We start from the raw sequence: 288,358 nt of genomic DNA, 5'->3' as shown, positions 1-288,358 counted from the left end.
GGTCATACTCCTGGCTATGCACTCACGTATCACTCCCAGCAGGTTCTAGCATACTGCCCCACCCCCCAAAAAGTATAAATTAAAAATGAGAGAAGAAGGAGCCACTAAGTAAGTCTTACATAAACAAAGCTTATGTTGATATAGCAGAAGACCCTTCATACATTTATTTTACCAAGTTATTTAAAAGTGATCCACTTACGAGGTTGCTTTTTACCCTCTGACACAGAAGTCTTTGTTGAGAACTATTATTGTACTTGACATATGGGCCTCCATGCCATTGGAATCAGTTTGAAATTAGGTTATATTTCTCTTTGCTTAGTGGATATTGGCTGTTCTGCTTACTGGTATTGTTAGTGATTCATCCTGTAAAGTGAAAAATAAGCCCATTCAAAAGACTAGAACATGGAACTCCAAAGAAACAAAAAATAAACTGAAATTAGTATAATAATTGCTAAGTTCTTCCCTAAGGAAGAAGGAAGTCATGACAAGAAGGTGTTTTCTTAAGATTCCCCAAGTAAGGGGTCAGAACGATAGTTCAGTGTATAGGGTGCCTATCTTACACAGGACCATCCTGGATTTTGATCCCTGGAACCACATATTATACCCCACCCCCAACTCAACCCCCACCCCAGGATCTTACTCTTAGTGCAGAAGCCAGGAATAAGCCCTAAAAACATTCAGGTGCACAAAAAAACAAGAACACAAATGAAAAATGATTCCCCATGTAATAGTGCAGGGGACCCTGAAATTGAGCAACACTTTTCATTCAGTTTCATGAATTTGAGTCTCTGAGTCTGAAAGAGAGATTAAGAGATCAGGAGAGGCCTCTACTTCCATTGATGCCCAAGAGTCATTATTACAGGTGAAACAGAAAAATCAAAATCGGTTCAGGCTGTTGATAAAAATTAACCCATGAAGATGAACTATTGGATATGGCTGTGCACTTGTATTTCTCATTTCATAGTCTTACTGAAGTGAGACTAAATGAAATTCAGACACTTGTCTGTGCTGTGTGTGCATTTGGAGGAGCAGAAGGTGTGAAGAAGAGAAGAAAATTGGGGGTGGAAAAGGGTTTGGTACAGTGCTTTTGTGAACTGGTTTGCTGAATGTGTGGAGGTAGTGCTGAAGCAGTTCATGGCTTCCCCAGGAAACCATTCTAAGTGGGCCACGTGCCCAGTGGTTTCTATCCCAGTTAAGTAAATAAATGAAATATGCTAATTAGCACCCTATTAGCTCACAGCAGGGAGTAATCCATGGCATTTTGATTGGAAAGAATTCTGTCATCCAAAAGGCTGGTCTGTAACAGAATGTAAACTGGCCCAATTTCCTCCTCCTTCCTCATGGCAGTAGTCCAAACGTCTGAGAAACAGACCTCACAACTGTGTGCAGTTCCAAGGGTGTCACTGCACTCTGTGAAAGCACCTCCTGCCCTCCATGGAATCTGGCACATTGCCTGACTCTGAGCATACAATCAGAAACACGGACCAGAGCTCAAAAACACTCAGCATGTTTGAGAAGATCTTTCTGAGGCAGCTCTTATTTCTTTCTTTATGAGAATATCTCCACTTCTCTTCTCTGACTCCACCTGACTGCATTTCTTTACCTCTGGTATGCAGACAGGCTGCCCAAAGTGTTTCTGTAAAGGAGGGTCCCCTTATTAAACTGGCAGGGCTTTGTGGCTTTACTTGGAGAAAAGCTCATTTGGGTTCACCTCTTTATATTTTTATTATTTTAGCTTCAGGGAAATACCACCCAGCTCCTGTTTCCATTACTATTTAAATGCTTAGATTTACATCTTGCCTACCACCTTTACTTTGCTCAAGGAAGAGATTTATAACTGTATGGACATTGAAGGAAAAAACTCAATACAAGAACAGTATGTTTTCTAATTTTTTTAACATCCATTTTTTTAGAGCTTTGGGTATTTAAAGGGATTAGACATTACGACAAATCTGTCAGGTTACCACAGAACTTATCAGAAATCCCCATTAGAGTAGGACTTAAGCAATGAGGCCTAGTTATATCATGGATAGGCTTGTAGCACATTTTTTGTTCTTTATAACATAAGTTTAAGGGATAACCTTGTATTTGCTGATGGCTGTTTAATAAAAGGAGGGACTAGATTTTTAATCACATATATGTTATAGAGAGAAGTTTTCAGGACATTACTTTCTCAAGTTTGGCTCTTTCTTTGTATGATGACCTACAAAATTCAAACAGGTATCAAATGCCTGTGCCAATGGCAAATAAAATTCCTTTGCATATTCTGATGTTCCTTGACCAATATAAAATTGCCTGTATTTAGCTAAAGCTAAAATACATTGATGTAGACATAGCACTGTCTGTCCTCCCGTTGTTCATCGATTTTCTCGAGCAGGCCCAGTAACGTCTCCATTGTGAGACTTGTTGTTACTGTGTTTGGCATACCGAATACATCACGGGTAGCTTGCCAGGCTTTGCCATGCAGGCGAGATACTCTCAGTAGCTTGCCAGGCTCTCTGAGAGGAGCAGAGGAATCAAACCTGGGCCAACCGCATGCAAGGCAAATGCCCTACCGCTGTGCTATAGCTCCAGCTATATATATTGATATAATGAGCTGATATACAAACTTCTATTCCTCCTTTTTAATGCAAGTTTTTTCTTTTACCTGTTAAGAAAACCTATTTTGATTAAATATAAGTTCAAAACAAATGTTGGATACCAGCTGTTGCATCTGCAACATTTTAAAATTAAATATAAGTGAAATCTTTAAGAGCAAGTTTAAGGAAAAAAACTGTAGTAAAATGTGTGTCTCAGTCACTATCATTAATTACCAAACCATATTGATTACAATACCTGGGGAAACTGTGAAGTACCATATGACATGAATGTCTGTTTAGAGAGGTTTTTAAAAAAATGGTACTGGAAAATAAAGTACATTACCTCAATAATTCAAATGGCAAGAAAGAAAAATCAGCTCTAAAAACCATCTGTGAATTAGCATATGGGTTTCTGGAACCCAACATCTCCATTCTCAAGTGAGTCAGAATTTTAAAAGAAAGAAAAAATGAAAAGTAGTAAGTAGAAACCTTTTAAAATATAAAACCAGGGAATGCTTTTCTACAATCAAGTGAACTTATGCGAATGATGCAGTCAAGAGGCCTCACAGCAGCTTGACCCAGGAATGATCCCCAAAGTAGTCAAAAAACTTAAAAGTCAGCCAAGACCCAGACTCCTCTAATGGAAAAATGTGTTCCTGAACAGGCTTTGTGTAAATCCAGGCACGTTCTATATGCAATATAGGTTCTGTTGTGTTGGCCAATCTATCTTACCTGGAAAAAGACTTCAGAGAGAAATTAAGAGAAGAAGAATATGAGTCAAAAGCATGAGTCCTAGTGATAGTAATAAACATTGATATTAGCAGCAAGTGATAGTGAACATCTGCAACCCTCCCATGCCTATCCAGTAAGCAAAGCATGTCTTTGCTACTTAATAAAAGGCTTCACTTTCATCTTGCTTTTATCAGATCCTGTGTATCCACCTTACCTAAATAGACTGATACAACCTGAACAACTCCTGTGGCTAAATGGATGATGCTTGAATGCTTTTATATATTTTTAGGTTTCTGGGTAAACTTTTCCTTAAAATTCACATGTTCCAAATATCTGTTTTACTTTGACCCTGGATTACTTACAATCTGGCAGAGGGAGGGGGCAGGGGAAGACAGAAATAAACTCTTTATTGACATTTAAAATTAGACATGGTTTCAGGGCCACTCAAATTGACAATTACCCCACTGCAGCCCCTATTGATGGATTACAAGCAAATCCTGCCTGCTATCTGATAATTCTAGCAGCTAATGACTTGGAAAGATTCATAGACTCTACCATTGACCTGAATGTTTTGGTGAATTTGAGGATTTATTAGGAAGGGGTAGCAGACAACTTAAAAAAGTCACACAGTGAAGTTGACAGTCAGGAGCTGTTGAAATTCTATCAGAAATATTCTTGGAGTAGAATGAAGTTTTTCAGGCAGTCAACCTCCCCAGACATTTGTCTGTGCCAACAGTTGCAACAATAAAGAAAACTTTATTAGTGGTGTTGCATTTTTTCCCTTACCCACTGAGCTGTTCCTAGGCTCTACCAAGTGGTGAGTGCACAATGAATTTCAGATAAGAGAAGATGCTGAATTTTTGCCCAAAAGTGATATTTGGAAGGTATATCAGGAGTACGGATGTGTGTGTGTTTATGTATAAGTGTGTGAGTGTATGAATCAAGAAATATGAAACAATGATGACAAATAAATGAATGAAAGTTACACCTTTTTTTTGTTTCTCTTCCACTTTTCAGGTATCCCAGTGGAATAATGTAACATCAAGAGAAGTACAAGAAACTATACCATAATTATAGCAAACATAGTGCTGGGTCTGGCTGTGAAAGAACTGAACCCTAGAGGAATTCTTATTGACAGTAAAGCAACATAATTAGAATAGGAACTGAGGGATCCAGATGGCAAATGACTTACCAAAGGTCACACAAGTCACCATTCAAGGTTAGAGTAATTAGTTCATTCATTCCATTGACATTTGGTGAGTTCCCATTTTGTGCTAAATGGGAAAGATAAATGGATCCTATATGTAATTCAAGTATAGTCATATCTGCTAAAGACCCATTCATTATAAAGTGAATAAAGCATTGTTCTCTACCTACAAAAATGATGTTTCTAGAAATACTAACCATCTTTATTTTTTAATTTTGTTGGGAGAATCACACCTGGAGATGCACAGGAGTTACTCCTGGCTCATGCACTCAGGAATTCCTCCTGACGATGTTCGGGATACTGGGAATCAAACCCCGCTTTTAAGGCAAACCCCCTAACCACTATGCTATCTCTCCAGCCCCCAGAAATACTAAACATCTTTAGATTATGTTTATATGTTCAAAATCTACTTTGTTGTCTTATCACAACATCCCTTAAAAGAAGAAACTTTTTGTTGTATAAATTCATGGAATAATAAATGGAAGAAAATAAACTTTGATTTTGAACAAGGTCATAAAACTTCTAAACAGCTGCACCAAAAATTAAGCTCAGATTCCCAGGTCTAGATTCCTAGATGCCTGCAACCACTGTCTCTCTGTCTAGACCTGGAACACTTGTAAAAATTGTTTCAGCAAAAACCTAAATAAAATTAATAATTGAGATTTCCAAGATTTCCCCTACGAACTGTATGCACTCACACTACATGTCAACTTGCTTCCCACAAAGATTTAAAATGGGACATAAGAAAAGCCAATAAAGATCTCAAATCAAGAATTGAACTTTACAACTTTAGGAATTATAAAAATAATAAAGAAATAAACCTCAAACTAGTAGAAGGAAAGAAAAAATTAAGACTGTAGTAGGTATTGATAAAATAAATATAGGATATAAAATAATAAATAGTAAAACTAAAAATTATCTTAAAAAGATTAACAAAATTGACAATAATTTAGTTAAATGGACTAAGAAAAAAGGAAATATTCAGATTATTAAAGTAAGAAATAAAAGCAGGGATATTTTTAGTGAATTTGCAGAATTGTAAAAAATCATGAGAGTATTATGAGCAATTGCATATAAACAAGTTGGATATCTTAGATGAAGAAAAACTTTTTGGGAACATAAAAATTATTAAAATTAAGCCACAGGGATCTGAAAAATCTTATTAGAACCATAATCAGTAATTTAAGAATTTAATTAGTAATTAAAATTTTTTCAAATAAAAGCTCTGGTGTTGATAACTTCACTGTTGAATTTTACCAACAGTTTTTTGTTTATATATATACATATATATGTATATGTATGTATGTATATTTAATTTTGAGGTATTTGGGTCCACATGTGATGTGCTCAGGACCCAGTACTAGGCTGCCCAAGATTACTTCTGGCAGTGCTAGGGAAACATACGTGGTGTCAACTATCGAACCAGGATTTTCAGAATGCAAGGCAAACTCTGAACTATCTAATTCCCACCAACTTTTCTTACAAAATAATTAATGTCAAATTGTCTCAAACTTTTTCAAAGCATTGAGGAAGGGATACAAACTAACTCACTTTATCAAGCTAGTGTTACCCTGATTCTAAATGTGAAAACAGAGGCTCAAGAAATAGCTGGTATGGTGCTTGCTTTGTAAGCTTCTAACCTGGGTTTGATCCCTGGCATCCCATATAGAGCCCCACCAAGAATGATCCCTGAGTACAAAGCCATGAGTACACCCTGAGAGCTGCTGGGTGAGGCCCCCAAACCAAACCAAACCTAACCAACACAAGCAAAACAAACACTGAAAGTAAAGACACTACAAGAAAAATGCACATCAGTATCTCCATGACCATTGTTGCAAAAATCCTTAATAAAAACTAGCAAACCAAATCAGCAGCAAATGTAAAGGGTTACTTAACATGGGCAAATTGAACTTATTCCAGTAATTCAAGGATTGTTTGACATATGAAAATTGATCAATATAATATGCCACATTAACAGAATGATTAACATAAAGGGAACAGCCAGTTGTTATTTTAGTTAATACCACAAAAAAATCTTTGACAAAAAGAATGGATGCTGACTAACTGGAAGTAATAAACCCATACTCAGATAAATAGCATACTTAGTGGTGGGAGGTTACAAATTTTTCCTCTAAGATCAGGACTAAGGTAAGTTGTCTGCATTCACCACTTATAATCAACGTAGTTCTGAAATACTGGTCAGAGCAATGAAGCAGGAAAGGGGGGGTAGCATCAAAATTGAAGATGACCTCTCCATATATTATTAATATTATGTGTAGAAAATTCTAAAGGATTTATACATACATGTACACACAAATAAAACCAATTGCTACTAAAAAATGGATTCAGCAAATGAATATAGCATAGCATATAGACAATATAGAAAATCAGTTGATTCTCTGTACACTAGTAATGAAAAGTACAAAAAAAATTATGAAAACAAATCCAATTAGAATTCAGCATTAAAAATACTCAGGAATTAACCAAGAAGATTAAAGACTTATAAATAACATCCGTAGAATATTTATGAAAGAAATTAAACCACAAAATAACCTAAAAGATATGCCCTATTTATATATTTAAAGACCTAATTATTTAAGATGCCAATTCCGTTATTCAAGAAAATCTCTAGATTTAGTATAATTCCTTAAAAAATTCATGTCTTTATAGAAATAGAAAAACTCATTCTAAAATTTAAATAAGCTCTCAAGAAACTTACATTCCTTATAGCAAAATAATTATTAAAAATAACAAAAAAGTCACACAAAATCATGTGTTATTTTTATTTTATAAACACACACATATATACACATATACGTATTTCATTGGTCTGTATATATATATATATGTAGAGAGAAAAGAGAGTGGAATGGAATATATATGTGTATGTATAATATATGTATATATATTATATATATACAATGAATAGAATTCAGAAATATTCCCTCACAGATGTGAACAAATCATTTTCAACAAAGGCATTAAAAACAGTGAATGGGGAGAAGAATGACACTTCAACAAATGGTGCTTGGAAAGCTAAATATTCCTGGGGCTTAAGTGCTAATACAGTAGGTACATTTGCCTGACACATGGTCAACTCAAGGTTTGATTCCTGGCACCCTATATGGGTCTCCAAATCCACCAGGAATGGTCCCTGAGTGCAGAGCAGGAATAAGCTCTGAGTATCACCAATGTGGCACCCCCCCAAAATAAAAAACAATAATGAAATAAAGCTAAATATTCCCATAGGGAAAAATGAATGAAGATGGGACACGGGGTACAGAACTTAAGGTGTATATCTTACACAAGACCAACCAGAGCCAGGAGTAAGCCCTGAGCACAACCAGCATGTCTCTACCAACCAAAATATGAGTGACTTTGGATCCTTACATAATACTATATACAAAACTTACACAGACCACAGCCTAAAACTGTAAAATTCCTAGGAGAAAGTGCAGGGAAAAGCTTCCTAGCATTCAATTAAGTAGAGATTTCTGGAGAACGACTGGAGACACAAATAACAAAAACAGTAAACAAATTAGACTCACTGAAATGAATTTTGTTCATCACAGTCACTAATAAAGTAAAAGGGATCATCTACATAATGGGACAAGATGTTTGCAAATTATATGTCAAATAAAGGATTAGCATCCAGGTATGTATAGTGAATTCCTAGAGCAACGAATTAAAAATCCCTATCCAGCCATAGGCAAAGACTTGAAAATCAATGTTTCCTCTAAATAATGTACACAAATGACTTGTAACACATGAAAAGATGCTGAGCATCACTAATTATTAGGGAAATGCTAATCAGAACTATGATCAGATATGACCTGTGCCCATTAGAAGAAAGAAAAGAAAGAAAGAAAGAAAGAAAGAAAGAAAGAAAGAAAGAAAGAAAGAAAGAAAGAAAGAGGGAAAGAGAAAGAGAGAAAGAAGATTGGGGTATGGTGCCTCCCACAGGTCAACCTGTACCCTCAGGGTGAGTATATCAGCAGCCTGATGGTGCCTTCAGGCTTCCTGACACCCCAAAATTGCTGTTGTGCCTTTGACCAGACCCCAACAACTTGAGACCAAGTTTACCAAGATATTAAAGGGCCATAAATTAGGTATGTGGGAGCTATGGCTCATTTCAGAGACCCATAGATAAATCTCGAAAGAGATCAAAAGCCAAAGTTTTTTTTTTATTAGTGAAACACCATGAGGTACAGTTGTAGATTTACAAATTTTTGTGCTTGGGTTTCGTTTATACAATGATCAAATACCCATCCCTCTACAAGTGCCCATTTTCCGCCACCATGGATAATATCCCTCCCCCCATCCCCCCAATTCCACCCTGCCACTGTGGCAGGGCATTCCCCCCTGTTCTCTCTCTCCTTTTGGGTGTTGTGGTCAGCAAAAGAGGCATTGAGTGGCAAACATGTTCAGTCCATAGTCTACTTTCAGTCTGCAAAAGCCAAAGTTAATCTCAGACCGGCACATAGCTGAACAGATTGGGGTAAATCAGAGGGAGGCAGGTTGCCCTGTGTCTGCCCAAGCAGAGCCTCCAGCAGTCTCTTGCTTCCACAATTCAAAATCACCTCCGTACCCCTGGCCTGACTCCACTATCTCAGGATGGACCTCACCAAGATATAATATGCTGAAAATTCAATTATGCGAGTTTTGTGACTGAAATCTCTAGGTTTTCATGGAGTTGGTGTGGGCTACCTTCCCACACTTTCCAATATACATGGAAACACTAGCAGGCACCCCCACGAATCAGCTCCAGCACCACCTGTAAACTCTATTTCTGGCCTTGCTTCAGAGATCCGTAAATAAATCTTGAAAGAGATCAAAAGCCAGAGACACAGCAGCTATTCCTGGAAGGCACCACAGAGCTGGAGATAGAATTTACAGCACATGCATTTATAGGTATATTAGTTTGTTTCAATATGTATATAAAACAATGTCCCAAATGAAGAAATTCTGTTTTTAAAAACCTCAGAAGTAACTGGTGGAGGGATGGGTATTTGATCACTGTATAATCAAAACCCAAGCACAAAATATTGTAAATCTACAACTGTACCTCATGGTGTTTCACTAATAAAAATTAAAAAAATAAATAAACCTCAGAAGTATAATTTGGAAGAGTATCCATTTCTCAGATGAAGATCCTTAGACATCCTATTTGGAGTAAGATGTTGACATCATTATTAGGAAAATATTTTAATGTAAAGCAAGATTCTATCCATAGTTTTGGAAGGAAAAAAGTCCTGTGTGGTAGGCCAGAGAGATAGTACAGTGAGCACGGCACTTGACTTACACATGACTGACCTCACTTTGATCTCCACAGCACTGCCAGGAATGATACCTCAGCACAGAGTCAGGAATAAACTCTGAGCACTGCCAGGTGGGGTCAAAAAAAAATTGTCATGTGGTCATCAGAAGTCTTTATAATGACTCTGAAGACTAAAACATTAAGTATTTTATTCAGTATAACAGTATAAATGATATAAAGCTCTCACTGTGCTATCTACTGGAGCACTGTAACACTGTCCTCCCGTTGTTCACCAATTTGCTCAAGCAGGCACCAGTAACGTCTCCATTATTAGACTTGTTACTGTTTTTGGCATATCAAATACACCATGAAGAGTTTGCCAGGCTCTGCCGTGCAGGCGGGAAACTCTCAGTAGCTTGCTGGGCTCTCCAAGAGAAACCGAGGAATTGAACCAGAGTCAGCCGCATGCAAGGCAAACGCCCTACTGCTGTGCTATCGCTCCAGCCCAGTTTAATTTAATCAGTTTAAACTGATTAAACTTATGCTATCTACAGAGGTAGAGAAATGTGATCCAAGGTACAATTTGAGCTGGATTTTAGAATTTGTTTTATATAAGTAGGGAGAAGGGAAATTTCTGCCTCTTAAACAATGTGTTTCACAACATTTTTTTTCTTATCAGGAAAATAGAGTTTTAGGCTATATCTCTGGATGGAGGTAGGAGCTTTCTCTGAAGAAAAAGTTTACACTGTCAGACATGCTCAGGCAGGAACAAGAAGGCCTTGACAAGGGGAGGGATGGTCTCACTAATCTTATACACCAAGACTGAGACAGGCAGAGTCTCAAGATAGAGGTTGGGGTGGGTGAGGAGACACCGTGCTGAGTGGGAGGCTGTGTGTGAGAACAAACTCCAAACCTTCAAATCGGGGCCAGAACCTATAAACCCCCGAAGTAATTGCTATGGACAGTGGTGTATATCATCAATTTTTTTTTACTAAACAATTTTTGAGTATTTTTCTCGGTGAAATTGTGTGCTTTTTAGCTATTTCACCCAGTGAAAATTATTGACCATGATATAAACTCATTATACTTAGTTGTCTGCAAGTACACCCCTCAAAGTAAATATTTAAGGACATATGCATGTGTATATTGTTACCTAATATAGTTCACATATTTCCATGTGGATAACACACTGGCATTAGCAGAGACTATCATCCTGTTCACTTATGCCCACAGAACATGGAAGTCAGATGTTGTTGACAGCTGCAAACAGTTGAAGACTCATTCCCTCTGTGATTTCTTCCTTTATTTAAAGTCATTATTGCTTTGGGCCCAGGTAGGCAGCTCTGGGGAAAAGTCCTCAAAGACAGCCTCGAACACCCCACACACACCGGGGGGGGGGGGGGGGGGAGGATGGCATGACTGTCCAAATCCTCCCAGCAGAGAGTCACCAAGCTATAGCACAGCGGGGATGGTGTTTGCTTTGCACGTAGCTGACCAGGGTTCGATTCCTTCATCCCTCTCGGAGTGCATGGCAAGCTACTGAGAGTATCCCACCCGCACGCCAGAGCCTGGCAAGCTCCCCGTGGCATATTCAACATGCCAAAAACCATAACAAGGCTCACAGTGGAGACGTTACTGGTGCCCGCTTGAGCAAATCAGTGAACAACGGGAGGACAATGCTACAGTGCATTGCTTTGGGAATTTCTGTTCCATCCATATGGACTACTCAGAGACGTAGCTCATAGCTGTAGTATTAGCCGTTCTTTGTAGTATTCTATGTTGCTGCCTTAATTGTCTGAAAGCATCTGGTTAGGTAAGAGGAATAGGGGCTAAAATCCAATCTATGGCTCCTTAACAAATCATGAGTTTTGGAAATGGGGTTGAGTCCACCTGAATAAAGAGATTGTTGCTTCCTAATTTATCCAAAGGCTTAGTCTGCTCATAAAATCATGGCCCCATCTAGAGGGGGTATCTCTTCTGATTCGCAGGAATGTAAACTAGCTATGGCTACATTCTAATTAATTTAAGCCTAGAGAAGAAAGTTAGGTAAAGGTATAAAGTCATAAAAGATAATCAAGAGAAGGAATTGTTCAAAGGAATAATCCCTTACCAAGGTTAATTTATAGAAGTTTTCAGCATTTTTTTTTCTGGTATCCTCAGAAATACCTTGAAGAAGAAGTATCCAGTGGAATATCAGACTTCCTATAATTAGCAAAATAAAGGCTTAGGGTAATTTAAATATGAAAGGGAACATGACTTTATTTTGTAATCATGAACTGTTGTGCATTTAAGATCTTACTTAATCCTCACAATTCTTTATAATTATTATTATTCCAGTTTTGCCAAAAAGAAAACAGACATAAAGGGAATAAATAAATGGTCTATGATCATAACTAATAAGAGGCAAAGCTAGGATTCTATACTAAATTCTGTGCACTGCTCTACATTGCAGCCTGTCTCCTCTGTCTGTGTTATCACAGGCTCACATTAGTGAGGTCCCTACTTTGGGTGAGCTTTTGGGAAACCTACAAACACCTTAGAATGACCTGGCTAATATGTTAGTTCCCTTTGTTTAGAAAAGAGAAATTGGCTTACTTTTCTAGTTATTTCTGTTTCTGAGGAATACTCCAGAGCTGTGTGAAGCAGCCAGGATTCCCACTCAGCATGACCCTGTCCGCCCAGCTTCAACTCAGACCCAGAACTCTTCGTGGGAAAGGGCAAGTCCTCTTTAATGAAATTTCTCCTCTGGAGATACAGCTCCCCTCTGGTGCTCAAGTCGAGTTCATTTTGGGATCACCCTCCTCTGAGTTATTTTAAGGCAGTATTAATGTTTTATGACTCATTTCCTAGTTTCCTGCTTGGAAAAGAAAAATTATAGTCCCAGCATTCTGTCTTAGAGGTGGCAAACAGCTGATTTGTAATTTGGAAATGCACATATTTTGTGAGTGGGAGGATACGCAAAAAAGGAAAAATTATTTCCATTGAAATAATATGTTTGCTGTTATCCTGATATCCCTTCCCCCCATGTCCAGATACACACATACACCTGGGTACCTGAAAAATCTCTGCACTCACACTTCCTGTAGAACTGTAAAGTTGGATGCCAAGGGTTGTTACTTTTTTGCCTTCAAAAGTCCACTCAAGATGATTTCTGAATTATGTTCTAAAATTATTTTACTTTTCCCCTTTTTTTAGTTTTTGGGCCATACTCAACACTGCTCAGGGCTTACTCCTTGCCTATGCTCAGAGGTCACTCCTGAACATGATCAGTGGCCCACAAAGGGTGCCAGAGATCCAAGTCAGGCCAGCTACATACAAGGCAAGCACCTTACCCATTGTACTTTTTCTGTGGACCCAAATTAGTTTACTTTTTGAGGTCTCCTTTAATGTTCTCCAGCTTCAGATGTGAATGTTCATGTGTATATGTCTAACCATTTGAAATAATACATATGTCTTCCTCCAAATAAAAACTGATCTTAAACAAAAGGAATACCAATAAAATTGTCCTAATGCCTAGGTAAGATCACTAACAAAGCTTCCCCATGTACTTTAACATAAGTGTCTGCAGTTTAACAAAAGAATATTGAGCTTTTAACATCTCCTCTGAGTGACACGAGAAAATAACCCATTCCAAATCTGTCCCTGATGGAGCAATCTAACATCTGCCCCCTATACAAATAAACCAGCTATTCCCTAGGCCTCTTTCTGGAACTGATCTTCTAGCACCATTTGGGAGGGTATAAAGGGTTTCTGTAAGTCAACAATTACAAATCATGTTAAAAACAGCAGAGGAAAATTTTTTTAAATGGCTTAACCAAACAAGTCCTGAAGATTCACACACTTGAGTCCAAAGCTGAGACTTGGCAGTACTAAAACCATGGAACTGACTATAGCAAAAACTAGAGGGACAATTTCCTTATACTCAAATGGTGATTTATGTTATAGAGATCTGTCATTATTTCAAATTTGCATGTTGGTGAATTTCTACAGATTTGTTTTATTTTAAATATAGCCTAAAGTAAATTATTTCTTTATCTCATTTAAAGGAAAAATCCTGAGGACAAAAAAGATAGTTCAGCATTAAGAGCACTTGTCTTGCATGTGGCAGACCCAGCTTCAATCTCTGGCATCCCAAATGGTCCTTCCAGCATGCCAGAAGAGCATGGAGTAATCTTAAGTATCACCAGGTGCAACCCAAAAACAGATAAAAAAAAGATTGAGATTCAAGAACAGTCTTTGTTAATCCTTAAGTACATATGTCCCATTTACAATGTAAATTATTGTGGTATAATCTTACATTAATCAAATTATATATTTCATGTACTCTTCAAGGGCTGGAGTGATAGCACAGAGGGTAGGGAGTTTGTCTTGCATGCAGTCGACCCATGTTTGATTTCTCCATCCCTCTCAGAGAGCCCAGCAAGCTACCGAGAGTATCCCGCCCACATGGCAGAGCCTGGCAAGCTCCCCATGGTGTATTTGATATGCCAAAACCAGTAACAAATCTCACAATGGAGACATTACTGGTGCCCACTCAAGCAAATCGATGAACAACGGGAGGACAGTGCTACAGCGCTACAGTACTCTTCAAATATGTGTTATGAGGGCACTATTAAAATCCTAATTTACGTAATGAGGGAACTGAGGCAGAGATTTTGAGTAACTTATTCAGAGCTACATACATCTGAACCAGACTTATCTTCTTTACTATCAAGCAGCTTCATGCTCCATGAAGATTTGACTACAGTTGTTTCGCAGTGGGAAGAGAGAATATGCTAGAAGAATGTTGTAGGCTATACCACCAAAAGAACTAAAATTGTAAGTTTACCTCTTAGGACAGGACATTCTGTCTATAGCAATAGGTGGAAGTGTAACTTGCACAATAGACTACTTAGTAAAGTATGCACATCTTTAAAATATGCACGTCTTCTTTGTAATAATCTCACAACAAACCAAATTGCACGTTTTCTCCAGAGACTACAGTGATAAAATTACAAGATCATGAATGATCAAAATAAGTAAATTGAAGTTATTACATTGGTGTTCCTGTTCTTATGATGGAGACAAAGCATCAGAAAATCTTTAGGAAAAATCTCCTTTCTTTCAATATTCAAAATAGCTTCAGGACTATTCCTAGATTAATATTTTTTAATATCAAAATCACCAAGTATTTGCATAGTGTTCTCTGGGACAAAAGTACTCTAGGCTGGAGAAGGAAGTAAATAAATTCCCTACACACTAGAGATTCAACATTCCACAGGGAAAGTCAAACTTTAAATGAATAAATGTGTGTTGTGTGTGCAGAAAAATGGAGCTGATTAAGGGACAGAGAATGCTGCTCAATTTTGCTAATTTAGGCAGGGTAGTCAGCAAAGTGGCCCCTAGGACAACACAGTAAACAAGGAAAAGAAAGAGGCCATACAGTTGCAGATTGAAAAGGGAAGTTCAGGTCTCTAAAGCTCGCCAGGCCATGGAACAGAATGTCCTGACTTATTCTAAATAGATGGGAGACCTCTGGATGGCAAATTTATTTTCTGACATATTTTTAAATACTCACTCTCACTGCTGTGTCAGAGACCAGGATATTTAATGGTATTAATTAGAGGTGACAGCGTCTCAGTGATTGGGAGGTGATCATGGGACTGAATGTCAAGTGCAGTGATTGCAGATGTCTCTACTCTCAGAGCCCACAGAAATGAGATAAATTCACTCCAACTTTAACCTAAAGGAATAATGTTAGGGTGGTGCTACAATAATTGAGTAGATGTGCAAGTTTATCGCATGAATATGAACTCCAAAACTTAAATGTTCCTATTGAAGCCATCATGGAACTAACAGCCTTCTGCTCTTGGAGAAGGTGATGTAGGGGATTTCCAAAATTCCATCTCATATATTCATAGAGAGATTGAACAAGGGGATACTGATCAAGTTATCATGCACAGAAATGGTTCAACTATATGTACTATCTACTACATTGAACTGGGCATTATTGAACTATTTCAAATTAAAATAAAAAAGGAGGAGCACAAAAATTTGTAAGTCTACAACTGTACCTCGTGGTATCTCACTAATTAAAATTAAAAATAAATAAATAAATAAAATATAAAATAAAAAATTTTTTAAAAAGGAGGAGCAGGAAAGAACTGGCAAAAAAATAATAAAAAGCCCAAGTCAACGATTATAAATTGTGTTAAAAACAGCAGAGGAAAAGCACTGTAGCCCTGTCCTCCCATTGTTCATCTATTTGCTTGAGGGGGCACCAGTAACGTCTTCATTGTGAGACTTGTTACTGTTTTTGGCATATTGAATATGCCACAGGGAGCTTGTCAGGCTCTGCTGTGCGGGCGGGATACTCTCGATAGCTTGCCAGGCACTCCGAGAGGGATGGAGGAATCGAACCCAGGTTGGCCGTGTACAAAGCAAACTCCCTGCCCACTGTGCTCTCTCTACAGCACAGCAAGGATAAATGAATAAAAATGACAAGTAAGTGAAACTGCAGGAACTAAAAGGAAATTAATATTTCAGTTCTGCTGGTTGCCTGGCACTGAACTTATGTGATCTTATTTAAGAGGAGTAACAATCCTGGAGGGGAATGAGGTTCAAACATGCTCAGTAACTGACCTATATCATGTGATTCATAAGTGCTCAGCATTCCAGTTTAGTAGATTCTTTTTTACTTCCTCAAAATCTGCTGTTATTTTATTTATGCAGCATCTAGTTGTGCTGATGGCATTGGCACAATGACAGTGAGAAGACTGCCCTAAATAAATGTGAAAATAAATCTTGGCCTATTCATTATCCAAGCTTTATAAGTAAGTCATCATCCCTGTGGCAGGATTGAGATGTAGTAAAGAAATCTCCATGCATACATAAGGATGCATCATTCTAGTTTATGGTGTCCTTACCTGCAGGATTGCAAAGGTGGGGTGTGGAGAGAGAAGCATTCTCAAACTTGTCTTACCTAGAGCTGAGAAATAAAAAAGGAAATATAATTCTAGATAATAGAAAAATAATTCTCAGAAAGAAAGACATTTTCTTTAAAACAGTTCCTGGCAAATGACTGTTTGGGAATTCTCTAGAGGACCTCAAATGTGCAATATTTATTTAAAAACCATATATACATAAGATTTCAGAACAATGATACAGTGGTACAGCACTTGCCTTGCACACAGCTGACTAGACTTGATCTCTGGTAACATATATGCTCTCCTGAGCTCCATCAGGGATGCTTCCTGAGTACAGAGCCAGGATTAAGCCTTGATAGTGCTTCACATCCGAAGTGCTTCATATCCGAAACACTTCTGGGTGTGACTCCAAATAAAACAAATATATACACGAATACATAAATATCATTTTAAAGGCAAGTATATAATTTCATATCTTCATTCAATAAATGTTTAACAAACATCAATTAAGCACCAGATACCTGGCTAATTTGGCAAAGATGTTCCTAAATCCTACTGTATTATTTCTGGAGCAATCAAAATTATTATCAATGACAAATATGACAGAAAAATTCCAAGTTAACATACACATAAAATAAACTGCCTTTGAAATTTAAGATTTACACCACAAGAAAAACTATGATACACAAATTATTACCCTTCATCTATTAGTAGACTTGCATGGTGTTTTCATTCTCTTAAAGTCTGCACATTATCCAGTAGAGAGCATTCTCAGCACACTGCAGCATATTAATTTCCATTGGCAAAATGTCAACTGAAATGACTTTTTTTAAATGTGTGGTTGATATGTGAGTGTAGAGGTTACAAAAGTTTCCTCATGTCTTCCAAAACTCAGATGAGCCCGGGTGTGGGGAGATGAGCCATAGTGAACCAGTGTGGCCCATCTGTTTTGTCACCTCTGGCTCAAACATCACCTCTAGAATTAACACTTGGAGACCCTCCAAGGAAACGTTCCCTGTGGCCAGTATCCAATTGAGCCCCAAGTCACGCTGCCGGAATTATACAGGTCAGAAAAGAGCATGGATTTATCTTGGAGGTCATCATTGTACTATTAGAAACAGGGTGTGCTCTCTTTCCAGAGCTCTACACTAATCCTCCAGCCCGAGAGAATGAAATCAAGCCAAGGTGACCAAACTGCCAAACAAGGCAGCACCACATTAATCAAAGACCTCCCTGGGGCTGACCACCATCAGATACAGATACGGGGAACTGAGAACTTTGCAACAAAGACCACCACAGGGATGGTGGTGAGCAATCATATATTAAAAGAATGAAATCATAGTGTTGGGTTTTAAGGCTGGAAAGGAGTTATGTCAACCACTTACTTTATAGATGAGGCTATATCCAATCCAGAGGAAAAATATGTGTTTTTCTCTGAAGACATTCTGTCTTAACTTTCAAAATGAACCCTGAACTCCACACTACTAGAATTCCAGCCCTGATTGCACACATAGAGTCCTCACAGGCAAGTTCTCACAGAAAAATGACTCAGAAAGAAAGACATTTTTTAAATTTTTTTTTAAAATCTTTTTTATTGAATCACTCTGATACACCATTACAAAGCTGTTCATGATTGGATTTAAGTCACACAGTATTCCAACACCCATTCCTCCACCATTGTACATTTCCCAGGACCGGTGTCCCTGGGTTCTTTCCCATCACCCCCTGCCCCCCATCCCCGGCCTGTCTCTGGCAGGCACTTTTCTTCTCTCTAGAAAGACGCTTTTTAAGAACAGTTCTTAGTAAATGACTGTTTGGGAATTCTATGGAGGACCTCAAAAGTGTGATACTTAAAAACCATATCTACATAAGAGGTCAGAACAATAATACAGTGGTACAGCACTTGCCACACTTGCCAGGCACATGGCTGACCAGACTTGATCTCTGGTAGCATATATGGTGTTCTGGACCCCATCAGGGATGATTTCCTGAGCACAGAGCCAGGAGCACTTGAGTACTGCCCGTGTGACTCCAAATAAAAGCAATATATACATGAACACATGTATATAGGGCTGTGTTTTTCAGAACGATCACAAAAGCCCCCATTCACATTTGAATTGACCTGTTTAGGGATTTCTATATGAGCTTCTCTCTCCTATTAATCTTTTTTGATTAATATTTTAATTTAAATTTTTTTCATTCTTATTACTTGAGAGCCTGGCAAGATATTGAGAGTATCCCACCCACATGCAAAGCTTGGCAAGCTACCCATGACATATCCAATGTGCCAAAAACAGTAACAAGTCTCACAATGGAGACGTTACTGGTGCCCACTCGAGCAAATGGATGAACAATGGAAGGACAGTGTTACAGTGCTACGGTGCATTTAAATTGAGGCAACATGGTTTCAATTGTATTAATGCTTATTCTTTGCTGTGGGCATACAGTTACTGCACCTTCACTACCACTAACATACCCAACATCTTTGTTCTTTTACTCCACCTCTTTGTTTGTCAACTTTTACTCCACCTCTTCCATCCCCTGGCTCAATCATCCTGCCTCGACTACTTGGTAAGCTCCATTCTGTAGTCAATGTTTAAAGGTTGTCCATCCCCTTGCTTTATTTTTTACATGCCATATGTGAGTGAGATCCAGATTTTCTTACTTCATATGATGTTAGTATTGGTTGCTTAATTAAGGTGGTCTCTGCTGGCCTTCTCCACTTCTCCACTTATCTGCTATTTGTCCTTCTTTATCTAACTTATTTCACTTGTCATGATCCGTACCACTTGCCTAATTTTTATTTTTTTTCCCTTTATTTAATTTTATTTTTTTTAAAGTTGTAGATTTACAATAATTTTTATTTTTAATAATCTCAAATTCATAGAAAAGTTGTGCCTCCAGTCACAGAATATAAGCTACCGAGAGTATTCGATATGCCAGACACAGTAACAACAAAGTCTCCAATGGAGATGTTACTGGGCCCGCTCGAGCAAATCGACGATCAACGGGAGGGCCTTTTAACTTAACTTTAAGTTGTTGCATCTTGAATTTCTAAATATTTTAATGCCCTTTGATAAAAATAATTTTTCAGTGTATCATTTGTAAACCTCAGCACATTTCTCTCACATTGTCATATGCAATCATCATAATTAAGAAATTTCACATGACAATCACACTAATATATTTAGATATCAGCCTCAATCAATGTAGAAGAGGTTTTTTTTTAAAGTGGTTTCATGGCTTTGTTACATAAATGCGTTTGAAAATTGAAGATCATTATTTGAAAATTAAAGAACAGTATTTTTGTAATATATTTAATTTTCTCTGGTATTTTTCTGTGTGTAGAATCATCTTTTCAAACTTTTAGCAAGAATATTTTAGATATCATGATGTGTCTCTCTTTGTATCTTATCAAGACATATATTTTAGCTTTGCCAAAACACTTATTGTAGGGGGTAGGTTGGTTGTTGGGCTGCATTGGCAGTACTCAGAGGTTATTTCAAACTCTCTGTTCAGAAGTAAGTATTGGAGGACCTTGGGTACCATATGTGGTGCTGGAAATTGAACCGGAGTTGGCTGACTATGCGCAAGGCAAGTGCCTTACCTCTTAGTCCCAGATGTTCCTATTTCATATGATGTTATTATTGATTTTGTAATTAAGGTTTCTGCCAGGTTTCTCCACTTTTTTTCCTTTCCTAATTAATATGTATTTTGGTGAGGATTTGCTTTCAGCCTATTTACCTACCACATTTTTCATCAAAAATTTCAATGTTTTCAGTTATTTTCACCATAAGAATGCATAGTCTTTAAAAAGATTTCCTGAAGTCTATAATGTGTTCTCCTATCATTTATTTTGATACTCAGTTTGCTCCAGGATTGGCCAATGTCCCTTCAATCTGGATTCTCTGTAGAAGAGCATGTTCTCATTATTCTTTGAACACTTCATTGCTTCCAGAATAGGATTTTTCAGGCTTATCCTATAATTTCCCTTTCCCAGTTATTGAATAGACCATTTTTCTGCATGTTTGGTGTGCTCCTTGCTGGTTTGCCACTGCTCTTAGGCGTCCTAGTGTACAGAGATGGAAAGTATACATACCAAAAGCAAAGAAGAAAACAGCATAGCTGTCTGAGTTTATCTCTCTCTATAAATTGAAAATCATGAGTTTACACTGAAACCTCCAAATCCAATAATACAATACTACAATTTTCTTCTTATTTTTCCAAGTTCATTTGTAAAGTTCCATTTTCTTTATTACTCCAACAGAGAAAATTTTGCCTCACATTGTTGTGACTAAATTTACTTATTTGATCAATCTGTATCACCATCCTGTTATCTCTTTGTAGGCACAACCTTTTCTTTTGTGTTTCAGTACTGATTCCTATACTGAGACTCTTTCCTGTAGACATTCCTGCTGCTTCCTATTTTATTATACACGAGCAAGGACACCCTTCTCTGCTTGGTTGGAGTTCCCAGAGGTCCCTTTTCACTTCTCAAAGACACCTAATAAACTCTGTCTCCTTTGAAACTTTGTAGGGAAAACCAAGAGAGATCAGAAGAGACAAGGCATTTTCCTTGCATATGGTGATGCTGGTCAATTCTCAGCATCACAATATGTCCCCTGAGTATCAGCAGGAATGAATCATGAACACAGAGTCAGGATCGAGCCCTGAGAACAGCAGATGTAGCCCAAGAAAAGGGGCATTGTAGAGTCTTATTTATAATGGAAAGAAGGTGAAATTCTCTTCTCACTTCTGTTCACCTGGCCACTTCTGAAGCCTCTCCAGCCTGACATTACTCCATAACCTCCATGGTCTTCCATCACTACCTTCCTACCTGTAGACATCAAAATTCACATTGCATCATGTACATGAGTACACACATATGCCTTCAGATAACTCAGGGTTAGTGAACTACCCAAACAAGTATAATGATTACCATAGAGAAGGCTTCCAATATATATTTGCTGAATACATAAATGAAATATTTCATGAAATAATGCATCAAGACAAAGTAATAACCATCTCTTCACTGCACTGAAGCATTTCCCCTTTAACTAATGTCTCCTAACGATTAAATATTTTCTAGAACCAAATGAATAAAGTAACTAATGCACTTTGGAGGAATAGATAAATGGTTTGTGTCTTGGTTCATTCAGCCTGCTATAACAAAAATACGACTGATTAACATAAGCAACAGAGATTTTAGCTCTCACAGTTCAAGAGGTTTGTAAGTAGAAGATGAAGGAACCAGCAAAGTCAGCACCTGATGAGAGTATACTTGCTTGTTCAAAGATGACCATCCTTTTAGTGTCTTCACATGTCATCAGGGATGAGGAAGTTCTCTGGAATCTTTCAGAAGGGCACTCACTAATCCCACTTTTAAGGATTAGAGTTCTTATACAACAACATGATCTGATCCCCTCTCAAGTCCCCAACTCTAATACCTTCACTTAGGGAATTAGAGTTTCAACACATGAGCTTGAGGAACACACATATCTTCAGTTCGCAGCAGTAGGGATAAGCCTATACAAAAAATACCAGCCCTTTTGGATTATTTAATAGAAACTGCCCGCTTTGCCTTGTTAAGGAGCTAGTCATGTAATAAAAGCATGCAATGTTTATAATTCTTGGGACATTTAATGTTAAAGTTTTCAACTTATGTTTTTCACTTATTCTTTTCTACCTGTACATGAGTTCTTGACCACCAGACCTACCTCAACATTCACATCATATATTCCATAAATCTGACCTGAGTGATTCTACTCTGTGTGAATTCCTGTTCTCTCAATAATTCTATTGCAATTATAGTCATCAGTACACAACACCAACACCCTATTTTATATGAATTTCTCTACAGTTTGGTTATGAATGTCTTAAAAGCAGTTATTGTGCCTCTCATTTTCTTGTAATTTCCCATAACCTCTAGAAAAATGTTAGATGCCCAAATAGCATTTGATTGACTGATTACCAAGTGGCAATATTGAGGCTGTTGTTAGGATCTCTCAATCTCTTGCTTTAAAATATAATAATATATCATTTTAGCTGCTTTTGGTTGTCTGATACCTAACTCTGAGGTAAATAAGGCAAAGACTAATAACCCAAAGTATGAGTCATATTAGAGAAGTGACTTAGAGTTAAATTTAATCATCCATTGAAGAAAAGGAACTAGACTTGATCTTAGTCAACCATAGTTAAGCCAAGGATAATACCATATTTTTTATTTACTTGGGCCAGAGATATTACAGTGGGTAAGGCACTTGACTTGCAGTAAGACAACCCTAATCTTCAGCACTTTATATAGTTTCTCGAACATTGACAGAAATGATCCCTGAGCACAGAGCCCAGATTAAACCTTGAGCACAGCCAGGTGTAGTCTATAAACCAGAAAAAAAAATCAATTACAGAACCAGGAAAATGTTTCAAGTGAAAGAATTTATGACAATAGTGTAAGAACCAGAGTTTGATCCCCAATGTCAAAAGCATATCCCTTTCCCTGCATGCATCCCAAGATAGGATCCGTGTGGTACCCAAGCACTGCTAGACCTGAGTACCACTGGGCAAACACTATTTTTAAAAGTTTATGAGAAAATGAAATGAGTCATTGATCTTCAAAAATGCATTATAGATCTACTTTTATTAGCTAAATTTTTATCGAGGTGTCATGATTGACAATATTATTGAAGTCCTTGATTTTCCGTTGCAGAAACACTACACCTACCCTTCCACCTGTGTTTCAATATTCACAATAATCCCAGGGTCCCTTCACTTTCCCTCTTACCCAGGCTCCTCAGTTCTCAGTTCTATTAATCCTGTCCAAGAACATTTTTTGGATTGGGGATTTTCTAATCTATTTCTTTATATTCTGCATATGACTAATATCATCTGGTGTTTATCTTTAACTTTCTGACTAATTTTAATTAGCCTAATACTTTCCAATTTCATAGAAGTTGCAGCAAACTGTAAAATTTCACCTTTTCTCATAGATGAATATATTCTGTTGTATATGTGCCACAATTTCTTTATCCACTCATCTATTGTGGAACACTTGGGTTGCTTCCAGATGTTAATGTGAAATTCTAACTTACAGATAACCAAGGCTGAAGATAAGGAGACCATAAGAAAAACCAATAATGCAAGACATTCAAGAAAGAAAAAAGCAGAGCAGGGTTCATAAAAAGATTAAGAAATAAAGTAGGAGTTATTGAAATTTTATAGTATTAGAAAAGTACATTTTTCTTTTGAGTAACTTTTATCCAAAACTTTAGTTGGTTGGAGAGTTAGATCAATAAGATGGGCATAAACTTTTGCTACATGAGGCCCAAGTACCAGCTCTGCATCATGTGATTCCCAAAGTACTACCAGGAGTGATCCCCAAGCAGTAAGTCAGGAGTAGTCTTTGAGCACCACCAAGCGTCGCCTCCCTAAATAAATTAAAATAATAATGAAATTAAATTGTGTGCAAATGTCACTGTCTCAATGAGGTCATGCTTTATAATCCTATTTAAAAATGACACACTGACAGAGGTCTAATCTCCTGAGTCTCTCTTACCCTTTTTGTTTCCCATAAAATTTATCAATATAACTGCTAACATTTTGTATCATTGACATTTATGATTGTTTTTGTTTATTGTGTCTTTATCCACAAAGATGTAAATTTAAAAAAAAAACATCCTTATTTGATTGTTCATTGCCTACCCTACTGAGAGCACTGCCTAAGACATAGCAAATACATAAAAATAATGTTGAGTGAGTGACTAAATGCAAGAATGCACATGCCCAGCAATGCTTTGAGGCAGGTAAATCATAAAGAATAAATTAGAAATAGTTTCAAAGTTATTTAGAGGTGAAATTTTCTTTATTAAACATATATATGTCAGGGCCTGAGCAATAGTAGAGTGGGTAGGGCAGCTGCCTTGCATGCAACTGACCTGGTTTCAATTCCTGGTAACCTCTGTGGTCACCAGAGCATGTCAGAAATGTTCCCTGAGTGCAGTTAGGAGTAAGTCCTGAATACCGTCAGGTGTGGCCTCCCAAAAAAGAAACAAACAAAACAAAACTATTTTTTCCCAAAAATAGCTAAAAACAAAAGTAGTTTGTATGATTAGTAATCAGCATATAATACTAGTCAAGGAGACCATATTTTTTACCTTTAATTATGAGGGCAGCTGCTTTTGGTGTGGAGATTGAGTCAGAAATAGCAAGATCTCATAACAAGGTAAAGTAAAGGTAAAGGCCCTCCCGTTGATCATCGATTTGCTCGAGCGGGCACAGTAACATCTCCATTGGAGACTTTGTTGTTACTGTGTCTGGCATATCGAATACTCTCGGTAGCTTGCCGGGCTCTCATATTATCATATCAGGCACCATTGTAAATTCAATTTTTAACAAATTTTGTCTTAGTCTTTGTAATAGCATTTTAGAATCATAAGGTAGCTACTTCCCTTAACAGACAAGGAAACTGAGGCACATGAAGGCTACTGACTTTGCTATGACATAATGTAGGTAGTCCATCTTATTCCAATGCCTATGTGCACTATGTCAAGAAAATCATAGGGATAGTAAGTCAAAGAATGTATTAAGCCTTTATTCTGGACCATACACAATGATTTTCACTTTACAATAATCATATATACAATAATTAACATTAGTTTGCCCATTGCACTGATGTGAAACCTAATCCAGACAATTAAAGTAAATTGTTCAAGATGACATGTCTAGAAAATTCTAGAACTGGGATTTAGACTTAGGCCTAATGTAATCTAAAGCCTATGCTCATAACCACTACACCATATTGTCAAATGGAAATCCATGATATTGCCAGATGGAACAGACTGAGGTTTTGCTGATTTGGGTGAAAGGAAACTAGTAAAAGATAGGTTTCCACAAAGCAAGTGAAGAGAAACAAACATTTAGCAAATTAATGCAGTAGTTTGAAGTGGAGTTTGAGCAGATGCCATGTGGAAGTTACCAGAGAAAACATCAGTTCTTTAAGCCAAATGGTATTTTGAGAACATAAAGAGAATGTAATTATAAGATTTCAAACTATAAAATAAATCCATATAAACACTTAGCTAGAAAGAGAATAGGGCATATTGCTGATAATATTACATTAAACATATCCTTTACTAATTAATAAGATATTGGTTATCACAAAATCATGAGAGCTCAAATGCTGTGATTATATTGGAATTTGATGTATGATTACTGAAGCTAGTGTTAATATAGAAATATAAACCTTCCTACTTAGTTCTCCCGGTGCAGGAATCTGTCTTAAGGAACAGCAAATCAAAAATGTCTCATCCAGGACAGTTTAAGGAACTAAGAAAAAGGAGAAAGGAATTGTACAAGAAATGGAAGTCTAAAGGAAGCTAAATTGATTAATCACCAAAACAAGATGGCTCAGAGATCAACAGCAACAACAGCTTATGCTGAGATTTTCATTTGAGCCACCTTGTCTTTTTACTTTTATGTGTGTTGTTGGAATATGCAAGAACTAAAGGATTAGGTGGCTGAAAGAAAGAACTTTTACAGATACAAATTGCCTTACTAGACTATGAATCATTTCAAAGGTTGTGAATAAAACCAATCCTCTATCAACATATCTCCCAATGTGTGCCTAACACGTTGTTCAGCTAACAACTGTTGACAAATACAATAACTGGCTCATTATTCAACATATCTGAATGATTCTCTTTCCTTTGAGGTATAGTTTGTGAACGAAAGAAATAAAAACCATTTAAATAACAGAAAATCCTTAACTAGATATGTATAGTGCAAGGGATTTTTCCTGCCATATTTGGAGATTATCAAAAAAGTTGATAAATTCTTTGTTGTCCTAATAAGTGGGGTTTCAGTGTAACTACTCACATATTTACAAGGTGTTATATTTGAATAAGACAATGTGAAAAGATTAACACATTTATATATTTATATTGTCTATTACAGAAACAAGAAGCAGAAAGAGAAAGAGAAGAAAAATTCTCTAATGAAGATCAATTTAACAATAAGGAAGTCTCACGCAGAACCACAATGATTTTCTCATTTTCTGGTGTTTATTACCTGCAGTCATCATTCTGCCATATCTCCTAAATGTCACATTCATATATAAGTCTATACTTCTATGCACCTTAAAGTTAAAAGCAGATATAAACTAAACACTGATGAGATCAAAACAAAAAGAGCAGAATACTTGACAGAGTGGCATTGACCAAGTCAAGCTATTTTATACCTTCAATTTGCTAGTCATTCGCCATCAACCTCAGGAAAGTTATGTTAAAAATACTGTAAACTGTCACATATACAATATCTAGTATCAGTAAATATTTTGTTGAACTAATTAAAAAGAACAAATATGACTAGCTTTTCAGCAGCACAGTGCCAGATATTAAGATTCAGAACCATTGTTAAAATGTCTTCAGCTCTTCTTACCTGATTTCTGGCATGCTATACTTTCCTGCTTCTCATTTTTCCCCTTACTCAACCTTCTTCATTTGCATTCCCTCTCTCTGTCTTCCCAAAGAGGCTATATCTGCCAGGTGACTGTTTAACCTCTTGTTCTGCTAACTGCATGCACTCAATTTAAATAAGTTAATCATGCTTAATCTTATCATAATCATAGCATACATGTTAACTAGTCCCACCTCTCAAACTCCAGTAAGGACTATCCCCTGAGCTTAAACTCCAGATCATTTCCTATGTCTACCCATTCCCTCTCTCCTCTCTCTTACTGTCCTTTCGCAAGTACTGTAAATTCTCTTCTGGACTACTGCAATAGCTCATATCTCTTTACTCCCAATATTGTCTTTCTCAAATATGTTCTGAGGATTTGGGTTTATTACCAAGATGAATATACTCAAATTTAAACAAACTAGTTACTCACTTAATGATTTTTCATCCCTACTGCCAAATATAAGAACAAGAGGGACTGGAAAGATAATACAGTAGCTAAGGTATTTGCCTTACGTGCAGTCAACATTGGATAGATTGGATCCCTGACAGTGACAGGAGTGATCCCTGAGTAGAGAGCAAAAGTAATCCCGAGCACTGCTAAGTGTGGCCTAATAACAATAACCAAAAAAAATCAAGTGTCATCTCCTCAGGATGGTGTACAGTATTGTAGATCACTTATGAGAAGCTGTGAAAAGAGAGCTAGTAATTTTGAGAGGGAATTTGTTGCTTTCTTTTCTATTCACTTCAGCAATCAGGAGAATTGCCTTATGGGTTAGGACCAATAGAACACTGATATGCTATGGATGCTAACATCCAACCAGCTTCATTCAGCAAAATCATATTATAACTGAGTTCCACTTGATTTACGTTGTATCAGACATGTTCCCCATCTCCACTTTCTTGGGGAGCCATAAAAAATCAAGATGAAGCAAGAAATTACTCTTTGTAATAAAAGAAAAATTCATTCATTACTTCTAACCAGGTACTTCCCCAAGTGGCTGAAGTGAGGACAGATTCACTTAATTATAGGTACAGGTAGACAGTGACCTCTAAATGAGTCTGACTGAGAAGTATTTATAAATACTAAGCCATTTATGTATAATAGACTGGATAATATAAATATTTGATAAAAGAAAAACTTCTTATAAAGATTTGTGAGCTCCACAAAGCTTATATCACTTGTATCATTTGTCATCTGCTGCTCATCTATTTGCTCAAGTAGGAGCCAGTAACATCTCCATTCATCCCTGTCGCTCGTTAGTGTACCCCAAAGGCATCTGCTTGCTCCAGGAACACGAAGATTCTCAAACCATTCATTCAGGTTCTTGACAAAGAACTCTGACCACCTCGCAATGTAGGAGGGGAGCCAGGCGTTCTTTTGACGTCCCGTGGAATCCAACTGGTAACAGCTCTAGTCCAGTGGTTGTCTTCGAATCTCATTACGTGTCAGGCCCATCTGATTTTTGACGCCTTGGCAAACAAGGCAGCATCCCTGATTCTCGATCATCAACAAAGGTTGGAACTCCGATTCCTTTTTTCACTTGGGTGAAACATGATATTCCAAGCATAGCTCTTTCAATTCCTCTTTGGGAGATCTGAATAGAGTTCTTATCCTGTTTTTGCAGGGCCCGGGTCTCTGAGGCGAATGTTAATTCAGGAAGAACAGTGGAGTTGAAAAGATGTGCCTGGAGCCAGAGGTTCTGCGTCCTCTTAACAACTTTTTCAATGCTCTTGAAGGTGTTCCATACCACTCTCTTCCTCCTGCACAGCTCGGGTCATTTGTCATGTTGAGTTCTCAACCTAGGTACACATAACTGCTGCATTCAGAGATGTTCATTCCATTAAGAGCAAATGGAACGTCATGGACTAGTCCGTTTCTCATGAACATTGTCCTCACGAGATTCAGCTGCAGTCCGACATTTCCAAACTCACAAAGTTGGCCAGCATTTGTGCTGCTTGGCTAATGTTTGGTGTTATTAGAACCAAGTCATCAGCGCAGCAGAGGTGGTATAGTTGCCGACCATCTATCTTCATTCCCATTCCTTCCCATTCCAGTCGTTGTACTACATTCTCGAGGGTAGCACTGAAGAGTTTCAGTGAAATGGTATCGCCTTGACAAACCCCTCTCTTTAGGTCAATGATAACTTCCTTGTAGAATAGTGAGATCCTGGTGGTGAATCCATAATACAAATCATGAAGGATCCTGATGTACTAAGTTTGAATTCCCTGTTTGGCTAGGGCTTCTATGACCGCCTCAGTCTCAACAGAATCAAAGGTATTCTTTATTTAAATTGATGAACGTTAGGCAGAGCAGCATCCTGAACTCCCGAGAAACCTCAATGAGCTTGGTCACTGTGTGGATATGGTTTATTGTACTGAATCCTTTTCGGAACCCTGCTTGCTCTCATGGTTGTCCTTCATCTAGTGTTCTGCCTATCCTATTCAGGATGACTCAAGTGAATAACTAGTAGATAACAGACAACAGGAAGATCAGGTGATAGTTGCTGATTTCATGGATGTCTTCTTTCTTGTACAATGGTTCTGCTGGTTTTCCATTGGGATGGAACCTTCTATTCAGACAGGTAGCATGTGAAGAGCTGAGCTAGTGTATTGGTGAGTACTGACGGCAGGTTTTTCAGGTGTTCAGGTCTGACCTTGTCTGGATCAGGTGTTGTATGCCTCTTTACCAATGAAATGGCATATCAGATTTTGGAAGGGAGAACATTGGGAATGACATATCCATCCTGCAGAATTTGGTATGTGGGCAGGTGAATGTGGCTATCAAAGAGATTTGAATAGAAGTCGTGGATAACTTTTTCTATTGACTTTTTGGAAGATGTGATAGATCATCAGGACCACTCTTAAATTTGGCGGGCTTTGTGAATACTTTTCTGGCTTCTTCTGCATCGGCCAACACCGCTGCTCTTCTCTCTTTGAGGTCTTCCTTTATCTCTTCTCTGCACAGCTTTGCGAGCTTGAACATTAGATTATGATTGCCTGAGTCTCATGCCAAACCATGTTGGCGAATGAGCTTGAAAGTTTTCGAAGATAGGCATCTATTTGTGACTTTCTCTCTCTTGGCATTCCTCACACAATCATGGAGGTACTGAACCAGTGGATCATATTCCTCATCGATGTTGTCAACGATGGCATCTTCTCATATTGCCGCTGTAGTGCCAAAGAGCTCCCAGTTGGTGGTTGTTCTGGCAGTTCTCTTCTTAAATTTTGCAGCCTGCTCCGTGAAGTAGAATTTCGCATAAAGGAGACAGTGATCTGATCCTGTTATGGATTTTGAACAACAGCGACATCGATCAGGCAAAACCATCAATTGAATACGATGTGATCAATTTAATTGTGGAACTGTACACTGGGAAACTCCCATGTCCAACATTTAGATTCGGCCATCTGGAGCTGTGAGTTACCATGGATCGTCTTGGTCAACATGATGAACTCAAAAAGTCTCTCACCCTGTTCATTCCATCCTGTGGGTCCCGATGTGGAGTTCTTCAGGCAACCTTCTCAGTCCTATCTTAGCATTAAAATCACCAACAATGACATTGTGAAAGGTGTGGCCTTCTTTATAAAACTTCTTCAGCTCCATGTAGAACTTCTCAATTTCTTCTTTGTCGTAGTTGGATGTTGGTGCATAGACGATGAAGATGGAAACTGCAGACAATGAGCTACATCTATTAAAAAGTAAGCATCTGATTTGGATTGTTAGATATTCGAACAAATCAATGCTCATGGCCAAGTTCATGTTGATGAGGACACCAACACCACCAATGCCTCTACTGTTGTATGTTCCGAGAAACAGTTTTTGTTCAGTGTCGAAAATGGTGTGATATGATTGATGCCTTCTCGTCTCAGGCAATCCAATGACATCATACTTGATCTTCTGCGCTTGCACCATCAGGTCCTCAACGGATGCTTCCAATGCCAACATTATCCAATCCATTTCCTTGAATGGGGCTCTCCTCCATGGAAACCTTGAGGTTCCAGAGTAGGGCATAAATAACATGCACAGTATAAACTAGGATTTACTTTTTAGGCCCACTAAAAAATAAAAGTTAGGTCTAAGGAGAATAGTAAGTTTTTTATTTAAAAAATGATTTTGAGTCCTTGATAGGAGTAGGTTGGTTCATTTTCTGTCAGTCTTGTCACTGGTTGATATAGACAAAACTAATTTTATCCTTGAAAGATTAACCCAATGAGAAATTCTGTTAAGTTTTATGGAAGAGGAAAGTTCAGGATAACTTGGTCAGGTCCCTTTGGCTTAATCCAAAGGGAAACTAGCTTTTCAGGCTTTTAGTGAGACCCAGCTATCAGTTTGAACTTTGGTTGGGGTTTATATAATTCTCCTTGAGGGTGAGGCAAAACTGAATTTCCATAGCCTTGAGTTGCCTGCTGTGTTTTTTATATATGTATAACACACTTAGTTAATTCTAAACTTTCTAGGTCCGGTGAAAAATCTGTTTTTAAAATAGGCCTACAGGGGCTGGAGCAATAGCACAGCAGGTAGGGCGTTTGTCTTGCACACGGCCAACCCAGGTTCAATTCCCAGAAACCCATATGGTCCCCTGAGCAATGCCAGGAGTAATTCCTGAGTACATGAACCAGGAGTAACCCCTGTACATTGCCGATGTGACCCTAAAAGCAAAATAAATAAATAAATGAAAATGAAAATAAAATAAAATAGTCCTACAATATAATAAATTAAAGGAACTTAGTTGAAGTTTTACCTTGAAGCTATTCTGTAGCTGTAAAGGGTTATAGGAGAGAGAGACAGAGAGAGAGAGAGAGAGAGAGAGAGAGAGAGAGAGAGAGAGAGAGAGCCACAACTTAGGATCTCTTAAAATATTTTACTAGTATCCTTAAGGTATGATTAAAATTCTCCATCTTTCTTGATGATTTGGGATGCCAGGATAGATGTAATATATAATTAATCTTTAAAGCAGAAGCTGAAAAATGGATCACCAGTTAGAAGTGAAAGAAGTTACATTGTCACTCTCTAATGAACTGGGTAAACCAAATCTAGGAATTATTTCCTTAAGCAAGACTTCTCTGGATTTTTTAGTATTGGCAAATATGCCTCTACACTGTCAACAAAAGTGTCAATAAGAACAAATAAATATTTGAATATGAATCAGAGAGTTAGATGGATGTCAGGTGAACTGGCAATGAGTTCTCAGAGAAATCAAGAAGTGATTCAAAGAAGTTACTCTGTCACTAAATTTTAAGCCAAAAAAAAGCAAAACAAAACATGGAGGCTGGATGAAGGCTGGACCCACTTTGCAAACTAGGGTGATAAGTCTGTAACCAATGTTGGTTCGGGCCCAGTGGAGGCTGGATTCTCGAGAGAGAGGAGATGCTTTAGAAAAACCAAAGACTGTGATAAGAACTTGAAGTGAACCAAAAAAAGTTTAAAGGTCTTTCTCTTGACAGTGCCTTACCGCCTTACCAACAGTCTCTTGGCTACATGGAAAGCCCAAAGTGGAGACAGTTTGGGAGCAATCTATAAAAAAAACTTGACAAAGACAAGCAGCATGTTTCCCTATTTGAAAGAATCACCTATATCTCATCCTGGGATGTACAATTCTTTCATTTTACTTTTTGGGGTACTCTCAGATCTCTCACCTCTGGAGAAGCCTGTGCTCTCTCTTGAACACATTATTCTCTTTCCATTTTGTAATCTGGTAATAAAGCTGTTTCACTTCATTATTCACTTTCTTCTGAAATTCCTTTCTGCAAGGGAAAGTGACAGACATGTGCAAAGCTGGGTGTGACTCAAAAATAAAAAAGAAAAAAAATAACAGTAGAATCCTAGCCACTAGACCTGTCACAATGTTGTGAATTCAATGGCTAATTAAGAATTCTTTTGGGGGCTGGAGCCATAGCACAGTGGGTAGGGTGTTTGTCTTGCACACGGATGACCCGGGTTCGATTCAGCATCCCATATGGTTCCCTGAGCACGGCCAGGAGTAATTTCTGAGTGCATGAGCTAGGAGTAACACCTGTGCATTGCCAAGTGTGAGCCAAAAAGTAAAAAAAATAAATAAATAAAGAAGAAGAAGAAGAATTCTTTGAATAAGTGACACAGTTCAGGAAAACAAATTGGTCAAAGGTATGTTTCCTGTCAGCCTCCCTGGAATTTCCATTTTTCTTTTCCTTTTTTTTTTTTGTAGAGTATAGAAATAAGTTGCTAGTTTGGTTGATGCAAGCACATTCTCAAGCAACTTGAAACTACTCCACACACCAATGGTCATGTGCAAGGAAAAGAAATGAAATGTAGTTCATCGGAAGTAAATTTTTGATTATGTTGGAATTAAAAGTTATGTGCTGCACTCTCAAGGTTTACAGATAAGCAGCACTGCCATGCTTCTCTCTCAGACACAAAGCTGGTAATTCACTGTGCAAAATAAATAGATGGAGAGGAGTAGAAAGATGGTATCTCTGCTTTTTAACTATATTCCTCAAGGGTCATCACAGAGAGGGAAGTAATAATTATAGCAACAGAATGGTCTTCTCTTGCCTTGAAAGCTTTATAGGCCAGTTGTTTACTGCTAACTTTTGGGGAAAGACTAGTTTAAGTATATCAAAGCTTTATGACCTGAGTGGGAGCCATTACATACAGAGGCTGACCTAACTGTTACTCATAAGGAGACCAGAGACTGGTATTCAAGAAACAATATTGTTGCCATTGCAAAGAGGGACCAGGATTGCCCTAGGAGATCATTTTGAGTAGCCAAAGCAGTAGTTTTCTTTAACTTCAATATGCAAGAGGAATAAGTGTGGTAGGGGAAGGTAGAAAGGAGGAATGAAGGAAGGAAAGAAAGGAGGGAAGGAGGGAGGGAAGGAAGGAGGGAGGGAGGGAGTGAGGGAGGGGGGAGAGAGGAGGGAGGAGGGGAGGGAGGAGGGGAGGGACAAAGGGATGGAGGAAGGGAGGAGGGAGGGATGGAGGGAAGGAAGGAAGGAAGGAAGGAAGGAAGGAAGGAAGGAAGGAAGGAAGGAAGGAAGGAAGGAAGGAAGGAAGGAAGGAACTTCTACAAACTCTATCCTGAGAATTATTATGTGGGCATATGTTTATGGGGTAAGTTACAACTAGCATTAATGGTTCACTTGAAAGGGTCACAGTGAAGATGAAATAAAATGCAAAACAATTGGATCTAAACTTTAAGTGGTTGGTTTTCAGCTAAATAGCTGTTAGGGATACATGAACAGTTGTTAAAAGGTACTACAAGGTCCATGTTTTCTTAATCCCTTCTTCATAACAGTAATAGTGACTGATCCTTTATGTCCATTTTCTTTTCCCATGATCTCCTTTCCACTCAGCCAAGGCATTATCACATCAGACCTGTTCCAGAGTCTCCTAACGGGACCTTCTTCCTAGAAAGACTTTCCTTTTGCCCATCTCTTTTTCATAACTTTACCACAACTGTCTCCTTAAATATGATTTGAGTAACATAAACTCCCATCCACTTTTTTTCTTCTAGGAAACTGTAGCTTTCCTATTCTAACCATATGTTTCAAACTACATCCTGGGTTTAGTGAAGTTATAGAACTTTCTAGGAGTTACAAAGAGTCCTGTGGGAAGGGGGAAACTTTGGGTTGCAAGTCTAAGCATTTCTGTGCAGGCATTTCTGGTAAATTGTTTAAAGAATTCTTAGAAGACAGAGATCTGAATCTTCATGGTTCCAGTAATAGGTGAGCTTCTTTTGTCATTGTAAATGATTTTTCTTTTTTATACTTAATTTTACATTCATAATTTATACTGTTTTTCTTAAAGAAGGACTCAGTTTACTAGGTCTAAGCTACTGTTACAAAGCAATTATATACATAACTGCATTCTCCTCCAGGAAATGTTTCATTCCAGTCACGTTCCACAGGATGCCCCTTATCACATGTGTGCTGAGTTCCTGGGTCCTAACCTCCATTTCACTCCTTCAGTGTCCTTCACTTTTCACTTTCTAACTTAGTGGCCCTTGACTATTCTTTAGGCCTTGATATGCCCTTTTTCTCACCTGGATCAGCCAACAACTTACATTCCTCTCCTGCTAGAAATCTCACTTATTCCTTGAGATTCACCCAAACAAATATACCCAGAATTTCCTTACTATTACTCTTGCCTAATACTTTGTAGACACTGAGTAAATATTCATTTGATGCAACGAACTGGATTAGGACTGTCAATCACTGTCATTCCATTGTTCATCGATTGACTCAGTGGGTGCCAGTTACATCTCCATTCGTCCCAGCCCTGAGATTTTATTTTTTTCATTTTATATATTTTTTAAATTTTTTTTAGTGAAACACCATGAGGTGCAGTTGTAGACTTACAAATTTTTGTGCTTGGGTTTCAGTTATACAATGATCGAGTACCCATCCCTCCACCGGTGCCCATTCTCCACCACCACCAGTCCCAGTATCCCTCCCACCCCCCATCCCCTCCATCCCACCCTGCCTCTGTGGCAGGGCATTCCCTTTTGTTCTCTCTCTCCTTTTGGGTTTGTGGTTTGCAAAAGAGACATTGAGTGAAGCGATGGCACAGCGGCAGGGTATTTGCCTTGTGCACAGCTGGCCTGGCTGAGACCAGGTTCGATTCCTCCAACCCTCTTGGAAACTCCGGCAAGCTACCGAGAGTATCTCGCCCTCACAGCAAAGTCTGGCAAGCTACCCGTGACGTATTCAATATGCCAAACACAGTAATGACAAGTCTCACAATGGAGACGTTACTGGGCCCGCTCGAGCAAATCGATGAACAATGGGATGACAGTGCTACATGTTTGGTCTGTAGTCTACTTTCAGCATGCTTCTCCCATACTGGGAGGATCCTCCCAACACCCTTTATTTGGTGCTCCCTTCTCTATCTGAGCTCCCTTTTTCCCCTAGCATGTGTCCAGCCCTGAGATTTTAGCAGCCTCTCCTTACTCGTCTTTCCCAATGCTGCCCTTTTGGAGGCTCTTTTCAGGTCAGAGGAATGAGACCCATTATTGTTACTATTTTTGGCATATCAAATACACCACGGGTGGCTTGCCAGGCTCTGCTGTAGATTAGAAGACTTATGAAAATTTGCATTTGTTACCTGCATGTCAATATTTCCCTCTTCTTCATGAAATTTTGGAAGTTGGCCTCTCTTCAGCCCGTATCACTGCCTCATACATAGCGAGAGTCCAGAAAACAACTGAACTTAATTAAACAGATGTGCTCATGATTTGTTCTTGATTGACTAAAGAGTTAAGATTTCCAAAGATTTCTATTTAGGGAGATATTTCCTAGCTCAGTTTCCTGGTGTACTGCCGTGGAGGCAACTGTTTCCATTTATCAGATTGTTCCTCTTTAGCAAAGGGAAGCACACAGTGGGGAAACCAGCATAGCAGTCTTGCACTCCCTGGAGCTGGAATTGAATTCCTGTGCAAATGATTTCCCTTTCCCTTAGGACCTCAGCCAACAATTATAACTCATTAAGCTCCTGTGAGTCCCTACAGGGACTGGATGTTGTTAGTTTGTAATATCTCCCTCGTAATCAATATCTTACTTAGAACTTTCACTAAAGAAGTATTACTGGAGGATATGAAAAAGAAAGGCACTGCCAGAGAACCTAGGGGTAAACGGGGAAAGCCATGTTTAGAGAAAAATCTCTAAGTAAATGAATAGCAGGACCAATCCTGATCCAAGCCATATCACATAGAGTTATCTGGGGTGTTTTGTTAACCATCTTTATCAGTTTCATTTGATGGGGGTAAAAGTTCTTCAGGCAACTTTAAGACCTAGACTAGATGGCAAGGCTTTTCCAGTGTTGTACACACCTGTTAGAAGGATGTTGTTTGCAATAGAATATTTCCTGTCTGAGTTTGAAATCTGAGAAAGTGGGTTCCTTTTGCAAGTTGAGGTTACCAGTACAAAGGAGGCAAACTCATTTCCACTCAGTCTCAGGTACCCCACTTAGGATGGAGGAAAAGTAATTCAGACTGGTCACGGCATCGCTGGAATTGCCCTGCAGAGAGACAAAAGACTTGAATTCAACCTCTGCCCAGCCCAGGAAGACTGAGTTTTTGCTCTCAGTGTCTGAACAAGCTCCCAGAGTTTAGTGAGCGCTTCTCTTCTGTGCTGTGCTTTGTTACAAAGCAGATTTTCAGGCCTTAAAATTGTCCTGCTTGACCCAGAGATCTCCCTGTAACTGTTGCTGTTTGAACATTTTTCCTATGATTCTTTTCGTATCTGTCTATGAGATTTTTGTTTAAAACAAAGGAAATAATGCTCCCTTTGGGCTGTTTACCAAGTGTCCCAAAAGATTTATCACCAGCGTATAGAGAGTCACAGTCTTGAATGTGCACTTTTCTTTCTTGTCTGTCTGTCCAGCTCTGAACGCATTCAAAATGCCATTCCACTTAGAGTTAGCCTATATGGATCACCAGTGCTATTTGACAAGCAGAAAACTACCTTGGCAATATCTTTTTTTAATTTAGAATTTGGTAGTCCGATGAACTCTAAGAGACATAGATTAGTCTTCTATATAAATTGGATTTAGGCATAAAACTGCATTTAAACGTGTGCTCCAATTACTTGGACAATTCACTTAATCTCGCTGCAATTTACTTTTCTCTCTATAAAATGGGAACAATAACACGACCTATCCCTTAAGTTTGGATTTTAAATAATAAGCATGTATGAAGTTTTTATTTTGTGCTTCTAGAACATGATACCACAAAAAAATTGTGTCATCTCATTTGCAATAAAAAATTTGCAGATGTTAACATTTAAAAAGGAAAGATTAAATGTGAGACATTTTGAAAACTTTACTGAACCCAGTTCTAGTAATTATGCTTCACTATATAATAATATTTATTTTAAATAGTAAAGTAAGACAACCTTTTGGTGGTCCACAAGAACAAAATATCCTCATTAACATAATTATTGTCAATAACCTCACTTATTAGCAGAATTTAGGATACTATTGCTCATAAATTTGAGATAATATTTCTCTGGAATATCATTTATCTCTTAATCAGACAAGAGATATCTGAATAAAGTATCATTATAAAAGTTTTGAGGAAAAAGTAGCCATAATATTATTGTTATTAATATACTTAGTGGAGAGAAAAAGTGGGTGAAAAAGTAGAAAAAAATATTTTCTGAAGAAATTTTTTGGTAAATTTTTTAAATTGAAATAAAATTCATAAAGAATTAAATATTTCAATTTTAGTATATGTGCTGCTGAAGTGAGCACAAGAATTAAATATTTCAGTGTGTAAGACAAAGTGGCATATGATACATTCAAACTATTGTTTGAGCTCTACTCTTGTTTCAAACTCCATTTCCAAACATTTTCAAGACCAAAGGAAACCTTATCACCATTAAACTGTCATTCCCCCTACTTCCTTTGCTGTGAGTGCTTTTAAAGCAGTGGTGTTTTTCTGTCCCTATAAATATATATTTTATTTTTAAATTTTGATTTATATTTAATTATTACAGTTTGGATCACATGTTTACAATAGTGTTAATGATTTCAATTTACAGTTAGCGTAGGTCACAACTATCAAGATGCTCATGAGATATCTCTTTTAGATAAATCATATAAGTAGAATCATCTAACATATTACCTATAATGTTTGACTCCCTTCACATTAATAATGTTGCTGAGGCTCTTTCATGTTGCAACACTTATCATTACTTCATTCCTTTTTATAAGTGAGTAATAACCCACTGTTTCTCCATATATCAGTACATGGACATCTGTGTTGTTTCCAGTTGAGGGCTTGTGGATAATGATGCTAAAAATAGTTATGTAAATTTTGTTCCTATATCTGTTCTCAGCTCTATGTAGTATATATCAAGGACTTGGACTGCTATGACATATGATAAATTTTGTTTGTTTGGGGGCCAAACCTGGCTGTGCTCAGGGCTTTCTCCTGGCTCTATGCTCAGAGATAATTCACATCAGTGCTCAGAGAACCATATGGGTTCTGGGAATTAAATTGGGGTTCATGACAAGGTAAACACCATACATATTATAAGATTGCTCTGGCCCCACATAAAGGTAAAGGTAAAGGTAAAGGCCCTCCCGTTGATCGTCGATTTGCTCGAGCGGGCCCAGTAACATCTCCATTGGAGACTTTGTTGTTACTGTGTCTGGCATATCGAATACTCTCGGTAGCTTGCCAGGAATAGTAAAGTTATAATTAACTTTTTGAAAACCTTCAAACTATTTTCCATAGCAGCTATACCATTAGAAATTCCTACTAGCAATATATAAATATTTCAGTTTCTCCAAATGTTCATCAACATTATTTTTTATATATTTAATCAAAAATATTTTATCAAAAATGCCATCTTAGTGGATTTGAAGTAGTAACTCATTATAGTTTTGATTTGCACTTTCCTACTGTTAAAGACATCACTGAGTATCTTTCATGTATTTTGGGGTCATCTGTATACATAATTTGGGGAAATATCTGTTCAAGTGCTTTTTAAATTTTTAATTGAGGTTTTGTCTTTTTTGTTGTGGGATTTGAAGAATTTACTAATAGAGTCTAGATAATAGACCTTATCAGACATGACTTGCAAATATTTTATTAGATTCTGCAGATTGTATTTTCACTTGTATGATGATTTCCACTGATGCACAAAAGTTTTACATTTTTAATGAAGCCCAATTTATCTACCTTTTTCTCTTTTTTAACAGTGAAAAGAGCTTTATTAATAAATATATTGGAAAGGTAATATAATTGGGACTGTACTCGAACAAAATGAGACATATGATTATTCTTTTAAAAGTATAACTTTCATCCCTTTATATATGATACTACCCATGATTCCGTAACTTTTAATAGAAATGTTACAAATGTTTATATACCACAAATGAAACAGAAAGTTTTAAGAATAACGATATATTGCAAGAAGACTTGTTCATATAATAAATTCACAGAAAAATGACAAAAGAATTAAACTGTTATACATAGAGAATGTACTCTATTGTAGAATAGAGAAGAAAAAATATACAAGTGGAATATAAGAACTATCTTCATTTTTTAATGCAAAATAAGCTTAGAAATAATTTCTTTAAAAATTCCAATCATGGTTAACATATAAAGTTAAAAATAATAGTATGAGATCCAGAGAGTACAGTGAGTGGGGTTCGTCTTGCAAGGGACCAACCCAAGTGTGTCACCATAACCAAAACAATAACAAGAACCAAACAAACAAGAGACTACTAATGATTAAAAATATAATTATTTTTATATCTACAATCTTAATATTTTTCTCTACGTAGGAACATGTGAAAACAAAATTATAACATTCAATTAATTATCAATGGAATAAAATCAAATACTTAAAAAGCTCCTCAGGGTTATTTCAACGTATCTACCTTTTATCTGTTTGCTTATCTCTATGTCATTATCTGAGCACTCTCTTCATAGTAATTTATTTTCTAAAATTTCACTCATGGAATAATTAAAAAGAAAAACAAATTACTAATAAAATCTCAGAAAAAGTAAGGGAAACTTCTAGAATCTTATTCATTCATCTTTATCTTAAGAACCTGACAATTCCTTTTCAACTTATATTCCCCAGAAAATACACTATATCATTAGTATATCTTTAAGGTTAAAAGTAAAATCCAAAAAATAGGATTAATACAATACTATGACATTAAAATTTCCATAGATTATGTGATCCAGGCGAGAACAGTGCAGTCTTTGCCCCCGCGCCTGGGTGTCCCTCGCCGGGACCCCTTGGAGGGGAGCGGGTCGAGCTTTCCTCCCCGCCCCGACCAGGGCTCCGGCAGCCGAAGACCTCCAGGACCAGCCACCACCATGCTGAGACCACTCTCCACACACATGAAGGTACTGGCAGAGGGACAAAGCCACGCGGGTTCCGGGGCCGAGACCTCCAAGCCTACTCGAATTGGAGTCGAGCATCTTCCACCCAGATCCTCCAAATTCCAGTAGGCGGGGGTCACACCCACCACCTGGCCCCCTGGCGCCGTGTAATCCCATCAGCGGCCAAGACTCAGAGACTATAAAATCCAGATCCCGGAACAGCGCGGCCGCGACATCTTATTATCTCATTCCTACTTTGGACAAACTTGCAGGCTATCGAATGTAGCCTGCCCACAGGGCAGAGTCTGGCAAACTCCCCGTGGCCTACCAAATATGCCAAATACCAGTAACAATGATGGGTCTCATTCTCCTAAAGAGCCGTGAATATAATCTCAGGGCTAGGATGAAAGAGACGTTACTGGGGCCTGCTCGAGGCAATCCACGATTAACAGGATGATGAAAAATGAAATGAAAAAATGTGATCCAGAGAAAAACATTACAGAGATCCAGAATTTAATCAGGAGATTTAAAAAATACAGAGAAAATTGGGGGCAACTCATTGCATATTATAAATGGGGATATTATAGACTGCTATTTAACCAAATTAGCTGAAGCAATTATATTTAAAAAATGCCTTTTATCTAAGAAATAGGAGCTAAAAAACAAATCTCTTCTGAAGACTATAGTTTAAAATCCCTAATTTTCATAGTGGCAACTAAAAAGTACTCCAAGTATACATATTTGAGATAGAGAAGAATAACCTTTAACATAAAAGCATCAGATTCTACAATTAATATGAAAATATATTCCTAAGTAAGTGTCATTCCAAAACCAGAATGGTTTAGAATTAATTATGAAGCTGATGGTGTATTAGTACTTTTGTGACAAGTTCAAGAATAGGTTTATAATCATTGGGACAATTTGTGTATAGTCCATAGTTAAAGTGTTGGTAATAATTTAGAATTGGTATGTTAAATGCTCTGACAGATTTGTCTTATGATTTTAATTTAAAATATGTAATTTACTTGTGATTTCAAGTTGAAGGTATATAATTTTAAACTAAGTTTGTAAACAGAATTAGATGTTTAAGAGAACTAAATTTACTCTACTTATAAGCTTAATAATTTATTAGTTGAAATGACTTATTTAAATTCTCAAGTCAGTTTTACCCATTAAAGACATATATTTGTCTGGTCAAGCATCTAATGCTCTTAAAACAAAAACTGAATGTTACATTTATAGCAGGCATTTAAAATATCCAAGCCTATAGCAAGGTTGATAGCTTAAAGATAAATTGACTTGCTCTTGCTAAGTTAATCAAACAATTATTACTCAAAGTTATGATTCTTAATTTTTAATTACATACTTTAACAATAATAATATTTATAAGGAACTTCCAAGATTTGGAAAAATTAGGAGATTAAATTTATGAATTCAATATTAATAACATTGAATAATAAATTAATTGTTAACACCACTGCACGGGCTGGAGCAATAGCACAGTGGTAGGGCATTTGCCTTCCAAGCAGCCAACATGGCACACCCGAGTTCGATTCCTCTGCCCCTCTCGAAGAGCCTGGCAAGCTACCGAGAGTATCTCGCCCGCACAGAAGAGCCTGGCAAGCTAGCCATGATGTATTTCGATATGCCAAACACAGTAATAACAAGTCTCATGATGGAGACATTACTGGGCCCGCTCGAGCAAATCGATGAACAACAGGAGGATCGTGGACCGTGAATAATAAATAGCCTGATATAAAATTTGTTACATTTTGAAATTTCTCTATAATTCCCTGATAAATTTTTCTCTTGAATATGTTATTTAGCAAGTCAGAACTTTATGGAAATCAAGTAGAAATAAAAAGACCTAAAGATGGTTCTAGCCTGAGATGTGTCAAGTATATTTTGAGTTCTTTCTTTCTCTCTCTCTCTCTCTCTCTCTCTCTCTCTCTCTCTCTCTCTCTTTCCTCTCATACACACATACACTAACTCACTCCACAGGAAATTAAAGAAATAGTGAAAATCTCTAGGGAGGCAAAAGGTTCGAGGCATAGCTATCTATGAGTAATCCACTAACAAATTGGATAATTTGAGGTGGTCATATGCCATCATTCTCATTCAAGTTATTCAAAGAATGACTCTTAGTCTTAGTTTCTCGGAGGAAAGAAAAATAATTAGTGATCAAAAGTCAACCTGAGGTTGACTGGTATAGGCAACTCTGCATAAATTAAGTAAAGGTTTAACTTTTTTAAAATAAGTTGAAAACTTCATCTCCTCCTAGGCAATTAAAAACAAATTAAAAAAACAATGTCAGTATAAGGTGTTGTTTTATAACTCTTCTAAAGGAGACAATAGAGTCACAGCGACTAGTATAAGACTCTGAAACACTGGTGACCAGACTAAATCTTTCAGGAAAGACAAAATCTTGACATTTAGTATGGCTGAGCTCAACAAACTGTAAAACTGCTAGCATCTGACTTTGTGGTTTTAAAACAAAAAACCTCTGGGATTTTTAAGACCTCAAGAAATGAATGAACAGTGTTTCTCTGGTGGGAAATGAAGTGCCATCAGATAATGTAAAGGCATGACCTTAAAGTCAGATAGCTTGGGTTCAAGGCTTAGCTGAGACACATATCAATTCATTGACCTTGGACAAGTCATTTAATAGATCTATAGGTAGAGAAGGTAATAACTATCTCCTAAGGTTGTAAAATATCTTTAATAGCTTAGCATCATGACTAACACTCTGAGAAGCACTCAGTAAATTGCATTACTGCTTTCATCAAATTTTACAAATAAGAAGAGAGGAAACAAGTATACAATTAACATAGTTGTATTTTTCTTTTCAATCTTCAAACTCTGACCAAGTAGTATACAAAACTGTTTTACATTAAGTTTGTGTTTCTCATACTGTTTAAAGCAAGTTGTCTCTTTAAAAATCAAGAATGATGCACTGTCATCTGTTAACCATTTGAAAAGAGGGGCATGAATGCTGAAGGCTTTTATTAAAATGTCTCTAGATATGAAATAGCATTCTTCTCACTGAATGGTCATAAATTAAGAAGAAAGAGGAAATCCAGCTTTCACAGCTGTGAATGTTGAGTTATTATAAACTAGAATTTGCCTTTTCAAAAGTTTTTTCCCATTCATGCAGCAACTTCGAAATTATTAAAATATGGAGAAGTTTTAGAACATTAGATATGATTTTATTATTTTAGAAATGGTCTTGTAGTAACTTGCAATCAAAATAATTCTCACTTTATTAAGATTGATCAATTTAAAACCTTAATAAAATGTGGACATACCTTGTGTAATGTTAGATAAGCTTGGGCGCATGGGGATGACTATCCAAATCAGTCTCATCTAAAATCTCGGAAGCCACCCTAGTATAATAAAGCTTCTGGAAAATCACAACCTGGTTTACATGTACCTACCAAGGTTTCAATGAAAACAGTATGTTTGTAAGAAAATCAGTCTGCTCAAGAAATGTTTATTACAGAGATGTTTTGAAAATTTAGTGGTTAAAGGGCATTTTTCAAGACCAGGTGTCAGCAGAATTTCTGTAAGTAGCAACTTTTGCTAAATTGGGAAAAAACTAAAGTTTCATGATTTTAAACAATTTGAATATTTTAAACAAAGATTTTACAATGTCATTTTAAAATCAGAGTTAGAGGTAAGAGTGATGTAGGCAGGTAGACAGGGAAAGGCCCTCAGCAACGAAACTTAGGTCAACAGAACTTCTGGGGGAAAAAATCCTAAGACTGATCCACCCTGTGAATACAGAAAACAGACCTGATTAGACCTTCAGCAAGACCCTGAGGAGATTGGACCCTTCCTCAAGAAGTTCCTTATGCCCTAGGATCTCTCCCTTAATCTGATTAAAATGTGATCCAGGCCTGAGAAGAGCCTATAAAAGACACCTTAGACAAAGGAAGGGCAGGCATATACTTTACCCAAGCCCGTGTGCTGCTTGCGCCCACATGGCCGAGCACATGTGGTGCCTGAGCACATGTGTCACCCAAATCTCCCCTCTTGAGATGTGTACTTTTATGCTTTCCTATCTAATACTGGGATGTGTGTAGGGGCTCTCTCCACCCTTGAAGAAACCCGCATTCTCTCGAGTGTGTTACTCTGTCTCTCTCATACTCTCCACTCTCCTCACTTTCTCTTCCTCTTTCCTTTCAAAAATCTTTCAGATAAAATCTGTTTTACTTCACTGCTTGTCTACTCCTGAAATCCTTTTTTGCGAGGGAGACAAGAACCCAGTAACCCTGTGTCCCGGGTGGCAGAGGCAGATCAGGAGAAAGTGACTGTCTTTCTCCTCCCAACTCATGAGAGCCACCTGTGGGGTCCACCTACATCAAGACTATTGTGAAAAAGTAACTTTATACAGACATGCCAATTGTTCCTTCACATGGAAGGAAAAAAATTCAATCACAAAAGGAAGTTCTTAAATGCACAAGACTTTTAGTTACTGAGAATAACTGAAAACTTATGAACTTCATTGTTCAGAGGTCTTTCAAAGAACAATCCAAACTTATCTTCAATGATAAGGTTCTCCTGGGCCAAGTGCCATTATGAATCTAAATATTCCATTTCTAGCTAAGGTACTATGAGATTTTCTGTGTCCAAAAACTGAAATTCACTGTTTAGGAGAACTTCTTGGATTATTAAACACTGAAGTAAAATAATGAAAGAGAAGAAAAAGATATAAAAAGAAAATCCTCTTCACAATAGTGCCTCAAAAAATTAAAAAACTTGGAATCAGCTTAACTAAAGAGGTGAAGGACCTATACAAAGAAAGCTAAAAAACACTACTTCAAGAAACAAAAGAGGACACTAGGAAATGGAGACACATCCCCTGCTCATAGATCAGGAGGATTAACAGTGTCAAAATGACAATACTCCCTAAAGCATTATACAGATTGAATGGAGTCCCTGTAAGGATACCCACGACTTTCAAAGAAATAGCCAAAATACTTCTGAAATCCATATGGAGAAATAAACCCCCATGAATAGCTAAAGCAATCCTTGGGGGAAAAAAGATGGGTGGCATCACCTTCCCCAATTTCAAACTGTATTCTACAAAGCAGTAGTAATTAAAACAGCATGGTATTGGAATAGAAACAGACCTGACAATGGAACAGAGTTGAATATTCTGACACAAACTCTCAAGTATATGATGACTTAATCTTTGATAAAGAAGCAAGATACGTAATTGGACCAAGGAAAGCCTCTTCAACAAGTGATGTAGAGAAAACTGGACAACTACATGCAAAAAACTGAACTTAGAACTCTGTCTAACGTCAAGCACAAAAGCCAGATCCAAATAGATTGAAGACCTCATTATCAGACCTGAATCCATAAGGTACATGGAGGGATATGTAGGCAGAATCCTCCATGACACTGAAGCTAAAGGCATCTGCAAGGATGAAATATCACTGACCAAGCAAGTGGAAACAAAAGTAAACAGGGGTTACATTAAACTAAGAAGCTTTGTACCTCAAAAGAAACAGTGACAAAAATACAGATAGAGCCCACAGAATAGGAAAAATTATTTACACAATATCCATCAGATAGGGGCTTAATAGGACTTATAAGACACTGGTAGAACTTTACAAGAAAAAAAACCTCCAACCCCATCAAAAAATGGCAGAAGCAATGAACAGAAACTTTCTCAAAAAAGAAATTCAAATGGCCAAAAGACACATGAAATAATGCTGCTCTGCATCGCTTATCATCAGGGAGATGCAAATCAAAGCAACAATGAGATATCATCTTACACCACAGAAACTAACACACATCAAAAAGAACTAGAACAAAGAAACTTTGGTACATTTACACAATGGAGTACTATGTAGCTGTTAGAAAAGATGAAGTCATGAAATTTACATACAAGTGGTACTACATGGAAAGTATCATGTTAAGCGAAATGAGTCAGAAAGAGAGGGATAGGCATAGAAAGATTGCATTCATCTGGGGAACATAAAGTAACAAAATAGGAGACTAACACCCAAGAATAGCTGAGATTAGTACCAGGAATTTTGCTCCATGACTTGGAGGCCAGCCACACATGCTAGGGGAAAAGGGAGCTCAGATAGAGAGGGAGCACCAAATAAAGGGTGCTGGGAGGATCCTCCCAGGATGGGAAAAGCATGCTGAAAGTAGACTATGGACCAAACATGATTACCACTCAATGCCACTTTTGCAAACCACAACACTCAAGAGGAGAGAGAGAACAAAAAGGAATGCCCTGCCACAGAGGCAGGGTGGGATAGCGGGGTGGGAGGGATACTGGGACCCGTGGTGGTGGAAAATGGGCACTGGTGGAGGGTTGGGTACTTGATCATTGTATAACTGAAAACCAAGCACAAAAATTTGTAAGTCTACAACTGCACCTCATGGTGTTTCACTAATAAAAATTAAAAAATTTAAAAAAAAGAGAACGAGAACAACCAGTGCTGGGTAAGCGGGGAGAAAGGGACTCATTTGTTGTTGATGGAAATGCCGACTGGTTCCAGCCTTTTTGGAAAGCAATATGGGCTTTCCTCCAAAAACAAGAAATTGGACTCTCCTATGACCCAGAACTACCACATCTGGAAATACAGGTTGCTCCTGTTCTTTTGATGTGTCAGTCTCTGGTGTGAAAAGATATCTCATTGTTGTTTTGATTTGCATTTCCTGGATGATTAGCAATGTAGAGCATTTTCAATGCTTTTTTAGTCACTTTTATTTCTTCAAAAGGGTTAATATCCAATATGTATAGGCATTGGCAGAATTTTACAAGAAGGGGAGACATCCAGTCCCATCAAAAAAAGGGGGAAGAAATGAGAGAAATTTCTTCAAAAAATATACATGGACTTTAATTCATTTGTTCCTAAACTATTTCTGGTTTTGCCATATACTATTCAAGTACTGATGATATATTCACGAACAAATAAAGAACAAATGTCTGGTCTTAGGAGCCTAAAGTCTAGTCTGGGAATAAAGTCAGCAAATTAGTATAAATAAAATGTCAGGTGATAAAAGTGCTATGCCAAAAAACAAGACAGGGGAAAAGGGCAATTTGTACATGTGATAAAAAGAAGAATTATCAAGGTCATTTTTGAGGGAATAAAAAGTCATAAATGAGTTGCATATATATCTAGGAGGTGAGCTTCATAGATCGGGGGAATAATAAAAGTAAAAGTCTTCAGTACACAGTCTCAAACTATAATTCTACACACATTAAACAACCACTTCCCTTTTTCCTCTTTTGTCTACATTTTGGTAATCTATATATCTCATAGACGTGAAAGCATACAGTAATTGTATTTTTGTGGGACTTGTCTTGTAAACAGCTGATTTGGGGGACTCACTTGATCCCCAGCACTGCATATGTACTCAGAGGACCACCAAGAGCAATCTCTGAGCACAACCAAGTCTGGCTCTCGCAAATTAAATATATTATATATTTTTTCCACTTTATTTCTGGCTAATTTCACTTAGCAAATTTTCATCAAATTTCATTCATGTCGTACCATGTATCAGAATTTCGTTTTCTTAAGAGGCAAGTGTTTTATGGTATAAACATTCAAACATTTGGCTGCTGTGTATAACACTTCTATGTTCCCCACCTGTGCAGTGAGTGTTCAAGGGTTCTAATTTTTCTGTCATTATCAGTACTTGTTATTTTCTGTTTTTACATTTTTATATTTATATATTTTATATATTTAAATATATTTATATATTTCTGGTTTTTACAATATCTATCCTAATAGATGGACAGTGGTTTTTCTTTTCTTTTGATTTTCTTTGGTTTTTATTTAGTTTTCCAAAAATTAGTGATATCGAGTGCCTTTAAGTAATCTGTATATCTGCTTTGGAAAAATATCTGTTTCATTTCTTTGTCAATTTTTGGGGGGTCACTTTATTTTATTGTTGAGCTATATATTTATACATATTCTGGATGCTTACTCCCAGTAAGATATAAAATGTCATGTAGAAAATTTTCATTCTTTCTATTGGTTGCATTTTTACCATATTGATCACAGACTTTATTCATATTATATCACATTTAATCATCTTTTTGCAGGGAAGGGGCACACCTATCTGTGTTCAGGACTTACTTCTGGCTGGTTTTGTGATTAGGAATAACTCTTGGCAGTTCTTAGGGTAACATATTTTAGGTTCTAAGTATCAAATCCAAGTTGACTACATTCAAGACAAATGCCTTAACTTCTTTGCTATACTTCTGGATCCAAAGAAATAGTCCCTAAAAGAAAAATCTCAAACATACAAAGATAAAAATCTTGAACATCTAGAGGTAAAGTCTCAAAAATCCATAGATTAAATAATATGCTTCTTACACAACTCAACAGCACAAAGTCAAGCAATCCTATGCCCCAAAAATACTTGAATAGATATTTCTCCAAAGAAGCATATAGATGGCTCACAGACAAGTGAAGAAAATGCTCATATCATCCACTATTAGGTAAATTCAACCAAACCAGAATGAGATATTACCTTTTACCAGAATTAATGTTCTATTTTATTATTTTTAAAAAATGGAAACATGTGTTGGTGAGGACTTGAAGAAAAGATAATTCTATGACCTGGGATTGTAAATTGATGTGATCGCTATGAAAAGCAATATGGGCTTTTCTTTGTAACTAAAAATGAAACCACCATAGATTCAGCAATTCCACTTCTTATCGTTTATACAAAGGATACCTAGGTGAAAAACTATTGCATCTCTATGTCCATAATATGCTCATTATGCCCATAAGGCAATAGAATTTACCTAAATACTCATTGACACACAACTGGATGAAAATGCTGTGTGCCATTCGCTGTATATGTACTGAAGAGCATACTACTTAGCTATTGAAAAGATTAAATTGTTCCTTTTGTGACAAATGAACAGATCTTGAGGTTATTGTGCTAAGCAAAAGAAACATGAAAGTAAAAGACAATTGCTGGATGGTTTCAATTATATGTGAATATGAATAACTGAAACAAGTGAATTGATAAAAACAACAGAACATATTGGCACTTGATAAAAGCTGGTGTTTATGGACAGAAATGGGAAGAAGATGTGAGCAATGGAAAGAAGTGTCATTTTTTGAGTAAGATGACATCAGAAATTTGTTGGTGAATTTAGTGAGTCTTATAAATATATAAAGATATGAACTATGCTCTTGAAACTCTAGAGTATTGTATGCACTATAGCACTGCACTGTCCTCCCATTGTTCATCTATTTGCTCGAGTGGGCACCAGTAATGTCTCTATTGTGAGACTTGTTGTTACTGTGTTTGGCATATCAAATACGTCATGGGAAGCTTGCTAGGCTTTTTTACTCGGTAGCTTGCTGGGCTCTTTGAGAGGGGCGAAGGAATCGAACCGGGGTCGGCCCGGATCAGCCACATGCAAGGCAAACCCCCTACCCTCTGTGCTAGCTTGTATCAATATTATTAGGTATTGTATACTAATTATAAATTATTTAAAAAGTTGTTAATAGATTCATTAAAATGTATCATAAAGAAAATGTGGATCAAGGTAGGTTGTTTTTATAAAGTCAGGTGACATTTCAACATTTTTTTACAATGATTCAGAAATTAGGGAATATACCAAGACACAAAAACAGGAAAAAACAAATATAAGGATATATTCTTGGGAGGACTGATGGTGTCTTTGACAACTAGTGACCACCAGAAGAGAGAGGGAAGGGAAATGGATAAATAAGATATAGGTGTTCAACTGTATCCTGAAGAGTAGAACTGAATTTTTTGTTTGGTTTTTTTCTTTTTGTTTTGTTTTGTTTTCTTTTTTTTTTCTCCTTTTCCTTTGTTTAGTTTTTCCTAGAAAAAGAAAGATCACCAATTTGGGATAAGGAATTTAAGATAACAATAACTTTGGTAACTATTCTCAAAAAACCAGTTCAGTAAAGAGGGGAATACGTGAAACATTTTGGTCCTATGCAGAGTTAAGAACCAAATTAAGGCCATAGTAAAGTAACTGTTAATCACCTATTATTCATTTTGTTTTATTTATCTGGCAATGTAGGAACTACATAAAAGAGCAGGGGACCAGTGATTACTCTGACCTTTCTCCACTTTGTACTGATTGAAAGATCCAACCCTAATATAAATGATACATATGAATTAACAGCCTGTGATTCTGCAAGCCTCACTTATTTAGAATTACTGTTAACATATATAGGACTATCACACAGAGAGGGAGGAAAGTGAGAGAGAGAGAGAGAGAGAGAGAGAGAGAGAGAGAGAGAGAGAGAGCCTATGTCTACAAATAACCAGTTTGAGATTAGGAGATTAGTAGTCAGGAATTAAAAGGGTAGGGACCTTTGATAAAAGTTAAGTGTAAACGTCAAAGTGGATTTTTAATATGAGAAAGAACAACACTTAACTATATTTTCCTACTGTAATACTTTGTCATTTTGCTTCTGTTTTTGCTCCTAATTGTTCCTATAGGTAGTAGGTTAACATGCAACTTACTTAGAGAAAGAAGCAATAGAATATGGCAGAGATACTGAAAGAAAGGACTCAATAAAAGAGCAGCATGTGCTCTAATCTGGCCTTTTACAACATCCACTATCAAAGAGCTTTGGGGGTTTAAGGGGATTAGATACCATAACCCATCTGTCAGGTCATTATATAAGAAAATGTCCCTGCTGTTTTCAAGGGGAAATGTCCTACTGTATATTATTATCATTAAGCATTTGTGGAATACTTTAAACTGACAAGCACTTTCAAAGCTTTTTTTTTATCAGTTTTTTTCTTTCAGAAAATTTTCAACTATAAGAATTATTTACAAATAAAGAAACTAAGGTACAGGAAGATGATGGCAAATGTCTTAATTATCTAGGGAATAGCAGGAGCTGTGATAGGAACTTGAAATTTTGAGTAGACAGAACACCACCTCTCTCTCTCTACCTAAAAGTATACCAAAGGGTTTTATGTTTGTTTGCTTGCCTTTTCAAGCCAAGACCAATTCTCCTGTGTTTTCCTGGTCTCTTATACATTATTCTATAACAAGTACTTATGGGTTATTTTCTGTAGACACAGAAAGCATCTCAACAATAGTTGTACATCATGATTGACACAGTTCCATATGGGAGGAGAAGCAGGATGCATTCAAGCATGTACATGTGTAAAGATGGACTGATATAGCATAACTATCATTTACCAAACTGGAGATCCCAAACATAAAGCATAATGAGGCAAAAATAAAATACTACATGCCCATTCATCCATATTGTTTATAATTTGCTAGAAGTAATTTAGTATTCCAGTAAACCCTAAATGCAACTTAGGAAACAGAGAAAAAGAAAAATGCTTTCTGGAAAACAGAAGCACCAATATAGGTTCTCTGAGAGCTCTAATGCCTCAAAATTAAGGGTGTTGATATCTGAAAACATTTATTTTTCCTAATATTTCCCCTTATATTTTAAAACAGAATTATGGGTATCATTTTATAAATTTGCTTTCAAAGGATGACAATTTTTTTAGAAGAGAATCTAATCTATACATAAAATTAAGTAATGAATAGAATGGAGATATATAATTATCATAATGTCTGGAAATGAATGACCTGGCACCCGAGCTGCGCAGGAGGAAGAGAGCAGCTTGGAACGCCTTCAAGAACGTCGAAGAAATAGCTAAGAGGACGAAGAACCTCCGGCTCCGGGCACATCTCTTTGATTCCACTGTTCTTCCTGCATTAACATATGCCTCAGAGACCTGGGCCCTACGCAAACAAGATGAGAATGCCATTCAGGTCTCCCAAAGAAGAATAGAAAGAGCTATGCTTGGAATATCACGTTTCACTCAATTGAGAGAAAGAATCCGGAGTTCTGACATCCGTCGACGATCAAGGATCAGGGACGCTGTCTCATTTGCCAAGGTGTCGAAAATCAGATGGGCTGGTCACGTAATGAGATTTAAAGACGACCGTTGGACTAGAGCTGTTACTGATTGGATTCCACGGGATGTCAAGAGACCGCGTGGCCGCCCACCTACCAGATGGTCAGACTTCTTCCTGAAGATCATGAACGATCGGTTTGAGGCCCTTCATGTTCCCGGAGCGAACAGATGCCATTGGGCTACACTAGCACGCGACAGGGACAAATGGAGACGTTACTGGCGCCCGCTCGAGCAAATCGACGACTAACGGGAAGTTAAGTGATTAAGTGATTAAGTGAATGTCTGGAAATATATTCCATGGTTGGACAAAATAATACAAGTGTATTTATAAGATAGAAAGATGCATCTTTTAAAGTTGTGCTTTCCATTAATTAGAATATTCTTTAACCATGAGTTGGCAAAAATTGCTATTCACTAATTTATTATCAACTAGCACTTACTATTTGCCAGATATGATCTCTTTCCTAGGAGTATGATATATTTAGAGATCCCCTGATAATAGTATCATAATTTCATAGGTGATTTATGGGCAAATTATTTACTCTGGAACTAGAGGAAGGTCTTTGGGTAGAATTCTAACTTCATTAACTGAAAAATGGTCTGAGATGTGGAAGAGCTTTATATCGCTAGTTTTTTTTTAACTGCAGGCCCACTCATTGCCAGTCTATAGAAATTTTTTGCAAATTTGCAGTAAAAGTTATCAATGCTTAGCACATGGTAGATCTCAATCATTTAGTGGTCTATTATACATTCTATATATAAATATATATTGTTATATAAATAAAAGGTAAAGGTAAAGGCCCTCCCGTTGATCGTCGATTTGCTCGAGCGGGCCCAGTAACGTCTCCATTGGAGACTTTGTTGTTACTGTGTCTGGCATATCGAATACTCTCGGTAGCTTGCCGGGCTCTCCGAGAGGGGCGGAGGAATCGAACTCGGGTCGGCCATGTTGGCCACTTGTAAGGCGAATACCATACCCGCTGTGTTATATAAATATTCTTATTATAAATAATGGCGTTTATTTCTTCTCAGCTGTCCCTGCAATATTTTTTCTATTTTCACTGCAGTCTGCAGGTGAAAAAAAGGTTAAGAATCACTGTTTCATACATCAGATTTCAATTAAAGTGGTCGTGCAAGGATGTGAAGAATTAAGCAAAGAAAGAAACAGAAGCAGGTAGTGGCACACATAAGGGTACAGGAGCAGAGAAGTTATGTGTAAAAGAGCATTGATGAGGAATTGGCAATCATTTATTATTATTTAAGCTAGATTTAAGGTAAGCTAGATTTAAGGTATGTGTAAGGGGAATTACAAGAGGAGGCAAAGGTAGACCAATCATCGCTACAGTTTGGAGATTTTTTTTAACTTGACATTCTGAGTAAAGTACTCTCTGTCACAGCCACAGTCTTTGATTATGCCCAGAGGATTCAGAATCTCAAATTAGAGTTGGGTATCACTGAAATTTTTCTTCATGAAACATATGTTTTCAGGGGCCAAGAGTGTAGCTTAGTGGTAGAGAGCTTGCATATATGAGGTCCTGAGTTCAATACACTGAACTGCCAAAAAAAAAAAGTGTCTTCAAATACCCACTGTCCTACTCTACTTCAGGTCCCCATTTCCTCTCACCTGAAAGGTTGTAGCAGTCTCTTGTCTAACCTTCTCATTATTATATGCACTATTTTTCCTACTCTAAAACAAAACTAATGATGGGTGTATGTTGCCTATTAATGGAAGGGAATGCTATAGTAGGTTAACCAAAACTCAACCCAATTCATCTTGCTTTATCTATTTCCATCACTAAAGTGCACACACACACATGCACACACACACACACGCACACACACACATGCGCGTGCGCACACACACAGCCATAACACACCATACACGTCCTCAACATTTCCTAAAGCCTATTTAGCCTCTATTAGAATTTCCTATGCAGCCCTTCTCTCCCACTAGAGCTGTTTCTTTTCTGGGAATCTATTTTAAATGATCTAAAATGTGTGTGTGTGTGTGTGTGTGTGTGTGTGTGAGAGAGAGAGAGAGAGAGAGAGAGAGAGAGAGAGAGAATTAGAAAGAGAGAGGGGGAGAGAGAGAGAAAGATAGAAAATTTTTCTCTATACTCATTTCCTATTATTTCCCATCTCACTCTCTAACTCAGTCATAAGAACTTGCAGTTTTCATGGTCTCCCTGCCTTTGCAAATAGTCTTCCTTTACTTTGACTTTTGTTAACATTTTAGTTGCTCCATCCTTGGAGTCATCTCTGTTTTTCCAGATATTTAGCTGCTACTATAACCTGACTTTTATAGTACCTGGACCATCTCTCTTCACCATCACACTCACTCATTGACTATGACAAAAACATCCTATCATTTACTTTCTAAACCTCAAGGGCTCAGACATCAAGAAGCTTCTCTTATCTAGTTGAGTACTTTATCATAGGTATTGAGTCAACACTTGTAAAGAAATAATTAAATGATACAAAGAAAACAAACAAACACTGTCCTCCTGTTGTTCATCGATTTGCTCAAATGGGCCCAGTAACGTCTCCATTTTTAAACTTGTTGTTACTGTGGTTGGCATATTGAATACGTCACGGGTAGCTTGCCAAACTTTGGCATGCGGGTGAGATGGGGCGGAGGAATCAAACCCGGCTCGGCCGGGCTGGCTGCACGCAAGGCAAACACCCTACCGCTATGCTATCGCTCCACACCGATTCAAAGAAAGAGCCATGAAATCTAAAACTGGGGTATTTTAAAGACTGTTGCCTATTAAATGTGAATGGTGAAGCAAAGAGACGTTTTGAAGACAAAGTCAAACCAGGTGGTGGTAGTTTTGATAGGAAGAGGATACTCTTGCCAAAAGAAATCAGAAAATGCAAGATAAGACTTTGAAAGAAAGATAGTGAGAAATTTAGCCTGGGACCCAAAGAATGCAAGAAAAAAGAACATTCTGAATTCCATGCATAGCTGCATTAGACATGTGTCCACCCATTTGTGCCTCTCTGTAGTTTAGGTAATGCGAATCTTTTCATATTTTCCCTATAATCACTCTCATTTTAGCTTTCATGATGTTAAAACACAACAAAACTTGCCATTATTCACTGTATGACTACATAGGAATCCAATAGATGTATAACCAGTTTATTGAAAGGACTGAACATATTAAGTATGAATAGGAAGCATCTATATTTTTCCCCTACCACACTGCCTTTCAACCTGTCAATTTCCTTTCCTATACCTTAATGATATTTCAGACAGCTCCTATAACTCTATTCATTTTCAACAACAAAAAGATCAGCCTCAATTCAGTAATAATGATTCACTTCTAGGTAGAAGAAGTTCCTGTTAAATTTAAGGCCTATAGACCACAGTGGTGGTCTCCTCAAATTTCAAAACTCAGTGAATACTTCTCCTCTGTCTCAAATATAGTCTCAGGTTCAGCAAAATCCAGGCTCCCAAAGATATAGGGCCATGATCTGTTCTTTCACTCGTCCCTTCTCTCCTCCATCTACTGGCTCTTCTAAAGTCAGTTCCATGAAAAGGAGAGTCTAGAGATGGGCAAAAATTTTTCACTTCTAGGTGATGCCACTTACTGTTTTTTATTTATTTATTTTAATTTTTATTAGTGAGACACCACGAGGTACAGTTGTAGACTTACAAATTTTTGTGCTTGGGTTTCAGTTATACAATGATCAAATACCCATCCCTCTACCAGTACCCATTTCCCACCACCACGGATCCCAGTATCCCTCCCACCCCCCCATCCCCCCATCCCACCCTGCCTCTGTGGCAGGGCATTCCCTTTTGTTCTCTCTCTCCTTTTGGGTGCTGTGGTTTGCAAAAGAGGCATTGAGTGGCAATCATGTTTGGTCTGTAGTCTACTTTCAGCATGCTTCTCCCATCCTGGGAGGATCCTCCCAACATCCTTTATTTGGTGCTCCCTTCTCTATCTGAGCTCCCAATTCCCCTAGCATGTGTGGTTGGCCTCCAAGCCATGAAGCAAACCTCCTGGTACTAATCCCGGCCACTCTTGGGTGTTAATCTCCTATTTTGTTACTTTATCAGTTACTGTTTTTTAATAATGATTCCTATTTACACATTATCTGGATGCTTATATATTACTCTTTTCAGGGTCCATTTATGGGTATGTAAAAGTGTTCTACTTTAGACTATGGACTGAACATGTTTGCCACTCAATGCCTCTTTTGCAGACCACAACACCCAAAAGGAGAGAGAGAACACAGGGGATTGCCCTGCCACAGAGACAGGGGGGATGGTGGGATGGGGGTGGGAGGGATATTATCCATGGTGGTGGAAAATGGGCACTGGTGGAGGGATGGGTATCTGATCATTGTATAATTGAAACCAAAGCACAAAAAATTGTAAATCTACAACTTTAAAAAAAATAAAATACAATAAAGGGAAAAAAAAAGTGTTCTACTTTGCTGCTGTAACATTTTAGGATACACACACACACACACACACACACACACACACGAGGGAGCCCATAAAAGCAGCTAGATTCTATTACTCTGAGCACTTTCTCCATTGAAATACATGTTACACAACCCCAAAAACAGTTTCCATAGTTCTCTCTCTTCTACTTGCACAGGTAATGCCATAAGGCCCACATAATCTTGATGACCAATAACAACAACAATAAAAATAACTAATGTTATTATAATGATGAACTCAATAAGTGAATAGCCCTCTTTATCTATGGAAGAGAAGCTTTGTAATAGTAGAAATGAAAAGAAAAACTAAACAATGATGTTTTCACAACTGAAAGTAGATTTGTGAAATTGATAGCACTGCACTGCACTGCACTGTCCTCCCATTGTTCATCCATTTGCTCGCGCGGGCCCAGTAACATCTCCATTTTGAAACTTCTTGTTACTGTGTTTGGCATATTGAATACGTCAGGGGTAGCTTGCCAGGCTTTGCCATGTGGGCGAGATACTCTCGGTAGCTTGCTGGGCTCTCCAAGAGGGGCAGAGGAATACGAACCAGGCTCGGCCGGACTGGCTGCGCGCAAGGCAAATGCCCTACTGCTGTGCTATGAAATTGATAACAGAGATAAATATGTGAAAGCTTAGGCATTTTTCCCCGAAGAACTAGGGTTGTTTTCTGCCACCCAAAATTAATTCAAAAACATGACTTAGGGAATTGGGTAAGGAATAAAAAGGGAAAGAAGAGGTCAGACTATAAAGTTTATAGAAACGCTCTAATTAGAAAGAGAAAAAGAAAGCCAGGCTATGGCACTCCAGAGAGAGGAAAAAGACTGAAGGCTGGAAGAGGAAAGACAGGAATGGAGGACAATATTTCTAGGGAAAAAATTCAGTGAGGTGAAGCCCAGGATTGGGGCCTGAGTATGAAGAAACATAGTGCACCCTGAAAATACTCAAGTTTCGCAAGATCAAAAGCTCTATGTAATCATAGAGCCAAAAAAAAAAAAAATCCAACTTCCATTCCAAAATGGACTACTGGTGCATCGCTTGTGCTGAAAAATTCCCTCTGTTGTCCTTCCCATTACATTTCAGGGAAATTTACTGCCCACTGCGGTCTACTTGTCACCTGGTGATCACGCCTATGTATTCAACTGTTTCTGGATTTTTCCTTTGTGAACAATTCTTTTCCTGTGTCAAAACAAGACAGCTTTAAAATATTTCTCTTAAAATACAGCTTAAATACACCTTAATAACTGTTTCAACTACTTGAAAAGCATAATAACAGTGGAAATAAACCTGGTGATTTGGCAAAAGCAGAATAAGCAATATAGGTTTCCATCTTAAGAGAAAAGTAAGAAAAATAAATTTTTAAGAAAATATGTATGTCGAATAGCTTCTAGGACTTGTCAAAAGAAAGTAAGAAGAAAATGTCCAGGCAATGGCTATGAGAAGCTTCATAGTCAAATCAATACAAGTAATGAGAGGCACTCCATGTTGAATTCGATAGTTTCAAAATTCGATACCTAAAATTTACCAAGCCATAGAAAACCTTAGCAGTGTAGTCTACATTTCTTTGGATATTTATAGACAAGGATTTCAATCTTAGATTATATTTTAAGAAGGTTTTTTTGAAATGTATTTATATTGACCATTTCAGAACTTAACTCTTGCTGACCTTAACTATTCCAGCTCACAACTCTATTCTTTCCATGGGTTTTCACATCAATAGGCTTAAAATACAGGTAGAAAAATTCAATATTGATTCTATTTCTTACAATCCTGGGAGGAGAGACTAAAGTTTATATATTCTATTTATGCCTATAGTTACAAAATACCTGTAGGTTTTGAGATGCTGAATTGAAGAAACATAAAATGTGTTCACAGGTTTTCAACATTTTAACAAAAACATTTACTAGCAACCTCCTCTGTGTGAAAGGAACTGCAAATTCAAAGATAAATAAGTCTTGATTTTAAGGAATTCATAATCCCTTCCCTTTAGTGTATTAACTGTGTATTCTTTCTTTTTGCTATTCAATTTACGTAGATAAAGAGGTGTTGATGTTAAACTTTTCATTCTTTGTTATTTTACTGTGTTTGAAAGAGAGATCAGATTCTTCCTCTTTCTCCAGTTCTCCATATGAATATTAGAAATCTGCCCCCCTGCTTTCATTCTCTCCCTCCATGAACCTCACAGTTTCTGATTCTTCTCCTGTTCTTACTGAGGATAATTTTATTTCATATTTGTTAGATTTGTTTTTGTGTGTGCTTTAGGTATTTCAGAAAGGGAACATCGGGGCGTGCTCAAGATTTACTTCTCCCTGTGTCTTAGGGAACCTGTGTAAGGCAAGCACTTTACCCACTGTACTATCTCTCTGGGCTGAAGCAATAGCACAGCAGTTATGGCATTTGCTTTGCACGTGACTGACCTGGGAAGACCAAGGTTTGATTCCTCCGCCCCTCTCAAAGAGTCTGGCAAGCTACCAAGAGTATCCTACATGGCAAAGCCTGGCAAGCTACCCGCGACATATTTGCTATGCCAAAAACAGTAACAACAAGTCTCACAATAGAGACATTACTGGTGCTCACTAGCACAAATCAATGAACAACGAACGGGACGACAGTGCTACAGTGCTACTATCTCTCTGGATCCAAGATGTGACAGGTTTTATGTTCCTCAATCTTGCCTTAATTTTTACATTTAAAATTTGTCTCTGTCTTTATTAATTCTCACAGAGCTCTTTTTTAATTTTTTCCCTTTACATGACAGTGAACAAGTTCTCTATCTTCTCGTTAATGCTACTGATTTATTACATTATTTGTGTTCAGCTATTAGTATATTTTATTATATCTTATCATTTGCCAAGGGTCAGTGCTAAGCACAAAATATTGCTTTTGCCATTGCCATGCTCAAGCACTTTAGCTAAGACAAAAAGAACATTGGTTTTATAATCTCCACCACTGCTGGTCTGGGAAGAAAAGCCGATCTTGAGCTCTCAACCCCTCAGAGCTTTTGCTGTCACCCTCATCTCAGCCTACAGGAGCAGAAAGCAGACTGAAATCCCAGTTGCAGGAGGAAAGACCCTGACCTGATAATAATGAGCCTAGCCAAAGACTGTTTTCAAAAACCCCAATAGCCCTTCCGAGTGAATAGTCTGCATGAATGAAGAGTCTTCCCCAGTGTGTTCGAATCCTCTAGGCTTGGAGAAACAAAACAACCCTTCCTACTTGAACTCTATTGAGTAATCCTTCTTTTGTCAACAGCAAGTACCACAGTAGCTGGGAAATTTTCTGGGTATTATGAATAAACTATAATATATATATATGTATATATACATATAGAGAGAGACAGTAGAGAGAGAGAGAGAGAGAGAGAGGGAGAAAGAGAGAGAGAAAAATATATAGACTTAGCTTTTGTTGTTGGTTTTTTTGGGCGGGGAGGGTCATACCCAGAGGTGTTCAATGCTTACTCAGGCTCTGTGCTCAGGAATCACTCCTGGCAATGGTCAGAGGATCCTATGCAATGCTAGGGATCAAACCTAGGTCAGCTATGTGCAAGGCAAATGCCCTTCCCACTGTACTATCACTCCGGTCCCAATAGACTTAGCTTTTATTCCCCCAAAAAAGTTCCCATGAATACACCACTGACAATAACAGTAAAATGATTATGTTCAATTTTTATTTCTACTCATTTGTATGTTGTCTCACTATAATTCTCATTAGATTTTATCTGTTTTCTTTTTCGTTGGTAGTATGTTGGCCAGGGTAAAAGAATTTAATTTTAAGGAAATAAGAAAGATTATTAAAATTAATCAAGAAATGGAAAAATTGTGAGCAAGAAGGAGAAAAATTCTATAATACCTAGAAAACAACACTGACAATCATGACTCAATAACTGGGGGTGGGGGGAGGGAATGGGGGCAAAACCTGGTTGTACTCAGGGGACGATGTGGTATATTGAGGATCAAACCCAAGTGAGCTGCATGCAAGGCAAATGCCCTACTTGCTGTATTATCACTTTGGCCCCAGACTCAATAACATTTTACTTTGTGCCATACCCTATGTAATTAACTTGATAGTTAAATAAATAAAACTAAATAAAATCCAGTTTTGTAAATATACTAATTACACCCTATTTTAGAAAACTCAAAGTATTCCAAAGTCAACCCTATAATTCACTATATTCATACTTGAGGACTTTTAACTGTGAACTCTTAGCCTTAGTCTGAGCCCAAGAACAGGGTGAACATATTATCAACAGGAACCATTGCCTCCCTCCAATCTGCTTTATGTGATCATAGCCACAGTGGTAGATTGTTGTAGCTCGCCATTTCTCTAAGGCTACACATTAAGTCTACTTTCTTTCTGCAGAAAGATTTAATCCCTTTTTCTGTCAGCTGCATTCTTTGTTGCTTGATAGGAGGAATGTCAAAGCTTTTTGGTCATGTATATGCATATGGAGTTTAAACTGAGAATTTATGCTGTATTTGCATCCCTACCTAGAACATCTGGGCAGTCACACTTTCCCTTCATTCTGCTTATCCCGTGTCCTTACTTGAGGCTTGACTCACATAGCAAGTCTAAAACAAATCAGTTGAACTTTTTTGGAATGCACATTCTGTGCCACACATCGTTAGGTTTTATAATTTTTTTTAATTTTACCTTTTTTGGGGAGAGGAGGACTAGACACCCCAAAAGTTGCTCTGGGAACCTGGGGGGTCTTTTAAAGTGTTTCTGTCAGCCAGGTCTGTGGTTTAATGTGAGAGTCTGAAAATATAGTTCTCTTCAGACCCTACCTGGCTACTCCGAAAGTACTCAAAGGCCTCCAGAGCTGCACCTGGTGATACTCAAGGAACCGTGTGTGGCTGGAGATCAAACCAGGATCAGTGGCCCATAAAGCATGCACTATAACACATTTTTACTCTCCTATCCCTCTCTAGATCCTTCCTCCTAACATCTTCTCAGGTTTACTAATTACTAATGTCAATGTTCACTAATTTCTCTCTCTTTTTTCTATCTTCCCCCTCCCCCTCCCTTATTTGTTTTGCAATAACCAGGCATCTCACTCCCTTTCTCCCTTTCTGTCTCTTTCTCTCTCTCTCTCTCTCTCTCTCTCTCTCTCTCTCTCTCTCTCTCTCTCTCCCTCCTCGCATCTTAACCAACACTTGTTGCTTTTGATGTCATTGATAAGTGTTTAGAGATACACAATAAAAAGACAATAACCTTGTTTATTTTAATAGCAGGCAAACTGTAACAATCACAGAAGCAGTAATGCTTCTTTAGAAATGCAAAGAAACTTTAACATGAAAGACAAAGACAGCTATGAATGGGGATAGGTGAGTCCAGTAGAGATTTTGACATGTTTCAGGTAAAGGGAATGTGATTTTACCAAAGGGAAGGTCAGAGGATGAATAGTAAGGCTTCTTCTAAGGTTAAGTGAGGGGCAGAGCCATAATACAGTGGGTAGAGTGTTTGCCTGTCAAGAGGCCATCACACTTTCAATCTCCAGCATCTCATATGGTCTCCTGAGTGCCACCAGGAGTAAATTCCTGAGTGAGAGCCAGGAGTAACTTTGGTGTGACCCAAAAAGCATAAAAAAAAATAAGAATGCCTGTCACATGCTAGTATAGCCCAATGGCATATTGGGGGCTCTTTCAGAGTCATGGGGATGAGGACCATCATTGTTACTGTTTTTGGCATATCGAGTATGCCACGGGTAGCTTGCCAGGCTCTGCTGTGGGGGCAGGATACTTTCAGTAGCTTGCCAGTCTCTCCGAGAGGGATGGAGACTTTTGGGGCAGCCTCTAATCACCTTTACAGGTGTTCCCAGTCAGGCATATATGTGGGCAGGATATTGTCAGTAGCCTGCCAGGTTCTCTGAGAGCAAAAACCAGACAATAAGAGGTTGTGCAGCTACAAATGCGGCTGCGCATTGCCGGGAGCTTGGTTTTATAGTGTCTAGATCTTGAGCATTGGTGGGATTACATGGCAGTTGGTGGGTGTAACTGTCTAGCTATTGGAAGATGGGGGATCTGGATGGAGGAGACCCAGTCCCAATCCAAGCAGGCTTGGAGATATCAGCCCTGGATCCCGCACAACTGGCTTCCTCTGCCAGTTCCTTCATGCGAGAGGCTCATCTGAGCATGTGGAGAGTGGTCTTAGCATGGCTGTGACTGGATTCTGGAGGTCTTCAGCTGCTGGGCTCTGCTCAGGGCAGGGAGGGAAACTCAGCCCGCCGCCCTTTAAGGGGCCCTGGTGAGGACAACCAGGTGCGGGGGCAGTAGATCCTGCGTTGTTCTCTTCCGCAAGCTTGTTTTATAGTCTCTGGGTCTTGGCCATTGGTGGGATTACATGGCAGTTGGTGGGTGTAACTGTCTAGCTACTGGAAGATGGGGGATTTGGGATCTATTTAAATTTTTTAATAAATTTAAATTTATTAACTAAAATAAAAATAAATGAATAAGGATAAATGAGTAAGCATACATACCAGATAAGTAAAGAAAGGTTCAGAGATATTCTCTCTCTCTCTCTCTCTCTCTCTCTCTCTCTCTCTCTCTCTCTCTCTCTCTCTCAGTGGGGGCTGCCAAGTGGTGTTCTGGGGGCCTAGGGGTTACTCCCAGTGATTCTCAGCCAACCAGTTAACAGATCAGTGCAAGGGACTAAGGATGCAGTGCTGCTCAGAATCTGCAGTGCCAAGGATTGCAGGGCTATGCTAGCAGTGCTGAGTTCCCAGCCTACCCTGCAATGCCAGGGATCAAACTAGGTCTGGCAACATGGAAAGCATGTGTCTTAACTATTATGCTATCTCCGCCACCCTGTGAGAGCTGCTTATCTGAAAGGATTCAGAGAGTCTAACTAGTATTAGATTTAGTATGCATACATACTCAGGAATGCTTTCCACGTGGCTGTCTCGGAACAGCAGGCAGTTCACTCTCCCTATTATACTTATGTGGCCAAACCAGAAGCCTCCCTGGTTCTCTGTCAGTACGGTTTCTGTTTTATGTTCAATCTAGCTTAAATTCTCTTTGTTCACCAACTGAAATTGCTACTCTGGAGGTCACAAACAGTCGCATATTAACTAATCCATCTCTTCTCATTTGACTCAGGGCAGCTGTCATCAGCCTTGAAGCAGTTCAACCTGGTGGCTCCCACTGACCTTCCAGAGTTCTGCTCTTCTTGGAAGCCCATTGTTCCCTGGCTTAGTTCTCAACCCCTTCAACACCTCTAATGCTTGGTGTCATGCATGCTTGCCTGTGCATCTTTCTCTTCTGTATTTACCTTCTCATCTAACATGAGCTCCTATCACCCCACCCCCACCCCAGCCACCCACCCAGGGTTTTAAATACCTCCATGGGTTTGGTTTTACTGGAATTTATCTAATCCCTTGCTTCATTTGTTTATAATCTGCATGAGACTGACCTGGGAGTATCCAGGCCCACAAGGCAGAGCCTGGCAAGCACCCCTTGGGGTATTCAATATGCCAAAAACAGTAACAAGTCTCACAATGGAGACATTACTGGTGCCCGCTGGAGCAAATCGATGAACAACAAGAAGACAGTGATACAGTGATACAGTGATGAGAGTGATCATCTGGCATTTTTTTCCTAATTCACTTTGATTAATCACTGTATCACTGTTATCCTGTTGTTGTTCATCGATTGCCTGGAGCAGGCCCCAGTAACGTCTCCTTCGTCCTAGCCCTGAGATTTTAAAAAGTGCCACAATTCGAGGCTCTTTCAGAGTCAGGAGAATGAGACCCATCATTGTTACTGGTTTTTGGCATATTGAATATGCCACGTGGAGTTTGCCGGGCAGGATACTTTTGGTAGCCTGCCAGGTTCTCCAGAGTAAGAACTAGATAATAAGATGTCTCCGCTTCCGGGAGCACAGTTTTATAGTCGCTGGTATGGACCATTGATGGGATTACACAGCGCCAGGGGGCAATTGGTGGTGTAACACCTACATACTGGAAGATGGGGGATCTGGGTGGAGGAGGCCCAGTCCCAATCCGAGCAGACTTGGAGATCTACGCCTCGGGTCCTGCACACTTGGGTTCCTCTGCTGGTTCCTTCATGCGTGAGACTTGATTAATATTACCAATTTTTACATGTAACTACCTTCCAAAGTGTTCTACCTGTACATAATATTAAGCACACCCAAACCTCTGAAACTCGGTGGAATGCTCTTACTTTCTCAGAGATCTTTCACCATCTCTGAGATGGCATACATTGTATATTATATATGATATACTATAAAGAACTTTTTTGAATTACTTTTCTTGTTTGCTGAATGCATGAAATTTGTTATATTCTAAAGTAACCAAGCGGGTATGGTGCTGCCAACAGGTCAACCTGTATGTGCGGGGCAAGTGCATCAGAAGCCTGATGGTGCCTTCAGGCTTCCTGACACCCCAAAATTGCTGCTGTGCCTTTGGCCAGACCTCAACAACTTGAGACCAAGTTTACCAAGAAATTAAAGGGCCAAAAGTTAAAATTTAAGTATGTCAGAGCCATGCCAACAAACCACCTCCGGCTCAGCTATACAAGCTCATTTATTGGCCTTATTTCAGAGACCCATAGATAAATCTCGAAAGAGCTCAAAAACCCTTGTTACATGCCAAGGGAAAGTGCATGTATAATCATCAATCCTTGCTTCAAATACAGTATAACCCTACACAGAAATAGACATAAGAATGAATTGATACAATATTACTAGATTTCAATGCTATCAATAGAAGAGGATAATAGAGTTTTCTGAGTTTAAAAAAAATTTTTTTAAATAAAGTAACCATGCCAAGTATAGAGTTAAACCTAGGATCTTAAACACAGTTATGGTTTTAACAAAACTTCATGTGACAGGGCAAGTATTAACAGACCTTGAGGGGACAACTGCACAGGGCAGTGCCTTCTTCTGATGTTAATATTCTTAACACGTGTCTGTCAACATTCCTACAGCAAGCCACAGAAACCATGAGAATATTTACACAGAATTTTTAAAAATGCACATTTCTTCTTATAAAGATTTCTAAAATAAATATTTTTAAAACTAATGTTTTATGTCTTTTGTTTCTGAATTTTTCTGTTTAAATGCATATGAAAATAACATTCTTCAAAATCACAGACTGAATGCATTTATTTGAACCATGACCTTTTTTTCTATCTTTTTCTTTCCTCACCTGGTAAATGCCCCCCCTGAGATTGACAAGTATCTAAAGATACATAAAACACGACTTTAATATGTACATAAATCACTTCTCACTGGCTTTTTAAGATTTGGTCTTATCAAGTTTTAACTGATATGTTTTGCAGGTACTCTTGCTGTTATATGGAAGCAATATAAGTTTAATACTTAGTTACTGCAACCTAAAGACACATGTTTTACTGAAGTATGGAACTCTTGAGAGGCAATTGTGTCCCTAAAATAATTAAGGCAATATTTTAAACCAAAAACCCAGCAACATTTCTAATGAAACTATAACATAATTAATTTTTTGAAAGTGCTATTTTCATTATACGTCCAAGTGTCACCTGCTTTTGTTCAAAATTGCATTATAAGTACTAAGATCTTCCTAGAAAAAAAGTACAGACTTACCTATTCTCTTAAAATTGCATATTATAAATGTCATTATTTGAAAACAGTGACCCTCCCCAAGTACACCATCTGAACATTTAAAGCATCTTCAATTTTACCTGCCTTACTGTGTGTGAGGTAGAGAAAATTCATTTATTAAAACCCTTTCTGACAGTAAAAACAAAGTCAATATTCAGAAATTCACACACAAGGGCAATAAGTGAAGTCATAAAGAACGTATTGTGCATAAAAATGATCAAGACAAAAACACGATCTCTACAGAAGTCAACAGTACCTGTTAAAATCCTAGCTAATCACTGAACTCGGTCCATCAAATTCAAAGGTAGGAAAGTAATAGATTCCTAGCAAAGCATAGACATGGTGCTCCCATGTATAATGCAAAACGGCTACTTGGATGTATTTTTGTAAAGTGTGCTTATATTGCTCTCTCTTGGTGAAAAAGTAGTACTGTTCAAACTGACTGCTCCTGATTTTAACCTTTGAAAGGATTTTCTTTTTGGAAATAAAAAAGAGTATGTTTTTGACGCAGCTTTTTTAGTGCCATTTGTACAAATTAAAGTGCTAATTGCTAACCTTCAAACAGCTAGAACTACTTTAAATAATTGTGATTCTCTAAATTGATGTGAATTAAAAGCAAGTTGGGAATACACACTCAAGTGTTTTCATTTGTGGACTCCCAGGAAATTTTGTTTTTCCATGAAATATAAAGAAAATCACTGGAGGATAAAAAATATATTTTTTAAAAATCAGCTTTAAAAACCAGATTCACTGAAGGAGGTAAAATATTTGTAAACTAAGTGCTCTAGCCATTTACATACTTGCAGAAACAAATTACAATCCACTTGAAAAGAAAATTTTCTGGATAGACATCAGTAGTAGCAGAAGTTCAAATGTTTAAAAACAAACCTGAGAAGCAATTTTTAAATTAGCACTAGAGGTTTGTGAGAGTCAATTGATACCCGTTTGCAAGAGCTGACTATTCAAATGACTTCCCAACTCAATGATCAATGACATAACTTTGATCATTGAAATGTGTCATGGTAGGAGTATTTCCCATACAAAAATTATCAAGCCCTCTCTATCCAGGATTTTGCTTTGCTTTGTGCATATGTGCAAGTCCCACTGTGTCATGCATACATCTAAGGGACTATTATGAAATGGGTACCCAGTACAACATTAGAAAAACAGAAGGGCATGCCAAAATAAGACCTTTTCCTTTGACTATAATATTTGACATATAACTACAAATTTTCTTTATTGCAATGGTTAGAAATGATGAATTAAAACTTGCAAAAAAGAACTCTCTACATACAAAACAATTTATGAGTAAAATCACACTAAATTTAGTGTCATCTACTAAAGCAAAGGTTATCTTTTTCCATCTTTAATTCACTTATAAGTCAAACCATATCTAGCATTATACTGTCAGTGTAGAAAGAATAATCATGATTGCCCTTTATTTCCTCATTTCACCTCCTCTAAATCAAGTCTTTTCAGAGAGATATTCCAGCCATATTTTCAACCAGTTTTCTATAGTAGTCAAGTAGGTCTGAGTAAATGTGGGAGGTATATTTTTTAATTTTTATTTTATTTTTTGGGCCACACTCAGCAGTGCTTTGGGTTTATTCCCTACTCTACATTCAGGGATTACTCTTTGTGACTCTTAGAGGGACCATTCACAATGCCAGAGATCAAACCCAGGTCAGTAGCTTACAAGAGAAGTGCCTTGTACTATCTCTGCACTATTTATACAAGCACCATACTATCTCTCTGGCTGCAAATTTGGGAAACTGAAAAAAATTCAAAATAACACTCTAAAAGAAAATACATTTTTTTGATTTTAAATATGATACCAAATAAAGTGGATGATCATTAATGCAATCAAAGTGTAAGCAAAGTTATCTGCCAAAGAGTTGAAAATGTTCTATATGCCAAACCCTGCACATATTCATTGGATTACATTCACCTTTGGTAGGTGAGATTTGGGATTATCAGTCTTTCTCCTAGAAGTACTATCCATCAGGTTTATGTAAATAACCTAAACAAACAAACTCTTGTATTTAAAACCTTAGAGCAGGATCTCTTATCTACAAGACTTGAAAACTTCACTTCTACTGTACCAGAATCTTTTAGCCAACATGTGTCAAAGGCAATAAAATAAATTCAATGCATCATTTGGTGGCTTATATTTTTAAAGCGCAGCTCACTGCATGGAGAGGCTTATCAAGGGAAGCTTTGATTATTATTTTTAGTTATGCACATGCTTTCAGACACACTTGAATATATTATATCCTAATATGACTATTTTACTGAAAAATAAATGGATTAATAAAAGGTAAAGGTAAAGGCCCTCCCGTTGATCGTCGATTTGCTCGAGCGGGCCCAGTAACATCTCCATTGGAGACTTTGTTGTTACTGTGTCTGGCATATCGAATACTCTCGGTAGCTTGCCGGGCTCTCCGAGAGGGGCGGAGGAATCGAACTCGGGTTGGCCATGTTGGCCGGTTGTAAGGCGAACGCCCTACCTGCTGTGCTATCGCTCCAATGGATTAATAATTTCATGTAAATATGAAAGAAATTAAATCAATGTTTCAGTTAAATAGCTCCAGCAATGCAACAATGTCATTAACAAGTACAGAACAGTTGAACAATTGATACAACAATACTTTCATCAGGGGCAGAAAGAAAGGCTTTTAAATTAATTTTATGTATTTTCTCATAATAGATGACACTAGCAAAATCCTAGTTTAGATTAAAAGATTTTAAATATATATATATATATATAATCATTAAAGCAACAAGAGTTTTCTCAGTCGCTTAAACTTCAGAAAGAAATCATATCTGATAATATGAGTGTTTCTAATATTATTGACAGAAGCACAAAAAGATAATCATACCAGCAATATAGAAAGAATTATCACACTGCAAAGAACAATCAATGGGAATGCAATTTTCAATATTAAAAGTCATTAAGTTGAAGATATAAGAGAATCAATTTTTAAAATGACATATAATCAGAACCTATTGCGAAGCAATATAATAAAAATAATCTTTTAAATGTGCCAAGTCAATAAGTCATTTAATAAAATGAAAATATGACACCTCTGATATTGTTATTTTGAAGGTTTGCTAACATAGGGATGAAAATGGGACTTCATCTCAATGATGACCATAGAAATACTCAAATCAGTCTCCACAACTGATCAGCAATATCATTATCACCCCCATTTTACAGATAAGGAAAAAAGAAACAGGCACTAAGGAACTTATTCATGTTAGATTAACAGAAAGTGGCATCATTGATTTCAAACTGTAGAAGTTCAAGAAATTGATTCTGTCTTTTAGTAGCTTTATTGCACACCTCTCATTGCTTGGATTAAAATAAAACAAAAAATTCTGAAAATTCAGGACCACTTTCTCAAGTGAGGGTTTATCTTTAACTTTTTTTTTTCTTTTCAACATCAACTCTGCTTTGTGTTAAGCAAATTGCTTATGGTATCTGGTACCTTCCATTTTTTTCCTGGAAACCAGAGTCTGGCCCTCACACTACATGGTGGTGCAAACAGTGACAAAAGATTACCTAGAATTTCCTGTATAAACATGTTTTTCATCCTTGTTATAGTCCATGGTAATTGTTTAGAATGACTTTTTATTTTAGTAGGACTGGAGTTGTGGGAAGTGAGGGTTTCATCTTATTAAAAGTTTGATTCTCTTGTATATAGCATAGTTCTTGACACACTGCTGATACTCAATGCATCTGTCAAAATGAAATTACATGCCATAGTAAAGAAAAGCAAGCTTGAAAAGAGTAACGCTAACCTGCATATTAAACAATCACTTTTATACTGAGTAAAACTTTTCATGACAATGAAAAAAAAATTGACAATTTTTTTGTTTTTTTTTTCATCCCTCAAACAAAATAGGTCGAAGATATCAAAAGGAAGAAATAACTTTTGTCATAAATGTCTCAAATTTGGATTGCCTTCACCCTACCTAATTGGAGGCTCTCCTAACTGCTCGCACTCACCATTGTGTCCTTGTTACCTTGCTGCCACCAGCTGTACTCCCAAACACAGCGTCCCTCCCTTTTAACAAAGCGCCAATTTAACAAAGAGCCAATTCCACATAAGGCAGAACCCTACCTATGTCTTTGAATATGTTATTTTAAATATGGCCATCGATTCCACTTTGTGAAAAATATAATTCAACTCATACACATGCATCTAAGAATTCTGTGGCTTGCGTTATTTCCATTAATGCTACACTCCTATGCATATTGAGCCACACTGGACTTCTCTATTCCTTGAGACACTCTGGTTGGTCACTTGACATCATCTTTGTTGGAAACACCTTTTTCCACTCTTGAAAGCCTGCTCACATACCAAGACCCAACTCAACTGTTTTCTGTGGCACCATTCCCAGCTGTCTTCCACAGGACATTCATTAATTCTGCTACATTACCTTAAATCTCTTATCTCCACTGTCCCACTTCTCTACGTTTATATTATTTCACAATGACTGTGTATCTTTCCACCTAGCATGTGAGCTTTTTGTTTTTATTTGTTTTTAATTATTTTTATTGCATCACTGTGAGATAGAACTTTACAAAGCTGCTCATGATTAGGTTTCAGTCCTACAGTATTCCAATGCCCATCCCTCCACCAGTGTATATTTCCCAGCACCCGTGTCCCCAGTTTCTCTCTCTCTCTCTCTCTCTCTCTCCCCTCCTTTTGGGCATTGTGGTTTTCAATTCATATACTGAAAGTTTATCAGGAATTCCCTTTACCTACTTTTAACACTCAATTCTTGTCCAGAGTGATCACTCCCAGCTATTATTGTCATACTGGTCTCCTCTTTCTTACCTACCCTTCACCTCATACACACTTGTGGTTGATTTAAACCATTGACCAGTTCATGTGACCTTTTTATACCAGAGTGCAACACAATAGTGCTTGGCAGACAGTAGCCTTAGTGTTTATGAACATTCTAGGAATGTTTAAGAACATTCATCAAGCCCTACTGGGTAACTGATTAAAACTTACATCAGAAATATTACAGAAGTAAGTGCCTGAGTTTGCTCAGACCTTGCAGTGCAGTGCTGCGGACCACCAGGGACACCCTGGTAGTACTCAGAATCCTCCAGAGTCATATCTGGCAAAACTTAAAAGGTATGTCACAAATCACAATCACAAATCATCCTGTTAATCATCGATTGCCTCGAGCAGGCTCCAGTAACGTCTCCTTCATCCTAGCCTGGAGATTATATTCACATATATTCACATACCACATAAAAGGTATGTGGAGCCTGGAATCTAATCTGGGTTGGATTCTAGCATTAACCCAGCAAGTAAATTGCCTGAGTATCACCAGGAATGGCCTCAAGCTCCCCTGAATACTTCTTGAGAGGTCCCTCCACACCAAATAAAATGCAAATTTCATAATGATATTTCTGTATTCCAAAATAGCAAGTATAATAAGCCTATGTTTAAACTAAGCATTTCCAAAGAATAAATTCTGAACAACTTCGTGCAGATGGTGCAATCCTTCCTTCTAGTCAATGTCTAATACATCTGGATGGGGAGAATTTTGGGGTATTGAAGGATGGCATATCTTCCACATGATTAAGAGCTAGAAAGTGAGGCCATTGAATATATGATGGGAATGAATAAATTTCTCGGGAAAGCCTGAGAAAATCACATTCATATTGGCAGCTCTCAATCCTAAAATACACTGACAAAATTTTAGTTTTTCTAGTGGTAGAAGAGAAAGGGATTGTGTGGAAATAAAAACAGCATTTACTTGAATCACATGCTAGATTTCTGAACTTTACAATGACTATCCCAGTTATTTTTCGTACAAAACTACAGAGGGGAACTTACTTTAACATGAAGAAACTGAGTATTAATCATTTTTTCCCAGGGGCCCTGGGTATTTTTGATATTGTTGCTGTTGTTGTTCAGGGGCCATACCCAGCAGTACTCAGAGCTTATTCCTTGCTCTTTGCTCAGAGGTCACTCCTGGTGGGCTTGGGGAATCATATGGGGTGCCAGGCAAATGCCCTATCCACTGTACCATTGCTCTTTCACAGGCTCTGGGTAGTAAACCCAGGTCATTGGTATCTCAGGCAACTCTTGTAACCACCTTTTTATCTTAGTAGGACAAACATCATCTAGGGATTTAGCTTCATTTATTCTAAAATTCCTGGATATGTAAATACTTTGGTTGTTCCTTTGTTTGTTTGTTTTGAGGCCTCACAAAGCGATGTTCAGCACTTAACTCCTGTCTCTGAAGTCTGAGAGTACATATCTTTTTCTTTTTTATTCAGTTTTTGGCCACCAAAAACTATGTTCTTTTTTATTCAATTTTCGGCCACACAACATCTTATTATCTCATTCTTATTTTGGACAACCTGGCAGGCTGCCGAATGTAACCTGCCCACACGACAGAGTCTGGCAAACTCCCCATTGTATACCCAATATGCCAAATACCAGTAACAATGATGGGTCTCATTCTCCTAACCCTGAACAAGCCTTGAATATGGCACTTTTGAAAATCTCAGGGCTAGGACAAAGGAGACATTACTAGTGCCTGCTCGAGGCAATCAACGAACAACAGGATGATGTGATCGTGATTTTGGGCCACACCCGGTGGTACTCAGAGATTACTCTGGGCTCTGCACCATGAATTACTCCCTGTGGTGCTCAGGAGACCATCTAGGGTGCTGAGTATTGAATCCAGGTGGGCCACATGCAAGGCAAGTACCCTAGCCACTGTACTATGGCTGGGGCCCTAAGATTGTTCATTTGCTGTGAGGCAGTGGTAAGACACAAGAAATACTTTTTTAAAAATTTATTTTATTTTTGAATCACAGTGACATAGCATTTCAGTCAATCATTGTTCCGACACCCATCCCTTCACCAGTGTAATTTTCCAGCACCAGTGTCCCGTATCCCTCCCACTTCTTCAAGCCACACCCACCCCAGCCTGCCTCTATGGCAGATACCTCCTCTCTCTCTCTCTCTCTCTCTCTCTCTCTCTCTCTCTCTCTCTCTCTCTCTCATTTTAGGCATTATGGTTTGTGATACAGATGCTGAAAGGTTATCATGTATATTCCTTTACCTGCTCTACCTTGTGGAACCCTAAATCTAAAAAAGATGAGCAGATCAAAGGTTACTAAGATAGGATGTTTACTACTTGGTAAAAGGCGAAAGATTTATGCGATTTGAAGAAAAACCAGAGTTGGATGTTTACTACTTGGCAACCCATTTTTTTAATACTAGTCTCACAGATCTGAAGCTTAATGATACCCACAGGATTTAGAATCACAAACAGAATTTTGACAATCAGTGGAATATCTGTGGGAAATGTGTATTTGCTTGTTTGGTTTGGTTTGAGGCCACATCTAACTGTGCTCAGGGCTTATTACTGGCTCTACCCTCAGGGGACCATTCCTAATAGGCTTGGGGGACCATGCAGGAGACTGAATCTGGATTGGTTATGGGCTGGGTCTGCACCCCATTATCTCTTCAGCCACTGTGGAATAATTTTTTTTTGCTTTTTGGGTCACACCCAGTGATGCTCAAGGGTTACTCCTGGCTTTGCACTCAAGAATTACTCCTGTCAGTGCTTGGGGGACCATATTGGATGCGAGGGATCAAACCCGGGTCAGCCACATGCAAGGCAAATGCCCTACCCGCTGTACTATCACTCCAGCCCCAGTGGAATAATTTTTAAAGTAAAATGTTATTTTACTTTATTATAGAGAGTAACATTCAATTTTCTTTGTAACAAATCTCTTTTGAAGAAAGTGATCTATATTTGTAGGAAACAAAGACCTGGCCTCACCAAAGAGTTAGTTCCTAGCAGAACCAAGATTGGAAATTACCTCTTTCACTTGTTTTCGGCCTATTTCTATTACATTTTTTAAAGTGTATGGGATAAGATACTGAGGAATATGATAGAGAATCCAATACGTGCCAGAATCTTCACTTTATTTTCAATGCCTTGAAATTACTTGGCCAGGTGTTATGGTACCAATGGAGTCTTGAAAATCTGAGCCTTGGCATCTAGTAATTAAGTATCTCGGTCAATTAAGTATCTGAAAACTGATGCAATTTCTAGCATGTGTAGGAACAAGCAAGATTAGAACATTTTGGATCCAGAAGAGGGCCTTCATAATTTAGGGACTCATATTCTCAAGTAGTCCGTATAATTAAGAGATGTTGTAACCAATTACCAGCTGCTCAGAGAAACAGAATATTATGAGTATGAACCAATTGCTTAAAAAATGTATTCTTCCAGTGTAAATAATATCACAAAACTGGAATCTGCTTTTGTTCTTTCTATATGTGCATGGTAAATGAATTTTGTCATTGTGCTTTATTTGACTAAATCACTAAAAACTCAGTGCTTAAATCAAGGAAACAAAGCAAGCAATTTTACTTAGTAAATTTATAGTGAGAGTAAGTGGTAAGACTCCACCTTCAAAAAGGGAACCTTGCTAAAATGCAGAAACTTAGAAATGTTTAGGACGAGAACTCATATTGCAAATATAAGCAATATTTGGCTAAGAAATCTGAGACTAAAATAAAAGTCAAGCTAATTTCTGAGAAATTTAATTATTCTTTATGTGTAGTAAATGTTTTGTAACATGTCTATTGCTTAACTTAGAGAAGACTATAAACCATCATGGAATTAGAAAAATTTACTTATTTTTAAAATCTCTTTAATTTCTTGCACAAATTTGAGAGTTTTTTTCCTGCATTATTAAGTAAAAGATTTAGTGACTAAAAACCAATTTGAACTGAAATACTAGGTTTTCATGGTCTACCAATTTTTATCCTAAGAACTAAGTGATCTTATGAGTTCATATTTTCATCATTTTGGTGAAAAAGAATATGTTGAGAAAAGAAGAAAACCGTTGGGGGGCTCCACAGCTCCCGGAGAATGCTCCAGGTCCCAAACAGAGCCGAGATCACCAGGAAGTCCCAGATGGAGTAGGTGCTGCATCCCGCCTTCTCCAGATGGAACCCTGGTGACCAGGAGCCTCTACAAGCATAGCTCGGGCATGCGGGAACCAGGACATATATTCCAAACTGCCACGGGACTGCCCCGGCTCCCAGGTAACCTCTGATGCCGGAAGGCACGCCCACAACCCACCCCCCAGCGCCATCTTTACAGCACACAGCAACAAAGAAGAAAACCTCTGGGCGGGCTCCACGGCTTCCGGAGAATGCTCCAGGTCCCAAACAGAGCTGAGATCGCCGGGAAGTCCCAGATGGGGTATGTGCTGCATCCCACCTTCTCCAGATGGAACCCCAGTGACCAGGAGCCTCTACAAGCATAGCTCGGGCATGTGGGAACCAGGACATGTATTCCAAACCTTGCAGCCACATAAGCGGCCACGCAACATCTCCTTATATACTAAGTGATCAATGGAAACTAAATCATCCAACATTTCTCCCTGAAAATCAGGCTTAACTCGTTTGCAAACCACAGAACCCAAAAGGAGCGAGAGAGAACAAAAGGGAATGCCCTGCCACAGAGGCAGGGTGGGATGGGGGTGATGAGGGGTGGGAGGGATACTGGGATCCATGGTGGTGGGAAATGGGCACTGGTGGAGGAATGGGTATTCAAAATAAATAAAGAAAAAAATAGTAAGGCAAAAAAAAGAATATGCTGAAATATTTCCTTTATTGTATTATGTCTTACTCAAGATTTTTTTGTCTGTGGGCCTGATATCTGGTGGTGTTTAGTGTTTACTCTGATCTCAGGAATCACACCTGGCAGTGCTTGATGAACATATGTGGTGCTGTGAATTAAGCTAGAGTTGACTGCATGCACTCAGATGGCCATCAGTGCTTTTAATTATATTCATTATACAAAGCTATCATCTGCTGATGGATGACGTTAGATGCTTTTTTTTTTTTTTGCTTTTTGGGTCACACCTGGCGGTGCTCAGAGGCTACTCCTGGCTCATGCACTCAGGAAATACTCCTGATGGTGCTCGGGGGACCATATGGGATGCTGAGAACCGCTCATGCACTCAGGAATTACTCCTGGCAGTGCTCGGGAGACCATATGGGATGCTGGGGATCAAACGCGGGTCGGCCATGTTGGCTGCATGCAAGGCAAACGCCCTACCCGCTGTGCTATTGCTCCAGCCCCGTTAGATGCTTCTTAAACAAAAAATTTTCCTAATGTTATAACCAGGACATAGTATCTTTTATAAGCAAATGCTTTAATCATATTCTTCAACATTTATGTTACATACATATCACAATTGTGTTGTAAATGACTAATATAAATCTTGTTTATGATAGCACAGCGGTAGGGCATTTGCCTTGCACACAACCAACATGGCCAACCCAAGTTCGATTCCTCCGCCCCTCTTGGAGAGCCCGGCAAGCTACCGAGAGTATCTCATCCGCACGGCAGAGCCTGGCAAGCTACCCGTGATGTATTCAATAAGCCAAACACAGTAACAACAAAGTCTCCAATGGAGACCTTACTGGGCCCGCTCGAGCAAATCGATGAACAATGGGAGGACAGTGTGACAATGTGACACTAAGGTTGTCCATTTATGACCTTCCTTCTTTTTAAATTTTTTTTTTATTTTTAAAATTTCTGGTGGGGGAGCTGAAGCGATAGCACAGTGGATAAGGCATTTGCCTTACTCGCAGCCCACCCAGGTTCGATTCCCAGAACCCCGTATGGTCCCCCGAGCACCGCCAGGAGTAATTCCTGAGTGCATGAGCCAGGAGTAATCCCTGAGCATCACTGGGTGTGACCAAAAAAAATTTTTTTTATTGAATCACTATGAGATCTGGAGCAATAGCACAGCGGGTAGAGCGTTCGCCTTACAAGCGGCCAACATGGCCGACCGAGTTCGATTCCTCCGCCCCTCTCGGAGAGCCCGGCAAGCTACCAAGAGTATTCGATATGCCAGACACAGTAACAACAAAGTCTCCAATGGAGACGTTACTGGGCCTGCTCGAGCAAAATCGACGATCAACGGGAGGGCCTTTACCTTTTACCTTTTACCACTATGAGATGGAGCATTATAAAACTGTTCACGATTGCATTTCAGTCATACAGTGTTTAACACCCATCCCTTCACCAGTGTAATTTTCCAGCACCAGTATCCCCAGTTTCCCTCCCACCCCTTCACGCCCACCTGCTGCTATGATAAGCACCTCCCTCTCTCTCTGTATCTCTGACTCTCTCATTTAGGTATTATGGTTGACAATAAAGATGCTGAAAGGTTATCATGTATATCCCTTTACCTACTTTGAACACTCAGTTCTTGTCCACAGTGATCATTTCCAATAGTATTTTCATAATGGACCCTCTTCTCTTTTTTTCACTTTTTTATTGAATCACTGTGAGATAGAAACTTATAAAGCTGTTCATGATTGGATTTCAGTCACACAGTATTCCAACACCCATCCGTCCACCAGAGTACATTTACCAGCACCAGTGTCCCCAGGTTCCCTCCCATCACCCCCCACCCCTGCCTCTCTCCCCCCACCCCTGCCTCTCTCTATGGCAGGTGCTTTTCTTCTCTCTCTCCCTCCCTCTCTCTTCTCTCTCCTCTTCTCTTTCTGTCTTTCTGCCTCTCTTTCTCCCCCTCCCCTCTCACTCCATCCCTCCCCTTTTGCCTTTTGGGCATTGTGGTCTACAATATTGATAGTGAAAGGTTATCAGAAAAATCCCTTTACCTATTTTTAACCCTCAGATCTTGTCCAGCGTGATCATTCCCAGCTATTATTGTCATACTGGTCTTACCTACCCTCAGCCCCACAAACACTTGTGGTAATTCCCAACCATTGACCAATCATCCTGGCCCATTTTTCCTGGCCTTGGATATTAGTTTCATACTTTTTTTTAAATTAGTTTTTATATCCCACAAATAAATGCAGTATGAACTTCCTTCTTGGGTCAGATATCCCTCTTAAAGCTCGATTCAAACATTTCTCCTGGAAAAAGATATTTCATATTTGCATAAGTAAATCTTTGTATTATATTGTGAATATTTATAGTTTTGCTAGAGTATATTTATCAATGAATCTCCCAGTCTTCTACTGGCCAAACTTTGAAAACAGAAAACTAAACCAATAATTATACAATAAACCAATCATGGTAATTATATAATTGTTAAATACTCTGAGATATCTTCAAAGTCAAAAATCAGATTCTAATTTTTATATCAAATGTTTTCCAAATTTACCATACCATGGTGAAGGATGTTGTATTACCATATTCCATAGTCACATGATGAATCACTGAAACAACATCCCAGGTAACAGAACTCAAAGATCTTAGTTTTAAGATCTATTATCTTACTCTACAAAAGGACTAAATGCCAATATTGTTTTAAATCATCATATGGCACTTTCAAAAGTAAAAATGTCAGGATACTGTATTCATAATCTAAAAATATTTTCAATCATTTGAGCAAAATTTTAAATTTATATAAATATATAACTTTGTATGTAAATCTATACTTAATACCTGCATATAAAAAATAAGGCATTTTCTTACACATTATAAAATAAGGAAGTAAGCAACTTAGCTTTCATTTTATCTGTCATTGAAAAAAACTAACAATTCAACTTTTTTTTTTTTTGCTTTTTGGGTCACACTTGACAGTGCTCAGTGGTTACTCCTGGCTTTGCACTCAGGAATCACTGCTGGCAGTGCTCAGAGGACCGTATGGGATGCTGGAAATTGAACCCAGGTCAGCCGCGTGCAAGGCAAATGCCCTGTCTACTGTACTGTTGTTCCAGCCCCACAATTCAACTTTTTAAACTTCTAGAGAACATTTTAATTTTATAAAAAAACAAATCTTTTTTTAAAAAATATTTTTAATTCTGCATTTATAAAAGGCCCTCCCGTTGATCGTCGATTTGTTCGAGTGGGCCCAGTAACATCTCCATTGGAGACTTTGTTGTTACTGTGTCTGGCATATCGAATACTCTCGGTAGCTTGCCGGGCTCTCCAAGAGGGGCGGAGGAATCGAACTCGGGTCGGCCATGTTGGCCACTTGTAAGGCGAACGCCCTACCCGCTGTATGTCATACATGTCTTAACATTCCTGCTGCATGGTAGAATTTTTATTGAAAGTGCGCTCTTTCATTAAAAAAACAAGTGTGTTACTTTACTTAAGCACAACATAATGGTATTAATGTCAACAAAACTTAGAGATATGTGGGTCTGGAGAGATAGTACCTGGAGTAAGACCTTACAGTCATCAGTCCTTGGTTCAGTTACCTAGCAACTCTAGGAATGGCAAAGCCAGGAGGAAGCCCTGAGCACAGTCAGGTGTGGTCCCCCCACCCCCTCCCCCACCCCCCAAAAAAAAATTAGATATGTTTCTATTGTGGTTTAGCGTGCTAATTTTTAATAATGATAACAGGTATGTTCTTAGGGAAAAATCTTTATGGCTGAAATGCTTAATATCATTTACTCAAAAAGTTGACATTGTAATTATAATCTAGGAATCTAAGAAGATGCAAAAGCACCATTTCTAAATTTTGAATAGTGTGCCTTCCAGCTAAGAGAGAACCTGACACCAATTCTGTTTACTCGACCTGCCTTTAATAGCAAGGAAAGTTATCCCCAAAGTCCTATTTTGTCTGTATCACAGAAGAAAATTACTGTGAAAATATCACCCTGAAAGCTTAATTGAGTGCTAAGAACCATGTGTTTGTGTATAAAAAAAAACAGAAACAACCACTTGATGACATATTATAGTGTTCTTATATCAAACATTTTTATTATAATAATAGCTGAATAATTGGAATAGCTTCACTATACAAACATCACATGCTGAAGCATGACAATGCAATGTTCACTTTTCAAACATATTTTTGTAATATTTGCATTCATATACACATGAAGTAAGTCACACACATGAATATTATTTGAGTTATAGTTCATGTTAGGAAATGCATTGCTTTCAGGCTAATCTTCAATCCCAGAATCTTTAGCAAATCTCGTAATATTTGATGTTGAAGCATATACTCTAGTTACTGTGCGATCCAAATAGCTAAGGACCAAAAATTGTTATGTTTGAAAGAGGAATATCAGTATTATCTATGATTGTTACATTCTTTATACTAATAAATAGATTTTAAATGACTATGAGTTATGATCTTACCAGTTTTCAACTTAGTGAGTGTATAAAAATAAAGTTATATAGCTCCTTTTAGATAATACAGCCTAGTTAATGCAAAATGTGTTCCCTGTATACTTCTCTTCCTATGTCCCATAAAGCCATTTATGATACTGCAAATAAAATACTGCAGAAAAAGGGGGCAGTAATCTGAAAGGACGCATTAAGTTTTAGTACATCATTTGGGGGTAGTACAAGACTACTATTGAAGCCACATATATTAGCTCATATGAACCCAGACAATCCTTTTTATTCATGGAAATTTCAACCTAGTCTTAGAATTTCAGCAGAAAAACTGAACTTGACCCAGTAATACATTTTATCTAAGTTTTATTGTTGTTGTGACAAAAACAAAATATACAGTGAATACCAGTTTTTAAAAAAACAAAATTCCCTTTTCTTGACTTTGTCCATGCATCAAGTACAACTTCAAAGAAACTTAAAGTTTAAAAGAAAGTAGTATGAGAAACAAAGTTCTGACTATTAATCTATTTCCAATTTTAAAATTTATTCATTATTAACACAAGTCGAAAATATTTAGGTAACTAATTCAGTCCTGAAAAACAATTCAAATTAAAGAGAATAAAAAAAATCATCAGATCACAGAAACATAATCATTTGTACTTAAATATTTTATTATTAAATATCCAGAGCCAAAAATAAGCTTAAAATGGAAATTAACATTATAGAAGAGAAAGGGAAGGTATTTTGTCACTCTTTTAATCTATATTTTATTATTTTTAAATGTACACTAAAGAATAAATTAGTTTTATAGAAAATCAGAAATAATAAAAATTTAAAAGCTATCATTTTTTGGTACTTTTGAAAAGGTCAAGTAATGATTATGTTTAAATTTAATGATAATTTTTTTAATGGAATGGCTTTGACATGCTTTTTTAAAAAGCATTTAAACTATACCAAAGCATCTGAATTTTTGTTTGTTTTTGTTTGGGGGCCACACACCTCAGTCCTCAGGGCTGACTACTAGCTCTGAACTCAGGGATCACTTCTGGCGGGGATCAGGGACCTGTAGGGCACTAGGGATCAAACCCAAGTTTGCTGCACTCAAGGCAAGTGCCCTTCCTACTGTCCTAACTCTCCAGGCCCTAAAATTTTAAGTTAGATATAAAAAAATTCTATAATCACATACTGAATGCAAATTAAAAGACAATTCAAGTTACTTTTTTAGTACATATAAGCCATTGATTATCAGTTAGTTGTATGTGAATATTTGAAGAACATAAAATTGTTTGCTTCAGTTTAATTTTAGGGAGAAGAATTCAAGTTTTATGTATTTATACATCACTGACATATGAAAAATCTGTATAGATCTTTACGTCTTATTAGAATCAGATATGTTTGACTATCTAGAAACAAGTTGGTATTTTCCATATTTCATCCTGTTAAGAATTTATTTTTATACATGCAGTAAAATAAAGTCTGTTGCTAGTAAACAACCATAATATGAATCACAGTAGTTTCTTTAATAGGTTACATAAAGCAAGTAGTGATTTAATGCTGAATTTTTAAAATGAAAATTAATCTCATACTATGTTAATAAATGATTTAAAGTTACTTTGTATACAATCCTGGAAGCCATTTCAATCATACACAAGTCTAGAGAGAATTGCATCTCAGATTTGCAGAATTATTAAATATTTTTTTAAATAATAAAACAAAAATATGCTTTTACTTAAGTAAACCAAAATCTCTATTTAAATCTTCTTGTCAGATTAGTAGGTTTGGGAGTTTTTCAAATGAGTTATTTTCTCTCCTTGAGAAGGGAGTATTAGAACCATATTATCACTTCTATGTTTTAACCCTATAAATTAAAATTGTATAACACGAGGACTATTTTATACCTCTAAAACATTTCTATGAACAGTAGATACATCCATGGATTATTAGTATTTCTTAGTTTCTCATTTAGGAGTAAGCAGTAAGAGTACTCAGAACCTATCAGGTAGTATAAATAAATAATGTACACATGACCTTTTACTCAAAACTTTATCAAATAAAACTAAATCATATAAATTAGAAATATGGACATTAAAATTATAGTTATCAAAAAATCTAGAACTAAGTAGCTAGAGCAATAAAATTTATTCATCAATTAGTTGGTAATTTCATACTTCATTTCTATTTTTTAACATTTTTGTGAGTTATTCCCCTGAGGGTGAAGATTTTTACCCAAATTACATATTTATCTTTTTGGTTTGAAATTGAAATTTTACTTTTGCACAATTAAGAAAATAAATGTCAAAAGTTAAAAATAAGTAACCATTTTTTAATTTAAACCAATGTAAACAAGCATTCAATAAACACATATACCAGATACTCGCAGTTGAAGCATTCATGTTAAAATCATTTAAAGAAAAACAACTAAAATTCTTGCAGATAATTTTTATGGCAATATTCCAATATTCTTATGATTTATTCCAGAGAGTATAAAACATATTTAAGAATTCATAAAATGAGTAGGTAATAAGCACTCCAGGTTGCTCTGTATGTGTCCCTCCTCTTTTTGTACAAAGTTCTTCTTTTGGGATACATTTAGCACAGAAAATAATCTACTGGAACATGAATATTAGATGGTTGTAAAGAATCAGGGAGTTAGCAATAATTTGGGGAGTGTGAATCCACTTTAGCCTAAATGGTCTCAGAATATTACTCAAAAAACAAAATTTATCTAACTTACAAATTTGGGTTGCCATTTATCCAACTTGAAAATTAAACCAATCCAGTTTGACTCTCAGGTCCCCTTCTGCTTTGTAGCCAGTTTTTGATTTACTGGAAAAAAGCTCAGAGGATAGTGAAAGAATATAAAACATTTATGAATTTTTCAAATTAGCATCAAGGAAAAATTATAGAGAGAAGTTTAAGTAAACTTCTGAATGGTGATTGCAATTTCTAAGAATTTCCATTTCAGTGATTGTGCGGATTATGTATTTTATGGAAAACTTTTTGGTAGCCTGCCAGGTTCCAAAAGTGTCCTGCCCACATGGCAGAGTCTAGAAAACTCACCATGGCGTATTCAATATGCCAAAACCCAGTAACAATGATGGTCTCATTCTCCTGACCCTGAAAGAGTCTCGAATGTGTCACTTTTAAAATCTCAAGGCTAAGAGGAAGGAGACATTACTGGGGCCTGCTCGAGACAATCGATGAACAACAGGATGACAGTGATACAGTGATGGAAAACTTAAAACTTACTCATTGTTTTTGAAATGTAAGCAAGACAAGGAAGTAAAGTGTCATGAAACATGCATAATAACTTTGAACAGGAAGAAAACTTCATATTCTATTTTGATTTTTAAAAAATTCAATGGTGTATCAGTAATGACTAATAATGCCAAGTAATAAGAATCTTCTACTGATATAATTTAGCCTGTTTTCTATTATACAATGTGACCTCTATATTGGACAATAATGAAAGTAGGTCACAAGACTGAAAGATTTAAAGTGTGGCTCATTGACCTGTGTAAGACTGAAATGAGTTTGAAATGCCAGCTCTTTTATTTCAGAAGAACAGAAATAACTGTTTATCTATTGAAGATACACAAATTAAATTAAATAGTTTGAGATATTTAAAAAGTCATAGAGAAAGACTTTATTGTTGCTATCATTTTCTATTCTCTTCTGTAACTCCTGAGAAAAATCAAGATTAAAGTTAGTTCATGTTTATTCTTGACACTCTAGATTGTCTTCCATTTTTGATAATAATGTGATTTTAGTTGATATTTCCTGAAATATATATTACCAGAAGAACATTAATTTCCAGGGAAAAATAAAAATGATCAAGAATCAGGTTCAAATCTTTATAGCACTCTATAGTGTGCTATAGTAATGCTAGACCAGTCTTATACTTAATTCTATTATCAAGCAACACCATTTCTAATTTTTTGTATTAAATGGCTATAATATATAATATAATAAATAAATTATTAGATCATTAATGCTCCAAGTCAAAAGATGTGTTTTATAGAAAATAATTTAATACTGTAATGGAATCTTCAAGAACAATTGCTTTATATACTCTGCAGCAAAAATAACATTTCTAGTAGGAATTAATTATAAACCTAGCAAATTCTAATCAACATTTTTGTGAACAATTTTAACATAATTTATTATATTTCAGAAATATATCTTATATCATTTTATGCTAATTATTTCACATATTCTAATAAATATATATCATTATGAGTATTTGTGTGTACTATTTCACACATATCTATGTCATATATACATAAAATAGCACTTAATGGCCACTTTGCATGTTAAAATTAGGGGGATAAATTGATAATATGTATAACCCATATGATCTCTCCATCTGTTATACAAATGGTCATATCAGGATGTAAACAAAACACTGGAGCGAGTCATTCCAGGTGAATTGTATTTAAAATTGTAGGTTGGTGTTCTCATGAAGAACTGTGAACTTCCTGGTAGCAAATACCTAAAAAATAATATTTTAAAGTTAGACTTTTTAAACAAATCAGTATTATATCTTATTAAAATATTATGTGATCATTTGTAGATTCTACATTAGAAATGAAACAATAGAGCCAGAAAGATAGTACAGTCTGGGGGGTGCTTGTCTTACACACTTCTTACCCAGGTTCAGTTCCTGGTACCCATGTGGTCCCCCAGGCACTGCCAAGAGTGGTCCCTGTACACAGAGCCGGGAATAAGCCTCAAGTACACTGGGTGTGTCCCCAAAATCACACACACAAAACAGTGATACTGTGGTTGGACCCAAGATACAGTTCAGCAGGTCAGGCAATTGACTTGCATGCTGCTAATCTGTATTTGATCCTCTGAACCAGATATAGGGCCTGGAGCCAGGAGTAAGCCTTGAGCACTGCTGAGTGTGGCCCCCAAATGAACAAATTTTAGAAAAGAAAAGATATAATAATGATAATGTATTATACATAGAAACCTCCTCTTTCAGATTAAATAGGGAAATAGACAGGGTCACAGGACTTTCAAAGCTGAGTAAGATACGGCATATGATCTTAGTAGCCCCAGTCTTTCCTAGAGGTATTCTCCCCAACTAGGAAACTGTTTCATCTGAACTTGGAATTCATCATGAATCTCTATAGTTAATAAGTGAATCCAGTCAGATACTCTTTTAAACATATGAGAAGAATTTGGCTGGTCTCATTACCAATAATTATGTCAAGAATACTGGAATCAGTTATGATCAATGAATAATCCAAAATAAAAGTTAAAAATTAACATTCTAAACTAAGTTATGCCTGTTATATTCTTTAACCACAGGGTGCTTATTATTTTACATATCATCAAAAATCAATCCTGATTAAATACTGAATATAATGTCCAGAGATATATACAGGTAAGAGTATAATTTTAAGATTTTTGGTGAATAGAATAGTATAGAATGCACACTATACTCATATAACATCTTCATTCATAACAAATCAGATTCCATGTCAATTGACAGAAGATTTGGAATAAATTGATTACTTTTGGTTTTTTTTCAAGCTCTGGTTATTCGAAATTACCATCAGACACGCATTACCTGTATAATCTAATTTCCTCTGGAAAAAACCTTATTAGCTTTAGATTAGTCCAAATTATATGTAAAGAGATAAATTACTAAAAAATTCACATCAATAAATAAAAGTAAATATTACTATTAAAAGTTAAAAGACATACTATAATATCAAGACAAAGATATCTATAAAGAGTTTTAGGAGTAGAACTAAAAACAGTGCATTTGTAATTAGCTTAACAGTAGTCATGAAAAATTAACAATGGTAGAACATCAATTTATTGTTTTTATTTTATGAAAGATTATTCTAATGCTGGCATCATGTTTCCATAGATACATGAAGAAACTGATGACCAAGGGTACTCTTAGCTACACATTATATATTAAATAATACTTGTAACTACTCTATACCTCAATGGTTAATTACATTTATAGTTATATAACATAAATTTCATAGACTATGAATTCATTATTATCAAAATACTGCATTTAGTTTAAAATGGTAATATAATCTATAATATTTCAAAACATATTTTCCTCATGGACAATCTGATTATATATTCTAAATCTCTTGCTTAATATCACAAACTATAATTTCCCAAATCATTAAAAATTAGTAGAGCATTAAAATAATATACAAGCCAAATTAAATCAAAATTGCACGATAGGTGATGAATGATAAAAGAATTAATTTCTTACATTACAAATTTTAAAATTATTTTTTTAATTTAGTTTGGGTAATTTATATAAATTATTATGTCAGGAGACAGTGTACTTATTATGACTGATATCCTCTGACATGTAAAGGCCATCTTTCCTATTTAGAAAAAAGGTGTTAAAATTTAAATTTCATTGTTGATTAAGGCAGAGCCTGGCAAGCTACTCGTGGTGTATTTGATATGCCAAAAACAGTAACAACAAATCTCACAATTTGTTGTGAGATGTTACTGGTGCCCGCTCGAGCAAATCGATGAACAACAGGAGGACAGCGCTACAGTGCAGTTGATTAAAGCCCATAGCTGTTTTATATTAGTTGAGCTTTACTGTATCTTCCATTAAATTGCATTCTGATTGTACTAATAATTACCACAATAAACAGTAGAATGTCTATCAGCTTTCAGTTGAAGCATTCTCTAGAAAAAGTTATTATTGAATAACATTCTTAAGTCCTTTGAGTTAGAGATATCCATTTTACCAGCTAAACAAATAAAAACACAAATATTATGGCTATAGGTAACTTATTCTACTTTATTTAACAATATTAAATATTTAAGTAACAAGTTCTATGTGTCTGGCACTATTTTTATTGCTTATGAATGCATTTAATCTCTGTAATAATTTTATGCAAGATTTGAAGATTCTATTTTACAGAGAATATAATGAACATGCAAGGTGATTTAGATGGCTTGCCACGTAAGTGACTATTTGAATAGCCACTTCAAGTATCTGAAATTGGCTTCACATAGTGCTTCTCACAACTATAGTATGTTGTTCATTTTGTTTTAAGAATTTCAATTTTTATTAAAAATATAATTATACTCATTTTCACAAATATGAGTTCTAAAATAATCTTAAAAGTATAAAATATTCTGAACTTTTTAACAGAAAAATTAATGAAACAAAAAAAGGTAAAAGTCTATCTTTTTAAAAAGGTCATCTTTAAAATGAAACTTTCTAAGACCTAAAAAAAAAAAATTCAGTATGCACTAAAAAATGGTGTGAAATCACATGGAAAGAAACACTTTTCTTTCCTAAAGCAAGTACTGTGAGATATTTTAAAGCATTATAGGAAACCACAAAGGATTATTTGCTTTAACATTTCCATTAATATCTCTTGGGAGATCCCATACTAGCTAAATATCAGAGATACTTTTGAAATGTTCTTTGCAATAAAGTCAAATAATACAATTTGGGATTTTTAGTAGGAAGAATATCTCGAGGAATTAGATTTATAGACTCTATCTAAAGAGCTTGTGTAAAGTACCAGAAATGTGAAAAGTTTTATTTTTATTCTGGTATACTTTTAAGATACAGATATCAAGCTAGCAAACTAGCTAGCTAATTTTACTAATTTGAGCCAAGTAGAAATATCTGAGTAGCCTATTTACATCACACACACATTCACAAATGTTCATACATTATCACTCCTCTCTGAGGCTAGCCAGGTACATATCAATTGCTGAAGACACTTAACATTGTCTAAATCCTACTTAATGTAGATTGGTTGGACTGCCAGGTTCTGACATATTGCTGATCACGAAGATCTCCAGACTGGCAAGAAATGAGCCTAAAATCTTAAATTACACACACCTTCTGAGCTCCCTTTCAAATCAAAAAAGATAAGGACCCCCAAGCCCCCAGAATTAATTCAGCCTCGAGGTTTGGAGAACCAGGGGATTAAAAGTACTGTAATATTGGTCCTGTATTTTAAAAATCATTTTGTTGTGATAAAAAATATAGATGTGACATAAAACTTGCTCGTTTCTCACTTTCAAGTACATAATATTGGCTGGGTAACCTTTATCACAGTCTATCTCCAGAGCTTTGTTATTATCTCCAACAGAAACTCTGCCCCCACTAAACACTTTATCCCCATTTCTTCAGCCCAATACCTGGTAATATCAATTTTACTTCTTATTTCTATGTGTTTATAGATACTTCGGGCTGGAGCAATAGCACAGCGGGTAGGGCATTTGCCTTACAAGCGGTCAACATGGCTGATCCGAGTTCGATTCCTCCGCCCCTCTCGGAGAGCCTGGCAAGCTACCGAGAGTATCTCGCCCGCACTGCAAAGCCTGGCAAGCTCCCCGTGACATATTTCGATATGCCAAACACAGTAACAAGTCTCACAGTGTTACTGGGCCCACTGGAGCAAATCGATGGACAACGGGAGGACCGTGACCGTGATAGATACTTCAGATTACTAGAATTATACTTTATTCTCTTGTGTCTGGCCTATTAAATTATTGTATTTTAAAAGGGGTTTTTTAAATGTTGCAGTATACACCAAAATTCTATTTTATATAATGGATCTAGATAGTATTTTTCTTAATTCATTCACATATATACTATAGTCATCTGCTGATGGACATAGCTTGTTTCTCTTTTTTGGTTACTATAAATAATGTACCTAGGAGCACAAGTGCACAGGTATCTGTGAGACCTTATTTTTCTTTTGGGGAGAAGCTTCTAAAATAAGAAGTAGAATTTCTTAGTCATATCACAATTCTATATTTAATATTTTTAGGAGACAGGGTTTTTTTTTTGTCAAACTGTTTTCCCACAAACCACACCATTTTATGTATCAGCTTTAAATAAGAGGTATGGCTTATTTAATATCTCACCAATACTTCGTATTTTGCAAGTTTTAATAATAGCAATCTAAACATTCACACTGTCTTGTGTTTTTGACTTTGATTCTGGGTAGGGGAGCAGAAGATGGCTAGTTTTGTGTCCTCCTATTGTCACATGTTTACATGAAAGAGTCCCTAAACCTTCAATGATCTCATCAGTGAAAAGTCCAAAAGTTTCTGACATGCTTGGTTCACAGAGCATGCAATCAATGCAACAGAGCACACAGGTGAAACAGTATTATCTAGGAACTGGGGCCCACCACCAAAACCAATCTTCTTTAGAGATTAATTGATCTGTCTTAGCCTAAAATCATAAGGTACCAAGTAGCACTGTCGTCCCATTGTTCATCGATTTATTCGAGTGGGCACCAGTAACGTCACTCCATTGTGAGACTTGTTGTTACTATTTTTGGCATATGAAATACCCCACAGGGAGCTTGCCAGGCTCTGCCATGTGGGTGTGATACTCTTGGTAGCTTGCCCAGCTCTCCCAGAGGAACGGAGGAATCAAACCCGGGTAGGTCTCATGCAAGGCAAACGCCCCTCTGTGCTATGGCTTCAGCCTTAAGGTACCACGTATTTGTCAATTTCTAAAACTTTTAAATTGCCAATTATTCATTACAAACTATATAGACAAATGTACAGGTTAGCATATATAACAGAGTATTACTTTTAATAATTGTTAACCAGATTAAATGAATATTCCTAGTACACCAAAACCCTTTTAAAACACTTCCCTCCCCATGAACTTACTCATTATTCTGACTTTTATAGTAACTACTTCTCTGCTTGCCCTACACACATATATTTTACAAATATAATATAAATTTGCCTGTTTTTCACTTTTTGGAAGGGTGGGTAGGGGTAGGCCACACAGAGTGGTGCTTGGAAGTCACTCCTGCTTTGTGTTCAGGGATCACTTGAGGTAATGCTCAGGGCCCGTGGTACTTGGGACTGAATCCAGTTAATTATCCCCAAAATAGAAATGTTTTTCCTTAGAATTTATAAGAGTTCTTAAAAAGTCTATATAAAAATCATTCAAAGGTTATATAGGTTGCAAATACCATTCCATTCTATGGTTTGCTTTATCACTCAGCGAGAAATTATTATGAATATAATTTCTTAATATTAATCTAGTAAATTCACTTTCCATTTATGATATATAATTGTTTCCTATTTTTATTTTTGCTTCCTAATACTGTACTCCAATCTGGAATTTATGTTAGGATTACATGTGTTTATAGATACAGCACCATTAGAAAATACATATTGACATATTGATAAAACTGATTCCAATGATAAATCAGGAATATCTTTTGTTACCCACTTTTTTTACACATTTTATTAATTTCATTCCTAACAATTATTTTTGATGTTACAACATAAAATATCTCCCATATTATCTTCTGAAATAGTTTAGTCTCACATCTATGTATTTAGTTGACTGGGAATAATTTTTATGTATGATGTAGACAAAGCCCCTTTTTATTATTCAGATGCCTAACTGACCCAGCATTATTTATTCAGACAAACATCCTATTTCATAAATCAAATATATCTATAAATCAAGTCTTAATATATGGCTGGTCTATTAATGACTTTCCTGATTGTTCCATTGACCTATTTGCTTATCCATAGAATTCTTATACTATCTTAAATCACTTTAGTTTTATTACAAATCCCAGTATGTTGTAGTTAATAAATCCTACAATTTTACTATTTACTGTCCTATCATTTGCTATTTCAAGTGTCTCATCTATTTGTTAACCTTTGCTTATATGTATAGACGTTAGGAAAAACCTTGGTCAAATACTGTATTCCAAACTATCTTCTGGAATTTATGTTAGGATTACATGTATTTATAGATATAGCACCATTAGAAAATACATACCGACATATTGATAACACTGATTCCAGTGATAAATAAGGAATATCTTTCATTACCTACCTTTTTTTACATATTTTATTATTTTCATTCCTAACAATTATTTTTGATGTTACAACAAGCACCTAAAGTTTCATACCCTAATTATTTTTGTTGACATTGAAAAAATATTTTTTTAAATTCTCAATACTGAGTTCATAAAAATTACTATTTACAGAACAGTATATATATACTTATACATATATATTTAGATATCTAGGAACAAAATTATATCTGAGAGTATATAAAGTTTTAGTTCTTTCTTTCAAAACTAATGCCTTTTATATTTAAACCTTTTATCATTAACCAACCAGGTTCACTTCAATACCAAATAGAAGTGATAATACAGGTAATCTTGTGCTATTTACTGTTTAAAAGGGAAAGTCTTCAACATTTTATCATTAGGTATATTTGTTATAGATTTTTGGGTATTTATTCTTTGTTAAGAAATTTTTCTTTTGCTTTCAAATTTGCTATGAATTTTTAAAAACATGAGTATATAAAATTCTATCAATTGACTTATTGTTAGCTTTTAAAAATATGAAACTATTTTTATTCAATTATTATGCAACTTTCATTTGATTTTTAAAAATCTCATGGCTAGAACAAAGGAGACATTACTGGGGCCTGCTCGAGGCAATCGACGAACAACAGGATGGTCGTGATCGTGATCGTGATCATTTGGCATGATATAAGATCAAGTTTAAAGTTTATGGGTTCATTTTATAATATTTTATTTATATTTTTTGCATCTAATTTTACGAGTGATATTTGTCATTATCTTTCACTATGATGTACTATCATAGTATCAGTTTTAAGGAGCCTCATAAAACAAACTCAAGGTTTTTCCCTCTTTGTGTTCTAGATGAACTAACAGCACTGGGTAGTAGCGCTGTAGCATTGTCCTCCCATTGTTCATCGATTTGCCCATTCATCGATTTGCCCATTGTTCATAGATTTGCACAATGATAAACACATTTGATTGAGCAGGCACCAGTAACGTCTCTATTGTGAGACTTGTTGTTACTGTTTTTGGCATATCGAATACATCACGGGTAGCTTGCCAGGCTTTGCCATGCAGGCGCTTTACTCTTGGTAGCTTGCCAGTCTCTCCAAGAGGGGAGGAGGAATCGAACCCGGGTCGGCCCTGATCGGCAGCGTGCAAGGCAAACACTCTAACTACTGTGCTATCGCTCCAGTCCAGCACTGGGTAGAATAAACAATAACCTGGAGGCTTTATTTTATTTTCTGGGAGACTTTTAATTATTAATTCAATTGTTTCACTACTTAGTATTGCTAAATGTTTGTATATCTTCTTTTGTCAGTTTTGATAATATTGTGTTCTTCAGGATTTTGTTTAATAAACAAACTTATTACCACGAAAGTTTTCATAGGTTTTAATAAAAACTTTAATGCTTATAGATAGAACCTATAGGATATCTTCTGTTTGTTTTGATATTAGCTATTTTTGTCATCTAATAGGTTTTTCCACTTTAATTTTATTAGCTTTTTTAAGAAATGCATTTATAGACATGTTGACCATATTTATTCTGATTTTTATTAATTTTGTTATCATTTTATTACTCCCTTTTTCTGTACTCATTGGGTTTATTTTAAAAAATGTTTTTTATTGAACCACAATGATAAACACATTTACGAAGTTGTTCATGATTTGATTTCAGTTGTATAATGTTGCAACAACCGTCCCTTCAGGGGTGCACTTTTTTTTTTTTTTACTTTTTTATTTATTTATTTATTTATTTATTTATTTTACAGTTGTAGATTTACAATTTTTTTTGTGCTTGGGTTTCAATTATACAATGATCAGATACCCATCCCTCCACCAGTGCCCGTTTTTCACCACCATGGATAATATCCCTCCCACCCCCATCCCCCATCCCCCCCGCCTCTGTGGCGGGGGTGCACTTTTTACACCATCAGTGATCCCAGTTTCCCTCCCACCTTCCACACCCGCTTCACTCACTTCACCTGCCACCATGGCAGACACTTTTCTTCTCTTCTCTTCTCTTCTCTTCTCTTCTCTCTCTCTCTCTCTCTCTCTCTCTCTCTCTCTCTCTCTCCACCCCCACCCCCACCCCCCAACCCCATTTTGGGTCTTATGGTTTGCAATACAGATAATATAAGCTTATTAGAAATATCCCTTTCAACACTCAGTTCCTGTCCAAATGATCATTTCCAACTATCATTGTCATGTGGGTCCCTTCTCTATTCTAATTCTCCTTTGCCCCACACACATTCTTGTGGCAAGCTTCCAACCATTGACCAGTCCTCCTCGCCACTGTTTACCCTCACTTTGGATAACTGTCTCATTATATATATATATATATATATATATGTATATATATATATATTCCACAAGTGAATGCAGTTATTCTATACCAGTCCCTCTCCTGACTCATTTCATTCAGCCACTCAGCATGATATTCTTCACATCCATGTTGGGTTTATTTTAATGTCAATTTATCACTTCTCATCTTGGCTAATTAGCTCATTTACTTTTGTCTTTCCTCCTCTCATATACTCATGTCTATAAGCATTCAGATGATTTCGCCACATATTGCAAGTTTTATTTGCAATATTTATATGTCAGCTTAATATATTTTCTTGGGTGGACTATAATTTAGTTTTTGATTCTGTATTTTTGAGTATTTTTAAACAGAACATGCTTGTATTTCAATGTAGAACTCCTGAACAAAAACTAAACACAGTAAAATAATGGCAAAAATCATGGTATTTTATTTGCAATGCACAACAAATGGGAAGCATATTAGTCATAAATGAAAACTAGAAATTGCAAACAGAGACTAATATTCTAAAAACAGGAAAATGAAGTAGCAGAAATGTATATTATTAAGAATATATAAAATTTACTAGCTGAACATTAACCCAAAAAATCACTTTTTGGTAATATCTCATTGTCAAAGATTAAAAACACTGATATCCATAGTTTTAGGAAACACACTTCTCATAAGAAGTTTGTTATGAGACAAACTCCTTCTTTCCCACTAGGAAAGAGCACAGAGTCAGGAGTAAGCCTGGAGCACTGCTGGGAGTGGCCCCAAATGGGACCCATCTGAAAAAAAAAACTCTTATTAATACAACTTTCTGAAATTAGTTGGTAAGTATTTTTATTATTCCACTGCATGTTGATTTTTTTCTCTTATCACTTGTATTCTAAAGAAATGAGTTTACTACAATACATGAAAGCTAAGTCTATTAATTATACTATTCAATTTTTCTGTATCTGATATTTTTTGAGAATTTTAAGTGTAAAGTTTGTTCTATGTTGTGAATGGGTACTTTTCCCCTTGTAATTCTATCAACCTGTGCACAAATGCTTTGCACAATATTCAGAATATAGTATTTCTAGGGATCATTACCAAAACCTTGATCTTTGGTGTACCCTGAACACCTAATAGTTTTCCTTGTAGGTTCATGAATCTGTCAAAAGCACTACTCAGAAATAATAAGTACTTACTAAAATGTACCTGATTAACTTCTTGGCGTCTTCAAGCAATTGTTCGAATATTTTGTCCAGGTTTTCTAGTTGTCATCAGATTATTCCAAATACCTAGTACTCCATTTCCAGAGGCAGAAGTTCTAACTCAGTGGTTTTTAAAAGTATTTGAAGCCATGGAACCCCTTATGAAATAATCTTTTATGGAAGTTCAGTACATAAAAGATAGGCATATAGAGATGATGAGATTGGAAAATATTTGGAGATCCCAAAGTTTCCCCAAGATAATCCTAGTTATAGTAAAATATTGAACTAATTTGAAAACCCCAGCATCTTGAATATTTTATTTTTATAAAGTAACAAACCACATGTATCTATCTGTCAGCTCTATTTGCTTAGTTATGAGTCAAAATATTTTTGAGAAATAGGCATATATAAAATTGAAATCAATTATTTTTCAGAGACAACAATGTTGAAGGCCAATTCTCTTTTGTATAATAGGTACCATACACTATAGTCTCTAGAGAAATATCCTGAAGACCACTGCTAGATGTAAATATGGCCCATGGGGGGCTGGAGTGATAATATAGAAGATAAGGTTCTTGACTTATATGTGGCCGACTTGAGTTTGATCCCTGGCACACCATCTGATCCCCAGAGCAATGTTAGGAGTGATTCCTGAGTGCAGAGCCAGGAATAAACTCTGAGCACAGCTGCATGTGGCCCCCAACTAGTAAATAAACACATAAATAAATAAATATGGACCATAACCATTTTATTTCTAGTTTCTTCTAATGTTATGCATAAGTTATTATTTCTTCTGATAAAGTGTTTCTATATATATCACATTTAGGTATCTTTTTATGTATATATTTTTATAATTTATGTTTACAAATTTCACTGGGTATGTGTCTTAAATGAAATTTATCAATGTATTAATAAATATAAAATCCAGTGACTTCTACAAGTAAAGTAAAATGCCTTAGGAAATCAGTGTACAAAGAAAAAAAAGATATGGCCAATTTTTCCCTAATTTTAAAGTAATGGCTCATTAACTTGGGTTTAATATCAAATTATTGGGAGGAAATTGTTATCTTTCCTTAGTTTCGATATTAATGAACTTTCACCAGGGTGATTGTTCTGGTTTCTTACTAGAAGTGAGTTAACTGATTTACAGGTTTAAAAGAAGGAACCACCTTAGCCCCTTTTATCCTTTTGATCTGTCTATCTAAAGAAAGGATGCAATTTTTTTTTCCCCCCGCTAACACTATCAGAACTATACAGGGAAATTTGTAAGTGGAAATTTGGGGTTTATCTGACTAAAAAGAAGCATTAAATGGTGAAACTCAGTATTAGAAAAAAACAACTGAGGCATATATCTTCCACCATACCCTGTAAATATAGTGTTTCTCAGGAATAAAGTTACATTTCACAATCTTCTGTCAGGCTCACAAATAGTTCTCAACTTTCAAAGAAAAGATGTGTTCATAGACACCCCCCCTCCCAAATATCTTATAATCATAATACTGGGGCCATTCTGAGCATCTAGAATTAGTTTAGTACCTCTAATTCTAGGCCAAATGTTCTAGTACACCAAATATTTAATGACAACCAGAATAGGAAAAAAAATGGAAAGATCTGGAGCAACTGTAAGGTATAGCTTTCACATATAAACAACAAAGATAGGAAAAGTGAGAGTGGGCTCGATCTGAGAAACAGGGATCTGCAGCCCAGCAGAGTGGTGGCGTCAGAGCAGGCTTTCGAACCCTGGGGAGATACTCTTCTGTAACAGGTTCTCCCCTACCCACCCATACCCTGGAAACAGCCATGAAGAGTGGCCACTCTGCTTCAAGGCCACACATTTCTTCACCACCCCGTAACTCCTCCTACACATACAAAGATATCCTAACTTAGGACCCTAACTACATAAAAATACGCAGGAAACAATTCCAAGCTGCAAAGGTCACAATGGTAAAGCAATGCAGAAACCCATCAGGCTTAGTGAGTGAAGAAGCTAGCACCGTTGACCAAACCTGTAGAATGAGCTATATAACCTCTCTGACAAGGAATTTAGAACGGAACTGTTAAAGATGCATAAGGAGCTCACAGAAAAAATGGAACACACTATCAATAAAATAAAAGAGGATATGAGAGCAAAAATGAGGAAAATACAAATGAAAGTACAAGCAGAAATGATGGATCTGAAAAAACTAGTGGGTGAAAAGAAAAACTCAGTGGGAGGTCTCAACAGCAGAGTAACAGTTGCTGAGGACAGAATCAGTAAGCTCCAAGATAAGGTGCAGAGAATCTTCAGACAACAGCAGAAGATGGAAAAGAGATTCAAAATAAGCTAAAAGATGATAAGAGAATATCGGGATGAAGTCAAAAAGAACAACATAAGAATCACTGGAATAGCAGAGGGGCAGGAAGAAAAGCATGATGAAGAATTAACTGTCAAAACTATCATTATAGAGAGGTTCTGAAGTTGAAAAGTGCGTGCACCCAGCTCCAGGAGGACCAAAGGATACCAACTGAAAGAAATTCAAATAAAAATACCCCAGACACATCCTAATCAGAATTATGAAAACAACTGGTAGAAACAGAATATTAAAAGCAGCAAGATCAGCTCTCTTCCTTTTTGTCCCCCAAGCTGAGCTGGTCTTCTCCCCACCCAGGTCAGCTTATCCACTGCTTCTCAAACCCGGGACTTGGATTTCTCCCTGCAAGGCCCCAGGCGTCCTCTCGGATGTTGGGAGACAAAGCAGCTCTGAGCCTCTGCCTCTTCCTTTTTGTCACCCAAGCTGAGCTGGTCTTCTCCCCCACCCAGTCTTTATTCCCCCCCCCCCACACACACACAAGGTTCCCGTGGGAGTGTGGCCGCTTTAGAAGTGGGCATGGCTTCTGTAAAGTGGACGTGGCCTAATTATCAGCAGGCGAGCACTCATGCGGCCGCAAGTAGTTTACTCATACCAAGAAATCTAGTCCCCCACACCTACACACCAACATGAAGAAACAATGTAGATCCCCACCACAAGGGGAGGGCAATGAAAAGAGTCCAGAAGCCTTGGTAGGTGTTGCTCACCTAAGGGACCTCTCTGACAATTCAGATAAGAAGTCATGAACATGTTCAATCAACTCAATGAAACAGTCAGACAGATATCCAGTAAATTGAAGGAGGATATGAAAGAAACAATGGATCGGGCAATCGAGAAAATACAGGAAGAAATGAGAGCAGAAATTGGAAAGCTCCACACAGAAACGTCATGAATTAAAGATTCTGTAGACGAACTAACAAAAACTAGCAAAAACTCAGTATGTGCCCTCAAAAGTAGAATGACCACAGCTGAGGAAAGAATCAGTGAGCTGAAAGATCAACTCCATCAAGCCAACAGGCAAAAACAAACAGTGGCAAGGGACCTCAAAATAGCTCTAGAGAGAATCAGAGTCCTAGGAGATGATTCCAAGAGAAACAACATTAGAATCATTGGACTACCAGAAGCTAAGGGAAACAATCCCAATGAAAAAGCCACGGTTAAACAAATCATCACAGAAAAATTCCCAGAGCTCGACAACACAGCCATTCACATTCAAAGAGCCCAAAGGGTGCCAGCTAAAAGAGACCCTAACAAAAACACTCCAAGACATAGCACAGTTAGAATGATTGATGCTGCCGATAGAGACACAATACTGCAAGCAGCAAGGTCAAAGAAGGAAATGACATACAAAGGAGCTCCCATTAGATTCACAGCAGACCTATCAGAGGAAACCCTCCAAGCCCGAAAGCAATGGCGAGATATAGTGAAAAAACTCACTGAAATGAATGCTTCACCAAGAATACTCTATCTGGCTAAACTCTCACTCAAAATCGAAGGAACGGAACACTATTTTCTAGATAAACAGCAGCTCAGGAACTTCATAGACTCAAAACCAAACCTAAAACAAGGGCTAAAGGGGCTACTATAAGACAAGACAAACCCTATAGCCACAACACACCGTTACAAAAAGATGACACAAAACCCCATAACAGTAATCTCTCTCAATGTCAATGGTCTAAATTCACCAATTAAGAGACACAGTGTGGCAAAATGAATACAGAGACAGAACCCAACATTCTGCTGCCTACAAGAAATTCATCTCAACAGTCAGAGCGAACACAGACTCAAAGTGAAAGGATGGAAAACAATCCTACAAGCAAACAGCTCCTTCAGAAATGCTGGTGTGGCCATACTAGTATCCAACAACGTTAATTTCACATTGAAAAAGATAAGAAGGGACAGCGAAGGCTATTTTCTCTTCATCAAGGGATACGTACACAACAGGAAGAAATCACACTCTTAAATGTATACACACATAATGAGGGAACAGCTAAATACTTAAAACTGCTAACAGATTTTCAGGAGGACACTGCTAGCAACACAAAAGTAGTTGGAGACTTCAACATTGCCTTATCGCCTCTGGATAGATCAACAAGAACAAAATTCAAGAAGGAATCATTGGCTTTGAAAGAAGAAATAGAAGAGAAAGGGCTTATAGACCTATACAGGGCTTTATACCCCAAAAAGAAAAAATACACATTCTTCTACTGGTTAAAGAAACTTTGGCACATTTACACAATGGAGTACTATGTAGCTGTTAGAAAAGATGAAGTCATGAAAGTCACATACAAGTGGTACTACATGGAATGTATCATGTTAAGCGAAATGAGTCAGAAAGAGAGGGATAGACATAGAAAGACTGCATTCATCCGGGGAACATAAAGTAACAAAATAGGAGACAACACCCAAGAATAGCCGAGATTAGTACCAGGAATTTTGCTCCATGGCTTAGAGTCCAGCCACACATGCTAGGGGAAAAGGGAGCTCAGTTAGAGAAGGGAGCACCAAATAAAGGGTTTTGGGAAGATCTTCCCAGGATGGGAGAAGCATGCTGAAAGTAGACTATAGACCAAACATGATTGCCACTCAATGCCTCTTTTGCAAACCACAACATCCAAAAGGAGAGAGAGAGAGAGAGAACAAAAGGGAAAGCTCTGCCACAGAGGCAGGGTGGGATGGGGGGATGGGGGGTGGGAGGGATACTGAGATCCGTTTTGGTGGGAAATGGGTACTGGTGGAGGGATAGGTATTTGATCATTGTATAACCGAAACCCAAGCACAAAAATTTGTAAGTCTACAATTGTACCTCATGGTGTCTCATTAATAAAAATTTTAAAAAAATTTTTTAAAAAAGCAGCAAGATCAAAGGGGGAAATTGCGTATAAAAGCACATCCTTAAGATTCACAGCAGACTTCTCAGATGAAACCCTCCAGGCCTGAAAACAGTGATGGAATATAGTGAATAAACAATAAAATAAATGCCTCACCAAAAAAAAAAAAACGTACCCATCTAGACTTTTATTCAGATTTGAAGGAATAATACACAACTATACAGATAAACAACAACTCAGGAACTTCATAGACTCAACACCAAGAACTAAATGGGATACTTTAATATAAGCCCTTCAAGCACATCAAATGCCTACATAAAGATGGCACAAATCCCCATCACAACAATCTCTCTTAATGTCAATGGACTAAATGCACCGATCAAGTGGCACAGAGTGGCAGGATGGATTCAAAAATAGAACCCAAAACTCTGCTGCTTTCAAGAAACACATCTCAACTATCAAAGCAAACACAGACTCAGAGTTAAAGGCTGGAAAACAATTCTTCAAGAAAACAGCCCCTTCAAGAAAGTGGAGGTGGACAAACTACTGTCAGATCACATAGACTTCAGGCTGAAAGAGGTTATGAGAGATGGTGAAATCATTTCTTAATGATCAAGGAATCTCTACATCAGGAAGAATTCACACTCTTAGAATTAACTAGTGAATTCCTTCAGGCCTTTTAAAGAGGACCTGCTGCCTCTTTTCAAGTTTTTCCAGAAAATTGAAGAAACAAAAATACTCCCGGTTTCTCTGAGGAAAATATCACCCTCAGAGCCAGAGACACACACACACAAAAAATTAAAGACTGAAATCTTTGATAACACAAGATTCAGATCCTCAACAAAATATTTGCAAATAAAATCCAATGACTCATCAAAAAGATCATACACACCATGAACAAGTAGGATTTATTCCAGGGATGCCAGGGTGGTTTATCATTTGCAAGTCAATCAACATAATACTTCATATCAATAAAAGAAAATAAAAATCCATATGATTATATTAATAGATGCAAAGAAAGCATTTGACGAAATCCAGCACCCATGCATGATAATAACTCTCAACAAATTGGGAGCTTAAGGAACTTTCCTCAATATAGTCAAAGCTATCAACAACAAGCCCACAGCAAGCATTATTTTCAATGGGAAAAAGCTAAAACCTTTCCCCTAATGTCACGCACAAGACAAGGTTGCCCACTCTCACCACTCCTATTCAATATAGTACTGGAAGTACTTGCCATAGCAATTAGGGAAAAAAAATATCAAGGGAATCCAGATAGGAAATGAAGAGGCCAAGCTTTCACTATTTGCAGATGACTTGATATTATACTTAGAAAATCCCAAAGAATCTACAAAAAATCTCCTGGAAAAAAATGGACTTGTTTAGTAAAGTGGCAAGTTACAAAATCAATACCCAAAATTCCATGGCTTTACTATATGCAAATAGTAAAAGAAAAGGAAGATATTAGAAAAAAAATCCCGTTCACAATCATGCCTCAGAAATCAGGTTCCACAGAATAAACTTTACTAAAGAGGTGAAGGATCTATATAAAAAACACTACAAAACACTTAATCACTTAATCACTTAATCCCAGTTATTCATCGATTTATTCGAGCGGGTGCCAGTAACGTCTCCATTCATCACGGTTGCGTGCTAGCGTAGCCCAATGGTATCTGTTCGTTTTAGGAACATGTAGAGCCTCAAACCGATCATTTAGGGTCTTGACGAAGAAGTCTGACCATCTTATAGGTGGGCGTCCACGTGATCTTTTGATGTCTCGTGGAATCCAATCAGTAATGGCTCTAGTCCAGCGGTTGTCTGTAAACCTCATTACATGTCCAGCCCATCTGATTTTTGATGTCTTGGCAAATGAGACAGCGTCTCTGATTCTTGAGCGTTGACGAAGATCAGAACTCCGGATTCTATCTCTCATTTGAGTGAATCGTGATATTCCAAGCATAGTTCTTTCGATTCCTCTTTGAGAGACCCGAATAGTGTTCTCATCCTGTTTTCGTAGGGTCCAGGTCTCTGAGGCATATGTTAATGCAGGAAGAATAGTGGAATCAAAGAGATGTGCTCGTAGTTGGAGGTTCTTTGTCCTTTTAGTTATTTCTTCAATGCTCTTGAAGGCATTCCAAGCCGCTCTCTTCCTCCTGCGTAACTCAGGTGCCAGGTCATTCATCATGTTGATTTCTCGACCTAAGTATATATAACTGTTGCATTCGGAGATGGTGGTTCCGTTGAGAGCGAATGGAGCTTCAGGAACAAGGCTGTTTCTCATAAACATTGTCTTCGTAAGATTCAGCTGTAGTCCAACCTTTCCACACTCACGGTCAAAGTCCGCAAGCATTTGTGCTGCTTGGCTGATGTTTGGTGTTATTAGAACGATGTCATCAGCAAAGCGGAGGTGGTGTAGTTGCCGACCATCTATCTTCACTCCCATGTTTTCCCATTCTAGTCGTCGCATGATGTTCTCGAGGGTGGCACTGAAGAGTTTTGGTGAAATGGTATCACCCTGCCGAACCCCTCTCTTGATGTGGATGATTACTTCTTTGTAGAATGGTGAGATCTTGGTAGTGAATCCGCAATAGAGCTCACGAAGGATCCTGATGTATTGAGTTTGTACGCCCTGATTGGCTAGGGCTTCCATGACCGCTTCCGTCTCAACAGAATCAAAGGCCTTCTTTAAATCAATGAACGTTAGACAGAGCGGCATCTTGAACTCCCGAGATACCTCAATGAGCTTGGTTATTGTGTGGATATGGTCGATGGTACTGAATCCTTTTTGGAATCCAGCTTGTTCACATGGTTGTCCTTCATCTAGTGTTCTGCTAATCCTATTCAGGATGACTCGAGTGAATAGTTTGTAGATGACAGACAATAGGCAGATTGGGCGATAGTTGCCAATGTCGTGGATGTCTCCTTTCTTGTATAGTAGTACAGTCTTGCTGGTTTTCCATTGGGATGGAACCTTGCATTCAGACAGGTAGCGTGTGAAGAGTCGAGCTAATGTATTGATGAGTACTGATGGTAAGTTCTTCAGGTGTTCAGGTCTGATCTTGTCTGGGCCAGGTGCTTTTTGTTTCTTTACCGACGAGATGGCATGTTGGATTTCGGAAGGGAGAACATTGGGAACGACATATCCATCATGTGGTATGTGGTATGTGGGCAAGTGGATGTGGCTATTAAAGAGATCTGAGTAGAATTCATGAATAATCTTCTCCATTGCCCTTCTGGAAGATGTGATAGATCCATCATGATGTCGGAGGGCAGTCATCTTGGTTTTGTAGTTGGTGAAGGACAGGCGGGCATTACGAATGTTTTTCCCAGCTTCTGCTGCATCTACCAGTACTGCTGCTCTCCTGTTTTTGAGGTCATCCTTGATGGCTTTTCTGCACTGTTTTGCCAGTTCGGACATTTGCTTGTGGTTGCCTGAGGCACGTGCCACGCCACGTTGGCGAATAAGTTCAAGAGTGTTCGAAGAAAGACGGTTTTTTGTGGTTATCTCTCTCTTGGCATTCCTTGCACAATCATGGAGGTGCTGAATCATTCGATCGTATTCCTCATCAATGTTGTCAATGACGGCATCTTCCCATGTTGCTGCAACAGAGCCAAAGAGTTCCCAGTTGGTGGTTGTTCTGGGAGTCTTCTTAAACCTTGCATTCTTTTCTCCTCGTTCTGTGAGGTAGAATTTTGCACGAAGAAGACGGTGGTCTGATCCCGTTTGGAATTTTGGGACAACAGCAACATCGGTTAGGCAAAACCGCCGATTGAATATGATGTGGTCTATTTCATTGTGGAACCGTCCATCGGGAGACTCCCATGTCCAACGTTTAGATTCAGCCTTTTGGAATTGTGAGTTACCATGGAAGGTTTTGGTTGACATGATGAACTCAGATAGTCTGTCACCTTGTTCGTTCCATTCCAGGCCATGGGTTCCGATGTGGAGTTCATCGACTGATCTTCTTGGTCCTATCTTGGCATTAAAATCACCAACAATGATCTTGTAGAAGGTGTGATCTTCTTTATAGAATTTCTCCAGCTCCATGTAGAATTTCTCAGTTTCTTTTTCACCATAACTGGATGTTGGTGCGTAGACAACAAAGATAGAAACTGCCGGTAGTGAGCCACATTTATTCAAGTGTAATCGTCCGATTCGGGTTGTTAGGCATTCAAATGAATCAATGCTTGTGACTAAGTTTGTGTTGACAAGGATACCGACACCACCGACGCCTCTTTTATCACATGTTCCAAGGAACAGTTCTTCTCCAGTGTCGAAAACAGCATGATGGGATTGATGTCTTCTCGTTTCGGTCAGACCAATGATGTCGTACTTGATCTTTCGTGCTTGTACCATAAGGTCTTCAATGGATGCAGCAGATGCCAGCGTACGAGCATTAAAAGTACAGACAATCATTTTTGTTTTTCTGCGTTTTGGCAGCCCATGTCTGCCTTGGTGTTTTATCAGCTTCTCCTTCCATATCCTTCTCGACTCTGCATAATCAGGGCTAGGGGAATGAGATCCATTTATTACTGGATTTGGCATATCAATTTGGTCTATTTGGCATAGATCACGGATAGCTTGCCAGGCTCTGCCGTGTGGGTTGGATATTTAAGGATATTTAAGGTATCCGGAAAATTATTAAATAAATATTAAATTTATTTAATATTATTAAATAAATATTAAACAAAACACTACTTCAAGAAATTATAAGAGGACACAAGGAAATGGAAACACATTCCCTGCTCATGGATTGGGAGTATTAACATTGTCAAAATTGCAATACTCCTCAAAGCATTATACAAATCAATGCAGTCTCTATAAGGATACCCATGACATTTTTCAAAGAAATAGACAAAACACAGTTGAAATTCATATGAAATTCAAATAAACCATCAGGAACAGCTAAAGAAATCCTTAGGGAAAAGAAGGTGGGAGGCATCACCTTGCCCAACTTCAAACTGTACTACAAAGCAGTAGTAATCAAAATAGCATGATATTTGAATAAAGACAGAGCTGCAGATCAATGGAATAGAGTTGAATATCTGGACATCGACCCTCAGATATATGATCACCTACTCTTTTGTAAAGGAGCAAGAAATGTGAAGTGGAACAAAGAAAGCCTCCTCAACAAGTGGTGCTGGGAAAACTGGACAGTTTCATGCAAAATAAACTAACATCAGGCACATAGTCAGATCAAAATGGATTAAAGCCCTCAATATCAGACCTGAATCCTTAAGATACATGAAAGAAAATGTGGGCAGAACCCTCCATGATATTGAAGCTAAAGGAATCTTCAAGGATGAAACACCACTGACCAATCAAGTGGAAGCAAAAAATTAACAAATGGGCCTACATTAAAGTAAGAAGCTTCTGCATTTTACAAAGACAGCACAAAGACTGGGAAAAATTATTTCCCAATACCCATCTGATAAAGGGTTAATATTAATGTTATACAGGACACTGGTAGAACTTTACAAGGAGAAAACATCCAACCCTATCAAAAATTGGGGAGGAGAATTGAATAGAAACTTCCTCAAAGAAGAAATCCAATTAGCTAAAACACAAATGAAAAAATGCTCTGCATCACAAATCATCAGGGAGATGCAAGTCAAAACAACAGTGAGATATCAACTCACCCAACAGAGACTGGCACACGTCAAAAAGAATAAGAACAACCATGCTGGAATGGATGCTGGGAGAAAGGAACTCTTCTTTATTGTTGGTGGGAATGTCAACAGGTCCAGCCTTTTTGGAAAACAATAAGGGTATTCCTCAAAAAGCTAGAAATTGAGCTTCCATATGACCCAGCAATACCACTTCTGGGAATATACCCCTGGGAACCAAGAACACACAACAGAAATGCTATCTGCACTTCTATATGAAGAACTATTCACAACAGCCAAATCTGAGAACAACCCAAGTACCCAAGAACAGATGATTGGTTAAAGAAACCATGGTACTTCTACACAATGGAATACTAGGCAGCTGTTAGGAAAAATGGAGTTATGAAATTCGCTTATAAATAAAGGGACATGGAGAGTATCATGCTGAGTTAAATGCATCAGAAGGAGAGGGACAGACACAGAATGATTGGACTCATTTGTGGGACATAAAAAAAACATAATATAAGACTAATACTGAAGAACAGTAGAAACAAGGGCCAGGAAGATCAGTCCAAGCTTGGAAGCCTGCTTCAAGGGCTGGGGGGAAGGCAGTTGGGACAGAAAAGGAACCACTATGACAAAGATAGTTGGAAATGACCACTCTGGATAAGAACTGTGTGCTGAAAGTAGGTAAAGGAACAAACATGATAACCTCTCAGTACCTGTATTGCAATTGCAAACCACTAATCAAAAGGGGATGTGTGTGTGTGTGTGTGTGTGTGTGTGTGTGAGAGAGAGAGAGAGAGAGAGAGAGAGAGAGAGAGAGAGAGAGAGAGAAACATGAAAGTTCCTGTCATAGAGACAGGCTGGGGGGAGGGTAGCAGGAGGAAAATTGGGGACATTGGCGTGGTGGGAAATATAAACTGTTGGGGGGATGGGTGTTGGATGGGTATCAGGTTTATGAGTGAAACCCGGCCATGAACAGCTTTGTAATTCTGTGTCTCATGATTATTCAATAAAAATAAATTTTAGAAAAAGCAAAGAAGCTCATATCTCAGCTGGACCAAAACAAAAATAACAACAAAAAGATATCCTATTTTGCTTGCCTACAGAAGTTATAAGATTATGTAACAAAAAAGATTGTAACAAAACACAAAATTATAAAAATGACACTAAACAGTCTGAAACGATCCTTCCTAACTTAGAACTGTGAGCTTCCTGATCATACTCTCAGAGTGCAACTTCTTAAAGAGAAGCCTCTTCATTTATAAACTTAAATATGTTGCTGATAGTCTATTTCATCATTATTATTACTGAGGCAATATAGGTTTGTTTTAGTGCTAATATTTATGCTTTAGGCATACAATGTTACTGCACCACACCCACCATCAAAGTGCCAGCCAATCAATATTCCTCCACCAGTGTCTCTACGACCCTTCTTGCCCAATCCCTCCCTCACCACCTCACCCCTGCCCTCCTTGAAAATGTCAGCTGTTTCAGGATCTAAGGATTTGTTTTCATTAGCCATTTTTCTATTACTTTTCTTTCTTTATGTGTCCATATGAGTGAGATCATCTAGTATTTGTTATTCTTCTGACTTATTTTGCTTACCATGACACCCTCTAGCTCTCTTTTCTTATTGCTGAGTAGTATCCTATTGTGTACATATACCATATTTTCCTTATCCACTCATAATTCTAGTTAGCCATTTGGGCTGTTTTCAGATCAATGAACACGGGGGGTGTGTGTGTGTGTGTGTGTGTGTGTGTGTGTGTGTGTGTGTGTATCTTCTTAATTGACTTTTTGTGTTCTTGAACTAGATACAAAGGAGTGGAATCATTAAATCAATGGCCATTATTCTTTTAAATTATAGAAATGAAAGGTAAGTTTTAGTTCAGTAATTTTCTTCAGTAAAACCATAAAAATCATATAACTTAACTGATATGTATGTATTTTAAATATCATGGTTAACTTTACATCTGCCATTAATGTGTTCAATTAGATTTTGTTTATAGAGGAAACGTAAAGCAGGTTAAGGGTACTTTGACAACTTGATAACAAAATTGAAGACAATAATTACTAAAATAAAATTCTCAACATTTTTTAGAAAAGTTTTTCAAGTTATTCAGCAATTTCATTTGTATTTGTATAAAATTTGCAGATTTGTAAAAATTTCATTTGTCATTTGTATATAAGGCAGCTTTATTTTACTCATTTTTGTATGCTTTATTTTGCTTGAGGGCTACAGAAGGTAGTGCTTAGGGTTTATTTCTCACTACTGGTGGTGCTCAGAAAACCATAATAAGGTGTTGGGGATTAAACCCAAGTTGGCCACATAGGAAGCAAGTGATCTACCCACAGTACTATCTCCCCAGCTCCAAAACTGTTCTTGTGTGTGTGTGTGTGTGTGTGTGTGTGTGTGTGTGTGTGTGTGTGTGTGTGGTTGTGATAGAGTGTATGTGTGTGTGTGGTGGTGATGGTTTGGGGATGATAGGGACACACAAGGTGGTAGTCAGGGGATCATACTCAGTGCTGGGAGCTGAAGATGAATTGGCTGCATTCTAGGCCAACTTAACCCTTATACTATCTCTCAAACTTCTCATGTTAGTATTTTAAATAAATAGATAACTTTCTAATTTTTCACAATTTCTAATTTTTTCCAGAGTTCACGCCACAATGTTTACATAGTCTTCATTTACGTATCTGTTAAACACTATCATCTGTTAACTATCAATTACTTTTGCAAAATCATGGTTGACTTTCTGCTTTGTGAGTAGTACCAAAATATATACATAAGCATAAGTAGCATTCAATTGTTATTCTTCTTGGATTGTTTTTTGTTTTTAACCAAACTTGGTTGTTCTCAGGAATTAAACATGGCTCTGCACTCAAGATCACTCATGACAGGTCTTAGGGGGACCATATGTGGTGCCAGAATCAAACCTGAGCTAGTTGCATGCAAGTAAGCACCCTGCCCACTGAACTATTGCTCTGACCCCACTTCATCTTTTATTCTAATGGGAACTATGATTATCTTGAACCTGATAAAATATGATTCTTGCTTACTCAGTGTATTTGGGTATCTTAAAAACAATACTATTTTTCATGCTTTTGAAAAATGACCTATATTTTATAAAAGTTCAATTTTTAAGTGAAATCTAAAAATTCAAGTCCCAAAGTTTTCTCTGGTGATGGAATAGTGGAGATGAATCAAACAATAAGAATAAAACTTGTGGCATCGAAAGGCACATGAAAAAATGCTCTGCAATGCTAATCATCAGGGAGATACAAATAAAAACAACTATGAGATATCTCACAGCACAGAGACTGGCATACATCAAAAAGAACAAAAACAAGCCCTGGTGCAGATGTGGGGGACTCTGATTTATAGGTGGTGAGAATGCCTACTGGTCCAGCATTTTTGGAAAACAATATGGGTATTCCTCAGAAAAATAGAAATTGAACTACCATTTGACCACTTACCACTTTGGGAAATATACCTGGGGGCCCAAAACCACATAGCAGAAATGCCATCTGCACTTCTATGTTCACTGCAGCAAAATTCACAATAGTCAGAATCTGGAAACAACCCGAGTACTTGAGAACATATGAATAGATAAAGAAAACATGATATATCTACAGAATGGAATACTATACAGCTGTTAGGAAAAATAAGTCATGAAATTCACTTATAAATGTGTGGATACGGAGAGTATCATGAGTGAAATGAGTCAGAAAGAGAAGGACAAACACAGAATGACTGCTTTCATTTGTGGGATGTGGAAAAAAATAAAACCTCAATATGAGACTAATACCCAAGATCAGTAGAAACAAGAGACAGGAGGACTGCTCCATGGTTGGAAGATTGCCACAAGTGGTGGGGGCAGAGAGCAGTTAGGATAGAGTAGAGAAGGAATCACTAGGGACCACTACAACAGGATAGTTGAAAATGATCTCTCTGGATAAGAACTGAGTGCTGAAAGTATGTAAAGGGACAAACATGCTAACCTTTCAGTACTTGTTGTGCAAACCATGATGCCAAAAGGAGAGAGAGAGAGGGAGAGAGAGAGAGAGAGAGAGAGAGAGAGAGAGAGAGAGAGAGAGAGAGGAGAAATAGAGAAGAAGAAAGAAAAACTCCTGCCATAGAAGCAGGCTGGGCAGGAAGATAGGGTGGGGTGGAAGAGGACATTGGTGGTAGGAAATATACACTGAAGGGACAGGTGTTGAAATGCTGTATGACTGAAACCCAATCATGAACAACTTTATAACTTTTTATCTCAAGGTGATTCAGTTTAAAAAAAGAAAAATGAAAACTAATGGTATTCTCTCAAATATATCAGATTTCTATTCAAATGCTGCAATATTTATGTTTCAGATGCTCTTATTTGTCTATCATTAGAAAGAAAAAACTGGCAGGCTACCAAATATAACCTGCCCACACGGCAGAGTCTGGCAAACTCCCCGTGGCGTACCCAATATGCCAAATACCAGTAACAGAAAGAAAAATACATAAAGTGAATAATCTTATTTCCATATGCTTTTTACTGTTCCCTTTGGGTTGTGATTACTGGTCTCCTTCAGTGCTTCAAAGGTAAAGGTTGTACAAATTAAAAATATGTTGTAGATGCTAGCATGTATGAATTTTCACTTTTCGGCTTTTCTTTGGTCGTGCAAAAAGTTTTCAATTTCAATCTCCACTGTAGCATTTTTTGTTTTTTGTTTTGTTTTTGTTTTTGTTTTTGTTTTGTTTTGTTTTATATAAAATGCACTGAGTCTAGGAGTGTAAACCAGTACCTGGAATTACCCCAGTCCGGACCAGTGCCAGAGACTGAGCCTCGGGTTTCAGTTGCATACTTGTAAACCACTAGCAGGCACTGTTTACAAAGCTCCACCAGACGCTGGCAACACTGAAGCTGCAAAGGAGTCACCACTTCTTGACTTTTATTGAAAATATTCTCCCACGATGATCTGTTGGCATGGAAACAAATATTACCTCAGGTAGCTGTTAAAAATGGCCATCAGTTTAATCACTTATCTAGGACATGTACATGCAGACACACACACACAGACACACACAAACACAGACACACACACACACACACACACACACACACACACACACACTCCCCACAGTCCTTTCAGTTCACCTTTGAAGTCACACAGATGGTTGAAAGGTACAAATCAATACAAGGTTAGAAATTAATTCTTATACTAAAAAAAAGCACAATTCATAATTCAATACCATTTGCTTTTAAACAATTTGCTGCTAAATACTTCTGTGGGAGCTAAAAGAATGACTACCTAACACCTTTCAAACAGTTGTTTATTATTTATTAAAACATTTTGAACTAGTATTTTCCATCTAAGTTCTCAAAAGTTAGGCATCTAGGAATTTTTGTCTTTTTAGGATGTTATATTTACCCATTATGTTAATGATGATCCCACAACATGACTAAAGGTTGATATACCTTATTATGTGACCTCTCTGAAATAGGAAAATTTAGGTTATCCCCTGGATTATAACCACCCCTTTGAAAAAGTTTTAAAATAAAATTATGTTTTGTATTCTTAGAACACACGTTCTATACACTACAAGTAATATATCTCAACTGCTCTACAAAGTACTGTTTTATAGAACCCCGGAAGGTAGTGTCCATCTCCGTTAGCATGTTTTGACTTACTCTAAAGCAGGCAGTACTTCATACTACCTTGATAACCTTAATTTTAGGGCACAAGATGTAGTACAGTGGTGGAACACATGCCTCACAAGTAATATTCTACTGTATCTCATGGTGATCCAATGAATCATTTTTTAAAAAGTATATATTATTACATAAAGTCAGCCCTCATTAATTTCAGCTACATCAATTTAAAATTACACAAATTTAAGAGTTATGATAATTAAGGGCTGGAGCGATAGCACAGTGGGTAGGGCGTCTGCCTTGCAAGTGGCCGACTGGGGTTCTATTCTTCCGTCCCTCTCAGAGAGCCCGGCAGGCTACTGAGAGTATTCCATCTGCACGGCAGAGCCTGACAAGCTCCCTGTGGCATATTCGATATGCCAAAAACTGTAACAACAAGTCTCACAATGGAGACATTACTGGTGCCCGTTCAAGCAAATCAATGAACAACGAGATGACAGTGTAGTGCAGTGCATGATAATTAAAATTTCAGTTTATACACTGAAAAAAAGTGGTTGTTAATCAAATTAATAGTGTATACAACATTATCAGAAAAAATAATGGCCTAAAAATAATATTTATGGGTTTTTAAACAAATGTTTATATAAATGGGTGTTCTCAAATACCAGTGAGTTTTATCAATTTCTTTAAATAAAGACCCATATGAGTTCTATTTGAAATAATTTGAGAATAACTTTCTTAAATAACTGTGTGTACTTAAGAAAAGTAGACTGTATATCTTTAATAACAACCTAGGGGCTAGAATGATAGCACAGTGTGTAGGGCATTTGGCTAGCATGCAACCACTGGGTTTGATTTCCAGCATCCCATGTGGTTCCCTGAGCACCACCAGGAGTAATTCCTGAGTGCAAAGCCAGGAGTAACCCCTATGCATCACAGGATGTGACCCAAAAATTTTTTTAAAAAACACCTATTTTATGCAGGATTGTCTTTGCTCCTGTTTTCCAAAATGATAACTTAAAATATAAGTTTGTGCTCTATAATTTTTTGAAAAAAAAAGTAAAGTTCTAAATTGACCCAGAGTACCACTTCCCCACGTCTCTCAATCATGTGCAGTTGTGATAAAATATATGATTTATAGTCCTGAAGTTCTTATGGCCTAAATTGAGAAGGTGGGAGTTTGTATCGGAAGAGAAAAAGAGAGTAAGAGAGAAGCTTACTTTCTTAGTTTAAAACGCCTTTTTAAGCCTCAAAGGAAAAGTTTGGTTTGAGACTTGGTAGTGGTTCAGGTCTCATTTTACATATACCAATTTGCTTAATCCTCAGAGGGAGAAAAGATTTTCAGAAAGAAAATATATTAAGCAAAGCATTTTTCTGAAAAAATGTACTTCCAATGGGAAATTCAAAGACTCCATTTTCAATCTTCTGAAGATATTTGATAGCTCTGGATAGCAAATGCTTTAGAAAGAATTGAAAGATGCTTTATAAATTCAAAAAAGTATTTTTCAATAGAAAAGCTACTGTTTATTTTTTCCAGGAACAACATGGTCCCTGAAAGTCAGTATGTCATGGTAAATTAACAGAGTTCCTTGTTATTGAGTAAAATGAGAACACTGAAAGGAGTCAAGTGCCTTTCATGTTCTCAGATACTAGCACTAAATAGAATTTTTATAATTATACATAACTGTTTATAATATTTTTATTATTAATGGAGGTACAATTTTTCATTCAATAGTAGTATACTAATTAAATTAACACTAACAACAAAAGTTATTATAAAATATAAGAAATTACCAAATACATGAGTATTAAATTTTATATATTTTTGATGTTCAAATATACATAAAGTTTATATATACTTTATTTGACCAATAAATATTTAGGGATAAATTTGGTAATGCTTATAATCTGTGTTAATCTGCTACGTCCTGGGAAAAAAATTGTCAGATAAGAATAAATGCACACATATAATATCCTGAGTTCAACCATTTGAATTTTCTTTTCTTTTCACTGGGGATTCTGAGTATTCCTACAAATGTCTATTTCTATTACCACCTTCTCCTCTCAATTTGGATATATTTTTCCTTTGAAGTCATTAGGTTGGATTTAATATAGTTGACTCACTTTAAGATAGTTTTTTATTCCCTTACTTAAGATGTAGAGATAAGAAAATTAAAAATAATATAACATTCTGAATATGAGTTATAGTATAACTCTCCCTAATAGTCAAAATTAAAAGCATTAAATTAAGATACTTGTCCCATTTGAGGTGTTACGTTCATCACCACTGGCCAAAGTCCATGTTCTATTTAATGAATGCTTATTTAAGTGTCAGCACACAAAAGTTCATTAAAAAAGTTAAAAGAAGATGAATAGGACTTTCTTCATCTGGCACATGGCTAATGGTTTTTCATGTGGGTCTGGTGTGGTAGCATATATTTTGAAGTCATTAAATTGTACCCCTAAATATCTATAATTATTATAACCAGTTTGTTACCCCAATAAATGTAAAATAAATTTTAAAATAAAACGATTGAAGATACTTTCCAAAGAGCAGTGAGCTTGTTTCTCTGGAGCAGCATTCAAGTAAGAGAGAAATGTAAGAAGACAAGTGAAAAAAGAAAAATCAACATATTGAAGTTTTACATATTTAGATTAGAACTTGAGTTTTAGGATAAATAAAGAGAATCACTAGATGTTTTTAGCAACTGATCCTGAAAGTATGATGCATAAAGAAAAAAAATGGAAGCCAAATATATAGAAATCCATTCATTTCATCTAGTTCTTCTACCAAAATTTTCCTTTTATTTGATATCAAAAAGTACATTTCTACAATTTCTATCCTCTTAATTTTAAGGAGGTATGTTTTATGGCGCAGCATATGGTCTATCTTGGAGAATGTTTCATGTACATTGAAGAAGAACGTATATTCGGCTTTTTTAGAGATGAAAAGCCACATATATAATATGTCACATAACTACTATTATGTTAAGGTAACATAGTAGTAGTTATGTAATGTCTTTCTTCAAGTCTATTAGTAGTTGGTTTAAGTATTTGCTGGTCCCTCATTTGGTATATATACTTTCAGGAGTGTGAGTTCTTCCTAATGTACAGATCTTGATCATTAAGAAATTACCTTCACTGTGTCTTATAACCTTCTTCATCCTGAAGTCTCTGTGTCTCTTTTACAATGATCCCTTTTATATGTGTCTTGCTCTGTTTCCTAGAGGAAGTAGCACTTATCTGTTACAAGAATAAGCCTGTGTGACTAGGTTGTTAAGTTCAAATCCCAGCCACACAAAGTCCAAACTCTGTGCTTCAGCTTCCTTACCTATAAAATGATAGTGATCATAACCTGCTTCAAAATGATGTTCACTGTCACTGTCCTCCCGTTGTTCATCGATTTGCTCAGCAGGCCCAGTAACGTCTCCATTGTGACACTTGTTACTGTGTTTGGCATATCTAATATGTCATGGGTAGCTTGCCAGGCTTTGCCATGCAGGCAAGAAACTCTCAGTAGCTTGCTGGGCTCTCTGAGAGGGGCAGAGGAATCGAACTCGGGTCGGCCATGTTGGCCGCTTGCAAGGCAAACACCCTACCACTGTGCTATGGCTCGTATCAGGAATAAATGATGGATGCATAGAATGTGTTCAGAACAATGCTTGACACGTAAACCACACAACCTGAGTCACTCTCATTTTTTAGTTTCTTTAGGGCAGGGTCGAGGTCAAATTTAACATCACATCTCCAGAAATATTTATCACAGATTGAAAAATGTTTATCTTTAAAAAGAGAAACCAGCTTGAATAGCAACAGTGGATATGCGACAGAAAAAAGAAATCTAGTAGAATTTAGCATGTGATTAAATAAAGTGTGGGAGAAGGAAGCTGAAGATATCAAACCTCTCTGACTAGGAGGATAAAATGGGATTAAGGGTGTTCACATGGGAAGATATTTTTCAACAAGAAGGAGATAAGAAGCATTTGAGCTTGGATATCCTGAGGTGTAACTGAAAATGAGTCCCAACAGCATTGGCAGAACTAAAATTCTGAAGAGGAGCAGGAATTAATTCATAGTTTTGGAAGTCAGCAATTTAGAGCTAATAGCTAAAGAATTTTCCAGATACTGATTTTGTAACAAGAGTTATTTTTCATTTAAGACCAACTTCTGGGGACTGTGAAGAGAGCATATGGCTCAAGGCATATGCCTTGCATGTATCAGCCCTGAATTTGATCCCGATAACCACAAGGATTCCCAAGTATCACCAAGTAGAGCCCTGGAGGCCCCCAAGAACCATCAATGTGGCCTTCAAAGCCCTCTGAGCACTGCTGGCATAGGCCTGGTGTGCCCTGGCCTGAGCATCACTGCATCCTCGGGCCCTTGAATTGAACTTGGGGACTGGTCAGTCACATATTGCTGGAAATTGTCCTAGGATGCTCTGAGAAGTCTTTGAGAAGCTCGTGGCCCAGCCACACACACAAGGACTCCCTTCTTTTCACAAAATTAGAACAGATAAGGTGTTATTATCTCCACATCCCATCTAAATAAGCTAAAGTGGACTGAGAAGATGGTTTAGAGGGCTGGAGCACATGTTTTGTACATGGAAGCCCCAGAATCAGTCCCCAGTACTAGATGATCCCTCAAGCACCACTATTGTGATTAAACCCTGAGCACCAAGCACCCAACATTGCCGGATATGGGTTAAAAGAACAAACAAAAATTAGAGCTATATATTATTTTAAATAATCAGTAGGGCCAGATGGGGCCGAAGTAATTCCTGAGTACAAAGCCAGAAGTAACCCCTGATCGTTGCTGAGTGTGACCCAAAAGAACAAACAAAAATAGAAGGAAAAAAAGCAATAGGGCCAGAGAGACAGCACACAGTAAGGCATCTGCCTTGCATGAGGCCATCCCGACTCAATCTCCAGCATCACATATGGTCTCCAAGCACCACCAAGAGTAATCTCAAAGCAGAGAGACAAGTGTAAATCCTAAGAACTTCCAGGTGTAGTCCCAAAATCAAATAAATGTGCACACACACACACACACACACACACACACACACACACACACACACACACTCTTACATTCACATATACATGCAGTAAAAATTTCATATTTTCAAAGACATAAAGGAATTTCAATTATTTTATTAGGTCATCTTCAGAATTTGGTATTAACATAATAAAGGTAAAAATAATAAAAGATAATTTGGAACTCACCCTGAATCACAGAAACAGTTCCACAGTCCTTGGCCACGATTCCAGAGCAAGCGACTAAAAATTCGCTTGAAAATCTGATACAAATTTATTTCCTCAACATCAGGTACTTTCCAGATGTGCGAAAGAACCGAACGAACACTTGTTTTTACTATGTCCAAAATCTAGTGGGGAAAAGAAGAGTTTCAAAGTCTAGATGACATTCCTGAAATTCAGAGATGAGTAAATATATGTGTATGTGTGTGTGTGTGTATGTACACACAAATAATTCAAAGATAACATACACATGAACTGAACAGCTGTACAGAACAGAGAGTCCAGAAGTAGTAGAACTGTGTATTTTTGAAACTTTGATGTTTCAAAACTTGACAAATGACAAGTTAGACCACTTGAGTAAAAAATGATTAAGTTTAAATCAAATTTAATCAATAGATATTTTTTAAAATTGTAATCTCAAAATATGATAACAAAATTTGTCAGAAAATGTAATAAATTCCAAAAAATTGCTAATGTAAACATCAATGACTTAACAAACTGAGAACTAGTCTTCAGTAGGAATCTTACCATGGGGGGACTAGAGGTGGGAAGGACACAGAGACATGGGGGAGGGAAGGGGACATTGGTAGAGGGCATGGTGCTGGAAGTTTTATGTATGAAATCTATCAAACACTGCTTTGTAAACTATGGTACTTAAAATAACAATTTTGAAATAACACTAAAAAATTGAAAGCATGTCATAGTCTAAAGGATAAAATCAATGAATTAATAGGAAAAAATGGGCAAAATATGTGTGTAAGCGTTCATTAGAAAGTAAGAAAAAGACCACATAAAACAAGAATATTCAAATGGTAGAGAAACAAAAGCAATACATAACTTCCTGTCATGTCATTTTTACCAAAAAGTTGGATTAAGTTTTGCCTCCTAATTTTTATACAAATATTTTGGGTTTAGAAAACATTACAGGGTTTAGAAAACATACTCACTTTTTGGATTTAGAAAACATACTCACTTTTTGGATGAGAAAAACTTAGCATAAAGCATATAGGTAACTTATTCAAGATTATAGAGAATAAATGAGCTATACAATCAGACCTATGCCTTTAACAACTACCCAAAATGGATTTACAATGAACTTGTCTTTCCACTACTGAGAGTAAAATCCTTGAAGGGAGCCTCATTGCTTTCTTCTGCGATTCATATTCATCTCTCGTCAAATAATATTTGGGAAGATTTGGTGGGGGTTCTATGTATAAACACAAATGCAGTGGCAGGTCTACCAGTAGGACCAGAGAGACTAATTTGCTTGAAAGTGATGAGAAATGAGAAATCAGCAACTGCACCTTTAGCAGAAAACCCACTGATTTCAGGAAGGCTGAGAAGGCAACCAAGCAATAGGATTTGAATGAGGAAACAGTGGCTGCCAGTTCTATTTATCATGCTACATTGCTTTTCTGAGAGCTTTCAGATTAGAATAAAAGAGATTAAAGATGAATAATTTGTGAAACACAAAAAGAAATGGTGAGTACTTAAGAAGAGGCTCACTTATAGGAATCCATGCACTGACACAGTGGCTTTTAAAAGCACCTCAATCCAACACTGATCTCTCTACGGGGGGGCGGGGGGATATAAATGGGAGAATCAGTCAATGAAAACATTAATAAAGTAAAAGAATTGGTTTTTCCACATGAAATATAACATATTTGAAGGCACAAATCATACAGACAAATTCATATTTCGTAAGAACATACAGATGTTGAATGACAGACTGCTCCATATGGCTGAACAGTTGGCCCTAAATTAAAATAATGGCATGAGGTGACAGAGGTTTAGAAATAACATTAAAACCACTACATGCTGTTCTAATGATGCGTGCAGCAGTCGTGACTATAGGGGGAAAGCACCTCTGCTGATGCAAAATGAACAGTGTTGCATGGTGTGTATGTCAGCCCAAGTGAAAAAGAAAATAATTTCAAAATGAATGCAGAAACAACTACAGAGATATTAAAATGAAATAGCTATTTTGAGAGTATTTGATAAACAAGGATCTCTTAGAAATGAATTTATTTCTAAAATAAATGTAAAAAGTACAACCTTAATAACATTACTTTTTCTCATCATAGTCCAATTTCAGTTTATGCCTAGATAAAATGTCAGAAAATAAGCATTTCAGCAAATTTAGCATAATTTATAACTTACCAATGCTGAAATATTTTCATACTTTATATATGTTCTTTACAAACTATATAAAGCAAATTCACTCTTGGCAGAAAACCAAATTATGTAAATGTGCAGTTACCGCAACATAGGATTAAATAAGATTTTAACTATTTCCATTTTCACTTGGTGAGGATTCTTTTCTGTATTTAATTCCACATCCTTGACCTTTAAATTTTACACTCATTAAGGACAATTTGAAATAAAGCAAATAATTTTCTTTTATCTCGAAGAACACACACACACAAAATAAAAACCATTTGGAAGAGTTTGTGTGTATGGCATTCTAATCTTAGAATTTCACAATATTCTATTGAGCAATCAGCAGATCTTGAAGCAGAAAGTTAGATACATATTTCAACAATGTTCACAAAACAGAATTAAGAGGTTTAATGGGAATCCAATACATTTCACACCTTAACAATCTGATAAGACTGTAACAAATACCTGTTGCATATATATATTTAAATGAGAAATTAAGTTAACGAACGAATAAACCACTCAAAATCCTGAACAGGACATAGCATATACTTCTTGATTTAAAAAAAAAAACTGGCAACCCAAAACATTTCTCAAATTAAATTACATCACAAACAGTTCTGTATCAGCTATAGAGACTGACCAAGTGAAACAACCTGCTTTTAAGTGTTCGGTTCGGTGCCATCCTACCTATTCAGAACCTGCTACATGCTTGAATGTTTTCAAGCCAATTTTATGTGCTCCCAAAAATGTTCCTGGACAAGAACTGAAAAGTGGTTGGAATACCAGTGAGAAACTACTTTTGCCAGGTGTTATTTCTTCCTTTTGAGAAGAATTCTTTTTTTTTTCTAAGCCCAAGGCTTTCTCAGAACTTCACTGAAAACCTGAGCTTCTCACTTCTTCCTCCCCCAGGTCAGTCATTATTCGAACCCAGAACTTGGCTTTTTCTGCGTAGGCACCCAGGCATCCTCTAGGACCCTGGGACACTCACCATCCCTGAGCCTCTTCCTGTTCATTCCCTAAGCTGTGCCAGGTCTTCTTCCGCCGCCTAGGTCAGTCATTACTCGAACCCAGGACTTGGCTTTCTCTGCATACACACCATCCTGAGCCTCTTCCTGTTTGTCCCCAATGCTATGCTCAGTCTTCTTCCTCCCCCAGGTTGTACCCCGCCCCCACACACACCAGATACCCGTAAGAGGATGTGGCCTCTTCAGAAGTGGGCATGGTCTCTGTAGAAGTGGGCGTGGCTTAATTTTGGGCCAGCCAACACTCATGCAGCCGCAGATAATTTACTCATACTCAGCAATCTCGTGTAACATCTCAGTCTCCATACCTCCACACCAACATGAAGAAACAACGCAAATCCCAACCACGAGGGGAGGACGGTGAAAAGAGTCCAGAAGCCTCAGTAGGTGCTACTCACCTAAGGGATCTCTTTGAGAAAAAAATTCAGATATGCAGTAATGAAGATGTTCAATGAACTCAATGAAGCAGTGAGACAGATATCCAATAATTTAAAGGAGGACATGAGAGAAACAATCGAGAAAATACAGAAAGAAATGAGAGCAGAAATTGGAAAGCTACAAACAGAAATGTCACGAATAAAAGATTCAGTAGATGAAAAAAAAAAAACTCAGTCAGTGCCCTCAACAGTAGAAAGGCCACAGCTGAAGACAGAATCAGTGAGCTGGAAGATCAGCTGCATGAAGCCTACAGGCAACAACAAACAACGGGCAAGAGCCCTCAAAATAGCTCTAGAGTGAATCAGAGTCCTAGAAGATGATTCCAAGAGGAACAACATTACAATCATTGGACTACCAGAAGCTCAGGGAAACAATCCCAATGAAAAAAAGCCACCTTTAAACAAACCATTGCTGAAATGTTTCCAGAGGTGGACAATGCAGCCATTCAGAGTCAAGGAGCCTGAAGGGTGCCAGCTAAAAGAGACCCTAACAAAAACACTCCACGCCATATCATAGTTAGAATGATGGATGCCGCGGATAGAGACACAATACTGCAAGCAGCAAGGTCAAAGAAGGAAATCACATACAAATGAGCACCCCTTACATTCACAGCAGACCTATCAGAAGAAACCCTCCAAACCTGAAAGCAATGGTGGGATATAGTGAAAAAACTCACTGAAATGAATGCTTCACCAAGAATACTCTATCTGGCTAAACTCTCACTCAAACTCGAAGGACCGGTACACTATTTTGTGGATAAACAGCAGCTCAGGAACTTCATAGACTCAAAACCAAACCTAAAAGAAGGGCTAAAGCGGCTACCATAATACAAGACAAACCCCACAACCACAATACACCCTTACAGAAAGATGACACAAAACCACATAACAACATTGTCTCTCAATGCCAATGGTCTAAATTCACCAATTAAAAGACAGAGTGGCAAAATGGATTCAAAGACAGAACCCAACGATCTGCTGCCACAAGAAACTCATCTGAACAGTTGGAGCAAACACAGACTTTAAGTTAAAGGATGGAAAGCAATCCTGTAAGCAAACAGCTCCCTCAAAAAAGCTGGGGTGGCCATACTAGTATCCAACAACATAAATTTCAGGTTGAAAAAGATTAGAAGGGACAGCAAAGGCCATTTTTTATTTATCAAGGGATATGTACAACAGAAAGAAATCACATTCTTAATTGTATACACACCTAATGAGGGAACAGCTAAATATTTAAAGCAACTGCTAACAGATTTTAAGAAGGACATTGCTAGCAACACAATAGTAGTTGGAGACTTCATCATCGCCTTATCACCTCTGGATAGATCAACAAGAACAAAACTCATCAAGGAAACATTGGTTTTGAAGGAAGAAATAGAAGAGATAGGGTTTATAGACCTATACAGGGCTTTACACCCCAAAAAGAAAGAATTGACATTCTTCTCCAGTGCAAATGGAACAATTTCCAAAATAGACCAAGTGCTAGGCCACAAAACATACCTCAATAGAATCTGGAAGATAGAAATAGTATCAACAATCTTTTCAGACCATGATATACTGAAGATAGAAGTAAATCACACAGACACTGAGAACCAAATCAAACACCTGGAAATAAAACAACTCAATGCTGAACAACAAGTGGGTCAGGAAGGAAGTCAAGGATGAAATCAAAAGATACCTGGAAACAAATTAGAATGAACACATGAGTTACCAGAACCTACGTGATGCAGCTAAAGTCGTGTTAAGGGGAAAATTTATAGCTCTGAAAGCATTTCTCAGGAAAGAAGAAAGGGCCCACATAAACAACTTGACTTCACACCTCAAGATCTTAGAAAAGGACCAACAAAAGGAGGCAAAACCAGACCGAAGGAAAGAGATCATAAAACTTAGAGCAGAAATTAATGACATGGAAACCCAAAGGTACCTGAAGGTACCGGCAGAGGGACAAAGCCACGTGGGTTCCGGGGCTGAGATCTCCAAGCCTACTCGGATTGGAGTCGAGCATCCTCCACCCAGATCCTCCAAATTCCAGTAGGTGGGGGTCACACCCACCAACTGGCCCCCTGGCACTGTGTAATCCCATCAGCGGCCAAGACTCTGAGACTATAAAAACCAGCTCCCGGAACCGCGTGGCCGCAAATGCAGCCGCGCGACATCTTATTATGACATCTCATTCCTACTTTGACAAACTGGCAGGCTACCAAATGTAGCCTGCCCACACGGCAGAGTCTGGCAAACTCCCCGTGGCGTACCCAATATGCCAAATACCAGTAACAATGATGGGTCTCATTCTCCTAAAGAGCCTTGAATATAATCTCAGGGCTAGGATGAAGGAGATGTTACTGGGGCCTGCTCGAGGCAATCGACGAATGACAGGAAACCCAAAAAACAATCCAAAAGATCAATGAAACCAAGAGCTGTTTTTTTGAGAAAGTAAACAAAATAGATAAACCACTAGCAAGACTCAAAAAGAAAGAGAGAGAGAACCCTAATAAACCAAATCAGAAATGAGAAGGGGGATATCACAACAGAAACCAAAGAAATTCAAAAGATCATCAGAGACTACTTTGAAAGTTTGTATGCGGTGAAACAAGAGAACCTGGAAGAAATGGATAAATTCCTGGATTCCTATAATCTCCCAAGGCTGAATAAAGAAGATGAAGAGTACCTGAATAATCCTATTAACATTAAAGAAATTGAAATGGTAATCAAAAGTCTTCCTAAAAACAAAAGCTTAGGTCCAGATGAATTCACTAGCAAATTTTTCCAAACATTTAACAAGGACCTCTTGCCAGTTCTTCTCAAGCTTTTCCAGGAAATTGAAGAAACAGAAACTCTCTCAAACAGTTTCTATGAAGCCCATATCTCTCTAATACCAAAAGGAAACAAAGAAACCACAAGAAAAGAAAACTACAACCAATATCCCTGATCAACACAGAGGCAAAGATTCTCAACAAAATACTGGCAAAGAGCATTCAACAACTCATCAAAAAGATCATACACCGTGACCAAGTGAGATTCATCCCAGGGATGCAAGGATGGTTTAACATTCGGAAATCAATCAACATAATCTATCATATCAACATAAGAAAAGATAAAAACCATATGATCATATCAATAATTCAAAGAAAGCATTTGACAAGATCCAGCACCCATTTATGATGAAAACCCTCGCCAAAATGGGGATAGAAGGGACTTGCCTCAATATAGTTAAAGCCATCTACCACAAGCCTACAGCAAGCATTATCCTCAATGGAGAAAAACTGAAAGCCTTCCCTCTAAGATCAGGGATGAGACAAGGATGTCCACTCTCTCCACTGCTGTTCAATATAGTATTGGAAGTGCTTGCAATTGCGCTTAAGTAAGAAAAAGATATTAAAGGCATTCAGGTAGGAAAGGAAGAAATCAAGTTCTCACTATTCGCAGATGATATGATACTATACTTAGAGAACCCTAAAACCTCTACCAAGAAACTCCTAGAAACAATAGACTTGTAAAGTTGCAGGCTATAAAACCAATACCCAAAAGTCCATGGGTTTCCTATATGCAAATAGTGAGAGAGAAGAAAGTGACATGAAAAAACAATCCTGTACACAACTGTGCCCCAGAAAATCAAGTACCTAGGAATCAGCTTAACTAAGGAAGTAAAGGACCTGTACAAAGAAAACTACAAAACGTTACTTCAGGAAATAAAAGAGGACATGAGAAAATGGACATGAGAATATACTGACATCTCTCCCCAAACATATGATCATTTATTCTTTGATAAGGGAGCAAGAAATGTGAAGTGGAACAAGAAAAGCCTCTTTAACAAATTGTACTGGCAAAACTGGATGGTGACATGCAAAAAAATGGGCTCAGATCTCTACCTAACACCATGTACAAAAATAAGATCAAAATGGATTAAAGAACTCAACATCAGACCGGAATCCATAAGGTACATTGAATACAAGGTTGGCAAAACTCTCCACGACATTGAAGAGAATGGCATCTTCAAAGATGACACGGCACTGCCAAGCAAGTGAAAACAGAGATAGACAAGTGGGACTATCTTAAACTAAGAAACTTCTGCACCTCAAAGAAACAGTGACTAAAATACAAAGACAGTCTGCAGAATGGGAAAGGATACTCACCCAATACCCATCCAACAAGGGGTTGATATCAAGGATATACAAAATACTGATTGAATTCCACAAGAAGAAATCATCCAACCCCATCAAAAACTGGGGCGATGAAATGAACAGAAAATTTCTCAAAGAATAAATTCGAATGGCAAAAAGGTACATGAGAAAATGCTCTACATCATTAATCATCAGGGAGATGCAGATCAAAACAACAATGAGATATCATCTAACACCACAGAGATTGGCCCACATCCAAAATAATAGCAACTGGTGTTGGCGTGGATGTGGCAAGAAAGGGACTCTCCTTCACTGCTAGTGGGACTGCTGACTGGTCCGGCCCTTTGGGAAAACAGTATGAACAACTCTCAAAAAATTAGAAATTGAGTTCCCATTTGACCCAGCAATACCACTCCTGGGAATATATCCTGGAGAGGCAAAAAATGTACAGTCGAAATGACATCTGCACTTCTATGTTCATTGCTGCAGTGTTCACAATAGCCAAAATCTGGAAAAAAACCCGAGTGCCCAAGAACAGATGACTGGTTAAAGAAACTTTGGTACATCTACAGAATGGAGTACTATGCAGCTGTTAGAAAAGATGAAGTCATGAAATTTACATACAAGTAGTACTACATGGAAAGTATCATGCTAAGTGAAATGAGTCAGAGAGACATAGAAAGATTGCATTTATCTGGGGAATATAAAGTAACAAAACAAGAATTGAAACTAACACCCAAGAATAGCTAGATAAGTATGAGGAGGTTCACTCCATGGCTTGGAGGCCAGCTACACATGCTAGGGGAAAAGGCAGCTCAGATAGAGAAGGGAGCACCAAGTAAAGGGTGTTGGGAGGCTCCTCCCAGGATGGGAGATGTATGCTGAAAGTAGACTATAGACCGAACATGATTGCCACTCAATGCCTCTTTTGAAAACCATAGCACACAAAAGGAGAGAGAGAACAAAAGGCAATGCTCTACCACAGAGGCGAGGTGGGATGGGGGATAGGGATACTGGGATCATTGCTGGTGGAGAATGGGCACTGGTGGAGGGATGGGTAGTCGATCATTGTATAACTGAAACCCAAGCACAAAAATTTGTAAGTCTACAACTATACCTCACGGTGTGTCACTAATAAAAATTTAAAAAAAAAAATCTGAGTTGCATGTCGAAAGTAGACTATGGACTGAACATGTTTGCCACTCAATGCCTCTTTTGCAGACCACAACACCCAAAAGGAGAGAGTGGATTGCCCTGCCACAGAGACAGGGGGGTTGGGGGGATGGGGGTGGAAGGGATATTATCCATGGTGGTGGAAAATGGGCACTGGTGGAGGGATGGGTATCTGATCATTGTATAATTGAAACCAAAGCACAAAAAATTGTAAATCTACAACTGTAAAAAAAAAATAAAATAAAATAAAGGGAAAAAAAAATCTGAGTTTCTCACATCTCCCTAGCTTCCACTCACAGGTGTCGGACTGACACTGCACTCTGGGAACAAGGCACTTCTCAATCTTTATTATCTCTTCTGGATATTGACTCTTACAAATCTTTCTCTTCTAATTCTATTCAAAATGTGTCTGTTTCTCAGGGAAGTGAACTCACCGTGCAGCGATTGTGGACTATTATCACATTGAAAGAAGGATAGTTCGAATAAATGTACATTTAGAAATAAATTAGTTCCCTGACCTCCTAAATAGGTAACCTTTCATACTATCTAATTCTATATTCTACAACTGACCCACCTGCATTCAAGATTATTTTTGCTTTCTTGAATGTCTCCTTCCAGCTTTATAAGGTAATAGTACCAATTTCATGCAAATAAATGATCAATATATGAAAACCCAACAATTTTACTCTCTTCCTATTCTACATTAAATAACTCTACATTTTAAATTTTATTATGAGCTGGATAGATAGTATGGTGAGGAGGGTGCTTGCCTTACATGTGGCCACCCAGGTTAAAACCTGGCATTCCTCATGTTACCCTCAGCCATACCAGGAATGACCCTTGAGGCAGTAGTAAGCTCTGAGCATCACTGGGTGTAGTCCAAAAAAAAAAAAAAAAACAAAGAAACAAACAAAAAATACTCTTATTAAAATAAAAACATCATACAAACAGCTCTTTATGAAGATTATTAATAGGAAGGAAGATAATTGGTTTGCATGTTTTATCTAAGACTAGACGCCTTCCCACATTCTCACACAAACTCTCTTAGGTCAATGTGATGTATCTCTAAACAAGTTCCCACAGTACCTGCTCTGGGGAAAGTACTGAGGCCAAGTTTATCTGACTATACATTTGCTTACTCTTTCCTCTACCTAATACCTAATAGTATTATTAGGGTTTATACCAACATATAACATTTTTGATAAATTTCCAGTGCACTCTTCAAAACATTTTTTTTTTTTTTTTGCTTTTTGGGTCACAACTAGCGATGCACAGGAGTTACTCCTGGCTCTGCACTCAGGAATCACCCCTGGCGGTGCTCAGGGGACCATATGGGATGCTGGAATTTGAACCTGGGTCGGCTGCGTGCAAGGCAAATGCCCTACCTGCTGTGCTATTGCTCCAGCCCCCAAAACATTATATTAGCTCTGCATTCAGACATTTCCTGAGTGGATTTCACTTCTGAGTTCACCCAGAACAATTAAGGTAGTGGTAAAAGAAAAAGAATTCTACAATATGGAAAGTATCATGCTAAGCGAAATGAGTCAGAAAGAGAGGGATAGACATAGAAAGATAGCATTCATCTGGGGAATATAAAATAATAAAATATGAGATTAATACCCAAGAATAGCTGAGAGCAACACCAGGAGAATTACTCCATAACTTAGAGGCCAGCTGGGTATTCTAGGGGAAAGGACAATTCAGATAGAAAGGGGAACACCAAGTGGAGGGTGTTTGGAGGATCCTCCCAGGAGGGGAGATGCAGGTTGAAAGTAGACTGGACTGAACATGTTCGCCACTCAATGCCTCTTTGTCTGATCACAGCGCCCAGGAGGAGAGAGAGAACAGGGGGGAATGCCCTGCCACAGTGGCAGGGGGGGATGGGGGATGGGAGGATGGGGGGGGGGGAGTGATATTATCCTGGTGGTGGAAAATGGGCACTGGTGGAGGGATGGGTATTTGATCGGGGTATGACCGAGATCCAAGCACAAAAATTTGTAAATCTACAACTGTACCTCATGTCGTTTCACTAATAAAAAAAAAAAAAAAAAAAAAAAAAAAAAGAATTAGAAAAAAAAAAAAAAGAAAAAGAATTCATCTTTTATCTCCCAATTTTTATTGTGACTCCATGATTTATAATGCTGTTAATAAGAGTTTCTGGGGGCTGGAGAGATAGCACAGCGGGTAGGGCGTTTGCCTTGCACGCGGCCGACCCAGGTTCGATTCCCAGCATCCCATATGGTCCCCTGAGCACCGCCAGGAGTAACTCCTGAGTGCAGAGCCAGGAGTAACCCCTGTGCATCGCCAGGTGTGACCCAAAAAGCAAAAAAAAATAAATAAATAAAATTTAAAAAAAATAAGAGTTTCTGGCAAAAAATGTTCTGACACCACATCCACAATGTCTTTCTACCGATGTCTCAAGGTCCTCTTCCTTATCCCCACTCCTTTGGTAAACTCCATTTGTAGTCTGATTCTCAGCATCTTTTACCATTCTCCAGTTGTCCTTATGTATGCTGAATTTTAATTAATTTGCCTAAAAAATTCTAAGCCCCTTAAAAAAAATCTCTCCAAAATTAAAAAATATCTCTGTTGATGTCAGCGTTCAATACCTTCACTCCTGGCTAGCTAAATGATTTGCATTGATGATGATTTTTTATATGATTTTCTTAGTGTGATTGTAGGTGAATCTATCAATTTGGTGAGGTTGAATTTATAAAAACAAAAAGTTTTAATTTTTTTAATTTTTGTTATTCAAAAAATTATGGGGAAAACTCTTTTTTTGGGGTCACACCCAGCAAAGCTCTGGGGTTACTCCTGGCTTGCATTCAGGAATTACTCCTGGAGGTGCTTGGGGGACCAGATGGGATGCCGGGGAACGAACCTGGGTCGGCCACATGCTAGGCAAACGCCCTACCCGCTGTGCTATCGCTCTGGCCCCATGGGGAAAGCTCTTAAATTACCCCTGTAGTATAGGGGAAGAGAAAAGAGTAATGGCACAGAACCAGCTGCTCTTTGTCCTTGCTTCTTTTCTAAGGAGTGCCCCACCATTCACTAAGTAGCTTAGACTTTCACCAACTTGTAAAAACTTCTCAAAGAACAATGCATTTATTTATTTATTTATTTATTTATTTATTTATTTATTTTTATTAGTGAAACACCATGAGATACAGTTGTAGACTTACAAGTTTTTGTGCTTGGGTTTCAGTTATACAATGATCGAGTACCCATCCCACCACCAGTGCCCATTCTCCACCCCCACCAATCCCAGTATGCCTCCTAACCCCCCATCCCCCATCCCACCCTGCCTCTGTGGCAGGGCACTTCCTTTTGTTCTCTCTCTCCTTTGGGTGCTGTGGTTTGCAAAATAAGCACTGGGTGTCAATCGTGTTCAGTCTAGAGTCTACTTTCAACACGCATCGCCCATCCTGGGCGGATCTTCCCAGCACCCTTTATTTGGTGCTCCCTTCTCCATCTGAGCTGCCTTTATCCCTAGAGTGTGCGGCTGGCCTCGAAGCCATGGAGTGAACCTCCTGGTATTTATCACAGCTGTTCTTGGGTGTTAAGTCTCTTATTTTAAGAACAATGCATTTAAGTAAAGAAAAGGAAGAGTGATCATAGACACAGTGACAAAAGCATAAAAGCTGTACAGGTTTAACACGGGCTGCTCATGGTAGCCAAGGTCTGGCGTTCCCTAGGCATTTTTCAAGGGCGTTCAAGAAAGTAGGCAATTCTGCAAGGTAAATTGTTTAGGTAAGATTCATCCTCAATGGTTCCAGAAAGCCAACATTTATGTTTTGAATTCTTCCGCTAAGTGTAGTATTACCTTGTAAAAGAATGGTTGTAACTGCTAAGATCTTGCAAACTATGGGACTTTAATAAGCTTTGTGTTGGTGTTTGAATATAGTATTAGTATTTAGAACAATGATACCTTTAATTTATGTCAAAAAAGAACAAGTTAGGGTTTGGAAGAAAAGGTACTAGGTATGTAGGCTTTATAAACAATAATCCCTCACTTAGTGTGTCCACTCCCTAACATAAAAATTGGTGATAAATACAGAGGTGGACATACATTGAGAACTAGAAAAAAAATCAAAACAAAAAACAGTATTCCATTTTCAGTCACTGCTTGTGGGAATGTTGCCTAGAGTATTGTCTAGAATGAAAAATAATATGGAGAGTTCTCAGTGAACTCAGAATTAAACTGCCATATGACTGAGCAATACAACTTTTGGGCATTAAAAAAAAATTCTCTCAAAAGAACATATGCACTCAGTACAATAGCTAATATATGGAATCAACCTTGATGTCAATGACAAATGAATAGATTATAAAGATGTGGTATATATACACAATGGAATATTCAGCTGCAATTTGGTCAGAATTAAAAGTTGTTACGTTGAGCGAAGTAAGCTGGAAGAAAGACAAACATAGGGTGATCTCCTTATCTGTGGCATATAGAATACTGGGTGAATAAATGTAGTAAAAGAGGGATACTGAGATCACCAATGACCCCAGTGGTTAGAGAGGAGAAGGAGAGGAAGGAAAAAAAATCAAGGATGGAAAAAGAGTACTGGAAGTAATGATTGAACAGGCATCCATCTGTGCTTCAGTTATACCATTGTTATGTGTACTGGTAGAGCCATATGTCCAAAACACACTACAAAAGCTGAAAACATGAATAAGATCTAAATTGCAACCTCTGAAAATTTATAATGTGTCTGTCAAGTTGACAGGTGGGATAAGGTGTGGATGGATATGGAGAGGAAATATGGGTACACTGGTGAAGTTGACACTGGTGGTGGCATTAGTTTTGAAATATTATTTGCCTAAAACTCAACTATCAATAAATTTGCAAATCATAGTTCTTTAATTTTAAAAATTGTGAAAAATATAATATTCCACAAAGAAAATTCTGAAAATATTCTTAGAGTGAATCAGCAGAGTAGATATACTATCATAGTACTTGCTAGCAAATTTATAATTAACCATTTATTTTTACTCAAGATTAAACCACTTAACCTTATAACACAGAATTAATTTTCTAATGTATAAAGGTTATTATATTTACAAAAATCATTTAATTTATCATTATATGAATATTTAACAGACCTTCTCATATCATGTGTAAAAAAAAAACAATAGTCTTATTGCAATTTGGTGATTTTTGTTTAATAAACACATGACCCTGCTTAGAAACAGAAGTATAGAGAGAAAAGGCTAGCTTGCTACTAACAAAGTTCATAAATGATTCTAGAATTGCACCAATTAGTTTAAAGAAAGCCTTTTAGAGGTAAAGACATGCTCTCTGGCTTTTAGAGAATTAGAAAAAATGAAAACATAAACCTCTCAAGGGATATCATAAGTGCAACTGAGTAAAAAAACAACATTGAGGTTTAGTTTAGAATAAGAAATATTATCTGGGACTAGAGAAATAGTATAGTGGGCAGCGTGCTTGTCATCATATGGACCATATGGGCTCAATACCCAGCACCATATGATTCCCTGAGCCCACCAGGAGTGATCCCCGAGCACAGAGCCAGGAATAAGCCTTTAACAACTCTGAGTGTGGCCCCAGAAGTTAAAATAATAATAAAATAATATCTGTTGTAAGGAAGTCCAGACAGATTTCACAGAAATGTCTCTATCTCCCTGCTCTTTCTCCATCTAAAAAAGACTGCATTAACCTGAAAAAAAAAAATAAACAAATAACAAAAGGAAAATGTCACCATTTTCTTTTCTTTGACTCAATAAGTCAAGCTTTCAAAAATAAATTATCCTAATAATTTTGTGCCCAGATTTAAAAAAATGTTTAATGATATCACTTGTATCACTTGTCGTCTCCATTGTTCATCGATTTGCTCGAGTGGGGGCCAATAATGTCTCCATTCATCTCTGTTGCGTGCTAGCATAGCCCAGTGGTGTATTGGGGGCTCTTTCAGGGTCAGGGAATGAGACCCGTTATTGTTACTGTTTTTGGCATATCGAATACGTCACAGATAGCTTGTCAGGCTCTGCCGTGCGGGTGGGATACTCTAGGTAGCTTGCTGGCTCTCTGAGAAGGAGAAACCCACCCATTAAATATTTATTAAATATAACTATAATAATATATATGCTGGAGCTGGAGCGATAGCACAGTGGGTAGGGCGTTTGCCTTGCAGGCGGTCGGCCCAAATTCAATTCCTCCCTCCCTCTCAGAGAGCCCAGGAAGCTACTGAGAGTATCCCACCCGCACGGCAGAGCCTGTCAAGCTTCCCAGGGTGTATTCAATATGCCAAAAACAGTAACAACAAGTCTCACAGGAGATGTTACTAGTGCCCCTCGATGAACAACGGGAGGACAGTGCTACAGTGCTACATATATTTATATATCATTAAATATTTATGATATTTATTTAATGATATATATATTCAAATTAAAACATACACAGTCATATTAATGCGTGACTTGCTTATTTACTATTTTACCATCTCCCTGGAAGGTACAAAGAATGGAGAGGTAGGCAAAGGTGCTCCCTCTAATTTATCCAAGGCAATGTCACCTCACTAGATATCCTTGAAAGCTCTCTTATGGAATTTTTCAGCAGGAAAATAGCTAATAGCATTCCAACCTAAGAAATTATTTAGAAGACTAAATTTGATCTGTGTATGCAATATGTCAATTCAGTAGTCACTAGACATGTTTGCATTTACATTACTGAAAATTAAAAGTTCCATTCCTCAGTCACACGAATCACATTTCAAATTCTCATTGAATGGCATTATGCATAGGTGTCCTTCTGAAATGATTACACTGCGAATATGTACAGCAACGTTCATAATAAAACAGGCATTTTCATTTCAACAGGCTACAGAATGGAAGTTAATCAAAAAAACATAGGAATGACAAATCATGAATAAAATAAAGTCACCCAAATGTGGAAGAGTTCCTCTGTGCCAATGTGAGTCGACACTGTTAGCACTTGGCACTCCAAACTCAGAACACCTCCAAGAATAAGAGAAGAAACACCTTTGATTTGATGGACTTACAATTTCACAGATATCACAGACCTGGAGTACTGAAGGTCCTTCACTCCTGATGAGTAAAGTTTGACTAATTTTACTAACATATGTTTGGTTCATATATCATGTCATGTGCTTCTGCTGTATCTCAAGTTAATATCTATGATTCCAAAATAACAACAATTTAATACAACTAAATAGTATGGTTTTACTTTAATGTTTTTAATATTAATTTATTGACTGACGGTTAGGCTACTTCAAAATGTTTGCTTTCACAAATACCACTGCAATGAATGCTCACAGACACTAATGTTTTATATGCTGGCACTCTATCCTGTGTAATAAAATTTTGGAAGTGGTTTTACTGTGTCATGCAGTTATGAACATTTGAAATTTCAATAGATACTGCAAATTACCTTTCTACTTAGCTGTACCAATGTACCCGTTGAATGCCTAGTAACAGACCTTTACTGATACGATTTCCACCAATGAATGTTATTATTTATTAACCTTTCCCAGTATGATGGTTTTTATTTGCTTTACTTTCATCATGAGTGAGGTCAAAGTCTATTTATATCATAACTGGCTACATAAAGCTCCATTATTTGTCTTTTCATACCCTTCCAATACACATGCTATTTTACTTATTAATATTTTAGTATAGTTTGTCTTTTGCAGAGTTATTTGTTGGAGGTATTCATTTACAAATGAAATTTGTATTTTATGTGATGCAAATTATCTTTCCTCCTCCATCCCTATTTCTCTCACCACTTCTACCTTCAATGTGGTATAAGCAAGTTTTTTTCCATGTGTTTAGATTTTATGTAATCAAATATATCATTCTTTTCCTTTAACTACTCTGAGTCTTGGATCTTTATTGAGAAATCATTTCCCCATTCCAAGATTATAAACATAGACTTCTATATTTACTTCAGACTTCTATATTTTCTTTGAAATAAATGTTTTATTTATAAAACTACCATTCATTTTGAATTTATTTTTGGTATATGGTGAGTGATAAAGTTCCTACTTAATTTTCCTCTAGTCAATTTTTTGCAGTACCATTTAGTAGAAAATTATCTTTTCTCCACTGATTTAAAACATCCCATTTAGTGTGTATTAATACCTGTACTGAAATATTTTTCTGGGTATTTTGTTAATTATCAACTTCTTTAGACTGAGGAATCTTCAATGTCATAAAACAAAAATACATGATTTGAGGAAATGTGTGATTCTACTTCTAATAAAATTTCCTATCTTAATTAATCAATGTCACAATCAATGATTTGACAAACATGTACTAAGAGCTCTAAATATGTTTTGTAATATACCTGTTACTAGCTTAACTATTCCCACTTCAACAGGAGCTCAGTATTTGCACATGGCAGAACACCAAGTAATTATTTGTTGAATGAGTTAATGTGAAATTGCTGAGTTCAGTTTAGTCAGATAAAATCAGGCAATTTAAAAGTCATCATTGGATCAGTGTTAAATTTTAGCTTATTACTATGCAATCCTAGAAAGGGGAAATGATAGCTTGCATTATTGAAGGAACATCCTGCATTACTGAAGTTACTAAAATAGCTTATCTCCCTCCAAATAATGTTGCAATACATTTGATAAATCCCTAGGGCTTCTTGCCACTCCCCTTGCAACTCCCCTTCGGCAGTACATATACTAAAAATTGCAACTCCCCATGATAGATAATACAAGATTCTCCTTTCTCCAATCGTCAAAGACCCCACCCCCATCAGAAGAAAATTTTAATATATTCCCATGACTGAACTGTATATACTCCGCTTTCCCTTCTATTGCCCCTTGCAGGTCTACTTACTCAAAGACTTTCCATCGCTTCTTTCCCATGCCACGCCTCTCCTTCTAGGTCACTCTCAAGAATGCATAATTATACATATCTTCATCTCTTAGAAAACTCCAGCATTAAATCTCAAATCCTTCTCCAGATACCACATTTCCCTTTCCCCTCCACAGAAAATTCCCTGACCTACTGTCTCCACTGGCCCTTTTCCTCTCTACCTTTCATCTCTTGAACCTACTCCACTCAAGCTGACTTCCCACCGTGTCAATGAACTTGCTATGACAGGGTCACCATTATCCTCTACGTTGCCAAAAACAGCAGGCAATTTAAAAAAAAAAAATTAAGTTGAATCACCATGAGATAGAGCATCACAAAGCTGTTTATGATTGGGTTTCAGTCATACAATGTTCCAACACCCATCTCTCCACCAGGTAATTTTTCTTCTTTTGGGTCACACCCAGCAATGCTCAGGGGTTACTCCTGGTTTTGCACTCAGGAATTACTCCTGGCGGTGCTTGAGGGACCATATGGGATGCCGGGGATCGAACCCAGTTCGGCCGAGTGCATAATTCTTAATAGTTAACTTTCCATGCCTATCAGGGACACTAACTCACTTGGTCTCTCAGTCAGTAAAATATTTTCTTTTCATGGCTTCAGGTGTTGGAGTACAAGGAGCTTAGGTTTATCAGGTTACACCTATCACAGTGCTGCCGAGTCACTCCCATTACTTTGTCAGTAACTACTTCTTTGTGCTCTTTTCCCCAACCAATTTGTAAGGTCTCATCCTTCTTAGACACTGAAGCTGTACTGTAAGTTAATATTGCCTTTCTCCTCTCCTTATGTCTTGTGAATAGTTTACTTTAATGCAATGTCCTTTTTGTATAGATACAGGAAGACAATTAATATTATGCTTTGTAACTTAGGAGTTAATTGGTTTTGAATATTATTCACTCCTGGGCATCTGCTTTCTCAACTTAAGCCTCGGTTGCCCTCACTTCCTAGCACCCCAAGGGCAGGGTCCCGACGTGGGACTGGATGGAACCAGGGCAAGTGTGTAAGTTATGTGCTGCCCTGGCATTGAGATGGGCCAGGCCAAGGTGCCACGATTCTTAACTATAGGTTAAGAGTTTGATCATAGACAAATGCTGTCATGATCCAAAAGTAAAGATGAGACTAGGACCCTGCTGCTAGGAATAGGAAAGATATCTGGCCTGAGCACTGCAGTCTGAGATCGAGATGGCCCTAGGAGAGCAATTCTATAAGCTCAAAGTATTTCTTACTGTTTCCATACAAAATGATTTATATTATGTATGCTTAGAGCGCAGCAGTAGGTCATTTGCCTTGCACGCAGCCAACATGGCCGACCCAAGTTCGATTCCTCCACCTCTCTCGGAGAGCCTGGCAAGCTACCCAGAGTATCTCGCCCGCACAGCAGAGCCTGGCAAGCTACCCGTGATGTATTCAATATGCCAAACACAGTAACAACAAAGTCTCCAATGGAGATGTTACTGGGACCACTCGAGCAAATTGATGAACAACGGGAGGACCATGATCTCGTGATCTCATGTATGCTTATATGGTGATCGGAAAAGGAGAGGAGAAACACACCCAGGGAATTCTGTTCTAGCGTGAGTTGATCTGCTAAATGAGAATCTGTCCTAGAAGCAGTTTTCCTGTGTGTCCTGACTAGCTTGGGTGAGACTGAACTTTTCACCCCTTCAAACTGCCTTCAGTAAATGATTTCAGTATATTGAGGCAGTTTCCCTTATCTCACAGGAACCTAGCTGGTCTTAGGTATGCAGATCCCAGGTGCTAAGCCAGGACTGATCTTTGGGATGTAGATTCCTGGCTCTAGGCAGGCTGATCTTGGAGATGTAGATTCCAAACTCTAGCAGACTGGTCTTTGTTGTGCTAATCCAAGTGCTTGTAGTTTATAAAAGGTGAGGCCAGGATTACTGGCCTGCCATGTAAAGAAACAATGTATGTTTTGCCTCAGTGTTCTTTCTGTAACTCCTTTTGATGACATCACTATATTGTGCCCTTTAGAGGTACTATGATCTATATAAGGGAGATTTCAGAGCTCTCTGGGGGACAGAGAACCTGGGAAGATGGGGCTGAGGACAGAAGCTGAGAGAAGAAAGGAGCATGTGCTTGAGAGATCCTGGGGCCTCCATGACATACATCTCTTCCATGTAATAAACTGCTGCTAAGACCAACCAGCCTGGCCTTCGTTTCCTTCCTTTGCCTGACCATCACCATCGACCTCCCTGGAGTGGGGAAACGGTCATTCAGCAACCATTAAGTTTTACCTCACTCTAAGTATATTTCCTCTCTACTTCTATTGTGCCACAGTCTCTCCCTGACAATTCTATTCTTCATAAGTATCTCTCAAGATTAATTTAAATTACAGAATAGACGATGCAATTCTTCTGCTCATGATTTGACAATGGTTGCCCATGGCTTCAAATATAGCCCACAGCCAGGCTTTCCTTGGCCTGTTACACTGTGATCTGATACTTGTCTATCTTCCAGCCTCATCTTTCATCACATCATCTAACCTGATCAGCACAAACCAACTACCTTTAAATATAAGGAAGTAAGATTGTGTTTTTTATTTGAGACTCAACAAACTCACTTCTACCTTAAGGACTTCCTATCTTTCCCTCTCTCTGATGGGACTTTGCATGCCAAATGTTATTCTAATTTAACTTAGGGCACTGCTTAAATGTTCTCTCTCTCCCACCTTCTCTCTCTTTTCTCTTTCTCCTTCTCTCTTCTCTCTTGCCTCTCCTCTCCCCTCCCTCTCCCTCTCCCCCTCTTCCTGTCCCTCTCCTTCTACCTCTTGCTCCCTCTCTGTCTTCCTTTCCCCCCTCTCCCCTCCCCCTCCTCCCTCTCTCCCTCTCCCTCTCTCTCACCTCTCTCCCTCTACCTCTCCCTTTCTCACTCCACTCACACACACATACCAGACTGTGCTCAGGCCTTACTCCCGATTCTGAGCTCAGGGATCACTCCTGGCAGGGAAGCTGGGGGGTCAAACTCAGGCTAGGCATATGCAAGTCAGGTGCCCTACCTGCTCTACTATCCAGCTCCCTTTTTATTAAATAAAAACACAAAACAAAAACCAAAACAGATATCTTATTCTTCATAGTTAACTGCAGTGTGAGTCATTCCCCACCATTGTCCACCCAGTGGCACTCAGGGGGCAACAGGGCTACCCCTGGAGGTATCCAGACCACCATGAGATACTGAGGACTGATACCAGGACCCTGCATATGCAATGCATGTGCACTACCCCTTGAGCCATATTCCAGGCCAGAGAGATACCTTACGTTCTGTCATATACTGTGTATTATTTATGAGAATACGAGTTATTTTCTTTGTGTGTTTTGGAGGCTCTCCCAAGTACTGCTCAGGGGCCCAGGGCTACTTTTCCCAACTGTGCGGACCGAATGACAAGATGTTGGTCAGTTCGTGGGCAGGCAACACAGTCCTGCTTGGTACTTCCTGGACCCTGCAGTGCTGGAGACAGTTAGGGCTATGCCGACTAGTGTTCAGAGGATCACGCAGTGCCAAGGATTGAACTGGGACCTCTGCATGCAATGCTTGGAACCATCTCCTAGTCCCAGTGTGTCTTTTTTTAAATTAAGCTAGAACAATGCCCAACTACAGAACAGACATACAACAAATATTTACTAAAGAAATTGATGAATGAATAAATGCACATGAATAATTTATGAATTTAGCTTAATCAAAATTGTGTGTGTATATATATATGTATATATATACATATATACATATATATTTCATTTGGGGACATTACTCACTTTTCGCTGTTTTCCGGAATCCAATTTTATGAGCCAATATGATGCCACCTTCGACTTATGGTATTTCCAGTTATCCATGATCTATTTGGAGGTAGAAAATTTTAAGACTAAATTAGAATTTTTTTAAAAGTAGCAAAATGTAAACAAATTGGTTGAGATAATTTTACACACTCAACTGAGAAACAAACACATTCAATTACTTGAAATTAAAAAAAAAAAAAAGGAACACTTTCAGGGGCAAGAAGATATCCCAGGGGTTATTGCTTGCATGAGGTGAACTATCCCTGCCCCCAGTACCACATGGTTCCCCAAGCTTCCCTACAGGTATGTAGCCCAGGTGTGACCATCCCTACTGGACACTATTCACTGCCAGGGTGGTCCAGTAATCACCAGAACTAAAGGTCTTATCCTCAGATTCTCACATTAAATTCCTGGACCAGATCATTCTTCAGGGCCTCGGGCCTCCTGAACACTGCTTCAGAACAAACCCAACACACTTGCCCACTCCCCAGCATCTTTACCAAAAAATAAATAAATAAATAAATTAAATAAAAATAAAAATAACTCCTTGCATTATAAAGTCATGTGCGGGGGTCAGACAGATATTATAGTAGGGTGCTTTCTCTGCATATGGTGGGCCCAGCTTTCATCTCTGGTACCACATATGGTTTCCTAAGCACAGAGCCAGGAGTACGCCCTGAGCACCTCAATCGAAAGTTTTCTTCTTCTATTAACCAAGCGATAGCACAGCAGGTAGGGTATTTGCCTTGGACGCAACCAACATGGCGACCCGAGTTCGATTCCTCTGCCCCTTTCGGAGAACCCAGCAAGCTACCGAGAGTATCTCGCCCGCACGGCAGAGCCTGGCAAGCTCCCCGTGACGTATTCGATATGCCAGACACAGTAACAACAAAGTCTCCAATGGAGACGTTACTGGGCCGGCTCGAGCAAATCGATGAACAATGGGAGGACAGTGACAGGACAGTGACAGGATTAACCAAGTACACAATATCTACTAACTAAAAGTCAACTGTCTTAAAGTTTGGGGAGAAATGGAAAAGCCAGAATTAATTTTATTTCCAAGATTTGTACTTACACACAAAATAACAGATACTAAATATAGCATTAGAAGATTGTTCATATAGAACTAGGATTATTTGTTCCTTTGGGGTATTTTTGTACAAATACATACGTATTACATGAAGCATTAAAATGTTTTTACATATGTTAGATATAGTAAAAATTTTAGTGTCTGGTATAATAATTTTATAAGTTACAGAACCTTTATATTCTTTACAGAACAATGACATTATCCACTTATGTTTTAGGTTTTTATTACATAATTTTTTTCTGATCATTAGAACTAATATCCAATATTTTTTAGAAAAAATATCTTGTACAAAGTCATTCTCTTTAATTAGAATAGAAATTGATTAAATAAGATCACGAGTAAATTAAAATACATAGAGCATGTTTTACACCTAATGCTCAATTTTCTTTTCCCATGAAAATAGCAGAGTTTGGAGTCTTAAATTATAACCAAACTATGAAATAAAAATGTCACTACTGAGGTTTTTTTAACTAAGAGGATAGTTTTTATTGTCATTTTACTTTGTTTTATTACAAGACTCTTGATTTGGTGAAGTCTAAAGTAATGTTTTAAAAAAATAAAAACTGACAAAAGCACCGCAGTGGCTTTTATACTAGTTGGCAACTACGTGGTGCCTTCTCCTCTGTTGGAAAAAAAAAAAAAAAGACACCCCGCCTCCGACCCTCCCACCACCACCCTCAGTCCCGCCCTCCAGAAAACAACATTGTGAAAGCATCCAGGAATGGATGCTTGAAAAGGATATTTGAATGAAGAAATGGAATGTTATGTGAAGAGGCTGTGATCAAAATCTTTGAAAACTAAATTAGGAGTTAAGCCAGACTTTAATTTTAAAACTATGTGCCGTTTTAGAACGTTCTACCAGGTGGTGCAAACTTGCTTGTAACAAAAAAAAAAAAAAAAAACGCGAACAGGCCATTTCAAAATCTGACCCATACCATTCAAGGAGTCACAGTAAAATACTATTGAAATTTCATTTCCAGGGATTGCCACCCCCCCTTTTTTAAATGAATTTCACTTCATGTTAGAGCTTTCTCAAGTGTTTTATAATTTCTTTAATTAAGAACAATTATTTAACGCTACTTATTCTAAAGCAGTAGTATCATTATATAAAATTAAACACTGAAATATATTTTGCATTGCTAATTATAAATGTGAACTCACTTTTCATAAATCATTATAATTAAAATAACCTCTAATTTTAAATCTTGTAGTGGTGAAAAGAACATCAACTTACTATGTTATTGAGAATGCCACGATAAAATACATTTTAAGAAGAATAAGAAGGTATGGGGCTCCTAATAAGTTTATACATGTCAAAGACTCACATTTCCTATCAGATGTTCTGATTCTGCTTCTGACTTTCCTGGAAACCGGATCTTCATGTCCTTAAGAATAAACAAGGTCTGACTCATAAGATGATCTTCCTGTTCTTTGGTTCTTGGTTGCCGCAAAGACTCACTCTTAAATTTGAAAGAATACAGATATTTGGAGGGGGTCTTATTTCATTGTGCCACAATAATCTGAAAGATATTTCTAGGTGAAAAATGATGCACTTTTAATTGAAATAAAATTATAAGAAAAAATACATTTATTTAGGATTAGAGATTTTTCCAAATGTCTTACATACTTATACACAGCTCTATTTTGTTTAGCTCACTGTATTAAAATAAAAATATGAGTTTGAAAAGACTTGCTAATATATATTTTAGCATCTCTGGATTACATTTTTTAAATCATTCATTGTTTAGCAAAATTTATTCTTGTAGAATTCTCAGATTCTTCACAATGAAGACATCATCCAGAGGAAATAAATAAATCACTGGTGTCTGGAAATACCTGAAGCTATCTATGTAAGTAACTATAAATAACATTTATAGCAAAATAAATTCACTGACTTCTTGATACCCAATATCTGGAGGCCGAGTAGAGCAGGTTGCTCAAGGGCTAGTGCACATATTTATCATGTAGGAGGCCAGGTTCAACCCCTGCCACCACAAGGAGCCCTGAGCTATAAGTGATCTCAAGCATGAAGCCAAGGTAGCACTCAAGCACTCCTAGTGTGGCCCTATGTTTAAAAAAAAATTCAGTCTCTGGGATTCACGTGTCAAGGACAGAATACTACAAATTAATATAACAGAAAATATTATAAATAATGTTGATTTCAGTGCTCTAATTAGTGCTCTAATGATTAAAATGGTTTATTTTTTTAACCTACCTATCGAAAGTCTAACTAAGAATTTAAACTTAAATAAACTTCCCCACATTTAGAGATACACAGCATAATACACTGCAAAACCATATGGTTACTCAGATATTTATAAACACAATTATGGGACTCCTTCAGCAAATGGAAAATAGAATGTTCTTTTCAGTGTCTATCCTTGAGTTATGTGATATATTAAATGTGCCTTTTAAGAGTCCATATTGACATAGACTATTATTATTTTATTCTATTAAACAGTAATCTAAATTCCAGCAGACAATGAGTTGAATTTAGAAAAGATCTGAGGTTTAATCTGTTCTTCTTCTAGCTAGCCCCTTTGCCAACCAAATCTTTTGAGTACAGCGATTCCTATGATCTAAAAGGGAAAAAATAAAATGATGACTTACCATATGAGAGCTGGAGTGGGCATTATTATTCTGGAACAAATGCCTTCCACTAGAGTTTGAACGGTTTAAAGAATGTGACCGACACCCTAAGGTTGACTGGCATACTGGCATCACTTGAGCAGATAAGGGACGGTGGTCAGTACTGCTAGGGAACTGAGCAGAGATGGAACGAGGGCAGCTAACTGAACGCTTCATGGAGCCTATTGATGAAGGAGAGAAAGGACAGCAGAGAAATAGCTGAAGTTTCCGACTGTGCTAAGTCTATGTGAAATAACAATTAGACCACGGAGTGGCAGGGTGGCAATAAATGTAGACACAAAGAAAGCACAATAAGAACACGAGTTTTTGGGCCAGAGTCATAGTACAGAGGGTATGGTGTTTGCCTTGCATGCAGCCAACCTAAGTTTGATACCTGGCATCCCATTATGTTCCCCTAAGCACCACCAGGAGTGATTCCTGACTGCAGAACCCGGAGTAAGCCCTGGGCTTTTCTGGGTGTGACCCAAGAAGGAAAATTTTTTAAAAAAAGAATATGAGTTTGGAGTTAATTCTTCCATTTAAACAGTAAACCCATTATGGAACTCTTTTCACGTATGAAGAAAGACTATCAGAGAATACTTACATAGTACTTTTATGTTATGTGCTTGAACGACAGAAACTAAAAAAAAAAGAGATAGGCGAGAAGAAAGGAAAACTAGTACTTGCAATGCATCTTCTTTAAGGCAGGTTCTATTCTTTTTTTAATTCTCACAGAAATCACTGTTAGTATGAATCTTTGTCTCCTGGATTTTCTGAGAATTTACTCAAGATCACACAAGATGAAAGTGGCCAACCCCAGGTTTTATTCCTGACATAAAATGTCGAGGTCTTCCCTGTTTCTATAAAACTGTGTTGCCATTCATTTTCTTTGAGTTAGGCTGATAATTTGCTAGAATCTTGTGTACAGATTAAAAATAAAATGCTTTACATCAAGATTCCAAGGAGAGAATGGAAGGCGTTTGAGAATGCCCAGATTTAGTGAGTATGTCAGAGTTTTGGGAGAAAAAAAAAAACAGAAGGAAAAAAATCATACTTAGCTTAAAATAAATCATTGGTTATTAGAAGAGTAGTATTAGTTCATCATCTTATTCATAGGAGAGATTTAAATTCCCATGGTCAAATATTTAAATGAAGAAAAAATGTCTGCATCTAAAGGGTACATCAGAAGCAGCAATGAGGAAAAAACAATTTCTTCCCCAGTACACATGGAGAACACTCTAAAAAGAGAAACAGCTGTTCAGGTAAATTTTGGTTCTTGCTATAAGGGAAACAGTAGCACTTGCTATAACCAACATTTGTAATTTTAAATTTCATATGTTCTATTATGTCTGATGTTCTACATTTTACTCTACTTGGGAAATATATCGATACTTATTAAATAATTTAATAAAAGTCACATGAAGGCTGGTTGAATATCCAAATATTTTTCTAACTATAAAAAATATCCAAGCTTTCACAGAGGCAATGAATAAGAACTTCATATTTTGAATGTATTTCTAAAGGATATTTTAAATAGATTATGAACCTAAGAGTACTCATTTAGGTCAACAATATTTAAAATATATACCCATTCAAGTTTTAATACTTGCTTTTTAAAATTAAAATAAAGTTTTTATTTGTTCTAGCAATAAAGTGTTCCAATTATTTTGAAACTGAGAATCCAGTTCTTTAAATGACAGTACTTCAATTGTAGGAAACTTACTACCAAGATCCATCTTCTACAAAGAAAATATTCCCAAAACATGTACTACTGCCCACACCTTGGTTCTACTCTCTTTGAGAATGAAGGACTGAACATGTATAATCTGATTATAGAAACAGAATGAAAGTATTCTTTTAAATACCTATAGATTCACATTCACCCTGCTCCCTCATGCACTGCAAGTTCAGACAAAGTATGCAGAAGCTGGACATGTCAATGGTATTTCGGCATATTAACAATAAAGATTATATATGTACACCAAATGAAATGAGAAAAAATGGAAAATAATTGTACACAGCTACCTTACATCAAACATACATATATATGTATATATACATGTGCTACAAAAAGTTTTATTTTTGTCAGTAAACTCTCTACCACAGAAAATGTTAGATGTAATCTAATTTTGTCCTCGGCCATCAGCATCACTTTGGAGACACAGCTCACTGGGATTTGTGGCTATGATACTCATTACTGCAAGATTAAAAAGATAATATGATATAAAACCAAGTGAAACTGCAATTCCTTGCAATTGGTTCAATTTCTAATGACTATACAAATAAAATACAATAAGGAAAATTACATGTAACTGAATTACTCTGGGTCTAAATGGAGGATTCCCATTTAAAAACATATTTAAAAATCTATTTTAATACACTATTTCCCTAATATCTATTTAATAACCTATTGATTTGAGCACAAAGAACAATTCTAGAGCTCTACTAACTTTAGCAGTTTTTCTCACCCGTACCTTTATCCTCTAACAGTTCAAGTTGCTAGAGATGCACAACTAGCCCAAGGTTTTCAACTGCAAGGCTGTGAATGGGTACTGAGCAGGTGTAGAAATGCTGACACTGGGGCCAGGGAGATAGCTCAAGGGCTGGAGCATAGATCTTGCAAGGTCCCCAGAACCCCATAGCCCTTCCCCCAACACTGCTGGCATAGCCCTGGTGGCCTCTGAGTATGGCCTACATGAACACTATTTGGAATACCCCCCGGGGTGGGGGTGGGGGGAGGCTGAAAACCACTGCACTCACCAAGGAAAAGGAAAGTGATTAAAAAAAAAAAGTCAAACTGGGAAGAACACAGTGAGATTGTAAAAGAGAAACAGGGCCATACTTAGAGAAATACACTGAAAGTACTGAGAGCATCTTTAAGAAAGAAAGGACATGATTAATAAAAACAGCTTACATACTCTGGAGCAGATGTCTATAAACTAAACAGTGATTCAATAAATTAAATGGAACATAAATACATTATTTTCCTTTCAATCACATCAACCCTCCAAAGCAGAAATATCAGCATGCATCTTTATGAGATAATTTGGAAATAAAAGAAAGATCATTAAAATAGTCATCTGCTGATCTCTTTTCCTCATGCATTTTGCCAGAAGCATGGAAGCCAGGTGTCAAACATATGCAATAGGGAAAGCTAACTCGGTAAGCCATTGCTGGAGATTAACAAAGGCTCACAATGGTATTTATGGAACCAGCCCCGACAGTGAAACCCTGGATCAACAGAGCACATGGCAGAGATGTGACAGAAAGAAAAGACTGACTTGGAGGCATGCCAGGAAGGGGCTAGAGAAACAGTGAAACTATGCTGGACGTTTATGGATGAAAAAATAACTACAAATGCAATAACAGATTGGTGAAACTAAAGAAGAATTGAAGGATGGAAGGGAAGGAGGGCAGAAAAGAGGGAGGGAGGAATGAAAGGAGGGAAGGAGAGAGGGAGGGAGGGAGGGAGGGAGGGAGGAAGGAAGGAAGGAAGGAAGGAAGGAAGGAAGGAAGGAAGGAAGGAAGGAAGGAAGGGGCGAGCTGGTTAGTGACTCTCCTAAAACCCACAAATAACTGACTTCAGTGCTTAGCCATGATGAAAAGGGGAGGGGAAGGGATTCAATAATTTTATAATTAAGTAGTTTACAGATTAAAATAGAATCATATTGTCTGAAAAACAGACAGGATTATGAAAAAAGATCTTTAGTAAGGTGGGGTGGGAGCACAAATGGCCGGGGAAAGCTGGGATGGAATGAGAATATGCCAACTCCAAGAAGACTGCACCCAGCAAGTCCATCAATGGCACATTTTATAATACCCACCCAAGACCTAAGACCTAACCACAACTGAGGCATCAGAAGGCAAAGCTATAGATACTTGACATGCAGCCCTTTTTCCTTTCTGTAAGTGACTGAGGCATTTGCATAGGTCCAGTTAGCAGAGGAAGCGGGATTCAATGCATGTTTCCTCATACATGATAAGGGTTCATTTGACCCAATAACTTCTTATTTAGAGGGTATATTCAGTTTCGCTACTCTTCATAAAAGAGTTAAACCAGAAGGAAGGAACTTACCGGATTGCTGGATAAATTTGGAATGGTCTGGCTGCTTATATGCAAGTTGATTTTCTCTCTTCTGACTTTGGTACTCTTCTTGTTCGTCGGATTCTGAGGAGCTGCAGCTACTATTACAACTGCTCTCACTGCTGTAACACTTCGGTTTTTTCAGTGTATCGGAACTCTCAGGCATGGAACTTAGAGGCTAAAACAGAGGAAAGATTATTGTTAGGCTTTTAAAAAAGAATTATTGGTACATTTACTACTATTTTCAACTCCTCATTTACACTTGCAGCTTCTTATTGAAGGATGATATTCAATATACCATTGATAAAGTCTGCTACCATTCATTGAAGGCTCTTTTCCTATAAAATCATCTTTCCAAAATGACCATAGATCTGTTCTGATAAGAAAGACCTTGCCTCGGGGCTGAAGCAATAGCACAGTGGTAGGGCATTTGCCTTGCACGCAGCCGACCTAGGTTCCATTCCCAGCATCCCATATGGTCCCCCAAGCACCGCCAGGAGTAATTCCTGAGTGCATGAACCAGGAGTAATTCCTGTGAGTTGCCGGGTGTGACCCAAAAAGAAAAAAAAAAGACTTCGCCTCTACCTTAGTGAAATATACCATAACAATATTTACTTAAGTACAGCTTGCACTCCACTGGCCTGGGTTCAATCCCTGGCACCCCATGTGGTCCCACTCTTCTAGGAGTGATCCCTGAGTGCAGAACCAGGAACTAGCCCTGAGCACTGCTGAGTGTTTTTTATTGGTCCAAAAACCAATAAAAAGAAAGAACATTTACTGTATCTTGAGAGCTTGGTGGTAAAATATGGTATGGTAATAACATTGTATTCTTAAAACATACAAATATTTAACATTTACACTCCTATAAAATAATGTTATTCCATAAAAAGGAATGCTGGGAGAAAACATTCACCAAAATTTTTAAAAATAAAGGAAAATATTACAAAAATTAGAACTATAAACACTTTTCAATAGTTAACAGGAATCAAAAAATGCCCTTTGGATGCCTCATTCATGCTCAGAGTTACTAGAAAACAAAAACAAAATGTGCATGTGTGTTATTGTGAAAAGAGGAGAGAAGGAGGGAAATGAGGAACCCAAAGAAAAAGAAAGCAGTCAAACTACTATAAGATACATCAAGAAAGGCAAAAGATAGCCTCATCTGAAAACAGAGTCTTTGAGCTCAAATAAGATATAATAAGAAGAAAATTTTCTATAGACATTTTTATACAGAAAACTGATTTACTGCTCATAGTTCAAGGTGCTGATGTTTTTCATAAGAGGTTTCCTGACTCTCATACAAAGAATCTGGCTGTAATGGAATAAACTTACTTTTCAGTGGTTTTGCTACATAAAAAAGAGAGGTATTATGTAAAAATGAGTATGGCCTAAATTTTTAGAAAATAGTGCCATGGAGAAGAGTTCATTCATTCATTCATTCATTCATCATCCTGTTATTCGTCGATTGCCTCGAGCAGGCCCCAGTAACGTCCCTTTCATCCTAGCCCTGAGATTATATTCAAGGCTCTTTAGGAGAATGAGACCCATCATTGTTACTGGTATTTGGCATATTGGGTACGCCATGGGGAGTTTGCCAGACTCTGCCCTGTGGGCAGGCTATATTCGATAGCCTGCAAGTTTGTCCAAAGTAGGAATGAGATGGAGAAGAGTAATTCTGTAAAAATTCAAATGCCATGAAATATTGTATATGTAAATATTATATTCCAATATCCCAATTAAAATCATAACTCCAAAACAAGGAAATCAAACATTAAAGCCAGATAACAAAAAGAAGGATAAGGAAATTTGTATAGTTTACTTCAGAAAAAACTATGCAAACCAAAATTGACCATAGGCTGGGATACAAAATAATGGCCAATAAAGTCAGAAGATTTAAATCATGTAAGTTATCTTTACCAATCATAATGCAATAGTTAGAAATGAAAATAAACCTTGGGAAAACTTAAATATCAATAAGTATAAAGAAAGCTTTTGATAAGATTCAACACTTATTTATGATTTTTAAAAAATTCAATGCAATGGGGATAGAAGAAATTTAATTTACTATAGTAAAGATCAGACACAACAAATCCACAGCAAAAAACTGAAGCTTTTTCTATAAGATCAGGCAATACAAAGTTAACAATTCCTACTATTAGTCTGGAGCGATAGCACAGTGATAGCACAGTGGTAGGGCATTTGCCTTGCATGCAGCCAGCCCAGCCGAGCCGGGTTCAATTCCTCCGCCCCTCTCGGAGAGCCCAGCAAGCTACTGAGAGTATCTCACCCACACGGCAAAGCCTGGCAAGCTAGCTACCCATTACGTATTCAATATGCCAAACACAGTAACAACAAGTCTCAAAAGTGGAGATGTTACTGGGCCCGCTCTAGCAAATCGATGAACAATAGGAGGATAGTGTTTTATATTATTATTAATTAACATAATAATTAGCTATTATTATTACAGTATTAGATGGCCTAGTCAATTAGGCAAGTAAAGAAAGTAAAGAGATTCAAATTGTAAAAGCAGTAAAATTATCACTAATTTCAGACTATTGAAAATAATAAATCAATACATAAGCTACAAAATCAGTATAAAATATATGTAGTCCTGCTGGGAAATGTTCCTGCAGTTGAACACTAGTGTTGTGTCTCTGTTTTATCAAACAAAAATGCTTTCAAGCTATCAGATGCCTAATGAAGTCCTTGGTTAGCAGGGATTTCACTGTAATATCTTATATTCTCTTGTGTAACAGTGTAGGATTAACGACAAAACAAAAAATGAAATTTGGTTCAGAGAGATAATAGAGTAGGCATGGCACTTTTTTACTGATCACGGTTCAGTCCTCAGCACCATGTATGGTTCCCCAACTACCACCAGGAGAGACTCCTGAGCACAGAGCAAGGAGTAATACCAAAGACCAATTAGATATGGGCCAAATCACTGTCCTCCCGTTGTTCATCGATTTGCTCAAGCAGGCCCAGTAATGTCTCCATTATGAGATTTCTTGTTACTGTGTTTGGCATATTGAATACTCTCGGTAGCTTGCCAGGCTGTCCGAGAGGGGCGGAGGAATCGAACCTGGCTCGGCCAGGCTGGCTGCGTGCAAGGCAAACGCCCTACTGCTGTGTTATTTTAAAAAAAGAACTAAAGCATGAAAGCAGTTATCAGACTTTCAAGTTGTAATCAGACTTACAAGTATACCTCCTTTCATGTAGACAAAAAGTCCTAAGCTTATTAACAGGTTGATTAAATAATAAGATAATCATTCCTATAAAGAATAACAAAGTAAAATGTAGCTGAATCTTTGAACTTTTAAACCAATATACTGTTGGGGCAACAATAAGAATTCACAGAGGCACAGACTCTATATAGTACCTCAACTATAAATTAAAATTTGAGAAGTGAAACTGAGTTATGATAGAAACCATACCACTTATATTTCTATTTAACCTTATTAAGAACTGGGTCACACATATATCATATGTATGTAAAAATTACATAAAGAATGATAAAACAAATACCTCTGTATATACCATTCAACTGAAAGAAAAGAACAAAGCCGTTCCTTTTTTCTGGTGTGTGTTACACATGCAACTAATTACTATATTAGCTTTTCAAATAAGTGCAAATATATTATTTCCCCAAGTACAAGTTTCATTTATTCTTGATTATTTGCTATCAGTCTTCAGGAGAGAGTCACTGGAAGCTAGTATTTAGCATGTGATATCAACCTTCTAATAAAGAAAACTTCTCTGAACTTTGGCTTACTCCAGATCCTCAAGAAATATACTTAGCCATGAAATCACTACTCCTTTGGGTTCGCTATGAAGACTAGATCTGGTTTTAGCAACTATAGCTGGTTTTAGTAACTATTAAGAACTGTAGCACTGTAGCACAGTCCTCCCGTTGTTCATCGATTTGCTCAAGTGGGCACCTGTAACATCTCCATTGTGAGACTTGTTACTGTTTGGCATATCCAATACATCACGAGTAACTTGTCAGCTTTGCCATGCAGGCGAGATACTCTTGGCAGCTTGCCAGACTCTCCAAGAGGGGCGAAGGAATCAAACTCAGGTTGGCCATGTCACCCATCGGCCGCATGCAAGGCAAAAGCCCTACCACTGTGTGATCGCTCCAGCCCTATTAAGAACTATTCAGTATAAAATTTAATATGAGACTAACACCCAAGGACAATGGAGACAGGGCCAGGAAAAGTGCTCCACAGTTGGAAGCCTGCCTCATGAGCTGGGGAAGAAGGCAGCTGGGGTACAGAAGGGATCACTAAGTCAATGATGGTTGGAGGGATCGATCCGGATGGGAGACGTGTGCTGAAAGTAGATAAAGGACAAAATGTGATAGCCTCTCAGTAACTGTACTGAAAACCATAATGCCCCAAAATAGAGAGAGTGTGGGGGGATCTGTCTGCCATAGGAGCAGGGGGAGCGGTGGAACAGGGGGGTGGTTAGAGATCTGGAGATATTGGTAGTGAAAAATGTACACTGGTGGAGGGATGGATGTTCATTGTATAATTGAAACTCAAACATGAAAGCTTTGTAAGTGTAGCTCACAGTGGTTCAATTAAAAAGAAAGAAAAAGAACTACTCAGCACATTTCATTTCAATAAATACCTTGTCCTTTCAACATAAGTATTCCAATAAACACTTCTCCATATTTGTTTGGAAGAAAGGTTAAAAAAAGGTTACACAACAGATATTTTGCCCTCTACAGTGTTTCATTTTAATTACAATTATATACCTTATTTATATTTTGAAAAAGAAAATATAAAACTGTAGAGGCTGTCTCAGGATTCCTGCATCTGCCCCTCTGCCATGAATACTGTGTGCCTGACTTTGTTACTCTACTTGTAGTCCTACAACAACACAGGAAACTTAGAAACTTCCCATGGTTTTCAAAATGCATCTGTGCCTCATCAATATATTCACTTGTACAGATATTTAAAAATATCTTAGTATATCCCAGCAAGCTACCAAGAGTATCTCACATGCACAGCAAAGCCTAGCAAGCTACCCGTGACACATCTGATATGCCAAACACAGTAACAAGTCTCACAATGTTAGTGGGCCCGCTTGAGCAAATTGATGAACAACAGGAAGACAATGACAGTGATAACATAATTCCAAAGAAAACACCAACACCATCAACAATTCTCCATCTAGGTCACAAATTCAAGTTAGTAACTGACATCTCATCTCTGATCACCACTAGATCAAAATCTTTCACCAGCCCATCTTGCACTTTTTACACCCAAACACTTTCCCACTTGAGTCATATCAAATTCTTCATTGTTTCTCCAACACTGTGTTCAGTGTCACACCTCTATAACTTTGCCTTTCATGGTCCCCTTATCCTGAAATCTTTCCATCCCTCCTAAATATTTAGGGAATTAGTTTACAAGACCCAATTAGAATAACACTTTTTTTATGATGACATATACTATTTACCAATCTCTTCTCTAGCTCCTGGAACACATTCTACTCCATTTATTTATTTATTTATTTATCACTTAGTCAAATATATCCTTGTTTGGGGCTCACCTATCTGTTTTTCCACTAACCAAAATCATCCTTGGGGATAATTTTCAAAAGTCAACTAATGGTCTGTGAGAAACTAATAAATACCAGATGCTGTTCTATAGCTATATAAAGATGAAATGATATTTCATACTCTTCAGGAATTTAGAACCCCACAGTAAAGCAAACATGCAAACAATTATTCATCAAAGCTACTCTATGAAAGTGTTATCAGTGTACCAGTGGTACAGCAGGAGAGGGAAATATGATTTAAGTCTAATTAGGAGAGGGAAGAGTTCACAAAGGCAGCTGTGGTTCAGCTGGCTTTGAAGGATTTCCAATAAAACAACAAATGAATGTTTTGGCTTGTGTTTTAATAGTCAGGCATTCCAGATACATAGAAAAAGCATGAAAGTATGTGATAGCATGATTTGTGTAAGGACATCGAGAGAGCTTTATTATTTGATAGGTAAATAGTAAGAAAAAGCAAATAGAAGATGAAAACTTTTTCAATATTTTTATGACATTGACTCTTACTTGCCCTATTAGCAAAGTGTCCGACATAAAATGAAAGACAACATGGATGTTGCAAAGCAGATGAAAATAACGCAAGCACCTGTCAATATTTTGCTGACATGACAGCTTTCTGTTTATTTCTAGAAACAAAATATTTTAATGATGACAATTTCCCTGTTGCTTGGTCAGAAAACAACATGGCTCCCCATAAGAATCTTGAGAGCTGTCATTTGCCTTATTTATAATTTATAATCAGAAACACACATGTTTCTGATAATACATCAAGACATGAGGAAAACTCAATATTGCAAGTAAAATAAAGGGATGGATTCGAGGTCCCACTTGGTCCTAACTCATGGGATTTTCAGTAAAGTAAGTAAAGTAAAGGCCCTCCCGTTGATCGTCGATTTGCTCGAGCGGGCCCAGTAACGTCTCCATTGGAGACTTTGTTGTTACTGTGTCTGGCATATCGAATACTCTCGGTAGCTTGCCGGGCTCTCCGAGAGGGGCGGAGGAATCGAACTCGGGTCGGCCATGTTGGCCGCGTGTAAGGCGAACGCCCTACCCGCTGTGCTATAGAAAAAGAATTTTAAAATGTAGAAAACTGATAACAAAAACCTTTGCCTGATTATAAGAATATCATCTTCCCAACTTTATCTGCACTGTCTACTTCGTTCATACAATTCCTTGAAAGTGGCATCAATCATTCTTATCATAAGAAATACAAATACAGGGCTTGGGAGATAGCTCAACAGTCAACAATTTTAAATTCCAGCTTTGCACCATCAAGTATAGCCCAAAAAGTCCCCAGGACAGTTGGGTATGACTCTAGAGGTTGCTGAGCATCTCCAGAGTGGCCTTGGTGTCCCCAGGGTCCAAGCATCACTGCATCCTCAGGCTCTACAGTCAACCAGCCAGCCTGCTGGGCTGATTGCTGGAGGGAGTGGACTCCAGTCCCTGGGTACTCTATAAGAGGGCTCCTCCAAAAGGAAATGAGTAAAATATTGTATTTATTATATTCTAATAAGAAATTAAAATCTCCCTAATAGCACTAACTTTGATACCTAAGAAGATAGAGAAATATACCTTTGGTCCTCGAGGCTTGGGGGTTTTGCCCATCAACTTTTCATCATCAATTTCACATTGCTCCAAAAGATCCAAAATATCTTCCTCCTTAAAAAGATAGTTAATAAAAATTATGATCACTAATGGACTCTAGAATTTTTGCCGGTTCAATCATCTCCAAAATATAATATATAACATATAATACAAACTTCTAGAACTGTCTCATAATGATTGTTCAGATAAAATAAGAAAGAGTCATCACAAAGTTAAGAAAACTTTAAGTAAATTATAGAAATATAAATAATAGATAAAACTTATTTAGAATTACCATAAACATATACCCTTATGTCCTTTACACAACAAAATTCCTGAGTGCAATGCCCATTGGATGCTTTAACATTTCTAAAAGTTTGAGCCAGTGAGATAGGACAGTGGGTAGGGTACTTGCTTTGCATGCAGCCAACCTGAGTTCAATCATGTGTCACATATGGCTCCTGACCCTGCCAGGAGTGATCCCTGAGCATAGAGCCAGGACTGAGCTCTGAGCACTGCCAGTGCAACCCAAAACAACATACCTACAAAAATATTTGAAAAGCTCAATCCAAATTTCCGGACAATATCTGATTATCTTAATACAGATTGGTGCAAAATACTAAAACTTTAGACAGAAAATTTATAACTGGCTTGGTAATTTTATTAGGGTATGCCAAAAATAAATAATTTTTATGCAAGAAAAAAATTTTAAATTTTATAAATGTTTTTCATTCTATAGAGTTAATATATCTCCATATGCTCTTCTAGAGCTATTTTGAAGTCAAAAGAAAAAGTTATGAAGTCATGTACGCTATGAAGCCATGTACCCAAGGGGCTGAGCATAGCAATTTAATATGAATATGACAGCAATACTGAAAGAGGTATAGCCAACTGCTGCACTGAGTTATTTATTAAACTTGTAAAAATGTTGTATCTTTTTGTGTTTGCAACTTATAATTCAATGTCTGTCTCTTAAAAAAATGTATTTGGTGAAATCTGAAATAACACTGCAATGAAAATTTGTAAAATTTATTAGCTCTTTATTCCAACATAAGAAACTAAGTTGTTAAAATACAAAAAAGAATAGTTAAAGAGATAGAACATCAATTAAGGCACTTATATTGTACACGCCAACCCTGGTTTGATCCCCTGTACCAGATACTGTCACCTGAACAATGTTAAGAATGACCCTCAAGAACACCAAATAAAGGGTGTTGGGAGGATCCTCCCAGGATGGGAGAAGCATGCTGAAAGTAGACTATAGACCAAACATGATTGTCACCCATTGCCTCTTTTGCAAACCACAACACCCAATAAGAGAGAGAGAACAAAAGGGAATGCCCTGCCACAGAGGCAGGGTGGGATGGGGAGATGGGGGGTAGGAGGGATACTGGGATCCGTGGTGGTGGGAAATGGGCACTGGTGAAGGGATGGGTATTTGATCATTGTATAATTGAAATCCAAGCACAAAACTTTGTAAGTCTACAACTATACCTCATGATGTCTCACTAATAAAAAATTTTTAAAATTTTTTAAAAAAACAATGACCCTCAAGCATAGAAAAAGTAGTAATCCCGAGCACCACTGGGAGTAGCCCCCAAACCCAAAGCAAGAAAATAATTTAATGGGACCTGGAAGAGAGTACAAATGTTAAGTTGCTTGGCTAGTATGTGGCTGCAGTCATTCATTCAGTACTACATACGATCTTCCTAGCAATGCCAGGCATGGGCCTGAGCACAGACCCATGTACAACCCAAAAGCAAGAAAAAGTAGTGGGACAGTCATTTTCCACCAAGACCAGTCCAAAACCAAAGACAGATCTATATAATTGAAGGATAGTTTTTAGCTGAACACAGTGACCACTTCCTGTTTTAAAGTCATTGGTCATGTCTAGACACAGATAGAGACATGGTCCATAAAAGCCATAGAATCAAGTGCAACTTTCATTAATATGCAGGTCGATTTCGCCACTCTTAATTTGTTGGTTGTGTGCAGTACTGTGCATGTACTGAGGTACATCTGAATGAACATGTTCTGGTGTAAAAAAATGAAGGCATGGACGGAAATTCAGAAACACTTGTCTGAAGTTATACATGTCCTTAGATACCAATATCTAAGTGCCATTGCAGATAGATTTGTATGGGCAAGAAGCCAAATCCAATCCCCAGCATAATGATGCCCTCCCACCAGGGCACTGCTGGGATTGGTCTGGTAGTCCCCAGTCCACCAAGTTTAAGCAGCGCTGAACCAAAGCCCTAGAATGGAAGCATGCATTGAGGTTGGCAAAGTAGTTCCAGAAATGGTCCCAAGACTCCTTGAGCATTGCTTGGGAAGTCAACCTGCAAAAAAATAAAGACAGCATCATATTTGTTTTTGCTGTCTTTGCTTCAGGTGTCAAATCACTAAAGAAACTTCTGAGGTCCATTTCAGAGAATTCTGCCTGTTCTTATTATATGTCATAGATTCTGCTCTACTCTCTAAATCTTAAATCTAACTTTTATGAACACAGTGGCACTCAGTTCCAGTTTCATATTTTTACATGTGGCTATCCTGATTTCAAAAACAAATTACCAAAAAGATATTCCTTGCTCCATTTCATATACTTAGTTCCTTTGTCATAGAATCACTATTCATAAGTCCGAATGTTTATCTCAGTACTCTAAATTCTGTTATATTGGCCTATGTCTGTTTTTGTTCCAATATCACACAACGATCATAGCTTTATAGTACAATTCAAGTCAAAAACTGAAGTAGCTCCCATCCTTTTTTTATATTATAATTGCTTGGCTAGTCAATGAATTTTATGATTCCATACAAGTTTTTGGTGATATAATGAGAAAGGAACCCCCATTCATTGCTTATGGAAATTAAAAATTATTTTAACCATTTAGAAATCAATATGGCAACTTGTAAAAAAATAGAACAGAACTCTCTTAAAACCCAGTGATACCAATACTTGTCATATGTCCTCTAAGCATAAAAACATTTATTTAAAAGGATATACGTATACCAGTGATCATTACAGTACTTAGTGCAATAGCCAGGATATGGAAACAAGACAAAATTCCAACTATGGATGAATGAATCAAGAAGATGTGGTGAATATACACAATGTAATACAAATTAAATTGTAAGAAAAGTTGAAACTGTGTAGCTTAACTTTTATATGGATGAAACTATAGGATATTATGCTGAATGAAGTCAGAAAGAGAGGGACAGATACAGAATGATCTCTTTCACTTAAAGATCTTTTAAATGAGAAAGATATAGTGTAAAACAGCAACAAATAGCCAAAGGAAAAGGAATTGGAGAGTTGGTCTATAGAACTGAATTACCCAGTGATGGGGTGGGGAAATATGAGACATTCGTGGAAGGAAACCAGCACTCTGGTGGTAGATGCAGTGTTGGAACAATATATACATGAAATTATCATTAACAGTGTTATAAATCATAGTAGCACAATAAAAATGGAAGAAGATAAAAGAATGAGACCTTAACATATTTTCCCCTCAACGCATTTAAAAACAAATATAAACTAAAATGACTATAATCCAGTCGGTAACCAGTTCAATTCCACTTCTCCTTTATTGAATTAAAAGATATATAACACTACATTAATGTAAGGTGCATGTCAGGTATGATACGTTGAGTACCTATATTTATACATCATAATATAACAAGCCTTATAGAGACAGCTTCTCTGTAATGTAAATATAATTCTCTTTTTGTTAAAAAAAATTAAGATCCAGACTCTGAGAAAATTGAAGGCTCCAATAAATTCTTTTTTATCTATATTCACTATGTTGTACATTAAATCTCTGGGACTTATTTACCATTAGTTGCAAATCTGTGCCCTGAAACCACATCTCTTATTCCCCCATTCACCAAATGCTAATAACAATCATTTTACTCAGCTTAGTGCGAGTTTGTTTTCTTTTGTATTGTATAATTTTATAGTTCTCTGAAGGATTTACCTTATTTTGCATAATGTTTTAAAGTCTATCCACATCACAATTTGTTGGATTCCCTTCTTTCCCATATAATTAAAAATATTTTATTATATGTATATAGTAGATAGGTCTACACAGTATATATCATATCATCTTTCTTTAGTCATTCATCTACCAACAGGCACAGAGATTGCTTCCGTATCTTGGCTATTGTGAATAAAGCTTCAATAATCATGGGATGCATTTTCTCTTTGATAGTCTATTTTTAGTTTATTTGACCATATACCCAGAAGTAGAATTGCTGGACCACATGATAGATCTACTTCCAATTTTCTGAGGAATCTCCATATTCTTCTCAATATTGGTTGAATCTATTTATATTCCTACTAATATTGGATCACTTATCCCCACATCTTGGCAATACTAGTTACTTCATCTTCCTGATGATAGTCACACTAACAGGAGTGAGGTGAAACTCACTGTGATTTCACACTTCCCTGATGATTAATAGTATTAAAATTTTTTTCAACTACCAGTTGTCCACATGCATGTTTACTTTAGAAAAATGCATATTTAATGCCTCTGCCCATTTTTAAATAAGATGCTTTACTTTTTGTTGTTTTTATTGCTATTGGGTTGTGGGTTTAATTTACTTAATTTAGGTATTAACCCCTTTTCTTATACATGATTTGATAACATTTTCTTCCCATTCTGTACATTGCCTTTTCATTCTATTGTTTCATGGCTGTGAAGAATCTTCTAAGTTGGTGTAGTCTCATTTTTTGATTTTTGGTTTTGCTGAACTTTTTTTTTTTCTCCAAGTGATGCATTCCCCACTCTAAAACCTGGAAAGAATGAAGGTATGCATTCTTTTGGATAAAGTATTGTTTAAATCTTTATGATTCTAAAATAAGCAATGTCTTAAACAAACAAAAAAAAAGCACAGCACACTCAAAATAATAAGAAAATATGACCTAAAATCAAAAGGGAAGAAAAAAATCAGGAAAATGAGCCCACAAGTGAGAGAAACTTTAAAACTAAAAGACAAGAATTAATAATAGTATTACATGCATGTCAAAATTGGTTTTAAAAGTAAATAAAATGAAAAAGCATAATTTTAACAAGGAAAAAAATTTTAAATCAAATGAACATTTTATAATATTAAGTAGTGATTCGGCTACCAGGGCTGGGTTTCTTGAGGCGGGGAGGGCTCTCGACTGCCCTCTCTGGGGCGCCCCGAGTGAGAACAGCCTGGCTCAGAGTCTGGTGGCATGGTTATGGGGGCCTCATTTTATGAATGGCAGCCGACCTCCACTATCCAACTGCCACCATGCTCCAGGTCGCTTTCCACAAGCTCAGGCTGAGCCTCACGCATGAGTGAAGTCCCACGAAAACCACGTAATGCGGAACTTTGTGACATTGGACTCTGGACTCAACGGGACCCGGGAGCAGAGATCCTCTGCCTGCTTCCCCAGTCTCTGGCAACCCAGGGGTCACACCTACAAGCCACCTCCTGCCGGTGCCAGATAATCTCCTCATTGGCTACCCTCCAGAAATGCTTCTCCCAGAATGGAGCATAAAATGAGGCCCCCGTAATCATGCCACCAGACTCCGCGCCAGGCTGTTCTCACTCGGAGCACCCCAGAGGGGGACGGATAAGAACCCTCCCCACCCCAAGAGACCCAGCCCTGGCAGCCAACCTCCACTACCCAACCACTGCCACACTCCAGGTGACTTTTCACACACTCGGGCCGAGCCTCATATATGAGTGAACATATTTTTAAGATACTCCCTACCTATTTTCCATAATTACCACACCATATTTGATGGGGTCAGGACAGTAGGCAACAAATCATAGAGGAAAAAAAACATATATATATATATATATATATATATATACACCTCTCAGAGAGACCGTCAAGCTACCAAGAGTATCCCACCTGCATGGCAGAGCCTGGTAAGCTACCCTTGGCATAGCTGATATGCCAAAAACAGTAACAATAACAGGTCTCATTCCCCTGACCCTGAAAGAGTCTCCAATACGGCAGCACTTGGAAAGACGAGTAAGGAGAGGGTGCTAAAATCTCAGGGCTGGGACAAAAGGAGATGTTACTGGCACCCACTTGAGTAAATCTATGAACAGTGATAGAGCGATACAGTGAAGCCGTGATTATATAGGCTTAGTGGAAGATTGGCCATGGCAAAAATATACCAAATAAAATAATCAAAATGAAGCATAGAAAGAAGAAAAAATGAAAAGGGATACAGGGCATCAGAGGCATATGGGACATAGCTCAATTACATGTGTAACCTGAATCTTGTAAGGAGACAGTATGTAACAACTTTCAATCTCAAATAAGGAGACAGTATACAATATAATATATAGCAAAAATACCTGAAGAAATAATGAAGAATTTTCAAAACTCAATGAAGGATAATAAGCACAGCTTTGGAAAATTGAAAAAAACTACATGCAAGGTAAATGCAGAAAGATAAACTGACACATCAAAATCAAATTGTCAAAAATTAAAAGAAAATAGGGTTGAATTCTGAATAAAAATTAAAAAACAAGACTAAGAGTACATTAACACCACTGAAAATGCTGAAATGCAGAAGGTGAGAATGAAAAAAAGTTATACCCAAATTACAACTGGCTTGTATTTTGGGGAGGGGATGGACTCACAAGCAGTGCTCAGGAGGCCTGGGGACCACGTATGGTGATATTCAATTAACTGGATGGTTCAATGCTATAGCCAGTGGTTTTGGAGTCATGGGGCTACACCAAATGGTGCTAGGAGGTAGAAAAAGGGAAAGGGGGTCCCACAGATTGGACTCAAGCAAGGCATTTGTCCTTGACTTCTCTTCAGCCTACCAAACTACTACTTTTTTTTTTTTTTTTTTTTTTTTTTTGCTTTTGATGTCACACCCAGCGTTGCACAGGGGTTACTCCTGGCTCATGCACTCAGGAATTACTCCTGGCAGTGCTCGTGGGACCATATGGGATGCTGGGAATCGAACCTGGGTCAACCTCATGCAAGGCAAATGCCCTACCCGCTGTGCTGTCGCTCAAGCCCCCAACCTACTATTTTTAAATAAAGGAAAAATAAAACACAATTTCAGAGCAATAATTTTTTTAATAAAATAATAATAGCAGAGAATTCATCACCACTGCACTCATGCTTTAAGGACTACTAAAACAGTTTCTTCAAACTGAGAGAAGATGGTTCTGCCAGAAGTCTGAATCTGCATGATGGAATGAAGAACACAAGAAAAGATAAATATGTAGGTAACATGAAAGACTATTTAGAAAACTATTAAAGTTCACTGCTTTGCTAAAATATTATATTTTAAAAGTTTTTAACATAGGTAAAAGCATGATTACAGCACAAAAGTTGAAGGGAGGCACTAAATTAAACTAAAGCTTACTTGGTCTGCAAAGTGGTAACCTATTCCAAGGTAAACTACTATAATTTAAGGATACATATTGCAACTTACTTTGTAAAACTTCAGTATTATGCTACAAATATAACTAAAAGTCAATAGAAGCAATAAAGTAGTTAAAGTTTTATATGCTGATTTTCCTAAAAGAAAAAAAAGGAGAAGCAAGTGAAGAATTCATTAGCAGAAGGAAGAATTAGACAACAAAAACTAAGAGATCAGACCATATTAGTAATTGTATGAAATGAATAAACTATATAACACACACTACTCTACGAATATAAACTAGTGTGACTATTTTGGAACATGTTATAAAGTTTCCTAAGGAATCCAGAGATACCCCATCATGCAAAGAATAAAGAGATGTTAAAATTGAAAAGTTATATCACAGGGCCAGAGACAGGTGCAGGGGCTTAGGTACATGCCCTGCATGCAGCCAAACCCCGTTAAATCTGTCACCACATGGTCCCCCACTATTGCTAGGTGTCACCCTAAAGACCCCTAAGCACTATTAGGGTGACCCAACTAGTCTCCAGCACTGCAAAGCCAGGGCAGCAATGTACCCTCAGCACCTTTTACAAAAGTACCAGCTTGGCTGTCTGAGAACTACCAGGGCGTCCCAAAGACCCTAAGCACAGTCTAGATAACCTTCAACATTACATACATCCCAATCATTTTGCAACATTATTTTCTATAACTAAAGTAAGGAAATAACACCAATGTACCCATCAAAGGAGTGTTGTATAAAAAAAAGATATGACACAGGTTACACAGAAAAATATTATCTGGCTATAAGAAATAGATAAAAGATGAGGGGGTAGAGAGAGAGAGAGAGAGAGGGAGGGAGGGAGAGAGAGAGGGAGGGAGAGGGAGAGAGAGAGAGAAAAGCTTCTGCCATAAAGGCAGGTGTGGGGGTAGGAGATGATGGGAGGGAAACTGGGGACACTGGTGCTGGGAAATGTACACTGGTAGAGAGGGATGGGTGTGAGAATACTGTATGACTGAAATCTAATCATGAAAAGCTTTGTAATAGTCTATTCACAGTGGTTCAATAAAAAAGTTAATTTAAAAAAGGAGAAAAATATAGATTCTATTTCCTATTCAAAGAAAATGGAAGGAGCTCATTGAAATTATTCAAAGCAAAATTTATCGGAAGAAAAATGATAAGTGTTAGATGATTTTACCAAGTATGTAATTTCAGGATACAAAATTTATGAACACGCAAAACAAAATACAATGACAAATCAGTGAATTGAATATTGCTAAGAAAACGGGGTACGGTGCCACCAACAGGTCAACCTGTACCTGTGGGGCAAGTGCATCAGCAGCCTGATGGTGTCTTCAGGCTTCCTGATACCCCAAAATTGCTGCTTTGCCTTTGGCTGGACCCCAACAACTTGGGACCAATCTTACCAAGAGATTAAATGAGGGAGAATTCTCTGGGCCCCATACTGAGCTGATATCTCTGGGACATCCCAGATGGGACAGGTGCTGTCTCCTCGCTTTCTCCAGATGGAATCCCAGCAACCATGAGCTTCTACAATCATGGCTCCGGTATATGGGTACCACGATTATTCTTCGAAACCACATCAAAGTGAGAAACGGAAAGTAAATGATCTAGCATCTGTCCCTGGAAGGCAGGCTTGAATGGTGGTGGGAAAATCTGAGCAAAATATAATGCCCAACCGAAATGCATCTGGACTGTGCATTTAACTACGGTGCTATGTCAACTTGGGAGGGGAAGGGTGTTTGTCCCTTCACCTTTCTCCCCTTGCGGTGGCAGCATGGTGGCCTCCATCTTTTAGAGCCTAATGGACAGCCAGGTATGAGACTGCATTGATGAGGCACATGGGGTCTAGTGGGATTGGGGGGGGGGGGGTGGTACCGGCCGTGCTCCCTGCCCTGACAAGGCCCTGGGTTGCCACCCATGAACACCTCCTCCGGCTCCTGAACAACCATGATCCCAGAAACACACAAGTCAATCTCAGAACCCAGGGGCTTTCGGCAGTAATCCCTCTAGGCTTATTACTAAAATATCATAAATCCAAAATTGCGTGGCGGATATTGTGGCCACATGACATCATATGCTCTTTGTAATCAGCAATAGAAAACAAATTATCTAATGATGTCTTTTTGGCAGGTCTGAACGTTGGGGAAAATCCCAAATAATAATATTGGGTCTTCTATTGTAATATTGAACGTGATCAATGTAGAGAGAGTAAAGTGCAAATCTGCCACACAGGCAGGGTGGGGGGTGGGAGAGGGGTATACTGGGGTCCTTGGTGGTGGAAAATGTGCACTGGTGAAGGGATGGGTATGTGGAGTTCATGCCCAATTCAATCAGCTTAATCAATGGCTGAATAAATAACAGTGCTCCAACATTAAAAAATACACACACACACTCGCACACACATATATTGCTAACAAAACTACAATGACTGAGGAGATAATGATGATAATGTGAAGGACTGTTTTAAAAAATGACATAATTATATAATATTTACCATAATATATAAATTATTAGGATACAGAAAAGTTAGAAATAGATGGAGAGAGATAAGATATGATAGTCAAACTCAAATCATAATGTAGAAACTAATGTGACTAGGTCAATCACACAAAGTAAACTTTAAGATAAAGAATATCACCCAAGAGAAATACTAGAATTCCATAATAATGAATTCATGAGGAAGACACTGTCATAACTTTAAAGAATCACGATCACGATCACAACCATCCTGTTATTCATCGATTGCCCCGAGCAGGCCCCAGTAACGTCTCCTTCGTCCTAGCCCTGAGATTTTTTAAAAAGTGCCATATTCAAGGTTCTTTCAGGGTTAGGGGAATGAGACCCCTCATTGTTACTGGTATTTGGCATATCGGGTACGCCACGGGGAGTTTGCCAGACTCTGCTGTGTGGGCAGGTTACATTCAATAGCCTGCCAGTTTGTCCAAAGTAAGAATGAGATAATAAGATGTCACACGGCCACATTTATTTTACATTTAAAGAATGTAAAATAAAAATGAACAGCACTAGATCCATGATTTCATTTAGAAGTTTTAAGAGTTATCTATCAATAATTATTAGAATAAGTGGGCTAAAACAATCCAAAAATATATAGAAGGTTTGAATAAATAGAAGCCATATTAACTTCAGTGAAATGCATAAAATCCTACAACCAGTAACTGTAGCATATTCATTATTTTTAAGAAGACTTAGATCATTCACTAAAATAAACATCAAATTGAGAGAAAGTAAGGTTTAACTCAGTTTCTAGGACTGAAACTAAGACATATTTCTAAAGAGTTAGACCAAAAATTCTCAGCAAAAACAAAACTTTCATATTTTAAATAGATGGAAATGAAGCAAAAACTTTGAAACAACAAAAATAAAAATCAGAAAATAAGTTGAACTGGCAGTTAATAAAAATATAATATATTAATATCATTATAAGACTGAAATAGGTTGCTCAAAAGTAAAGTGTATGCCTCAGCACCACACACACACACACACACACACGATATAGTCACATTATACAAAAGTAATCAAGCTTACACTGACAACAGAAAAAGGAAACATTTATAAAATTATACTAGCAATTATATTTACCTTTGCTGACACACAAAAATGTGTGCCATACATATCAGTACACTCATTATTATTAATTTTCCAGACTTTAGTTCCTTATATCAATTAAATTTCCAGAAAACTTTATTTTAACTAAGTCTCAAGTCAACTCTAAAATTTATATGGAAATTTAAAAGTCTGAAAAGCCAAAAAAATCTGATAAAGAAGAAATTGGACAACTTGCATTATGACATCAACACTACAAAGCAGAAGTAATGAAGATAATGTGATATTTTTTAAGAATATGCTAACAAATACCACTTCTTGGCATGTATCCCCAAACACAAAATCATTAATTCAAAAGAATATATGCATGGCTATGTTCACTGTCACTCTTTAGTGTAATAGCCAGTAATGGAAACAACCCAAATGCTCAACTATGGATCCAAAAGTTGTGCTTTTTTATTCATACACACACACACACATACACACACACACACATACACACAAACTATGTAGCTCTAAGATGAACAAAATAATGCAACTTGCAACAACTTTTGTGGAACTAATGCTGAATGACTAATTAGAAAGAAAGTGGTAGATACAAAATGATCTTTTATTTTGGAATTTAACTCTACACAACAAGGTAGCAACAAAGGGCCAAAGACAACACAATGGGTGCCCTGACCCACACAACTGAATTGGAGGAGGTTGGGGGAAAGAGTTGAAAGAGAGGGGTATATTCCCAGAAGTGGTATCCTGAGGGTGCAAAAAAGCACAGTAGAAATTACACACACACACACACACACACACACACACACACACACACACCATGACCTGTACCCCTCTATGTTCATTGCAACACTGTTCACAATAGCCAGAATTTGGAAACAACTCGAGTGCTAGTTGTTTCCAGATTCTGGAAACAACTGGTTAAAGAAACTTTGGTACATCTACAAAATGGAATACTATGCAGCTATTAGGAAAGATGAAGTCATGAAATTTTCTTATAAATGGATGGCCATGGAGAGTATCATGCTAAGTGAAATGAGTCAGAAAAATAGGGACAGACATAGAATGACTGCACTCATTTGTGGAATATAAAATAACATAATATGAGACTGATACCCAAGGACAGTAGACACAGGATCCAGGAATACTGCTTCATGGCTGGAAGCCTATCTCATGAGCTGGGGGAGAAGGCAGCTGGAATAAAGAAGGGATCACTAAGTCAATGATGTTTGGAGGGATAGATTGGGATGGGAGATGTGTGCTGAAAGTAGATAAAGGATCAAATGTGATAGCCTCTCAGTATCTGTACTGCAATCCATAATGCCCAAAAGTAGAGAGAGAGTGTGGGGAAAGCTGTCTGCCATACAGACGAGGAGAGTTAGGATGGGGAGCGGGGGACTGGGACACCAATACTGGGACAATGGTGTTGGAAAATGTGCACTGGTGGAGGGATGGGTGTTCGATCATTTTATGACTGAAACTACAACATGAATGCAGCTTTGTAAGTGTTGCTCATAGTGATTCAATTGAAAAAAAAAAGAAAGAAAGCAAAAGGTGTTGGGATCCTTGGAGGAGGGAGGTGGGTACACTGGTAGTGGTTGAGGTGTTGGAATTATGTGCATGAGAAACATAAATAGCATTGTAAATTACAGAATTTTAATCAATAAAAGTATTTTAATTTTTTTTAAATAACAGGCTTGCAGATCAAGCAGGTCAAATATGACAGGTGAAATAGTGCCATTTAAACTGGATTTTCAATAATAAAAGGAAGAAAGGAATTCGATTTTAATCCTAATAATTAGGTGCTAAGAACTTACAGGTTTTCATCAACCTTGATTTTATTTTCACAAACAACCCTTCAAGTTTAGTTTTAATACTACCATTTTAGTAATTAAGAAACTAGTCATCCAATACTTTAGTCTAAGATTATAAAATCAACACAGGTAGAAGTTAGAATTTAATGTAATGTATCTTTGTGTTTCAAAAAGCAGGAAAAAGAAATGGAGGTATGAGAAGGAGTAATGAGAAGTAGAAAGAAAGATCTGATATTTACAGGAGAGAAAAATAATATTACAGAGTAGGCAAAGGAAAAAAAAAACAAAAGATTTCAAGATTTGTGTCAAGAAAAATAAAATGGCAACAAATCATAAGCCTAATGGTAGAAACACCTGCATATGTAAAACAGGAAAAACTGAAGTAAAAGATCAGGTTTTTTCTCCTGTGGTCAAGTCAGCTTGAGAGTGGCTTTATATCTTCTGATCCTTCTGTTGTAGAATATAAGTGGGAACTACAGCAAAAACAACAGCATAAAGAAAAAGGAAAAAAAAACCTCTTGGGGCTGTATCCATAGCAGAGCAGGTGGGGCGTTTGTCTTGCACTTGGCCAACCTGGGTTTGATTTGCAGCATCCTATATAGTCCCCCGAGCATTGCCAGGAATAATTCCTGAGCACATGAGCCAGGAGTAACCCCTGAGCATCACCGGGTGTGACCCAAAAAGAAAAAGAAATAAATAAAAAGAAATCCTCTCCACAACAGCTTTTATTGTAATTGACTTTTTTTTTTATAATAGGGGTGGGAACGGGATACATCTGGGTACTCCCAGTGCTAACTCCTGGCTCTGGGCTCACAGTCCATTCCTGGATGTGCACAGAGAACCATATGTGGTGTTGATCAATCCAAGTCAGACCCATATAAAGCAAGTGCCTTATTCTCTGTAGTATCTCTCTGGTCCCTGTTAGGACTTTTAAATCATGCTCTCTAACAAGGAATTTAAGACACTGGACTATCACCTTATGGAGATAATCAATAATACAAAGTTTAAATAGTCTACATAAACTTCTATGTCCAGTAAGACATTAGCAAGCATGATTCAAGGACTGGACCAGCATTTACATACTGGGCTTGTCTTCTTGAAATGTTCACTTACGTTAACACAAATTACCATTCTAAGATATCTGATGAAGGGGCCAGGAGATAGTACAGTGGTTAGGACACATGCCTAGCATGTGCCAGATCCAGTTTCAATGTCAACACCATGTAGTCTCAAGCATTACAAGCCCAAGAGCCCCCAGCATTGTGGCCCAGCAAATACCCAGTACCAGTAGTACTGCAAAGCCCAAGTACCATTGCTCCTGGAGAGTTTGCACTGAACTTATGGCCTAGTCTGTCAAAAACTGCTCCTGATCACTACTTAAAAGCCACTCCCACCAAAAAGAAGAAAAAAAAACTTAGATAAAGTGTGACCCCAGGGTAAGTGACATACACACACACACACACACACACACACACACACACACACACACTCACTCACTATATATAATCACAACGCTGAGAAATCATGTAGAGAAACCATGTTGAAAAACCTCTTAGCTGTCCAGATGTTCTAACTACACAGTATATAAAAGAAAAAAAATAATGTTACAGTCCAAATAACAAGAGCATCACAAAACACTAGGCTAATTCAATGTATTTTTTAAATTCAGTTACATATATACATCTCTGAAATGATATTTTTATTATAATAGATTAATATGACAATATGAAAATCCACATTCTCTACTGAAGGACCAAAGAAATAATGTGGATAAAGCACTTGCCTTGCATGTGGTTGACCCCAGTTCAATCCCTGGCACCCCCTATGACTCTCTGAGTATCATCAGGAGTCACTGCTCAACAGAAAACCAGGAACAGCCCCTGAGCACTGCTGAGCATGGCCCCAGAGCAAAAACAAACAAAAACATTCTCTCCTGTCTAATTTGCCCCATGAGATATTTCATTTATAAAATTACTTAATAACAAAATGGTCCCAGCTATTAAAAAGATAAGAAAATGCATCTTAAAACTAAAATATTTTTACATGTGGGACTAGGTGAGTTGTTCTGAAGGACATATTTCATGGTTTCTCTTTCTTGGGTGAAGGGAAGGGGTTGGAGCCACACTTTGCAGTGCTCAGGACCTACTCTGAGCTCTACCTGCTGCTGGGAGTAACTTGGAAATCCATGCAGTGCCGAGGAATCCAAGGTGGGCTTCCTACATGTATTAACATATGCTTAGCCCATGGACTTATGTCTAAGGCATCTTAGACTTATGTCTAAGGCTTCATTTTTTATCTATTTATAAATAGCTGCTTATTTACCTTCATCCTTTTCAAAGGATTATTCATCTCCCGCTGGAATGAAGACGCTCTTCCTGAAAGGAAGGTCTGAAAGGCAACAGCCAGCAAATTTTCATACTTTGCAAGCAGTGTTTTATCTTCAGGAGGATAAATTCGTCTAAAATAAAAACAAAACAATTTGTCTAATAAAACTAACAGGACATGAGTTAAATCAACTGTCACTGATAATCTCTACATACTTAGTGCCAGTCACTTTACTAAGTGCTAGAAATAAAGATTAATTATAATTATGATAAATTTCACAGATGTGCATTTGTTACCCAAAGTCTGAAGAATAACAATTAAACAATGAAGTTTCAGAAAACACTGAGTAAGGCTTGGTTAGGGGAAGTTGATTGGGAAAGAAATGCAATCAGGAAATTGTAAAATATAAAATTTTATGGAAGAGGTTTCAAGTGACGGGGAATGATTTGGAAATGTTGGGCATAGTGTGATCACTGAAGTATGTAATAATATAAAAATTAAGCCTGATGATATCTTTAAAAGTAATGAATTTGCCTCTCCAGTTAAGATCATTGGAAATAGGTAGGGTGAGAGAAATATGTTTCTCACAACTACTATTGTGTTAAGAAAAAAAAAAAAAAAGAAAGAAAAGAAAAAGGAAAAAATACTACTAGTAAGGAAAGAATCTCTTTAGTCTCAAGCCCTTGTCAAGAATTGGAAGAAGTGGGGGATAGAGTGATAGTACAGCAGGTAAAGCATTTGTGTTGCATGCGGCCGACCTGGATTCGATTCCCAGCATCCCACATGGTCCCCGAGCACTGCCAGGAGTAATTCCTGAGTGCAAAGCCAGGAGTAACCCCTGTGCATTGCCAGGTGTGACCCAAAAAAGGGAAAAAAAGAATTTGGAGAAGCAGTCTTTCCAAAATCACAGGGAGCAGAGAGCCCCCCTTTTACACTGTCAACAGTGACACTCTGGAGCTCCCATTCAGAGCATCCACAATACTCACTATTGTCTCTAACCTAAGGCCTCGTTATGTTCTGGGTCCCAATATATTTGACTTTAGAGCAAAGTACAACTACTTTGAATTGATAGAAAAAATACTTGAAACCCAAAAACTTAAGTTTTCTCAAAAACCACTGTAAAGGTAAATAAGACCACAAGTTAGTATCTAGTTTTAAAAACCACAATCACTCTAAAAAGGTCAGCAAAAGCTCTCCTAAACTTAAAGCATCTATGTACTAGTTATCTTTTCTTTCTGTAAAGTTTAAAGAAAGTTCACTTTCTCAAAGTGAATGAAAAGATGGTCAAATAAACCTAAAAGGCTCAAAAAAAAAAGATGGAATCCTTATTTTGACACTCCACTTCTCCACTTCTTCAATCTGTTAAAAAAAAAATGGAAGTATAATTACCTATAATTCCCCATATGTCGATTTTCATGTTCTTCTTTTGAGACCTGCTTTCGTACTTGAGCAAGTCTTTCTTTCTAGAAATGAAGAAATTTTACATGTAAAATGTGACAAATAAATTATGCAACTCGGACTGTGGGTGCAATGTTAAAATTTCATACCAACTCTTCTTTCCTTCTTTCCAACTGGTGTCTCTGTTGTTCCCAATCTGAGGAACCTGGTAGGAGCTTTCTCACTGAATTTTTACCATACAGCCTCTTTTGAGCTTCTGCTTTTTGTTTGGCCAAGTTTTTCCTTTTATCACTGGTCCTAAAATATAAAATAAAAAACGAATTCTAGGATTCAAAACTCCTGATCTTATACCTGTGAGGGGAATAAGCAGAAAGAAGGAAAAGGAGATGGGAATCAATGCTTAATAAGTTTATATATTTTTATACATAGTATCTGTCTAATCAGTCAATTAGATATGGATCTCTATGTAATAAATAGGTTCTGAGGTAACAAGATAAAATGGAAATAATATAAGTTTTGAGAGCAGGTCAAACCTAGTTTTATTTTTCATCATCACAGTTTATTAGGGGTATACTTTTAGGTCAAGCTATTACTGAATAAGTGTCCCCATCTATTAAATGGTAACAATAATGTTTCCTTCCTAGAGCTTATAGAAAGATTAACCTGCAGTAACAGTCATAGGTCCTTAATAACTGTTAATTCTTTTCTCCGCCTTCATTGATTCTATTTATGGTGAAATATTTTTATACTGACCCCTCCTTTTGTATGTTGTCAATCCTTACAGAAATCCTAATCTAACCATCATTCTATGAAAGCATCTGCCTGGTAATTCTAATTCTGCCCAGTCACGAAAATGTAAATAAAACTATTTTACATTCTTAGGAGAGTTATTATTAGGATCCTGATTTCAGTTGAACCTCTCTTCTCTCTCTTCTCCTTCCATGCATCTGGTTCTCTTCTCATTTCCCTCTAACTTCCACTCTTCACACCTCCCAAAAGGGTCTGACAGAAATGGGGTAGATTTCAGTAAATTAGACCTGGCACACACAATTCTGCTTTAAGTTTTAGAAAATGAAAAAGCTCTTCTCCTTGAACTCAGGTTTCCGTGTCTTCTACTAACAGTCTATTGGGGTCCACATAGGGGTATAAACCAAAGGGACATGTACAAGGAGACTATTGCTCAACTCCTTGTTAAGAGAGGAGCTTAATTTTTCATCTAATCCCATTTACTACCTGGAAACTATGGAACAAGATTTTAGATTAATATTCTTTCACTTCACAACTCTCACTCATAGAACTTGCAGGAATGTTAGAAAACTTATTTAGTCTCTCTTGTGACAAGATTTAGATCTCAGGTGTAAGAGTTCTACAGATAGACAGAGTAAAAGAAATACTTTGAAAAGGGAATAAACACTTTCAGATTTTTGCAGGGTGTTAGTATAATAGTAATTATGAAGCAAGAAACAAGTCAAATATGACTATAGTCAACAGAGAGGTGGTAAAATTTGAATGACAATGGGCATGTTTTATGAGCATAGATTATCTCCTTGGAATACACAGTAGCTTAGAAGGGATTAATAAAAATGAAGCAGGAAGTTAAAACAGTGCAATGGTCTGAATATGTGAATGTTGAAATGCTAATCCCAAAAATGATGGTGTTGCTCAGTGGTGCCTGTGGGAGGTGATTAGATCACAGGATGGAACGTTAAAACTTCCTCAAAGGGATTGGTGTTTTCTGAAAGAGGTTTCAAATAGCTCCATGACCATTTAAACTATGTGAGAACACAAGAAAACTACTATCCAGGCTAGGAACCTCACCCAAACAGGCAGACATAATCTTCTTGGATTTCCAAACACCAATGTAAGAAATAAATTACTTTGTTATACACTCTCAGGCTGTAGTGCTAGGGTAATCCAAACACACTAAATCAGATGTCATTTCATCAGCGAGTATGAACGCAAAGGACTACACAAGGAAGGCACCAAAAGAATTAGAGAAGAGAGAGGAGTTTACGGATTATTTTAGAGAAGGAATGAACACCATTGGTGATTAATTAATAAAAAAGAAACAAAAAGGGATAAACTTAAGTGGCACTATTCTGATTTTAATGACGATCTTTAAAAATCATCACCTTCCCAGCATACAGGAATCATTCAGTGGTGAGGTGCCTGCCCTGAAGGCATGAGGTGTTGAATCAACACTATTCCACAATCTGATCCCAGCAGCAGTCCTATTTGTGATCCTCAGCATCACAACAGGTGTACAATCCAGGACACACCTTCATGAAGTGTATGCAAGCATCACAGCTGGGGATGCAGCTCAAGGTGAGCACCACAACAGAGCATGTTGTGACCTTAGACAAGTAATGCAAATTGTGCACAAGCATCCCAGTTGAAGTGTATAACTCCTGGGATGTAGAGACAATCCCCAAAGCTTGAGCTACCCCAAGTCATCACAAGAGGGAAATGAAGGAGAAACCACAGGAGAGGGAAATGAAGGAGAAGAATTTTTCCAAAGTTCTAGCTGAGCTTCCTCTAAGGAAAAAGGAATAGGGTATAGTTTGATGCCTATTAATTTAATTTTACTTTTTATATTCCATTTTATTTGTAACAATCATGACTATATACTGTTCCATTGAAAGAAAAGAGAAAAAGAGTAGAAAAGAGAAGAAAATACAAAAAAGAACACAAAGAAACAAAGATTAAGCCTAATTTTTATTAGGTAAAAATTAGGTAGAGGAAGTAAAGAAAAAGTAATGACACTGAAGTGGAAAAGAATGAAAGAATGGTCGACAATGCCAAAAAGAGATTACTGAGAAATCAATGAACCTATGTACCAGCATGTCACGGCAAACAGGACACAGACAAGGATACTGACCATAAACAGCTCTTAACATGCACAAAGAAGATTCACAGGAACAAGCACACACAGAAATTCGGCACATTAAGAAAAAGGGAGACACCTTCCTCAGATGGAATCCCAGTGACCATGAGCTTCTACAAACATGGCTCTGGCATGCGGGTACCAGGACTTTTTTCCGAACTGCAATGAGGCCGCCCCTGGCTCCCAGGCAACCTCTGATTCCGGAAGTCACGCCCACAACTCACTCACAGTGCCATCTTACAGCACACAGCAGCAAAGAAGAAAACCAGCTGCAGGACCCCACAGCTCCCGGAGAATGCTCTGGGCCCCAAACAGAGCCAATATCACCAGGAGGTCCCAGATGGGGCAAATGCTGTCTCCCCGCCTTCCTCAGATGGAATCCCGGTGACCATGAGCTTTTACAAGCATGGATCTGGCATGTGGGTACCAGGACTTTTTTCTGAACTTACGCAGCTTAAGCGGCAGTGCAACATTTCTTGATATGCAAAGTGATCAATGGAAATAAATAATCTAGCATTTCTCCCTGAAAATCAGGCTTGAATGGTGGTGGGAAAATCTGAGCAAAAGATAATGCCCAACGGAAATACATCTGGACTTTGTATTTAACTATGGTGCTATGCCGCCCTGGGAGAGGAAGGGTGTCTGTCTCTCCGCCTATCCCCCTCTGTGGTGGCGACACGGTGGCCTGCATCTTTTTTTTTTTTGAATCAATACCTTTATTTTATTTTTTTTAATTTTTTTATTAGTGAAACACCATGAGGTACAGTTATAGACTTATAAATTTTGGTGCTTGGGTTTCAGTTATACAATGATCAAGTACCCATCCTTCCACCAGTGCCCATCCTCCACCACCACGGGTTCCAGCATCCCCCCCACCCCCCACCCCCCCCCGTCCCACCCTGCCTCTGTGGCAGGGTATTCCCCCTTATTCTCTCTCTCTTCTTTTGGGTACTGAGTCAGAAAGAGCGGGATAGACACAGAAAAATTGCACTCATCTTGGCCTGCATCTTTTAGAGCCTAATGAACAGCCAGGTATGAGACTGCATTGATGAGGCACGTGGGGCTTCATGGGATGGTGGGTGGAATTGGCCCTGCTCCCCGCCATGACAATGCTCCAGGCTGCCACACTCAAACGCCTCCGGCTTCTGACCGACCATGAACCCAGAGGTATACATACCAATCTCGGAACCCAGGGGCTTCTGGCAGTAATCCCTCTAGGTTTATTACTAAAATATCAGAAATTCAAATTCGCGTGGCTGCTATTGTGGCCACACAACATCTTATGCTCTTCATAATCAACAATAGAAAACAAATTTTCTAATGACGTCTTTGTGGCAGGTCTGAATGTTGGGGAAAATTCCAAATAACAATGGTGGGTCTTTTGTCATAATATTGAATGTTATCAACGTAGAGAGAGAGTAAAGTGGAAATCTGCCACACAGGCAGGGGGTTGGTGGGGGGGGAGGGGTATACTGGAGTTCTTGGTGCTGGAAAATGTGCATTGGTGAAGGGACGGGTGTTTGATCATTGATCACTGAGACTTGAACTGAAAGGCTTTGTTACTGTTCTCACGGTGAATCAACAAAAAAATAAAAAACATTAAAAAAAGGAAAAAAAGAAAAAGGGAGAGGGGCTGGAGCGAAAGCACAGTGGGTAGGGCATTTGCCTTGCACACGACTGACCCAGGTTTGATTTCCAGTATCCCATATGTTTCCCTGAGCACCACGAGGAGTAATTCCTGAGTGCAGAGCCAGGAGTAACCCCTATGCATTGCCGGGTGTGACCCAAAAAGAAAAAAAAAGAAAGAGAAAGAAGAAAGAAAGAAAGAAAGAAAGAAAGAAAGAAAGAAAGAAAGAAAGAAAGAAAGAAAGGAAGGAAGGAAGGAAGGAAGGAAGGAAGGAAGAAAGAAAGAGACACAGAGAGAGAGAAAGAAAGAGAGAAAGAGAGAGGGAGAGTAAGAGCCACGTTTGTCAAGGGATTCAATGTTCCCATGTTTCAGACTTTCAGAAAACTGTCATCTAGAAAATATTTCTATTAATATAAGCTGGCAATTTTATCATTGATTTTTTTTTCTGGTCTGATACCTCTGGAGTGATAGCATAGTGGTAGGTCATTTAACTTGCATGCGGCCGATGCGGCCGACTTGAGTTCGATTCCTCCGCCCCTCTCGGAGAGCCCGGCAAGACACCGAGTGTTTCTTGCAATAATCCAAACACAGAAACAACAAGCCTCACCATGGAGACGTTACTAGGCCCACTCGAGCAAATCGATGAACAACAGGAGGACAGTGCTCCAGTGGTCTGATACCTCAGAGACCAGAATAAAACTTTAATAGAGATTAAAAGATTTCCTGGCATTTTAATCACATTTTTCCATTCTGTCATGCCCACACAATGACCTAAGGAACTCTGGATCTCTTTCTACAATCCTTCCCATCCCTCATCATCCTGTGATTCTATCCAAAGGATTAGCTAATCTCTTCCCTCATTTGCTACTATGCTCCCATCATACAGAATCACCAGAAGTTCCATGAATATTCTGTGCTTTGTCTCATTTCCTTATCTTTCTGCCAATATTTATATTTGAATGAATGGTCTTTCCTTTATCCTTTAAACCCAAATTTTTATTTTATATTTTATATCCAAAGATAAGCTCTTCACTGATTTGCCCTGAGGACACAAAGATGAACTGATAAGAGCATTGTCTTCACATGCCCACAGCCTCCACTGTCCACAGGTCATAGACACTGGCATGTAAACAATACATAGTGTACAATAACAGGTAAACAAATACACAGAGTACAATGATGCTATTTTAAAACTGAGAGCAAAGCATAACAGAAAAAAGTGGATCATTATGCCTCTGCAAAGAACTGAAAAGCAAGGTACTGAAGAATGAGTTCAGAAAAAAAGTGAGAGTGTAAGGGATCCCAGAGCAATAGTACAGTGGGTAGGGCGTTTGCCTTGCATGTGGCCAATTTGGGTTTAATCCCCGGCATCCCATATGGTCCCCTGATCACCACCAGCAGTAATACCTGAGTGCAGAGCTAGAAGTAACCCCTGAGCATCTCAGGGTGTGACCTGAAAAGCCAAAAAATCTCGCCCGCATGGCAGAGCCTGGCAAGCCGCCCGTGATGTATTCAATATGCCAAACACAGTAACAACAAAGTCTCCAATGGAGATGTTACTGGGCCCGCTCGAGCAAATCGATGAACAACAGGAGGGCCTTTACCTTTACCTTAATTTTTTTTTAAAGAGTGAAAGGCATACAGTGGAATGTTACTCAACCTTCAACTTAAGGAAGAAAATACTAACATCGATGCGATATGTCTAAACCTTAAAAACATCATGTTAATAGGCAAGAGAGATAATGCAGGAGGTATGGCCACTTGGGTTGCATGTGGTCAAGGTTGGTTTGATCCACAAAACCACAAATTGTCCCTGAATACTGCCAGAAGTAATCCCTCAACACAGGATCAGGAGAAAGCCATGAGCATTGCTAGGTGATCCCCAAAATCAGAACCCAAATAAAACATTTATGTTAAGTCAAATTGTTCTCTGCTTCCCCTTACATGAGGTCCCAAAAGTAGCCAAGTTAACAGAAATAAAAAGATAGTAGAGAAACCATGGCTGCTCGGGGTTGGGGCATGGGGGAGAGCTGTCCTGGGGATGAGTACAATGTATCAGTTTTGTAATAGTTCTGGAAACCAATGGAGGTGATGACTCACAACCATAGAATGAACTGAATACCACTCTACTACATATTTTAGAAACATCTAACATGTAAAGAATCAGAATGACACAACAAAGCTGAAAGACTTCTCCCTTCCCCCCGCCACTTCCTTACTTTTACACTGGGAATAAAAGTTAAGGTTTCACATGTAAAACATAATTCCCCTATTAAGTTTCATTCTCATCCCAAAAGAACATTCAGATGAGAACAGATGCAAAAACATGATCTTGTGAAACAGCACTAAGGTTCACAGAGAAATCAAATTGATTCTCGGACAGAAAAAAGAGAACAAAAAACGATTACGTTTGAAAGAGATGGAAGGGCTGAACATAAAATGTCTTTTATATCATCTAAAGATGGAAAAGAGCCTTGTAGTCAATGTGCTGGAGCCTAAAATTCAACTAATGATGTGGAAAAAAAATGATCATGATATCAGAAGTTATAAATATCTCTTCAAATGTTGGCATCCCTGGGGGTTCTGGCCCTACCCCTCTTTACTTCTCAATATATCATACACTCCACCTGTGTGCTCACATCCATTATACTGAACAGCAATCAATATCTGCATGTCAGTCAAATAGATATCTTGGCCTCCTGAGCTTCAAATTTCCTGAGTTTCAAATTTCTCATTTAACAATTCTGCCAACTGTCTCAAAGCCCACAGAAATTAGCATGCTTAAAACTGATTATCTCTCTCTACAATCCCCCATTAATTCCTCTAAGTCTGATTCTCACCTAAAATCTTTATCTCAATAAGTGGCATTATCCAAGAAGTTACACAAAGTCAGAAATCTATGAATTGAAAGAGACTTTGAATTCCCTATACTTATTGCAATAAATTATGGGCACACAATGTACTTGATGATTTTTGAAGCCATAAAATGGAAGGTGCAAAATAGGGTGGAGATTACAGCTGAGACAAGGAAGGAAAACAAAACTCATCCAGAAAAGAAATAAAAAATTGTCATGGCTGGAGCGACAGTACAGTAGGTAGGGTGTTTGCCTTGCACAGGGCTGACCCGGGTTCGATTCCTAGCACCCCATATTGTCCCCCGAGCACCGTCAGGAGTAATTCCTGAGTGCAGATCCAGGAACAACCCCTGTCATTCCCGGGTGTGACCCAAAAATTAAAAAAAAAAAGTCAGACTTGGAGAGGATACTCTAAAAGTAAATAGTATTGTATTACTAGTGACACACTTGATAAGATTTAGATGATTCATTATAAAGGAAGAAGTTAAAGATAACTCCCAGTTTTCTATCCTGATTTTTATATTAATGTTTTGGCGTTAACTAGCAAAGCTCAGCAAGATAGACACTAGGTTTGGATGGTTATTGTTGTACTGCATTTATCTGTGAACACATAATTTCCTTTTTAATAACAACTATTTTTTATCTCTCATTTCTGTTTATTCTAATGCAATAAATGCCCTTTAAAAATGTTGATTAGAGGCAGTGAGATAGGTCAAAAGACTGAAGTACATGCTTGCCACCTAACCTTTAGCATAATGTCTATAGGGTCTATTAGAGGCAGGAATCAGGCATTTGGTGAGGGAGTGGGCATGCTGGCCATGATCAGGGATTACATCACACTCTATACTTATCCCAGTTGCACTCAAACCATCAACAATATATAAGACAAACACCTTAACCCCTACACTAACCAACCAGTCCCCAAGCATATTATCTAGATGCTAAGAACCGTGTCATGTTCTCTTACACACCACTAATGAAAACAAGGAAGGGGGCGGGAGCAATAGCACAGCAGGCAGGACATTTGCTTGCATGCCGCCGACCCGGGTTCAATTCACAGCATCCCAGATAGTCCCCTGAGCGCCTCCAGGAGTAGTTCTTGAGTGCAGAGCCAATGTGTGTAACTAAAGGAGTAACCCCTGTACTTCACCAGGTGTGACCCAAAGAGAAAAAAATAATAAGGAGGATGAATGCCAAGTCTCCCTTAGTTCACCACTCTTATTATAACTATTTTGAGATATAGTTTTAAGGTATACAATTTCACACCATTTCAAAACGTACATTCCACCTACAACCACACTTAAATGCCATTATCTTTCTCAGTTTTGACTGTAAAATTCTTTTTAAACTGTGTATACCTCAACTTAAAATAAGTCTTTTTTTTTACATAATTCACTTGGCATATTTGAGGTTCACCCATGCTATCATAATTAGAAAATTTTCCTTTTTGTATAAGGTAGAAAAATAAGTCATTGATCCAGCAATCCCACGTCTGAGTCTATGCTCTATGGTTGAAATCAGAAACTCAAAAGACATTGGCAGTCCCAAACTCACTGCAGCATTGCTCGGAACAGCCAAGACATGGACACAGCCTGCCTAACTGTCCACCAATAGACAACAGGCTAGGAAAGCACTGATTTAACAATGGCCTCAATTTTCTGTTTACCTAGATTATATTATACCGTAGATAAAAAAGAAATGCATATCTGGGTTATTTTTGCCCCCTTCCTAAATTATATTTCTGCTTTAGTTTCTTCTTGTATATTAAGGAAGAAGATAATCTAGAGGATTTCCTAAAATACTCTACAACCTAACCTCATACTCCATATCAAATAACTCTACACTGTAACTGTATTAAAAATATGTTAAGAGCATTATATGTGAAGAAAATAATCAGTATGTGTAAATATGTACTATGTACTATGGATATATACGTTCTTTAAAAGAAAAACTGGCTTAAGAGAATCAAGAAATACAACTAGAAGAATAAATCCCATGTGCAAAATATTATTCAAATCAAAATGGAGAAAACTCTCAGAAGATGGAGCAAAATACTTGACCTGATGTTTAATAGCTTCAGAGCATTCAGCAGGACTCCCCTTTTGACATCATAGTCTATTTTCTGATCAGTTCCAAAGCTTGGGGCACGATTGATCTGTAATTTACAAAGAAAATAATAAGAACACCTAAATAGTGTGGAAGACCAATGAATACTTCACAAATTTTTGTTAATCTAATATGCAATTCTATAGCCCATAGAGCTTTACAAAACAGATGGCCCAGATGATCACTGCCACACCTCCATTCCCCATCAACCTAAGACAAGAACTTGCAAGAAAAATGATTCAGACCGCCACCCCCCTTCCCTGTGCAGTCTTTGCTTTAAGGGTCTTTGTCGGCTAACATGTCCTTTCTCCTCTCTGCTCTCCAGCCTTTTGCCAAAAGTCATCCTAGATTCCAAGTTTAAAGAAGAGAAAGGTACACAACAACAAGGTATGGAAAATGAGTAAGAAAAACATAACAGAATCAGGGAGCTGGAAAGAGATTACAATGGATAAAGTGTATACCTTGTTTATGGCCAACTAGGCTTTAATCCCTGGAACCTCAAATGGTCCTTTGAACCTATCAGGAATGATTCCAGAGTGAAGAATCAAGAATCAGCCCCGAGCACTACTAGGTGCGGCCCCCAACCAAAAAAAAAAAAAAAAAAGAATATTCATGTGAATAAAAACCACAATTATATATGTGCATCTATTGGGCATATAAAAAACATCCAGATCTTCAGATCTGGATGAATCGATTTATCACTAACCTTAAAAAAATAAAAAAACATTTTTTTCTTTCTACCTGGCTCAAACAAGGATTCCTCAATTTTCGTCTCCAAAGTACTGACTGTGCTGGTCAAGAAACACTATTTAAAAAGCTGCAGGACAAAGTTCATAAGCTTTTCTAGATGCACAAAGTCTCACGTGAATAAATGAGACATTTGGGGCTGTCCTATTTCTACCATCACTTACAGGATTCATTAAAAAACTGAAATGATTAGAAGCTTCTGTGTAAAACACTACCATTTCAGGAGCTGGAAGTTTGGTATTTAATCAATTTTTATGAAAATATAATTAGAATAGCTGGTGTTTATGAAAGTATTTAACTTAGTTGATTAGAATACTATTAAATTTCAAACCACAGCTTCAGCTTCATGATCAACTAACCACATACAGATTATATCAAAAATTCTGTATGGTAATAGTATTAGAAGAACATGTATTATTCAAATCCACCACAAGAGACAAAACCATTGGAAGAAATCCATATTGTACTTAAGTCACTCCAGAACACAAATGCCTCTAATTAGATATATGGTCAAGGATGACTGCAGAAAAATAGTGAATAAAAGCTCTACAAACAACAGAAGAGTCACCTACAATCAATGCCACTACTAAGTATATTAATAACAACTCAGTCAGCTGTATTTCAGATACTTTCTATGTATACATATTTAATTTTGTATACACATCAATATTCTTTACCTTCTGGACACATGGCTAAGCTAAGAATACTGCTTTCTTTTTTACTGCATTTTATTCTATTTACATTAAGTCACCACTATTTACAGTTTTATTTTTCTATACACATATTTTCTTCTGTATGCACTTTAAATGCTTTTTATTGTATTTTATTCTACTTATATTGTCATTGCTATTTACAAAGTTATTTATAGTTGAGTTTCAGGCATCAACCTCAACACCGCTTCCATCACCAGTGTCAACTTCCTTCCACTAATGTCCCCAGTTTTCCTCCAAAAGCCTCCTTGACAGGCACATTTTTAAGTCTGGTTGTTGGAAATTTAGCTTGTTGGTTTTGTAGTTCCAATAAATAGATACACCGTAGTTCTACAGTCAATGTGTCAGAGGACCTTGCCTCCTGCCCCTGTTACTTTCTTTCTCTTTGCTTTTTCTTACTTCCCCACACTTGATTTCTTTCCTTTGTTTGTCCTTCTCAGTATTCTGCTTTCACATCCACATTTTGTTCTTTCACGGTCACAATCACGATCATCCTGTTGTTCATCGATTGCCTCAAGCAGGCACCAGTAACGTCTCCTTCATCCTAGCCCTGAGATTTTAAAAAGTGCCATATTCAAGGCTCTTTCAGGGTTAGGAGAATGAGACCCATCATTGTTACTGGTATTTGGCATATTGGCAAACTCCCCGTGGTGTACCCATTTTTTCTTTATATTATAAAAATCTTTCATTTTATGAATACATGTTACTCCTGTATGCAGATATGCCATGTATTTTGATTCATTTGCTGATTTCTGATTTAGAGAGTGAGAAACATATTCCGAGCTTTGTGATATGGCCTCAGAAGAAGGGAATAGCTTGTCAATTGCATGAATATTCATTTATTCAAAGTAAAATTGGCCAAAGAAGGTGTTTAGAAATATGCTACTTCACAGTTCTAGAATTTCCTCTACAACTGCAAAAAAAAGACCAAAGTAACATTTTATATTAAAAAAATAAATTCTAACCATGCTATACTGATTCAAATCTCTGAAATTTGTAATACAACTAGATAGTACTGCCATTACAGGTAATCAGATTATAAAATAAACATGTAGGAATAGATGATTAAGTGGCTCTCAGAAACCTGATCTATCTTGATAGGATTTTTTAGGTGTTCTATTTCAAAATCACTGGAATTCTGCCAGGCATATACCTCCTTCAGTACAGTGTTGAGGTACTGAAACAAAATAAGTTTAAGCTCTCTCTCTCTCTCTCTAACATATTCTACCTTCTACCATTATATAAAAGAACCTGGGGCTAGGGATAAGGCTCAAGTATCAGGACACATGTGTAAAGCTCTGGGTTCAATCTTTGGTGCCTCGAATCCCCAGTACACCACTAGGCATGACTTCAACTCCCTGAGTTCACCTTTTGGGCTCACAATATCATAAATTGGCCTATGAAGAAATTTATCCACACAGATTAATTGATATGTGTATGTAGAAAAGCAGAAAATGTTTTTTCTTTTTTTTTTTCAATTTAGGTAAACATCCAAATTTTTTTTTAATTTGGAACCACTGTAGCACTGTCCTCCCATTGTTCATCGATTTGCTCTAGCGGGCATCAGTAACATCTCCATTGCGAGACTTGTTACTGTTTTTGGCATATCAAATACGCCACGGGGAGCTTGCCAGGCTTTGCCATGCGGGCGGGATACTCTCGGTAGCTTACTGGGCTCTACGAGAGGAACAGAGGAATCGAACTCAGGTCGACCATGTACAAGGAAAACACCCTACCCACTGTGCTATTGCTCCAGCTCAATTTGGAAGAAAACATTTTATTATATAATCATGAATATCTGACAGAAGAAACTCTAAAAATTAGACAGGGCTACTATCCCATAATATTGAAGATTTCTTTGGTTCCTATCGCCTATACCAACTCTAAAATAGACAAAAGTCAGTATTTGTTAGCTTCAAAGTGTAGCTGCTTGTAAATGCATGCAAAAAAAAAAAATGAAAACCGTTAGACAAGAAATAAGTATGGTTTCATAGCTGGTAAAATCACAGCATTATTGCAAAACAGAAACAGTCATTTCATATACATGTCAAAGTCTCCATCACAGATTCTGTGCTCCTATTCCCTCTGGCCAGTGTTGTTCCTTCTGGTCAGTTCCCTCCCTGCCATCACCACCTTAAATGTCGCAGCACATCACAGGCATTATCTCACCTTCTATAGTCTTAAATATTATTTGTTCAGCTTCAATCCCTATACAAAATTTTTTAAACTCTCAAATACACACATGTACAGGGAGAGACTGATCACTCTAGTATATGGGCCAGTTCTCCATCACGACTTTATTTTATCATTCTCAGAAGCAACTTCTACTTTATTCCACTTGATGGCGCCAAAAGGTTTTTAACGAATATATCAGACTAAGATTGCAGATGGGGAAAAAAGACATTTAGAGACAATAAAAAAGAAAAATTTTTCTTGTTATAAAGAATAATATATATTAAAATTTATAATACTTTAGATGTTTCTAAGATTTCTGCTCAATTTGGAAATGAAGAAAGACTAGCAAAAAGTTTGTTTTGGCAAGTAACATACTTAGCTATTGGTTACTGTGGCTGTTAGTGGATCTTATTATATTGATCTCGAAATGACAGAGACAATAAACTATTAAAAAAATTAATATAAATAAGGGCATTTTGAGATTTTTAAAAATTAACTTCAACTGTCCAGTCAACTCTGACTTACCAAGCTAATGAAAATCACTAGCTGAGAAAGTGCTTTAAAAAAAGCACTTTAAGATCTATAAACTTTATAACTGCTGGAGGCCACATCCTGCAGTGCTCAGAGCTTACTCCTCACTCTATGCTCAGGAGCCGCTTCCATCAGTGCTCAGGACTCTATGTATGGGGATCAAATCCAGGTTGGCCACATGTAATACAAGTACCCACTCACTCTACTATTTCTCCAGTCCCTAAAATACCTTCGTACAAAGTCATTCTTCCCTCGATCCTTCCCACTCCACCTCATGTCTTCACTCTTCCCCTACTGCATCAATAACCAAAGAAAGATAACTGGAAATGGTGGGGGAGGAAAATACTATTACTAAAAAAAGACTGCAAACAAATCAGTAAACCTAAAGAAGAAAACATCTGGTAATAAGGTGAAAGGACTGTACTAGTTCTAGGACCATTTTCAATGACTATATGCAGAGTTTTCCTCCTACCAAGCAATTTTCAAACATCAGCAAAGTGTTCAAGAATTTAGTTAAATTCTGATTTTCGCCTACCTGGAGAGAGCATTGGAAACAAGAGGTTGAGAGCTCTGTCTCCCAAGATAGCCTTGGCAAGCCCCAGACGGCTCCCGACACTTCTGGTCAAGAGGCCTCCTCCTAAGACTTAAGGTTCCAAAACAGAACCCTGATTAACTGTGATTCTGACAGAGCATCTATAAATGAGATGCTCACAGGACACTGTCCTCAGGTTTTGATTCATTTGTTGGGGTAGTTCTTCGAACTCAGAGAACCCATTTACTCACTGTAGCAGCAAATTATTAAAGATAATATAACTGAGAAATCTCATTGGCAAGATAAGAAGAAAAGGCAAGTTGCTACTCTAAGCTCTTCAGGCATGTCATTCCACCCAAATTGCCATGTTCACTGACCTAGAAGCTCTCCGAGGCCTTTCCATTGGGGCTGGTACAGCAACTTAAGTAGATAGTTTCAGATTAACCCTTTGGCCACTGGCCACTGAATTCAACCTCCTGTTCCTCTCCCACTCTCCAAAAGTCAGCGGAATTGAACTAAAATTCCAACCATCTAATCACTTGCCTTTTCTCTGGCAACTAGCCCTCATCCTTAGGAGTAGCCCCAAAAGTCATATCATCAACATAAAAGTCCCTTTTAACATAATAAGAATCATTCTCAACACCTAGGAAATTCCCAAGTTTCTGGGAGACTGACCAGATACTATGGATTATGGCCAATAATGTGTGATAAATACATTAATTTAATCATCTGAGTGACCAAAAAATATGCTTCTCACAATTCATAATATCACAGGCTCACAATATATAGTCAAATGATTTTATAATCAAGAATTATAGAAAAGAAATAAGTGACATTCTTCACATCTTATTTCTAGGACACGCGTAGAAGCAAGTTTTTTTGATCATCTGCCTAGGAGATCTGTAACTGGTTGGAAATACAATACATATTAATATTTGTTTATAATAGGTGGGATACACAAAGACACACACAAAAACTTTGATCCTCATATCTGAAAAGTGTTATTAAAAACATATTCTAAATGTCCTGCTCTCACCTATCACTCAACTTGTTTTAGCAAAATTGATTTGCAATTACAGTATATAACTTTCAATTTTAAATTATTGAAGAGATAATTAAAAGGAAAGATAGAAAGATATTTATATCTTTTACAGAAGTAGAGTTCTTAAAATACAACTCATCTAGTAAACTTTTCTTTTTCATGTAGGAGTACTGCTATTTATTCAGCCACTGTCATTTAGTAAACTTTAAGGGTTTGAGTAAGTGCAATTTTTCTGATGTAACTTCCTAAGAGAGTATTCCTCTAGGTAGAGAATCATAGCATTTAAAAGATTTCTTTGGATAAAATATTAATATAAACAGTACTGGACAAAAGGACAAAAACCCTAAACAAATCAATTTTTATTCCTCCTTTTATTTTCTAAATTCTCAGTGAGACCTTCTATCTCCTTTCATAATTGGGCTGAGCACACCAGGGACTGTCAGGCCACTTGAGGCATAGAGTCGACAGGCTGGATGAGAGGGGAGTCCAAATATATAATATGTCTTATCTTGAGAATCCACAGAGCCTTGGGTGTCAGGTATGGAACACCAACTAATGAACTGGTTGAAGTCTCTCCTCTCGGAAGGCTTGAAAGGTGCTACGTTGAAGGCAGAGGGATTGGTCCTAAAGCCCGTGCATATACAAAGCAAATAGGACACCCAAAAGTCAAAGCTAAATGACTGAGAAAGCAGTGGAGAAAGGAGACAGATAGCAAATCTGTCAAAGTAAGGTAAAGGTAAAGGTAAAGGCCCTCCCGTTGATCGTCGATTTGCTCGAGCGGGCCCAGTAACATCTCCATTGGAGACTTTGTTGTTACTGTGTCTGGCATATCGAATACGTCACGGGGAGCTTGCCAGGCTCTGCCGTGCGGGCGAGATACTCTCGGTAGCTTGCCGGGCTCTCCGAGAGGGGCGGAGGAATCGAACTTGGGTCGGCCATGTTGGCTGCGTGCAAGGCAGATGCCCTACCCGCTGTGCTATCGCTCCAGCCCTAGTCACACATATTCAAATGTCCAGGTCTTGAAATTCATAATACTAAGTGGGGAAAAGCATATCGAACACATATTGATTCATCCATAAAACTCTTCAATTCCCTGAATTTTTTTTCTCTCTGCCCACATACTCAATTTATACTTTTTTTAGTGAAAAAAGTATACAAAGTGTACATTTAAAAACATTTGTTTGAATACCCCAAAACAATGAACACTTCTCTTTCTTCATAAAGAAATGCCTTACCTCCAGAAGCCAGGGCTTTAGTTTTCTATCCAACAAAATGTCAAATCCCAGGACTTCAAAGCAGACACTTTCACTTCCTGGAGGCTGACCAGGTCGGCACATTCGATATGCGTGTAGAACATGAGGTTCTGCTACAATCAGAGTCTTTACCACCAATTCCTATAAGAATTATGATTTCTTAAAGGTGAAAAATGCCTTATTTGTGTGTGCATCTCATTTACATATGTAGAAAAAAGGCCTGGACTTAGAAACTAGCATCTTGGCCAAGTTCACATAGTTTATGGCATCTAGTCCCTGCTGCCGCTCTAATTTTATTTCAACGGATGCTTCCCCATCCCGAAACATTCAAGCCCTGCATGTCTTCTACAGGAGCTTCAAGAACTAGCGTCCCTCTTCTAGAAATACTCTTTCCAAGTCATACCCATGTCTGGCTCCTTAATATTCAGGTCTGATTCTCAAGTCAGTTATACCCAATACGTCTCACTACATCATTCAAACAGCTATTTTTTTTCTTTCTTTGCTAAAGCAGGGTCTACATTTTTACTTACAAATCCACTCCTACTGTCTCTAATACTGTCAGAATTCAGAAGATGTTAAAAAGTTATCGGGGAGTAGGGAGAATGCTAAGTCACACCTAGCAATGCTCAGAGCCTAGTCCTCGCTCTGTAAATCAGGGATCACTCCTGGCTGTGCTAAGGGATCATGTGGTAATGGACCAGGGTCTTCCAGTTGGCAAGTGCATTAATCTCTATCTCTTAAACCTCTCAAAAGCGTTTTTGAACACTGAGTAAATTTAAGTTGATAACAGGGCTTCTACTGGTTAAGAGTAAATTCATAATTAGCCTTCTCAGAAACCATACAGAAAGGGAGAAGAAAAAGAAAATCCCAATGACGGTAGACTATTACACAAACAAAATGCATGGTCTGCATTAGAGGACAGCTCTTGGGGCTTAGACGGCAATCTAGCCTTCAAAGTTTATTAGCATAGGAATGACGTTGTGATCCAGGGACAAGAATTCAATGAAAGAATTTGATATTGATGATTTCTATGAGGTAAAGGTAAAGGTCCTCCCGTTGATCGTCGATTTGCTCGAGCGGGCCCAGTAACGTCTCCATTGGAGACTTTGTTGTTACTGTGTCTGGCATATCGAATACTCTCGGTAGCTTGCCGGGCTCTCCGAGAGGGGCAGAGGAATCGAACTCGGGTCGGCCATGTTGGCCGCTTGTAAGGCGAACGCCCTACCCGCTGCACAAAATGCCACGACTAATGCTTGTTTTCTAAGTTGGTTTGAAGTTTGAGATTGAGTCTGTGATCACAGAAGAGCTGGTTTACTTGCTTTCACTTGGAATACATTTTCTTTTCAATTTCCTCTCTACCGGTGTAGGCAGGATGTCAAGCAGTTAAGAATTTGGCTCTAAAGAGGACTAATTTGTGGCTTTACCACTCCCTACATGTACACATCGAGATGTCAGGTGAAGTAGTTCTTAGAAAAATTATTTTCAAAGTAATAATATTCACAAGATAAAAGACTAAAAAGCCACTACATAAGTCTTTCGAGATATTGCTGAAACAGCTACAAATAGGGAGGTTAAAATATATATAAAGTAAGATAGGTAAGTAGGTGAAATGGTAGTATTATTGGACCCTAAAACAATTCAATTTTAGGAATGTAAAAGCACAATTGCAGGTATATTTAAAAATGAAGAGTGGCATTACCCAACACAAACCAAACTCCATTTATACTTCTGAGATTTCCAAGTGTCATTTTAAACTTTGATTTAAAGACCTTTTCAACTTAAGTACATTTAAAATATTCTGAGTAGAATAATATTTAATCTTTTTTGTCAGATTTTCTATTTACCCATCTTGATCAGTACAAAGCACAAATGTCTGTGCTTTATAAAGGGTAGTGATGTTAGTTTTAGTTTTAAAGTTATATATTGAAAAAACTATGCCCCCAAGAGGATATTTTTAAAAATCTTAAGTCAAATTCACAAATATTATAAAGCATGGCCTTGAGGAAAAAAATGTACTGTCTTTTTTCTATATTATCCCACTGATTCAACTAGAACAGATTTCTTTACAAAATAAAGTGTTAAGGCAAAATTTTAAGTCATTATATACGTCACATAATTTAATAAAGTAACTATATCAAAACTATTTGGAAAGTTAAACATATATTGTTAATTAGATAAATTAATATTATAATTACTTTGTATGAAAGAAAGTAGGGAAGAAAAATGAAAAATTTACCCTTTCAAAGGAAAAATTTACCCTTTCAAAGGAAAGATCGTGAATGCATCAGGGTATAACAGGCTCAAAATGGCTACATTCAGATGTTTCTTAAAATTATATACTAGGCTCTAACAGAAAAATTCATTTTCATAATACTTTATTGATGTTAGTCTTACTTGAACATATTTTCTTAGTGAAATTATTTTGGGAAAGTACTGTTTAAAAGTCAATGTATGAGCCAGAGAAATAGTACAGTGGGCTAGATCTTTGCCTTCCATGCAGCCACCCCCAGTTTTAGCCCCAGCAACCCCAGCATCACACCACTGCCAGGTGGGATTACTGAGCACAGAGACAGGAGTAAGCCCTGAGCACTGCTGGGTGTGGCTGAATACTCCCATCCCACTCCCCAAAACTTCTGAACATATTCTATTACAGGCAGTAGGAGTGGATTTGTAATACAGTCAAGTATTGCCCCCAAACTAAAACAAAACAAATAAAACCAATGTGTGTATAGTTAATACTGCCCATTTTGCTCTCAGGTGTATTTACTCCTCAACAAGATATTCCATAGGTTTCACTTTTTTTTCAAAGAAATCCATAAGGATTCACATGAAAGTAAAAGTTGGCAAAGGAAAAAGATTATCAGACTTTCTTGGTCATATTGTGCTATTATCAAATGACTCATTAAATTGAATGATTGTTAAAAAAATATAGCAAATTTCACTACTTTGATGTTCCTGACTCAAGAATCAGTAAATGATCCTTACTAGACAGTTATTTTGGAATTTATACAAAAATGACTTTCATAAAATAAATTATTAAGCACAACATTAGTGTACTCAGATTTCTTATCTGGATGTATTTTGTCCTTAAAATGTATATAATAAAAAGTTAACAAGTCAATAAGCATAAATTCTGACAACTTGGTGAAGTCCCTATATTTTTAAGATATTTAAATGTGTTGTCAATGTTTACAAATCCATGTATTTATGACTTCTAATGAAAAATTAAAAGAATAAACCACACTGGGCCCAAAATTTTTTGTAGAGCAATCAGGCAATTGCTGAGAAATCTCAACCCTCTTAAGACCTTAAAAAAGCTCTTTAAATTTCCAGAGTTCCCAGACACCCTTCTCTGCAGACCACATTACTTCTTTTCATTGTCTGACACTAAAGACCTTTGGATTTACATTCTGCGACAGAGAATATAAGGTTAAAAAAGAATCAACTAACAAAGCGTTCAACAATAGGATAAATATGGTACTTATTTTTCTCTCTTTTCTCAAGAGAATCAAGTTCAACTATGTACTTTCATGTCCATTTTCCATAATAGATTTAAATTACACCACTGTCCCCCAAAAGGAAGACAGTGCACACTATAGAGTGCTAAGTATGTTAGGTATTTACAATAGACACAACCCTTCCATTTGAATACTATTTCAGTATTTGAGCTATAATTATTAAGGATCTATTTCAGCAAAGTTCTCTTATCATATATGTCCTTTACTTTCACCCTTACATTTGGAATTTCATCCACTTCTGTGGATTTAATTATCAATTACATCCCAAATACAAACTTGTAACTGCTTACTTCACCTTTCTGTCCAAAACAGCATTTTCAGGTCATCATATATAAAGTAAAACTCATCATCAGAGAGCTTCATAAAATGTTAAAAGTTCAGTTCACATATCCAAGCCTAGAGAAAGGCCTCCTATCTTTGCCTACTGAAAGTTCCACATAAGTGATCTTCCTCTGTACCCAGCACATATCTCTTGATAGACTTGCTACATTTTAATATATTAACAACTTATATGAAGTTGAAGACTTTTTTTCTTATCAAATTCTAAGCTTTTAAAGGACTGGAGCTAGGTCTTATAAATCTTCAAGTTATCAGGTTTATGTTGTAGGTTCAATAAATGTTTACAAAATAAATGAGTTAATAAATGAATAATTCTTTTCCCCTCTGCAAAATTAAGCTCTATGTATCAAAATAAGTTCCTTTCTACTCCTTTCATCTAGTTAAGATAATTTCACCACCATTTCTCCCTATGATTCTGCCGCATAATGTCTGGAGACATTCTAAATACTTTTCCTTACCCCAATCTGGATATTCAATTAACCTCAGTGTTACTGCAATTATGTTTTGTTTTGTTTTGTTTTGTTTTTACAGAGGTTCATATCAAGCCACTCTTTTTATTTAAATAATAACTTCTTCCTAAGCACCTATTCTTGGTTTTCATTCTAACCATCCTTTTTTGTTTTCAAACTTATCTTTTAAATTTCTAGTCTTTTGCCTATTACTCCCCTCCCTTAAAAACAGAATTATCTTTATTAAAAAATTCCAGCTCTATTGCTCCACCTAAATTTTTATCTCCATACCTCTTTTCAACTTTACAAACCCATGAATTACCTACAAAAACTGAATATGCTAACCTGGGCCACTTTCTCATAACTCTATGCTTTTTCTTATGATTTTGCTGAAACTGAGAATTTCCCCCTCTTCCTAATAGTAAAGATAATACTTATCTACCAAGATCCATCACAAGTTCTACTTCCTGTAAGAAACTAATCTTAATCTGTACAATCAATAATGTAGTCTGTTTATAATATTTAATGCTTGACAATCATTGTACTGAATCCCAGAAAAGACAGCACTAATTGTGCAATAGGATCATCTTACAGATATATCACTCCAAAACTTAGCCACATCATGTTCGTTTGCTTCTAGGAATTCTGTAAACCATTTGATGGAACGTTTGCTTCCTTTGTTTTCAGTTTCATCTCTTTCAAAATGCTCATTGTGCTTGTTCACAGAGTAGTTTGTCAAATGCATGTATAACTGGGTCTGTAACAAGAAAGAAAATTTTTATCACATAGGGGACTCTGAGATAAGATTTCACAGAAAATAAAACCAAAGAAAACATTGAAGTTTAAAATATACAAATAACTTTTTTAATAACTTTATATAACTTTTAAATAAAATGAAGTAATCTGACACCCAGATGTGACTTTAGATAGCACTGCTGCATCAAGATGAATATATTCTTTATGCAATGATTATTTTGATTTGTTAATAGCAGCTATTTTAATATAATATTTTACTTTCCCTGAGTTAAAGAGATCTACTTTATTAAAAATTTTGAAGGTAAAGGCCCTCCCGTTGATCGTCGATTTGCTCGAGCGGGCCCAGTAATGTCTCCACTGGAGACTTTGTTGTTACTGTGTCTGGCATATCGAATACTCTTGGTAGCTTGCCGGGCTCTCGGAGAGGGCGGAGGAATCGAACTCGGGTCAGCCATGTTGGCCGCTTGTACATGCAAACTTATCTCTTGAATTCTTGTTGTTTGCTAACCCATGTGCCCACCACTAACCGATTTATTTAATGAGAACAGACAATATTTAATGAGTGTCTATTATAAGCTTGAATTTATGCAGTGCACAATGGATGTAAAGGGAATAAGAGAGACACAATCCTTACCCTTACAAATTTAGAAAAAGCTTTAAATTAAGTGATAGTAAAAGAGTACAAACAGAACTTGTGTATTTCACTCTATTTTTTCATATCCTAATCTTGAAATTTCACTTAAATCACTTAACTTCCCGTTAGTCGTCGATTTGCTCGAGCGGGCACCAGTAACGTCTCCATTTGTCCCTGTCGCGTGCTACTGTAGCCCAATGGCATCTGTTCGCTCTGGGAACATGAAGAGCCTCAAACCAATCGTTCATGATCTTGACGAAGAAGTCTGACCATCTGGTAGGTGGGCAGCCACGCGGTCTTTTGACATCCCATGGAATCCAGTTGGTAACAGCTCTAGTCCAGCGGTCGTCTTTAAGTCTCATTACGTGACCAGCCCATCTGATTTTGGACACCTTGGCAAACGAGACAGCGTCCCTGATTCTTGATCGTCGACGAATGTCGGAACTCCGGATTCTTTCTCTCATTTGAGTGAAACGTGATATTCCAAGCATAGCTCTTTCAATTCCTTTTTGGGAAACCCGAATCGCATTCTCATCCTGTTTGCGTAGGGCCCAGGTCTCTGAGGCATAAGTTAATGCAGGAAGAACAGTGGAATCAAAGAGATGTGCCCGGAGCCGGAGTTCTTCGTCCTCTTAGCTATTTCTTCAACGTTCTTGAAGGCGTTCCAAGCCGCTCTCTTCCTCCTGCGCAGCTCGGGTGCCAGGTCATTTGTCATGTTGACTTCTCGACCTAGGTACACATAGCTGTTGCATTCGGAGATGGTTGTTCCGTTGAGAGCGAATGGGGCATCAGGAACCAGGCTGTTTCTCACAAACATTGTCTTCGTAAGATTCAGCTGTAGTCTGACCTTTCCACACTCACAGTCAAAGTCGGCCAGCATTTGTGCCGCTTGGCTGATGTTTGGTGTTATTAAAACAATGTCATCAGCAAAGCGGAGGTGGTGTAGTTGCCGACCATCTATCTTCACTCTCATTCCTTCCCATTCTAATCGTCGCATGATGTTAAATAGAGCGGCATCTTGAACTCCCGAGAAACCTCAATGAGCTTGGTTATCGTGTGGTGCTGAATATTCAATGGTGCTGAATCCTTTGTGGAACCTGGCTTGCTCGCATGGTTGTCCTTCATCTAGTGTTCTGCCAATCCTATTTAGGATGACTCGAGTGAACAACTTGTAGATGACAGACAATAGGCAGATCGGGCGATAGTTGCCAATGTCATGGATGTCTCCCTTCTTGAACAGTAGCACGGTCCTGCTGGTTTTCCATTGGGACGGAAACTTGCATTCAGACAGGTAGCGTGTGAAGAGCCGAGCCAGTATATTCAATCGACGGTTTTGCCTGATGGATCTTGAAATTTAATCATGAAATTTTAGAGGTCTATGAGGAACACAGACACTTATACAGGAAAACATTGTTTTTCACACACTAAAAACCAAAGCCAGGAGATTATGTGATTCAAGAGCACTAGGCAGAGAACCACCTAAAGATAGCACTTCCTGATGCCCAGATTTTCATTGTGATTACCTAATCCAGTGTACTTAGGCAAATTACATACATAAACCCAACAGAAAAAAATCATTTTATCACAGAGTCCAAATCTTTCAAATCTTTATTACTCTTTCCTAGCCCTTTCCTTACTCTTAACTCTCAAAAGATAATTATCTGCCTTACTAAGATATACATAATCCATCCTTACCCACTTGAAATACTTTAATTATAACCTAAGAATTGATGAATCACAAATTATGCCTGCAGCTCAGATCTCTAAACTTCACATTTACATAACATGAGTGTCCCTAGTACTTAGTGGTTGCACAGTCCTGTCAAATAAAATAAATCACTGTCACTGTCACTGTCCTCCCGTTGTTCATCGATTTGCTCCAGCGGGCCCAGTAAATCATCTTTCTAAAAACCTTTAATAGCTCTTTGATATTACCTATCACAGTGACCTGGCTCACTGCTCACAATACCCTTAATTGCCTATGCAAAAACCCTGATTTTTTTTCTTTAATGAATCACCATGTGATACATAGCTACAAAGTTGTTCATGATTGGGTTTCAGTCATACAATGTTCCAACACCCATCCTTCCACCTATGTATATTACCCACCACCAATGTCCCCAATTTGCCTTTCGCCATAGCCCACCCCCAGCTTTCCTCTAAGGTAGGCCTCACTCTCTCCTCTCCTCTCTCTCTCTCTCTCTCTCTCTCTCTCTCTCTCTCTCTCTCCTTTCCTCCCTGCCTCCCCCACTCCCCTCCTTCCCCCCTGCACTTCTTTGGGCATTATGGTTTTCGATAAAGGTGCTTGAGAGGTAATCATGTTTGTTCCTTTACCTACTTTCAATATGAAGTTCTTATGCAGAGTGATCATTTCCAACAATCAGAATGGTCTGTTCTCTATCCCAGTTGCCTTTCCCCCACCAGCACTTAAAGCAAGCTTCCATCTGTGGACCAATTCTCCTGGCCCTTGTTTCTACTGTCCTTGGATATTAGTCTCATACTATGTTTTCGGTTTTTTTCTTTTTTTTTTCATATTATTGCACAGTAAGTGTAATCATTATATGTCTGTCCCTCTCCTTCTGACTCAGCATGATAAACTTCCATATCCATCCATTTATAAGTGAATTTCATAACATCATTTTTCCTGGTGTCTAAGTAGTATTCCATTGTATAGATGTACCATGGGTTTTGTTTTTTGTTTTTAATCTCATCAGGCACTCAGGCACTCAGGTTGTTTCCAGATTCTGGCTATTGTGAATAGTGCTGCAATGAACATAGAAGTGCAGATGATTTTTCTGTGGGATGTTTTTGGGGCCGCAGGGCATAGTCCCAGAAGTGGTATTGCTGGGCCATATGGAAACTCAACTTCTAGTTTTTTGAGGAATGCCCATATTGTTTTCCAAAAAGGCTAGACCAGCATTCCCACCAACAATTAAGGAGCATCCCTTTCTCCCTGAATCCACGTCAGCTGAGTGTTCTTGTTCTTTTGGATATGTGCCAATCTCTGTGGTATGAACTGATATCTCATAGTTTTGATTTGCATCTCCCTAGGGACTACTGATGTAGAACATTTTCTCATGTGCCTTTTGGCTGTTCGAATTTCTTCTCTGAGGAAGTTTCTGTTCATTTCTTCTTCCTATTTTTTGATGGGGTTGGATTTTTCTTATAAAATCCTACCAGTGCCTTATATATCTTTGATATTAACCCATTATCAGATAAGTTTTGGATAAATAAATATGCCATTCCAGGGCTCTCTTTGCATCTTGGTCACCCCTTCTTTTGAGGTGCAGAAGCTTCTTAGTTTAATGGAGTTTCATTTGTTTTCCTTTGCTGCCACTTGCCTGATTAACTGGTGCTTCACTTTTGAAGATACCTTTAGCTCCAATGTCATGGAGGGTTCTACCTACATTTTCCTCCATGTACTCATGTACCTTATGGACTCAGATGTGATATTGAGGTCTTTGATCCATTTTGATCTAACTTTTGTGCCTTGCATTAGAGAGAGGTCTGAGTTCATATTTTTGCATGTAGCTGTCCAGTTTTCTCAGAACCACTTGTTGAAAAGGGTTTCCTTGTTTACTTCATATTTCTTTCTCCTTTATCAAAGGTTAAGTGATCATATATTTGAGGGTCGGTGTCAGGACAGTCAACTCTATTCCATTGATCTGCAGGTCTGTATTTATTCCAATACCATGCTGTTTTAATTACTTTATAGTACAGTTTGAAATGGGGAAGGTGATGCCACCCATCTTCTTTTTCCCAAGGACTGCTTTAGCTATTTGTGGGGCTTATTGTTTCATATGAATTTAAGGAATGTTTGATCTGTTCATTGTAATATGTCGTGGGTATCCTTATATGAACTCCACTGAATCTGTATAATGTTTTTGGGTGATAAATATGCCTTTATTATCACCTTTTGACAATGTTAATCCTCCCTATCCATTAACAGGGATATGTCTCCGTTTCTTCATGCCTTCTTTCTCTAAAACCCTGCTTTTTATCTTCAATATGTCTCTCTCTCTTTCCTCTTGCTACAAATCCAACCATGTTATCCAAAATGTATCTTAAATCTATTCTCTTTGCTTCAAAATTTCTTGATCCCGCACCAGGCTGTCTTCACCGAGGCACCTCGGAGGGGAGTGGGTTGAGTTTCCCTCCCCGACCCAAGCAGAACTCCAGCAGCCAAAAGCCTCCAGAACCCAACCACCACCATGCTCAAGTCCTCCCTCCACACACTTGGACAAGCCTTACCCAAGTGGGATCTGGCAGAAAAGCCCAGGTATGTGAGCCTCGTGACTGAGACCTCCAAGCCCACTTGAATCGAGACTGGGTCTCCTCCCCCCATATCCCCAGTTTTCCAGTAGCTTGGCAGTCACACCCACAAGCTGCCCCCAGTGCCATGTAATCTCATCAATGGCTAAGATACAGAGACTATAAACCAAAGCTCCCGGAAGAGAGAAATGCAGAATTTTCTGGAGCACGTGGCAGCAGACCTCTTATACTCAAGCCTACTTATGTACCAAAAGTATAACACATTTGTTTGTTTTTAACATACCTGTTTGTATTCTCTTATATATGGGCTTAAATGACTCCAGAGTGAAATAAAATATACAACAACCTTCAAAACAAAAAAAATCTATTCTATTATTTTTAATCCAGTGTTGTGGCTTTTCCTTCATCTTTTCTCTCATACATGGTCATTCCAGAATACAGCTTCTAGTGGCCCTTACTCAATATCTTACATCCATATACTCCCCTTGTCATAGTTCCCAGTTTGCCTTTTTTATTTGGAAAGGGGAAGTTGGGTCACACCCACATTGCCCAGGGATCACTTCTGGCAGTGTGCACCACATGTGGTGACAGGATTGAACCAAGAATGGCTGTGTGCAAGGCAAGTGCCTTATTCCCCGTATTATATCTCCAGACCCCAGTCAATGTTTAATGATATAAATACCATTTCTTGTTTCACTTGTTTAGAATATTTCAATCTATCTCTTCTCAAATTAAATTCCAAAACTATAGACCCAGCCTTCAAACTATACCTGGTGTTTCTAGGACTTTTCCCATGCTCATCTCTTAATTTGAAGTCTATACTTAATTCTCAATCTATATTGAATGTTTTTGTTTACTCTAGCCATGCCATACTTCCTCTTCTTTTTTGTTGTTGGGAACACACCTGGCAATGCGCAGGGAATACTCCTGGCTCTGAACTCAAGAACTACTCCTGGCAGTCCTTGGGGACTATATGGGATGCCAAGGATCAAACATGGGTCAGCTGCAGGCAGGGAAACTGCCCTACTCACTGTACTATCTATCTAGCTCCATCCTCTTACTACTAAGGCTATGTTTTTGCCTTGAACTCTACCCCACCCCACCCCAGCCCTGCCATGGTTAGTTCCCTATTCAGTATCACATTTCAAATTGCCTCTCTAATCTTCATCTCCAAGTAATGTAAATGTCCTTGCTAAGCACTGCCTTAGCCGACTAAGTTTCTCGGAACATCACACTTGCTGTATTATAATTACTTGTCTTATTTTCTGCATTTCCTATTACTTCTAGAACTGTCCACCAAGATCAAGTCCTATCTTGGTCAGTGTTTTTCCAAATATTGTGCTGACAATGCCAAGAAAAACTTCAAACATTACTTGATGGTTGGTTTTATCCATTTTCTCAAGCAGGCCCAGTAACGTCTCCATTGAGAGACTTGTTGTTACTGTGTTTGGCATATTGAATACATCACGGGTAGCTTGCCAGGCTCTGCCATGCGGGCGAGATACTCTCAGTAGCTTGCCAGGCTCTCGGAGAGGGGCAGAGGAAACGAACTTGGCCGCTTACAATGCAAATGCCCCACCTGCTGTGCTATCACTCCAGCTCAGTCGCGCAGGTTAGCACGTGGTTTTATCCATACTTTATAATATTTATTTTTATTATTTTTTATTATTTGGGGCTTTGTGTGCCACACCAAGCAAGCTATGTTCAGAACTTATTCCTGTCTCTGTGCTTAAGTGTCAATTACGCCTGGTGATGCTAAGGGGTCTACACTCAGGACCAGAAATCAAATTGGGGCTGGCCGCATGCAAGGCAAGGGCCTTATCCTTGTACTGTCTTTCCAAGCTCCATACTCTGTGATCTTAAAAGATGTAATTCCTTTTTATTTTCTTTTATGGATTTATAGCATGTATTAGTTAATGGAACACAGCACATTTATGATCAATCATCCCTTAGTTTTAAAAATATGATACCAATTAGTGGAATTAATTATATGCCTAACATTGAAAAACAACAATCAAATCTTTGACAAAATGAGAAACAATATTAATTGTAATTAATTATTAATCTTGGTATAATTAGTAGATTCAAAATTTAAAATGTTAACTAAACCTTTAAATAATAGTAAGTTATGATTCATCTTTCACAAGCTACAAATTGCATTTAATAATACTTTTAAATATATATATTTTTGTATACTTTCATGATAAATTATAATAGTTTTCTGTCATAAACTATAAATTACAGTATGTTATGACTACACAAAGGAAACCTTAATGAAAAAGTATCTACAAAAAGTACTATTAAAATTTTTTTAAGTACCATTAATAGACTTTAAATTGCACACCTAATTTCCAACTTATGTCTCCACTTAACATTTGGCCAATCTAAATATACAATCTTCTCTTTGGTTTCAACAAAAATTAATTTCTACTTTTAGACAACTTGTGCATTTTCTGTCTCATGTATGTTCTCCTGACTTCTACAAGTTTACTTATTTAGGGCAGTGGGACCTAGTCACTACTCCCTGTGATTCTAGGACAAGGGGACAGGTTCAATGAGAGGTCCTGGGGATACTCTGCTGCAAAGGTCCTGCAATGTCAGGGATTATCCAGGATGCTCTGGGGTTTCACAGGAATCCCCAGAGCCAAACCAGCTGTCCTTGAGGTAATACCCAGCAATGTTTATGGGAACATGCTTAAACTATCTCACAACCCCATTATGTTTAAATCCTACTTTCTGTACAAAAACTGTACTCAAATACCACGCCCCCTTGTGAAGAGTTGAACTGAGCATTTCTACACTCAATTCCATAACATCTTATCATTCTCAATGACACTATGTTCTATTGGTAGCTCTATATAAGCTATTTCCATAGAAGGCCACTACATACTTATGTCCTCAAAACTCATGGTTTGTAAGCACAATACCCACAGGGGTGTGCCTTTTCCTAGTCTCTCTGCAGAAAATACCATTTCTCCAATTTTCCCAAAGTTGCCTATAAATTAGAAACAATCTTGCTTCTTTATATAAACCTTATTTAAAAATTCTAAAAGGAGAGGCTGATTCACATAATCCTTATACAAAATCAAACAGTGCTTCAAAACTATGTTGAACAAATTCATAGATTCTCTCTGCTTTCACTTACCAAATTAGACTCATTAGGTGGAATATACTTTTCAGTTCCCATTCGCACAAGTCCATCATGGTAAAGAAATATTTTTAGTGGATCGCATGATGTTACCAAAATATAAACTCTTAAATCAAACTTGTAGCCTTCCATTAAAAATGGCTTTTCAATGTATTCTTGAACAATCAAGTGGTCCTGAGATGGAAGCTTGTCACCATTTCTTATCAAAGAAATCCTAAGTTTAAAGAAAAGAATTAAAGAATAATTTGATATGGAATCAAAAAATTTACAAAACTGTCAGTGATACTCAAGAACGAAAGTTTCATAAGACACTCTGAAAGGTCAAAAAGAAACTATAACAATGAATGGTTTTTAAAAAGCGGTCAGAATCAATATCTTTGGAACTATGGAAACCAAACCAATGCTTACAACCAGGAAAATTCAAACAACAACAAAAAAACTAACCCTGTGGTTGCTGGTTTATTTTTTTATTATTTTTAGCCTTGCAAGCGGCCAACATGGCCAAGCTGAGTTTGATTCCTCCGCCCCTCTCGGAGAAACTGGCAAGCTACCGAGAGTATCTCGCCCACACTGCAAAGCCTGGCAAGCTATCAGTGACGTATTTGACATGCCAAACACAGTAACAATTGTCACAATGGAGACATTACTGGGCCCACTAGAGCAAATCAATGAACAACGGGAGGACAAGTGACAGTGACAGTGACAGCCTCCTTTTAATGTTTTCACTGATATCAATTGAAAACAGAAGTTTTAAATTTGGATATTATCAGCTTTTCTTTTTTACTGTATAGGATAAGACTTTAATTCAATATTTTTATATATGTTTATATGTACCACATATGAATATAGTCATTCTGTATCTGTTTGTTCATTTTTTTTAATTTGGGGTGTTTGGGCCCACAATGGGCTTGGTGTTATTCAGGGCTTTGTGCTCAGGGTTCACTCCTGAAGGTGCTCAGAGGATCATATCTGGTGCCATGGATTAAACCAGGGTCAGTCACATGAAAGACAAATATCCCACCTTCTGTGCTACTTGGCCCCATGAATAAAAGGTTTGCTTTGTTTCGGGGCCACACCTGGCAATGCTCAGGGGTTATTCCTGGCTCTACACTCAGGAATTATTCCTGGAAGTCCTTAGGGGACCAAAAGGTAAAACGGACATTGAACCTAGGCCAGCCAAGTGCAAGGCAAGCATACTACACACTGTATTATTGCTCCAGCCCCATGTAAAAGATTTTTTAGGCACTTTTACATACTATAGTCCCATCTGTTATCTACAATTCAGCAGTGGCCTTAACAACAGCTGATGTTTTGATACTGACTCTTAAGGGGAAGAATGAACCTTACTCCTATGGGTTTTGTTTTGGTTTGGTTTGATTTTGGTGGGTTGTTGTTGTTGTTGTTTTATTTTCACTTATCAATAAAGAAAGGTAGCTGGAGGACCTCAAAATACTTCCTACCTGAGAATTTGCCTCTGCTTAAATGGTTATTTTAAGGCAATTATCAAAAACATTTCATGACAATCCTCATTGTCTGGGAATAATTGAAAGAAATAATAATTGGGGGAAACAATAGATGAACTAAAATGACTAGAAAGAAAGTTAATAATGAGACTCTTCAGAGAACAAGGACTGGTTTTAAATGCTTTGATATATTACTCAGAATTTAGAAGGCTGTATACATGCCTCAGACTCAGCACAAAAGCAAGAAATACAAGAGATGGCCCTCAGCACTCATCTAAACACAGCTGGGCCTGGCTCATGCATGCAGTGAACACTAGGACAGAATTCTGAACTTCCTGAACAACTTCCCAGTTACACACACACACACACAAACACACACGCACACACACACACACACACACACGCCATCAGAAATTGCAAAATTGAAAAGTTTCTTGGCGGTGGAGAGGGGAAGGAGAGGTGTTCTTATATGGTTTGAGGTGTTTAAACAAAAATATATGTAGTACAAATTGGAGTAGCTCTCCAATTAAAAGACAAAATTTGGAAGCAGGTATTTAAAAAAATTCCCGTATATACCACCTACAAGAGACTTACTTTATAATCAAAGATTTGAGTAAATCAAATATGAATGAATGGAAAAGATATTCTAGGCAAACTGCAGCTGAAAGAGAATTTGCATAGCCACAGAGTAACTGTTATAATATCATAGAAAATAGACTCTGAGATAAAAAGTAGAACAAGATAAAGAAGGGACATTTTATGAGAAAAATGTCAATGATTCAAGAAAACAGAATGATTATAAAAATATATATAACAGTTTTCCAAAATATATGAAGCAAAACAAAATAAAAATAAAAATGGACATCTCACTAATACTTGAGGTATTCACTACCCCATTTTCATAAATGGCTAGAAAAACAAAGAAACAGCATGAAAACAGATCCCACAGACAAGCCAGGTATCTTTTACTGATGTACTAAATGCATTGTATGAGGTAAGCCTTGGCAGCCCTGTGCGCCTCAGCATACACACAATACTTTCCAAGTATTTTTGTGTTCTTGCCAATCATATTACTGCTTTGTGGTATTTTTACATTAAATATAGATGTATATATATTTGGAGACCAGAGAGAATGCTCAAAGGACTAGAGCTCATGTAGGAGACCCCAGGTTCAATCCCCAGCACTCTGTTTCCCCATAAGTAGAACTACTAAGAGTGATCTCTGAGCTGGGAATAGCCTCAAACATGACTGTGTGTAAAAGCTTTATACACAATAGAACTTACTGAATATTTCTAAATTATTCTTCTGCCTAATGAACTGGTTTTGTAAAGAAACAGAGAGGTTCAGAAGCTTAATTGAATATGCTCACAGAAAGTAAATGTAACAGGATAAAATGTGTAATGAATCTCAGAGCATAGGGCCAGGGTAGAAAAGGGGAGGTCACCTTGACCCCACTGAAGATGGAGGGTTATCCAGGTCTAGAAGCAGTCCCAAGGAAGAAGTGTCTATTTGAGACAAGGCAGCAGCTGTAGAAATACTGAAAAGAATAGCAGAGAGATCTAGAGAGGCAGAAGTACTCTAGCTGCTGGGATTTGCATGTCAACATGCTTGTACTTGTTTATTCGTGGACTGGTAAGGCCTGGGAAAATTCACTTATAGATGCAATATAAAACATTAAACCCAATAAGGGGAGAATAAAAAGCACATCACCCAAGTTCCCTTCAGAGTGTCATAGAAAAAGTTTGGCAAATTTGATGTAGGTGCCTTCAGATTCAAAGTGGTACAGTGATTGTCAGACTCAATAGCAAGCAAGCTATTGATGTGGATGCTTTGAAATTACACACCCTGCGAAAAATCCATTCCTATAAGATTTCTTAAATGGAGTGAGTGCCTTCACTTCTGCATGATCAGGAGAACAAAGGACATCGAAGTATAGAGGTTTCAGGCCTACTGTGAGCAGTGGTAACTGTGTCTGTGTTGCTTTGATAATGTTTGAGTTCTAGATATAGTCATTCCAGAGATAGCTACTGTCTTTGTTGGATGTGTGAGGAATGGTGCTAGACACGGTGAGTCATGAGAGTAAGAATGTGATCAGATGCTCTACACAGCTCATTCAATAGGGAGCCACTAGTTACAGGTGGTTATTGAGGTTGATATATATATATATGTACATATATATATCTTGATATAAAGGTAAATATATACATATATATATATATATCACTCCTGTTCTCCACATTTCAAATACTCAATAACCTCACATGACTTAATGGCAGTTGGTTCTGAATATTGCAGATACAGGGTACAAGGAAACATAAGGAATTTCCCATAATGTTACTGTTGGGTCTTTTCTTTCTTCTTTCTCTAACAGGGATCCCATTTCTCTGCTCTTTTTCGTGGTTGTTAGTGTTGGGAATGTTCTAGACCATAGGAACTTAGGTGTCTTTCTCTCTCAACCTCTTTTTGCCTGATTAATTTTCCTAATTAAATATTTCCAGATAACCATAAAGAATTTTATTTTAAATAAAAGCATTTTTTGTTCTTCTTTGGGCCACACTAACTATGTGCTGGGCTTACTCCTGGCTCTGTGCTCAGGGATGACTCTTCCTATAGTAAGTAATATGACCCCATATGGCACTGCAACCATGGTTTAAGCAGGTAGGTCCTTGTTTAAAAATCTAGACATGGGCAGAAAAGGTCACCACAGATCCTTTTGACCAGGTCTCAGAAAAATCTTGGGGCTAGAAAGACCATGAACAATAGGTCACTTTCTCTTTTCAATTCTATGGTTATATTATGACCTTTGGTTATATGGGATATAAAACTCCCAGAAGGGGGACGGAGAAGTAGTGCAATGGCTTGGGAACTTGCTTTGCACTTGGCTAACCCAGGTTCAATCCCTGGAATCCCATATGGTCCCCCAAGCAGCACCAGGAGTAATTTCTGAGTGCGAGCCAGGAGTAAACCCTGAGCATTGCCAGGTGTGGTCCCCCAAACAAAACAAAACAAACCCCCTAAATAGCCTTTTTTATTTTTTCTTGTAAAAAGAAAAATCATTGAGAATCTTTGGTTTACATGCTGTTAATAATGGTTTCTCATGAACATAATTCCAACATCACTATTTATTTAAGAAACATTTATTACAATAATATGGCTTTCAATTTTATGTTTATGCTTTGGCACACAAGGTTGTTTACCTCCACTACCACCAAAGAAATAATGACCTTTTGCCATTGTTTTAAACTTGCTTCTACTCCAACCCATCTCTTCTACATCCTCCCCTTGGTAATCTCAGTTTTGAGTCCAGGATTCTTGTTTTTACTGACTATTGTTTGTTCCTTTTCTTTATTACTCTTTGTACCACATATGAGTGGGCTGGAGCGATAGCACAGTGGGTAGGGCATTTGCCTTGCATGCAGTCGCCCCAGGTTCTATTCCTCCATCCCTCTTGGAGAGCCTGGCAAGCTACCGAGAGTATCCTGCCCGCACAGCAGAGCCTGGCAAGCTCCCCATGGTGTATTCAATATGACAAAAACAGTAACAACAAGTCTCACAATGAAGAAGTTACTGGTGCCCGCTCTAGTAAATCGATGAATAATGGGAAAACAATGCTACAGTGCAGTATATATATATATATATATAAATATTTTAAATATAAAATTTTAACATTGTGAAAAATATAAACTTCAATTATCCCTCAAAATATTTTGATACTAACATAAAGCACACCAACTTTAACTATGAAGTTCAAACAACACTACCTGATGTACACAATTTAAAATGATGTATGATTACATTATTCCTAAAAGTTTTTAGAAAATCAGTTGAATAAACTGCCAGATAGCTTCATTTCCAAATATCTTTTTCTCCTAAAGCATTTTAAAACAGGAGAATAAAATGACCTATGATTCTATAAAGAGCAACCTCAGATGTTCCTTGAAAAAAAATACCTTCAGAAAATATAATCAAAAGGAGACAAAAATAAGTGATATACAATAGTCTCATCTTAACATTTCTAGTTTTCAGCACATTTACATATCTAGTTCAAAATGTTCTAGAACATCTAAAACAAAATTTTCCAGTCATTTTAAATCCAATTTCATGACCACATAATAAAAAACTTACTAAGTAGTGGCCCTGATACATCATTTGTGGAAAGGGATGTGGAGACTCCATCACTTACAAGGGCCAGTGGAAAGTCTCAGGGGGAAGTAGAGACTGAGAACCTGCCAGTGGCAGGTCAAGAGGTTATGTGGTGCAGATTAAGGGTCACACACCACTTAGCAAACTAATGAAGGCAACAGTGAATGGCTGGCTTGTCGGTGTGGTAGATCAGATTTGATGGGCAGCCAATCAAGGAAACACACACCTGCACAGTTGGAAATGGGAGGATCAAGATACAATAGATGTTTTCCAGCCACAAACAGGTGTTGTCTGCTAATGCAAGAAACCTGCTACTTTGTTCCAGAACTCTGCTCCTCCAGACCAACAAGACAACTCAAAAACTGTCCTTTCGTTCATCACATTCTGATGATTTTTCATTCTTTCAGTTTCTCCTTTGTCAATTCTTCATTATACATAAAGGATGAGGCTATACACACGTCTGAATCACAACAGTTCTAACTAAATGGACGATGGCCTGTTGTGATTGACATGGAGATGAAATGGAAAAAAATACTGGCTCTGTGAAAATACCCACATTTTCCATTGGTGTCGTGTACATTCAGCTCTTATCTTATCTATCCCAGTATGTTATTTTGTTCTCAGTTTTTAACGACAACAATACCAACAACACCATCAAAACATAAAAATAATTGCAAACTTTCGTTTGAGTAGAGAATATTTCAATATTTTTTCATTTATCATTGTAAAATCAGGTCCAAGTTTCTAACATTTTTGTAGTTGACTCTACAGGTAAAAAAATGTGTTTTTATACTAAAAGAAATAAATTCTAGATGATTTTTAAATGTCTTTTTGTTTAACTAAACTTCTGGTTTAAAACAGACTTTTAAAACTTATTCATTAAGCAAGGAAGATGTTTTACTTTAAATTTGACTTCTAGCTACAAATGGGTATCTCCTTTTCCATTTCTTTTTTCAGTTTAACTCTAATGGATATCCTTATTTTTTTTTTATGAAGTTCAATCTTAAATTATTTAAAAATACAAATCTTATTTGTATTTCAAGAAAAACATTTAAGAAAAAAATAGAAAACCTTTTTCCTCTCTGTTTTAGTAGTTTCACAACTTGTTGACTTAATTTCAAATTGAATAAAGTCGGGTGGGGGGGAGCAGGATAATAGAGCTCATTTAATAGTTCCAAAAGGCAATAAAAAACCCATTTTATTATTTTTCTCAAATTTTTATTTAGTTGTTATATATTCCAAGTGAAAAATACCTACCCATGACCCATCGCACCATTAGCTGGTTTAACTATAAAAGTTTTCTGCTTTCGTTTTTTCTTCAATTCCTTCACATAGTTCTGAAATTGTGTATATTCTGCAGGAAAGATCCAGGTTCGAGGAATAAAGGTATAATCCAGCGGCTGGGACTTGATCATTCTACAAATTAGAGATAACATCAAAGGTCATTTATAGTAAAAATCTTCAAAATGTACCTTCTCTCTGCTACTGAAAATTACTGCAAGATTTTAAATTTCCATCAATTAGAGTTTAAATTCCCACCAGCACCTATTACACCTGTTCAGACACCTTGATAGGTGAATCTAAGGTTAAACAAAAACAACTGTAGTCTCTGCCTTAGGTGCTCATTTACATATTAATGATTCAAATATTTGAGTACATATATGTGCTGAACAATAAGGACGCTGAGATGAATTAATACAGGCTCTTCTCTAAGGAATCAATACACAGGTTACTAGTTAAATACGATATGATAAATACAATATAGAGATGTAAGACAAAGTGATACTGTGGAACAGTTCATGAGTACTCAAGTATACAAGAGGGCATTAGGAAGGGCTTCACCATCAGGTGCCATCCATATAATTTCTCTAAAGCTAACTAAATCCTCTGAATCAGCAGAAGGGAACATGTGTGTGTTTGTTTTGGGGAGATACACATGCTCTGGGATCCCAAGGCTCCCGGAAGCAAAGCATGCTCTTTGAGCCACATCCAAGCCAGTGTGCTTTTGATCAACTGGTTTTTTCTGCAGTGGTTTTGGGGGTTTAATAACTTTTATGAGAAAGCGGCACGAAGTCTCTAAACAGCAGGTTTTGTTTCCATGAACTGTATTTCTCTACTTTTATGTAACTTTTATGGCTACATTGCAGTGCTGATATTTTTGTGTTTATTACAAATTAAGCTATTTGATACAAACCTTAGGGATAGTATTAGGCCTGTTGATTTTTAACCAGTCTCAATCATTAGCTTTTTTTTAATTTCATTAGCTATTTTCTAATATACCAATTACTAACAAAACTAAATTAGAAACGATTTAAATATTTCTACTAAAATATTTTTCAAATACATCTATTTTATAAGTGTATGTTTTTATAGATGAGCAAATAATGTCCCCAAATGATATCAGTAAAAACTAAAATAGGATAATAGTACGAGGTATATACGGAGGTTGAGCCTAAATTCCAACACTCGGGTGTGGGATATGTAACCTACTTGGCATCGACAGCTGGAGGCTCGTGTGCTTATTAGATTTCAAGTGCACTTTTCAAAGAACCATGTAAAGAAGTTATATTTTCACTATGAAAAACAAAAAGTTTACCAACTGCATCTGTAAAATTCAGAATAAATCACCGAGAGAACTGGTTTGAAGACACACATACACATACCTGAAGGAACTGTAATAATAGCGCAAATATCCTGTTTGGATTGTTTGTTTGTTTGGTTGGTTGGTTGGGGCTCATGGGCTACATGCAACTCGTACCCATTTGCAGAGGTACTCCGAATAGGCACTGCGGGGAAATCAAAGCTGAGCCTCTCACAGGCAAAGCACACGCTCCAGTTTTTGAGATAATCTCCCTTGCCTCTACTGTTTTTTCTTCTTATCTCCAGTATTTTAAAATGTATTCATTACATTTCTAAATTATATGAAGGCAATTCAAAATTTTTATTAAAACGAAGTATTTTAAAACTGAGGCCAGTGAGAGAGTACAATAGGTAAGCACTCGCCTTGTAGGCAGCTGACCTGGTTTCAAATCCCTGACTACTACCAGGAGTGATCCCAGAGCACAGAGTTAGGCAAGCCCTGAGCAACACCAGGTGTGAACAAACAAACAAACAAACAAATAAATAAACTAATCATGTAGTATTTATAAATTATATCACTCTTTCATACACATTTGGAAAACTCCAAGTCCATGTGGAATACTTTATTTAGATTATATAGTACAAATCATTTGATGTTAAAATGTATATCTTCAAAAGAGACATGAAGTCTTGCTTAAGAATTTAGGAAACTTTTTTTCCCCTTGGGCCACACAATGGTGCTCAGAGATTACTCCTGGATCTGTGCTCAGAGAGTTCAGAGATCATTCTTGGCAGGGCTCAGGGGACCATATGGGGTGACAGGGTTCAACCCAGGTCTCTTGTGTTCAAGGAGAGTGCCCTACCCACTGTAGTATCTCTCTAGCCCCAGGACTTTAGGAAACATTTTATTACAATTCTGTCATGGATTTACTAGGTCATAATTTTTATCTAACCATTTTTCCCTTGACACAAATTCCAAAGAGCCCATAACATAAGAAACCACTTGCCAAAGCCTGCTTAATGGGCCTACATTGATCCCTGGCTGCAAAGACATTTGTATTCTAACACACTGCCAGTATGAAAATTTTTCACATGGTAAATCAAGTCATATTACCCACTTCATCACCCCTAACCTCCCCTGGCATTAAAGATGGAAACTACCTTCCTGAACATCACCATTCTGATAATGACTCCACCATTTCCCATCAGCTTCCCTATGTTTCAGTTATACTTGGTCCAATTTCCCTTTCCTGAATATCTGTATTTTTTTCCATTGTATAACCTTGACCCATGCTACTCTTCTTGCCTAGAAAGTGATTACCAATCATATTCACCAGTAAACTCCTATTCATCATTCATATTCTACCTCCCTTATCACTTCCTCATGGAAAGACTCCACTGCCTAAGACAGAAGTTGCACGACACACTAACTCAGAACTATGTACCATTACTTCAAGGCACCCTCACAATTCACAGTGCAAAATTATATAAGTTGTTAAGCTGCTTTTGATTACTCAAGTATCCAGATCCCAGCAGATGACTTGACATATAAAAAATATGCAGGTCAAGAGATCATTCAAAGTCTGGAGTGCATGTTTTGCATACAGGAGGAAACAAGGGTTTGGCACTATATGCCCCACTTCTAATTCCCAGAACTACATCCTCTGAGCACTGCTAGGAGGAAAACCCCAAGAACTCAGCAGGAGTAGCTCCTGAGCACTGCTGTACCCAGCAGCAAACCAAAAATATATACATGTGTGTATGTGTGTGTGTTGAATGAAAATAACTGACTTAAATACATATTTAAAAATTAATGTAATAATGCCATTTTCTCTGAAGTCCTTTTTTTCCCTAATATTTCATTTTAAAAGAGCCTATCATAGAGGCAAGCTGGTGGATAGGAAGAGAACTGAGGTGACTAGTGGAGGGACATGGACACTATATATAGACCCTGGTCTGGAACAGTGCATTCATTTCTGAAGCTCTATCATGAATAACTTCGTAATTCATGGTGCCTAATTTTTTTTAAAGTAGCACTGTCCTCCCGTTGTTCATTGATTTGCTCGAGCGGACAAAAGTAAGTTTTCTTACATACTTTACTTGTAGGGATTCTTTCCAGAGAGAATTTTATTTTTGTTTTGTTTTGTTTTGTTTGGGGGCCACAGCCAGCAGTACTCTGGGTTTATTCATGGCTCTCACTCCACGCAGAACTCGGGGGGCCATATGGCACATCATAAAGAGAACCTGGGTTGTCCAGGTGAGACAACAAAGAACCCTACCCACTGTACTATTGCTCTGTATTGCTCCAGCCCCCGTAAAGAGTGAATGTCTTGAAACATATTATTTTCTGGCTATAAACTGTAAGTAACTCCTCATTTTGGTTACCCTCGTCTCTGTTAAAGAAAAGAGTTTAAAGCACCAATGTCTAAATTATTAGATAAAATATAATAATATGGCATATATATGCTAGCCTTTGTATTGGTTTCCAGCATCACTTGATTTTAAACCACCCAGGATACATGCACAGATGGTTATGTAAATAACCATCAAAAATGTTTAAATTTCCACGCTTTTTCCATACATTTTTCCAAATATTTTCTTCTTTAAATGCCTTCTGCCTTCTTTTCAAACATTTCAATAAACCTTGTGACATCCATTTCATATGTTAATTTCCAGTAAATGATCTCAGTTCTCCTCATGATGATCTCACCTACCATCTTTGTCCCTGTCTCTACTGTAGCACAATTAAACAGTTTGTATCAGTCTTTCTCTGTACTAAAATGTAAGTTCTACCCACTGACAGATCTTATTGATCATGCTCAAATGGTCTGTTAACAGCATTTCCAGAAAAGCACATTAGTATTTTAAATCTTGATTCATAGATGAATATCTGGGCAGGCATACTCTTGATAAGCCACAGTATCTATCTGTATGTCTGTGCAGACCTATACCCCTTAAAGTCTATGATATCTATTACTCAATAAGCAGTATAATAGGACACTACACATCCATATAGCATATAATGCTATAAATGGAACAAATTTGTTCTTACAAGATAACTATAGATAAATAATACATATTGAATGCCATGGCCAGATGTCCTCTGAAATTTAAAGAAAAACTTTCATTGCTAGAAAAAAAAAATAAGCTGTAGTAAAAAACAATCCTAGGATTATGGAAATGGGAATTTTGTTCCCATCCAATAATTTGTTTAATTTGATGGAAGACATTCAGGACCTCTGACTCTCAGTAATATCCACGGAAAAATGTAGAAACAGAATTAGGGAACTTTTAAGATTCTTCTGTCTCTAAGAAATATACCAACATATCGATTAAAACCAGTGTAACCCTGTGAAATATAGCACTGTAACATTCAAACTACAAACTTTAAGCAGGTCTTCTCTAGAGTAAAAGAAAATGAAGATTACTTGGTCATATTTCTTGCTAAGAAATCCTTTCTACAGATCTCTCCCATTCCTGGAAAATGGTTGATCCTCTGTAAAAAAAAAAAAAATCCATATTAGTATGCTCAACAAGCTGAATGAATATCATCATACATTATAATACTATGATATAGTTACATTTAACCTTTGAATGTTATTTTTTAATGTGCTAACCATTGTAAAAACATTTAAAATTTAAAAGACCTTCAACAAATTTATGGAATCAAAAAAGTCTATGGTAACCAGAGAATTAAATTTATAACTTTTAAAGATTTAATAAAAGGAGTTTATGTGGATATAAAAGTTACATGGATGTAATTAATAGTGGGAAGTTCAATATCCAAATTATTTTGGTACTATAAACTTAATGTGCATCATATAACGATACATCATATGATTTTTCTATTGGTATCATAGAAAACCTGTGAAAATGTACTTAATTTGCTTCACATAGTGAATTTTGCATTACTCTCTTACTACCAGCTTATATTCCATTTAAAAAATAGAAAAATAAAGTCGAATTTACACAGCTAAAATTACAAGGTATTTCCATATCTTGATCTCCCTACATAATCTGCTCAATATCACTCTTATCTTTGAGCAAAGTATAGAGAACCAGCCTATAAAAATGTTTCTTGTATCACTATTTTTTTTCTTTTTTAAAAAATTATTTATTGAATCACTATGAGATCAGTTAAAAAGCTTTCAGGTTTAAATCTCGGTCATACAATAATCAAACACCCATCCCTTTACCGGTGCATATTTTCTACCACTAAGAAACCCAATATATGCCCCCATCCCACCCCTTCCATCAGGAAACCTAATATACCCCCCATACCACCCCTCCCCCTGCCTGTGAGGCAGATGATTTCCACTGAATTCTCTCTCTACTTTGAATACATTCATTATTTCAACAAAAGATGCACCATTATTATTTGGAATTTTTCCCCAACAATCAGACCTGCTGAAAAGGCATTGTGAAATGATTTGTTTTCTATTGCTGATTATGAAGAGCATATGATATCTCACGGCCGTGATAGCGGCCATGCAATTTCGGATTTCTGATATTTTACTAATTATGTCTGGAGGGATTTCTGCCAAAAGCTGCATAGTTCCCAAATTGGTTTGTGTGCCTCTGGGGCCATGGCCGTGCCGGAGAGCCACTCGTGGGGGGCAACTCATCACTTTTTCTTTAAAGATGGAAAGAGGTTAGAAGTTCAGTTTGAAAGGATGTAGGCTTCATGAAGTCAGTACGACAGGATAACAACAACAAAAAAAACCCTATTCAGGTAAGTAAGGTGAAATATTAAGAACCCTATCCAAAGTAAATTGAAATGCAACCACACAATTTTTATAATGACAAAAAAATTATTAATCATAATTTACTTCACGATCAACTTCTTACCTGATAATTTTGTAATTCTGCTATCTTCTCCTGCTGAACTGCAGCATCACACCATATAAGGTTACTTGTTTCGTCCTCATCTGGAGCCTTTATAAATCCCATCTCATCTATTACTAAACGAACTGCAAATAAACAGTTAAACTAAAATTTAAAATCCTCTGAAATATATTCATTGTGGAAACATTTTTGGCCTGTAACATTTTAATTCATGGTAATTCATCTGCAAGATGTCCATTAGTTATAGTATAATTTTATTTTTATTTATTTATTATATTTGCCAGATTAAACAATACATTGTTTTCACATTATCAGAAATGGAAAAACTAATATGTGCTTTCATTTCAAAAAATAGGTTACCTATAAAGAAACAAAAAAAGAAAGAAACAAATAAAAATCAGCTTTATCTGTTCATCTCCAAGGGGAAGATGCAGAAGAGATATGAAGTGGGTCAAAAGATCAGGATTGGGATCCAATATAGTTAGAGAGAAGCACTATAGGTGTGTGACACACCATAGCATATTTAATTAGTTTGGATCATGGATATCTTGACATCAGTCACAGATGGTCTAAAAAGGGGTCTAATTTGTACTCATGACCATAGATAGTCTTAGCAGGATTAAAAAGGTTTATGAAAAATGTGTTCCTACTTACTAATAATATACTCACTAGTAACAGAACTATTTTTAGACCCTCACAAATTCTTAGTTTCAGTTCTTCTAATACTTAAAGGATACACAAAACAACTAGAATTTAGTTATTATTCATGGCAAAATGAAAACATGCACATAGCTGAGGCAATACCTCTTCTTGGAAAACGTACTTTGATGGATTGTTGTGATCTTGCATTAGGTACAAAATAAAAATGATAAAAATATCATCAGAACTATCCTATAATTTACACCTCCCCAGTTCAAATAATTTTTAGAAGTTAATAGCAATTCAGTTATGTTGACTCAGGCTATTAAATAATGAAGCAGAGTTTGTAGTAGGTATTTGAATTCTGATTCTCCTTTAAACTCCCAACTCTCTATTCCTGCTGAAAAAAATACGCTCAGAGAAAAGCTTATATTTAAAACTATTGATATGCCCTCTATTTATGTGCAGACCACAAATAGCACACTCTAAAATAGTTTATTTTTCAGTACATACAGTTATAAATTTTATTGGAAGTCAAAGTTTAAAACAAAAGTAAAATAACAGGATAAATTTTGAGTTTCAACATTTCTGAGTACTGACAGAATGATGTATCTATCATATAGTTGTCTACTAGCAGTCAATGTTTTATTTTTTCCCTTTTTCCTTTATTGGTACTTTCCTTTATCAGTGCAACATACATGAGCAAAATGTTGAAAAGAACTCATTTGTTTGAATTTACTTGAATCAGATATAAAACTGAGGATAAGATACTGTTGGGCTCAAGTTCTGGGGATTCTTGATTGTTTTTTGGTTGAAGAGAAAGAACCTTTTATGTAATAGTGCCTAGAACACAAACATGAAAGAAGTGATTGGGAGTAGATGAGATGAGAGAGAGGATTGTAGAGTTGAGGTTGGTATTTTCCACGAGAGGCTGATTAAACTTGGGATTGTTCTGAAGGCCCAACTGACAAATACAATACAAAAGTTGGCAAAAGGGCAATTCCTCTCTCTTCTGCCACCAGCCACCATGTTGCATTGGCATCTGAGAACTCAGGACTGCTAAACAACAAGAAGCGACACAAAATCCTGGCATCCTGAAAAATAAACTGCCTCAGAGGTAAATGCCAAGAAAGTCGAAAAGCTGACCTGTTTCGTAGTATGTGACAAACACTGCTCAGAGCAGTAAATAAATAAAGAGAAATAAATAAAAAAATCTTAGTGACAGAAATTGTGGTATAGTCAGAGTGAACTACTACTATGAAAATTAGTATAATTATTATTATTGAGAATTATTCTGTATAGAGCTAGTAAGAAATATCATATAGTAATGGAAAATATTTAACATTTCTTTACATTCATAAAATCATATTTGTAAAGTTACTTATATGTAATATCTATTTTATTAGGAAATTCAAAGCTTGGAGAACTGAAAAAATTGGACTTCAAAGAAAACTACAATAATGGGTATCAAATTCACTTTTTTGTAACTGTACTATTCAATCACACATATGCTCCAAGTGTTAAAAAGGAAACTGACACCATTTTAAGGATATCATCCTCCACATCACAGAAAAGAAACTATTGGGGAAAGAGAAATAGTACAGTGAGTAAAGTGCTTGCCTTTCCTAAGGCCAACCAAGATTTAATTCCTGGCATGGCATATAATCCCACAGTCCAACCAGGAGTGATCCCTGAACAGAGAAACAATGAAAAAAAGGAAGGGAGGGAGGGACAGGAAAAGGAAGGAAGGAGGGAAGGAGGGAGGGAAGAAGGGAAGGAAGGAAGGGAGGAAGGGAAGGAAGGAGGTAGGTAGGGAGGGAGGGAATAGAGAAAGAGAGAGAGACAGGTGAAATTCTTTTAAAGTGGCAATCCCAGGTGGTTGATAGCTGAAGCCAAATCAATGATTTTAAATGTTGGTCTTTCGGAAGCACTGTTCATTAAAAGATATGAAATAATCGGTAAAATAAAGATAATCATGTCAACCATTTTTTCACATTTCTCTGCATATTTGAGAACCCTCTTCTCCAAGTTTTTCTGTCCCCATTTAAAGAAACCACCACACAACTAATTCCATACAAATTTATCCTATTTTTTTTATTTTGCCTTAATCTACAGAACTTTTAGAAGCTTTTTTTTTTAAAAAAATACGGTCCAAGCATTATGCTCTAAAGTTTAGATGCAGAATGCACTTTAATGTTCATCATTATAAATTTCATCATGTTTTATTTAGGGAGCATAATAATTGTAAAAAGATCAGTGAATTTAGAATCAAATGATTAATTCAGGTTCATGTTCCACATTTGCCATCTGTGTGACCTTGCTTAATCTGCATGGCCTCACAGAGCTTCAGTTTTTTCATTTGTGCCATAAGAGACATTACATAAAATAATTATGCGAAATGTTATAATGTATTAATTATACAAGTACAGTGAGAAGCTACTTCATCATTCTAGAACAGTTACTATGTAAAATTAGGAAATTATCAGCCACCAGAGCCATCTTATTTTATTATATTTTTCCTTATTTACTTTCTTATAGCTATTGAGCACTCCAAATTTATTAACAGAGGGAAGAAAGACAAAGATAAAAGGCAGCATCAGAACTACACAGTCCATTTCAGATTTATTTGTATAATTAAGTCAAATCATGTGTGTAGAAATACTGAGTCAATGGTTTAAGAGGGCTAATACTAAAACCAGTAGCAAGAATTCTGCATGAAAAAAAAAGGCAACACCAAGATGAAAATACAAGTATCCTGAATCTGGATTGATTTTATTTCTGTTTTATTATTTAACCTGTTAAATGAACACTAATCACATTTCAAAACATAAGCAATGGCTTATCACTGGGTTAAGTAACAGAAAAGAAGACAGCCCCTTCTTCTTGACACATGACCAAATCTCTTTCTCTCCTCTGTGCTTGGTTTTTTTCATCCCAACTATTCTCTGATCCAACCTTCTAAGCCTAATGTAGCCGTAAGTTCTACTCAGCAGTGATGTACACTACTGGGTAGAATAAAAAGTGGTATGAAATGTCCCTGACAAAGGCTAATAGAATTTCATCCCTTGAAAAACTTAAAACAGTCTCCTTTAAATCAATGGTCCCCAATGAATCCCACCAGAACCTCATTGCTATCAAGGGAAAATTGAACACCATTCAGAGATCCCTTTTACAATGGTACCTTATGATTGTGCTTTCATGCTTTAAAATAGGTGCTAGTAGACTCTGGAAATTTCCCACTAAGTTGGAAAATCTTCTCACTAAGCTGCTTCAGGTATGTTCCTCTGAGGAACATCTGTTCGGAAACTATTGGGGGACTTCAATTTTAATGAAATAGTTCACTGACACCTGAAATTTGATGAATTAGTATAGAGTTGAAACTCACAAAGTAAGGGTAAGAATAATGAATATCCTTAAGTTCCTAATTTTCCTCAATTCTATTAATTTTTAAATATAAAGAAGAGGTAATAATTATTTGAGTACTATAGTATTTATATGACTTTTACAATGCTGGTCAAAAGGATCTTAATCTATAGCAACTGATTCTTATATATGCTTTATATTAAAGATACTACTTAAATATGAAATCTAAAATTTCAATTTTTCAAAGAACAGTATTAGCAAAGGATTGTTAAGCATAGAGATATATTTTATTCTTTATATAAATTAGACTCTCATTAAATAATTTAAAAAACCACAAATTTTTTACTTTTCATTGGACATCTAATATATAAAGTTACAAAATAATGAATAATATAGATCAAGCATAACTTTGTCCCATGAAAAATACATACTATTTTTCTGGGCTGGAGAGATAGCACAGCGGGTAGGACATTTGCCTTGCATGCAGCCAACATGGCCAACCCGAGTTCGATTCCTCCGCCCCTCTCAGAGAGCCCAGCAAGCTACCAAGAGTATCTCACCCGCACGACAAAGCCTGGCAAGCTACCCGTGATGTATTCAATATGCCAAACACAGTAACAAGTATCACAATGGAGACGTTACTGGGCCTGCTTGAGCAAATCGATGAACAACAGGAGGACAGTGACAGTGACAGTGACAATTTTTCTAAATACATAAATATACAAAGATCAGTTCAAATCTTGGGATTAGACCTTTGTATTTTTATAAATATTTATTTTACTTGTTTTTAAAATTAATCAAAATATTATATTTAATCCTAATTCACTAAATAACTAAAGTTTTTAGTTTACACTGTGGTCCTATTTAACTACTGACAAATAGTTAACAAAAGCATGACAAAGAAAAATTTAAAAGCATTTAAAGATTTATTACACGAGAAAACATCTCTCTGAATTTCTGTATTGATTACAACATCAAACTACTTTTTCAAATTTTGTGAAAAATCATGACTTCAAAGAGACCTACCAATTTCGAATTTTGTCCCAGCAACATTTGCTGTGATGGTTCCCTTCTTTTTCTTCTTTCTGACTTTCCCTTTTGTCTTGTCTTGATAAGGCAATTCTGTATTCAGATCCAAGGGAGAGGATCCCTGGATAACTATAAAAGAAATATAAAGTTCTGTAAACTAAACATTACTGGTCATTCGAATTTTATACCATAAATTAAAAATGCCACCCCCAACTAAAATTATAAGTTTTAAATCTTTAAGAATCTCTGGTGTTGTGAGGATCCTCCCAGGGTGGGAGAAGCATGCTGAAAGTAAACTATAGACCAAACATGATTGCCACTCAGTGCCTCTCTTGCAAAACACAGTACCCAAAAGAAGAGAGAAAGAACAAGGGTGGGATGGGGGGAATGGGGGGTGGGAGGGATGCTGGGACCCGTGGTGGTGGAGGATGGGCACTGGTGGAGGAATGGGTACTTGATCATTGTATAACTGAAACCCAAGCACAAAAATTTGTAAGTATGCAACTGTACCTCATAGTGTTTCACTAATAAAAAAATTTAAAAATAATTTTAAAAAAGAATCTCCGAATAGTTTTTAATTCTTTTAAAAAAAAACTCTCATACTCTATACCACTAAATAAATCTGCTTACCTGTTTCTTGAGGCAGAGATGGCATTATGGCCAATCACCAAGCAGTGTATACTATTAGACCTAGCTCCTGAGATGTCTGGAAAGCCTACATTGGGTTAAGTTGGATATGGCCCCAAATCACTGAAACTTATCATTATCTTGATGGAATACTCAGATTTCAGGAACAAGAGTAATCGGATGAGAAGATACCTACAGGGATTATAAAAGAAAGGCATTCAAGAGCAAATCCCACAAAATATTTTTAATAAATGCTAACAATGCTGTTTTTTGAAAGTGTCCTATCCACTGTACCATTTTTCCAGACCCCATTTTACTAGAATACCTCAACACCAAAACCAGGAAACTACTCTTTTGTACAGACCAACTATGGGAAGACACTGCAATGAGAATTTGAAGTCCTTTCTCTCTAGCTAGGAAGACAGTTCAAACGATAGGAGTCTGTTTGGCCTGCAGAGGCCTGAGTTCAAAACAAAAACAAACAAACAAACAAAAACAAAACACTGCCTGTTCCACCTGCGACCTCTGCCCCAGCATTGGTATCACCAGGAGTGGTCCCTGGATTGTCACAAAACTACTTAAGAGGTCCAAAATAAACTGAATTAAATTAAATATCTTTACACCTCAATAACAAACCTGGCATTAGGTATCCTTTCCCCCAGGTTTTCAGATAGGAAAATAGGCTAAATGGGCAGTTTGGTTTTATACATATATATATATATATGGATATATATACATATATATAACCAAAGTTTCAAAATAATGAATAATATAGATCAAGTATAACTTTGCCCCATTAAAAATACATATTATATATATAAAGAGAGAAAGAGAGAGAGAGGAGAGAGAGAGACAGCACAGCCATTAATAGAAAATACTGACTGTACACCCACTGCTTAATTCACTGAGTTCCACCTTTTTTTAGACATTATGCAACATATCATATAGACTTAAAAAATTTTGCAACCCTGTTACATTTCATACTGTAAGATATATTTTTCTGTATACTTCAAACCAAAAAATTAAGGAAAAGGAAGCAGAAAACATCCCTAATTTATTCTTAATGTCCAACTCTCAGCTGAAAACAAATTATTTTACTTTTCAGAATGAAAAAAGAAAAGTGGATTAAAGCTCATTTTAATCACTTTCTGGAAGATCTCTGATATCTTTAGTCAGTAACTATTTGAGTTCACAAATCCTTGGCCAACATCCTATTAGAAGACCAAATAAAGATCTCTTATGATACCAGAGTATTGTTACATTAAAATAGGTGACAAAAATCAACAAATGTTTGAGCAATATATTTCCTTAACTATACTAAAGAGGAATTATATTTATTATAGACTATAAAAACAGGTTTGTTTAATTTTTACTAAGTCAGTCAAATGACTTTTATTTGTATAGAGTTAAAACAGAACTTTAAAAAAACTAAAACAGAACTTTAATCTCCTTCTCTATCCATACATAAATTAAAGAGTCTGAAAACTATCTTATTCATATATGTGCTCATTTAATTCCATTTCTGGTCTGGTTAATGACTATAAATATGCTTTTAAAATTTCAAGGACTTGATTCTACAATCCCATTTCTAAACACTTCACTTTATTCTAGTATGAAACTCAAAAAGACCAATTAGAAGAAAGCAAGTATCAATTAACTGAGAAATACTTGGAGCTATTGGTTTCTTAAACTTGGTGCAAAGTAAAATCACTTTATAACCTTTTAAATTCCTGGGGTCCTGGCACATCCAAGGCTCAGATGAGACACACATCAACATTTTTCTTTTTTTTTTTTTTTTCAGTGTTTTAGGCACACTCGTCAATGTTCAGGGTTTATCTTCGGCTCTGCGCTCTGCACTCAGAAATTACTCCTGGTGGTGTTTGGGGAACTATACTGGATGCTAGAGCTCAAACCCAGGTTGGCTACATGCAAAGCAAGCGCCTTACCCACTATACTATCTCTACAGTCCCATCATGCATCAATATTTTTAAGGTACTTCAAATAATTCTGAGTGTGCAGCCAAAGTTAAGAACACCTGCCTCAAACACAGGACACAGAGACAAATGACAATAAAACACACATATATAAAACAATCAGAAAAGCATAACAACACTCTTATAAATGTATCATAGTCAATTAGTCTATAAAAGTCCTCATAGATAGTGTGTCCAGTTGAATTCTATCCATCACTTAAACTAGATCAATGTCCACTTCTTTCCTAAAAATTTTCTTTCTGAAGAAATTCCTATCTCTCTCAGGCAAAACTGGGTCTTTAAACATGATATGTTGATTTTTTTGCATAGAAGCTTAATTATGCTTGACTGGTATTTTAAAAAACTGGTGATCGGGAGTAAGACAATAAAACTGGTGGTTTAAAATGTGGTCTAGGTCACAAAATTGCATCAGATTTAATCTCTCTTCTTGGAACAGCAAGGTGGCTATTTTTATCCAGATCATCTTCCTGTTTATCTTTCATGAATTGTACTCCAACTCAACAAATACTATTATATACCACGCACTGTCCTTGGTGAAGAAAATACATTAAAAATCTTTCTAGGGTGAGGCCAGAGAGATTGTACAGCAGATAGGGAGGCTTGCCTTGCACACGGCATACCCAAATTTGATCCCCTGAAACCACCAGGAGTGATTCCTGAGTGCAAAGTCAGGAGTACAGTCAGCGTGGAGTGAGGGAGGAAGGGAAGGATGTAGGAAGGAAGGAAGGAAGGAAGGAAGGAAGGAAGGAAGGAAGGAAGGAAGGAAGGAAGGAAGGAAGATACCTTTCATTGTAGTGCTTGCATTCTAGAAAAGGAGATGTAAAAATTTGCTAAATATGTGTTTAAAAGTGCTAAAAGCTATGGAAGGAAACAGATTAGGAGATCAGATGTACACCGACTGGGGGGTGGGGTGGGGGGCCTGGGGCACAGGACAGGAGGCAGGAAGGACAAAGACAGCAATTTTAAATAACTATATACAGGTAGGACTTAGTGGTGATGTGGTATTTCAAGGATTGTGAAGACTTATCACAAGTGGAGTTTATAAAACTAGAAACATATGTGCCCATATTAGCATTTATGTGTGGGTGTGAACTTCTGATGCTCAAGAATTGAGGAAATGTACTACTTTCTGTGCCACTAAACCTTTAGCTCTCTAATATTGTTCTTCGTCCCAAATCTTGGTTCCCTGATGTATTTGTTTTCTACCTATTTTTATTACTGTTTTCAGACTGACAAAGAAAATATGAATCTCTAAATAAATGTAACTCATATAAAGTTTTGATTGCTGAATTACTTTTCTAACACTTCAAGGGAAGAGCACAGAGACCAGCCCTGCCCTCCATCTTTTGTTCCCATTCTGACATTATATTTTTATACACTCTTGATGACTCTTTGGTCCTTGCCTCCTAACATCATAGGAATGTTGTGAAGATGAACATTCAAAGAACAAATAACAAATGATGAATCTCTATTTGCCCGAACAGGCTATATGTCACAACAATAATAAATAACCCCAAATCAGGGCCAGAGCGATAGTACAGCAGATAGGGCTCCTGCCTTGAATGTGAAAGACCTGGGTTTGATCCCCAGTATCCCATATGGCCCCCTAAGAACCACCACTGGCAATAATTCCTGAGTATAAAGTCATGAGTAAACTCTGAGCATCACTGGGTGTGACCCAAAAAAGCAAAACAACACCACCAACAACAACAAAAAAGTACATGCCTACAGTCAAATACAGCAGTGTTTACATACATGGAAACACAGTAAGATTCCAGCATGGTGTGTATTTTAAACAATCACAAATCTAAGGAGTTTAAAACATCTCAGGTCTATTTTTCAAATCATGCTATTTAAATCATATCCACTAAAAAGTGGAAGGAGTAGTCCATACATCAGAGCCAGACAAGAACACAAGCTGCCAGCAGCCATGAGTCTATCAACAATAGTCAGTGCCCCAGAGGGAAAGAGAATTCTGGAGAACCACCAAATGACACACAAAATTTATATTTAAAATTCAATGGCCTACAGTGATACATGACCTTTTCAACAAGAGCTAAAAAGTACAATCATATTACTAGACCAGGAGGACAAAAAAGATAGTAATAGACAACCATGGACACCTTGATTTCCTTGTATTTACACCTATCAACCAACCCATAGACATGATTTTCTAGCTCTCCATAGCTCCACTTATTCTCATACTCACATATTCTCTATGGTCTGGAAAAATGGACTATATTCTGGGTATCGCCTAATGCTTGGCTTTATAGCTGGTAATTAACTGAACTACTAAAACTTAAAATGCTGATTATCACAAAGTGGAAAACTTTTCCCCAAAAAAGGTGAGAAAAGGAACAAAAGAAAAGTTTAGAGCAGTCACTAACAGAAGACATACTATAAGCCAGGTACTCTTCTAAGTTTTTATATACAAAACACAGACATTTACAACCCTAAACACCCATATAAAGATCTTCATAGACAGTTGTTTTAAAAGGTATAATTAACTTTGCAACGACACGAATACAGATCACAAGAACATTTGGTGGGAGGATAATCCTATCCTCCCGCGCAATGCTCAAGGGGTCTTCGGGACCCACTCCAGGCTGGAAGGTTCAACACAAGACCCAGTAATATGGGAATGCTTGGGTCCAGCGGTTTGGGGGACTACATCCAGTAGTAATGGAGATTAAACTCGGGTATTTCATACTCAAAGTGCCTTAACAACTGAGTTATCTTCCCGACCCATAAGAACATTTTAAAATGCAAATCTGCTTCAAGATAATCATCCCTGAATTCCAAATTACAATTATTTTTACTACTTTCAAAAATAAGGAAAAAAGTGAAATTTATAGATAGCACTAAAATAGAGATAGCACTTGCAGTGCACATGGCCAACCCAAGTACAGTCCCTATGCACCACCTGGACCAATTGATCCTTGAGCAAAATGCCAGGGGTAAGCTCTGAGCACCACTGGGTATAGCCCAAATCATCCCCCCCCCCCCCCGCAAAAGATAAGAAATTGAGGAATATTAAGTATATACACAACAGTTTCTCTTTGCAATAGATTTTTATTTGGAGTGACAGGGATCAAATACACATCTCATGCATGCAAGGATGCTGTTCACTGAATCACATTCCCAACTCTGCAATAGTGCAGGCTTAAAAATAAAGGCTAGAGACAGAGTACAGTGGGGAAGGCACTTGCTTTGCACAAGGCTGACCTGGGTTGGTGTGAGTTTCAAAGAAAAAGTGCAGGGGCACGTAGGGGACGAGAACCGTTCCCCTGGCCGGCCCACGATGACAAACGGACAAAGGATTGGGGAATGGAGAAAAAGGGAGCAGGGCCCCAGGCGGTTGGCAGTCAGTTTATTTCTTTCTTCTCCCCTGTGTAATCCATCATAGTCACAGTTGTGGTCGTAGTTTCAGTCATCATAGTTCCATCAGCCTAGTTCCATCCTCGTAGACCTCAAAGTCCTCTACCAGTCCTTCTCTTTCTAGTCCTTATTATAGTCCTAGTCCTCCTAGACCTCTAGTTCTCATCTAGTTCCCCTTACATATTCCTTACAGCATAGTTATATAGAAATCATGAAGGGTGGGGTTATACATAGGTGGGGTTGAATATTGTTGTAACAAGAGGAGGTAAAGCCCCTCCTGCAGGGAAAGTTCTAGGGGATTAACTCAAGGACAAAATCTCATCCGAGGGTTCAGCACCCCAGATTACTAGAAGATCCGCTTAAGGGCAGGATTCTATCTGGATGTACTGCTTTCTTCTTTCCTCAACTAGTAGTTCATTTAAACAATCATAGTAAATTTACTTTCTATAAAATTTTTAGTCATTTTGTATAAATATAGTAAACTATATATTAAGCTTAAAGATGACTCTACCTAGGGACATCTAAATATATATCCCAGACTACAGTCATCAGGCCAGGTTAGTCTTTCCTAAACCCAACAGGGTTAGGGTAACTAACTAAGTAAGTAACTCAGTTACTTCTTTTGGAAACATGACAGAATTTGTCCTATGACCATGCTCTTAACTTGTTATACTTCTTATGGCACTTAGCTTGTCCCCTTTTGATGCCAGCTTGTTCTGGGTCCACCCAGTCCCTTCACTGGGACTCTCCTTTGGGGGGTGTTAGGAAGTAAGGGCAACTGAAGCTTAAGCCAGGTAAATATGATGGAAGCCCAGGAGTAAATATTATTTGAAGTCAATTAACTCCCATGTTACAAAAGCATAGCATCAACTGTTTTCCTGTGTCTATACAAAAAGGATATTGCTAAACCATTAAAATGACATAAAGGAAAGAGAAAAAGCAATATAGGATTATTTGCGCCTTATGGAACTGGATGTGCCTCAGGGGCACTGTTGTAGGAGTAACTCAATAAACTTAACCTTCCTGAGGAAGGAGCAAGGAGAACCCAATGTTATCCAACAGGTTGAATCCCTGGGACCACAAATGGTTCTTCTAACTCTACAATGAATGGTCCCTTAGAGCAGAGCCAAGAGTAATCCCTGATCAACACTGAGAGTGGCTCAAATACACACACACACACACACACACACACACACACACACACACACACACACACATACACACGGTCACAGTCCTCCCGTTGTTCATCGATTTGCTCGAGCGGGCCCAGTAATGTCTCCATCATGAGACTTGTTGTTACTGTATTTGGCATATCGAATATGTCACGGGCTGCTTGCCAGGCTCTGCCATGCGGGCGAGATACTCTCGGTAACTCGCCGGGCTCGACGAGAGGGGCAGAGGAATCGAACTCGGGTTGGCCATGTTGGCTGCTTGTAGGGCAAATGCCCTACCGCTGTACTATCGCTCCAGCCCACACACTCAAAGTTTAATAATTTGCAAAATAATAACCATATATCATATATTTCTACATATTTCTAGGTAGAAATATATGCATATTGTTACATTTATTAATGAATTATATGTGAACACTTATGCTCGTAAAATATGTTTGAGACCTCTTGAGATATCTAAGTTTGATACCTCTTAAGAGAAAGAGGGAAAATGCAATAGCATGCTACAGAGTGCATGTACCTATATTCTTTTACCTTTATTATGTTTTAGCGTTTGAATATGCAGAAATGCAATATTCACTAAAAATTTTTGAACCATATCATTTATTTTTGCAAATACTGTATTCTCAGTCACAATGTTAATGCTTAGTTCAAATCTTCACTCATAATAATATGGGTAAGTAAAGGATTTAAGAGGAGTAACACCACCAAAATCATCTTTTGATAAATGAAATTGGAAAAAAAAAACTAAAAATAGGTATCACAGAGCTTGGGAGGAAGGATAGGAAATAAGGAGTTTATTTTGCATGTGGATGGCACAACATATACCTCTGGCACTATATATGGTCCCCCAAGCACTGTCAGGAGTGATCTCTGAGGACAGAATCAAGAGGAAGTCCTAAATACATTTGGCTGTGGACCTCCAAAAATTTTTTAAGAAAAGTGTACAAAAGTCCCAGAAATATGGCACTAACTTGATCATAGAAGCAACAGACATATGAGAAGAAAATTACTGCTCCTAAATAACTGCAACAAAATTTTGTGATTGAGAAGGAAAGAATAATCTCAATGATGTTCAGATTTTTTGGTTTAGGAGAACTGGGGAGAAGATGGCACAAATCATCAAGGGAAAGGAGAAAAAAGATAACTTTCAGCTCGGGAAGGTTTTTGTTTTATATTTACAAAAAAATCTTAGGAGGGGGGGAAATAGAAAATAAAAAAAATTAAATAAATGATTGACTAGAGAAAAATAAAACTGCTAAGTCTGTGAATTATTTCTAATTAAACTTAGGTCTTTTCCAGAATCTCTGCCAAGAAATAACAATAGGTTTTCAAAATGTCCAGCTGCTCAACTGGGTGAACAAATGACATCATCCAAACAACTAGCAGAACAATGATACATGGGCACCACGTACAGTGTGTTCATATTAAAGAGGATTTTTAGAAAATCTATGTAGCCTATAAACACAGATACTTTGTTTATTTCAAACTAGGTATAGTGCCAAAAGCTCTTGACCTGAAAAATATCATTTTATGAACTAGTCCATAAACCTTACAGAAATCCAGCAGATGTTTAATTTAAATGATGAGAAAGAAACTATTAATTCATTCTAGTAAAAGGTATCATTGAATTTGAGTATAGCAACTCCTCCTAATGCACTATTTACTTTCTAAACTGCATTATCACTGGTATTTGTTCAATGGTTATGACTAAATGACAGACTTAAAATAAAAGCTTCCCTAAGGCCTGTGAAATTGTTTTGGAGTTTAGGCCAGTGTGACTGAGAAGTACACTAGTCTAACAGTGTGCCTTGAAGGCAATTCCCCTTATTAGCAGGTATATTTGCAGTACTTTGGATAATGAAACAGGCAAAAAGCTCACTTAGTGATTGTTGAACTAAATAAAGTTCAAAGCAAGTAATAGCTATCATTCAGTTATTAAAATGACATACTAAGTGATACAATAATGTAACTAGTCAAATCTTTAAATAGAGACAAAAACCTCTTGGGTACATTTCTCATAGAATACAATGTTGCACTTCTACATAAATCTCCAGGAGCATAAGACAAAAACTCTCACTTGATCCTAAAAACAGCATGTGATGGTATCAGTTTAACTACTGCATATAACACTTTTCCAAAAAAAAAAAAATTGCCTCCTCTCATTCCCTTACCCTGCAAAGATGCTACCATCCTCAAAACACCCAATCTATGTTTGACTACACAAAGATCCCTCTTGTTCTAAGCCACGAAGTTGAAACTGAAGGTCTTTTGCACCTAGGTCTTTCTAACTTTCACTAACCTAGATCACAGGTGAAAAACAGGGACTGTTGGAACCAAAGAATTTCTAAAATATTCAGTTCATTAGATCTGCCAGAAACACACAATAGATACCAACATGTGCAGCTGCTCAGCTGGTGAGCAAATGACATCACCCAAATACCATTTGATGCCAGCATTTAGAGCTTTTAGCATCCAAGATTTGAAATTTAACTTCCACGAAAAACCTGGGAGTCCTTTTATATTCCTTATTTCAGTAAAAGACACCATTCTGTACCCAAATCTTAGAGACAGATATGAATAAGAACAATCTCTTTAATGTTTCCATTGACTTTCTTATTTGCTACTCATTCAATATACATCTTGCTATAATACTGAGTGTTTTGGGACATGTACTAACTTTAAGATAATAATTAGCTTTAGAGGCCGGAGTGATAGTACAGCAGAGAGGGCGTTTGCCTTACATGCGGCCAACCCGGGTTCAATCCCTGGCATCCCATGTGGTCCCTCAAGGACTGCCAGGAGTTATTACTGAGTGTAGAGCCAGGAGTATCTCCTGAGCTTCACTGGGTGTGACCCAAAAAGAAAAAAATGATAATAATAACTATCTTTAAAAATAATTACTGTTTTCATCTATTTCTAAAATGAGTTTTAAAATGTAAATGTATAAAATTAATTGGGTTGTAAAATAAGCCTACATCATCCATATCTGTTCATAATTTAACTCACGTTAAAAGACTACCAGCTGCCTATATAAACATCACCAGCAGTTCTTCATTACAATAAAACACCTATCAGATTATTATTAAAGGTGGCATTATGCTTATCTAACTAACTATATTTCTCAGACTTCTTTATAGATGCATTTAGTCATGTTCTGGTCAGTGAGGTATAGCGTAAGTTGTGAGTAAAACTTACCAATAAAACACTTTAAAGGACAGGTAAGCAATCTGTGCACACACATTTATTTGCTTTTTTTTTTCCAGAATGGCATATAAATGTGATTGCAGAAGCTATAGCAATTCAAAATAACAATGGTTTTGCCATAGAAATCCTACCACACTTCTGGGCTTCCTATCTCCAGAGAAAACGGAGCTCATTTTGTGAACTTATTATGATTTTAAGTTTCTGTTACAATCAGTTAGATGTACCTTTTGAGGGATATTCTGCTTCAAAATTACATGGCAAGTATAAAGCTGAGTGAAATGAATCAAGGAGAGGACAGACATTTCACTCATTTGTGGGATATTAAAAAAAAAAAGAAACATAGTATGAGACGAATACCCAAGGACAGAAGTAAAAATGGGCCAGGAGCACTAGACCATGGTTGAAGCTTGCCACAAGTAAGGAGTCAGGGAAGGGGGGAAGGGCAATTAGGAGAGAGAAGGGAACACTATGATAAAGAGAGCTGGAAATGATCACTCTGAACGACAACTGAGTCTGAAAGTAAGTAAAGGGATATATATGATAACCTTTCAGTATATGTATTGTAAGCCATAATGTCAAAAGGAAAGCAAGAGAAAGAGGGAGAGAAGAAAAGTGCCTGACATAGAGGCTGGCTGGGGGTAGAGGGTGGGGAGAAGTACCAGGAGTAAATCTGGGGACACTGGTGGTGAAAAATACACACTGGTGAAGGGTTGGGATTTGGAACATTGTATGGCTGAAATCAAATCATGAACAACTTTGTAACTGTAAAAAAAACTTTGTAACTTTGTAACTAAAAAAAAAAAAATCAACAATAATAACAACTACTATGTAGGGGCCAGACAGGTATCTCAAAGGGCTAAGAACAGAGAGGTATCTCAAAGGGTATCTCAAATCATACACATGATTTGTATGCAAGAGTCTGGGTTTGACCCCCAGCACATCATCCCCAAGCAATACAAGGAACAGCCTCTGAATGTGAGGTCAGGAGTACTCCCTGAGCACTTCAAAGTATGGCCCCCCCAAAATAAAAAAAGTACAGTTTAGATGAAAATCCTTCTGTACTAAAAATGACTTTACTGTGCTAAATGCAAAGCCATTAGGACAATGACTTTGGATATGTTCTTGCAAAAGCCCAGTTTTAGCCATTTCCTGTGAATAATAATCTGAATTTCCTCCTGTGGAGCACTACTCTCCCCACTTTCATTCCATGATCTTGACTGTGTTTGCCATTGATCCCAGCTCCAAGGGCAAGCAAATGACTTAGGTCTAAATCTATGAAATCCAATCTTCTTGGCTGTGGAACCAGCTGTGAGACGCAGTATCCAACTCAGGCCAGCCAAATTCAGGCCAGCTGGAGTTCAGACTCTAAAGAAGAGAAGCTCTATTCTGACCTGCATTTGAACCTGAGAAGACATACCTATGCTTGTTCTCTTATCTTGCCTTGATATCCTGAGAATGAAGTCAACATCGAGTCAGAAAGCAAAGAAAGACACATGCTGGGATTTTTTGGTAATAAGCAAAAAGAAAAAACATCCGTTTTTTATTTGTTTGATTAAGCCAGGTTCCTCTTCATACAAATAATAATGAATATAAGTCCTAATTTTTTAAATTAAAAAAATCACTACACTATGTACTTATAAAAATGCCACAGCTGAAGAGAAATAACAAGTGGCTTCTAATGTTTATCCTTCACAAAATGATAAATAGGCCCTAAGCAGAACCTTTTACACTATTAACATCTCCAATATCAAATACTGAACTTAAAATACAGGAATCAAACTTCCAAGCTAACATATCACAGGGATAGGCTTGGACAGGAGATTTATAAATTTGACATACACAAATCTCAACCTTACTTAGAATAAATTTGCTATGATATTTATATCCTTCTTAATTATACCTCTGTGTAATCATATAATAGCCACAGATATGATACTCCCAAGTAGTACAAATTTATCTGTTAACTATTCTTTCTTATTTTTTTCATACAGTAAATAAAGACTATAAAACTGGGTCAGCAATTTCATTTTCGTAGTTAAATTATCCCTTTATATTCATGAAAATTCTAAGTAACGCATTAAACCTTTAAAAATTATCATTGAGGGAGCTGGAGTGATAGCACAGCAAGTAGGGCGTTTGCCTTGCATGTGGCCGACCCGGGGTTTGATCCTCGGCATCCCTTATGGTCCCCTGAGCACTGCCAGGAGTAGTTTCTGAGTGCAAAACCAGGAGTAACCCCTGAGCATTGCTGGGTGTGACCCAAAAAGGGAAAGAACAAAAAAAGAAATAAAAAATATTGAAACAATGTATATTATGACCGAAGATCTTTCCAGACCCTGTACCAAGGCTATTCCACCCAGGATATGTGCCCTCTCTACCCACTCCAGATAAAACCCCAATGGCCACAAGCTTTCAGAAATAAAACCCAGGTATGCGGGTTCAAGAACTAAGACTCCAGGTCATAAGGCAGCAGTGGAGAGCAGAGACGGGCCATCCTCTCCCGTCTCCCCACCTGCCTGGGGTCCTGGCTGTCACGCCCACGATCTGCCTCCGGGCACCATCTCAGTGCATAAATGGCCTTGATCCAGAGACACAGAAACAAATCTCAAAATGGATTAGATCCCTACAGAGATGTCTCTGGACCCCAACCATTTACAATTTTAGAATCCAGAAGACCTCTCATGCTATTCATAATAAACAATAGAAAATAATTCATCTAGAATCTGCCCCTGGCAGGCAGGCTTGAATGGTAGTGGGAAAATTCGAGCAAACCGTATGGAAAGAGTATGGGGGAAATTGTTTACATAGAGGCAGGGGGAGAGCTGGGATGAAGATAGAGGGATACTGGGGACATTGGTGGTGGAAAATGTGCACTGGTAGAGGGATGGGTGGTCGATCATTGTATGACTGGAATTCAAACATGAAAGCTTTGTAACTATCTCATGGTGATTCAATAAAAAATAGAAGGGAAGGGGGCGTTCCTGGCTGGTTCTTCACGCCCTACCGAAGTCAGGAGTTGCCCCCCACGAGCAGCTCTTCAGCGTGGCCTTGGCCCCATAGCCACAGAAACCAATCTCATAATTATCTGACTCTCAGCAGAAATACTTCCAGTCTTAATAAGTAAAAACCAGAAATCCAAAATTGCGTGGCCGCAATAGCAGCCATGCAACATCATTTAACTCTGTAACCAACTGTAGAAAACAAATTATTTCACAATGCCAAAAAAAAAAAGAAGGGAAAAAATAATATATGTTATAATGCTACATATCCTTTGGTTCATCAGGTACAAGGCAATGATACTCACTTTCTCCACTATTATTCAATACAGTTTGAAGATTTATGCCACAATTAGACAAGAAATCAAAGCATCACATTGAAAACTAAGAAGCTTTATTTACAAACAATATGACACTGTATATAAAAACCTTAAGACATTTTGAAACAATATACCAATAAAACTAGTAGGCTACAAAATTTCTGCATGCATGCAAATAAGAAACTGGAAGAGAAAGACATCAAAAAGACAATTCCATTTAAAATAACATCCTTAATACCTATGGAATCATCATAACTGGGTCAGAGAGATAGTACAGCAAGTAAGGCACCTGCCTTGCAAATGGTCAACCAGGTTCAATTCATCGCACCCCATAAGGTGCGGAGTCTCACCAGGAGTGATTCCGGAACACTGGCTAGAAGCCAGTCCTGAGCACCATTAGTTGTGACCTTAAATCAAAACCTAAAAAACACCAACTTAACTAAGGAGACATAAATACCACTTGGAAAAAATTTTAGAGACTACCAGTACATTATATGGAAAAATTCTGTCATCATATATTAGAATTAAATTGACACAATGACTATCTTATCCAAATAATTAGAGAAACTCAATGCAATCCCATAAAAATACTGATGGCATTGTGCAAATTCTACTAAAATTTATATGGAAATCATAAAACTCCTTGAATAATCAAAGCAATTATGAGGAAAAAATAAGATAAAAGGTGCTGTATTCCCTGATTTTAAATTGTACTATATCACTGTATCACTATCATCCCATTGTTCATTGATTTACTCCAGTGGGCACCAGTAATGTCTCTATTCATCTCAACTATACTGAGAAAAAAAAGACAGGAGCTATTGCAACTCCTAACTGTGTAGTACTGAAATGAATACAGACTCTTAGAATAATGAAATAGAATTGAGAGCCTAGAGATAAATCCTCAGATTATGGACAGTTAATGTGTGACAAAGGCACTGTACATTTGCGCACAAAATAATGCAAGAAAAGCCTCTTCGACAAATGCAGTTGGAAATACTGAATATAGTCACATGCAAAACACTGTATCCATGTCTCACATCATATGAAAGTTATTTCAAAGCAGAATAAAGACCTTGTGATTAAAACAGAATCCATTTTTTAAAAAGTAAGGAAAACAGCCAGAACTCTCCAGGACAATTCATGTCAGAGATGACTTTAGTGATGCTATTACACTGACAACAATAACAAAACCAAAAATAAACAAATGGAACTGCATTGAATTTAAAAGTTTCTATATGGAGAATGGGAGGAAAACATCTGCACATGATACAGCACATGAAGGGGTAATATTCACAAGATATAAAGTACTTACAAAGTTCAACAATAAAAATACCAATAACCCAATCAAAAATTGAAAGGAAAGTAAGAGAACATTTCCCTGATGAGGACCAATGATTAGCCAGTAGGCATGTGGAAAACTGTTCATTGCACCTTGTTATCAGGAAAATGCAAATAAAAAAAACAAGATACCATCCTACACCAGTAAGAATGGCATATATGAGAAAGACTGAAAACAGCCAGTGCCAGAGAGGATGGGGTGAAAAACAACCCTCACTCACTGTTGGGAGAAAAGTTGTCTGGTTCAGCCTCTGTGAAAACAGTATGATAACTTCTTTAAAAACTAAGAAGAAATCTTCTACATGACCCAGCAATCTGACAGCTGGATATCTATCCCAAGAACACAAATGTATTAATTTTAAAAGGATGCATGCACACCTATGTTTGTTGCAGCTCTAAATACAAAGACCAGGATATGAAAACAATGTCCAACAACAGAACGAATAGGTAAAAAAGTTGTGGAATATACGCACACTGGAACACAATCAGCTATAGCCAAAAATAAAATCTTGCAATGCACTTCAAACTCGATGGCATTAGAGAAGATCATGTTCCATGAAATAAATTACAGGAAGAGAGCAAATACTGGATGATCTCTTATCTACTGCATATAGAGAAACAAAGCAAGAAACTGACTGTATTGAACGGGGATAAATCCTTGGCCTTTGCAGAACTGAGTTTACCAAGCAGAGGAGGTGTGGGGAGGATGGAAGAGAAGGGCTAGAGTGGCAAAAGAATACGAAGGTGTAGAGCCCTTTAGTGGTGGTAAAGGAGAAATTTTGTTTATCAAAATCCTCTAGATTTTGTTCATCATAATCCTCAATATTATGTCACCTAAACTAATTTTTAAAAACATGCCTGTTTTCAGGCTGGAGCGATAGCACAGAGGATAGGAAGTTTGCCTTGCATGCGGCCAACCCGGGTTCAATTCCTCCATCCCTCTCAAGAGAACCTGGCAAGCTACTGAGAGTATCCCATCCACATGGCAGAGCCTGGCAAGCCCCCCACCCCGCAGGCATATTCAATATGCCAAAAACAGTAACAATAAGTCTCACAATGGAGATGTTACTGGTGCCCACTCAAGAAAATCAATGAACAACAAGAGGACAGTGCTACAGTGCAGTGCATACTTGTTTTCATCAAGAACATAAAAGAGAAGGCTCTTATAATAGCAACAGACACTTTATGTATTTAAAATACCCCTGAAATTTTATGGTGTTTATTTTGTGTATTTGTTTCATTGATTAGTTGGTTTGGGGCCTCTGCAGCAGTGCTTGGAGCCCAGGGTTTACTCTCTGCTGATGGTGAGTCTGATGGTGCAGGGCTGAAGGCTGATTCAGTGCTTCAGTCTGTCCTGACAATGCAGTGCTACTCAGGCCTCGATGCGCCACGAGCATGTTAAACCAGCAGTGCCTGTTATGTCGTGTTCCATTTGTTTTTGAAAATCTGGAATATTTTAAAGTGATACTGAGAGTATCTCGCCTGCACGGCAAAGCCTGGCAAGCTACCAGTGACGTATTTGATATGGCAAACACAGTAACAAGTCTCACGATGGAGACATTACTGGGCCCGTTCGAGCAAATCGATGAGCAATGGGAGGACAGTGCTACAGTGCTACATGAAAGTTATTCATTATAAACTGTCTAGTCTGTATGTAACTTTTACTATGTAACATCAGTAAAATTCTATCTCAAAATAATCTGTGAAATTAGCTGCTTCAGATGGAGGTTGATTGCTAAACAGTACACAAAACTTTCTAAGCAGTACACAAAAACATGGAATCACTTTTTGTGTTTATTTTGGTACTTGGAATATTTACAAAACAATCTCTAAGGTTAACACTTCTAGAGTAAATCAAAATGTAAACTAACTGATACCAGATTTTGGAAACTGATGCCAAGACTCAGATCATCAAGTAAAAATAGCTAGTAGTGAAATTAGAGTCCATATTATATTTGCATGAGGTGCTATTCACACCCCAACCAAAGAAATTCAGAACACATAGTATGCACAGAATTTACTGAAAGGAGTTTCCCTTGAAAAATGAGCAGAAATAAAAGTACAAAGACAAAATTCTCACAAACCTTTGCCTAAGCAATGAGGAGCCGTTTCCTCAATATTAAGCTCTGATTTCAGTTTGGTAACGCCAGGTTTGAGATCTCAGCTCACAGCACGTCCAAGAAGACATTTCAGAAAATTGGGAATTAACTGAGAACCAAAAGACTTTGAAGCAATTCTTCTCCCATTTGCCTTTTGGTTGTGGATCTATTCTAATGGTCTGTCATAGTTTGGAGGGGAGAGAGGGGTGGCTGGGAAGGGGCACAGCAGGAAAGTGAGGCAAGGAAGAGACAACAGCCAATTAAGGATGTTATAATGTCAACTACATTGTGGGCTGCTTTCCATAGAAACTGAAAATCCTAAGAAACGCAGATCCAGTGTAGAAGGCAATCTGTTCGGAGTTAATCCACACAGGGTGGGCGATCATTGATGAAGGCTGCTGTGGGGGTGGTACAGCACTCTCTGCACTCTTGGGAGGAAGTCTTGTCTAAAAAGGCAAGGGCCGCTAGTTCTACAGCTTCCATGAAAAACTCAAAGGTCAAAAAATGTGCTAATACTACTAATATTGAAAGGCAGTTTTGTTATGTCAACAAGGAGAACATAACACAGTAGCAAGGTGCGAGGGATGTTGGCAGGACGATGAGGACAACTATTAGACAACTATCCCTAAATTACATTATTTTGCTCATTGTTTTAATTGTAGCTCACCTGATAATGGATCTTTTCCCCGGGGAACATTTATTACTAGGAGTGCTCATAACCAGTGCTCAGGAGGCCCAGGACCCTCACTGGCGATTCTCAGCCTTAAATATTTCCAGTGGTTCAATGTCAGGCCCAAGAATGCTCTACTGCTCAGACTCTGCAGTGGTGTGGTCTAAGCAAATGCCTTAACTCTGTACTATCTTCCAGCCCATAGAGGAGACTTTTAAACTAATCAACCAACCACCTGCCATAACCCAGAAATTATATTTAAAAATTTAAATATCAACAGCTGTTCTTATTGGGGCCTAGGATCCAGCTTCTCTATGGAATATTTAGGAATGGCAAACTCCTTGGGGTAGGTATGTTGCAAAATGACTAGAGCAAGGTTACTATAGTTGCCCTTGTTGTTTGCATAAATAGTGTTCTACATTTTACTTTGACTCAGATTTTGTGACTTTGCTAGAGCTAATAGGAAATGGTCATAGGAGATTCACACGCACAGGACACTCCTCAGTCCTAGACTGTCAAAGTATCATTCTCTGACAATTTTACTATATTCAGTGAAGTTTGGTTGACACTTGACTAAGGTCTTGACACCTCTGTTAGGACTAAACACCCCAGTCTCCATGCCCTGTAAAAACCCCATAAACAGTCCTGAACTACCAAAATAGGTAGCATATGAGGAATTCAAAGTAAGAAGGTGAAGGAAAGAAAAGATTTATACTATTTACTTCAAATTCATAATGCCATGAACAATTTTGACAAAACTTCTCTCGTAGATATTTCAAAGTGAGATGTATTTGCTAACTCAAAACCTCAATATCCCATAAAAAATAGATAAAAAGACAGAGAGACCTAAAGACTTATATAAGAACAATCAAATATGTTTTAGGAACAACAAATCCAAAGCAAAAATAACACAATGCCAACTAAAAACCGAATAAGTTTTTATACTCATACAACAGAAAACTGTATATCAGTAAAATAATAAACATAAAGCTACTTAAATGTGAATTATTACCACAGAAAAAATTCTTACCACATAAGGAAGCCAGACATAAAGTATGTCTGGGGACCAAGGAGATAGTACAGCAGGTAAGGCACTTGCTTTGCACACAGTCAACCCAGGTTCTGTCCCCAGCACCACATATGGTCCCTCAAGGAGTGATCTCCGATCACAGAGCCAGAAGAAAGCCCTAAACACAGCTGGACATGGCCCAAAATCAAAACCAAAAATCAAAGGGAAAGTAAGTCTGCACATTCTCTGTGGTTTCTTTTATATGAGCTTCAAGAAACAGAAAAAAAAAATAAACCTAAAGTGATCAGTTCTAATAAAAATCCCTGTACCATATTAGGGGTAACTTAGAATAGTAAAAAGAATAAGAAACAGTTGGGGATGTTAGAAATGGTCACACCTTGATCTGCATGCTGTCTGTAATCTCAGTTTTTACAAAGGTAGTGACATTTAGCCATAATGGATCAAAGGAAAATTAGGAGAGTCCATGGTGGCAGATGGTGGCAGAAGTGAAGAATAAAGTAGTTTCTCTTGAGGAACAGTTTATGGAACCATTAGTAGCACTGTCCTCCCGTTGTTCATCGATGTGCTTGAGCAGGCACCAGTAACGTCTCCATTGTGAGACTTGTTACTGCTTCTGGCATATTGAATACGCAGGGAACTTGTCAGGCTCTGCTGTGTGGGTGGGATACTCTTGGTAGCTTGACAGGCTCTCCGAGAGGGATGGAAGAATCAAACCTGGGTCGGCCGCATGCAAGGCAAACGCCCTACCCGTTGTGCTCTGTGTATCATGTACAAAATACTTAAAAGGAAAAAGACCACAAAGTGGTTACTATATTACTAAAAATAGAAATAATGATTAATCAATTACTATTTGGGTGTATTTCTCAGAGAACCAGTACACTAAAAAATAGCTAAAAATAAATAAGAAAATCAAATGCCTTATCTAAGGCATTATAATTATAGTTATAATGGTCTAACTCTAACTCACAGGCCAGAAGCATAGTCACTGCTGGCCTGTGAGTTACAGTTAATAGTTAATATAAACAAATATTTAGTGGAACACAGATACCCACTCCTCCCAATCTGTTTATGTATTGTCTGATGCTGTTTCTGCCTTTTAAGGGCGGAGATGAATAACTGAAAATAGAAGTAAAACACAGAAAAGTTTACTGGAGGTAAAAAAAAAAAAAGAGCTATAAAAATATATAATTAACAGAGCTAGAAAGGTTAACCCCAAGGGAAAGAGTGGAAAGCATGTAATTATGCCAAAATAGTGGAAAATGAAGGGATATTAAAGATAAGCCCCATTCTATGAGAATAAGAATGGGGCTTATAAGAAAAGTAAATCAAAACTGGTTTCAGACTCCAACGAAGTAAGTCAACAACTAGGATAATGAAAAGTTCTAATGTTACTTCTCATAACAATGGCCAATTTAAGTACCATATAAGGTCCCTGTGGGATATTCAATTGCGAAAAACAGTAACAAGAAGTCTCACAACAGAGACGTTACTGGTGCCCGCTTGAGCAAATCGATGAATAATGGGAGGACAGTGCTACAGTTCCTACTGCTCATGGACAATTCCATCTGAATATTCTCGATTCCAACCAAAACTCAAAATACCAAATACAAATTCATGATCTTAGCATACTCCTCTCCCTTATTCTTAGCCATAATAATTCAAGTCCTGCTCTTTTTATCTTCTGAATATCTCTAAAACACAGCTACTGTTTTCCATCTGCTTTACTTAACCACATGAGATTCACCATATCTCCTGCCATTTGATCACAATAAGTTCTTCACAAGCACTGTTTTCTTTTCAGGATCCATAATTTTACGGAACAACATCACTGCTGATATCTAACATAACAACAATTATCTGTACCTTAAACACACAGTGGTATACAAAAAACCAAAATATTCTGGTTTGCTTTTCCAGGGTATCATTTCAACATTTCTCAAGTCCTTTCATTTTTTTTTCAAGCAGGAAAAGAGGTAGAGCACAGCAATTTTACAAAAAAAAATGTTTTTTAAGAGGATACAGTTAATGTTTCATAAAGAAATAGGAAAAATGTTTGAAGAAGGAAAGCAAACGGAAGTGGTTGGAAGGAACAAATTCAGAGTTAATTTTTTTCATTGTTGCAAAATAAATCCATTTTTTCACTCACATGGTAAGTATGGAAAGTCATTACTTTATTAGGCTCTATAAAATATGCTCAGACATAATTCCTAAGTAAATCACAGAGATTCTGATAATTCTGTACCAAAATCTATGAGTGTGACACATTCTAAATTTCAATTTTGATTCACAGGAGCTAGGTGATGCTCCTAGATCCACAATGTTAGAGGAGATCACTGGAGAGAGTAATGAGCAGGATGAGAGTAAAAGGCAGATAATAATTCTGACAACATATATCATTTCATAAAATTAAATTCAATGGTAAGAGTACTTCTAATCAATTCTAGAATCCAATCCAATATCATGCCTAGGTCTGGGTTTTATATCTAAAGGTTTTGAAATTTGCCTAATGTTCACGGTCACGGTCACAGTCCTCCCGTTGTTCATCGATTTGCTCGAGCAAACCCGGTAACGTCTCTATCATGAGACTTGTTGTTATTGTGTTTGGTATATCGAGTACGTCATGGGTAGCTTGCCAGGCTCTGCCGCGCGGGCGAGATACTCTCGGTAGCTTGCCGGGCTCTCTGATAGGGGCGGAGGAATCGAACTCGGGTTGGCCATGTTGCCCGCGTGCAAGGCAAATGCCCTACTGCTGTGCAATAGCCTAATGTTATATTTTAAAATATTCCTTTTTTCAAACTAACATTTCCTTTTAAACGTGTTTTGGTGATACTGACTGAACTTAATTTTGCATCTAGAAAGGCTATCAAAATAGAAGATTATCCACTTTGTCAATCTTAACAATTCTTTGGGGTTTTTTTTAAACATCCTTATTATTAAAGCTTTTAAAACTAAATTATCTGCAAATTATTAAAAAATTTCCTGCTTTCAGGAAAAAAACACTTCAATTTTAAATTTCAATTTCAATTTTGAAAATACTATTCTTATTGGTATATCAAGCATCTCATTTTTATGTCCACTGACAAGCCAGAACACCAACTCTTTTTTTTTAAATATAGGAGTACTGCTATTTATTTAGCCACTGATTAGCTGATTCAATTTTGCAAGAACTCCACCTTACTTTTTTTTTTCATTTTTTATAATTTTATTTATTGAATCACCATGAGAGCAGTTACAAAGCTTTCGGGTCTAAGTCTAGGTCATACAATGAAACACCCTTAACTTTACCAGTGCCCATTCTCCACCACCAAAAACCCCAGGATACCCCCAACCCGCACCCTCCCCCTACCTGTGGGGCAGATGATTTCCACATTACTCTGTCTCTACTTTGAACACATTCAATATTTTGACACCAGACCCACCATTCTTATTTGAGATTTTACCCCAACACTAGGATCTGCTGAAAAGGCAACAGTAGACAATTTATGTTCTATTGCTGGTTATGAATAACATATGATGTCGTGTGGCTGCAGTAGGGCCATGTGATTTTGAAATTCCGAAATTTTAACACTTAAATCTGGAGGGATTTCTGCCAAAAGCCACTGGGCCACTGGGGTTCGAGATTTGCTCCTGAGTCTCTGGGATCATGGCCATTGAGCAGCTTGATCAGGAGCCAGAGAGGCCATTCGTGGGCGATGACTTGGGGTCTCGTTGGGGTGGGGAGGACAAGCCCGGCTCCACCCCATCCCGTGATGCCCAACAAGTTTCATCACTGAGGACCCAAGCCTGACTGTCCAATGGCCTCTGGAAGATGACAGCCACCGAGCCGCCAGGGGGAAGCAGGCAGAGGGACAACACCCTTTCCCCCCTGGGGTGGCCCGGCAACAGTAACCTACTGTGTGGTCCGGATGCATTTCTGCCAAAAACCGCTGGGTTTCGAGATTTGTTTCTGAGTCTCTGGGATCATGGCCATTAAGCAGCTTGATCAGGGTCCAGAGAGGTCATTCATGGGTGATGACTTGAGGTCTCGTTGGGGTGGGGAGGACAGGCCCGGCTCCCCCCCATCCCATGAGGCCCAAAATGTCTCGTCACTGAGGGCCCAAATCTGACTGTCCAGTGGCCTCTGAAGGATGGCAGCCATTGGGCCACCAGGGGGAACAGGCCAAGGCACAAAACCTATTCCCCTCTGGGTTGGCCCAGCACGAGTGACCTACTGCAGGGACCAAACACATTTCTGCCAAAAGCCGTTGGGTTTCAAAATCTGTTACTGAGTCTCTGGGATCAAGGCCATTAAGCAGTTCAATCAGGAACCAGAGAGGCCATACCTCCAAGTATATAGCTGAGCCGGAGGTGGTTTGTGGGTGTGTTTCCCACATACCTAACTTTTGGACATTTACTTTCTTGGTAAACTTTGCCCCAAGTTTTTGGGGTCTGGACAAAGGCACAGCAGCAATTTGGGGGTACCTGGAAGTCTGAAGGTGCCATCAGGCTGCTGCTGCACTCACCTCACAGGTACAGATAGACCTGCTGGCGGCATCATACCCCCATACCAACTCTTATTCTCAATCACAAACTCAAAATTATTTAAGTTCTTTATCAAACAAAGAATCTATAATTAATCTAAATTTACACTATGCATTTTTAAGTCACCGATAATGAATAATGACTATTATGCAAATCAGAATCAGGTACTATTATTCTAAAATCTCTACATTTATCAACTCACTTAAATCCAAAGTATTAGTGTCCTACAAGTATTTTAATAATGAAAGAAAATACACAAAGGAAAAGTATAAGCATGTATTTCCTCTAAGCAAATTTGATGTCCATATTTACTAATCCATTTTCTGGGCACAGGAAAAATGATTGCTTTCTTATCTGTCATCTGAACATTTACTAAGTTGAAAGAACACATGAATCCCGTCAAAAATAAAAAGAATGTTTCCCATTACCATTATAGAAACTGTTAGTGAAAACTAAAATACAAAATAAAGACTGTGACGATGATGAGTAAATTCTTATTAAAATGCAAAGAAAATAAATTATAATTCTAAAATAAATTATTCACTTAATGTTCTTTTAAAGCAATCATTATATAAAATAACTGAAAATTATTATAATAAATAAACTCTCTAAAGAAATACTGAAGAAAACAATAATAGCAAAATGCACACAGCAAACTACTCAGAATATTTACTTAAGATAATGAAAAATATGACCATGTTAATTAACATATTATATTATTTTTGTGTGTAGTTATATCTCCATTTTAAAACAACTAATCATCATCATGACAGATTTGGGGACTAGGGAAAAAACCTAATGGACTGAACTCATGCTTTGCATGCTGAGGCCCACAACACCACATGGACCCCTGTAATCACCAGGAACTGCTCCCAAGCACAGAAACAGAAGCAACCTCCCCCTACCCCACCACCCCCTCACCAGGTGTAACAGAAAAAAGAAACACAAACAAAAAGTATAAGAGTTTTAGTATCAGGTGAAATTGAATCTTTTTTTAAATAATATCGAGAACCATATACCAGGTATAAGTTCATACACAGTGACAGTGTATTTCTACAAAACTAAGAGATAGCACAGGAGGTAAAGAAACATCCTTGTATGCAGGGAACTCCAGCACATTCCCTCTGGGAACAAACCCCAAGCAATTAAATAACAGCAGACCCTGAGTACTTCCAAGTGGGGTCCTCATCAAAAAAAAAAAACAACTATACCATTCAGGATTTTGAAGATATGGTATGCATACACAATGGCTTACTATGAAGCTCTGAGGAATGATGAAATCACGCAATTTGCTGCAATCTGGGTACAACCCAAAGACACCATGTTGAGTGAAGTAAAACAGAAGAAGAAAGACAGACAGGATAATCTATGTATATAGAATAACTGGATGAGGAAATATAGTAAAGGGGGGAATGCCGAGATCACCGTTGACCCCAGAGTTTAGAGAGGAGAAAGAGAAGGAAAGAAATCAATGGAGGAAAGGATGAAGAAGAGAAAGTGAAGCAATGGGCAAACAGGGGTCAGTGTTTCAGTTATACGGTGATGTGGGAGAAAAGGATAGCTATGTATCCAAAACACACACTCAACAACACTAAAACATGAGACCTAAGCTGCAAACACTGGAAATTTGTAATGTGGAGGGACGTTGACACTAGTTGCAGGATTTGTGTTAAAATATTATATGCATAAAGCTCCACTATCAATAACTTTATAAATCTTTAAACAAATTAAAATTATTTTATAAAAGAATACTTGTGGGCCAGTGGAGTGATATAGAGGGTAAGGCATTTGCTTCCATGTGGCCAAGCCAGGTTCTATCCCCAGCATTCCATATGGTCAATATGGTTGCACTGGAGTGATTCCTAAGTGCAGAGCCAAGAGCATCGCCAGTTGTTGCTTAAAAAAAACAAACAAACAAACACTTGATGCATAGTAGCATTAAGTGCTCAGATTCCAAAAGTAGTGATTTTATATAGTTCACATGGAGAAAAATATCAATAAAAGGTTTTTGCTTTTAAAAGATTATACCATTCATATGGAACTAGAAAGAACAAAAAAAACCTGAAAAAAGTAAGTAAAAAAAAAAGAAGAGAATTTAAAGCCTCACATTGCTTCTAAAATATATTACACAAAGTTATAGTAAATAAAAATAGTTATATTAAGATACCACCTAATGATACTGCTATTAAGACAAAGACAAAACTAATGAAACAGAGAGCCCATTTTAAGAAAAAAAGGAAAAGTAAAATTATGACCAACTGATCTTCAAGAAGGGTTTCAAGAACAAACGGGGGAGGGATCAGGGCACTATAGTACAGTGGGCAGAGCTCTTCCCTTGCACACAGCTGACCCAGATTAGATCCCTGGCATCTCATAAAGTCCTTAGCCCACCAGGAGTGATTCCTGAGAGCAGATCCATGGGTAACCCCAGAGCCCCCCAGGTGTGGTGCTCAGGTTTGGTCTATGCAATGCTGCTTAGATCCAACAGTGCAAGAGGCCAGCAACACCATCCCAGCTATGCTCAGAGTAGTGCTTAGGCATGTGACGTCAAGAAGAGAACTCTGGGTCCCCAAGAGTTGCATGATGTGCTCGAGAGAAAAAGGAAGAACTCATTCAACAATGTTGAAGAAACTGAATAGTCACATACAAAAGAATAGTCACAAATACCCCTATCATAGTCATATGCAAAAATCAATTCTAAATACATTACTTATATGAAATTGTAAGATTTGTAGGAAAAAAACATAGGAAAATGCTTTATAATATTGATCCTGGCAATGATTTTTTGGATATGACAACAAAAGCAAAGATACACAGTTAGGACTACATCAAACTAGATTGCTTCAGAACAGAAAAGAAATCGATTTACTTAAATATTGAGCATATTAATTTTAATCTTTAAACTATGTTTATACATTTAGCAACATATGACTTTAATTTCATATATCTTTTCTGCAAGCTTAACCCTTCTAATTTCTAGTTTAAAACACAATCTTAAAAGGTGATTTAAAAAATGAAAATCACATGTTGTTTCAAATTTCTGACTCCAGCCAAATGACTTTATGGTCTTAGAGTTACTGGGCCCCAATTGAGTACATCCCTGAACAACTGGAGGACAGTGATACAGTGTATCTACACTATAAGTTCAAGGGCCAGTCTTGGTGGAGGCTGGAGCTGTCAGGCAGTGAGCATTGCTGAATCATCTCAGGAAAAAACAGGCCGCAGCATGCACAGTTCTGATGATGTCCAAAGAGGGTAAGGAATTGGTCATAAGTGAAGTATTTCCTCCTGGAGCCGAGTCAGAGGAACTAGAAGCAGACAAAACAGAGCTTGCTACATTTTCATCTCAAGTTAAATGTGGCTCGTTGGGATTAGAAAAAGTGCCTAGGAGGAAAATACAAATAATAATTTGCAGATCAATAATACTCTGATGCTTAGATTGGCCAATTTTGGTATCTTTGAAAAGTACAGCAATGTTTCTTTATTTGTGTAATTCCATTAACAAGATTTATGTAACTGTTTCATCTGGTCCGTGCTAAAAATTGTACAGAGAATGCATCTCCTTCCAGGCAGCCAGTAACCAAACAGTGAATTTACTTTTTTCCTGATTTTAGCCCATTTAATTTTTTTACATACATACAATATATCTCACCTACTAAATATAGAACTAAACATCATAAATTAAAAATACTAATGCTTTATCTATATGGAATCTGAGGCAGTTACTTAAGCAGGCCACTGGAATAAAAATGATGCAGACTCCACCAAGAAAGTTACAAATTACTCTACTCATTGAGTTACAAATGTACCCAAGGAACCAGATAAATCAGAGAAGCTTTTCTTTTTCAACTATTCAGACCATGTAAGTAGTCAGCCTATTTAACTGGACACAAATTTAGGATATTAACTAGCAAAAAGGACCATAAACTAGAATCCTCTCACCAAATAAAGTGGAGTGAGGGTGAGGGACAGAGGGAGGGAAGAAAGGAAAGAAGGAAGGAAGGAAGGAAGGAAGGAAGGAAGGAAGGAAGGAAGGAAGGAAGGGAGGGAGGGAGGGAGGGAGGGAGGGAGGGAGGGAGGTTCCTTGATCATCCTCTAGGACACTGGAGATTCTATGCTATAAAATAAAATATTTGCCAAAATCAAAACATTCATTTAGCTTTCCTCTGAGAAACTACAAATTCGAATCTTGAAAGCAAGATGAATAAGTGCATGGTCTAAGGCTAGTATTAAAATATTTCAATACTTCATAACTGATTTTCTAACTTTTATAAGCAATTTTTAAAGAGCAAGTCTAAATCAAAATTATGCCAGAAGGAATTTTAATTTCATTGAAAAAAATTATTTTATATTTGTAGAAACAAGAACTAGAATTTATTATTATAATACTTGAAATTAATAATTTTGAATAAAAAATTTTATGATTTGATATATAATGTATTAATAATATAAATATAGGACAATTTGCTTAAATACAGAAGCTAATCTGGTGGTGACAAAAGCAGAAATTCTTGGTATGTAAGAATTTAAGACTTCCAAAAAAAATAAAAGAAAGAATTTAAGACTTCCAAATTAACATCAATTTGTCAAATGAATTGCTTTAATTTGCTTTAATTAATAATTTCAAAACAATTATGGGGTTTACAACACAAACTTGTCTCATTCATTCATTAGTAAAATTCATGACCAAAGTAGCTAACTCTCACCAATCCTAAAACCTTGATTTTCCCTTTTAATTCCTTTGGACTCTAGGAATCAGAAAAGATCATCCGCTCATGGCAGCAGCCTGTAGACACCATGGTGAGTCTGGGTTGAAAAACTTTGATGACATGGAAGATTAGAGATTGCAGACCTTACTTACTAAGGCAAATTCTCAAGGGATTAGTAATAATAGAAAAATCCTACTCAAACAAAGACTCAAAGACTTTTAAAAATCAAACACCATTACAGTGACCTGATAATTGACTTTTTTGGCACAGAAAGTTTGGGGGCCACAACCAGCGGTGCTCAGAATAGCATACTGGGTGTCAGGGAACAAGCTCAGTTGGCTGCATCCAAGTCAAGTGCAATATCCTGTACTATCTTTCTGGTCCCCCCAAATATATAATAACCAAACTGGCAGAAACCAAAGGGGAAGGTGAACTCCTTATAACAACCAGGGAGGGGGGACAATACATACGGATTAAGGGATCAACAGATCGAGAAATCTTAGTAACATACTTGCACCAAGTAAATGTGCATCAAAGTTTATACATCAGTGGGATAATAGACTTTAGGAGACACAGGAAGAGCAACACAATAAGGTCACAGTGGGCGACTTTAACAGCCCATTCTCATCATTGAACAAATCATATGTATGGGAAAAAATTACCTTTAAATTAGGAAATGGCAGAACTATGATTAATAGACATGTAAAGGGCATTCCACTTCCACCTTCACTTCTCCAGTTCATAGAGAACATGCTACATTCAATCTGATCAACTGGTTTGGACACAGATAAGTAGCTAGAAAAGGTTTCACAGAGATATGTAGCTGAAAAAGAATTTGTTTCAATAGCTTTTCATATAACTGTGTATATTTGTCTTTGATACTACATTCATGCTATAGCACACAGTAGGGCATTTGCCTTGCACGTGGCCAGCCCAGCTGACCCAGGTTCAATTTCTTCACCCCTCTCACAGAGCCTGGCAAGCTACCAAGAGTATCTCGCCCGCACGACAAAGCATGTCAAAGCCTGGCAAGCTACCCGTGACATATTCGATATGCTAAACACAGTAACACAAGTCTCACAATGGAGACATTACTGGGCCCACTCATGCAAATCGATGAACAACGGGAGGACAGTGCTACAATGCAGTGCTACTACATTCAAACTCAACAATAGTTTCTTAGGTGAAATTTAAAAGATAGTATTTATTCTGGGTTGGAGCGATAGCACAGCAGTAGGACATTTGCCTTGCACGCAGCCAACATGGCCGACATGAGTTCAATTCCTCCGCCCCTCTCAGAGAGCCCGGCAAGCTACCGAGAGTATCTCGCCCGCAAGGCAGAGCCTGGCAAGCTCCCCGTAACGTATTCGATATGCCAGACACAGTAACAACAAAGTCTCCAATGGAGACGTTACTGGGCCAGCTCGAGCAAATAGATGAACAACGGGAGGACAGTGACAGTGACAGTATTTATTCTGTTACATTAAAATCTGGTCTTATTTTACACTTCGAAAGGCAATTTTTCTATGAACGTTCTGTAATATAATGGATTAGCCAGACAAAATAAGTTTATCAGCTTTGCAAATGTTAATAGATTTTATTTTAAAATAACTTTTAATGATTTTATCAGAAAGGTTTTTTATATTTAATTTTTTTTTCAAAATTCTGATTTCCACTTGCAAACATAAATTTTGTATCTGGCAACAAATGCTATCAGTAGTTTTACTTGAAGTAAAAGTCTCAGTGTTTTCATTTTTAAGAAAAATGCTTGCCAAATACCCAAGTCAAAAATAAAAAGTGATTTGGCTCTTTGTTTTTCTTTCAAATAAAAATGGAATTCCATGAAAAAAAAAGGCAGTTATATAAGGTGACAACTCAAAAAAATTCAACAGATGTATTAAAACATCATACTTTGATACACAGCCTCTGTGTCATATATGTAGTTTTCACGGAACAATCAGTCTAAAAGAACTCATGTATATATTGTATACAATTGCTTTTACCTGCTAAATTATGCCCTTAGAATTATGTAGCAAGTAAGAAACTATAAAAGGATTCTGATAATCCAAAAGCAAGAAAGCATATTTGTTAGAAATGTCAGGATGGGGCATTCTAATGTGCTGAGTCCTCCCCTGAAACAATAAAAAGTAATAAAATCTCAGAACTTATCTAAAAAATTAAATGTATACCACTAAAATATACGATTGTTAACATAAAAACAGATTGAATGTTTTCAGTTATAAAGACAGAAAAATGAATTACTGAATGTGAGACACAGCAATATTATTTTTATTCAAACACCATGAAAAATCAGCTTGGAAAAGAACAACATATCCTACAGAAGCTATAGGCCAAAAATTAAAAAACAATATTCATATCACTGGACTTCTCATAAATAATGCTGTTTTGAAAAAACAATGTTGGCAAAAGATACAACTCGACAGATTCAAAATTAAGTAAATCCCACAGAAAATAAGCTCAAAGAAATCTATAAAGCACATCAAAATTATACTTCTAAAAGCAAAAGAAAAAAATAATCCTTAGAAAGTCAAGATAAATGACACTTTATAAAAGATCAACAATTCAAATAGAAAATAATTTATCATCTGAATCCATGGGGGTCTGAAATTAAGCCCAATATTTTCGGATTTTCGTGATAGCACAGTGGTAGGGCGTTTGCCTTGCACACAGCCAACATGGCCGACCGGAGTTCGATTCCTCTGCCCGTCTCGGAGAGCCCGGCAAGCTACCTAGAGTACCTCGCCCGCATGGCAGAGCCTGGCAAGCTCCCCGTGATGTATTCGATATGCCAAACACAGTAACAACAAAGTCTCCAATGGAGATGTTACTGGGCCCGCTCGAGCAAATCGACGAACAACGGGAGGGCCTACAATATTTTTAAGGTGCTAAAAAAAAAATAATTATCAATCCCATCTTCTCTATCAAGAAAAAATGTCCTTCAGAAATAAGTGGAATGAAAAGATATTTAAGCAAAAGAAAAGAAAATGTGTTGCTTAACAGATGACTCAACTCATAGAAATTGATAAAGTTTGGGTTTTCATAAAGGAAAAATTAATAGTAAAATATAGAAACAAATATAATAGATAAAATTTAACCTCTTAATCTTTCTTAACCATTTTAGAATAGAAGCAAGAGCATAGCATTATAAGATGTGGGGTTTAAAGAAGTATATAGAAGAAATAGTTAAAGCAATCAAACTTTTAAAATGGAGAAGGTAACAAGACTAAAATGGAAGTGAAGTTTCTATATCTAACTCAAAGTGGTAAAATATCAACAGTGGCTGTGAGAAATTACACATATATGTGGTAATGCCTTCAGCAATTGCTAAGAAACTACATAAAGTGATAAGACAATGGAAAAAGAGTATTTTAAATAAAACAAAGCAGACTGAAAAAAAAGAATTGAAAAAGATAAAAATTGGCAATGGATATAAGAAAATACATAAACAGGAAATAGGAAGCAAAATTGAAAATTTGATATATGCCATTACTTTTTAAAATTTTTTATTTCAGTCACCATAATTAACAATGCTGTTAATGATAGGTTTTCATGCATATAATGCTCCAATGCCATACCCTCTACCATAGTGTCCACTTTCCTTCACCCTGTCTCAGGTTCTCCCCTACTCCTATGTCACAATATAAATTGTTTAAATATACAATTAAAATAAGACAGCAAGGGGCCAAAGAAATAGTACACCAGGTAAAACACTTGCCTTAAATGTGGCCAACTTCAGTTCTATCCCTGGCACTGCACATGGTCCCCCAAGTACCACCAGGAATGATTCTTAAGCAGAGTCAGGAGTAAGTCCCAAGCACCACCAGGTGCCAGATATAGCTGAAGAATGTATATGTGTGTGTGTGTATACATACATATACCATATGCATGCACATATATGTATATACATATATACACACATATATAGTGTATAAGGTAAAAGGTAAAGGCCCTCCCGTTGATCGTCGATTTGCTCGAGCGGGCCCAGTAACGTCTCCATTGGAGACTTTGTTGTTACTGTGTTTGGCATATCGAATACTCTCGGTAGCTTGCCAGGCTCTCCGAGAGGGGCGGAGGAATCGAACTCAGGTCGGCCATGTTGGCCGCTTGTAAGGCGAACGCCCTACCCGCTGTGCTATGGCTCCAGTCCATATATAGTGTATAGAGAGAGAAAAAGAGGGAAGGAGGGAGAGATAGAATTTCAAAGTATAACCCACCTAGAAGCTGTTTTCAAAAACCTCACTTCACACATAAATGAATTAAGTAGACTAAAAGTGAAAAAAGAGAAATGATACAGCATGCAATTATTAGTTTTCTGAAAGCAGTAGTTGCAATATTAACATCAGTTAAAAATAGCTCTCAGAGCAAACAAAATAACTAAAGGTAAGAAAGACCATTATGAAATTATACAAACCTCAATACACCAAGAAGACATAGTAATTCCAAAAGCATATGTACAAACTGCTTCAAACTACATAAATGAAGATAGAGTCGTCAAGCAAAAAAGAAAAAAAATCACAAGTTTACCCCACTCTCAATAAGCAAGAGATTAGTTAAGACTTAAAATCAACAAGGCAGAGCCTGGCAAGCTACCTGTGATGTATTCGATATGCCAAACACAGTAACAAGTCTCATGATGGAGATGTTACTGGGCCCGCTTGAGCAAATCGATGAACAACGGGAGGACCGTGACCGTGAAAATCAACAAGGATATGAGCAAACTCGAATATCTAATACCATTAATCAAGAGGATCTGGATGAAATTAGAACATGCTCCTCAACAATAAGAATGCACAGTTTTGTTTTGTTTTGTTTTGTTTTATTAGTGAAACACCATGTGGTACAGTTGTTGACCTTACAGGTTTTTGTACTTGGGTTTCAGTCATACAATGATCAATTATGATCATTATCCCTCCACCAGTGCCCATTCTCCACCACCAATGATCCCAGTAACCCTCCCACCCCTCCCATGCCCCCATCCCATCCAGCCTCTATGGCAGGGCTTTTGTTTTTTTGTTCTTTCTCTCCTTTTGGTTGCTGAGGTTTGCAAAAGAGGCACTGAGTGGCAAACATGTTCGGTCTATAGTCTACTTTCAGCATGCATCTCCCATTCTGGGAGGATCCTCCCAACACCCTTTACTTGGTGTTCCCTTCTCTGTCTGAGCTGCCCTTTTGCCTAGCATGTGCAGCTTGTCTGTAACTTATCTCGACTATTCTAGGATGTTGGTCTCCTATTTTGTTACTTTACGTTCCCCAGATGAATGCAATCTTTCTATGTCTATCCCTTTCTTTCTGACTCATTTTGCTTAGCATGATACTTTCCATGTAGTACCATTTGTATGTAAATTTCATGACTTCATCTTTTCTAACAGCTGCATGGTACTCTATTGTATAGATGTACCAAAATTTCTTTAACCAGTCATCTGTTCCCGGGCACTCGGGTTTTTTCCAGATTTTGGCTATTGTGAACAGTGCAGCAATGAACATAGAAGAAGAATGCACAGTTTTTAAGTGCTGAGAATGGAACCTGGAGCCTCTGAAGGCAAGGCTCTGGTCCCTGGGTTAGCTTCTGTTTCTGACTTATTCTGGTTTATTTTTTAGGCCACACCTGGTGGTAGCAGGGAACCATGCAGTACCAGGGTCGTTTGGGAAGCCAGGCCTCCCACAAGCAAAGCATACACACTAGTCCTGTGAACTCCTGGCTCTTTGTTGTTTTGGGTTTTTGTTTGTTTGTTTCTTTGTTTGAGGGCCACACCCAGTGGTTCTTGGGGGTTATTCTTGGCTTTGCATTCAGGAATTACACCTGTCAGTACTCGGGGGACTACATGGGATGGATGTCAAGGATCGATCCCCGGCATCCAATATGGTCCCCTGAGTCTACCAAGAGTGACCCCTGATAGCAGGGTCAGGACTAAGCCCTGAGCATCACTGGTGTGGCCCAAAAGCAAACAAACTAAAAACATGCAGACAACAGACATTCTACAACAATATTACAGGAAAATTAGTCTCTTATTACTAAATACAATGCCAGCTACAGAGCTCTTATAGGTGGTTTTTATTAGGTTGACATGGTTTCCCTTCTGTTCCTAGAGTACTGAGACTTATCCTCAGAATATACGGCAGACTCTACAAATGCTTCATCAATGCATCAATTGATAGTGGAAAACTTACGTGGGGAATATCCACTTGATATTAAATGCATAAACAGCCCACCTTTCGAATGACAAGAATAGACATAGCTATATCAAGGAGAAAAATCTTTTAGAGCTACCATTACATAATTTTACTTGGAGATTTAAATATTTATATTTATAGAGATTTCCAAGTATATTTGTGTAATTTTGTTCCCAGTAGAAGCAACACTTTTGGACCTTCCCTTCATCCTACACTTATTATTCTTATTCCTTATGAAACCTAAAAACAAAATTCAGTTACATGCTCAAGCAAACTATAAAAACATACAATACTATAATTAGCAAATAACATATTTGTCTTCAATCCCTTAGTCAAAGAAAATATTTCTTGATACATATTATATATATCCGCCCCTCTCAGAGAGCCTGGCAAGCTACCAAGAGTATCTCACCCCCACGGCAAAGCCTGGCAAGCTACCCGTGAGATATTCAATATGCCAAACACAGTAACAACAAGTCTCACAATGGAGACATTACTGGTGCCCGCTTGAGCAAACTGATGAACAACGGGAAGACAGTGCTATTATATACCAAAGTTCAACTTTTAAAAATGAAAATACCTCCCATTCTGAAATTACAATTCCTTAACATATGCAGCAGTAAGCTTTTCTTTCTGCCAAAATGTTCATTTGGCACTGACTTTTGGCAAGTGGGAAAGCTCTTCCACTTATAAACACTCTGCTTGATTTTAAAAGCACTGATCCACCCAATTCAAACTTTTCCTTAGTATTTGTCTATTTGCATTATAGCAAGCTTCAGAGGGAAATGTTAAATAGTTCAATGATAATGAGTTGAAACTTATTATGTTGAAACCTATTATAAAGTTGATATGGATTCAAAAGAGATATCAGAGGGTCAGAGAGAGCACAGGAGTCAAGGTATGTCTTACATGTGGCTGTTATTGTTTGAATCCCAGCACCATCAGGAGCGACCAAGCACAAAGCCAGGAGTAGCCCAGTGCACTGGCAGGTATGACCCCTCATTACCCAAAAATTAGATATCAGAAATTGGGGAAGGGAAGCTTCCACTTGATATTAAAAATTATCTTTTTCCTAGCACAGCGGGTAGGGTTTTTGCCTTGTATGTGGCCAACCTGGGTTCGATTCCTCTGCCCCTCTCAGAGAGCCCAACAAGCTACGGAGAGTATCCTGCCCACACAGTAGAACCTGGCAAGCTCCCTGTGGTATATTAGATATGCCAAAAACAGTAACAATAAGTCTCACAATGGAGACGTTACTGGTGCCCACTTGAGCAAATCGATGAACAACAGGAGGACAGTGCTACAGTGCTACAGTGCCATTAAATAAGTTAAAAAAAAATAAAACTTCTATATGTAAGTTCATCCTTTTGTTTATATAGAACAAAAATTCTGCACCTACTAACACAATAACTGAGGGGCAACTGCAGACCAATTTCTAATCCAACTATAATTTTTCATGAGAATGTTGCTTTCTTTGCCTTTTTAAAACAAAGCTTGATTTTTCAAATTGTTCAAATGGATGAAATAATATCTGTAAATCTTCAGGATCTAGACAAAGAGATGCTAAGTAAAGATTTTTATCTTGGATTTGATCAAACCTAAGGCTAAATGAAAATTTTCCCATCTGGTTTTCATGTAAATTAAGCTGATTATAGAGTGTTCAAATTCTATCTTTCCTCTCCATTAGAGAAGTTAACACACATTTGCTGGTTAACTGATTCTAAATAAAAACTGAGATGTAGGCTAAAATTATTCTTGTTTTTTAGTAATCACTATGAATATCACATGTGGTCACAGATTTTATTTGTGGAATGCCTTGAAAATGCATCTTAAATAACAGCGATAATAAAATTACCCATGAAAGTTTTCCCATGGAATCCAATGATTCAAATAAAATCCATACTTGCTAACTCTTTCTACTAATACTTCATGTAATCATCCATATATCACAAAACCAGCCAAAGTTACTAGTAGGACCACATTGATTAAACAGATTTTACATAAATAATTATTTTGGTTTGGAATTCTTTAAGTTTACTTGGGCAGGAGTAAAGGCTGAAGTTCCCCCCAGTAGTGTTTGGGAGGTCTGGGAACCATTCCTTGACAACACAGGTCCAGAGGTAGGGACCAGACAGTTTAGTTAATGATGCTGTGTTGCTCAAGGGCGACCACAGCTACACAGGGCAGTAATGGAGGGTGGGAGAGGAGAGCAGAACGTGGTGTAAAGGAATCAACTCAGGCCTGAGATATCTCCTTAGTCCCTCCACAGATAAATTTTAAGTGAGCTAAATTTCTTTAAGAAACAAACATCATGCTCCCTTAAATGAAAGGTCTACCAAGCAGCAATAAAAGTCAAATCCAAACAAGAACCATAAAATATTCTTGAAGCTGCTACCAGATGACTGCTCATCTAACCTCTAAATCTACAAATTTTTAATTTACTTAAAATCAACTTTACTGAAAATATACGAATGAAGAATTTCTTTGTTTTTTGTTTCGAACTACACAAGTGATGCTCAGGGCTCACTCCTGACTCTGCTCAGAGATCATTTCGGGTGGAGCTAAGAGGACCATATGGGGTGCTAGGGACAGAACCCAGCTCAGTTATGTGAAAAGCAAGTGCTCCACCCACTATAGTATGGCTCCAGTCCCAAAAAGGGAGAAGAAGTTTTCTAAAAAACAATACTGGTATCTAACTGAATAGCTGTGGCACCAGTTCAGACTGTAAAACAGCAAAAGAAATAAAATGTTGAGAATAAATTATTTGTCAAACATAAAGCTCCATTTCACATGACTAAACTGAGGAACAAAAATAACACAGAAAGCTGAGTGCCACCATTAGAAAAATTAAACAATGTGCATGGCTCTGCATATCCACTAGACCAACAGTATCATCATCAACTTCAAAAGAAAGTTCTCAGAGACCTATGGGTCAGCTCTGGAAGGACCCTGTGACCCTCTGACCTCTTAAGTAAATTTTCAAGGAGGCAAAGAAACACAGGCCAACTAGTTCCTTGCAAGTATAAAAGTGCAGTGAAAAAAAAGACTTGATCATTCAGCTTCCCAAAGTATAAAAAAAAACTCTAACACTTTCTTTGCGTCAACTACACTGTGAACTATGAGCAGTAAATTTAAATGGAAAACTAACACAGAAATAAGGAGTCATAAATAATAAATAAGGAAACCTATTTTAATTTACATTTCCAACTTTAACTTTAGCTTCATCCTAGAGACTCTGTTGGTTGAGATCAGTCACAAAATACCTCTCTTCCCTCCATGTTGGGCTGTCACAAAAATAATCTATCAGTTCTGGAAGAAGGAACCTCTTCGGGATTTGTAATATGATACCTAGGTTTTCTATGTCCTTTGGTGGCAGATCTTTGAACCAATCTTTCTTCTCCCTTCCTGTGTTCTCAGCAGGTTCTTATAGCTTGACTGCCCCTTCCACCAGCAATCAGAGAACCTTAATGAGCTCCCTGCTCATTAGTTCCCACTTATTCATTCCCTGGAGGATGAGGTACTTGAAGGAAATTCAGGCAAGTGTGTGGAGGAACAAATCAGGGTCCCTGGCCAGGGTACTTCTCCAACATTAGGGTCCTGTACTCTGATCCAAGCGTCCCTACTGATGGGGAAACTGAGGCCCATACTCTCTCCTCCATAAAATCAATTTCCACTAGCAAAGGATTCTGGGAATGAGCACAGAAGAGTATTTGAACACAGGAAGGGGCTATTGGGAATGTTGGAGACACGGAGGGGAGTGAGGCGGGGAACTTAATGTCCATGACATATAACTTTGTCAGATTCATAGGACTTTTGTTAAGAATTAGGGGGAAGTCCAGAATTATTGTGTGGATTCTCCAAACTGCAGAGCAAGAGAGGGTTCCTATCTGTACTCTGTATAGTCAGGATACAGAAGTTATAACCCTGGGAATCTGGTACAGGAAAAGGAAATATGCTAAAGATTGAAGGAGAAAGATATTGTGTGGGGACAGAATAGATGCTGGAGGCAAAGTAGGGAAACTGAGGTTTCCATATACAACATTGGGACCTGAGTATGTGCCTCTTATGTGAATTATGCTCTTATTCGTACTGAAACTTTCCTCCAATTTTATTTACACCTTCTCCCCGCAATGGTACTGTTAGCCTTTAGAAAGCCCCTAGACTGCTTAATTTAACTAGTCATGTTTTTCACTTGTTTGTTTGTACCATATGCTGCAGTGTTCAAGGAATTTTTCCTGTCTCTGTGCTCAAGAGTGACCCCTGGGGCGTTCAATGGAACATATATGGTGCCAGGATTTGAACCAGGGTGATGGCCAACTCAACCGCATGCAAGGCAAGTGCTTTTTCTCCTATACTATCTTTCCAGCCCTAACCAGTCTAACAAAAAGTATATGTTTCTAAAATAATATACTCTAAGGATAAGATAGAATTATAAATTATTAATGTACAAATATTATATACTTAATGGGGAAATATTCCAAAGAGGACATATACAATGATTTCAAAAGTATTTGCTTAAGACAGTAAGACTAAAAACTTAAACCTCTTCACCCATAAATTTTATGTGACTCCAGTGCATGAAATTAATTTCTAGAGTCTATATAGATACTACAGGGGCTAAGGCATTTGCTTTGCACACAGCAGACTCCATTTAGGCTCAGGAGCTGAAAATGGCCCTACAAGCAGTACTGAGATACCACCTAAAGTATAGAGCCAGGAGTCAGCCCTGACCCTTGCCAGATGTGGCCCTAGAACCCAAAACAACAAATCTCAAAAATATTGAAAATTTTTGGCTAATGAACAATGTATTAATCTCAATACAATTTATTGCCATCAATAGTATAACAACAATGCTTAGGAAATTATTGTATCTATATGAAAGAGAATTATACAACCATTTTAAATTGTTCATGGTACAAGGTAAAACTGAATGCAAAACCTCAAAAAGTAAAACTCCATAAATTCAGAGTAAACAAATCATAAGTAACCTATATAGTACAATTAAAGCTATGCAAGGAAAATACGGAAGGAACTACATCAAATATTATTAGTGATTCTCTAGAATGATTATAGTGCATTTTTTTCTTATTCTATTATATACTGTTCATGACTGAACATGATTAAATTTTTTTTGAAAAAAAAAAGAAAACAAACTTTCTTGGGCCAAAAAAATATTCTACTTCCATAGAAAACTCCCCAGGTTTAGATAAAAACTAATCCTTTTAATACCAGTTCCCAGATACACTGTTTTCAGCAAGGACAATTGGAGAAAAGCATAGAAAGATTTGTGAGCAAGACCAGTCAAAGAGAAACTTACATTGTTCAGAAAACTATCCTGGTTTCTTAATTCGCAAATAAATTACAGATTTCACCATCTGATTTTCAAGATTTGTCTTAATTTGTCACTCTATATCAAGACCATGTATGAACACTTCTCAGCCAACCTCTTTGTCTAGCTTTCTCCTGACTGTAGAAAGCCTTCTCATCTCTGAAGAGTGAATTAATTTATTTTCATCCCTGCAAACATTCCAACTCCTCTGATAACTTCAGTTTCTACTTTTTACTCTTTTTTGAGGTATTGCTATACCATTTATATATGCTCCATCCTTTTTTTCTGATAGTAAGTCAATTCTAATGATTTTGTTAATATTCAAGCACTTTGATTTCCTTGAGGTTAAAAATTTAGACAGTAAGAAGACAACAGTCATTTGACAAAGATAAAACACATATGCAAAGGAAGAAAGTCTAATATTTTTGGTGATGTTATCTAAGTGTACTGTCCTTGTTTAAAACATTTCTACTGGCCCTCCACCACTGATACATACACTTCCCTTTTGTAAAAAAAAAAAAAAAGTAGTGGTGTTGTATTTCTTGTTAATTATTCATACCAATTCTGCTCACCCTCTTGGAATTATATAAATTGAACTTGAAAATGAAATCAGGATAGACTCTATGGCCAAATAAACAAGAGAAAATTACTTCCTAAGATCAAACTTATTATAGGATGCAACTTCTCTCAAAATCTAATCTGAATGATGAATGCAGAAGGCAATGGGTTTAGTGTATCAATACCCCATTAACTTAAAAAAAAAAACTCTACCAAGTAGATGGTTCAATACTTGAGAACTGATGGACTGACTTGAGTGCGTTCCTGTCAGCCATCAAGTACTTTCACAGTACTTAAAGATAATGAGCGTTTGCACTTTAGCAATCTGACTCCTGAGCCATCAAAAAGTTGTACATCTTAAAGTGAAAATGCATGAATCATAAATGAAAACCAATCACACGACAAAGCAATAGTCAAAGCAAACACCTAGCATCTACAATTTCTGCAAATACAAAAAAAAGCACACAAATCAACATAACTTGATACTGAAGGGCATGGCAAAATAAATCAATTCACTTTCCCACTTGATAAGCTAATTCCCACTTAGCTATAATACAAACACACTCTCTTTTTAAAGAGATATCTAACACCCAAGAATCTGTGCTTATCCACATCCCACCACTTACTAGCTGTACTTTTTTTTTTTCAGTTATTTGGCTTTAAAATAAGGTATTGATAGCTATGTCAAATCCAGGTTGGAATGAGTCACATCAGTCAGCTGTAGCTGTTAATACTCTCATTGAAAACAGTTCACACACCCTATGAACTAGTGGCTGTTTATACTGCCAGCATTCTCTAGAGGCTTTAGTTTGTTTGTTTGTGGTGCCACACCCAAAATGCACTTACTCCAGCCCTGTGCTCAGGGATCACTCCTTGATGACCCCTGGGATAATCTGGTTGAGCATCAACAAGTACTACCATCCGAATCACATTTAGCATCTTCTGTTAGAACTTCTTTGGGAAATGCTATGCAAATATTTTTTTGACATATGATTTCTAAGAAAATAGAAATTTTTTCCCACATGACTCAGAATTCTCTCACTTTCATACCAAACATTAAGTCTATACACAGAAGTTCGCAGCTTGTTGCTGCTGTTTGGGATTATGCCTATGAAAAGCAATCAAAGTATTAATATTTAATAGACAGTACATATGCACACTTGGACACACTATTAATACAGCAGAAGGCTTGTGATCCTTGGCGACTGAAAAGCCTTATATTCAAGTTCCTGTCTCGTGACCTTGAGTGGATACATTTAACTTTCTATCTCCTTACTTTGCACATTTGGGTTGTTGCGACGACTTCACGGAATAATAGATGTCTAAAAAGCAAGTGCCTCGGCTCTAAAAGCTTTATTTCAGACCTCCCTTAAATCTCTTACTCTTGTGACAGAATCGGCCCCATGCAGCTTAAATACAACTAGGAGACAGCATCCTGCCTGCTTACACAGTAGCAGCAAAAAGCGGGGCGCTGGGAAACGGAACGGATGATGGCCATGAAGTCAGCATCCCAAAAGGCAAGAAGTAGAGAAATGGAGAGGCCCTAGATTTTACAGGCAGGTGCGAAACAGACACCAGGCTGACACACTTTGAAGATTGCACCTCATCCTCCAGGGGATTTGTCCCAGGAAGAGGCACCAGGCGAGATTTGAGACCAAGCGAGCAGAGAACAGCCTGGCCCTCCGGGCCTGGCCCGACCCCTCCCGCCCTGACGGACCTTCGGCAGGCTGGAAATCGGATGGGGGGTGTGGGGCAGAGCGCGGCGGCAGGCCGGGGCGGGGGGGCCTCCCCCAAGCGGGCAACCCTCCCGGGACCAGAAGGGTGCTGAATCACGACCACCACCACCACTGCCAGCAGCAGCAGCAGCAGCAGCAACAGCAGGAGCCCGCGGAGGGAAGAGTCCTGGGACCAATGATTGTCCCGGGCGGGGGTAGGGTGGGGGCAGGTCTCGGGAGCAGGGGTCGCGGAAAGGGGGTCGCTAGGATGGGGCAGGGGTCCTCACCAGGGAGAAGACAGCCTAGCCCCGCTTCTCGCCTCCTCGCAGCCGGTGCTCCCGCTGCCACTCTCGGGCTCCCCGTCTCCCCGCGGGCAGTCCCCCGCGGCCCGGCAGCTGGCACCGGCGGTCCGCCGCTCCTCGGCGCCCGCGACAGCCACCGCTCTGGCTCTGGTGCTCCGCCCGGAGCAGCTGGAGCAGCTGGCACCGCCCAAAGAGGTGCGGCCTCCGCGGGTCCAGACCAAGGGCCGGCCTGGCCCGGGGGTGCGCGACGTGCGGGGCGGAGCGGACGCCCAGGGCGCGTGGGGCTGGCGACGCCTGGGAGGAGCCAAGCACGAGGGCGGGGGGACCCCCGCACCCCACCGTACCCCCGGCGCCGAGAGGGCATGGGGCTTCGGGGGCCATGGAAGATCGGCAGCTGTCGCAGTGTTTGGTGACGGTCGCGATTGGCTTTTCCCGCGCACCCCCCTCTGGGCTTGCCTTGGTCCCGCTCGGGGCTCCTTTAGAACGCGGCAAACAGAGGACCTAGCAACCCGAGCGCCGGGGCGGGGTACCCCGCCGAGGCGATGCAGAGGGGCGCTGGCCCGAGCTCTCTGCCTTTGCGTCCCGCCTTGTCGGCCGCGGGGTCCCCAGAGCCGGGGCTCAGTGCACAGCACCCCGGAGACGTGCCGCCGAGCACCACAAGGGCAGGTGGAGTCCTTTGACGCGCCGCCGGGATCTTGTATCCGAGCATCGTGGGCGCCCGGAATCCAAGGGGCTGCCAAAACGGTTTAGAAAGTTAGGAAACAGAATCGCGAAGGGGTGGGGAGTCCCCATCCCTGTCGCTGCTCAGTGGCAACGGGAGAGCGAAGGCAGTTCTGATCGAAAGAGCTGCGATACTGTAAATATCACGATATTTAGAGAACGGGGCAGAGAAGTGCCCACAAAGGCATCCCTTAGACGTGGGCAAGTGCTTGTATGAGTCCCTGCCCGCTACTCCTCGAACAAGCAAGCTCACAAAGCTTCATTTCCCATCAGTAGGGTTCAAGGTCTGTGGACAAGTGTGCACTCTTCTATTAGATAAGTGTGTGTGTGTGTGTGTGTGTGTGTGTGTGTGTTAGCAGAGTTGGCATCTACCTGTAAAATATAAGGAAACCAAAAATTGAAGTCCTCCAACTACCTTTTGAACAATACAATATTATCCAATTTTGAAAAAAAAAAATTTTTTTTCTCTAGTTAAGGGTTTGTCATCTTTTGAGTAAACTAACCTAAGTAAGCACCTGGACCAAACATGGCTGAGAACATTTCCAGTTTCACTCCTTCATTTATACTTCTAAAAACTCCTGTGAAAAGGATGGGATGGTTCTTGTTAACTAGAGAAACTGGAGCCCAGAGAACTTGCTGTTTTGAGTTGCCATGTGGTAGATTGGCAGATCAGGCATTGTACCTGGAGTGTTTGACTTGTGCCTTTGCTCTAGAATGTCGCTGGGAAAGACAGACATCACAGATACATGTCACATCTATGACTGGCATTTAAATGCCAGAGTGTCTGTCTATCCTTTGGGAAAGCTGGGTTCCATGGATTGTAGAGAAACAGACACTGGACTAGGTCAGTGCACATCACCTGATCTTATAGTTGAGTGGTAAAGCCCTTGCCTTACACCTTCGAGACAATGGGTTCAAGGGCCCTGGCTACAGAAAAAAATGTAAAGATATATTTTAAAAGAATCAAGAACCAGAAGAGGCTAAACTTTACCCACAAATAACCTTGAAACATCATCATCAAAAATGCATTATTAGGATCATTTGAGAGTGAGAAAAAACTTTTCATTTTAGCTTTTTGTTAATTGTTTTTACACTATTGTATATTACACTTCATAATATTTCTGTCATACCTAGGTTGTTCTTTACAGGATCATTTCTCCAACATCAAGAAGAAGCAAGAGTATTTAAATAGATCAAGGGTAAGTCCAGAAGTGATACCTAAGTTCAGTCAGCAGTAAGCCCTGAGCATCACTAGGTGTAGCCCCCCAAAGCATACAAAATTAAATGAACTAAGAAAAAAGATAGCAGGTAAGGTGCTTGACTTGCACACAGACAACTCAGTTTGATCCCCAACACTACCATGACCCCTTAACACTGCCAGATGTGAGTGTACCCCCAAACACGAAAGAGAGAAAGAGAGAGAGAAAGAAAGAAAGAAAGAAAGAAAGAAAGAAAGAAAGAAAGAAAGAAAGAGAAAGAAAGGTGGGTGGGTGAAGAGAAAGAAAAGGAGGAAGGAAGGATCCAGTGGACTTTGTTTTCATATGTCTTATCAGTATTTAAAGAAAAGTCACAGATAGGGCCACTTACAATCCCCATATCACCTTAAGCATGCTTCTGAGAAAACAGGAATAAAATCAAGTTGGCCCCCTATGTTGTTCCTTTGCTGTTATGTTTGTTGCTCTTCGTGTTCCCATGTGAGTGCCAGCACAAGAGAGATCCCAGAGCTCTCTGTTAGTGAGAAGCCAGGGCACTCCATCCCCAGGGACACTAGGCGCATGTGACTCAGGGTGGCCCTCCTCAGCCTAAAAAATGTGTGATTCTTTTCTCCAAGCTCAGTTGTTTCACTTTGCAATGAGACAACATAGGACTTCAATTAGAGTAGAAAAAAAGAACTTTTCAATTTATCCTCTGTCTGAACTGCTTGAAAGGGCAATAAAACCGCCCTGAGGTCTTAAGTAGTTCACCTGACCAAAGGAGGCATAAAGCCTTTCTTTGGTCATTTATAAGCCTGATCGACCGGTGTTGCCTCCAGCCTTGGGCTTATATAAATAAATCTTCTTAGAGTTGATAGTTGTGAATGAAGATGGAAACATTTTGTACTGGCAGCCTTGGAAACAGAAGAAATAAGAGTGGTGTGGTGTCCATATTCCCTTTCTTCCCATAGAATCTTCAAATGGGTTTGAATCCCTCGAGGAAAGAAGTTCACGATCACGATCATCCTGTTGTTCGTCGATTGTCTCGAGCAGGCACCAGTAACGTCTCCTTCTACCTAGCCCTGAGATTTTAAAAGAGCTATTTCAATGCTCTTTCAGGATTAGGAGGATGAGACCCATCATTATTACTGGTATTTGGCATATTCAGTATGACACGGGAAGTTTGCCAGACTCTGCCGTGCAGGCAGGATACTTTTTGTAGCCTGCCAAGTTCTCCAAAGGAAAGATAATAAGATGTCGCGCCGCCACAAATGCAGCCGTGTGCTTCCGGGAGCTGGGTTTTATAGTCTCTGCATCTTGGCCATTGATGGGACCAACCTGGCGCTGTCAGCAGCTGGTGGGTGTAACGCCTACCTACTGGAAGATGGGGGGGGTCTGGGTGGAGAAGGCCCAGTCCCAATCCGAGTAGGCTTGGAGACCTCAGCTCCGGGACCCACATGCCTGGGTTCCTCTGCCAGTTCTATCATGGATGAGACCCATCTGGATGTGTGGAGAGTGGTCCCAGCATGGCTGTGGCTGGCTCCGGAGGTCCTCAGCTGCTGGGGCTCTGCTCGGCGTGTGGGGCGGGGGGGGAGAGAGAAACTCAACCCTCCCCTCTCCAAGGGGCCCCAGTGAGGACAGTCAGGCACAGGGGCAGGAGACTGTGCTGTTCTCCTCTGGGAGCTGGGTTTTATAGTCTCTGCATCTTGGCCATTAATGGGACCAATCTGGCACTGCCGGCAGCTGGTGGGTGTAACGCCTACCTACTGGAAGATGGGGGGTCTGGGTGGAGAAGTCCCAGTCCCAATCCGAGTAGGCTTGGAGACCTCAGCCCCGGGACCCGCATGCCTGGGTTCCTCTGCCAGTTCTTTCATGCATGAGGCCCGTCCAGACCTGTGGAGAGTGGTCCCAGCATGGCTGTGGCTGGCTCCGGAGGTCCTCAGCTGCTGGGGCTCTGCTCGGGGCGGGGTGGGGGGAGAGAAACTCAACTCTCCCCCCTCCAAGGGGGACAGCCAGGCGCGGGGACAGGAGTGGAAAGAAGTTAAGGCTAGAAAATGAGAAAACATTTTCACAAAACATTTTCTGGGACTTCATGTCTGAGAAGTATTACTTTGAGCCCAGGTGATAATACACACAATACTGGAGAGAGGCCCATTGACTCACCCAGCCTGCAATGGACCTCACAACCTGCCATGCATGAGGCTTGCCTATCCAGCCAGGGAGCAGCCTCACAAAGGACACTAGTGACCAATACAATAACTTAACAATTCTTCCAGAGCATGAGTAAAAAATTGTTCCAGAGCACTGGGATATAAAGCTGTGGATTTCCTTATAGTAAGTAAGGCAACCTGGATCAGTGAAAATGTTAAAATATGAGGAGAGAGAGAGAGAGAGAGAGAGAGAGAGAGAGAGAGAGAGAGAGAGAGAGAGTGTGTTTACATGTCAAAGCACTTGCCTTGCACATGGTCAACCTGATACTGATCTTTGAGCACAGAGCCAGGGGTAAGCCTGAGCACTGCTGGGTGTGCCACTCCCCCAGAATAAAAATAACATAATTATTAAACCATTTTTAGGCTGTGGTATTAACGTGAGCTCATTTGGGAGTCAGAATACTAGAGTAGTAATATACTTGCCCTGTATGCAGTCTCCTTGGTAGTGACTGTGTTTTGATCTCTGGTAAGGGATTCCTGGTAAGATCTCCCGAGCAACACCAGGAGGGACCACTGAGCACAAAACCAGAAGTAATCCCTAAGTACTGCCAGGAGTGGCCCCAAAACAAACAAAAGAAGTTGACTCACTTATATTCATCAACACCAATAATAACCTCCAAAGGATTTTTTTTAATTATTTAATGAGCACTAGAGACAGAATACTTAATGCGTCTTTGATAAAACTTTGTGGTCCAACGTGAGTCACATGTTGAACCTTGATTATTAAGTTCCTATAGAATAGTGGTACTGTATTAGTAGGAACATTCTTTTTTTTTTCTTCATATTCTTTTTTTTTTTTTGTGAAACACCATGAGATACAGTTGTAGACTTACAAGTTTTTGTGATTGGGTTTCAGTTATACAATGATCGAGTACCCATCCCACCACCAGTGCCATTCTCCACCCCTACCAATCCCAGTATCCATCCCACCCCTCACATCCCCCATCCCACCCTGCCTCTCTGGGGTATATTCTGAAGAGCGGTATTGCTGGGTCAAATGGGAGCTCAATTTCTAATTTTTGGAGAACTGTCTATACTGTTTAGTAGGAACATTCTTAGTATTAAGTATATATACTATATAATATGGCATTTGAAGAAATTAACATCCCAAGTTACATTGGCTGTGGAGAGCATTTAAAAATACTTTTTCCATTTGACTTCAGTTACCACATTAATGATCTTCTACTGAAAAAGTATGCTTAACTAACATTATCAAGGGACTGACTATTATAATCTTCATTATATAAGTAAACAGAATTGTAATGATTTGCCAAATGTAGAGGCAACACAGGGTTTTAAACTCAAATGATAACCTGTGATTATAGCAAATTTATACTGTCTCCTGCAACACTAAAGCAACAGGCTATTACATACTTTTCCACAATTAAGAAACTATTTCTAATTATTTTATAACCTATTTTCTCTTTCTCTTATTAAATGAGTTATATTACACAGAGAAGATGCTGCTCCCAGTGAAAACATCAGGAATCAGTTTTTAGGTTTCTGTGGTCAGAAAAGTGACCCTGAAACAATCTGTGATCAGTGTAATCAGAGATCATTGCAGCATAGACCAGGGACAATGAATTCTCGCTACCAATTTTGTTTGCAATCTGTAACAATTCAGAGTGAATCCTGAATTCATTTTCTTATGAAGCACTATAAATTATTCCAATGCACAACCAAGTGTGTCCAGACCACACAAGACAAAACCTGGGATTACAAAAAAATCAGTCTTCTAGACTTCTTAATTTCAACATTTATGGAGGATAAGAAATGGAATGCTGTCAGGGCTCAAAAACAAAAAACAAAAAAATCTTCAAAAAGCCTCAAGTCAAAGATTGACTCTGTTACAATTACTATTATACGTAGGTAATTTGAACTTGGGGCTGGAGCAATAGCATAGTGGGTAGGGTGTTTGCCTTGCACGCAGCTGACCCGGTCAGCCCAGGTTCGATTCCTCAGCCCCTCTTGAAGAGGCCGGCAAGCTATAGAGAGTGTCTTGCCCTTGCGGCAAAGCCTAGCAAGCTCCCCATGACATATTCGATATGCCAAACACAGTAACAAGTCTCACAATGTTACTGGGCTCGCTCCAGCAAATCGATAAACAACAGGAGGACAGTGACAGGACAGTGATAGTGAAACACCATGAGGTATAGTTGTAGACTTACAAATTTTTATAAGTCTTTTGTGCTTGGGTTTCAGTTATACAATGATCGGGTACCCATTCCTCCACATGTGCCCATTCTCCACCACCACTGATCTCAGTATCCCTCCCACCTCCCATCCCCCCCATCCCACCCTGCCTCTGTGGCAGGGCATTCCCTTTTGTTCTCTCTCCTTTTGGGTGCTGTGTTTCACAACTTTCTAACTAAATTCATGCTAAATGATTTTCCCCATTTATATTTTTGGGTTGGAGAGATAGCACAGCAGGTAGGGCGTTTGCCTTGCAAGTGGCCAACATGGCCGACCCGAGTTTGATTCCTCCGCCCCTCTCAGAGAGCCCGGCAAGCTACCGAGAGTAAGCTACCCATGACATATTTGATATGCCAAACACAGTAACAATTGTCACAATGGAGAAGTTAGTAGGCCCGCTCAAGCAAATCGATGAACAATGGGAGGACAGTGACAGTGACAGATCTTTTGAAAGAATAATTCTTTTCATTAACATTCCTGGTTGCATTTATTCAGGCAAGTCCTGAATAAAGAGAGACTGGTGATTCTTGTAATTTATTTTGCATTCATCCAACACACCAAATTTTTCTATTACTTGCTTTTTTATAAGTCTCTTGGTTTTCTGAGGAAACTGGAATATCATCAGCACCAGAAACTTACAATTTTTTTATTCTTAATATTAGTTACTTTCACATGGCAAAGCCTGGCAAGCTACCCGTGACATATTCGATATTCCAAACACAGTAACAACTCTCACAATGTTACTGGGCCCGCTCAAGCAAATCAATGAACAATGGGAGGACAGTGACAGTGACAGACTGTGATATTAGTTACTTTATATTAGCTAGAATCACCAATACAAATGATTGTGGTAATGACTTTAATTCTTGACAGTATCATATGAGACTACAATTTTAAAGCAAGACCTAATTTTTTAACTATTTAAAATAAAGTTGTTGTAAGCTGGGTTTTTTAATACTTTCCTTCTGTTCCTTCTGTTTTCATGAGCACTGCTTACTTGAACTTTAGCTGATGTTTTTTTACCATCTACTGATAATGGCTAGGCTTTCTCCCTTTAATTTTTAATGTAATCAATATTTATTACATATATATTATACAGACGTCCTGCTTTTGAAGCACACTTTCATTCCTTGATAAAGCCTGTTTCATCACTGTATTACTCTTTTGATTCATCCTTCTATTTTATTCTTTAATCTATTATTTAAATATTTAGCATCTTTAGTCATAGACTAAATTGGCCAGAATTTTTCATTGTTGTTGCTGCCTTTTCTTTCTTAAGATTTTAAATTCTGGCTTTCTAGACTTAACTGGAGAAGTTTCAGTCTTTTTTCTAAGACCAATTATATTTGAGTAATATTGGAATTACATATTTATTCTTCAATGACTAGATTAAAAATTCAGCTGGGAGTCTATCTGCCTGCTTCCTTTTTTCAGTAGGAGATCATTAATCATTTCTCCAATCTCTTCTATAATAAATCAAGTTTTCACTTCTGTGTCATTTGTGATTATACATAATTTTCAAAGAAAGTATTAATTTATTCTAGTTCTTTTTAAAATAAATGTACTACTAGAGAATCCTTTTAGTACTTACTTTAAAATATCTTTCTTAAAATTGACATTTTGATTTCATTCTCTTTTCCTCGGTGGAGTTATGTGGTACTTATATATTTTATTGGTCATTTTAAAAAATCAATCTTTGGAGGGCTAAGTTTGCAGTTCAGTAGTAGACCACTTGCCTTGAATGTGTAAGGCCCTTAGTTCATTCAATCTTTGGCTCAAATACAGAAAATATACTAAAAATCCAATTTGATTATCTTCTGATACTTTTTGTGTTCTCCTAATTCCAGATATTATCATCAGTAATTTTCCTGTCCATTATTTTTCTTTTTTCTTTCCTGGTGGGCTGTGTGTGTGTGTGTGTGTGTGTGTGTGTGTGTGTGTGTGTGTTTTGTTTTTACTTGGATTCATAGACATAAACATAAAATTCCTGTATTTTTTTTCTTTTGGGGGTCATACCCAGCTATGCACAGGGGTTAATCCTGGCTCTGCACTCAGGAATTACTCCTGGCAGTGCTTGGGGGACCATATAGGATGCCAGGAATCCAACCCAGGTCTGCCTTATGCAAGGCAAATGTCCTACCCGCTGTGCTCCAGCCCCCAATTCCTTTATTTTTAACTTTCTAAGTCCACAATTAAAGGTGACACATTTCCCTCTGAGTTGTTCCCTATAGCTCACTGTAATAGAAAGTGTTTATTTTTTTCATTGCTTAAGAACATTTCTATATTTCTTCTTGCTATGATACGAATGTATGTGCCCTTCCCAAATTCTAATACTCCAAAAGATAGTATTAGGAGTGAGGCCTTTGGGAAATGCTTTAATCTTAAGTAAGTGCTCTCATAAATAGGATTAGTGCTTTCTAAAGGGCTGCACAGAGACTCCCAACCCTGTCCTCCATGTGAGAACACATCATGGAGAAGCCCACAATGAACTAGGAGCAGGGATTGACCAAGAAGGCAACCAAAAGAAAATTCAACCTATTCACATTTTTATGATAATGAATGAATTTGATATTTTCTTTTTTTTTTTTTTGGTGGGAGAAGGGTCTACCAAAGTGTTCAGAAGGATTGGAGGCCACTCCTGACAATTCTCTGCCAATTGCATCATTCACTGCAAGGACCATGTTCAGAACTGCTTGGGTTGTGATGCCAGGGATTACTTGGGTCACCCCAGCAATGCTCAAGGGGATGTGAGAAAGAGACATCTCAGAAATGCTCAGGGGACCATGTACTACCAGGGGATCAAACTGGAGTCAGCCATGCAAGCCATGCAAGGTCCTATACTACCTCTCTCTCTTGCCCCTAATATTTTCTTACCTATTTTCTTAGACACTGCTTCCCCCCTCTTCTCACTCTTTCTCTCTCTTTCTCTCTTTCTCTCCTTCCCTCTTTCCTCTTTCTTTCCTTAATCTTTCTTCCTTTCTCTCTCTCTCTCTCTCTCTCTCTTTCTCTCTCTCTCTCTCTCTCTCTCTCTCTTTTTTCTTCCATGCTGTGTCTTGATCTTGCCTTATACATGCAAAGTGAAGTACTCTACCACTGAGCTACAATCCCAGCCCTCCTTGAGGTTTATCTTATGTTCACATATCTGATAGTTTTCCCTTTTTTCCAAAGTATTTATAAGCTCTATGGGGCCTTATTTTATTTTGTAAATGGTTATTTTCCAATCCTTTACTCTCATAAATCAATATTACTAGATTAACCTATGAAATCTAGATATTTTCCTAATCAAGATACTGTATTTTATCCTTTTTCTCAATTTGAATACCTTTTTTGAGGAATTTCGCTTTCTTATTCTTTCCACTTCTCTTTTTTCTTTCCATTTTGAGATTTCTATCCTGGTCTATGTTTTTGTTTAAAGCTTTTTTTTTTTTTTTGCTTTTTGGGTCACACCTGGCGATGCACAGGGGTTACTCCTGGCTCTGCACTCAGGAGTTACTCCTGGTGGTGCTCAGGGGACCATATGGGATGCTGGGAATCGAACCAGGGTCGGCCACGTGCAAGGCAAACGCCCTATCCGCTTGCTATCTCTCCAGCCCCTAGTTAAAGCTTTTTCTTATGTAATTTTTCTTGTTAAAGTACATAAGTAGTTCTTCTTGTTTATCATCATATGTCTTTCTTTTATGAAGATAAGTAAACAATGTCTTGCCCAGGTCTTGAATTCTTTGGTTGTCATCTTATTCTGAGAGTAATCTATAGCTTTAAGTTCATTTTTGTTTCATGGATAGCTCCCTATGTTATTGTTGCAAATTAACAGTTTACTTTACTGTTGCAAAATAACAGTCAGATTGAAAGTTTGATATTTTTCTTTTGCAACTGATTTGTGAACAATTTCTTAAGAAATTTTTTGTATTCCCACTGTCCCACCTCAAATCTTTAGCATTCATGGATGTTATCCAGTTGGCTTTCAGCTAGGGAATTTTATTTTTCCTAATAATTTTAGACTATTATCTTACTTCTCTCCCCACCCCCCAACTCATGTTGGGTTAAAACATGTTGGATACCTTTGTGTGTGTGTGTGTGTGTGTGTGTGTGTGTGTGTGTTATACCTTTAATCTTACTTTTATTTCCCTTCACAGTGTTTGCCCTTTTTAATTTAAAATTTTTTATTCATTTACTTATTTTTTTTAGGACCAAACCCAGCAATGCCCGGGGACCATACAATGTCAGGTATCAAACTCACACCTTTCACATATATAACATATGTTTAGCACGTAAGCTACTCTCCAACTCATTGCCTAATGCTCTGAAATATTTATTAACTAATGGTTTTCAAAAACACTGATTCATATTTTAATAAAGGCTATCTACCCTTGAATACTTTCCCCAAACTATTTTATGTAGAGAATGATATTTTTCATTTTAAAGAGAATTTTTATACTGCTTTTCCATTTTAATTCAAGATGTCATACTCTACTCTGGCATCTTTTTATCAGTGGTATATTTGTCCTCATGTCTGCTCTTCTCTCATCTATGAGATGGGTTGTTTGTCTATACAAAATCAATGGAACTCAGATGCTGAGCACAGGAATCTCATAGCCATAACATAAATAAATCAAAAGATGAAACTCTCTCTCACCACAGAAATCAGTGATTTCAAGCAGAGTGGTTTTCCCAACCCCTGATGATGTTCCAAAAGGAAACTCCTAGTATACTCATAGCCTGACAAACAGGGAAAACTTGTCTTTCAGCACAACTTATTCTTAGCCTTTAAAGAACAAGATCTGAGCCAACACGGTCTTCTTTCTGGAAATCTACAAATCTCTGACCTCCCAGAATTCCCCCAAAATTTCAATTCTCATTAGTTCCCTCATGATGTTTTTGCCCATCACATAAAGGAAAATATATCAGATGTGTAATAGTTTTCCTCAGCTACTCCATCAGCCGGGCTGGAGCTATAGCACAGTGGGTAGGGCATTTGCCTTGCATGCGGCCGACCCAAGTTCGATTCCTCCACCCCTCTCGGAAGCCTGGTAAGCTTATATTCGATATGCCAAACACAGTAACAACAAGTCTCACAATGTTACTGGGTGGGCCCTTCGAGCAAATCGATGAACAACGGGAGGACAGTGCTATAGTGCTAGTGCTACTCCATCAGCCTGAGAACTAATTTCCACACAGCTGTCCAAGTAGCAAACAATCAATAGGTTCTTATAGTACAAATAGCTAGAGTTGACCGTAAGGATAGAGAGGTTATTTCAACATGAGGTTCTTCTTTAGCTCTTGCTATCTTTTCCTATAACTCAAATTTTTATTTGAACTTTTTACACTCTGCCAAGTAGTAAAGAATTTAATATTGGTCAGTTCAAGATCCTCCTTTTTTTGGAACTGGGTCATGGTTCTGGAGTTCTGACATGTTGCTAAGATATTAGATCAGGAAATATGTTCATGTGAACTGAGTCATCTACCCATTTTGCAGGCTCCTTCTGCACAGAGACAGACTGTCTATGTTATTATTACATGCCCCAACACCTATTTTCATGTGGTAAAAAGGATACATAAAGAACAACGAAGCTAGGGTTCCTGTCTGAACCATGGTAGCTTCTTCTTTGAAGTTCAGTTAGGGCTTGTCTGAAAGACAATAATGTCTGCCAAGAATATGATTTTATAATTGGATTTAAGAGACTACAAACCTATCAAGCTATTAGCAAAAAAGTGATCTTTAGTCATGAGCAAGGTTCTGATACAAGATGTTTTGAAGAAAAAATTTGACTCTTCCTATCCAATGCAATGCTATTTTTTCACACTGTCAGGAAAACTTGAAATTTTCTGCATGTTGCTCCAATAACAGGTATGGTTCTTTTCATATTCAATTTGCAAATCTTGCTACCTGGAGACTAATACTGTAAAATTTTTGTTGATGGGCCCGCTCGAGCAAATCGATGATCAACGGGAGGGCCTTTACTATAAAAATCAATATGTAAAAAATTCATTTTAAAAATAAGTTGCAAACAGGGGGAAAGAGATAGCACAGGGATTACGGCACTACCTTGCACACAGCCAACACTGGTTCAATCCCTGGTGTTAAATTTACTTCCCTGAGTACCTTCAGGAATGACCCTTAAGCACAGAGCTAGGAGTAAACCCTGATCACAAGCAATGGTGGTCCATCCACTACCAACTCCTCCCAATTGTAAACAACCTAACCAAGATATCTGTAGAGGATCCTAGTTGATTGTTATAGTGAGAGAACACATAATAATAATAATCATTGTTAATGACTGACCTTCCAGTAAAATCAACACACTGTCGTAAGCACTTCATTTGCTTCATTCAAATCCATGAAGAGACAATATTACTCATTTTTATATGAAGAACCTGAAATTTTAATAACATTAAATAACAACCCCCAACGTTTCAAAGCTAGAAATTTCTAAAGTGGAAGACTAAGTTTGTCTAAATAATGTACTTGTTAGGTGCACTCAAAGCTGGAGTTGCCTACATCCAAGCTTTGGACCCTCTCTCTCTTCCTCTATCTCTCTCCCTCTCTTTCTCCCTCTGTCTCTCTCTCTCTCTCTCTCTCTCTCTCTCTCTCTCATTTCTCTTCTCTCCCCTCTCTTGCTTTTTTTCTTGCTCTCTCTTGCTGTCTCTCTCCTCTTTCTTTATCTCTTCTCATATTTTCTAAATAAAAAACCACCTAAAAATAAAAGTAGCAGTTTGTGATTTCTTAGTTCAAACTATTACTATTCCACTATGCTGTGTATGAAAGCAAAGCTAGTATAGTCTGTCCCATTTGTGGACCCAAGTAGCCTAGAGATAGAACATTTTATCAAGATCTATTTATCAAGAAAATAATAAAAATCAAACCTTTTGACCCACTCTCAGATACCAAGAAAAGTAATTCCCTTAGAAGTCTGAGTAAGTGAGGAGATAGCTCAGAAATCACAAGCACTACTTTGCATGAACAAGCTCTTTCTTCAGTCCCCAGAACTGCATGCTCCCCAGTATGGCCTTTGTACCTCCTTTGACCAAGTCAGTGCTGGATTTGAGAGATGCTTGGACCCTAGTATTAAGCTGTCTGACTTGGTTGGCTGAGTATCACAGCAAGTACTCCTGGATCCCCTAAACACTGATTGGAGACCTCTCAAAAATATATATATATATATTTGTGTTTGGACACATATTTATACTCACATATATACATAACTGTGTATATATATGTATCTGTGCATACCTATACATACACACACATATAACTCACAATAAACGATTCTATCCAATATATTGTACTGCCTCTGCCTTTTTCTTTTTTTGCTTCAAGCTACTGCCAAAATTAACATACAATAATACTCTCAGGACAAATAATTGAAATTCATTTAAATATATAAACATTTTTAAAAGTATTTTTGTTACTTAAGAGAGCATTTAACTTCCTATGGTTACATTCTTTTCTTTAAAGCATCATAAATAATCTGCATGATGAGTTTTCATTTTCAATGAGTAAAATTAGGTTCCCTGATATTGTTTCTATCCTTCCCTTATAACTTACTGCCAAAATAAAGATAAATATATATTATATTCTCATTATTATCCTAATATCAAAAATAAAACAAAACATTAAAGTGTCAAAAACAGTTAAATATATCTCAAAGTTAATTATTTAAATTATTAAAAATTGCTTACTTTGTGGCTATTTGCTCATAATACCAGCAAGAACATTGTCTTTTATATAACTAATAAACAAATATTTTTAAACATAAAAGTAAAGTTTTAATTATAACAGGCCAGTATAATCAGTATTTCAACAATATCTAAAGACAGAACGGAAAATTGCTTTTGTTTATTTTGCTTGCTTAAAGGACTATTTCAGTGGTATGAAATCTACTAGGGTACTTTGTATAATTTCTGTCTTCCGTTTGTGTAACCATGGTGTCTTTCTAAAACCTAGAGAAAAGTTTGAACGTCCACACTGATCAGTTAAAACTTCCCATACCCAAACTTTGAATCTTGTGAACCTAGCAAGTTAAAATTCATTCTTTTCAGTAAAAGTACCCCAACAATCTTGTGCCGTAGTCCTTGGTGCCCAGACTATGTGGGGGAAAAAAAGGATTTTAATCACTATACGGTGAAAAGTATAGCTTCCTGCCTGAAAGCAAAGACCTGCGACATCTGAGGAAAGAGTAGAAGCAAATTCCAGTTGTTTCTGTAATAGAAACAGGTGAGAAATCGCCTTGGATTTTGAATCATCTACTTACATCAGTTAGAGTCTTGATGCCGCTACAGGGAGAAACTTCCACACAAGACCCGCCTGATAGAAATGGCAGTTTGGTTGCCTAGAGTATAACACGTGGAGAACATTACAACTCCAAGACCCAACGAAACACAATCTCCCAAAGAGAAGACCTAGAGCAGAACAGAGAACACCTTCCCACACCGCATTCTACTGCTGGGGGAGGGGTAAGAGCGTGGGCAGAGAATAAAAACAAAAAGAGGAAAACAATGAAAGAGTCCCCCTCCCCCACCAGGACCATCTTTCATCCTAAACACTAGGCTGAAAGGAGCCAACTACTTCAGGACCTGGAAGCCTGTGCTCCACTAAGGACAAAAAAAGATAATAAATACCAAAGTCCAGTTTAACTTCTGATTATACTGACTCAACATCGCATTAACAACTGACAGAAGAAAAGGTATCCCATATCCAGGAGTAAATACTAATTATCTTGCTCTTATTTCCCTACACATTTTTCTTGAGTCCAGCACTCAAGAAAAAAATTACAAAACTATAAAACAAGAAAACCATAACCTATCAGAGAAGAGAAAGCAATCAATAGAAATAGGCTCAGAGATAAATTAGATGTTGGAACTATCAGACAGAATCCTTGAAATGATTATGATGAATACCTTATACGATCAAATGCAAAAGTAAGAAAACATTCAAAAGTCAGTCATTAAATTTAGCAGAAGAGTGGATCATGAATCTTCTAAAATCTTAAGTAAGTTATATTTTCAGAAACCATTAACTCTGACTAAAACAACATTTAACTAATATTTAAAATAAATTCTAGCCTCCTGAATTTGTACTAAGGTGGAGGGGGGGGGGGGGGGCCGCCTGTAAAAGCTGGGCAGGGCTTTCCAAAAGAATTTGCTGATGGACCGGATTTGGGACATGAAAGAAAGAGGAGAATCAAGAAGTCCCTGTTCATCATGACTCATTAGAAATAAGAAATGTAGATGAATGAAGTGACCTGTAGAAGCAGAGCAGAGCAAAAGGCTTAGCGGTGCTACAGGAGTGGGATTTATTGTTTCCCACATTTTATATGTGTTAAACTTGAGTTGTTTTTTAGATATCAAGGCGAAACAGTTAAGTATAGAATTGGATGATAAGTTTAGAATTTGAAGAAATATATATATATATATTTGAGAAATAAATTTAAGAGTTAAAAACATATAGATGTTGCATAGTTCTATCATGGTTCTATGCCAGTGTAACTTGTTGGAATCTCTGCTGACTCTGTTCCCAAACCGCCTAGTTGGTTTCACCCTATTGAGTAATCCTCCTGGGATTCCCCTGGAGGTGAGAGTGATATAGGCAGGTAGAAAACACACACACACACACACACACACACACACACACACACATATATATATAGATGAGTGCTAGGGAAGTGAGCACTATCTAGAGCACAGAGCATTTACCTTACATGTGTGAATCCCTAGATTCAACTGCTGACACCATCAAAACCAAACCAGAACAAACACAAAACAAAAACTGATGACAATGCTAAGTAAATGGATATTCATAGAAACAGCCCAAGGAGCCTCCAGCATTCTAAACTTAACAGGTCAAGAAGAAGCGGAAGACCCAACAAAGCAAATTGATCCGTTAACTCCGTACATGCTTGATTGTAAGCATGATTGTATAATCTTGTTATCTCTAAGCTCTATTGACACATCATCTTCAAAAGTTTGGGAGTATGATTTTTAAAAATATCAATTTAAAAGCTACTTTTACTTAAACAATTTTTATTAAAAAAATATGTCATGCTCAGAAGTCTAGGGGTCACAGGGCCACACCATGGAGTGCTCAGGGGTTCTTGCTATGTTAAGGACCAAACTCAGAAAATGCTTGGTATGTGCTGTTTGAACTACCATATATTCCTCAAATTAAATCAGGTTCTTGAGCTATTTGTTTTTGCCAGAGCCAAATAATGTAGATTCGTTTTAATTTTTTTATTTATTTATATTTATTTATTTATTTTGCTTTTTGGATCACACCCAGTGATACTCAGGGGTTACTCCTGGCTCTGCACTCAGGAATTACTCCTGGTGGTGCTTGGGGGACCATATGGGAATCAAACCCGGGTTGCTGTGCTATCACTCCAGCCCTGTAGATTCTTTTTTAAACATCACTTTTGTTCATTTAGTAATTTTAACATAGTGATTAGCTTTGGAGCAATTTGCATGTAGCCAGATGTCATACTACTATATAAATCCTTAAATTTAAAAAGACAGAAGTATAAATAAAGTGCTTTGCAATGTTTAGACTTACATAGAAACCACGCCAATGGTGCTCAAGTAAGTGGATCTGCCCATAAAATATGATGATTTCTGCATACTGATGAGAATTGAATGTTTTTCCGACTTTGCAGCTATTAATATACATTTTGATTCTGTTTTCTCATTGTTATAAAGTATGGCACATTTCTGCATAATAGCCATTTTTTTATCTACTATATTTTGATGCTTTGACATTTGGGCCTTGTACGGGGCTTCAAAGGACTCTCTCTCTCCCAGGCATAACTAATTCCTAGAGGAAGCACACCCCACAGCTGCTGGTGTGTCTTTCATGTTGGAAACAACCCATCCAGAGTGCCCCAACCACCTTCTCTGTGGGGATATCACAGGCAGGGCCACTATTACCCGGCCTAATTGCTGCTGCTCCAGATCCCAGACAAAGCTCAGAATACCAGTCGCAGCTGTCTGAGCCCCAGGGCCTCTTGCAATTATTCAAACTCACTTGTTCCATCCAGGTTACTCCAGCCTCACCCTTCCTCAAGAAAGAGCAATGAAGTTTCTTATCCAATCTTCCCACTTACCTCTCCCTCCTGCCCAACCACAATACTCTTTTAATGGCCCTGCGGGGTGTGCTATGCTTCGTCTTGTCTGCGAATCTGTGAATATAAAATTTTCTATTTCTGTGTCTGTAGCTTACCAGACATATTAAACCATTTTTTCACATTACCTCACAGTGTAAGTTTTAATGTAACAATACTCCTCAAAAAAAAAATCAGAAAATGCAAAATCCTCCCAATTCTTGCCTTTCTTATTATTTGACTGGCTTTTTACTTTGGGAAGCAAATAATACATTCTCATCCGAGATTTGTTGCAGATAGTGAAAGGCAAAGCTTTCCGTGTTTGCCATGCGGCATGACAGAAGACCTCTGGGCACTGTGATCATTGTTTTTTCCTCTTTTCCTTTGAGAATAAAGTATTCTTCTTTGACAACATTCACACCCTTTTGTCATGGTCCTGATGGTAGGGGTGGGGCTGTGATGCTCACATATTTTGGTTGTGGTGCTAGTAGAGTTTCATTTTTTAGTTGTGGCATTTGCACATATTTTGCTTGTAGTGCTTGCTAGGGGTCACTGTGCACAGCTTTGCCAGAGGTTACACTTCTAGCTGTAGTGCTTGCACATAGGTGCAGTGTTCAAGGGGGTTACACCCTTCTGTGGTGCTCACATATGCCTAACTGTGGTGCAACAGTAAATCATTTGTACAGGGATTACTGGTAGCAGAGTTGGCAGCCCCCAACTCTACATATGAAGCAGCGTGCTGACCCAATCACCACCAATGCTTACAAGGCAGGCAGGCATTTATAAGCTAGTCCTCTGAGTCCCAAATCACCCAGGTCTAACTTCAGTTTTCTTTTCTGAATGTTCTGAGCAGCCACTCTATTTTCACTCTTACTAAATATGTTTCAAATGAATGTAATTTAGCCTACTAAATTGCTCCTTTTGCATTCTTCTATTGAAGCCATTGTTAGGGAGAGTAAAGATAGATAATTTTATTCATTTATCTGAAAGATGGGTAGCTTTGCCCTTAGCACTTCTCTTTTTATTTTTTATTTTTATTTCATCTTTTTATCTTTTTGGGTCACACCTGGCAATGATCAGGGGTTACTCCTGGCTCTTCACTCAGGAATCACTCCTGGTGGTGCTCAGGGGACCATATGGGATGCTGGGAATTGAACCCAGGTTGGCTGTGCAAGGCAAACGCCCTACTCGCTGTGTTACCTCTCCAGCCCCAGCACATCTCTTTTTAGATAATATTTTAGGCAGTCGGAATATTTTTCTTTTGTGAATGGTCCTTTCTTCCATCCGTCCATCTTTCCCTCCTTCCTTCCTATCCTTCTTTCATTTTATTTTTAATGATAAGATCTACAGGCAATTATTTACTTCATATGATAACATTCTGATATCACTCCCTAAACACTTTCTCCTCAAGATAGTGAGAAAATATATCCTAAGTCTCCAAAATATTTGACTGAGCACCATTCTGGTGAAGTTCTTCTGGGCTTCTGTCTCTCCCATTTCAGTATCACTCAAGTCATGTGCTCCATCTCCAATGATGGAGGTCCAACTATGTGCCAAGATGTGCTCTTATGTTCTAACTTTTGGTCAATAAGTAAGTCAAACTTATCTATTTTTTTCTAATTGTTAGGATAATTGTGGCTGAAATCTTTAAAAGTTGGTGTCAAAACACCAATACTAATTTTATGACATAAATGTCAGTAACACTTAGAAATTTGCAGAGATTGGCTGAAACTGGCTATGGGAAGTTTGAACATACTTGTCTGAATACAAAGCAGAATTCATTACCCCTTTTTAAAAATTTTTTATAGTAACTTCGATTTATTGCTATTAAATTTAGAGACCTTTGTCAAGTTACTGGGATTTTCTGTGAGTAAAGATGTTACTTAAAGAAATCCTCAAGACACTGAAAAAATTAGATAGCAATTTCCTACTTTTGTCTATGGAGAGATTTAGAGATAGAAGCTGATAAAGTATAGATTTTCAATTGGTTTATATTCTGGGTTCATGTCAATGAGCTTATTATTTGTAATGCTGAGAATCTAATTCTGGAATGGATTATAGCTTAGTTGTATCATATCTGCAGTGTGAGTGTTATTAGAGTATATCATATCGAGTCACTTCACATTAAATCATGTGATGTATATGCCCTACCATACTTATCAGATAAGACTGATAGATAAAGGCAAGTTTCAGGCAACTGGGCCTAGTTTGGAATAATGAAGGCTAGAGTGACCAGAAGCTTAAGAGCATCCTCGAGTGGGAATATAATTCCAGATACTATAATTCCTTTCTAGTAAGACTGACTGAAGAGGGAGAGGCTCTGAGAATGAACAGCCCCAAGAGTGGAATGCAAACTTCTTTTACCTTGTTGTCTTTCAGGGAAAAAAGAAAATTTCTCTCCCTCCTCATGGACTTCTTAAAAGTTTCCTTTGTTTTGCCAGTTTCTTTTTTTCAGATCATTGTATGAAATAAACTCATGATTTTCCATAAGTTTATATCTTTCAAGAAAATGTCAATCAGTCTGCATACCACAAAATTGGCAACTGGGTACATTTTATATGTCTCTTTGCAAGCAATAATAAAATATGAAGAGATGTTTTTCTCTGAGAACCTGAAAACATACCTTCTATGAATGACTAAGTTCTTTTTTCTCTTTCTGAAGTAGAAAAGTTATTTGCTCTTTTAGATTACTCTTTCTAGTAGGAAGGAATTTTTTTTCTTTTTGGGTCACACCTGGTGATGCACAAGGGTTACTCCTGGCTCTGCACTCAGGAATTACCCCTGGCAGTGCTCAGGGGACTATATGGGGTGCTGGGAATTGAACCCAGCTGCATGCAAGGCAAAAGCCCTACTTGCTGTGCTATTGCTCCAGTCCCAGGAAGGAATATTTTTAAAATAAAAGCTATATAAAGGGTTTTTCTTCCTAGAACTTCACTATATGGTATTAATTTTCAAATGTCAAGCCATAGCTAAAAACATTGGGTGGTACATCTAAATATAGTTTAAATATTTTTTTCTTTTATGCATCACTCTTCTTGCTCTTTTGATGGCAAAACAGCTTGATGTCTTTCTGTGTCAGTAAAATGAAGTAGAAATTGTGATGACCCCTCTAAGTAGAAGTCTTCAGAGTCTTTATATGTATGATTCTACAATTAGCAATGCACTGATACAGGCAGACTGCTTTTTTCAACTTGAACTTAAAGAATAGAGGATATGACCCAGAATTTTAGTCAATGTTCAGTATAAAGTATATAGAAAAAAATTTTTAAATCTTTGTGGTCATTTAGCCATCATCATCATCACGGAATAGTTTGCAATTTCAGCCTATTTCTCATTTGGGTTTATTTCTTAAACTCATTTACTGACTAAAATAGTTAATTCATTTGTAAGAAGCCAAGAAATAGAGAAGACTATGAAACACAGCAAACCAAGTTGCTTTGTTTGCTGGGCCAGTATAATCCAGCAGAACCACTGGTGCTAGAAGATAGTGATACTCTGTGTGGGGCCTTACTCAGGTCACTATTGGGGACTAATAGGCAAATTGCAGCAAAAGTCCTTAGAATTTTGGAACACAGGCATGATTCCCTTCACCATTAACTGTTCTCCTTTTGAGAAAATTAATTCTCAAGGTCAGAGAGATAGTACAGTGGGTAGCATGCCTGCCTTGCACACAGCAGACCTGGGCTCATTTGTGGCATCCTATGTGGTCCCCTGAGCATTACAAGGAGTAATTCCTGAATTAAGAACCAGAAATAACTTATCATCACCCCAAGGTATGGTCCCAAAACTGAAATAAATAAATAAATAAACATTATTTAAAAAGAAGCAAACATTCTCCAGAGGCCTTAGTAGAAACTGAATGTTTAATCATGGGCCATCAAGTTATCTTGCCACTTGAGCTGCACATAATTACTTAGGTGTTCTCTGACTTAACTCCAATCATGAAGTTGGAAGCACAAAAGCAGTACTACAAGATCAAATGGGATTTGTGTATGTGCAGTTGGTCCTACCTGGAGTCTGTCTGATGCATGTTTCATGGAGTAGACCAAATATACATGGTGCCAATACCTTCTACACCATTTTCTCTATCTTATTTACACCTAGAACTTCTTGAGAAGCTTCTTTATGATCAGTTGATGGATTGAGAAGATTTGGGCTTGGACTATTGCTGTTTCTGTACATTGTGTAGGCACTTCCTGAAATTAACAGCTAGAGTGTTGGAGTCCTGTCTCCAACATATCCCTCACTAAAGAACAATGGAAAAAAATACTCCCACTAAACTGAACTTTGAACATTATACTTAATTCTTGTTTGAAAATAAAAATGAAAATATTGGTATTATATTCCAATTCACGGGTGTGGTTAGTGGTTGAGGAGGTCAATGACACAGAAGGAACATAAATAAAAAATAGGTTATAAGAACATTTCGATAAGATATGTGAATAAATTTCTCTGAATAGGAAAAAATTCAGAATTTTTGTGTATTTATGTCCACAAAAATGCTTACCAATAGGATAGCATCAGCAGTAGAGGATCTACTCATTACATGGAAAAAAAAAAAGACTCATTCTATGGTTGTGACTCAGCCTCTTTCTTAATTCTCCCCTATAACGAACCTACTAGTATTCAGAAAGAGGTCAAGTTAGCAGAAATGATGGCTAAGCAAGGCTTCCATGGACCCTCATTCATAAGACTCTCCTGGTCACTACTCTTGAGTTCACAGTTCACCAGCCGCTTAAACTAACACTGAACCTACATTATGACACCATTCTCCAGAATGGATCAGTCATTTCCCTGGTGGCAGATTATTTCAATAGACCAGTTCTATTATGGAAGAAATAGTACTTTGCTCTTTCTTGAATAGATACTGACTTTGTATACATATTTGCCTTCCTTACATCAACACAACTGCCAAATATGCCATTTGTGGATTTGCCAAAAGGCCTTATTCAAAACACTCCTGATTTAGGAACTCACTTCAAAGTAAAAGAAACGTGCTAATACAACCATGCTCACAGTATTCACTGGTCTTTCACAAACCCTACCAATCTGAAGCAGCTAGTTTGAAGAAATGTCACAGTGGTCTTCTTTTGAAGATTCAAATATGGAGCCAGAAAGCATCAGTGCCTGTACTCAAAATATAATGTTGAGTTATTATTCCATAGCTTATCCCATAATTAGTATCACAAATTCAGGAATCAGGGGATAAAGTGAAGTTATAGCACTACTACCCATATCACCTTGAGTCTTTGCTTTCTGAAGTAGACTAAAAATAACACAAGGACATTGAAGGAGGGGATTGAGTAGACAGGTGGCAGTGAGGTGCAGTAACTATACATCAAGGCCATGAACATTAACACTATTGTAAACATATTACCTTGAAAAAAATGATAATTTAAAAATTAGGGGCTGGAGCAATAATACAGTGAGTGGGGCGTTTACCTTGCATGCGGCCAACCCAAGTTCTATTCCCAGCATCCCATATTGGTCCCCTGAGCACTGACAGGAGTAATTCCTAAGTTCAGAGCCAAGAGTAACCACTGTGCAATTCCTGGGTGTGACCCCCAAAATTTATTTAAAAATTAAAAGATGTTAACAACTAAATATTGCTTCAGAAACATGAAAAGATGAACTTATAAAGTAAAAATGACAATACTCACATATTGTTTTAATTCATTTTCATTTTTGTGTTCAATTTAAATATTTCCATGATAAAAACATTATTTCTAAAATGAATACTCTATTTTATTAAATCATAGAGATAAAGAGTATGGAACTTTGTACCATAAAAATAGAAATATAATGTGAGACAACTTGGTACATGTCCAAGACTCAGAGAAGTAGTCAGCAGACTGTCATTGTAGCCCACCTTAGAGAATTGTTCCCCTGAGATTTAAGTTCAAATTAAGCTCTTTATTTCTTTAAGGATTTTCTCCCCACTTCTCTCTCCTGCAATAATATCTGAATGCAGAGGAAATAAAACCCTAAACCTATCAAATTCTAGTTAGTCATGTGACTTTCCATTTTTATACCTTATTGACTCACTTTTGAAATTGAGGTTCAAAATTGTCATTCACCATTCACTATTAGTGAATATTGCCGTTACCTGATGTGCCCCACCTTAAAAGTAAGACTGAATAAATATCATAGATAAAACCTTGATTCTCACAGACTTGCTGAGTTCTGAGACTCAGTTAAACTCCTCATCAGTCTTTCCTATACAGGCTGATCCATTTGTTAGTTTGTTTAATCTTTATTAAGGTACTGTGATGTACAGTACTGAACCATGATGGTTTATTTATGCATAATTCCACCACCACATCTACCAACAGATTGCCCACTTCCCTTCCACAAGGTCCCAAGACCCCTTCCTATCAAACTCAGCCTGACCCAAAAATTTAGTTCTGTGGATGGGGTGATCCATTTTTAACTATTGCTGTAGGATTCGCTTGCCATTTGCTGTAATGCTCCCTTTATAGATGCACTGAATTTTTAAATTGTGTATTATTTTCTGTGCTGCTTCTGTTTAATTAGAAGACTAATTTGTCTTCTTCCCTGCTCAATATTTTCTGTCTTCTTTTTGGCTCAAGTCTTATTTATCTTTTATAACATTTATGTTCTAATCCTACAGGCTCTGTCTTTGATGATCCAAGTCAAACGTTTGTCGAAATCAAAACAAAACAATACCTCTGAAAGTCTAACCCTTATTAATCAAAAGCTCTTTGGTTCCAGGCTGCGATGCCTGCTGAGTGTTTTAAAAATTCAACTTAACAGCTTTACAAAATTCTTTGCTGTAGAACTTAATCTACCTTGCCCTTCAGGCAACTAATATCATGTCAATGGATGGAGAATTTAGGAGTAAAGAAAACAATTTTATGCAAAAAGAACCACAATTTTATGCAAAGAAAAATATTCCCAAATACTAGAAATCTGGTAAATATAAATTGATATGATGCAAAAGTTATATCATCAAACACAGATACACATTATAGAATATAAAAGGCATCTTTCAATTCATTGGTGAATACAAAATTTAGAAAAGAAAAATCTAATTTATCCTCCCCCCCCCCTACCAAACTAGAGCAAGAGAAAGGAAAAGCAAAATTCCCAGGACCAAAAATGAGCAGAAATAAAAAAGTTAATATAGGAAGTTATAGCTTATAAAATAGTTAGGTCAGAATGTTGTCTTTAAAAGCAGAGATTCAGAATGTATAACTTTAAGAAGGCAACTTCATGTCATGGGATACCTGAGAAGAGAGAACTGTGTAAAAGTGGGGGAAGCTAGGGGTCAGTAGATAATATAGCAGTTAAGGCACATGCATAGCAAGCTCTAGACCCAGGTTCAGTCTCCAGTACCACATGAAACCACAAGGTCCCCCAAGCATCACCTGCCTTAGAGACTCCTGGCTCCACAGGGGTGATCCAGGTAAACCTGACACCGAAGAGCCTGAACATTATTGCATTGCGCTCTTGTGTTGAACCATCATTTGGTTGGCTGAGAATTGCTGATGTCCCCTTAGGCCTCCTAAGCACCACTTGGCAAGCCCCACCTTCGGAAGAAAAAAACTGAAAAATTCATGCTATTTTCTCTCTGGACTATCCAGGAGCACAGGAACAATAAAACAAAGCCAGAGAACCTCACCAAATTCTGCCTTTTATTTAAGTTCTTGGATTTAAATAGAATCCTATGGGGGAAAGGGAAAATATTTATTGAACCTAGAAGAAACTCTGATGATTTTCAGAAAAATTAATGTGGAGGCTAACTAAACAACCACTAAATTTCCTAGCATGGGTATTAGTAGGATATCATGCATTCTAAGGTAATTGCAATATTCAAAAAGTAATTAATATGCTGAGTTTATATTTTTTGGCCTGTTTTAGTTTTGGGGCCACATCCAGAGGTGCTTAGGGGCTATTTCTAGCTATTGCTCAGAAGTGACCCCTGGAGACTCACAAATGAATCTCAGAAGACGGCAACTCACCACAGAGATGTCTCTGGACCCCAATTATTTAAAGTTTTAGACATCCTATACTATTCACAACAAGCAATACAATATAAATTATATAGCATCTGACTGTGGGGCAGGCCTTAGTGGTGGTGAGAAAATTCAAAATAATGGTGGAGGGAAGGTGTAATGGTGGTGAGATTGGTGTTAAAATATTGAATGCAATCAATTGCTGTGAACAACTTTATGGAAACAAAACTGAAAAATTATTTTAAAAAAAGAAGTGACCCCTAGTGGAATTCAGAACCATATTCAATACTGGGGATTAAACCAGAGGCAAGCCACATGCAAAGCAAATGCTTTATCCCCCGAACTATCTCCCAGTCCCAGAACTTTAGTAGAAGTTTATTAAATGTAATTTTAGACATATTTTATCCAAAAAATAATAGAAATGTTCTTATACTCCTTTTCAATATTCAAACTTTTATATAATAGCAACAAAAATGTTATGATACCTTAATAAAAATAGAATTAAAAATGTAGAAGCTCCTTACGGAGAAAGTTATCAAACTTCATTAAGAACCCAATGATTTGGCTGTACAGTCAGAGAAGTTGCAGAAATACAATTGAAATACTTGCAACAAGAGCATCTGATCAGCAAAAGGACTGACCAGGAAAGTATGGCTGTATTCTCTTCTCTGGAATTCTGGTTCCAACCTAGGCTCTACTCATCAGCGTATTTATCTCTTTAATTTTTCTTTTTTTTACATTTGAATTACTTCTGAAATTTCAAAAAATATACATGCTTTTGAAGATTTGTTTGTACTGAACACTGAATGTAGCCTTCCGTGTATTATTATGTTCTTGTAGGGTTGTAGAGCATAGCTCATGAGTTGTCCGATAATCATCTGTTCAATTGCTGTACAATAACTGTACAATTACTCTAAAGATGTAATTGTAGCAAATACCATATTTTTTGTTTGTGTGTGTGTTTTTTTTGGGGGGATGGGGAGCATACTCAGTGATGGTCTTGCCCAAGGCTTATTCCTTGCCAGGGCTTACTCCTTACTCCTTGGGTCCTGCCTCTGGGCTCCTGTCAGGGCTCAGGGGACCCTCTAGGGTGCCGGGAATGGAGCCAAGCTGGTAGGCTCCATGCAAGGCAAGTGCCTTACTCTCTGTACTGGTACCTGAGTACTTCTTGAAACTATCTGAATTTATTTTATTTTATCTCCTCTTTTCCTTTTGATTGATTTTATTCACTTTTAAAGGTAATATTTTTATTAAGGCACTGTGATTTACAAAGTTATTCATAGTTGAATTTCGGGCAAACAATGTGGCAGTACCAATGCCACCACCAGTACCAAGTGCCCTTCACTGGTGTCCCTAGGTTCCCACCCACCACATCCTTGACAGACACATTCAAAGTTCAGTTGATGGTGCTTGAATCTCATGCTCTCAGTGTTGTCTACTCTGTGGTCTTTTTTGTTTGTTTTGTTTTGGGGGTCACAATTTGCAGCAATCAGGGCTTTCTCCCGACTCTGTGTTCAGGGATTACTCCTAACAGGCCTCAGGGAACCTGAGGGAGTGCCAGATATTGAGCCTGCATGCAGGGCAAGCACCCTACCCACTGTACTATGACTCTTGCCCCTTCTGTGGTACACTTTTGAAAACTTTTTTTTTTTTGGCATTCGGGTCATCACATCACAACTGTCTGTTCTTTTGGCCCATTTTATGCCAATGTCAAAATGTTTTGATGACTTGTTTAAGAAGTAATCAGTAAGTGTGATTACTCCAACTTCATTTTTCTTGGAAGTATTTCATTTGGAAATGTTCATTTTCCTGTTCTAATTTTTACTGTTTCTTAAATTTATGGTTTAAAACACATTAGCAGGAATTTATACATGAACCACATAGAACCACATAGCACCACACCTCTCACCCATGTTCATGTCCCTCTGCATTGTCCCAGGGTCCTTCAACCTCCCACTCCACCCACATGGCAAGCTGCCACTGAAGACCATGCTATTGCCCTATTCTGTTTCTTCATAGCTCACATATAAGAAAGTCACTCTTCGTCTGTCCCTTTCCTTCTGACTCCACTCAGCATGATCTCTCCAGCTCCATCCACATGTTAAGAAACTTCATTTCATTTTTCTTACAGCTTAGCAGTTTTTCGTTGAGTGTAAGTACCACAGTTATTGTTTCTCTTTTTCTGTGAAAAGTGACATTGAACTTTTTATAAAGATTACATTGAATTTATAAATGATTTAGCTACTGTGGATATTTTTACATTGCTTTGATACAGAAATGTGGGATAATATTTCTAATTATTTGTGGCTTTTCAATTTCTTTTATCCAAATCTTTTGTTTTTGCTGGGAGGATGCTTTGGGTCATGCCTCACAATATTAAGGGGTTCTATGCTCTATGCTCTATGTCACTACTGTGGTACTTAGAAGACCATGCAGTTCTGGGGATGGAGCCTAGGTCAGCCACATGCAGCTTTCTTGATTTCTAATTTTACACCTTCCCGTTGATCATCGATTTGCTCGAGCGGGCCCAGTAACGTCTCCATTGGAGACTTTGTTGTTACTGTGTCTGGCATATCGAATACTCTCGGTAGCTTGCCGGGCTCTCCGAGAGGGGCGGAGGAATCGAACTTGGGTCGGCCATGTTGGCTGCGTGCAAGGCAGACGCCCTACCCGCTGTGCTATTATGCTTGGTGTAAATTCATTGTTTGCTAGACTTGCTTTTTGATCTATCTTGGGTAATGTTACATATGAACTTAACATATTGCTGTTGGATGGAATATTCATTTTCTCTCTCTCTCTCTCTCTCCCTCTCTCTCTTTCTCTCTCTCCCTCTCTCTCTCTCACACCACTCTCTCCCACTCGCTCATTCACTCGCTCATGTGCGCATGTGTGTATGTGTGAGTGTGTGTGTGTGTGTGTGTGTTATTTGGTCTGAATCTAATGTATGCCCAAGTCCAACATTTCTTTGTTATTTTTTTGTTTGGATGATCCATTCATTGTTGAAAATGAATTGAAGTCCTTACTTACAACATAATTCTTGTCTATATATCTCTATAGCCTTTGTAATACTTGCTTACTACACCTAGGTTT

General features: G+C 37.7%; 1 protein-coding gene across 1 annotated transcript; it reads right to left on the bottom strand.

Moving 5' to 3' along the window:
* Window positions 1-85,243: 85,243 nt before the first annotated feature.
* Window positions 85,244-260,105, bottom strand: TTLL7 (tubulin tyrosine ligase like 7). Its single transcript, XM_056123661.1, has 21 exons — window positions 259,875-260,105; window positions 218,360-218,548; window positions 217,727-217,858; window positions 212,702-212,823; window positions 211,282-211,349; window positions 206,531-206,689; window positions 199,664-199,880; window positions 191,449-191,613; window positions 186,533-186,691; window positions 179,515-179,609; window positions 170,238-170,385; window positions 170,080-170,153; window positions 168,688-168,823; window positions 153,572-153,658; window positions 146,426-146,612; window positions 142,333-142,532; window positions 141,048-141,182; window positions 138,612-138,692; window positions 117,028-117,188; window positions 110,958-111,131; window positions 85,244-85,536 (listed from the first exon to the last, which is right to left on the bottom strand). Exons 2-21 carry the CDS (start codon window positions 218,382-218,384, stop codon window positions 85,431-85,433), a joined length of 2,631 nt encoding a protein of 876 aa, XP_055979636.1. The 5' UTR covers window positions 218,385-218,548; window positions 259,875-260,105; the 3' UTR covers window positions 85,244-85,430.
* Between the last annotated feature and the right edge of the window lie 28,253 nt (window positions 260,106-288,358).

The sequence above is a fragment of the Sorex fumeus genome, unplaced genomic scaffold (genome assembly GCF_029834395.1).
Source record: "Sorex fumeus unplaced genomic scaffold, SorFum_2.1 ptg000047l, whole genome shotgun sequence".
NCBI classification, from domain to species: domain Eukaryota; kingdom Metazoa; phylum Chordata; class Mammalia; order Eulipotyphla; family Soricidae; genus Sorex; species Sorex fumeus.
Note: the sequence above shows the minus strand (reverse complement) of the source record. Positions and strands in the feature narration are given on the sequence as shown.

Coding starts and splice junctions, on each gene's coding strand:
- TTLL7 (XM_056123661.1), bottom strand. CDS start 218,384: ATGCCATCTCTGCCTCAAGAAACAG. Junction 206,690..211,281: donor TTAGCAAGAAATATGACCAA/GTAATCTTCATT, acceptor TCTAATTTGTAG/AATGATCAAGTCCCAGCCGC. Junction 146,613..153,571: donor CCAAGCCTCGAGGACCAAAG/GTATATTTCTCT, acceptor CCTCTGTTTTAG/CCTCTAAGTTCCATGCCTGA.